The sequence below is a fragment of the Leptosomus discolor genome, chromosome 1 (genome assembly GCF_034619465.1).
Source record: "Leptosomus discolor isolate bLepDis1 chromosome 1, bLepDis1.hap2, whole genome shotgun sequence".
NCBI classification, from domain to species: Eukaryota; Metazoa; Chordata; class Aves; order Leptosomiformes; family Leptosomidae; genus Leptosomus; species Leptosomus discolor.
Window position 1 is genome coordinate 104,033,348 of NC_141391.1, and position 249,348 is coordinate 104,282,695.

At 40.6% G+C, this 249,348-nt stretch overlaps 1 protein-coding gene across 2 annotated transcripts; it reads left to right on the forward strand.

The window, feature by feature from the left end:
- Positions 1-30,103: 30,103 nt before the first annotated feature.
- On the forward strand, positions 30,104-201,301 carry GRIK1 (glutamate ionotropic receptor kainate type subunit 1). 2 transcript variants are annotated; one of them, XM_086462335.1, is made up of 17 exons: positions 30,104-30,239; positions 123,439-123,606; positions 126,014-126,271; positions 133,141-133,322; positions 143,090-143,143; positions 144,833-145,006; positions 149,262-149,405; positions 164,488-164,595; positions 165,690-165,734; positions 168,753-168,866; positions 170,074-170,277; positions 170,897-171,120; positions 176,500-176,618; positions 180,724-180,941; positions 185,880-186,105; positions 190,452-190,702; positions 201,146-201,301. In XM_086462335.1, exons 1-17 carry the CDS (start codon positions 30,104-30,106, stop codon positions 201,299-201,301), a joined length of 2,781 nt encoding a protein of 926 aa, XP_086318461.1. The 2 variants fall into 2 exon arrangements, with proteins under 2 accessions (XP_086318461.1, XP_086318469.1); XM_086462343.1 differs by lacking the exon at positions 165,690-165,734.
- The last annotated feature ends 48,047 nt before the right edge of the window (positions 201,302-249,348 follow it).

Here is a 249,348-nt window from a genome sequence, read left to right on the forward strand (position 1 = left end):
ATCACTCTAGCATTTGATGACTGTTTTAACAGGTTGTCCTACCCTTCTTATGCTGGTTCTCAGCATCCCAGGTGAGGTTTCTGCCTCTCCAGCTGTGCAGAGGCATTGTCTTCTCTGCTCATGTAGCTCCTTCATTTTTAACAGTTGCTCATTTTGTTTTCCAGTTTGACTTCAGTAGTACTTTCCCAGGCAAAATTAACAGCTCCAGTTGGGACCTGGTATAATGTAAAAACAGCTCAATGAATCTTTTACAGCCCAATTTTCTCATTTCCATACTGTGATACAGGTAACAGCTGAAAAAACAAAGCTGTATGTATTTTTAAACACATTGTAAGATTAAAGGTCCTTTCCTTTTCCATGTACAAAATGTTTAGATGCAATATTTTATAAACTATAAAGGACCTAGCAGAAGAGATGAATGACACCCAGAAGGCTGGCATTAGTACCAGTGAGCTTACTGTAGCTGTGAATCTAAACAACTGGCAAGACCTTCTCGCCTCACCAGTGGCTAAAAATGTTTTGCTAATCGGATTTACTAGAAGAACCAAGGAGACTACAGCCTTGTTTAGCACCTTAGGGTCTTGCATTAGGGGTATTGTGTGGCTGGATAAACTCACCTAAGTGGAATAGTGAGGCAGTTTTGAGTATCCATGAAAAATTAATGTCAACAATGTGGTAAAAGTCCTGGTTGTGTGGAATTCAAAGGGAATATTGACGTGTATCAGGGGAAGGTACTGCTGGGTGTGTTCTTGCTAGCTTTAGTACAGCTGTGATTTTTCAAAGAATCTGACTTCAGAAAAGAGCAAAATAAAGAAATTTTTAATATTTTCCCCTTTTCAAAAACACCGTGTTCACATCTCTTCATCTTCACACATTTCTCTAAAGATGACTGTAAAACTAGTCTTCCTTTTAAAACTACCTTGTTTTTTTTTTGATGAAGAATTTCCTTTGGGAGTGTCATGTTTGTTCTATTTCACTAACTTTTCAACTAGGTTCAGATACATAGAAAAAATATATTCTGAAAAGATGGAAGGATATCTCTTCATCCCTGAAATAATCAGGTGTGCTTGTTTTCTAAATGCTCATGAATGACAGAACTCCAGAATTACCAACAGGCTTTGAGTCATGTGCAACAGGTCGTAAGGTGTGCTGTTCGTACAGAGAAGTACATATCACCAAGTATTGGCTGATAACATTTGTGTTGCTGGGGACACCTAGCAGCCTGCTCCAGCTCCCAATAGCTCCTCCACACTGGTAATGACTGGAAATTGTCACTCTAACATTGTGCCCGAGTATAGGTGGTGGGAGACCTACAGCTGGAGAAAACTGGTATACTTCTTTGAGGATGATGGAGTTGTGTTAGTTTTCCAGCAATGTATAGACATTTTTTCTGATAGTAGCATTCATTCCTTCAATGAATGTCCAAAGACTTTACCATCATATATGATCACATAACATGCAAACCTAGCAGCCGTAGCTGATACATGCAACTGTTAGAATAAATAACCCACAATAAAAGCCTCCGAAATAATGAGAAGAGTTGCCGCCATTGTGATTTTGGACTCCCTAAGCAGAGCAGAAAGGGAGATGGAAAGTGAAATTATGTCACCAGGTGAATGGACACAGAGGCCAAAGTATTCTCTTTCTCCCAGGTGTAATTGTGAGGACAGTCACTAAAAGAAGACGTAGTGACACCTCTTAAAGGGTCTTTCATATGTCTGCTGCTTCCTGCTCTATGACTTTTCCCAACTGTATTTTTGTTATTTACATTAAATTTTTGCTTTCATTTCTTAGCTAACAGCAACTTCATTTTGTAAACTTTTGTTCTGGGAGCCTCAAGGGGTCTTCTTATGTCTCTGCTTTTCTGTTTATGGCCCATGGTTTTGTTCTTAATCCTAGACTTCATGAATCCACATGAAGTTTCCATGCTGCCCCTCTAACCTAGGAACACAAGTCATTCTAGTGCACTTTAACCTTATTCTACTTCAGCCTTGAGGATGCCATGAATCACAGAATCACAGTCTGGTTGAAGGTTGCAATGGACCTCTGGAGGTCATCTTGTCCAAACACCCTGCTCAAGCAGGGTCAATCAGAGCCAGTTGCCCTGGACTGTGTCCAGATGGCTTTTGAATATCTCCAGGGATGAAGAATCCATATCTTTGGGCAACCTGTGCTAGTGCTCAGTCACCCTCACAGTAAAAAAAGTTTCCTGATGTTCAGATGAAACCTTCCGTGTTCCAGTTGGTGCCCATTGCCCCTGGTCCTGTCACTGGGCACCACTGAAAAGAGCCTGTCTGTGTCCTGTTTGCACTCTCCCTGCAGGTATTTATATACATTGACAAGATCCCCCTGAGCCTTCTCTTCTCCAGGATAAACAGTCCCAGGTCTCTCAGCCTTTCCTCATATGTGGGGTGCTCCAGTTCCTTCATCATCTTCATGGCCCTTTGTTGGACCCTGTTTTGTCCTAGGGAGCCCAGAACTGTACCCAGCACTCCAGATGTGGCCTCATCAGTGCTGAATAAAGGTGAAGGATCACATCCCTCCATCTGCTGACAATATTTGTCTAATGCAGCCCAGGATACCATTAGCCTTCTTTGCTGCAAGGGCACATTGCTGGCTCATGTTCGACATTACGGCAACTAAGAACCTCAGGTCCTTTTCTGCAAAGCTGAAATGCTCCTGAACTGTTGAACTTCAATACCTGCTTCCTGTTATTGTCAAATTACAATGCATCATAATTCCTGTTAAAACTAGGAAATCCTTCTTGCTCTACTCCTGAAATATATAGTATTTTGTAATATATTTTCAGTGTGCAGGATAACTGGTGCTTAGCATGTAGCTTCTCAGAATTCCCTCCACATTTGCATGTACAATAGATATTTATCTATCGTTCGTGTGGCTGCAATAGGAAATTAATCATGAGTATATAAAACTCAGTTTCAGGTCAATGCTGAACCATTCCAGGAGCACACTTTTGCTTTAGTTATTGCAAACAAGTCCACAAGATACTGTAGTGTCTTTCGTGTCTCACATTATGCCTTTTTTGTTACTTATGATGAGAAACGGGTAGGACACATCATATTGCTCTTTTTCTCAACCACATGTCTGACAAATACATTTGGTAGTTGATTGCAAGTATGGTAAAATCTTAAATCACTTGGTTCAAACATGTATAATTATGTCTATACCAGTGGCACCTACAAGGAAAATATTTACACACAGGATATTTCTTCTGCCTAGAACATTGAAACTCATTTCCAGATGGAAAATATTTTTGTCATAAAAGCTGTAATCCGTACAAACAGTTAGAAGCTTGTTTACTACTTGTGTTTTCATAGAATGATACTGTAGCATACAGGAAGTAGCAAAAGGAAAACAAGAAAACCCTAGTAAGGGCATTTGGCCAGCAGTGTAATAGAGACATGCCAAGAGCTGAATCCTCATTTTCAATGATGTTCGTTATTCTGAATAGCTACAGTTTTAAAGGACCTTATAAGACTAACTGTATTGCATCAGACCAAATATCTTCCTGCCCCTTCTTCTGTTTCTCATGTGACCGGAACTACACACTCAAATAAAGAATATTATAGCAAGTGTAGAATTACATATCCTGCAGTTTGCTCTCTCCATTTTCAGCAATCTGCATTTGAGGGATTTCTTTAGCCAGGTTGTAATTGGAGCCTCGCATTTGCTCCTCAGAGAGGAGCTGCTGCTTCCTTTCTGCATTTGCCAAGTCACAACCTGTGAATGAGCTCTACAGCTTTGTGAAAAAGTGGGTGCTTTGAGAAAAAGTGCTTCTTTTTGCTTGTCTTAACATGTTACCTGATGATTTCCTTTGGCAAGTGCTAGGTTTTGTGTTTACGGAAGTAGGGAATAATTATCCCTTATTTACCTTCTCCCTGCCATTCGTGATTTCTGATCCCTTCAGTGTTGCCTCTTTCCAAACTAAAATGTCCCACTCCATTCGGTCTTTCTTTCTTCAGAAGTCCTCCCCTGCTCCGCCTCATTTCCCTTCATCTGAACTTGTTTAGTTATGTTACATATTCCTGAGGTGACAGTTCAGACTGCGAAAATAAGCATCTCACCTTATGCTTTGAATATCGTGAATATAGCCACTTATTTTAGCAGTGACACAATGATGTCTTCTATTTTCTTCTCTCTGCCTTTTTAAACAGTTCCTAAAGACCACAGCTGAGCAGCAAATTGACTTTTTCAGTACGTTTCATGCGATGATTCCAAGATGATTTCCTAGCACATTTGGAACTGATAACTGTGTATTTGTGCGTGCTGCCATGTAGGCACAGGAAAACACATGGAAAGAAAGAGCACGTCTGTTAAAGTTGCTTTTACTTTGCACTTTCCTTGTTGTTACAGTCATATACCTTTTCAGCATTTGGTCAATAACATGAAGGGTTGCAATTATCTGACATATAAATATCTAGTCTTGTGATTGCTATGATGGCATTTAGATGAAGAGAAGACCTGCTCTGGCCTGTCAAGTGTAAAAGTGGCAGACCTCATGAAGCACATAAATGATCTCTTCAAAAATGATAAGGATAAATGTCAACAATGTTGTATTGTATGTTGTGGAGTTGAAATCTATGCGTAGGCAGGAAGAGAGGCTTACCAGACCTACACACAGCAGCAGATGGAGAGGCAGAGCCTCAGTGCTTCACTGCAAGCACAGTGCAGGAAAGGACAGTTGAGATTTATTACTATCTGGGGAGGACAGGGTCTCTATAATCCAAAATTGAACCTGGTAACTGAGAATTAAAATTAAAAAGTTAGGGGGGAATTTTTAAGATAAGACTGGGAGAAAGTCAAGACACACGAAAGAGCACATACTACAAGACAGTGCATTTCACAGGGATAAAGGACAAAAATGCTGTATCCTCAAATAAAGGATAGGGTGGAAACAAAACACAGCAAAGCAACAGCAAAGTGCAGCTTAACAAATAAATCCCTATTTCAGCACATACAGAAAAATTGGCAAGCAGACTAAGACCAAATATATGTGCCTGTTAGCACTAGTGCTAGAACTCTGAGCCACATTAAGGACAGAGAAATTAGAATGTCTGGTTTAAAATTGACATAACGTATAAACGAATATCTCAGAAACCTGGTCGAAGGAACATAATCAGACCAACTCTGATTTCAGGGAGTAAAATAACAGTTTAAAGAGCGGCTGCAATCAAATAAGGTAAATATGCTAACTGTGTGTACTGATCTCGGCTGGGATGGAGATAATTTTCTTCATGGTAGCTAGTACAGGGCTCTGTTTCGGATTTGTGCTGAAAACAGTGTTGATGGGTAACACAGGGATGTTTCAGCTATTGCTGAGCAGTGCTTACACAGCGCCAAGGCCTTTTCTGCTTCTCACCCCACCCCACTGGTGAGTGGGCTGGGGGGCACAAGAAGCTGAGAGGGGACACAGCTGGGACAGCTGACCTCAACTGACCAAAGGGTTATTCCATACCCATGCCATGCTCAGCATATAAAGCTGCGGGAAGAAGGAAGAGGGAGGAGTTTGGAGTGATGGTGCTTCGTCTTCCCAAGTAACCATTACATGTGATGAAGCCCTACTTTCCTGGAGATGGATGAACTCTTACTTGCCACAGGTAACACAGGTAATCACAATAGTAATAGAAGATTTCACCTCTTCCAGGTAGATTTGATATCCATCATGACAGGGCATGTTGCAGACAATATTACTTTAAGAACTGTAAAGGATTTCTTTACAACTAATTGGTCAGAAAATCCACAAAGGAAAAGCTATTTTTGATTTAGTTTCAAGCAGAGCACGTGACCTGTATCAAGATGCAGCCACTGACGTTCTTCTCCATAAAAGCGACCATAAAGTATACAAATTTGACCCTCATGTAGGCTGAAAAGTCAAAACACAAATTCACAATAATAACTTAAACTTAAGAAGTGGAACTATAAATCAAGTAAAGAATTTTATTGAGTGGACATTAAAAGGAACCACTAGAAAGGTAAAATATTTGCAGGTACCTAAAGGCCACTTGAGGACATCACCATATTCCAGTCTGAGAATAAAACTTTAAAATGTTTTTCAGAGGGCAAAGAATACCAAACCCAAACATCCGAAGCCAGAATGACTACCAGTTCAGTGAAAGAGTGAAAAAAATGTTTTCAAAAGTGGGAGTTGTATCAACATTTGGGAAGTAGACCAATTAATTCTTGGCATCCAGGATTACATATTCTAGAGAAGCTTTCAGAGTTTTGCAGCCTTCCCATGAGGGCCACTGTGTGAGCAATCTGAGGCACAAAAGGGATTCAGCTATGAGAAAAAGATGCTAAAGGGATTCAGATATGCAGCTGCTACCCTGCTAGCTGTGGCTGGTAACCTGTTCCCTTAAGTAGCCTTGAGGCCAGTGGAAGAAACAGTGATACATGTAATGACATTTAAAAAAAAAAAAAAAAAATCCTGGAAAGGAGAAATTCAGGAATTACAGAAAAATAACTCAATTTCTGCATTGGTAGTAAGAACAAAACTGAAACCCAAGCTGGTTCATGCGTAAATAGATACTGGGCAGGTATCTACATGCCTTCTGTGGTGGGAAGAAATGCCTTGTGTATCTGTTAGATTCTTTTCAAATTAGCAATCAGACTAATACCTGATAACAGAAGACAGATGACTTTTTGCCTTTTTTTTTTTTTTTTTGAATTGGCTTTCTGAGAAGCGGAATATATGTGTATCTTTGATTTAATTTGGAACTGTTTCTAAAACAGCTCAGCATTTTAGAACTGCCCCAGAGTACGTCAAGTTGGCAATAAAAACATGACACATCACAAGCGAACATATGTCTTCTCTGAAAAACTGTGTTTGAGTGTCTAGTTACAGCCTACATCTTCTAAAATGCAGCACTGAAGTGGTGTTAATGTCTATCGGGAAGCACAAAGAATAAAAAATACACTTCAGTACTCTCAATTTATGAAGATTTTTTAGTGATAAACTTAGATTTCATTACCAATTTCAACCTCTCTTTTTCACCAGCTACACCACCTAATTGTTCACTTTTACTGTGTTGTACTGTAGACTTTATTTTCTTTGTATGTCTGAAGCTATCTACTGGCCTTTGTTTAGACCAGGACTTTGAAAAATTCCCATTGCTACTGAACTTTCCTGAGGTTTTATTTCATTTACCCAAGAAGACTACAGACAGTTACTCATTGTTTTAATCTGCAGTTCCTGTAATTCCAAATCAAACCTAACTAGACTATTTCATCAAGGAAAAACAAGAACATTACTCAAGAAGTAAAAAGAATAATGGCAAAAGCAAGAAATCGTTTCGTAAGGGGCTTTGAATGTTTACTCCAATGTGTGCTGATTGTGCCTAAGAGCAGCAAAATGTAAATTAAATTAGTACTCAAGCTTATCATTAGGAAACAAGTCTTTTTTAAACAAAAAGAGAAAACCCCCTAAATTAAGCCCAATGTGGGTTAGGCCCACCTGTTACATAAGCCACTAATCCACATCAAAACCCTTTTAGTAACATATGGGCCATAATAATTTCCGGTTCTCTTTACTTCTTAAGCATAACAAGCTGTTAACCGAGAGGGGCTTATGTTTGCAATGGTAGTTACTAAAGAGATCAAAACTGGAATTTTCCCATAAGGATCATTAAAGCCCATTAAAAAGTCTGAGATTCATGGTTAATGATATTAGTTAGCAAAGAGTACTGTTAAGGCATCAGGAATAAGCAATCCAAATCACAGCCCCTGATGGAAGTGCCATGGCAGAGGTACAGTTTGTGCACAGGATGTTTTGGGGGCCCTTGAAAAACACCTGCAGGCTGTCTGCATTAGCATCTTTCTGAGAAGTGCAGTGGTGTACTTTCTTCCTCTCGTTTTTAAAATGAAAACACATTACGTGAGAGTATTTTTGTAGCATCTAATAATAAGTTTAGATTTATTTTCTTTAGAATACAACCTTCGTATTACAAACAATGCTTGATGATAAGGTATCCAATTAATTGCTAGCTTTATAAGCATACAGCATATAATGAATTTACATGAGTGTAGAAAAACAAAGCAATATTCATCTTTCGTGTAATCCCACTAATTATGGATGTATGTTTCAGTTTTCATCTGTTCCATTATTCAGAGCATCCATTCTCCTTCCATTCTTTTTTTTTTATCTCTCAAACCTTACTCGGTGGCTATGCTGCCCCTTAAAAAGAGCCTCTCATTAAGACATAACTAATCTTGTAGGCCAGATGAATGAAGTTGCCACTATTCCTTATGAATGTCTGGGCTTTACTTTAGATTGTGAGATACTTGCAAGTATAGTTTGAACAAGTCACTTTTTTCTCAAGCTGTCCAGAGAAAGAGAGGGACGTCACAGAACGTATGATATATCTCTGCAGGAAGGAGAGTCCACAGTCGCCTCTTTGCTCTGCACTGTATAATACTGGTCTGAAAATATAGAACTGGAGCTTTAAACTTAAATGTTAAGCACTGCAGAGAAGAAGATGGTCTTTTTTTTTACCTACAAAAGGACATGCCCACCTACAGGGCTGCAGAAACCAGAATAATAGTCATGCTTTAAAAAAAGTAGATATAGGCCAAAAACTGGTGTTAACTAAACTCTAATAGCTGCTGCATTGACTGCAATCCAGACAAAAGATATGAAAACTAGTCACCCTAGCGAACAAGGGGAGTACAAAGCTGATTTTTACCTTTTATTGGTATTTAGCTCATTTGAAGGTAAGCTGAAGATTGAAGATTTAAAAGCCGTTTTTTAAAATTGAAAATTATTCCCCCCCCCCCCCCATCAATATGTTCTAATCTTGTTCACTTTACTTGAGAATACGGTGAAAAATCAGGAAGAACTGTGTGCAATGACTTTCCTGAATGGAAAGGAAATGTCAAACATGATTGCTCTGCACACACGCATGCCACCGAGGGGTGGTGGATCAGCCTCTCTGCCCTCCTCCAGCAGAAGGAACAAGAAACTCCTAAGTCACAGCTTTGGCCACATCCTTCCAGGATCTGCTGGGTTCCTTAGCACCACCTCGAGCAGGGAGCTTTTCTTCCTCCTTTCCAAAGTATACGCAAATCTCAGCCTCAGTTGATTTATAATTCTGGCTAGAGTGTCTTTATTTTTCAGATAGGAGACATATACACAAAAAGGGCCTTTTTTGCTCTATATTTCACCTCTAATTTGGAGTATCCAGTATCCCTCTTACCCTCCTTTGTTACCTTAGGCCTCCCTATGGGAACCACAGCACTGTCTAAATAAGTATCAGCACAGTACAGTGTGGAAATTCAGAAAGCAAAAAGGTTATGTGCAGTCAGAAAGCACACTCACTTTAAAACTCCGCTTAGTTCAGCCAGGTGTTGTCAGTAACATTTATTTCCTATGAATTCCCCCACAGCTCCTGTCCTCTCTTCCAAGGCGGCACTTGTTCCTGAGGAAAGCAAATCAAACATTAAAGACTCTTCTTGGAGTCATTTCTCAGAGCAGGCAGCAGGCTTCTCCAGTCAGAAAGTGTGAAGATTGATGCCCGGACTGAACTAGTTCCTGCGGAGCTGATGGATAGGATCTCCATGGTCCTCTCACTGATTCTGTCACCGGCATGAGCCAATGCATATTTTATGCAAAGGATGAAGAGTCTGAGGGAGGGAGAAAAACTGCTTGGCCTGCAGAAACTGAAATCAATAGTGGTGAAACTCACCGTTTTAACGTACAGGACTTATAGCCCAGTAATTAAATTTTACAGTTTTGCAGAATGAGCTCTGTCCATTAGGAGCACAGCCTTCCTTTCTAGGAGTAAGATTACTTCAGTGCAACAATCCACAAAAACTGAGCAGAATGAACACTTTGCTGACAGAAAATAAGCCAGTGTCTGCTCATGAAAGGCCAGGTACTTGGTACGAGGTAACTGAAGCTGTTATTTGGAAATTTAGGAAGGGCATTCTCTCTCTAGATTTTGCAGAAAACTGAGAGAAGTTCACCTTACAGAGACAGATCTAACAGAGATGATGCCAGCCTTATTGTGAATTTCTATGCCACAGGTGCCACTGAGCAGTTGCATACTCTGTAAAAACCCTATTCTCCTTTTCCTTCCAACTCTGCTGGTCTCTAAAAGAAACTCTGAGAGAACTAAACAGAAGGGAGCAAAGTTTTGCCACCACATGACCAAGTGATGATCAGATACTAGAGAAATAAGACATCTGAATACAAATAGGATAAATAACCATATACAGTCTTAAGCACGAAAAGTCTTTTAGGGGGATAAAAGAAGCTTTATCTTTGCTCTGAAGTGGTTTATGAGAGCAACCTTTAGACCTGTAGGCTACAAAACTAGGAAATACTTAATTCTGAAGAAAATCAAGCTCTCCGACAAACATATTCTCCCAGGAGAAGGCAACCCCAAACAGCCAGTTACTCTCCATTTTGGAAGCTATTTATTGAGCACATGCTAAGTCTTCCTCTTATATATCCCCTTTCAGCATAGGAAGAAAAGAAGCTAGATAGAGAAAAACAAGTATCATCTGTTCGCTGATTACTGCCAGGGAAGCAAGATACCTAGGCTTGTGTGCCTTACTGTCCAGCTCAGGATCACAGTCATGTGTAAAGCTTTTGAGCCTGGAAGATGCATAGGAAGATATGAACAGGTCAATAACTGTGTTATCTCAGTTGCATAATAATTTGCAATCAGGGCTTCATCCAAGCAGATGCATTATCACTCTTTGGGGAATACTGCTGCTCTCTGCGATGTGTCTTAACAAATTAACACTTGCCAAGTGCTTTGAAGAGAACTCTACTACAAGGACTGCCTTGTTTCTTGCTGCTGACACAGACCTTATGTCCAGTCTCAGGAAAAAATGGGGAGGAGCATTGTCACATTCTCCTTGTGACTAGTTCTTTAGCTCCTTGTGACTTTAGTTCCACAGCCCCATTTTTGCCATCCAGGAATGCTGCAGGACAGAAGGCTGGATGGCACAGGTCCAGCTTGTGCAGGAGCTGTTTTCTGATGGCAGTGGCACTGTGCTGGTCAGATGGTTAACCCTCTCTCTTTGCAATGTACATTTCCAAACCGCTTGCCTGCAGCTATTATCTTAGCCTATATACTCTCTTTTCAAATTGCTTTGGAACGAGTGAATGAAACAGCAGGCTGTAAGTGCCCATGGTACACTGGGAGCCACACATATGGATAAGGGCTTTTTCCCTCTCATGTACTTAAGCCACTGCGTACATTGGCTTGTGATCCTGCCCCAAAAAATAAGTAGCTATTGAACCAGACTGACTTCATTTGCTATAGACTTCTGCGTAATTCAAAGTCTGACTGGCCTATTAAGCAGAAGGTTTTTACTTCTTCCAGCTAGCTATTTAAAGGTTGTACATTAAAACTATCTAGGTATATTGATGATATCTTCTTCATTTGGAAGAGTGACTGCATCAGCAAACAGTTAACGTGACTTAATCACACATCCCAAAATTATTGATTTAGAGGGTATGCAGTCATGTATCCCAGCAGGCATATCTAACTGAGCACCATACAGACCTGCAAGAAGTCAACAAAACCAGTTTCCTTCCATGCTTGTTTGGATTTCAGTTAAAGTCACAAGCCTAATACTGCAGAGGGCACAACTGCCATTTTAATACATCAAAAGGACATAATTGAAATGAAAGCAAGTAATTATGATATGCAGATAAAATGTATTTTAATGCATGCAAATCTACTGAAGTTCAATTTTAAAGTATGTCATTGACTGAAACAAATTCTGGTAATATCTATCTGTAACTCTATTCCCTTCTGCCCTTTCCTCCTGTTTACCACTCTTCTCTTCCCTCGTACACTTCGAATTGAGAGAGCTATAATGAGTAAAATACACCAAATCATTATGATAACACGGTTCAGCAGGAATAGGATGTTTCATTGATTTTCCTGCTTGAACTGTAAGAACGACTGTGTTCAAGAATTCAGAGGAGCAGAAAACTGAAGGATATATAATGAGAATTTTGTGTACTTCAGTCACTTAGTGCATTGCATCCTCATAATAAAATTTAATGACCATTCTTACCCCTCTCACCCCATTTTTATTTCTCAGTACAGCATTTAACATTTTTCAGACATTGTAAAAATGTCCGGTTTCTTTCTTAACAATAAAGATGTTGAAGTTATAACAGTGATGCTACTAGCAATCTACGCTTTTTTCCAGATAAATGCTGTTCATCACCTTATACCTGAAAAGCTTTAAATGTTTTTGAAATTTGTTTTAAGGGCGGACTTTGAAAAGGTGATTGGTGTAAATCATATATTTTGAGAATAGACTTATGATATGACAATGAAGAGTACTGAGGCCAGAGATATTTGCCTCCCCAAACTAAAAAAGTCTATGCAGTGCTTAAGAATGGTCACTGACATGATGCCAGATAGTCAAGCACAAGAGAAAGGGTTAAATCACCAGTGTGAATTCAGGAGGTTTTTGGTTTGGATTTTGGCTTTGCTGTTGCATTTCTTCCAATCTCATGCTGGGCATATATACTTAATCCCTGTATGCTTTATATTTGCTATATAAAACTAAATGAATAGTACTTTCTGCCTTCATGTATCTTTCTTGTCCTGCTCTGTTAGCTCTTTTAGACAGGTACTGTCTCTTACTATGTATCTGTGTGGTGCCTAAACATGGGGCTCCGAATGTGACTGATGCATCTTAGTAATAATAACATAACGCTTTCTATCAATGGTTCTCTGTAGAGTGTGCCCCTGGCAATAAGATCTGAAGACTTAGTCAATTCATCTTAATATATGTCATTCTCTGAGGTATTAGCGTAACATCTTGCAGTGGATGACTTTAAATAAACATCTTCAGAGGTATTACAATGCATATATCTTATCTTGAACACTGAGTACCACAAGGACAGATGAACACCATGTCTGCACACTGAAGAGGAACAGGTTGAGTTTAATTTGCAACTCTGGCTCTTTCATGTATAATAGAGTTTAAAGATGACAAAAGATCAGCTGGGCCAGGAGTGCGTGGCTGTGCCTTGCGCAGCCGTTGTTTCTTCTGAATGTCGTTTTGGGCTGAAGTAAAATTAATAGCTTAACTTAATTCAGTGGGCATCCTCTGTGGCTGCTTTTTGACTAACTTTAGGTGCCTAGTGACTAAGCTCATCTCCTAGGCTCCTGTTGTGGTGAGAAAGGGGCATCTCAAAGCACCTGAAACAGACTCCTGCTTTGAACCATCCCCTGGAAAACATGTTTCTATTGACTAACTACAGAGTGAACCTACTTCCTAGTTTAGGCATTTTAAGGTCAATGTCACAAATTATTCAGTGTGAAAGACACATCTTGCCTTAAATCCATGGTTGCGGTTGTTTTGTTTTGTTTTCTTTGTTTTGTATCAGTCCAAAAACTCATTCTCAACCAAAAATCTTCACAATGGCAAATTAAATTCTCATTAATCTGAGTATGAAATATGGCAATATTGATTAAAAGACTCAAATTCCAAGAGGCTTAATTCGGATGATTTTTATTTTTGCTACTAAAATGTGGCATCAAGCTATCTGTTGTGCTACAGCCATTTTGTGCCAAGCATGTGTTAAATGGCAGGTATTCCCTGCACAGCCAGCTGGTGGTGGCAGGAAAGCGGCACAGAGCACAGCTGACATCCCAAGGAGCATGTTGGTGACCTGAAGCCATCCCTGTCCTCTCTTCTGCCATGGCCCTTCCGCCAAAGTCAAGGTTGACAGATACCGTTGATGAGACTTGAGTTCTTAAGTTACCATAAATGCATAGCTGCTACTGTGGCTGCTGCTCTCTCATTACTCTTGCTTTCTCAGTGGGACCATTCTGATACCATTATTCCTGTGGAGTACTACCTTCAGCCAGGGTGGTTTTCTGGCTTTCAGCAAGGCCATTTTTGTGAGAAACATGCTCCGTGGCCAGGCATGACTGTTGACATCTGCGCCTCTTCATCTGATAGTCTTCCTGTACTTTGTATTTTTCAAGATTATTATTTATTTCACTAAATGTCAATACAGATTCAGTTCCATTTTGGAAGCATTGTTAGAAGGGCCTAACGCTATTTGAACATAATTCCTTATTATAACTGATTGCATTATAAATATCCAAGGTCTTCCAATAAAGAAAGTGCAGAATAAACTGCAGAATACAACATTTTACTGAGGTTACATGGTAACTGGCAAAGTTTCTTCATTGTCTTCATTTCTTGCAATGCCAGGTGCCACTGACATCTAATTACTCTAAAAAAGATAGTCTAACATAGTATTTTGAATCTTTTTCCCCCGCAATAAGCATTTCATTTGGCTGACAGAGCATAAATTAAATCTTATCTCTAGTATTTCTATGGCATGTAGCTAGTGACCACTTTTGAGAAAGAAAATATTTCTTTTGACATTTTAGATGAAAGTAATGCATTGTGTTTTGTTCTACAGGTATTTCGCATAAGGGTAAAGTACTGTTATATTCACAAAGACAGAGTTCAATGGAGTTTACAAGTACCGTTTATATCTCTGAAGACAACTACTCTATTGCAATAGCACCCAGATTCAAAGAGAACAGTCTTTCTGCCATAAGCAAGACTTAGTTTATTTTTGTGTCAGCAGAAATCTTTGCTTTCTTACATAGCATAGGATTAAAATAGGCTTATTTATTTAAAAAGTCACAAGTTGTTTTCGCTGGTGCGTTATTCAGATAAAAACATGAAGTATCCTGTAGTGTTTTCATCGGAAAAGGGAAAGGGCTAGCTTTTGAGAAAAGATAATGGACTCACCACTCTAAACTTCCCTTAAGATGGACAAAGAGAATGAGGAATGGGCTTACAAATTAACTCCAGTGCCCATAAAAGTAGCTCTCAGGGTGCCATATGTGAACATAATGGTCTTGACACAAGCTAAAGTAAAACTCCAGGCATGCTTAGCTTCTTTGCATTAAAAAGTCAGGCTGCAAATAATGTTTGACTAGTCACAAGGCCACGTCAAAAAGAGTATCTGCCTTGGGGGCAAATATGAAAACATTGTGCGGATGATGCTTCAAAAAACTGATAGCAAAAAATATGAATTCTGGAGACACATATTCTGCTGCTCAGTTCTACAAAATTGTCACCAAACTGTGAAACTGGGAGTAGATTAGGATATCAGAACAGTCAGCATTTAAGAAAGGATATTAAACAGTGATACTTTCTGTTAAGAAAATGGCAAACCCTTAGTAGCCAGATGTAAATACTCCTAGCAACCAGCTCTAGAAAAGGCAGAATAATCACATATGCTGCAACAGCACAGCTAAGACTAGAAATTGAGGTGGTCCCACAACATGATGGACAGGGAATGGCATAGTCTCTTAATACATTTACTTGAACCTTGCATTCAGCCAGGCTGCCATATGAGTAGGCATTGATGCATAGCTATGTAACTTTACAACAGCGAATGCCTGACAGGGTAATATTGAATGGCTGCTGCCTGTGAGCAATAAATAGTAGAATAGGGGAAACAGTTAAACTCAGAAAACTGGGTTATTAGTTAAGTAAACAGCAGATACTTAACACGCTGGTTTCCCACATACTTCTGTGTCAGACACCATGTGCAGAATATATGAGGCAGAAGAAGAGAGAACTTCATACTTTCCTCAAGGACCGTGGTTGTACAGGACTGATTGACCTGGGAAAGTGGGTATGGGATTTAAAATAGAGTAGCAGCAAATTTAATTCACCTTTTAGATGCGGTGTGCTTTGTCCTGTATGCGATTTAGAAAGGAGCCTACTGAACACCCCTGACAGGAGCCCTGATCCTTAGATAGCTACAGGAGTGAGAGAAACCAGTAACATCTTCAGCCAGTGGAAGGGGATCTGATATGTGATAACTAAAATATACCAGACTACAGCAACGATATCTGGTTTAAAATTTTCTGGTTTCTCCTATCAGAGGAAAAAGCATACACATTCAAATCGGTGGCCCATATATATATACAAACATAACATTTTTTCATGTGAAAAATATTCCAGCTGCCCAGCAGTTTTGGAGGTCCATTTCTTTTCTGCTGCTCATCTTAGAGTGCTCAATATTTCTTAAATTTATTTTATTATTCAAACACTTTTTTTTTCCACCTAAAACTTAAGTGATTCTTCAAGTTCTCTGCAACTTGTTGGTGAAACAGTGACCATTCATATTCTTAAGGCTTGGCCAAAGGTATTTCATCGTAAGATCATGGACATTACAGGTCTGCATGCAAAATTAGTCCCTTCCCTCTTTCTCCAGAAACGCAGTATGGGTAGAGAGATGAGACTAAGTTTTATTCTCAGTGCTGCAAAATTTGTGTTCTGAAACATGAATGACCCCTTCAAAGAAATATTTGTGAGGTTTGTTTGTTGTTTTATAACCTTGGGAAAATATACACTTTTTTTTTTGCCTGGAATTGGCCAGGCTGCTTCTTGCTAACTTTTCAAGAAATATGAAGGAAAAAAAGCAAATTCAGTCAAGTCCCAAGAAATTACATTTAGAGTTTTGTCAGTATCGCTACTAGCCATCATTAGTGCCAAAATAAATCTTCAGTGTTTTCTGAATTCCTGTTAAATGCATGGAAATCCGTTTGAAAAATAAAGGCTAAAATATGCATAGCTACCATATAATAAATTATATATTTGAAAAGGGATATGCAAAGACAGGAATCTATCAATAATTTTTATCTTTTCCTTAATTTAAGACAGAGAATCACCACACTAAAATGAGTTTCATACATCACACCTCTGCCTGGCAAACTTTTAAACTGTAATTATCGTTAGAAAAGATTAGAAGATACAGATGTTTTTCACTTATTTTGTGCATTCTGCAGTATCATACAGTGAATCAGGTTTTTTACCTGATTCCTTGTCAACCAGTCTGTTTTTCCTTTTCACGTGTTTATAAGGAGGGGACGCAAATCTTGTGCACCATGAGAAGTACTGCCTGCTCTCAGATTGTTCCACTGAGATGAGTTGTCTCCACCACCTACAACAAATGAAGAGATTCTGAGACTTGCTATAAATATACTGCATTTATTTGGTATATCATCAACATTTTGCTGGAACTAGACTATTAAAATGATGTTTTAAAGCTATGTGCAACATTCCAACAGTCTAGTCCCCCAAGGCAGAAAGATGTTTTTCACACCTAGGTTTTTTTCTAGAAAATGTCATAACCCTTCAAACCCTCCTTAACCTGTTCCTGTAGCTGCACTGTGGAATAACATACCTATGTGTATCACATATATACAGATGTATACATTGGATTCACATTGGGTTAAATCCCAACTCCGCTGAACCTGGCACTGATGGTCTGAGAAGTCCTTGGGCCACGGATAAGAAGAGCTGGGATGGGGAGTGGGGGAAAGCACCAGGCAACATCTTCCTCTCTTACACCTCTTCTCAAACTCCTTCTCTACAGACCTGCTGCTGGTCTTGCTGGAGACAGGGTACAGGGTTCATGAAGCTTTCATCTGTCCTCTGGCAGCTGTTACTGTGATTGTTTCACTAGTGTGCCTTCAAAAGCATGTCGAACTCTCTTATGCCCACATTCAAAGTCTCTGAATTTGTCTCAGAACACCTTTGGGACACGGAATTACTGATCCTGGTACTTCTCTGTAGTTAACAGCTACAGGAACAGAAATTCCTAAAAGTCAAATTTAACACAGGACACTTGTTCTGTAAAGACAGGAATAGCCATCATTCCAGCTTTGGTCTTTTAATAGAAACGCTTTCCACAATGTTGTGTGGGTTTTTCTCCCTGTCAAACCAAGAGTAATAACCACTCAATATCAATTAATGTTGATACTTAAGAAAATCACAGAGAATGAACCATTTATGAGATGGAAGCAAAGGTTTTGAACTCAACAAACAAGCAAATGCATATGTAGGTCACCTCTTGCGTGGCTCACGCTTTTCCTGCTGAATGAAATAAGAAACATTTTTTTACTTTATTTTGCTGTTGCACAGAGGAAAATTTTGAAATATCTGGAAGATTTTGTAGCACAAACCCTTTGTCCCATTATTAATCTGGCTAACGATGGCTTCTCACTTGGCATCTGACTTACGAACACAAGAAAAGACTTTTTTACTGTAAGGGTCATCAAATCCTGGCACAGGTTGCCCAAAGGAGTCTCTATTCTGGAAGACACTCAAAACAAGCAACCTAGTTTGCGTGACCATGCTTGGGCAGGGGGGGTTGAACCGGGTGTTTTCAAGAGATGCCTTCCAGCCTCAGCCATTCTGTGATTCAGAGATGCTGCTGGAACTCACATTCTAGAATTTATTGCAAACTTTTATTAATCATGCAACTAAAAATAAATGTTTTTTAAAGTCAGATGGAAACACAAACATAGAAACACAGAAGTAAGATGATATGTTCTTTAAATATTTTATTTTCTTTTGATTATGTTCACTAACATTTCCCTGAAGGAAAGTTTTCAATTAAAAGCTCTGAAAATTCCAAACATGGAAAAGCAAACACTGATCTGCTTTTGTGTGGCGAAAGGGTGCCTAGGACACAAGCAGTCTTAATGATGAAGATTTGATGTTTTTACAGATTTGCTTTTATCCTGAGAACATTGGAGAACTTGCAAGTGCTTTATTGGGGAGAAAATGCCTCGGGGACTGAAGGGTCTCAGCAGTTTCAGGAACCAAGAATGTCCTGTGCTTTGATTCCTAGGATGGTCACAAGCAGAAGGGTTAACCTTGATCTATCATCCTGACCCAGCCTTCCCAAAGCAGCTTCTTCTCCTCCAAGAAATTCCAGGTGATCTTCAGAAGTGGACACTTGGAGGACATGCTAGCTAGAATATCTTAATAATGCCATTTCTTTCATTCGTTTTTGTTGGTGTTCTCAATCAGTAATTTTCCATAAAATATTTACACGTGCAGATGGTCCATCAAGGTTATCAGAAAATTAGTAAAGCTAATAAAAAGCCTTGTGCTGGAGCTAATGCAACCATAAGCAGTATCAGGGTATATATGCACATTAATCAGCAACTCTCAGAATAAAACCAGCTTCACTACGTTGCAATTTACTTTAGTGAATGCCAGCTGAGGATCCTGATCATGAAAATATCAGAAGAACAGGTGAATATTTTTGGCCTTTGAGTGTTTTCTGTACTATATTTAATCTGAGAAGAAAATGAGATTTTTGGATTCCAGTTTCAGCGATTTGATCCCAAATACATGAAGGCAAATACCTCATTAATATTGGTGTAAGATGTATTTATTCAGGCTATTTTACTGCTGCACAGATACTTCAGCTAAACTTTAGTACTACATTAAGGAGCCTGAGAATACCCTTCACTGCAACAAGGGTAACACCAGCTCAGTACTTTTAATGTCACTGCTCCAGTGAGAGAGGTTGGATTTTGGGGTCCCTGGACTATATTGCAATTCAGGATAAGAGTCTGATTGATTTCACATCATGTCTGGATTTCAAGTTGTTTTGGCTAGTAACAGTGAGGTCTTAAATCAAATGGGAAAACTCCATCAATTTGGAAGATTTAATATTCCCTTGCTGTCATTAACAGAGCTCTAGGTACACCGCCCTGTAGAGTCGTAGCCCAAAAAGGGCTGAGCCCTTAGTAGCATAAACTGGCACAGGCCCATCAAAGATAAATGGAGCTATAGCAAATTATCTTGCCCTAAGTTCTATGTGCAATTTTAATACTGTCAATGTGGAAAATCAGGGAGACTTGCAAGTATATCCACTTATGGGCACAGAATAATAAAGTTTACTCTGGTGATTTTTTTTCAATATTTTGTTTATAGTGTTGAAATACCTTTCCATTCTTCTTTCCTCCTTGGTCAAATACATTAAGGCAGAAGTAACTGGAAAAAATTTCTATTTATCATGGTGAGAAATCAGCATTGTATAGATTACGTAAGTGGGAAAGAATCAGTAATTAGTGTTGTGAAGGAAGACTTAAGTAATCCAAAGCAGTAAAAATAACTGTGCTGATTAACTTCTCAGTTTGCAAAAGCATTTTATTCATTCCTAAAAGACACTGCAGTAAGTATCATAGTCACAGTTGTAGAAGTTGCCCTACATCAGTGGGATTGTTTCAGTCAACCTGCACTTCAAGCTAATTAAGAACCACAGCAAGTCAGAAGAGATCTAGGAAGGCTGGCAGTGGATTTCTCAATTACAACATCTTTGTTTCAGATATGATCATGTTCTTCTGACTGTGTCTTCAATTTACATAGCAAGCTATCAGTGTCATGGCTAGAGAGGAAAAAGATAGGCTTAGAGACAGTTTGAGTCTTGTTATATATAGTACTTCCTCCAAAGAGGCATTCTAGCAACTGGTGATGCCAGCCGTAATTTTTTGACACAACACAGAAAAACGAGGGATTTTGGCTGAGATGTATTATCCTCTTCTGTTTTCTACAGAAAAGGCAGAAAAGTGCTTCTAGTGGGTCAAATAATGGGATCGTCATCAGCTAGCTGCAGAGAGCATTCATGCAGCAACACAATAGAGTGGACAGAATGTGAATTAGCCAGCAGTCAGGACAAAACAGAAACCCAGGCTGGAATGGAGAATATGGAAAATGTGACTGTTTTCAACTCACAGCGTAATGCTGATACTGAGGTCTTCAGCATCATTAGCTGTATACGAGGCAAAAAGCAAAACATGCAAGAAATTGGTTTACAGATGCGATAGAGCAGCTTAAGTTTAATTTGAATGCTGCAGAGGAGAGTGACTTAAAAAATATATACAAGTTGCTTACAGAAAAGCAGTTTCTGTAGGCTTTGGATTATCAAAACAACCACAAAAGAATATCATATTTAAGGCATAGGCTTTAGGATAACACTATTTGTTTGTACATAGGAACTTCAGGGTAACTCTGAAAGAACATTTCTCCTTAACTTGATTGCATTTAATAATGGAATTGTTTTAATGTATAATCCCTTTTGTAATTATAGGAAGTATATTAGATGAGAAGCTAACTTGAAACATCAGAATATTAAAGAACTTCATCCAAACCCCAAAGTCAATGGAATGGGCAGCCCTCGAAGGAGCCAAACACAGCTGGAAATGAAATGTTCGATCCCAACTCCAGCAAGGCCGGCATGATGTTAGCTGCAAGGGGAGGACCATCCAAGAGCAAGCTCCAGACACTGCCTGTTCAACTTGTTATTACAGTTAGGGTAAATGTCTGCACTGAACGACCTACTAACATTTAGACAGATGGCATAAGCAGGAGCACATGCACCTCATTATCAGACACATGAATAGAAGGTGCTGGACATACTGAGCTGCCCCAGCTTTTACGCACTACTAAGAAATACAGTAAATTAGCCTGAGCAGAGCACGGTGTTAGTAATGCTAGACAGTAGAGTTACACAGAGGTGTCTTTAAATGGCATGGCCTTGGTAACAGAGGAGCCAAAGTGGTATGTTATCCTGCAAAAGCCATCTTGCCTGGAGATGTGTCTCCCCGTTGGACTCTGCACCTCCATCACCCTCTGGGGCAGGTCTGTGTAATGCCACAGGTCGAGAAGTGGGACCGGGGTGCAGGCCTGGCTCGTATGGACCAAAGGCAGTCCAAGGTGGCTGGATGAAGTTGATCTTGCACTTCTTTGCGTACACAAAAGTGCACATACAGAAGTACATATTGATGACCCTTGTCTGAACATGGAGGAGTCCAAAAAAAATAGAAAGTTTCTCCAAGTCAACCCAAGACTCAGTGATGTTGCAGCACTGCTGTCTGTCTATAGGCACTTGTCTTAATGTTGAGATCTGACCCTGCTGAAAACCCAGCAGTGGGCATGGGTTATTTATCAATACTAATAAGGCCATTGAGAGCTGTAGCACAGGGATGGGTCCAGGTGGGTCCTCGTGTTTCACCACAGGTAGCACAAAAGTGGGAAGTACAAAATGGATTGCTAATGAAACCTTCCTCATTCCCCAAGGAATAAGATCCTCCCCCTTCCTCTCTTCCACATGCCAGCCTCTTTGCATCTAATTCAGGGACTATTTGATCCTTGGGTTGCAGCCACAAGATCATACCGTTTCCGAGATATATGACCTCCAAACAATTTTTGTCTGCCTCCCCTGCAGCCCCACTTGCCTGTCTTCTTTCTTCATCTCTCCTTCTAGGACTCCCATTTCTTCCCTCCATCCTTCATTCTTAATAGGCTTCCCTCTATTTCTTTCCTTTCCTTGACACTTGTATCCTCATTTATTTGTCTAGTATTTGTGCTAACTCTTAATAAAAATTAAACATGATCCAATCAAGACAAAAAATGTGTGGCACAAGCTGCTTTTCCACGTTCTCCTCGACTGTATGGGTGAAGTATAGTGCTTACTTTGCTGCTCATTTCTCTACTTTTGCTAATATAAGTTTTTCATAGAGAGGAAAGGAACTCCCAGTGGCTAGTGATTGAAGAGGGGAGGAAGCACAAGCAATCCTGCCTTCAACCAATTCCTCTCACACAACAAGAGAAGAGATGAAAGTCTGATAATAGATGATCGTGGAGTTCTGAGTGGGACTGGTATGGCACAGAGATGCATACTGCTTCATTTCCAGCAGTGCCTGAACGTATGTCTGCCACAATGGAGCCCCTGTCTGGCCTGGAAGTGCTGTGCATTGCCACAAAAGAAACAATAAATATATATAAATAAGACCCAGAAACTCAGAAAATTAAAACCACACATACATATAATATATATGCAAGTATATAATATACAGATATTAAAATCTTCTTGGTAGCTTTTTAAATTATGTGCTGATAGGTATATATATTTAAACCTTTATCTGTACACATAGCCAAAATCTCATATAATATTTTTACCACAGATAGCACATCGTATTTTATTATTTGTGGATATGTAAAATAGATCATGCAAATGCCAAGTGTAAAACAAAACATTCACAGAGCAAACACAGTTTCTGTGATCCTTAGATTGCAGAGCTTTAAGAAAAACTACAGCTCTCTGTGAATTTACTTTTGTCAGGTGCTACACAAATGATGATGCCAGCTGTCAAAATATAAATTATACGTGTTTAAAATTAAACATTCATTGTTATGAGCAACCTTATAGTCTTTCTTAAGCAATGGAAATTTTTTTCCCAAATCCTGATTCATGTCTGTGGATGAGAGGAAAAAGGCCTACAAATGCCACAACTGCTCTTGGCACTCCTTGCTACTAGTCCAGCTGCCCTGGGAGCAGAGGCGTTTCAGTCTGGGATGGACTGAGCTGCACAACACAAAGGATGAGTTGTGGAAAGGAGCAGGGCACTTCTGAGGGACCTCCAAAGTTTGCAGCAACTCCTAGCATCTGCTGAGGCAGGGAGGTACCTGCCACCCTGGAGCTACTCCAGCTGGTAGTGAGATGTGAACTGTCTGCTGGAGTCCTTGAGAGGGCAAGCAGAAGCTCTCCCGTCTCTTCCTGTGTTGCTGACTGCATCAGAGCAGCAAAAAATGTGTTTCTGGGGAATCAAGAGAACTAATTCCCTTGCTCTTGTCGATCCAAGAAGAAAAGGGCAGAAAATAGCAAGTTCATAATACCCTTTCTCCCTCAGGTCCTACTCAATTTCATCAATGCTGGGGTACTACAATAATAAAGTGAAAGAATGTCTTTTTGACATTTAAGCCAGTCTTTCGAAATAAGTGTGGAGGGAGAAAAATGAGTTAGGACACATTTAAATAATACTGGGTAGAGATTTGGAACAGTCATTAATTTACCCCACCAGCTTACTCATAATTAATAGTAACTCAGTGGCAGAAAAGAGAAATATACACTGGGGAAAGTGTGCAGTTTAATGAAAAATGATATTAATTCTTTTCCTCTCTGCATTATCTGCTAAAAGGTTTTTTTGGGGTTTTTTTGTTTGGGTTTTTTTTTGGGGGGAGGTGTTCAGTAAGAAGGAAGTGTGGCAAGAGCTTCTCATGGCAGAAGCATTGTTCTTGGTCAAATGTTGGAAGCTCACATTATACTCATTTTAGTGGAACTTTCTAGATTTCTGTTAATGTGACTAAGCAGAAATTGATAAAAGTCCCTTCTTCAATGCAGGATGGGCCAGGATGTTCTATGTATATACAGTAGAAGTTTTCTTTTTCAAAAGGTCTCTAGTGCATCATATATTGGAGAAAAAAATGAGCTGAGAAAGGTTTTCAGGGGGTTACATTTGAGTTGCAGGTTATTTATGTCTTTTAGCTAAATAGTGTGGTGGATATAAGTATCTAATGCTCAGGGAGAAGCAGTTTTGCAGATTAATGTTAGACTGGTTCAATGGAGTGGATCAATGTTAGTTTGTTAAGAGATTCGCTGTAGCATTTTTAGTGAAAAGAGTTTGGAAAGGGGAAACTGCATTTATGGCTCTGGGAACATAAATAAAGAGAGCACTTGAACCAAAAAGAGCTTTTCAAAATGTGGTGTTTAAACTTGCTGTAATCATGGTGCTATTTTCATTGGGGAAATAATTTATATTTACTTTCCTATCTATTACGATGCTTCAGTAAAAATACTTGTGTCTTAATATTTTTAAGTTTAAAATTTAATTTAACCTCCTCAGTTATGTGAAATTCACTGATGTTTTGGTAAAATGCTGTTAAAGAGAAAGGGAAAAAAGTATTAAAATAATCTTTGATTTCAACTGGAGCAAAATCGAAGACATGTCAGGGGAATCTGGAATAATTCTGTTCAAACAGCTCTCTCCTCTCCCCTGACAATGCCAGCATGGTGCTCCATCACTCACATCCACCAGGTCCACTCTGCAGACCAGATTTCTTGTCTTGTCATGTCGCCTTCCACAGATCTCTGTAGCAGCTCTCCCAGGATAACTGTTCTTCATGGGCAACAGCACCCTCAGAGGCATAAAGGTTATTTGTGGCCTTGCTGGCTGCTGAGATGCTTGGGCTTTGCTCCTTGTGTGCTCCCAGTCAGTGAAGTGGAGGACAAATCTCCTCTCCTCTCCTCTCCTCTCCTCTCCTCTCCTCTCCTCTCCTCTCCTCTCCTCTCCTCTCCTCTCCTCTCCTCTCCTCTCCTCTCCTCTCCTCTCCTCTCCTCTCCTCTCCTCTCCTCTCCTCTCCTCTCCTCTCCTCTCCTCTCCTCTCCTCTCCTCTCCTCTCCTCTCCTCTCCTCTCCTCTCCTCTCCTCTCCTCTCCTCTCCTCTCCTCTCCTCTCCTCTCCCTTCCCATCCCTTCCTCGGGGTTTCCTTCTCAAGCACAGTGATGTGGTGTCAGAACCAAAGGCAAGACATGTGGAGACTCAGAAATTAATTTTTCAGGGGGCTAAATGGGGAGAGTTAACAGCAAGAGATGAGGGAGTTACAGCAGAAAGCACTGAAGAGGTCAATGGACAGGTGACAGGAGTGGAGGGCAGGAGACACCTGGGCATTTGGTTGGTTTGAGACGAAGAGAGTGGATGAGAGGGGGGATCTGAGGTACAGCACCTCCTTGAAATGTTCATCAGAACAGAGACCGTCTCTGGCAGTAGCAGAATTTTTCGGGCATGTGGGACGAGTTCACTGTGATGACGGTGCTGGGTGAGACAAGGTCTCTGTGGAGGGGCAGCACTACAGTCAGGCACAGGAGAAGGTGTGAGAAGGAAGGATGGGCAGGGGAAGACTGAATGCTGATGGAGCAGCCAAACCTGAGCCTGCAACCAAAGTAGCTGCAATGGGTGCGGGTGCTCAGGAGATGAGGAACTCAACAAATCGTTTGGGCTCTTGGTTCCTATCTCCTTTAGGGTGATACTTGTTTTGCAAACAATCTTGAAAGAAAATGTTTGAGCAAGTGGAAAAGGAAAACAAAGGGATGGATTTGTCTCTTCTTTTACTTTTCAGTTTCTGTCAGCTTTTTTCTAAGGTACGTTTGGAGTGAAAGATTTTTTTGAAGATCCTGGCTATTTGTTGGAAGAGCAGAATGCTGACATGGGGTGGTTATTTTTAGATGATGCTGTAAATTTCTGTGTTATCAGGTGTTGCACACATGTTCTGAAAGACCTGGGGAAGTCTGATTTATTATGTTTCCATTTGGAGCTTTTACTACTGCGATATTGTACAATCTATTGCTGAATCTTGTACCGCATGATGGTAGAAGGCTATTGCGAGACAAATGCGGAAAACACAGCCTTCCCAAATGAATGCTGACTGCAGCCTGTGGTCTCAACTCAGTAAGAAAGTAGCTTAGACTGGATAAGGTCTGGTTAAAGACTTGAGGACAACACAACAGAGCTGCGATTTCTCAGAATTTGACCAAGAAATGGAGAAAATTTCCAGATTTTCTGAAATCTTCCATGTTTTCCTACATGTTTGCATACACTTGTCCTTCTGATACTTTGACGACCTCCAAACTCAAAACCAGAATTCTGAAATGGATGCAAAATGTGAGGGAGGTGATTTACATCCCCAGACTCAGTCATGAGGCCCTGATATCTGACAAGGTTTTAGCTATTAGCCTAATAGTATTTCTTAAAACTGCAAATTGCACAATAATTACACATTATCTCTAACTGGAATTTGATGTTGTGAAACAAGAGTAAAGACCTTAAAACTCCTGTCTAAAGGACACTGTGTTTGTTATTATTTGTAATATTAATGTGCTATGTGATAAGAACAGACTTTGATTACACATACTACCTTTCATTCTCAAGGTATTTCAACATACCTTATTAATAAATTCATCTAAATATTGGCAATGCAATGAATGAGTAAGCAAACGTGGCAGCCAGTATGAGCTGAACAACAGCTCCCGTGTTAAGGCTCTGGGCATTCAAACCTGCTTAACTGGGAGAAAAAAGATTGGCAAGAGACCTGTTTTTTCCCCTATTCTTTCTGAATGAAGTCCAAAAGGAGATTAAAGATTTAAGGATATTGATAACTGGAGACCAGCAAGATGAATTGTAGGGAGACTTCTAATTTTAAAATATCAGCCAAAAATAAAACAACACTCCTTGTAAAGGATGCCATGATTTTGTGGGGTAGAGTTTACTGGGTGATTTGTGATGTTGCAAGCAACAAGAGCCGAATGGATCAGAGCTTACTGTAAAATTAGAAACCTGGGAGATACCTCAAGGAAATTTCAGTCAGTTTAAAACTTTCTGTCCCTATGTGTTTCAAAATGTCCCATTTCTAATTCTAAAATATTTTTTCAGAAGTATTTTGAGAAAACAAAATGTTTTAAATCTCAAAGTGGGCAGTTTAAAACCCCTCTCCTGCTCCCCCAGTTTCCCTGTGAAGATTTGTGAAAACACAACTTTCCACTTTGTGTCTGCTCCAACCAGCACAGGACACAGGGGTCATATACACACATAAATCCAGAAAAACTGGGAAAAAAAAAAAGGTCTTCCACAACAGCAAATGGACTGTTTCTCATTTTAAAGTTTGGCTGGTCTTTGCAGAATCAGAGCCCATTTGAATTTTTCCACCCCCATTTGCAGTTTTTTAAAGGCCATTGCTCTTTACGTACGAGGCTGTGGAATACAACCTAGGCAACCCTTGGCTACACCCCGAAGGAGAAGCTAGAACCTCTTTTGAGTTTCCTATGAGCCACTCCTGCCACAAGGGGTTAGCAGAGTTTGAGTTGTTCAGGTTTCTACTACTTGTAGCAAATGTCCACAGACCTCTGCCACCCTTTTGCAGTCATTACTAAGCTCTCATTTTTCCCATTATGTTCAGTCCATGTTCTTAAGGGCTTCAAAGAAGCAGAAGAATAAAACCAGTGTATTTTCAAAAGCATATTGTTCTGGTCATCCTCTTATCTCACTGAAATGAACATCAAGGTGTCTTTGACTTTTGCAGGCACCCGTTTACGTTGAGGTCAAGTGGTTCTGAAAATATCACTAGGTGTATTTTCCTGATGAAATATTTTACTTTTTTTCCTTCAAAATAGTACTATTTCTTAGTCAAGTGGGACTAACAGGACTTCCCTTTGGAAACCGGTACTTGCTGTTGTATCACTGTTATTTGCTAGGCCGGTATGTGGAAATGAAACTTGCCAGTCCAGTCAGAGCTACTTCTAGTGCACGGCTTTGTGCAGTGGGTAAAAGTGTACCTGAAGGGCAGCTGTTATCAGCCATTGCTCCGTGACTGAGATTTTCCTGGATTAGGAGATGTACGCCTTCTCTCATGTATAGTGATTTGAAAGGTAATGATAGATTATAAAATCGTGCCAAAGTTACTGAGCCATTCAGTCCAGTCCAAAGTGGCCTGACAGATTCCTTCTCTGCCTCCTACACGAGAGCATCTGCTGTAGTTACTAACCACGCGAGTGGTTTAATCTCATTGTCACCTTTAGCCGGTGTGACGTGTATGAGCCAGGCGAGGGTGCAGGCTGAGCCTGTCTCTCACCCTCTGTTAGGGCACATCCCGCAGGAGCAAGAGATGGGGGTGGCTGGTCACGCAGGGCTGTGAAAGCGGGCGCAGGGCTGGAGAAGTGGTGCCGGCATCTGCAGCCGACACACGGAGCTAGGGAGCGGTGGTGGCTCCAGAGGAGGCAAGGGCCAAGTTATGTGCCAGCACCATGGCAGGGAGCAGGAGATGAGGCATGAAAGCTGATGGGAAAGGTGGCTGTGTCACTCCTGGGGGCTGGCAGGGAGCTTGTGCCTGCTGGTGGATTTAGCTCTGTTCCTAACGAAAGGATGTGTCTTAGGTAAACAAACAAAAAATAAACATCATGGGCAAAAATTCTCCACGATGCATGTAAAACGTGCCATAAGAAATGTAAAGTGGGGCACTAACTAGTACCCTGGCTGGGAATCTCAGCGGTGAGAACTCCTGAATAGCCTAAATTGCTCTGTAAACAGTAGAGGCAGGCTTTTCAGGAAACATTTGAGACCGACTGGGAGATACAATGTAGATGCCTGCATTTCCATTGCTCTTCAGCATGTGCTGTGACTGCTCCGAGGAGTTAATTTCTGGAACAATAGTTAGACAGACTGGAGAGGAATACAAAATAAACAAATTTGAATTATTTCAATTTTGGATCTCAGCTATGCAATTTTAGTTCTGTTGCTAGGTGGGAGTTGTTCTCCTATTATATTTTTTTCTCTTTTTTTCAGATCAGTTCAGGACCCATATGTTTGCTTTATAGTGAAGCATTTGGAGTTTCACTGAACCTTTAAAATGGAGATTTTAAAAATAAGTTGAGAACGTTAAGTCACAGGGGAAAAGCAACCTGCTGGCCGAGTCAAGGACAGGGAGTGTTATGATCCCTGCGCCCAACAGTTCAGAACCGGCCTTGAATTTTCATCACCTGAACTTCACGGGCTCCTGATCCCAGGTGAGCAGCCCTGCAGTCCCCTCGCTGAGGCTCCTGCCACATCTGGGGACATGCACTGTGGGGACGCGTCTCCTGTCCCTCACTCGGTTGCAGCGATCCAGGGTAGCAAACACACCGCAGAAATTTCTTCCCTCCACCTTGACCCAACGGTGTCCCTCAGCCTCCAGATATTGGGCACCATCGCCTTACGCCCCACCTTCGCTTCTGGTCGTATTTCAAACCCCCATACACCCAGGAGGTGAAAAAGCAGGGGTTGTGGGGCTGGCGGGCACGGGGTGGGGGGAGACTTCCCCCAGGCCCAGGAGGGGACTCCAGCCTTGCGGGGAGAGACCCGCGGGGGCCGGAACAGGACGTAGCGGGGCGAGTGGGCTGGCGGGACCGGGGACAGGGAGCATCTCTGCTTCTCTCCCTCTCCTTGCCCTGCCCTTGTCCCCGTGTCTGCCCCCTGTCCCTGTCCTTGCCCTGCCCTGCTCCTGCCCAGCGCGGGCAGCGCGGGTCCGGCCGTGCCGGGGGAGGGAGGGGGAGTGTGTGTCCCCGTGTGCGTGGGGCCCCCCCCGCCTCCCGTCCCGGTCAGCCCCCGGAGCCGCCTCGCCCCGCCCGGGGCCGCCCCGCGGGAGGAGCCGTCGCCTCCCTCCCCTCCCGGCGGCGGCGGCGGCGGTGGCGGGGGGCGAGGGCAGCGGGGCGGCGGGAGCCGCGGGCGGCGGCGCAGCGCAGCGCATCGCGGCAGCGGCGGGAGCGCGGGCGGCGGGCGCGGAGCCCCCGCGCCATGGGCGGGCGGCGCGGAGCGGCGGCGCGCAGCCGGCCCCGCCGGGGGTAGCCGCCCGCGCCCCGCACCCGCGGAGCCCGGCATGAACTGAGGCGGGCGCGGAGGATGGCGAGAGCCCTCGGCCCGCGGTGGCCCCTGCGCCCGGCCCCGGGCGGCGGCGGCGGCGGCGGGGGGCTCCTCTTCGTGCTGCTCTGCGCCTCGGCCGGCCTGCCCCGGAGCGGCCAGCAAGTGCTGCGGATCGGTGAGTGCCGCCCGCGGGCTCTGCGCGCCCCGCTCCGCGGGCACCGCCGGCTCCCGCTGCCGGGGCCGAGGGCGGCGTAGGGGGCTTCTCGCTCCGGGACTCTTTCCCCTCGCTCCGAGGCTCTTCCCCTCCATCCTGCCCCGGGCGCTGCGCGGGTGCTTGCTTATGCGGGAGCAGCGGGACCCGCGTACCTCCCGCGGGGCTCGGCGCAGCCCGCGGGGAAGCGTCGCGCCGGGGCTGGGGCTGCTGGCGACGGCGGCTGGGCTGCCCCCAGCCCGTGGCTTTCCTCGGCGGGGCGTTTGCCCGGGGTGCGGGGAGCAGCCCGCCGCGTTTGTTCCGCTACCGGGCTTCTGTGGGGCTCCGCGGGTGCCGCTCCCGAAAGTTTGCGCCGGTGCGCGGCGGCGGGACGCGGGGAAGTTGGGTGCGTGGTTCACGGCGGAGCGGAGCGGGGCCGGGGTAGGGGTCGGGGCGAGTATCCCGGGAGCAGCTCGGGGCTGGCCGCGGGCGAGGAGGGTGTCCGCCCCCGGTGAAGCGCTCCGCGGCGGCGGGTGTGAGGTGCGCCCAGAGCCAGCCAAACGCCGCTCTCCCCGCCGCGCCGGGATGGGGGGTGGGGTGGGTGCAGGAATGGTTCGGTGACCTTAAAATGCGTGCGGAAAAGTGCTGCGGTGTCCTGGATCGGACGGCAGAGCAAGCAGCTACAGCATGAGAAGGGTAACCTTTTAGGATGGGGGGGACGTGTCTGCCCTCCTGTGCCCTCGGCCCCTAAACCTGGAGCGGGGGGAGCTCCGCGAGTGCTGGACATACGTGTAGCGCCAGAAAACAAGAATTTATTTTTTAGTAGAAAACTCCGCACCATGGAAACGGGGCTCAGCTCACAGGAAGCCTCTCTCCCCACAGTGGGTTTCTTGTGTCAGTCAAGCGAGACAGTGAATACAAAGTATCGGAAGAGTTAGGGGTTAGGAAAAACCGTGGAAAAGATGTGGGCAGATCTGTCACACTTCTGTCTCTCTGCCTATCCCTCTTTCGCTTGACAAACGCTGAACACGAAGCAAAAAAAAAAAAACAAAAAAAAAACCAAAACCGAAAAGAAGCTGTTTATATCACCCGAGGAGATACATTCCTACAGGCATGTTCCTGTGCAAAGTAAAAGATTGATGCCTTTTGACCTGGCAAGCGTTAACCTCACTCAGCTTTCCTCACCTGAGTGCTCCTTTAAACAGCAAGTGGAAAGCTCCTCATATGCTTAGAGAGCAAGGGACCTGGTGACTGAAACATTTCAATACATTAAGGGGTGCAGTCCCCCAAAGTGCTGAGCAAACACAAGGGGGGTGGGAAAAAAAGCTGAAGGCACTCGGCACCTTGCAGCCGAAAATCTATAGTAAGTTCATAATTGTCCATATTCAGCGTATGCTCACTTTTTTTCTCGTGGGATGCAGGTGAAGTTTGCTGTTTCTCTGCTCACCATGGCAGTGTAACTGTGCCGTGTTTGGAGCCGAGGGGAATGTCAGTGCACATGCACAGAGCACATGAAACACAAAGCTTTGTGCTCTCACAAATGGGTAAAATTAGGGCCAACGAAACTTGTGGAAGAAAGTAAACCATGTTCAAATAACTTAGCCACATGCTACAGCAGGATGCTTTGGAAATACACAAGCATCATCACTGCCACTAGGCAGCCTTAACTTGCTTACCTTTAAGGCAAATAGACTCTGAAGAAAAAGGAGCATACCAGATTTTAAAGGGAAGCTTATTTGCTTGACCGTAGTCTAAATGCTTAGCTCTGTGCAGGACGAAACCTCAGCTTCACAGCTGGCATCAGCATTGCAGGGACCCAGGCAGCGAGTTAGGGTGTGCACTTCTCCCTCTATCAACCTCCTCATTGCACAACTTGCTTTGCTGCTTCTGTTTGGTCTAGCGAGGCTCCCAGGCAATTGCCCACGTTGCTTTTCTCTGAAACTGCTCTGCATGGTTTGTAGATCTGCAAGATCTGTGTGTATCTCAAGTTCAGATTCACTCCATCAGTGAATGCAGCAATGGTACCCTAATACTGATTTGAGTCTGTTACTTGCACCATGATATAAACAATAATAAGTTTGACAAACTGCTCAGCTTTCAGTCACAGTGACCAAATACACATCCAAAGAGGCTGCCAGAGAACAAATGCTCCTTGTGTGTTATGTGTTTGTGAACGCCTAAAATATTAAATATATTCTTATTACTATAGTTATCTTGCCAATAAAGTAATGATGATATAAAATATTAATCCTTCACATCCGTTAACAGCAGCAAGTTTCTCTGTGGAATCTGTCACTCTTAGAGGTGACAAACAGAAGTAATGGCAATAACTCCTCAAACACTCTTTGTGATAACATAATAAAATCATCCCAAAGTGTTCCTGGCAGTGAAGAAAATGCTATTAAGCCATCAGATTTTCTTCTTCATGTTTTAGTTAATTAAGGAAAGGAAAGCACTGCTATAAAATGGTGCAGCAGTTTGCACCTGAATTAATACACTGGTAGTTTAATTGCATTTTCCACTGTTAGGGAGTTTCTGGATTTTTTTTTTTTTTTTTTTTTTTTAACTTTTCTTGCTTATAATACAAATGAATGGTTTCTCTTGTTGGTATTTAATTAGTCGAGAAAGGACATGCAAGCGACAGAAATTCTAGCTATTTCTCAGCATCTAGCTAATGACTACTTTTCTAGCCCTCTAAGCAAGAAAATGAGGGATGGCAATATGACCAGTAAAACTAACTCATTAGGATAAAAATAATGGATTTGGGATAAGATACAGTTTTCATTTCAGGTAATACAATACTTAAATTTTAGTGTCTTACTGAGTATTTCTTTCGCGGTCATCTTAAAAAGCTTTTCCCTTGATATATGCACTAATAGAGCTATCCAAGGAAATACCATCTTTATCTACACATAAACCACTAGACTATATTATATAGAGGTATATTTAAAGTTCATGACCCTAATATTTTTGATTTAATACCAAGGAATTTCTAGTTTTTACACTGAGTCAACCTAACCTTCTTATCTATTCTACTTGTACCACTTGTATAAAATAAATGAACTTAAATAACAGAAGGAAGAATATAAATTAAGACAATCAGGTGCTAAGTCGCAGAAACAGCTTCCAAAGGACTCAGCAGCAACAAAATTTATTTGTTAATACAGGACACAGAGCTTTCTGATTTCTTACTCTATGTCCTTAAGGCCATTACAACTTCTGACTAGGTTATAAGAATATACTTCAGCAATATTACATGAAAATTTTTTAATGGTGGTTATTCAAGCCACACTCTGGATTAGGACTAACCAATAGCTGAGAAACTACGCAACTTATTAACATATCACTGGAGTTAATTAAAAAGAGAATGTGGCAGTTCTCAGCAAATACCTGTAGGAAGTTATACTTGGATGAATCTTGGAATTGATCTCTAAAATTAACAGCTCCTGAAAATGAGCAAATGAGCAATTTTTAAGTTTCATAGAAATTGCTTTAGGTGATGAAATAGATACCCTTCAGTTCGTACCAGAAGTAATTTTCAGTAATTTGTGTGTTTCTGTACTTAAATGGAATATTTAAGTACGGGTTCATACTCTGCACTGATTTATTCCTTGCTCAAGCAAAATTCCCAATAGTTTAGTGAATTGTGTTTTCAAAGATGCAGGATTAGCCCCGTAATATTTCTCCCCAATTGAGAAATACAGATTTTAAACAGACACACATAAGTAAACCTTACCTGCAAAATATTATTTTCTATAAGTTGAAATTTTCAATATAGATTTCAAAATATATGTCTATATTTCCCCAAGCAGGGCTAGAGCTGTGAGGTTTTTTCATGTGTGATATTACCATTACCATACTGTGAGAATGATAAAGATAAAAATCTAATTAATTTCACTGCAAATTTGCTACTTTTTGTCAAGTCTTTTTGAGATTTTGTTTGTGAAAGGTATGATATTAATACACATTTGAGCTTCATCAGTGTGACGTGGCAAAAACTGTATTTGGAAAGTCTCTATCATATTTGAACATCATTCAAAGTGTTACTTTTCAAAAGTATTTCTTACTAGGTGCCTACAAGTTCTTCTCTTCCATAATATAGTGGGGCTGCATTTTCTGTCATTAGATGATGAGGCATTACCTACATTTCGTTCACCAGATCCTGAATGCTTGGTGGTTTATCATTTCACTGTAACACATTGCCTAAATTTTCTCATTCTAAACTTAACAGAAAACTTTTTTGCCTCAAATATTTCTAAAGGATTGCTACCAAAACCTCCAAACGTTAATTTTTATGCATCTCCCTCCTCATTGGATTTGACAGTACTGTACAAGTGTGAGACAGTGCAACGTTTGGCTTGCGTGCTTTACATGGTTTATCAAGTTAAAAATATCCTATAAAAGACAGATGAAAAATGTATTGCCAGCACCTCAGCAGGGCACTCCAGCAAGTCTACACTTGTGCAATGAAAGGTCAGTGGAGCCGAGTGGTGTCAATGCGTACAGGGAGCTCAGGGAAAACACCTGACTGCATAATGATTTGCACGGTTTCACCCTAAATTCTTAAAATCAAAATCTCATTGGTGATTTGTGTTCTGCTATTTAGGCTTGATGATGCAGAGAGGTGGATTGCTTTGGGTTCCATACCATTGTATTTCCAGGCTTTTATACTGTGGAAGGTGTTTGCCATACTGGGTTTCTCCACTGGGGAATATTAGAAAGTTGTAAAGCCAGTGCTCAGCTGATGCAAATGTGCGTCCTTTTATTGAACTCAAGGGAGCTATGCCAGTTTAAATTGCCTGAAGAGCTGCCCGGACATACTTAATATATTGAGAATGATGAAACTTTTGTAATTCCCCTGACCGACCTGCCTGCTTACCACCTTTCCTAATGATGGGTACAATCCAGCAAAATCAGGTCCTGTGCATCTTTAGCTCTTTTGTTTCACACATATGCACTCTACAGAGCATTTCTGGAGCTTATTCCTGAGGCTGAGCAATAGGGGTCTTGGGGTCCATGAAGCTTGCCAAGTGTTGTGGCAACTGACTACACTGTCAGCTCTTGATGCCTCAGTAAAGGTGTTTTCTGAGTGGCTGTGCCATGGCCAGAACGTCCTTATTGCTGGTGTGGTATAAAGTGCTGCTCAGGATTTGCAGAAACTTTCCAGAAAATTGGGGGTTTGCATGTCTGTTGTCAGAATATACCTACATCCTAAATATCTGCTTTAGCATGAAACAGTAAAAGTGCATGATAGTCTTCAAATAGTCTATAACACTGTGGCTTGATGATTATGCAGCAGGCAGCCAGCTGCTCAGGGCTTTATTAACAAAAACACTGAGCTTGAGCTGCTTCTGTCCTGGAATACTTGTCACTAAATGTTGGTGGAGAACAACAAAGAAAGGTCTTGAGACCAGAAAATTAAAACTAAGTAAGCAAGGCTGGATTTCCCTAGCTTGGACCAGAGCTAGGACAGTTTAGACAGTATGGAGGGAGATAAAAACATTTAAAAATACGTCATGAATATATGTTAGTCCTGCATTTCACATCTTCGGTGATATGTTGTTAACTACGGCAAATTTCACATAGCTATCTTAGGAAAAAGTCAAGTGGGTTATAGGAGAATACATTGGAAGGCGAGCCAGGACATTGATATCTGTTCTGTAGCATTTTATTATATTCTCTTAACTTATGCAAGGTGTATCCTAATGTGCCCCTGTGCAAAATAGGTCCATAGTGCTGCAGTGAGCTCCAGGTGGGCAGATAAATAGGACATCCTGCTGTGGTTCACCAAGGCTTCAAAAGCATTTATGTAACACATGTGCATCAGTTCAGAGAGTTAAGATTTTGGTAAAATACAGGATGAAATCTTCAAAACAATGAAACTGATGAAATTTTGCAAAAGGATAAGAATTTTTCATCAAGTAATTTTTTTATGCCAAATGGTTGATACTTGTCCTAGTACTTTTTCAGTTAACAATTCATGCACAGTACCGTGATTATTGCAGGAAGAACAAATCTTATAAATAAAACAAAATAAAATTTCTCTGAATTTAATCTCTTGCTTAATAGCCTACTTACAGTGTTCAGGTGTAAAAGTGTTTTTAAAATTCCTGTAGCTTTCTCATAATGCCTAATTTTACTTACTCAGAGGGCATTTGCCTCAGCATCAGTTCTTGCTGTAACTATAAGCTCCTCCATATGGCCCTGTCTTCGCTTAACATTTTCCATTCAGACTGCAAGTACAATCTCAATACTGTTTTTTCATTACAGTCTGTTGTGTATATCCCGGTCAGTAATAAAGCTTAAATCCTGCTGCCCCCCGCCCCCCCCATATTTTAAACAACTGCCTCTAATCTTCTTTTCTCAGAAAGGCTTGATTTGACCAACTAGACTATAGATTGTACTGCAGTAAAAAAAAAAAATCCTCTCCAAGAACTGATTAGTTTTACTCCACAGCTTTGGATCTGTAACCCGCAAGCCTGGTATGTCCTAGTTTTTCGTTGACTTTAGATTTTAGTTTGCAGTAATGAGTTTATGATTTTGGGAAAGCTTTGCCGTGGGAACATTATTACCCTTCCCTCTCTCTTTCTTTCTCTTTCTGCTGAAGGTGATACAGTATTATTTAGAAAATGATTAGCTTTGAAATAATGAATTTGCTTTCACCAAGCAAAATCAAAATTCAAAATTAAAACTGTTTCGTTATTCCAAATAGGCATCTTTTTCATCTCAGCTAGAGGAGTATCTGATAGGGCTGCTAAAGTATCTTAAAGTATCTTTTTTTTTTTTCCCCCCCGATTCCTCTGACAGTGCCGAAGGTTCCTTACGTTATCTTTACAGCTTCACCTGTATCGAGACAATAAATTAGGGTGGCACAAACACTGAGAAATATGAATCAGTTATATGGTCCAGCAGTATGGGTAAAGAGTTAGAAGTGGTCTCAAAGGCTCACTTCTGAGCTTCTTTTTTGGGGCTTTTACAGTTACACCTTCTAGTTGTTTTTCTCTTTGTGCTTTCAGACTGCACCACCACAAGTTTAAAACAGGAGCGTTATAAATTCTGTTAGCATTGAAATTGTTCCCATGTTCTGCCATCAGCTCTGCACATGCAAACTTGGTCTATTTCAAGGAAAATTATGTTTACAGCACATTGATTCTGGCTGGGGTTCAAGACCAGCCATCCTTCCATATTGCTAAATGGTATGGAGGCCCTGGTGCAATGCTGAGTAGGTGGAAGTGACAGTCAGAGTGCAGAAGTATCTCCAGAAATAAGGAGCAGGACTTGTTTTGAGTGAGCAAGAATGCAAAACTCATTGTTCTACCTACATATGAAGGAACAGCAAAACTTCCCACAGCCGTTACATCCAAACAACACTTCTGCTAGAAGCATTATCATAGATACTGAGGCTTTGCTTTGGCTCTCAGGTGGAGAAGGAATAGAGCCCTCCTGAATTCAGTGGTACACTACTGAGACCTTAAAATCACTGTGATTTTGCATGCTCTCCTACAGAGGAAAAAAGCCCCCAACAAACCAAAACCAACAAAAAGCTAACACGCTTTTTAAAAAGATCAATCATGCTAAAATATATAAAGAGCCATTCACTACACTGTTAAGTAGTACAGGCTCTTCAGTTCTAAAGCTTTGGACAAAATAAGCAGGAAAAGACACTATTGTATGTAGATCGAAAGGTTTGGGAAAAATGTGATTTTAAAGGAATAACATTAGGTAGCTATAAGAAAAGAAGAAAAAATATTTGAAGATAAGAGTTTATTCTCCTCTTCCCCTGGGATGAGCAATGCAGCGGAGTCCTGCCAGGATGCTTAAATGGCTCTTGCTGCCACTCACTTCTACTAAAGATCACCTCCCCTTCCCCTCCCAGGGAGAGATGTGTCATTAATGTCCTCAGCATGCAAGCAAGATCCCCAGGTGAGTAATTAGGCTTGCCTAATCTGCCACTGCTGTTTCTGCAGTTAATGGCAGTCTGTATGTCAGCCTGACATATCCTAAGTATTACTTTAGTAACTTACTTCTTTAATGCCTTCTCCTTACTTCTTTAAGTGCCTTCTCCTACCTGAGATTTGGCTTTCATGATCCATGACAGCACACACAGAAGCCAGTAGCTTTCTAACTCTCTGCTTTCCTGCAGCGAATAGCAAGAGCAGCCCACGCATCTAGGCTTACAGCTATGTCTCTAAACAGGTAAATCAAAGGATGCTGCTTCTCTTTACAAGTCTTGCCTTGTTATAGATTTGCCTAGCTGTAGTAACACTACTATTGTATGTTGTGATGCAGTAGAACAACTAAACAATGAACAACTACTATGAATTGTGCTATCTTTAGGGGAAGCTGGATTTTATAAACTGGGTTTAGCATAATACTGCAAGACAGTATTGAGAAGAAAAGCTGTGTATGCCTTGTATTCTTGGATCATATAATTAGAAGGCAAATCTGTGGAAATGGGTGCTTTTGGGGTCTACCATGCAATTAAAGGTTGTATTGAACTAGTTTCCTTACTGCTTTGTCTCATGTAGTATGAACAGTGTCATATTTCAACAAGAATTGTCATGAGTAATAACAACACTGAGATCTTCTGAAGCAGTAGAACTCAGAGTACTTCACAAAGCACATACAATTAGTTTTATTTCATGACTGGGGAAGCCAAGGCCAGATAACTGAAGTGTTTTGCTGGCAAACTTGTGGCAAGGCTGGGAGTGACTCCAGGTCTCTTGAGTGCCATCACCACAGACCTCTGCTCACTGCATCACAATTTTGACATTTTCTTATAGTTTGTATTTTAGGTGAAGATTTGCATAAATCCTTTGGGATCTAGTAGTATGAAGTGCTAAGTGTTGCTGCCTCAGAGGCCCAAGTGTGTTTAGTTTATAGGTAGGTGTTTTCTGGCCTGAAGGATTTGCACACACTTTGAGCTCAGCCCCATATGTGCAGTGCAAAGCAAACAGCGCTGAAGATTTTCCCTGACACTGGAGGGTTCTCTGAAGAAGCAGAACACATGGCTTCCTCTCCTGATTTGGGCAGTGGCCAAATATTAGGTGCTGTATCTGACCAGAAACCCCTCAAGGGCCACAAACGTCCGTGGCCCTTGGAAGTGCCTTTTCACTGCTCAGATTTCTTCTGAGCATCTTTTCAGCATGATTTGACATGTCATCTTCAGCCTCTGGCTTCGCATCTGCTCAGCAGAGTGGTGTTCTGCTGAAGATCAGGTGTGGTAAGTCTTACCAAGGGGTGGACACCTTTAGGATACCGACAAATTTCAATTTTTTTTCCCCATTTTGGCACTCCCACGGACTACTCCACTATGGCACACATGCTATCTCTAATCATATATAGTTTGAATACAGAAACGTTTTGTTATATATGTCCTTTCTAGAAGGATATTATGTACATTAGCAAGATGGTCAAGTGGTTTACTAGGCTGTAACTCCCAGGCAAATACAGAAACCTGTGTGAATTGGCTTGACTTGTTCTCTTGCATCCTCTTTGTTCCAGCGCCATATTTCCCCCTTCTCCCCCAAGAAAGGGTCTAAGCAGTTAGAAAGAGGCTTTCAGACCATTCGAGCCATATGCAGTGGTGTAGATTGTACCATTAAAACTGTTGAAGTTTTTATCAAATATTCACATGTCCTTAGAAAATTCTGCAGCCATGCTAGCTAGGAATTAACTCTGGCTTCAGAAACTACACATCTCAGTGCTTACAATCCTTTGCCTTCACTGTCTTGATCTCATCCCTGATGAAGAGATGGACAACTGAAAATTAGATGCACTGAGATGTAAACATCCAGAGGAAAAAAACCCTCAAAATACAATTTTTACTTCCACAAAATTAACATTTTCTCTGCTTACACTCAAGAAAAAATACAAGAGAAGCCCAAACGATTTTAATCCTCCTTCCCACTCTGCAAACGGCATTCTCCTAAATGTCTTGGGGGCCCTGTGCCAATCGAGTCATTTCTATAAAGGTTATGAATAGGAATCTCAGGCCTGATGGAATGTGAAAAGTAGTTTACGTGAAATAGTCACTTCATTTTCAAGGAACTGCAAATTAATCCTGATTTCTCTGGAATGGTCCCAAGAGATTAATCTCGAGATGTCTGAGTCCATATCAAGTTTAGAGGCTCTCTATCAGTAGTCAGAAGAGAGGAGGCCAGGTTGCTGCAGCAACAGTGTGACATATGTAAAACTCTGTTTGATTATGTCAGTATCACAGAGAAAGCTGTTTAAAAGTTAGGTCAGGTTTTTTAGCTGTACTATATACTATTTCCAGAGACTGTCAGTCACTATCAGATTGGCCAATGAATCAAAATGCATGATGAATAACTTCAGCAATCTCTTGTGAATAGCAAGTTAGCTGTCCACATAAAATAATATAGTAATAAGCTATTGAGAACTATTAAAGAAACTAGAATTAAGTCACTTAAGAATTTTTCTCTGCAATTTGGAGACAAATCAAATTACAATTTCTGATTAAAATATTTTCATGTTTTGTTTTTGAATGCTTTTATTCATCTTAGGATTCAGAAAGAACATAAGAAATTACTTAAAAATCAAACACATGATCTTTGATAGTCTGTTGGGGTGTGAGATGAATGAGTAAATATCTTCTGGTACGGGGTGCAAGAAGGACATGGAGTCACTGCTGTACTATTCTCCCTTATGGTTGTTCAAACTCATTTTGTATGATGAACTATACTCACACTAAAAAAAAGACTTTGTTAATAGAATGCTATATCCCCAATTTATTCATCCACACTTAAAAATATTAAATGCAAAAGACTGTAGAAAAAGAGTGCAGTAAATGAGGCAGAAATCCTGAAGAATAATGTATGTAGTTAGATAACAAAAGATGTGATTTTGAAGTTGCTCAGTCAACATTAGTTTGATATTTCCCATCTTCTTGGGTTTCGTTTTTTTATTTTATAGGTTTATTTTAAAAGCTTTTGGTACAATTCCCTATCACTGTTTAAAAAACAATCAGAAATGCCAGGGATGTTACCCTCATGCCCTGCAGGCATGGCAAGGGTCGCTAGTGCAAGGCAGGATGGAGGCCTGTGCCACCCGTCACCAGTAGATGTGGCTGTTCTCCCTATGGACTTGGCCCTAGAGAAGGATGAGACGTGCTTCTGCTGATGTTTTTCCAGAGGTATTTGGTGATGGGAAGCTGGCTGGCAGCTCAGCAAAGGGGCAGCGCAGGCTCCTGACTCATACTGCTGCAGGCACCAAACCAGGCAAGGGACAGGCTTGTTTCTGCAGTTCTGGGCAACGTGTTCGTCGTGCAAATGCATACAGTAGGTACTTAACTGGTCATTGGTAAAAAGCTGTCACTGACTGCATTCACAGCACCAGGCCATCAAATTTTAAACCCCTGCATGAAGATACTCTTGGTGAAAACATTGTTGGTGAAAAGATTATCAGAATGTTTGTAGTTTGGGCAAAAAAATGTATTTTTTATTCTCATGAACAGCTAAAACCTCCTGTATTCAGTCTGAGACAGCTGAAGGATAGGGGAAATGTCATTTTAGATGACTAACAATTGACAGAATTATAAGCAGCTAAAGACAACTTTGCGTAGTGGACAATGTCTGGAGTCCTTTCTTATTAACAGCTGCTGCAAGGTCTTACTGACAACACTTACAAAAGATGAGGTGGAGCTCCCTTGTGGGAAATCTCTTTCACCCTTGCTGGGTTGAAGCACTTTTTGCGCCTCAGTCATCAGCCAGCATGAGCCTTGCCTGCCTTGTAGGTCCAATCTTGATGGTCAGAGTTTCAGGTCTGTTTTCTGGTAAAGGACCATGTAAGCTCAAGGTACAGTGACAAGACGGTGGCCTGCGGCAGTTCTGACAGCTGTGGCAAGGCAGTCTGGCTTCTCTGACATCAGCCTGCTAAGACAAGCCAACGTGGGCTGTTCTTCTCCTGACATGTTGCACAGTGAAATACTGCAATCTTACAGTGACATGCTATTTCCTTCACTGGAGCTCTATCTGCTTAAATAAACCCATTAAAGATGGGCATTTGTTCTTTCTTGAACAAGTTTCCATTTGCTTGTCTGCTAATGGCCAAGTAGTGCAGAAAGAAGTACAAGGTTTCCTGCTTCTGCATTCGGAAATGGTTTGGGGAAGGTCCCTCTGAGGACACACATCACTCTTGTCTGTAACACGTGTTCCCTGAGCCTGGTGGTAGGGATCTGGGCAGAGGGGGATTTCTCTGCAGAGAATGGCTTAGTATCCAGTGTGTATAAGCTGGTATGGTGTGGGGACTTTGAAGAGAGACCGCACAGCTTGTGACTGTGCTGAAATTCACCGGGGGTGATCTGCTGCTAAGCCACCGCGGTGTTGGTGTTGGGATGACTTCAGCACTCACCTGCAGCTCGCTGCCACACAAAGCCCCACGGAGCTGAGCGGATGCCATCGAACACAAATTCTAAAGATTTTGTCCCCAAAGCTAAAGGAGTCTGTGGTTATAAGGAAGCCAGATGTTGATGCAGCTCAATGCATTGCATAGATTGCTTCTCTGCACAGGCCTTGATCCCTCTGTTTCTGCTTCCCTTCCCTCTGAGCGTGGAGATGCTCAGCTTGTCTGGCCACGTGCTCTGGTGTACAATTTGATCCTGCCACCAAGGCCACTTTCAGAATTTCAATGTAAAAATGATGTCTTTCTTCTTGCTATCTCCGATCCAACAACTTGTACACAAAAAGCTTTTTATTCTTCTGAAGCTGCTTCCTTTCAACTATGCCAAACCACCCCAAAAACTTATCAGTGGGGCACCTCAGCTGAAGTCTAATATGAGCTGATGCTTTTCTGACTGTAACTATCTTGAAAATTTTCGTTTCACGTGCGAATCGTTTACTTATCTGCTAGAAACATATGTTAAGAGAAGTTACGGCTCTGTTGCCTAAGGTGTATTTTAATACAGGGGAAGAACTGCTTCAGATATTTCACATTACATCTCCTAGCTTTATCTAGTGCTGTAAATTATAAAGCTGCTCCATTGAACTGAATGAAGATTAAATTTCTGAACACTGTTTCCTGAAGAATGCATATTTTTCTCTTTGAAATGAAGAATCTGTCCTGCATCAGTGTGGCTCACTGCATACTTTGCTGCCCAAGCCTTTCTTTTTTTTATTAGGGTGCCAGGCTGTTCCCTGGGGACCATGTCCTGTCGTTGATCCGTGTACTGACATTAAAAAGCATCTGCAGATGGAGTGAGTGTGAAATGTGCCCTGAACAGCAAGTGGTCTGGGAAACTGTAATCCTTATGCTGTCATCTTGAAATCAAAACCGTCATGAAGGAAAACTAGCAAGAAACATTTATCTTCTCATCTGTGTAGACCTTCTCCTGTAGATGCCTGATGCCTGTGTAATACATGGATGTGTTTTAAAAAGACAATTTCTTGCAGCATGCAAGCAAAACACTTATGCACTGCTGTTTTACTCAGACACATGCCTCTATCAGGCTGAATTCCTGGCATCCAGCCCTCTTCTCTTAGGTCTTCCAATGTGGGGAGATGTCCTCTGTGTTTGTTTCCTTCTGTGCCTGACACAGGCCCCTGGGAGGAAGCTGAGTGGGTGCCTCCTTTAAAGCAACATAGTACCAATAAGATTGAGTGTGCAAACAGTTCTGTTGCCTCTGTATAAAAGCATGAATTTGGTTCCATTTCCTCTTATGAATTGTATCCCACCCATGCACACATGCATGCAAAAGCCAGGCACTACAGCTGCCCCAAATGCTGCTTGCTCAAAACTGCAACACGACTGTCTGGTGCAGACACTTCACGGGGCTGGAGGATGTTAACCAACGTGGGAAGAGCACCAGCGCTGAGGTTCCTCATGGCCTCTTCTTTGTGCCATTCTCATCACCTTCATGGGGGGAGTGGAGGGGGAGACACAGTAGCATGGCACCTCATTTCCTCCCTCCTTCAGGAGCCCTCGTATTCTTTCAGGAGCAGCACATGGAGGAGCAACAGCATCTCCTTTCTGTTGAAGAGAAAGCAGTGGTGGCAAGCACGCCTGAGACTGCTGCAGGCAGCGTTTTTCTGGGTGAGTGGGTCGAGGCCACGTCCGCCTTGTCAAATTCTCCATCAGCAGAGACACTCGGGGCGTGCAGCATACGTCTCGACCTTTTCAGCTGCGCTGGGGTTAGCACAAAATCAGAGGAAGAGAAAGAAAATGTTTTCTACTAATTAGGTGGCTGCATGCTTTGTGCTCTCTGGTTCTTTGCTTTAAATGGGAATGTTTCTGTGTGTAAGCAGATTACTTCTGTGTTAATCAGGGTGTTTCATAGCCTGTTTTATATAGGCAAAAGTTAGTCCAGTTTTCCATGATACATTGAAATACTTTGCACAGCAAGATAATGAGAAGGGCTGATGAGGGAAAAGAGAATTGTTCTTTATAGATCCAGAATAATTATTATGACAGCTACTGTTTTAAGATGACTTGTGATACTAATCTATTTCTACAAGTCCATAAGCAAAAAGGTGATGGCATCCCACCTTTTCTTCCTCTTCACAAAGGTAATTTCAGGAAGCTGTTGTATCAATCCTTGTCCTGAGTATTTCTGTGAGTGCTAAATTGTTATCATGCATTGTCAGTAAACAGGTGAATTCTGTTTCTGGGCAGCTGTACTTATCCTTAGCACTTTCCCTCTATCCTGTGAGAAACTTCATCAGAGTCAGTCTTGATCTGTTTTCTGGGTTGCATATTGTTTTACAAGTGTCATGTACAAGAGAACAAAAACTTCAGAAAGCTTATGGCTTACTGAAACTGCCCCCAGAAACAAACACAAAATGCTGCCTATCAGTGAGGGGCAAGGGGAAAAGTATCAGATGCAGCCCTGGGAGCAGCCAGGTGAGTGGAGGAGGAGGGGCTCCAGGTGCCTGAGTAGGGATCCCCTGAAGCCCCTGGAGAGACCATGGTGGAGCAGATATCCACACTGCAGCTGTGGAGGACTCTAGGCTGGAGCAGCTGGATATGCCATGAAGGAAATGGACCACGGAGAGCCCATGCTGGAGCAGATTTGTCTTGGGAGTCTGAAGCCAATGGAGAGGACCCATGCTGGAGCAGGGCAAAAGTGTGAGGAAGAAGGAGCGGCCGAGAGGAGCTGCTACGGGCTGACCGCAGCTCCCTGTTCCCCATCACCGCTGTACTGCTCAGCAGGGAGGAGGTAGAGGAGTCGGGAATGAAGGAGTGAAGTTGAGCCTGGGGTAAGGGGGAAAGGTAGTGTTTTAATTTGTCTTTGTTTCTCACTATCCAAATCTATTTTCATTGGCAATAAATTAAATTAATTTTCCACAATTTGAGTCTGTTTTGCCCATGGCAGTAATTGTTAAGCGATCTACCTGTGTTTTCTTTGACCCACGAGCTTTTTAATCTTAGTTTTCTCCCTCTGTCCTGTTAAGGAGGGGGAGTGAGAGAGCATCTGGGTGGGTGTCTGGCAGCCAGCCAAGGTCGACTCACCACAACAAAGATGTGGAAAAATTGAGAAGTAGTATTTCCATGGAGTTTATATTAGTATTGTTAATTTTTAGCAACTTCTAACAATAATAGTGTGAAGCTACTTCTCTCCAATGGCTTTTAACTGCTGTTGTAAAGGCTGGAGTTTCTTAGGTGGGAGACTTTGCTGCTCAGTGATACCAGCTGACTATGCATTTGCACAGTAAGAAATTGGATTTTTAAATAATTTAAATAACTGATAGTTTAGAAGATGCAGAGCAAACTTTGCTGGGGAGGTTTAATTAATGCTAGAATTTCTGGCTTTTGTATTTGCAACTCAGCTGTTTGCGATACCAAAAGCATATTTTATTACAATTCTTAGAATGATGCAATGATTCATAGTATTTTATAATGGCATAATATGAATGTAAATTTACATTAGTAAACTCTCTTCATTGGTTATTTGACCCAGAATTCCAAAGGCATTGGAAAAATTCTGAATGAAGTGTAGTTACTGCTCATGCCAAATTGGCAGGTTTTTTATCTTGTTATCACTGCTGAATTAATCCATATTGGAGAATTAGCAAGAATCAAAGAAGCATTTTAAAAGGAATGTTCAACACATTTAGCTAGAATTCTAATACACACAATTCTGTTCCATCATTAGTCCTCTAAGATAAAACAGAGACAGGCAGGATACAAAGAGGTGATGTTCAGCCATACTTCCGATTTAACCCCTTGAAAGTAAGGCTTATAATTAAAATGTGGATTCCTACCAAGTAAAGTAGTGCTGACAGGCTTCTTCAGCACACATCATATTTAAAATCACTTCCTACTTTTGGCAGGGCTGAAGGAAGCAGGCACAGACTTGTTTCAAAACTCAGTCCTTCTTCCATAGTAATCAATTTATTATAAACTTCATTGGCAACAGGTAAAGCCTGGTGACTGCACGTACAGCTTCTCCAGGAAGTTTGATTGGCGTGAGCTTTAAACTGCCTATCTTTAGCAGATTTAACTGCAAAAATTCTTTGAAAACTGAGCCCCTGCTCTTACCTGTGAGAAAATCTGTGAGTAAATGGGGTACAAAATCATCTCTTCTGATTCTCTGTCCTTTGTTTTAAGTGACAGTCCAGTTTTTCTCAGAAAAAAAAAAAAAAAAAAGACCCAAAGGCTACTTTAGCTCTGTCTGTCCCAGAATCAATGGAGCTGTGGCAGTTTACAGTGATGAGGTTCTAGCAAGCGCATTATTCTGATGGAGAGAACAGTTGGGCAATTTACTGCAGCTCATCTAAACTGAAAATGAAGGTTCTGGGTTCCATTAGTTTGAGGAAATCAACAGCAAAAGGCCTCCTCCTACTTCCTTTTTCTCCAGCTGCTGATTTTGCCGAGTTCTCCCACTTTTGCAAAGGTTTCCTTCTCTGCCCTGCTTGTTCTCACCAAAGCAGAGGCATGGAAAGAATGCCAAAATTCACTAGTTTATGGTAAGAACAGGTTCTATCAGGTGTAAGTTACTGATGGTGCTGTAAACAGGTTTGAATAAGAGAGCTGGAAAGTCTTCTAGCCACAGTTTCTAGAAACAGCATAATTATTTACAATCACGTGGTTGGAGCTAGCACAGCAAACACTAAAAGTGCAAACGTGGATTTATATAGAAGAATGTCTTGTTAGAAAAAAATCTTCCCTTGCTTTGTGCAGCTTAGCACAGAGCTTCTGATTCAGTACACGAATATATCAAATAAGGTCAAGTATGATACAATTTTGGTGTCATGCTGAATTCATGGTAGAGCTAATATTGTTACACTCCTGTTGTGACTGACATAAACCTGTCACATTTTCAATAGGGTGATTCATGAAAGATACAGAAGAATCAATGGAGATAAAAATAGGTAATACGATAACAGCATCCGTCTCATCATAATTTTGCTTGTATTATACTGAGTAACCTGATTAAAAGAATCATATTTAAATGTAATCTGACAAAACAGCTTATAAAAATGAGAGTGAGAGAGAAGGAACCCAAACTGGCGAGCTTTGCAGGTAAGCCAGGGAGTAATATATCAGTCTCCACAGGGGACACAACCCCTGTCACCAGCAGCAAGTTCCCTGTACGAAGGGGGATGGCAGGCAGCCCCGATCATTTGTGAAACCTGCCCTCAACTGGAGAACTGCAGGCAGCCGGGCACATTTCTACTCAATGAGAGCCAATCTGAAATAAAAAGACCCTGAATGATATGCTACAAAGTAAAAAATCTCCTTTGTATTCACACCTAGGATGGTACAGGGGTCTCTGGGTCCCCATGGCCTGTGATTCTGTCTGAATATTTTGAGGCTGTTCAATCACTCCTATAGCTGGTAGGAAAGGTGCATTCTGTATTTTAGGACGGAATAGCTTCTGCCATTCTTCGTACATACTTGATGGACTCTTGAGTGTGTTACTCAAAGAAAGGAAAGACAGCTGTGAACATATAAAACACAGTGTTGCAACTTACTAATTTTAGTTTTCCTCCCACGCTATTGATCTCTAAATACACAGGAATACTTCGGGTGAGGTCTGTATTATCCGAAGAGCTCCCAGACCTCTAAAGAGCCAACTGAATTTACAGATCCTCATCCAAGGATCAGGATCTGTTCAGTTTGTTTGTACTGTATCCTGAAAAATAAAACGTTGCTGCTACATCCCTTTTACTGGATAATGAGGCTGCATTTATTCTGAGGCACAGTAATGCTTATATTGCAAGTTCAGAAAAAAGAAAGAAGGAAGGAAGGAAAGGTCCAAGAAACAAACTATTTATGGAAGAGCAGATCTAATGAAGACCAGACTTATCTTCTGCTTCTCCCCATCGCACAGTTACTGTAACCTCAGCTGCCGTTCTTGTTCCCTCTTGACCTCCTCCCTGCAGCAGCACCTGTGGTTGTCCTTTTTTTTTTCTAAGTCCTCCCACCTATGCCTAAATGACGAGTGGCAAGAGACAGTAGTGTTGTTTCCAAGAGGCACACAGCCAGCAGATCAAGCCCATGGGTAACTTGAGCTTTTCCTTCAGTGAGGCAATTTACTACATTCCTCAAACTGTTTTTCAGAAAATTTGTAAGAATTGCGTGACTTTGAGACCTCTACCATTTGTCAAACTTGGCTAAAGGTGGCCAGTGGTTAATTATTGGTGCTTGGCCAGTGGTTAAATTATTGGTGCTAACAGGACTGAGATGATCAGATAGCATCATTTTGCAAACTTTGTTTCCTTAGAAAATCTGGCTGAAAAAGGGACTTAAAGTTTTTGGCTTAAGAAATCAGATGAGTCTATTACCTACAAACTAGATTATATCTGAGATATCCAAAATACAGGTTTGCCCCATTCTACATTCTGTGAAGATGTATAATCAAAATCGAAGTGTTGCTGCTTTTGCCATGAAGCTTGCGCTTTTGCGAAAGATTAGATCTGGGGAGATTTGTGTTCCTCATGGGGCAAGAGCGGATTAAGCTGTGATGCTACTTTCATTAAAGCCACACAGCATTATGCCAACAATATCTTTCCTTCCCCTCCAGCTTGGGAGACAGTGCAATCAAGACGTAGACAGACATCAAAGAGAAAAGCTTTGATACCAATTTCTGGAGTATCGGGTCCATCAGTGTAGCTCAGCTTTCTTTTCATTACAGGGAAACATGTTTCAAGAAATCAAGGAGCATGGGAAGTTCAGAAGTACACTGATGTTTGTTATTCAAAAAGTGTGATCTACATCCTTCACGCATCTCAAAATTTACACTGCTTTGTTATGTTGTGGGTTATAAGTAAAGTACAAAATCAAAGGGAGAATTTTTCATCTTACTATAAAGCCCTTTATAATGCAGAATATTCATCATAAACATCTATGCTTGAATTAGAAGGAAAAAAAAAACCAACCATGCAGAGACAGCGGAGAGCAACTGAGGGAGATCATGTCCTCCACCACCTAGAGTGCTGGAAGAGGAGCTGGGACTTGCATGTCATTTTCTCAGTGACTCAGACTGCTGCAAAATAAGGAAAGGACATGGAGACATTAGGAAAGCAGATGATACATTTTTACAGTGATACCTGCATATGGTGATAAAGCTTATACATGTGGACTACATATGGTAACAGGAACGGCAGTCCTTCTGAAGCAGTACTGTACTGTTTGACTCTAATCTTTCGCTGACATATTAAGGTAGGTTATAGTTCTCCGAATTCCTGCCTGTCACTATTTTTCAATCTGTCCTCCTTTCCCCTGCCCTCACAGCCCTAAAAATTGGAGCTGGAGGCTGCTTCTGAAGCCTGCAGGCTTGCCATATAAAGGTGATCATTTTTATGAGATTAAGTGATTGGAGTTCTGCTACAATAGCGCTTTACTGCAGTCTTGCTATCTCCTGTCATCATGAGATGGAGCACCAGTACACAAGGAGGATAAAGAAAAGGAAATGGAATGAAAAAATCTTAGATAAGAGCAAATTGTCAGGTTGATGATAATCTTAAGTATGTGGAACTGTGTTTATGCACGTTTTCTAGTTAAAGTGAAGTGCTTTCCAGCATGCAACATGCTTAAGAGATTACAGAGTGCAGAATTTATTGCAAAAACTGTCATGAAATTCTCAAATACACTTCTCTCATCCTGGCATATTGCATTGTGCCCCAAACTTGAAAGAACACTGCAGTGTGAACTCAGACGTCTAGCAAGTCACATGAATGTGCTTATAAAACTACCAAGACAGTATAACAATGTATTTGCAGCTAATGGGGAATAAAGTATTTATCCATTTTCATTTCAGTAGGGATGCCTTTGTATTAATTAAGACCCAAAGATGTTCAGTATTTCTGCCAGGATCAGAAAAAAAATAATAATTACCAAATTGTAAGAAAGGCAGCAAGTTTCCTGGCTTTGTCTTAAAAATTCAAATAACTGGAAGTGACAAAACAATGACAACTCTGACTGCCGCTGACAGTCTGTTACTTTTACAGTCACCTTCCAGAGCTTTATTGCTTATCATTAGATAGAACAGTTGGCCCCAATGGAAAAGACAGGTTGCTACAGATGACAGGATCTTTACAACGGGCAATCATGATGGCATTAGTGTTTATCCACTGCAGTAAGTGTATAAATCACAGCAAATGGGCTTCCCCTTGGAGTCGGAATCTGTTGTGTTATTTTTGCCCAGCCACAAACATTTATCCACCAAATGGTGAAACTGCCAGGCACACTTCATGCCTAGTCCAGTGAGCAGTTAGAGATTGCTGTCCACAGACTACAAATCTGATATTAGTGTGCCGCTTGAAGACACAGATGTAAATTCAAGGCAGTTTAAGTATCTATTAGAGAGTTCTCCCTACTCTCTGTGAGTTAGAGGTGTTTTGTATTTGTTAGTTGAAATGAATACAAGGTTTAAATGGGTGTTATTCTTGTGAGGTCTTTGGTAGGAGAGTGAGGTAACTTATTATGGACATGAGGCTGCACACTGTCCCCAGGTCACTATGAAACTCACTGTTATCAGTGGCTTAGAAACAGGTTAATTTTACCTAAGTTAAAAACTGATATGCAGTTTTAGCTCAATACTCAGGTAGTTTATTTTTATAGAACAGGAACTTCCCAGAAATATTACATAAATCAGAGGAATTACAATATAAGCATCCTCTGGAGATTTTTCATTCCAGTGTTCAATGTTGGACAGTATCCAGTGTTAGAGGTTTGAAAGGAAGAAATCAAAACCCCTGTAATGGAGAATTATAGAAAGATATCCCTCAAGAAAGCTCTTTCCAACTTCTTACCCTCTGGTTTTTCACTTGTTACTAACATGCATGAATTCTGCATTTAATCTTATCTGATGTAATCGTAGCCATTCTCATTCTCTCTATAAGTGTCTCATCTTTTCTTGAATCCCACTGAACTCTCAGTTTTCAGTATTACTTGTAGCAACATGTTCCACAAGTTAATTATTCTTTGTATCAAACAACATTTTCTTTTATCCATTTCAAATTTGATGCTTTCCTGTTTCACTGAGTATCTGCATGTATCCATACAAATCAATAGAATGAACTGAAGAGGATAATCTTCCGTCTGTATCCCTCTTGCTATTTTCTGTAACCACACACATTTTCTCTGCTCTATTCCATCTTTTGGCCATCCCATCCCAGAAGGCAGAGCTTGAGCTGTGAGCTAGCCTTCATTCCCCTTTGTATAACAGTCAAATCCAAATTTTAGTTGTGGTTAAACAAGGTGCTGTTGGAGCAGAAAGGAAAGAAACAGCTAAGAGAATGGAGGGTGATTACTTTTCCCTCTGGAGGCATCCTAGTGGCAAATTTTGGTCCTGAAAGAAAAATTCCAAGGTTAAACAACAGTAGCAGAAATTTCACAGCTTGGAGCATGCATCTGTGCTTTCATTTCTGCGCTCTCTCTTCCCTTTGTCAGAAAAGGATGCACTGAGAAAAGCAGCACCTTCTGATCTCTCAAAAAAAGCCATCCGGTTTCCCTGACTGTCCTGCGGAGGTGAGCTCTCTCCTGTAAAATCCTGCTGTGCCATTGTATTTTTTGATTCGGCATTCTGAGGTCACCCAAATGTGCTTTTTATAGCAGTCTTCCCTCTGCCCCTGGAGGACACTTTCTTGTACAGAGCAAAGCTTCACTTCTCTCATATAGAAAGCCTATGATGTTAGCCTCTAGACATACAACTATAGATAGATATCAACCCCTGTGTAGCCATCAATATAAAGGAAAGAGTGATTTTCCTTATGTAAATTATAACATCAGGTATAACATCAGGCCTTCCACCCTACATAAAGTTAACTTTTCTGAAAGTGGGTTGTCCCACCCGCTAGATAAGGTTTCCTTTGAAAACAACCTCCCACCTTTTGTACAGCACCCTATTTTCTGGACCTATCTTAACTGCCTTGTTCTGTAGGGGTTTGGTCCCTTTATGAGAAAGAAAAGTTAGAATTTTGCTAGCTGTATTTGTCCACAGATAATGCTCTAATAGGTCTTTTATGCTACAGCAAGATAAGCACCCATATAAAAAAGACACAGGAGCGTGCTCTCTGATCTTGTCTGGAAAGGGTAGGATGCTTCCCTGGGGCCGAGTTCAGATCTGGAAGTAAAACAGTGCAGTATCTAAATGATCTTGTGTGGTTTTAATAAAGACGTGGCTTACAACACAAAGAATAAAAATGCCTGTTCTGTTGAAGTTCAGCAGTTGTGTGTGTGTTCAAGTTGGAGGCAGGCATGAGCAACCATAAATGGCTGAGTCCATTGTCTTATTCAAAAAGATGAAAGCTATCTATGAAATTGAGAGAGCAAAGGATGTACCCTTGAGGACTGAGCTGTTAGAGAGTAGTGTAGGGGAAAGGGACCTGGGGTCCCTGGTGGACAGCAGGACGACTATGAGCCAGCAATGTGCCCTTGTGGCTAAGAAGGCCAATGGCATCCTGGGGTGTATTAGAAGGGGTGTGGTCAGTAGGTCGAGATTGGTTCTTCTCCCCCTATGCTCTGATGAGACCGCATCTGGAATATTGTGTCCAGTTCTGGGCCCCTCGGTTGAAGAAGGACAGGGAACTGCTTGAAAGAGTCCAGCACAGAGCCGCAAAGGTGATTAAGGGGGTGGAACATCTCCCTTATGATGAAAGGCTGAGGGAGCTGGGTCTCTTTAGCTTGGAGAAGAGGAGGCTGAGGGGTGACTTCATTAATGTTTATAAATACGTAAAGGGTGAGTGTCAGGAGGATGGGGCCGGACTCTTCTCAGTGATGGCCAATGACAGGACAAGGGGCAATGGGTGCAAGCTGAAGCACGAGAGGTTCCATATTAACATAAGGAAAAACTGTTTCACTGTGAGGGTGACAGAGCACTGGAACAGGCTGCCCAAAAAGGCTGTGGAATCTTCTTCTCTGGAGACATTCAAACCCGCCTGGACGCGTTCCTGTGTGACCTACTCTAGGTGGTCCTGCTCTGGCGGGGGGGTTGCACTAGATGATCTTTTGAGGTCGCTTCCAACCCCTATCATTCTGTGATTCTGTGATTCTATGATCTTACACTTGTCATCCAATTTCAGTACTACAAAACCCAGGGGTTTAGTTATTTGTGTCCGCATTACCGTCACCCTCTTCTGCTTCCATTTGTGCCATGTGTCTCATCCCTATGAAATGGGCTTCTGCTTGCAGCAGCAACAGTTTTCAGCTTTTCTTTAAAACAGGTGTTATTCTTTGTTTTATTATAAACCAGGGAGCTACTCTGGGAGGCACACTGTAACCAAATACTTTTCTTTTCGGTGTGGGATTTACAAAAAAGCTGTAACTTGGTTTGTTTGCACCAAATGTTCTTGATGGTAAAATCTCAGGCTTCATTGGAGTAGGGTTAGGCCAATGTCAAGCACCTCTAGACATTGCTGTCTGCTAGTTTTCTGTCCTCAGCACATCGACAGATGCAATACAAGACTCTGCTGGTAGTCAGTTTTCCTGGGTCTGTGTTGCTGCAAAGGAATAAAGATATTTGTAATGATCCATATCCAACTATAATGATGCATATCCAACTAGGTGTTTGGAAATGCGCCAGAAGTTTTCTGTGGCTGTCCAGCCCTAACAGTGTATACAGCAATATTAATATTTACTAATCCCATTTCTTTTACTTCCCATGCAGGAATTCTGGCAACTGCAGAATTGCTGAGAATCCGTTTTTGATAAAAAAAGAAGAGCAATTCTTCAAATACATAAATCTACGGAAAGATTTGTCAGGAAGAGCTACTTGCATTTTTCTTTTTGGGGGTGGGGGAGGTAATAACAGGAAGGAAGAACTTACACTGAAGGACTCCTGAGATCACAACAACAGATTACGTACCTGCTCCCAAAGGAGAACCACTCCTGCAGCGATGGAGTGTTTTTTAAAATGCACTTTACAGCTGCAATGAGCCTGCCAGTACTCATTCTTTCTTTTCTTAAAAAGAAAAGGAAAAAGAAAAGAACTAGTCATAGTTAGGTGCCAGGAGCTGAGTAAGTGGCATTTCCTTTCTTCCCCAGGGTGGGAGTTACACGTTTCACCAAGGAGCAACCCTGAGGAATATAAACATCCTGGAGAAGTTCACTATTGTATGTCATAGAATCATAGAATCGTTTAGGCTGGAACAGACCTTTAAGATCGTTGAGCCCAACTGCAAACCTAACACTGCCAAGTCCACTACTAAATGTGTGATTGCTTGAATAAAATCACCTTCACTTTTCCTGTTTTTCACTTTCCTGAAAAATCTAGTTTTTCCAAACTCTGAGAAATATGAAGTACACAACACTTACCTGTATAAGTCCCCAGAGGTTTGTAACGACGGGCTTGCACGGATGTGTACAGGCAGACACAGCCATCTTGGTCCAAAAGAGGTATCGACAAATCATTGCAGAACACAGCCGGCCAGCATGCTGTGTCAAGGGAGCACTAACATGGCTTCACAGTTTTGACTCCTGTCCTTGGTTTTATTCACCCACCCTGGGATGCTGATAGAGATGCTTAATATCTGTGTAGGCATGCCCTAACAAGATGTTTACTGTGCAAGGTGCTATACAAGCACACATTTCCCAGAGAAGCAAATGTGAAGTGTAATTCAAAATAGGAGTGAAATCATGCAGCATCAAGTTTATATCCACTTGATAGTTTAAAAATTGCAAAACAATGGAAATAGAGGCTCATGTTAAGTGGCTTTGAACCACACTATCACAGAGTAATTTGTTATAGAGGGAATAAAGTGATGTTGCTTAATTTATACCTAAGTAAATAGAAATAACCCTTTGCTGCCTAGGTCAAACAGTTCATTTTGTATGGAAAAAACCTCACATCCTTATACTGTTTCTGTGGTGAGCATCTTGTCCTCAGGTGAAAATAATGCAGGCCTGAGAATATATACATTTTAGTGCAGAGAGGCTAACTCCTCTTCAGTTATGGTGTATTTAGACCTGTCTGGGCATGGGGCTCTCCCTGCATTAGCAGAAGGTGCCTTAGACACATGCACCAAAACAAGTGATGACCCCACTTGAGTGGCGGCAGGCATTTATGGTGGCTGAGCTCTGCTGTGCTCTCACGAGATGCCTGCTAGTGGTAGGCTTGTGGGAGGTTGTGCTTCTGGAGTGCATCTTCCCGTTGAGCTTCATCCAGATGCCAAGTAGCTAGTGTGCCCCCAGACTGCTCCAGGATGCAAGCAAAAATCTGATAACTGGGAGTGATCGGCAGATTAACTTCAAAAAGCGTACTCTGAGCTTTGGCTGGGCTAAAATGCTACTCGTACTGTCTCCATAAGGAGCTTTTCACTCAACACCTAACAGCAACAGCAGCGCCGTCTCTACTAGGCAAACTATGGATACACACTGCGTGCCCTATATCTTAAAAAGGACATGCTGTAGGTTTGTGCGCTCCAAATTTTTGCTTCGTACTGGACCTGTCACTCACAGGCTTGTGTGCCAAACATTTTATTTGGCAATTGTCCTTCTTTGGTAATCCAACAAACCCCAGTTCTGCTAATGACAGAACAAAACCACTGTCAATTGTGACATTTCAAACTGCAGCTTTTAATGAAAACATGGACAAATCTTTATAGGAGTGTAAACATCAGCAGCACCCTCCTAGCCCCCAGTCCTGCTGAGGAGGATGTGTGACTGTAAACTGGAGACATTGACAAAAGTGATGGTAAGAGCAGTCAAAGGAAGTGTGAAAAATTGCACACTGGCTGTGATAAAGTTGGATAAGGAAACTAGCAAATGAAAAAGCAAATATACTGTCAGGAGAGTCACGTTGTACAGAGTGAAAAACTATAGCTGCATAAAGCAGGGATGGGCTGGAGCTGCAGGAAAAGAATCTCAAGGGGACTGCAGGCTAATTTAGTAGGTAGGATTTAAATTTAGTTCAGCTTTGTCTGTTATAATGGGGACCAGTAACAATAAACTGTAATTTCTTAGAAGTTTCTGTCCAGTTTGGGAGGAGGTACATGAAGGCTGAAAAAGAAAGAAGACACATTTTGTATTTTTAGTTTACGTTCCTTAGGTCGATTGTGATACTACATAGCAGAAGAATAGTCAGCCAGGGACCAGACTCCAAATCCAATATAGCTCTTCTTTTTTAAAAATAAATATTAGAGATTTGTCATAAATGAGTCAAAAGAGCAGAAATGTGTAACTTGCCTTCAGAACCAATCTGGTCCTTACAATGGTTACTTAATCATCAGACTCTGACTATAATCTCTATTAGTAACAGTGATATGTTTGGCTGTGGTCAGGAAACATAAAGAAAAAAGAAAATCCTGGGCAGAGTACACATTGCTAAAGATGACACTGAGAACACTGGATTCATTCTCTGAGCTCGCTTGTCAAAGCGAGTGCGACATCAGACTGCCCAAGGATGGGCAGAGTTGTCACACTCAGCCCCTCTGAAATGGGAAATTTCCTGGGCATTTGCAGCCAAACAGGAGGAACCTGGAGCCCAGCAGGCCCGGTGGTTCAGCTGTTGTTTGGTAGTTAACCACATGTCAGCACAATCACGGCAGAGTGTGTGTTAGAGCATCCATGTTGCCATACAATTTCACATCAATTTCTCCTCCAACTTGTTCCTACAGGGACCACTTGGTGAAAGGGAGAATATGAACCAGTCTGTTTGCTTTCATTCATGCCACTGGCCTGAGGGGCTTTCTACAGGTTTTCAGTCACATATTGGAAATCTAGTGAAATGTTAATACCAGGGCAGTTTTTCCCCAGGTGATGTGATCCTAGTTGTCCCACGAAGCCTACTTTAAGTGCCATCTGCTGACGTGCCATTTGTTGCTCCATATCTGTTTGCTTTGCTTTAGCCTTACAGAAGGTGAAGAAATGATCTAGTTGGAAGTTTTATTCATGCCTAGAAGATTAAACTCCTATTTATATATTTCAATCCTGTGAGCTATAAAGCTCTTTTTGACCTTTTTTTTTTTTTTTTTTCCTTATCAGCTTTGTTTTTATTCTGTTTTGTGGTGGCAAGCACAAAGGTTTTTACGAGGTGTCAGTCATTCAGGTTTGGGAAAATGTGCAGGAGTTTAGTGTACAGACGAGACCATCGTGAGGAGACTGTAAGATGAGAAACTTCAGATAGAAGCACACTACTAGTGCTTTTGCAATTCCCCCCCCCCCCCCCCCCAACCTGTCTACATACAGAGCAACAAAATAATTATTAAATAAATTAATAAAAAACCAAACAGGAAAATAAAATATTTAGTGAGCCTATAGAGAACATCCTTCTCATTAACCCTGCAATAGATGGCTCAGCACCATCTGGCCTGACATATTTTTAGGTACTGAAATGTCACCTTTTTTTTTAAGTTTAATCATTTTTCAAAGAAAAGTTCTGCGGAGCAGAGCTTCTGTGGAGAATGAGCTCACATGAGCACTGTGTGAGAGTCAGGTAATTTGGTGACTATGGTCCCTGTTAATGGGACTGGGGTCAGGAAGAATTTGATCCCAAAACAAACCCTGCCCGTGACCCACTCTTAGCTGTCTATTATGAAAAAGTTCATCTGGGAGCAATGAACAACTATTTGTGCCTGATTTATAAGAGGGAATGGTGGGACATGGTGATTTTCCCGAAAAATGGCAACAAAGTGGGTCAATAACTGAGATGTTGCCAACTGCCTCAGTGTAAAGTCTGTGTGGTTACAATTCACCCTACTAGATGGACTTTTGTGTGTGTGCTTAGAGATGAACATAAGTCTACTGTCCTCACGTTAAACAATTTTTTTCCCATAAATAAAAATATTCTGCAATGGGGGTATTCATGTGCTAAAAGCAGCATTTGTCACATGTTTTATTTACACAGGAATAAATAGTGTATTTGATAGTTTGGTTTCCATTTGATCCAATTCCTTGTATTTTTGATTCCTGAATCAAAAGAAATTGAAGGATAAGTTACAGTTTTTTCTGTCGGGGATAACCATGATCTGATGAGGCATTTTCCTAGAGACTGTGTCAGCCTCAAGAGCTAAACTGATCACAAAGGAAGTTTATGGGAAAAAAAGCCAATTTGACAGGATTCTTTTGCCAAGATCCATGGGGTGCAACCCTGACGAAAAACCAGTAACTGCATATTGTCCCTGTGGAATTGTAGTAATTTTTTCTACTGCTCTCATAAGAAATATGGAGTGCCACTAGTACCTGTCCAGGCTGAGAGTTATTTTAAGTGGCAAATAAAACATAATTCTCTGAAGAGGTTTTTGTTACAAGTATATATTTGACTTAGTAGCTCAAACATTGGAAGATGACTTCAAATTACGTTTCATGCTTATATTCCAGTCTGGAGTTTTCTAAACGGATGTGGTATTCAAGCAAAACTTAAGCTGTTTACTTTTTACTGTGTTTGTTTATTTTTTGTTGTTACATGCATACACTTGGATACATACACTGTTACACAGAACCAACATCTTTAAAATGGATGCAACTTCTTTTCAGATACACAGCTCACACACACGGCAATGTAGGCCGAAGAAAGGATGTATTTATTTATTTATTAGTCAGGAATAATACATTTTGTAGCTATATTTGAAGCTGCCAAACATATGCTGCTATGGGAGATGAAATTTTCTGTCTAATTTGGGATTTAAATGGCCTTGGCATTATGATGGGATTTCTAAGTGATGCACGGTTTTGCTTGGGGTTACGGGGTTGCATCCTGCTTCTGCTTGCAGCTCTCCAGCTGACCCATAGATAGATTCTCCCAAATTGTTTGATTTCCTTTGTATAAGTCTCATATTTCAGATTATGAAACCTTCAGGCTTCCCTTTTTTAGGCAGCAAACCCAAGTAGAATATTCTGCAAAATATGTCTGTGTGTAAACAGGACACAAGAGAGGTTATCAACACTGCATACAACAGTAACAGAGCTGCTCTGCGGGACTATGAAAGGAGCCCAGGCTGTTCAGGAAATTTGGTAGGAGTGAGTTGGATAACTTCCTAGCTACATCAAAGCCACCTCTTTAGCATGTTCCCCCTTTTCCTTGCCTCAGCACTCCTAGACACTACGGTATTTTATATCTGCAATGCTGTTTAATATATTTTTATCCTCAATTTATATACCATTTTGATTTTGTCTCAGAGAACTATATAATAAGTTTGGCCATGTTTTCCTAACATTTTCTTTCCTCAGACACAAAATCTTTTTAAAACTGACAGCTTACTTAACTAGCAGTGGGGCTAATGGCATTGTTGACATATCCTTTGATGTGTGCCCAGTTCTTTCCAAAGGTGCAATCTGTTTTAAGGAATTAATTTTCCTTTGAGATAGTTGGTAGGTTTTTAGTGTTATTTAATTACATCAGCCTGCCTTTTAGACGGTGCTCTCTGTTGTCCATAGCACTGTCCTTTGTACGAGAATTAGATGTGCTGCTTAGAGAATGAATTTAATATCCTTTTCCCAACTTCACTTCTGTACTTTCGTCCTCCTTGCTTTTGTTTCTTCTATCTTGCCTATAATGACATTTTCATTATACTGACTCTTCTTTGCTATGTATCCGTTTGACTGTTTTCCCATTTTTGCTGAACTTTACTTCCCCCAGTACAATTGTACTGCTCTCCCCTTCTTCCTACTACAGATCCATTTCTCCCTGTTCAGTTGGTTGGCTTCCAAGTGCCATTTAATAAAGTTCTGACCACCACCCTAACTGCTTGAGACAATAAATTTCCTTTACCTGCTAAAACAGTCTGTGCAGAGCAGAGCGGTAGAGACGAAAAAGATGCACTAAAAGTCCTACAGCTGCAGAACTCCTGCCTTGCACTGTCACCTCTACAGAGCTCAGCTCTGGACTGCCTTTCGTGCAAATGACCCCTCAGGTATAACACGGAGGAGAAGGGAGCTGCGAGAGGGGGTGTGCCACCCCCATACTTTGCTGGTGCATAAAGGCAAGACTTAGCGGGCTGACAATCCTCTCATTATGGAGCAAAGCATTTTTCCAAAGGTATTTTCTATCATTTAGTAGTTATCAGTATGGAGCTGGTGAACAACTGGGAAAAAGCTTGAATGCAGAATATAATTATATAGATGAGTATCTAACATAAAAGAAGAGCCCTTCTGAGAAATCAGACTTTTCTTCAATACTGATGTGCATGCTTGCAAAAATGTGTATTAAAGTACCTGAAGACACATAAAGTATCTCTTAGTTTTCTTCCCAGAGATTTAATATTATCAATTCAGGAAAATTCGAATAATAGCATAGCTAAGAAGTAATTATGCAGTGCTAAGATCCCTGCTCGTTCTGTCTTTCTACATTGTACAAAATTTCGTTCAAAATAGGCTCGTCTACCTGTTCCTAAATTTCTCCTGAGTCCAAATTCAGGGAAGTGTGCTTAATCCTATAATCCGATCCTCCTTTAGGGTGACCCCACACACTTCTGCTGCCACGTTGCTTTGAGTGTTTTGCCCTGACAGGAGCAAAGGTGCAGGAAATAAATAGATCTCAGGGCTTCCTATCAGGTGGGCCAGTTATGTCATTACTGGCAAGGCAAGGTACATATCATTGCGTTGCCCACCCAATGCATTTAAAGGAACTGTCTAGCTGCGCATCTGCGGCAGACACCCTCCAAAATGTGGATGGATGGCGTGCTGCCTGCAGGATCAGGCTCAGCAAAGCAAAACCACATGCATGATCTCTCCAGGAAACGTGAGTGTCACGGTGTATGCATCTAACATGCCTTTTTTTGGATTAAACTCATCATCTTCCTGTGACAAGGTGGGATTTGATTACACTGCTGCATCCCCCTGGAAAAATATTCTGTAGAACGGTTTTGGCCAGCTCTACCTGCAAGACAGAACTGAAAATGTAATACTTTTGGTAGGTGTCATTCATTTATTCAACAGCACCTCTGTTTTAAACGATGTGTGCTGCAGAAGATGCTGATAAAATTAAGAAATGTTATAACTGTTCCTTACAGTATTATCCTGTAGTATTTTGCCATGATTGCTGCTTTAGAGAGCTGGAATACTGTCACTAGTTAACTGTGGACACCTAACTTTGGTGTCTAGATTAGGAATCCAATGGATACATGGCCATTGGAGACATTTCTCCATAAGGCACTTCCCTGTCAGCCACTTAGGTAACTACTTCTTTCCAATGACTTTATTAGACTGCTAATTTAAACACCTTATTTAGATGTCTAAAATTCAGTGGTGTGAATTCTCCATTTGCTTGATGTGATCCTATGTCTGCATCTGCCAATTCAGCTGACACTTTGCCTTCTGATCTGGTTTAGTGGGGTCTACTGGCAGAAATATAAAATCACAGGGAACCTGCTCTGTAAATTTTTGAAAGAAAATTAAAATAGTGACCGAAAGATTACTTTTCTCACACATTCTTTTTATCAGATTTTATTCCTTTCTCTAAGGAACATGAAAAAATGAATAAGCCATAAATTCAATCTCTTCCTTATGTTCTTGTCACAGACATCTTGATGTGGCATGCTTTTTCTTGCCTCGTGTTTACTATAAAACTGGAAAATTGAAAAGTACAAGTATCAGATATGTCTGTACTCAAATATTCTGTTGACCCAAAAAATACAAATTTAACCTAAAAAATGGATTATTTGCTGTCGTGTCAAGATAAGGACATTTTTTTGTGCTAATAAATCCATGATTTTGCATCATGCTTAATAATAAGACAAAATAAAAACCAGTTTCCAAATTAGCAGAATTAATTAAAATGTAATTGTGTGTGAACTACTCTGAACTGATGTTCCCGATAAACTGAGCTAATCCCACGCCACTTTTAACCTGACTGGAATTGAAATGTGAAAGTCAGAACTCTAGGAAGCTGAAGACTCGGGGAATTTTGAGTAGATGCAAACACTGAAATGATGAAACATTTCCTGGAGAATTATAGACCTCACCAAAAGGCCACACAAATCTTTAAGCCTCATAACTCCCATATAGTTTTCGAACACTTAAAAATGGAGCAATTTTTGTTCTGGAACTAACTGTGGCTTTGTTAGGTGGCATGCTTCAGAAGAACTTGGGTGTGGATCTGAGCTCTTGCAGTGGAAGCCTGACTGTGTTTCCATGGACAATTCTCCAACAGACAGGAGGAGATAATCACTCTTTGCATCCTTCATGGTGCCTGCAAAACTCTGTGTGGACAGAGTACATACAGAATATAAATTCTATTTCCAAAACCAGTTTGTTTTTTCCTCACAGGCCTGGAATGAATAGAGAGGTAAAGGTCAGAATCCAGGCCGAACTAATTAATTATAACCTTAAATGATGATGGATTGATATCCTAATACAGAGGCTACTTTTTTTCCCCTCTGTGTAAGAAGGCCCTTTTAAACCTTTGTGTTTCATTATCCAGATTGTCAGACAGCTCCACTTTTAGGTGTATTGATAGAAGAAAATTGATCGTTAGTCCTGGCTTAACATCTCATTCAGGTGTTTGTGCCAGCATGCCTGATATGTATTTTGGATCCTCGCTTGAGTGTGGAGGTGAAGACAGGATGAGAGATGTAACATCCTAAGGCAAAAAAAAAATGGGCAAATTATTTTTCAGTGCCTACTCTTTTCTGGAAAACAAAGCACTGTATTACAGGCACATAATGACACTGCTGATATGCAACATTTCTGTTCTGATTAATTTACTGCATGGATGAGATCATTCTGTATTGCAAGATTTTTTAAATGACGGTTCTGAACGTTTGGCAGGGCTGTTATAAAACATTGTTCTGGAAAGCAGTATATTCAAAATTCACTATGTTTTTTTTTTCACTCTTGCTAGACCATATGCAAGTAGACAGTTTTCATCAGGCCCCCGATGCCTACTTCTGAATTACTGCCTAAATAGGGAATATTTTTGTAAAAGCAAAAAGCTTTCCGATGGCGTTTCATGCCCCATTAGAAACTTGAGGACCAATCACTAATAAGGTTATACCAAATGTGTACTTATTCATGTTCCTTTTTCTCACTGTGCAAATGTTTCCAGCCTTCACCCATTACGAACGTTACAGTGTATGATGTGCGAATCAATCCTATCTGTGCAGGCACAGCAGAATGAAAGGTATAATGATGTGGGAGTGAAGTGTCAATGCATAATTCATATCTGACAGCGCACTCTGTGGAGTGCCATCCAGCAGCCTTCCATGGCAGAGAGGTCCTCACGCGCAAGGGAAATTCATCTGCATCAGCTCATTGTGTTTCTGCTTGGGTGGCAAGCTCATCATTTAGGATGAGTGAAGTGCCATTCAGAGGCACTGCTGTAGTGGAGAATAAGGGCAACGCAGTTCTGCACTACCCTGTTGAGACCTTTTAGCCCAAAAAACTTGTCTGGTGGAGTTACCCCTCTAGCTCAAAAAAATACACCTCCAGCAAAGATACGAACCCCTTCAACACAGTAATTTAGTGTTACCAAATTACAGAATAGGATAGAGTATTTCAGTTGGCAGGGACTTCCAACGATCATCTAGTCCAACTGCCTGACCACTTCAGGGCTGACCAGAAGTTAAGGCATGTTATTAGGGACATTATCCAAGCCCCTCTTAAACACTGGCAGGCTTGGGGCATCGACCACCTCTCTAGGAAGCCTATTCCAGCGTTTGACCACCCTCTTGGCAAAGAAATGCTTCCTAATGTCAAGTCCAAAAACTTATTATAAATTAGTAAACATCCTTGCAGCTCCATCCTGCCTGACCTACAGGAGTCAAAGGGGCCACCACAGTGAGGACGTACAGCTGGCTCTGTGGGTTGTTGCTGTCTGCTACCTGCAGCAAAGGAGAAAACTCATCAGCTGAAGTTCTTTCCTCAGTTCACCTGACCATGTTTTTATATTACAAAACTTAGGACCATCAGATTGTCAGCACACTTAAATCAACACCACGCGCCAAAAGCTAGTGGAGCTGTGCCAATTTACACCTCAGCAGTGATCTCCCAAGCAGTTGTTACATATTGGCATAAGATAAGGACACAGAGTTTGGTCTCACACAAGGAGACAGTGGGAGCAGATGCTGATTTTTGACCCGAAAGATTCAGCTGCAGCTGACTGCACTTTGTGGGTCTCTTTGAGTTTGAAATTTCATTTTATCTGAGGCTTTTTTTTAAAACTTCACTTTTCTGAATGAAAGCTTTGTGTACCGCGCTTAGTGACTCCTTGCTATTCCAGGATCATAGTAAGAAGGTTTATTGTGTTCTAACTCAGCATGTTGTGACAATATTGCAAAATTATTGTTTTGTTTCTCCTAAACTCAAGATTTTTTGTAACAGTAATAATAATAAAAGACATACAGGCTGATGAATTATCTACCATATCAGACTGCAGCACAATGGAATCTGAAATAGCTGAGAGAGTAAAACTGAAAAATATCTCAATTTACGAGTGAAACACTAACACACACTAAACTTTTGCTGCAGTATTCCTCATCTGATTTTTAGTTTTGTCTTTGCAAGCAGACAGGACTCACACTGCTCAGGTGATGAATTTTAAGCAGATTATAGGGATATTCAGCTCAGGCTTTCTCTGGAACGCATGAATTGTGTTCTTTGTGCAGGTTCAGGCTCAGAGAAAAGCAGTACTTCTCAGTCTGGTAAGAGATGTATTTCCAAATGAAAAAAATAATCACTATTGGTGCACAGCTAGATAATAGCTAACTTCTTGTATAATGTATCAGGTAGAATAATTTTAAATGAAATTGCTACTGCTGACTACATGCAGTCAACTTTTTTCAATATATAGTTCTTGTGAGGTTTACAACTTCAGCCACGGGAGTTGGGGTAGCTATAATTTATTTCGATCTACACCAGTGGGTAGCTGGATCATCTGAAGGCATAGCAAGAAATGTACACCAGTGTCTGTTCTTCACATAAGTTAAAGTTCGTCTCACCCTGAGATCATAGGAAGGAGGAACAGGAACAGCAGTATGGCAGAAAGAAGTACAGTGCTCCAAGCCTGGTCCTGCTCTATTTTTTGTAATTTGGATGCTGCCATAACTAATCTACTGTGGGCTCTGCTGAGGGAAATTCCTCACCTGGGATCCCCATACTTCTTGGGCAGGAACCTCAGGTGTCCTGGGATTTTTGTAAGCGGAAACTGTCAGCCGTGCAGTTTTGAGGGATGGTTAGCCTCAAACCCTTAATATCCTTCTTATTCGTGAGACGATTTAAATCTGAGTCTCCATCTCAGCCCCTGTGATGTAGTGTATCATCTGCCTTCCCCCTCTGAAATAAAACTCTCATGAACATGAGGAGCATAGGCAAGTAACAGCTATTTGAAGAAATTCCTAGGTAAAGGTAGTGATATTAATTTTCTGTCACTGTAGCAAATATTTATGTCTTACAAAAGATTTTATCTATTCTGGGAGATAGGGCAAGCTATTTAACATGTGTTAAGCTCACTGAACTACTTTGTATTAAACTCCACGCACCCTTTAAATTTCACCGTTTCTAGAGCATGTTAAAGGCACGATGCTTTATCTGCCCTGGATTTGGAGGCAGTTGGCACATTTGGGCATTCTGCGCTATTTGGAAACACATTCACAACAAAACATGAAGCCTCAAAATAGGACCCTGATGGGATTTTAGATGTGCATATGCCCTTCGCTGGCCCTCTATTTGTGAGCTGCAAGCAAAGCCCAGGCTGGGTGGCTACCTACCTCTCAGTTCCTCACAAGCCAGTGTGCCAACAGAGTAGGCTTCTAATACTAGGCTCCAATTTCCATTTCAGCAAGCAAATATACAGAGAATAGCACTAAGTACATTATAAGTGAAAAAGAAAATGAAGCATTGTTCTGTATTTTTCAGAGAAAGTGTTGCACTGCTTAAGATTTGAGATGTTCTGAAAAGGCTGGTTGCTTAGTTTTGTTATTTACCTTTGTCTAGGCAGGCTACAAGTTCTCGGGGCAGAAACCATTTCTCTGCATGCACTTATACAACATAAAGGAAATACTGATTTTTCTTGTACCTCTGACTGACCTTCAGAACTGCCCAAACTACTTGATTGGTTTAAATGAAAAAAACCTTTTCATGAGAAAGTAGTAAAAAAGACTGAATGAGGGTAAGTGTGCTTCAGATGTCAGACTATGGTGCAGGGCCTCTGAGCTAGAGAAGTAGGTTTTGAGGAGGCAGTGTTAAATCACAATTAAAGCTCTTTGTGGCATCTCAAACAGTCTCTGAAAGAATGATGCAGATCACTAGATTGTGCCACCTATATACACTGGAAACTGAAAAAAGGGAGGGCCAGGGGGAGCCAGTGTATCAACCAGTACAAGCAGGTTCTGTGGGAGAAGCCCTTGTAAGAGTGACCTCTAGACACCTCGATAGGAGCCAGTGTCTAGATGGCAAGCGGTATTAATAAGGTGCTCATAAAATGATAAATATTGTTTTTGAGGGAGTTAAAATGTACACTGTTGTATATAGTCCTCATGTAGTATGCTTTCTGAGAAGTATATACTTGGAGATAGTGAGCAACTCAGCTCCACTAGCCTTTCTGGGACCATCACTGTCTGGGGAGGTGGCTGCCACTAGTTTTCATCAGGCAAAGTAAAGGAAAAAAGAGGAGCGTGAAATAGGAAAGGAAAATGACAGCAGAGTTGGTCAAGGGACATTTAAAGATCCAGCCTCACACCCCTGCCCATAAATAAATAACTTATGCAAATCTGTTTGCCATATGCTCTGTATCCTCATTGGATTCTTTTCATGCTTTCCTGTGTGCAGAATTAACATGAATCCTCACTTTGTACTGCAAAATTGTGAAGACAATTTAGCTTTGATTAATTCTAGTTGCAAGTGAATGTGAAACACACATGAGGCACAGTTACCCTTTAATCTCTGTTGAATTCTGAAGTTCCTAGTATAAAAATATTAATCATTATTTTCCCAATTGCATATGATAAAATGCAGCACTTGCTGATTATGAGTGAAATCATTTTATCAGCTGCAATCGGCAAAGTAATGCTTAATGTTATTATGCTGAGGATGTCTAGAATGAAAAGGTACTTTTCTGTGCAAACACCCCTGAGGAATGTAAGAGAAAAAGACCAGTAAAACCTACAGGATTTTTCTTCCATTCATCCCCTTCTTTTTCCAGCTCATTTGGTGTCACAGAAGGCTGTGGAGAGGTGGTGTTTTTGATTACCTGATACTCCTGGAAAAAAATGATCAAGCTCTTAGATGCATAGTCCCCTACATATGATTTCATAGTGTGAACATCTCTGCTGTGCCTCCATGCACATCCTTCTTCTAAATTTAAGCAATAAGGTACCCTGCCAATGGGTTTCTTTCCTTAATAAAGATTATTGCAGTTGATTTGATTATGAATTAAAATGTTATTAATTCTCTGATAATGTAAGTAAATTCAAAATCAAGCTTTGCCCAAAGAAGATGTGGTGAAAACTTGTTGCAGGGATCCATACTTATTGTGTCCTGCTGAATCTGTACAAGATTTACCCAGAATAAAATAGCATTTTCCTGTCCTAACCTCCAGGTTCTCTGTGGATTCTGAAACTCAAGGGTGTTTCTTTCCTCTCACTCATCATCATTATAAGTAGCAAATTATGCCCTCGGGTCACTTTGTGCAGCCCTATTACCTTCAAAGTGAATCCAGTGATGTACAGCCTCATTAGATTTGAGGGAGTTTGCATAGGTTTCTCCAAAGGCACAGTCTGAAAGCAATGGAGTTACAGAATGTTACATTAGCTGCAGAGTATCTTTCTGATGACGCTGGGAAGGACCCAGCTACACTGGCAAAGCCTTGGTTGAACTTTCAAGAGAGAAGAAAATATTTAGAAGAAAAATATAATATGAAGTAAGTGGGACACAGTAATTACATAGATTTGGTCCTTTTTTACAGCCCATTTGAATCTGGTTCACATTTTCTTACCAACATTTCTATTAAGCTAGGGTTTCAGTAAAATAAGGACTTGAGTTACTAGAGCTTCTGGTGATTTACATTTGCATGGTGCATCTTTTATATGTCTCTACTAAAGAAGGCATTTTGAAGCACAGCATCCCAAATGATTCAGGCATCAAATTAAAGACCTATTCAGGAGTACTAAGCAAAAGTAAACATCAGAAATCACGTGTCACAGTCAGAGGAAAATGAAGGCTATATTAAAGGCAGCTTACTTTTTAATAAGAGTTCTAATTACTTTTTCTTACGTTATGTCAACATTACCATAAGAAATCGAATGCCTCATCACCTTATGTGTCCTTTTAAAAAGTGAACTTTTTGCTTTGTCTTTTCAAACATTTTCTGGAAAGTAAATGCTCAGTAAGTTCTTCAAAGTGGCAGTGCTGCCATGCCAGTTGTTCTTTACGCTGGCAATGCTGCCATCACATTATGTGATGTCATTTTGAGCATCTGTTTTGAGGAGCTCCAGTTATGACTTCACAACCATGAGGTCCAGTGGAACCGGGCACTAGTCAGTGTCTCAGGAGAATAACATCCATGCCAAGCTGGCTGAAACACCATTTGATTTTGGTAATGTCTTTGATCTTCAGGTTTTCATTCTGCGCCATGCCTTCTACTTTTTCTCTGATTGTATGATAAATTCTTTGGTTCCTCTCACATGGACTGTGCAGGTCCTGGTACAGGAAGCCTCAAGGCTCGGCTGGAGCAGTAAGGTAATAGTCATCTTCACTTCAGAGACAAGCACTGGCAAGGTTTGGACTCAACCATAGTTTTGCAAATCTAAAAGTTTAGTAAACACTTAAACAGCTTTATATCTTAGCAAACTTTCATGTTTATTCAACTTTATCTAATCTCTAAGCAGAATTTAAATATGCATATCATTTTTTTTTTGTCCATATTTTAATTGAGAGATGCAAAATATGGTATGAAGAAAAGACAGTAATAGCCTGATAGCTATGTCTCAGATTCAGGCCATGTACAATTTAAAAAGGCCTGCAGAGAATCATTCTTCTCGTCTGTGAGAATGGAGTAAATACTGATCGAGTTCAGTAAAACTTGTCTCTAATCAGACTGAAATAATTTCTCCAAATGGCTCTATAAATTAAAATATTTGCTCTGTGTTGAGCACCAGGGGAAGATAGCACATTCACCATAAAAGGTCAGCAGACCCAAATGAAAATGCAGAAACATCAATTGTTTCCATTCACTAATGCTACATAATTGGTCTGGCTCACCTGAACTAGAACACATTTGTTATTATAATGCATAATTAAAGTTCTTTTCATTTTGCTGCTTTCCAGTTGCAATTATCTTTCTTTTAACAAATGTATGAAAAGGAAACTTCTTGTAAAAATGAAGATACATTTGACAAATTAGTATAATTAGGAAAATGTCCCTGAAAGAGGAAAAAATTTGGAAGTATGAACATTTTCAGTTCCAAATTACTCATTGACTGTCCTCTGTGAATTCCATGAGACAGAAGAAATTCTGATTTTGTCTTCTATGGATGTGTTCAATTTTCTCTTTAATTTTAACATGCAGTCAGGCATATTGGGGAATCAACATCCTGAATGAAATCATTAAAGGACAGGGCTAATTCTGATTTTGACTGAGAAGTTTATCATTAAAATGATGTGTGAAAACAGCAATAAACAGAATAAAGACATGATTCCTTTGAGTAACTTGAGGAGATATAAAGCAGCTGACCACTAAATGTTTTTGTGTTCAACAGCATTAAGGAAGTCTATTACATAATATGCTGTGAATAGGACATTTTGTGTTGTCCATTGCTATGTGATGTCTTTTTGAAGTCACCCATCTTGTCTCAGGAGGAAGATTACAGAGTTCCTTTGCTGGGCCTTGCCCAGTCTTCTTTTTTTTTTTTTTTTTTTCAGCAGATAATTGCCAAAATTAAAACTTTTCTGTGGTTCTACTAGCACAGCAGAGTGACAAAATCGCATTTGAGGGATGAAATTGTAAAAATCAGAATGGCTGAAACATTGTACATCTTTGGTTTGCTTTTCACTTTTAAATCTTCTCATGCTTCGGTTTTGCTTTTAGAAAAATGGATTTCTCCTCTTCTTCTCCCCATTCCTCTTGAACCAAAATGCCCCACAAACACGAAGCATCCCCTACCTCTCCTGAATTTTCCCAGTCCCACATCTTCCTTTCCAGTTCCCTGACCAAGCTGTGTGCACAGTGTCAAGGAGTCTCTTCTCACACATTGTACTTAGACAAAATGTATTAGAGTAAAAGACGAGGTAACGTGCTTTGGGAAACCAGAAGAAAAAAAATCCTTACAAATTGAACCACTAAAGTGAGATAATGTTTTAAAGCAAAGCTGAATGTATTGCTTTCAGGAGAGACATAGTGCCAGTGAGAGATACTGAATTTCAGTCTTGGAAGCACAACTCTCCAGAGCAGTCCCAGCCCACCATAACATTGCATGCTCCTCAGCACGCTTCTGGGCTGCCTTGTGCTTTACAATTAAGAAGATTAGGGCAGTCAGTGCTACAGCTTTGAATCTGGCTTTCAAAGGCAGGTGAGCCTGGTCAGCCTCACCTGCTAGTAACAGCTTTGAAGCGTGCTCAATGTTGGCTGGGCTTTAACCACTGAACTAAATGCTCTTGATCCAAATCTGATACCCCAGCTTTTCCGCAGAAGTAGCCTTCTGGCGACTTGCACATGTGTTGGATACAACAGATTTAAAAATCTATTAAATACATAAATCTCACCTCATGGGCACAGATAAGCCAAAACAAGCCACTGGTTCTCTGTCACTGCAGTGCTCCTCTAGTGAGATATAGTAAGATCTGGAATGAAACTCTGAAAGTGAGATCTTTTTCCAAAAGGCACTTGTTTATCAAAGGTGAAAGTAAGCTTGGATGTGTCCCTGTGAAAGCAAGTGATTGAGGGGAATGGGAATATGGACACCTTTCTTCAAAACCTGACCATGACCTGAAGATCAAAGGTGAAGATCTCTGACTTACTCAGGCCTTTCTAGTCTTAGTTTGTGAGAAACAACTAATAACTGGTACTCCCACACACACTGTCCTGTACTCCTACTGCTATTTCAGCCCTCCTTTCTAGGCATGAACGAAGAAATCCCACCCTCAAAATGATGGCCACACACTGATCACAAGCTCTGCCATTGCTTGAATAAAGTTTCTGCCTGAAGTCATATTCCACCTACTTTGTTTCTTACCACTGCAAGCTTCTTTCAAGGCAGTGTTTTCTGTGAATGTGAAAGGATGACATGGTACTAACCACTACCTGAGTCTGCCAAGCCCATCTCCAGAGAATAAGCTAAATTTGAACAAAGCAGCCCCTTTTAAGCTAAATCAAAGAAAGAAACCACTGCAGCTGGTCCCAGTTAACCACAAATGCAACATAGGCACTCTATTAGCACAAAAGTTTAAGTGAAATCTCACATTCTGAGATCTGTATTTTGTCTTTTTCTGGTGTATAGATACTTACTGTAATTTAAAGCTAAATGTAAAATTTTAAAGTGATTATAATTTTAAATGATGATGTTAAAGTCAGTGATGGGTTGGAGAATTATTAGCATCTTCAGGGATCTAAGATTAAAGATTATAATATTAAGAAAATGTATGCAGTCATTAATGTAATTTTGAAGTGTAAAGCTTGTCTAATCTAATTTACTATATTACAGCATGATATATAATTTTGACTAATTAAATGTCTCTAATCTTTTTGCAAGTTTAAGCTTCAATTAATGAATATTTACTTTATCAGAATAAGACTCAATACCTCAGTTTCCAATAAAAATCTTTAAAAAGTCTAGTATCCCAATTTCAATTGAAGCAATGCAGTGCAGGGACACCAAAAGCCCTTTCAGAGAATCAAAATGCATTCAATGATTGAGTAGAGCATTTACATAAGGAGGACTATTAAAACAGTAAAATGAATTTAATAGAATGTTAGAAGCGCAATACTTTGGCAGCACTATTATACAGAATTTAGGATGTAGAAAAAGTAAATTACTTTATTCTTGTCTGTTTGTGCAGCACACAGTGTAAGGCGGGTCTAAGCTCATTAGTAAGATGCTTTAAGGTTCACCTTCTGTAGGTTTTCACCGCAAAACAGAATGGATAATAACTATTTCTGTGTGCAAAAGAAGAGACACTGCAGAGAGAAAATGCAGCGTGACTGGAGGGCAATTTATTAAAATCCTCAACCCTGTTAACTGCAGAATGAAAGCTGCATTTACAAACCATGGAATACATCAGGCAAGACAAGATGTAATAATGATAAACAAACTAGAAAGTAGAAAACTTCCTAGCAGAAACAAGCGGAGGCATCACAGCAAAACACTGTTTAAGAGTGTGTCTGCTATCAGATATTTCATGCAGCACAGCAGCAATTCATATTTAAGGCTTGTCAAATATACCTATTCTCTGTATAATAAAATACCTGCAAACCAACACAAACAGTTTTTAAACAGTCACCAAAAGGAGAGGCAAGAGCCTGGAAATCATTGCTTGTCATTTCCAGCTGAATGATAAGACCATATAAACGCAGCTTCTCTTCCCCTGAAGAGTGGCCAGGAATCCTGAGCAGTCACTCCTTTCTGCTCCCTCACCCCTGTCTTAACCAGCACCATTTTTTTAAGGGGTGAGGGAAGAGAGGGAGTTTTTTCCCCACTCCCCTCTAAGAACTTATCTTTTAATTTGTGGGTAAGAGAGAGCCTGACAGGATGGGAGGCTGCTCCAGAACTTCATTGCCATTACTGTCTTTGATTTATTCATGACTACTTCATGTCTCCATGTGCTGGTTCTGTCCTTCGGCCTTTCCCTCCCTATATATCAGACCGTTCCACGTCACCAAAAATTGGTTTTAGAAAGAGAAACCTTGCTCTCTTGCAGCCTTTGTTTTGCTCTGTGATCAAGCCGTTCTCATCTATTCCTCACTCAGAAGATGAGGTTTGCACCTCCTGAGTATCTTGGCAGGGCATCTCTGTACACCTTTTTGGAATATATAGGTGATGAGGATAGTATGCTGTCCTCCTAGTGAGCTCTTACCAATACCTAGTGCAATCGCAACAGTATTTTACTCTCTAGGGGACAGACCTTAACGGAGGCATCCAAAGATTTCATTTTCCTTGCTTATGGGAGCACGGTCAAATAAAAATTTAATTTTTTACGTAAACACCAGTTTACTGCAATTTTGCCACTTTATTGTGAGCCCCAGAAACTGCTCTTGATTCAAAAGGGAACGTTCCCTTTCAGTAGCAGCTGTGGAAGTTCAGTATCACTCTGAGGTAAATCAGGATGCTTCTTGTCCAGTCACCATCTGGCTACTGATTGCATAGAACAGAATCGGAGGTTCATTTTGTCAAAGCTACAGACAAAAGACAAGCTTTTCAGGAGGAATGGAAGGGAGGATGACTCACTTATTCATTGAAAACCAAGATTTCAGAAAAGCCAAAATTGTTAGTATGTTCAGGTCTATGGTTTTGAAGTGTTCATTTGAGTATTTTCAAAACTGGGGTAGATTCATAAATTTTATATATATATATATATATATATATATGAATCTCACTGACAGAAGAGGAAAGCAAGTGCTCTCCCCAGGCTCTCTGCAACTTACATGTAGAGCACGGTGCTGGGCCAGGTCCCAGCTCTGCCGTAAGGACAGGATCTCGTCTTGCCTCTCCCCTGTCTGCCCCAGCATCTTGATTCTTGTACCCATCTTGTTAAAAGGCAAATATACAAACGCTTCTGGTAGGTTTCTAAAGATACTTTGTTTTTATTTAAAAAGTGCTTGAAAATGCTCCAGACTATTGGTTTTTTATTTGTTTAAAAGGTGTTTGGTTTCAAATCTGCCCTTCCAGTATTTGTTTTGTTTTGGTGTTCTTTGCAGGCAGCCCTAGCCCCAAAAGACATGTAGTGAGAAGCATTTAAATGCAACCTATATAAATAAACTCCCTTTTGAAACCTATTACAGAATAACTATTTTTTTTAAGTTTACTAGTATTACGTACTCCTTACAATTTTGACTTAGAAACCAAAGCCAGGCTATGAAGCACGCAACAAGTACAAACAAAACCTAAGCAATATTTTTTAACTTGAAAATAGTGTGGTTTAAAAGCGTTTTCTTAACACTTTTAACGTACCGTTTCACATGTGTTTACAATAATTGGTTTTATTTGGATGCCTGATTTAGTAAGGTGTAACGAATGGTAACATGAAGTAGTAGACTGCCTGTTTTGATCACTGCAGTAGAACATAAATGATCAAATTAAATGGATATGATTGCACTAAATATTACTGTGATGGAAATAGAAGTTAGAGCAATTATCGTAAAATGAAACCAGAAATAGAATAATTTATTTCGCACAATTGCAAAAAAGATTTCCATAAAGTAACCCAGATCTTAAACAGTACTTTCGCATCACTTTCAATGGTTGTTCCTTACTTTAAAAATGTTGTTTTCACTCCAAAGCACTTTGTAAGAAGAAACGTCTTTGTTTATTGCTGAGTTAAAGCAATACCTTTCACGATATAAATGAATTTTTAACAATGACTTGGGCCAGGGAGAGAGAGAAGATACTGTATCTGATAGAAATGACACAGGAAGATGTAGGTGGAGACAAAACCTCTCCCATGAATTGGAGCTGGTCATGGCTTTGGGTGTAGAACTCTTTCACTGTAAAGAAATGACAAATGGCCTTTATTTTCCTTGAACAGTCAGAAGTACTGTTATTTTCTGTTTTATCCGAAAACTAGCACGACAGAAAATTGATTCAGTGCTGAGCAAGAACAATGTCAGTTCCTGAGTCATCACCACCTTCTGGGTTTACCCTGGAAATCTGCCACTCAAGACATGGCCAGAACTAACCCCTTTCAACCTGTAGGGACGTAAGAAAGGCATCGGTCCTTTAAAGGAATTTTTGGACATTGCATAGACCCAAAGTTTCCAGTGGGCAGAAATCTTACAGAAAACATGCTACTGCTGATGAAGCATACACTTGGGGGAATGATCACTTCCTAATAACAATGCATGAAGAAATAGATTTGTGTATTATAATGCTAGGGATATTTATAAATATTTTTAAAAAGCAGGAGGGGAAATAGCAGGCAATTTTGCTTCCAGAACATAAGTCAAGTGTGTATTATTAAGCCTAAATAGACTGGATTAATCAAATGTCATACTGGCACTTCTAATAATGATTTTACATTGCAAATTCCATTACCTAGCTTTACCAGCCAGGAGAAAAGTTACAGAAGATCAATTAAACAAACAGGAAATTACCTTTTTTCTTTATAGTCCATGACTTCTAGCACTTACAATGGTGCCAAGATCTCTGAAAATTAAACAGGCATTTGCATAAGATTAATAACTCATTTGCTTTCTACCTAAGTAACTGTAGCTTATTTAGGACTCCAGAGTTATCTAATGTCTGCTAGAGAGGCTGGAGATGATGAGAGAGAATTAAAAATGGCTTAATATGTCAGAAAGGATCACAACACTTTAACATGGGACTCTTACGTTAATAAATGCACCTGCAGCATCCCAGAGATTAATGGGTAAGATCTCGGCAGAATTAATTTAAGTAGGATGCTTCCTACACATGTTCTCTGGTACACTTTCCTGCCTTGAAGCAGGCAGTGAGGTCCTATGAATGTGTGGGAATGATCTCCTTAGAGGCAGACACGCTGCCTGTAAGGAAGGAGCCTTAAATTTGGCCCCAGGGCCCACATCTAATTTTAGAAGGAACCTGAGATTGCGGATTTTAGAGACAACATACCCTGCCCTGTCAGCAGGGAGCTCCTGTTTGAAGCCCAAGCAGCCAAGCTGAGTTAGCTGGTATGTCTTAAAGTAGGACTCATTCTCCTTGTTGTATTATAATTGCATTTTAAAGGATGCTGTTTGGAAGAATTTCTTCTCTCCCACAGAAGAAAGCAAGGGCTGCATTTTCCTGCCCCCAGTTTTGCCTGCCTTTCCCTTCATAGCACTGAGGGCAGGCTGGGGTTTCTTGCCGCCAGACACATGTCACAGGAGGTGGCACTGGGGGTCAGTACATCTGAGCTCTCACAGCTCAGAGTTTGGACGAGGCTGGGTGGGGAGCAGTTTTTAGGATCCCAGAGGGTCTCCATGCTTCATGACCACATCTGTCTGATGACCGGCTCTATTCATCTGCATGGCTTACAAATCGTTGCACTTGCGGAGAGGCGGTGTCAAGCGGCATGAAACTGATGCTGTCGCAGGCACAGGGTCCCTTTTGTGACAGCTGGGCTCATGAGTACTAACTAAGAATAATTGCTATAGGAAAAAGAAAAAAGAAAAAAGGCTGTCTTGACAATTGGAGGGGAGGGGAATAAACATTTCTTGTTGCTTATTTGATAGCCCTGACTGCATGTCCATGCCCCAGATGGGGCTGGGGGATCTTGCTGGACCCAGGTTCGTACAGACCGAATAAATGATGTGGTTGTTACTACTTGAGCTGCTTAGCAACCGTTTGGGGGAAGAGAGTACTTCCTCCTCCTTTCAGCGGCTGGCTCCTAACAGGATGTTTAGCCAGATGGTGTACATAAGATTACTGGAAAATGATTTTCAGATAAACCATGAGCCTGAACAAACTAATGTAGTTCCAGGTGCATTATCTGGTAATCCATAGCAGAAGATCATTTCAGAGGAAAGCGCTACTGAATCTGTCCCTGAAAAACCTGCAAGTTTCTTTGCGTACATCTATCTATCTATCTATCTATCTATCTATCTATCTATCTATCTATCTGTATACAGAGCCCCAGCAGCAATCTTGCATCTTTAAAAAGTGAGTATGGAGGGTGCTGGAAGGAGGCAAAAGTTTCTGTTAGTGGCAGTTCTTTGAAAAGAGGCACAGAATGTATGAAGATAGGATACACAGGGATGAGGGGATGAGGGCAGCAATCCTCTTTATCCAATCTGAATGAGAATTAAGTTTCAGTTAGGGTGAAGAATTGTGGGTAGCTTCATCAAAAAAAGAAAAAACCTTATCATTCCTCATTTCACTACATGAAATGAATATACTTTACAATAAAAAAAAAAACAAAAAAACACAAAAAAAATCAAAACAGGATTTGGCAGTTAATTCCTCCATGATTAAAGGATGCAGAAACATATGAGGCAAAAAACAGCTTTTGAAGGTGATTAAATGCTGAAATGAATCCAAAAACATTTGATAACTGCAGAAGCAATTTACTGAGAATGTTCCTTCTATTTTTGCCATAGTCTTCACTGAAGGAAAATAGGTTCAAGGAAACACAAAACACAGACTATGTATACATAAGTATATATAGTACTTATAAAAGTAGATGTTGGGGGTTGTTTTCAGTTTGGTTGTCTTCTGCACGTTTGCCACACTGAGATCAGACTCAGTTGAGTATTTATTTGACTGGAGCTCACCAAATGGGTAACCCTTGAGAGCAGAATTAAAAAGCCAAATAACATTCAGAGAGCAATGTTGGAAATGCGCAAGCAACTGTATTGGCAAGCCACATTTACAAAGGTCATTTGATCCCAGCATGTGCAGAATGTATGCACATACTAATTGAGAGGCATATCTGAAAATCTGACAGCCTGTTATTTGTGAGACCATTGCTCGTATTTTCAGGAACAGGGGAGGTTCGGACGAGGGCAATAAAAATAGCTTGAAGCATGACAGGAAAATGCATAGAGCCGGCATGCAAAGATGGCAACGCTGAGACAGAGGGCTGTGAAATCACCAAGGCAGTGGAGAAGGTGAATCAGGAATGAGCTTTCCTTGCCTTTCTAAATACAAGGACTAAGGGGCATGAAATGAAACTAGCAAAGGCCAACTTTGCCACAGCAATGTAAAGTGGTTCCTCACACAACTTGCGGTTAAACTGTGAAACTCCTTGCACAGAGCACCGAGGAAGCTAACAGCCTTTGACAGGTTCAAAAAGGAGTTGGAAAAATCCTGGTGAAATAATGCAGTGAAGCCTAATAAATGCCTAGACATCACCTCTGTCTCTGGAGCTGAGTGAGCTACAGACATCCAGATACCAAATACCCTAGGAAAAAAAACTACTATATGCTTCTCCAATACTCATGTTGTTTCCTAAACATCCATGGTTTGCCGCTGTTGGAGACAGGAGAGCAGGACAGCCTGCCCTTTGGTCTGAGCCAGCACAGCTGCCCTGTGTTTCTCTTCTCTAGATAGCTCTTGTTAGCAATTGACTAACCACGAGGAGAGTATCGGTAGGGTATATCAGCATAACTGACTGCAACAAAACCAGAGCTCACCCCTGAGCTGGACAGGTCCCTTTCACGTGCCCCAGTCACAGGAGAGGAGAGCAAGAGAACCCTTGAGAGGGCTGCTGTTGGCCTCCATGGAGGCACCCATAGCCAACCAGTGTGGGCCCAGAGAAAGGCTATGAAGGTGAAAGGCCTAATCAGAAGCATCTCTCCCTGGAGGGTAGCAATGGTGTCGTCATTGGAAATAAAACTGTCCTCCTTTTGCTGAAGCGGGGAATAAGCTCAGTGGTTGTAGGGATGCCTATACCCTCCGGGAGAGAGTATTCCCCATCGGATGATGCACTGAACATCAGGTGAATCAGGCCTAGAGATACTTGAAGCAACTTAGTAGCAAAGAGAGATCAGGCAGGGAAAGATGTCTAAAGTAATTAGTAGGAGGAAGGCCAGTCCACAGTCCCCGTTCATCCTGTTGCATAAAATTCCTTTGAATTTATCATGCCATTGAGCAAAGCCCAGCATTAAGTCACAAAACAGTGATGATAGAGAGTCTGCCACTCTGGTATATGTGCAATCAACACAGTGAGGGAGGAGCGTCAGAAACATGCCAGTAGCTTTCTCAATGCTAGATTCTCTTCTTGCATTAGTTGTTCTTTGATTTTCAGCTATGCTGGAGGATACGTAGGATAACATAACATTGTACCTTTGTACAGAAGCTGTGTTTTTCATAGTCAATTGCATTTTAGAACTCCCCTGCCTTCCTCTGAACCATTTGACATTGGTTCGTTTTTGCAACAGGTTTCAGTGCAGGCTAACTGCTCATCTTTTTTGAAACACATTATTACTGATAAAATCAGGCCTTCTATCTCCAAAACAGTTTATAGTTACATTTGGGTATCTATTCTACATAAAATGTGCACACTCAAACAGAAACCACTTAAGTTACCACTGATTTTCTAATAAGAAAACTTTAAATACATGGATTTTCCTTTGTGAAGACTGACTGCAGCAGAAGAACAGTTCAGTTCAGCATCGCAGCTCTTGGAGCCCTTGACGCTTCTGCTCATGTTGACAAAGGAAGGTGTCAACTGCAGGTAGTTCTGTAGTACACAGCCTATCTATGACCCACCAGCACAATTTATGTAAACCTGTGAAAACCTGCTGATGGCAAAGCCTCTAATAATGTGATCTGAATTTCAATAGCTTCTTGATCCAAACGTGGAATAACTTTACTGTACCTTTCCCAATGTATTTCTTTTCTTTCTGTAGTCCTGGATGAATAAGAGGTATTTCACCATACGCATTGTGAATGTGCTTACAATTTTAGGGTTGTTATGTTGCTTGAAAAAACGTAATGTTATTTTTGAGCTATACAAGAATCAACAAGCAAAAAAAAGCAGACATTTATGAAAACATACACTTATGATGTAGAGTTTAACAAAAAAGCCTTATCGAATACAGTCGCCCTGAAAAATATCTGATTATGAGACTCCCCAGTGGTGGTAGACCAGAACAGATTCTTCATATGTATATATTAGGCACAGTGTACAAATACTCTGCATGCTCTCAAAGCAATCCAGGAGCATATTGACTACTACACTGGCAAATTAACTAATAAAATAGCAATATGCACATAGGTACTCAAGGGCTTAAGGGAAAATCTTAGTTTGATTGTTCATAGAAGAAGAGCACATTCTCTAACAAATTTTTAGAAAATGAGCTGAATACATTCTAGGATATTTTGTTGAAGGCTAAATCCACTATGGAAATGAAAGAAACCAGGTTCCAATTACTCATGTGTACCTCATAGCTATAAATAACTGTTTGTAGACTCTGTGAAGCGGTAGCTTATATTCACAGGAAAGCTGGGGAAGGACTGTTTATATGGGCACATAGCAATAGGACGAGGGACAATGTTTTTAAACTAGAAATGGGTAGATTTAGATTGGATATTAGGACGAAGTTCTTTACTGTAAAGGTGATAAAGCACTGGAACAGGTTGCCCAGAGAGGTGGTGGAGGCCCCGTCCCTAAAGACCTTCAAGATCAGGCTTGATGGGGCTCTGGGCAACCTGATCTAGCTAAAGATGTCCCTGCTTACTGCAGGGGGGTTGGACTGATGACCTTTGGGGGTCCCTTCCAGCCCAATGCATTCTATGATTCTATGATTTAGATAGGAAGCAGATAGGAACTATAACTCATAGTAATTTCCTGCATTGATAGTAGAGAATGAAAACAAAGAAAAAAACCCCACAAACCCGACCCCCCCAAAAAAACCCCAAATGTCTAAACCTGAACTCAACAAGGCTGAAAAACTTCCTTTGAGCTTAATTTTGATAACTTAAACACTTGATTTCTACATAAGCTTGTCTCCTTGATCTCATTCTGCATCAGTTACTGGAAGCGTATGTATACATTGCACACACTCGCCAAAGACAGCTACACAGAGCTGAGATCTAATGCAGATCTCATATGTCAGTACCAGTAACATACAAAACCAAGTATTATGTAACATGAGAACAACTCATATATATGTACCCCTAATATTTATGTCAGTAACATGTAAGAACAACTTTACAGGGGTTCAGACTTCCATTAGTACTAAGTATTTGAAACCTCCTGTATTTGGAACTGAACACATTCCAAATGAATTTTAAAATGTTCATATTTGGAAATATTCAATTAAGTCATTCTAATTAACACCTAGTCTGTTTTTAATTTAAGATATGTATGCACAACTTTTATGCCATCTTAATATACTTTTGTCCTAGCATCTCCTTGGGTTTATTAAAATTTTAATAACTTTTTAAGCAAGGGAATTATGTCTGATATAGACTAAGTTATGGCTAAATTAGAAGCTAGCAGTCTACATCAACAGCTGAAATTATGCCCCCTTGAAATTTGACAGTTTGTTTAATTCACAGTTCCAGACTAGATTGTCATAGACTGTCTTTGCCCTCCTTAAACGTTGTAAATCTATTTTTAGACTAGAATATATATCTGTAGTTGATTTTTAAAATAATAGCCAATAAGAAGGCCATCTGATTCCATTTGTGGTTATATTTTTGAGATCTAACACAAGCCCCTAGGAACAGTATCTAAAACTATCGACATATCTGCAAGTGTAGCATGGGAATAGTGGTGCTGCAGTAATTTTAAAGTTGTTATTAGTAAATGTTTCTAAAAAAACCCAACAATGTATTGGTGATAGCAAAGGAACCTGTACTATCTCTGAAATCTCTCAGTGCTATCAGTTTTGACGGAGTATTCCTTTTATATAATCTTTCCATCTTCAAGTGAAAGCCTGAGGCAATTAAGCATGAAAAACAGTGGCCGAGGGTGACAATGATAGCGATGCAGTCACTTAGCTTCTGATGACCAGCTCCTACCAAACTATGTGAGCCCAATGTCCGAAGGAATGCTGTGATGGGAGCAGACATTTATCTGCAATGCTCTCTGTGCTGCAATTCCCATTGCGGGTGCTTTCTAGTTGGCCTAAGAGATTTCTTTATTGAGCAGCAGTCATTCAGTCTTAATCTGAGACCAAATCAATGCCTTTGCTTCCTTGTCATCAGCAAAACCAAACAAGCTTCTCAGTGAGAGACAATAACTGATGGATGCAGGGAACAAAACAACAGATTACTGCAGTTTTATTTTCCATGTTGGGCTGTGGTTTCACACGTGCTGGTAGGTATTGCTGAAGCCAGTCTGAACCACAGAGTGCCCTCTTCATCGACAGACACTACCCCTGCCCCCAGGCTAGCCCTTCATTTCTCCAGCACAGATGTTTGTGTGGCTCCATGCCAAACCAGGTGGGGAACTGATTTGTCCAAAAGGATCTCAGTTTGAAGAAATAGTTTTTTCAGCTGAATCTTTTCCCTTATCTGACTCACCATGTGGCTGCACACCCAGCTGTGCTGGGCACAAGGCAGTCTGCAAGTGGAAACAAGCAGCAAGGGGCAGGGCTTGCTTAGGCATTGAACATTGTGTGGTGAGGGGGCTGTCTCGAACAAATAGCACAGTGTCTTGAACAAATAACTACTCTGTGAATCAGCATTTCCCAGAGAATTCAGAATTTCCAGAAATACTTGTTTATCTTAATTTGAAACAGTCAATTTTCAGCTGTCTGTGCAAAGGCCATATAGAGGGAAGGTCATAAAAGATAGAGGAGGAAAGGTCTGAAAGATGAGATAAATGCTAGTAAAGATCAAGTCTCTTATCTCTATACTATCATCCAGTCTTGAGCAGCTACTACTTTTGGATATTGTGGTAAGGATCTCTTCACCCATGTCAAAACCTAAGTGTACCAGGAAAGAAAGAGCAAGCACAGGAGAACAAATTAATGAGTTCTCATAAAAAAGGAGGGGCTGAGACATGGGACTGCACTAGGGAGTAAGGTAGTTAGAAAATATGAGAATTATTGCATGGCTGAGTAATAGAAACTTAAGGAAAAAAGTAGTTCATGGGGAAAAGTGAAGAGGAGGAGGTGAAAGTGAAATAAAGAGTGAGAGGGAAAGGGTGATAGCTGAAGGATGACATACATTAGAAACCAAGGGAAGGAGCAAAGTAGTTGAATAGGATTTGAGAGGAAAGATTGTGACAGTTATTACTACCTTCGGGGAAAATGGGCTTTTTAGTAGAGAAAACCCAGTTTTATGCAAGAACAAAAAAAAATGTAGGACTCAAAAGTGCTGGTGAATATTGGTTGGGATGGGCTGGAATAAAGCTATTTAGGAAGGTGCAGCGTAAAAGAACAGAAGTAAGAATACTTTTTATGGAGAATGAATAAAAGTAGGGATGAGAAACAAGCTGTTGCACAGAAGGAAACAAAATGACTTGTCTTGAAAACAGGGACCATGACATGGGCAGAAAGGAATGAGAACCCCAAGGGAAAGGAAACAAAACTAGTGATGACAGATTAAGATATTGTTTTGGTAGATATGAAAAAAGAAGTGGCAGGATGGAAGGAATACCAAAGGAGAGGGAAGCAGATCAGAGGAGGACAGGAACCATCCTAGTGATATTAAAGGCAGGAGAGAAGTGCCTGTGATGTTGCTTAAAGACAGCTGTTAAGTTCCTGCAAGCACTTGGCTTCCTCTTTTCTCCTGCCTCCTTCCTGAGGAGGAGTTAGTTCTGAAGATGCTTAACTGGGGAGGGCTATGCAAGAGACCCAGAGAGGGAAAACAGCTACATCAGGGAACACGCGGTGCGGGAGAGAAACATTGTCACTGCTTAAACATACCCAAGAGACAGCCTGAGACCCATAAAAGCTCACTATCTAATGAAAAGTAATATCTCATGATATATCATGCAGAAGCTGCAGCTAGGACTCAACTGATTTTACAGCTGCCAAACTCTCAGTGGCTGGAAACCATTTTTTGCTCTTGTGAGGCGAGGCAGTGTCACACTCATGATTTCTCAGGAAATGTTCAATAGCTCATTACCTATGTGAGTGCTTATATTATACCTTTGGGAATAAGGTTTCTTTTCTGGAAATATAAGACTGTTAAATCAGCTTCTGACCTCCTTGAGGCTTACACAGACAAGATTATCTGCTGCCTGGAAGCAGACACACAGGGAAAATCCTAATCTGCCACATTTTGTAGAAGAGAAAACTCCCATTAGATACAACTAGCACAGTAACCTTAAACAGCACATTTTGGTCCATGCACAAGTTCACATTAGTGTTTTTCAAGATGTGTCATCCACAAACACTTCCAAGATTCCAGCACTGAACTTTTGTCTTTTCTTTCTCTTCCTAACACAGTAAGCCATATTTGAAACTTTAATGTATGAATCTCTCAGACTCATGAAGAAACTTTCTTCCATGTACGTTACATGGGTAAACTGAAGGCAGTGTGCTTTGATCCATTACAAGCACTACCCAGTAAAGGTAGAAGGAGCATGTTTATTCCAACATTTGTCCTTAGGCTACAGAATAGCATCTTTCTTACTTTCTTCTGTCTATGAAAGCAGGACATGGACCCGTACCTGCAGAATATTCAGTCGAATATACTAGCACTAATTTGATCCCTCTCTCTATACAAACATGGGCCTCTATCATTTATGTTCAGGATGAGGAGATGTTAGTATGACCAGTCATACTGTGTGGCATAGCCCCTGGAGTGACACAGAGTTTCATTCAGTTCAGGTGGCTTACATAACTTGGCATTGGCCTTACATACTGTAAGAGCAGATGAGACTTTACCCTCTTGTATTTCAGCTGTCCTTCCAGCTCTGCTTGAAATGATCTTTCCACAATTTTAAGACCTGTCCATATTCAGGTGTGTAGATCCCTCCACACAAAGCTCCTCCCTGGTGCATGTTGCACTTTTCACTGCCGATATCTTTCAGTAAATGTTGATCAAGGGTTAAACTAATTTAGGGGTGAGGTTTTATTTATAATTTTGTCACTTATGCTGGTACTCTACTGACAGTCTAGTAGTGTAAGTGGTGTTTACTTGATTGCTGTCTCCTTGGGACAGGGATGTCTGTGTGTTTGAAGAATGTCTGGAAAATGGAAGAGATTATCAGACTAAAAAAAAATAACGAGGACACTACTAGTTTGCTTGATTTTAGCATAGGAACCTCTCTCTAATAAAGGGGTCTAAGAGCAATGTTTAAGAGAAAATAACCAGCATAACCAGTAAGAATGGAAACAGTCTGCACTATGGCTAGAGAGGAAAAAAAAAAAAAAAAAGGAAAAAAAGAAAAAGCTTCTGTTTCCTTGAATTTTTGTTACTAACATTTTACTAGTTTTTTAATATTCCACAGTTTTCTTCATGTACTTTTCCCCTAACTACAACAGCTGCCCTGTCAGGGAGTGAAAAGCAGGCAATGATCAAATGACAGCTTTAGGGTATTTACAAAAGCAAAATATTTTATAGATGTTTTTATGACCTTCGCAGGGAAAGGTTGAAGTCACAAGAATAAAACCGGCTGTTAAAAAACTTACCCCTTCACTACTTCAAAGCAGAAAGCTAGCACCTCTACTCAGCATGCTAAGGCTATGCAGAAAATAGAGCAGCAGTCTCATCACAGAAAGACATATGCCTGCCACAAGGATATCATGGCCATAGACACAACCTGACAGAATGAAAATGTGGAAGCCTTCACCCAGAAACCTGAAGGATCTCATTCCCCATATACTTCCAGCCAGGTGTTTTGCCTTGTATTGACTCCATCAGGGACAGTGCTGCCAGCAGAAACAAAGGAGTTTATTTTTGGCTGTTCCAAACCACCTTCTTGTCCCTCATGTACCTGGTAATGGCTTCCAGACAGATTTGCTCCATAACCTTCCCAGGGACTAAGCTTGCAGTTACCCAGATCCTCTTTCTTGCACTTCTCAGAGATGGGCGTGACGCTTTTCTTCTCATCCACCAGAAACTGTCCCAGTCACCACAGCCTTTTAAGGATGACAGAAAGAGGCCTTGCACTAGTATCGTCCAGCTTGCCTAGCACCCTCAAACGCAGCCCATCTGGGCTCATGGGCTTATGCATGCCCCATTGACCTAAGTGATACTCCTTCTTCCATTGCAAAGGGTAATGCTGTACTCCCACATACTCTGCGTAGGCTCAGGAATCTGGGAGATGAGACGGCAGATCTTACCACTGAAAACTGATGCAAAGCAAAGCATAAGGTACCTCAGCTTTTTTATCGTTCTTTGTCACAAGGTATATCCACCAGGATGCCAGCTAATAAGTGCACCTGCAATTTCCCTATATGCAGCTGAGGACACCAACAAGGCATCCTGGTGTGCCCAAATGTTGGCAGAGCTAATCTGAACATCAAGAAAGCAAAAGTTCCTTCTCCTGGCTGCATCTTCCCTCTTCCCCCTGCTCCCAGTCTTGTAGTGCTCTTTGTCAAGGTCTGCTGTAAGAGCCAGGCTGCCGAGGTCATCCCAATGGGCAGTTAGGCTGGACATCAGCTCAAAAGAGGGAAACTGCAATCAGAAAGATGTGTCAGAGAGACCACACAAGAAAAGAGTGGCTAAAAATTTTGCAAGGGATATGTGGCAGATTACTGCCTTGGCCTCTTCTTGTCTTCTGAAGTTATAATCACACCTGATTCTAAGGGAATTAGGGAATATGTCCTATTCACTTTTCTCCCACCACCTCCAAAGGCAATCTCATGCAGATTTGCTCTCGTCACCTTTAGAAAAAGGATAGAGCATCCTGCCAATGGGATGTGGCTAAGTGCAACAGTTCATGAGTTGCCTCTGTGAGATTGCTGTGTGCTGCTTGCTGCGTTATCTCAGTATTGCTCTTTTTAAGTGCTTTAGAGATTTTTCTTGTCAGTATCTGTGAGGTTTCAAGACACGCTGCTTGTTATAGTGCTTCATCTCATTATAGTACCTTGCAGATCCTTTCTTTCTTTGGACACTCAGATTTCAGCCTGCCTTTGGGGGAGGTCTGGGCGAAAGTGTACAAAATGAGATCCAATATGAATTTGTGAAAAATTGAATTTCAAAGCCAGGGTTCACAAACACCTCACAGAACTCTTTTCTTTTTCTTATCTTCTGTCCAGCCTAAATTCAGAATAGCTGAAAGAAGGTAATTAATTTCTATTTAACGAGTTGACTTTGTGACACTCTGGCATGAGAGCTGCTTTCCCTCACAAGAGAACCTTGTATGACCATATCACCTTTGTGGGCCTGTCAGTTTTTACCTTTATTAGTGATAGACAGAGTTCATAGCCATCAAAAAGCCTAAAGGCATTATCTGTCAGTCATCTCCTACTGAAGTCAGATTTTCTTCATCTTTTCAAGAGATGGCAATGGTGCTTCTGGACCACAGTGGCACATTATTATCTTGCTCACAAGAGTAGACAGCATTGCAGAAGGAACTGTAACCTTCACTATATTTGCATATTTCCATACATCCTTTCCATTTATGTTCTCAGTCAGTGCAAGCTTTCTGGAACCTTAACTTTGAAGAAAGTTTAGCCCGTGGTTTAGAATGATTTTTTTAAAAGTTTGAATAAAACATTAATTCCCTCTTCTTTCTGGATGGAATTCCTACTTATTTCACACATTTTTTATTGATTTCAGAACTGTTTCCCAGGAATTTCTCCTGTCTGGCATTCTCTAGAACTACCAAATGGAAGACATGGTGAAAAATGTAGCAAAGTCCCACTCCAAACATTTCATTTGAGACTGCAGTTAGAATCCATCCACTAAATCCTGCCCTATGATAACTTGTCCTAGAAAATGCATGTTATATTTATGGTATGTGCCATTATGCAATCTTGTGTATATGTATATTACAATCTCTTTATTGGTACCATTTGCATTAAATTTCATGGTAGCTGCAACCCTCTCTGGAAAAATAAAAAGTCCCCCAATTTGAAAAGCAGAGACAGGGCCAAGTTTCAGAATGGAAGCTCAGTAGGAAAAAAAATTCTTATTTTCGTAACTTAATTAGTTCATAAAACTGGGCCCTTGTCATCACAAGTAGTTTGTAGATGTCAGTAAAGGGGATCTTCTAGAATATACAAGGTGATTTTGACCACAGAATCTTTTTCTACATCTGAATGATTGCTGCATCACTTAGTGTAGGGAATAGCTTCACTCTTCAGTATTTGTTAGGAAGCATCCCCTTGCTACCTTAGTAACTAACTGTCTGCATACTTACCTGAATGATTAAGAATGGAATAATTTGCACTTTTAAAAATCACCTTTTATTTTTCTCCAAGAGAATTGGTAGCCCTGACAAGTTTTTCCAACTATGCTCTGGCTCTACAGTGCAGGGGAAAAAAAGCATTATCTCCATATTTCGGCTTCCTGACTCCTTTGCATATTAAACACTGCTGCTTTGAGGAAGGTGCAGACTGTCTCTCCTACTATGCAGAAAGAAGACGTGGGCATTTCCAGTTCACAGCTGCAGGCACTAAACCTTGCTGGTCCATAAGATAAGGTGGGACGTCTTGTTGCCGTAACCACTGACCTGTGACCATCTAAGGTTACAAATACAGCCTGCTGTGAAATACCTTTGCCTACTGCCAAAACCAACCAAAGACAAGACGTATCAATGAGTAGAAGAACTGGGAATAGCCCTGATCCAATGAGTCATAACCAAGAAATCTGAACCTTGTCATTTCTTGAATCGCCAGCTGGTCGTAATTTTGGGGGCGGTGATAAACATTCTGTGTCAGATGTTCCTGAAAAACATTTCCTTGTGAAACTGGTATCAGTTGGATCGTTTACTAGGGGAGGGGAGAGGACCCAGGCAGGAGGTCCTGCTCTACCTGCCTAAGGTGCTGGAGCCTCGCTCTCTGGGTAAATAAGTGGCCCTGGGCTACTGGACAGTTAAGGGGTTTTCTACCTCTAACTTTCCCCAGTGCTGTCAACCATCAAAATCTCTGTCAAACTGATGTTTTTTGGCACAGAGGAACACTTTTCACTAAGACTGTCTTTAGGAGGAAAGTCCAAGGAATATGACAGGTTCACAGGCTTTGTGCTGCCTAGGTGTGTGCGTGGCTGCCGGGGTAGATTTAGGCACTCTTTCTTGCAGCAGATGTTTAACTTCCAGTCCTAGATGGAAAAATTTCTTGGCCAAAATCATTAGAAATCTGACCAGAACTCACAATTGCAGCCATGAGCTTCTGGAACAAAGATCACAAAACCACACACCAATAATAATACCAAAGTCTGACTGCAACATCTCAGTTCAGCTGCTTGCACCCTCATGCCCACTGCTTCCAGAGGGCACACTGTTTTAGCAATGGCTCAGTGTAAGCAGAAATTTGGAATTAATCTGAATAACCTCTTCACCCTAATACTCACGATATTTAGATGTAAGCTGTCTCAAACCCATGGAGAAGAGTGGAAATTAAGCCTTGTAAAACCCCTGATGCTTTGCCTCCTTTTTTTTTTTTTTTTTTTTTTTTTTTTTTTTTACTTAATGGTAGCCCTACTTTTTGTAAGTCTACTACTTTAAAAAAATGATATAATACTTATACACTACACTTCATAAATCCAAATATCCAAATGCTGGAACATAAAAATAGTTTTTGTAACAACATGAAGGAAGATCTATCTTTCTTATGTGTACCAAAGGCATCACACTGACATTTTTAGATGATGGACCATAAGTTTGCCAGTGCAGCAGACCCCAGGGAAATGATGGTAACAATAAAGCACATATTTAAAGACAGATTTTTTAAAAGATTTTTAAAGCTGTGTTCCACAAAGATACACAGTAATCGTATAATTACTTTTCAACTTCGGGTTTTTTGGGAGCACTCAGGCTCCAATTTCATGGAAGCAATTTGCCAGAGACAGATTACTCTGGGAACATTTTATAGCACATAGCCATCTTTTTGTGGGATAATCAGGTAGGCAGAGGTCTACATATCAAGAAATGCCCTTGTATCTATTTGCTATAAATTGTACCTGTAATTATTTATAGGCACAGAATTCGAGGCTGATTCTGAAAATTGAGGACTTAATATCTGGAACCCAAGCAAATGGGTTTAGCAAGTTGTAAAGCATCATAAAATCTAAGGCATTTCCTATATCCATCTGGCATATTGGTTAATATGGGCCAACTTAGGGTGTAAAAGCAATTTCAATGCTAAAGAGGCAAAGGGGCCTTTTCCTGTTTGTATCAAAGCCACATCAAGTCCCTTAAGCCTGCTTTTCTCTGACAGTGGATATCCATGGCATTTAACTATTGTAATAATGGATGACATGCATAAACATTAACGAAGGTTAGTTCCTGCTTTTTGCCTAAAACAATTCCCTTGAGAGCACATACAGCTTCAGTTTCACCATTACTCTTGTCAGTTGGTCAGTCATATATGGTGGGATTTCAGATGTCAGATTTTCAGTGGTTTATTAATAACAGAGAAAATTGTGTACATATGCACACAGTACCAGGACAGACAGCTACCCAGCAGTTTTAAGGAGTTTAATTATAATGAGTTTCAGTCATCAATATTTTCGTGCAACTGTAGGCCCTCCAGTGGAACACAAACTGGTGTGTATTGGCAATGCTTTAAATACATAATGGAGAATTAGCCATGAATAGACATGAACTAGCTATGAGTAGTTTTATGAGGATAGAATGAATCTGAACCTGGGCAGGCTGTCTGCAGTATACAGAAGCACCATTGGAGCGGATCCAGGGCAGTTTGTTGCTATAAAAGCTTAGTTTAGCAACAGCATGATTTTTATCTCACCATTGCATGGCACAGCAAGGTAAGCCTGCCTTACGCATGCAGTTGTATGCACAGTCAATCTGTACCTTAGAAGCTGCAACCCTCGACCTTATAGAAAGAAAACCCAGCAACTCTAATTCCACATACAGAGCTGCTTGCTTTCTCTCCTCCAAGTCAGAATAGTGCCTGCAACTCGCCCCAAATAACCTTTTCACTTGCTATCTGCTCTAGCAGGTTACTTTCCCCACTCCCAGGAAGCTAATGCCTCCCTGCCCTCCATCCCATGCTCAGGGAGGAGGACTGGGAGGCATCAGTGTGCTGATGCTCAAACCAGCATCAAAGTAGAGATCATTTCAGCACAACCAGGGCAAGAGCTCAGATGGCTCCTGATCACCCATTACAAGCTGAAAAGAAGCATTTGGTCAAATGAGAATATCCACACCTAGACCATGAGTTACTTGCAGTTAAGTACTTTACAGTGCAGCATTAAAGGACCTGGCACCACAAGGCAGCACTATCCATCTTGATTTGCTGATTTTTTGGGTTTAGCTGTCCTGAAACAGAAGCAACTCTTAAGTCTTTTATGTTACGCTATTTCACACAATTTTCTGTAACCTGTATGACTGTGCAGAACAACAACAAAAAAACACGGTCTCCTGAGAAAAGATAATATGCTGGAAGCAAATATCAACTACTCTTCCAGAAGGTGTTATAGCAAATGACCTGCCAGGTATTTCTACTCTCTGTAGTTACCTGTCATAGGCAGGAGCTAGGAAATCCAAAGATTTTCTCTTCCTTATGCCGTGAAGGTGGCAACACCCTCTTAGATAGAAAGTTCACAACTTTTCTCCAAAAGTGCAATGCAAATGGCTAGAACAGACAAGTACGGAGGTCAATATTTGAATCTGTATATGGAAATGAGTCACTGCAGTTCTGCCCACTTCCCTACATCCTTCCTGATATTAGAAATGGGAATATCAGCCTTTGTGAAAATCAAATGCTAGCCACAATGCAAAAGAAAAAATATAGAATAAATAAAATACGTAAAATATATATTCCCTTTTCAGAACTGATCTGTGCATTGAGATAGATTCTCAAAGAATGCATTTGCAAGTAACTAATCTGCAGAAAATGTTCTGCTTTCTCGCTTTACTCCTTGCTACCAGTCATGGGGAGGAGGTGCTAGATACTGCAGGGAATTGCAGAGCCACATTCACAGCACAGACCAGCTGAAGTTTTGTATAAAAGTTCTCATATTAAGAGATCAATCAAATCAGCATTGCATTTTCTCTGAACCACCAAAGCAGTACAGAAGGATGTGTATGTATGCAAAAATGGGAGAACAGCCTATGCAGTACACTGGAAGGGAACATCATCTGCATTATTTCAGCTAAAGGCAACTTTCCCAAACTGTGCTGGCTAGCTTCTGTCCCTGAAAATCTATCCAGCTGTTCATAAGACAATAGGATAATTCAGGCTGGAAGTGACCTCGAAAGCTCTCCAGTCCAACCTCCTGCCAAAACAGGGCCAGCTCTGGGATCAGACTAGGCCACTCAGGCCTTTCTCCAGGCAGGTCCTGAAAACCTCCGAGGACAGAGCCTGGATACCTCTCTAGCAGGTGCATAGTACTAGCCCACAGACAAGAGTGGCAGCTGTGGCCATTGCATCCCCACAGCCTCCACAGGATAGCTAGGCACTGGGCCACTTAGGACCACCAGATACGAGCTGGGTCTTCATCCACCTTCCCCAAACCTTATGGAACCTCATCGCTCTGACGCATGGCCTGAGGACCTGGTTCAGGGTCCCAGCAGGACTGTAGGAGGACTCACCATTTTTTTGCACAAGGATTATTCAGATTGGATCCCACCATCCAGGTAGAAAGAATGCAAAGCCTTGACCGACTGATTTCCTCTTTGTTTCAAATACTTCTCTCAAACATGCTGTTTGATGTTGAATAAGGAACTAGCAAATCCTGGAACACTTAAGAATACATGGTTTTATATTTATAGCAGAGTCCGAAACGTAGGTCTGCTCCTCATAAGAAAGACTTTTTTCTCTCCTTTTCTGCCCAGTTTCCCAAAGGAGAATGTAGAAACAGTCTTTTTAGGAGAATTTCTCAATGCTACTTTATAGCAATTTTTAACTTCAGTATAATCTTCATAACCATACATAAAGGTTTTCATGAAAATGGTTCTGTTTTCATCAAACTTCTATTCACTGCTGTAAACATCTTCCCATAGAGCAGAGCTTGCATGTCCCCATACTTACTGGAGCTCAAGAGTGATTTTTAGTGTTTGAAAATAAGAAAATAGAGGTATTGAACTTTGTGTCTACCTTAATATAGCCTGTTGAAGACTTGCCAGATTCCCACATGCTGTTAACTTCTCCCACTGTGCTTAACGCAGTATCGTCTAAGGCCTTTTTCTGTGACTTTTTAAAAAAATTCCTTCTTGCACATCTCATCTCCAAACCTTGAAAGATTTTAGCCCTTTTGTGGAATAAATACTCTAATATAGTTATCACAGGACAGCAGTGGCAATAAGCCACTACTACCTATTAAAACTACTAAACATGAAAGGCCTCCTGCTGCCCTCATCCCACCTACAGATCCTTGCTAGAAGGGGCAAGGGGACCTTGGCATGTGGTGCAATGTGTCCCTAAGCCATTTCAGTACAAGGAAAATTTTGCACAAGATGCACCAATTTTGCAATTAATTATCACCGGGTCCGAACAACGCAAAGGAATTGCTTTCATAACAAAAATCCCCACATGAAGAAAAACTCTCTTTCTTTAAAAAAAAAAAAACTTTAATCAAGAAAACCCAGTTGCTTCTAGCAGATGATTTAGATACAAGAAACCATCTCCAACACATGCATGATTCAAATACTCTTTTCAAATAAAGTCTTTTGATGAAATAAGGGAATTAAACATCAAAACCAACATCTACCAATTGCGAAAGACAGTCCTTGGTGTGACAGCTGGTCAGCTGAGGAGCAGAGACTTGACAGCTCTATTACTCAGTTCATTATCCAAAGGCTTCAGGACGTGAGATAATTTTATTAAAACAGTGATGGCAAAGAGTTATTAAGAAAATCAGCAGAGAATGGTCCTTAAAAGAGAAAAAGAAAACACCAAAAATGTGTTTATCAGTTTAGATGGAGCCACACAGCTGCTAGCTGAGCTTTGCCACCTGCCCACAGGAGTAAAAGACATCCTCCAGGCACAGTGGTGAACCGCTAAGTATTTTTCCTGGATGTCCTCCCAGGCATTGTCCTGTGAGCAGAAACCTGGCTATCTGCAGGTTCCTGCAGGTTTCTGAAACCTGGGTATCTAATGAAACTTGGTTATCTGCAGACACGCAGCAGCAGATTTCTCTCAAAGCTCTCCTTTCCCCCCACTCCCCACAATGTCCTTTGCTCTGGCAGGGCTCCCCAGTGGGCTGGGCTGTGGCGGGCTGGAAGATGGGCAGTGGTCCTCAGCCAGGGTAGGCAGCCCCTGGCCTGCCAGCTCTGCCTGCCCATGCTCCTGGCACTCAGGTCTGCCTGCCCTGCCTGCCCTGCCTGGCCCTGCCTGCCACGGGGCTGCTGCTCTTCTCTCCCCGCTGTCTGCTCCTGATAAAATTCACTGGAGGGGAATTCTCTTTGAGAAAGCGGCTCTTTATTTGTGAGGACAGATGGAAATGACTGACAGATGGACAGAGGGCTTGTTTGAGTCTTCTTGTCCTGAGAGAGAAGCTAAAAAAGTGTTGGTTTCATGGGGCGTGTGTGAAGCATATAACAACAAATGCTATACTGGTGGAACTAACACATCTGGGTGGTTTATACCAACAGGGCATATTGCTCACACCTATGTACTGTACCTTGTTACAGCATGTATTGCACCAGGCGCTGGACAGACAGGGGGATAAAGTGGCACCAGCAGAGGTCTCCCTGGGTAACGGCTGAGGAAGACTGCGCCTCTTCATCCCTCACCCAGCTCTAATGCTTGCAGTATTCTGTGTCCTATGCATTTCTGAAAGCTTTTACATGACACTGGTGGCAGCAAAACCAGATGAAGGGGCAGGAAAAATGGATGGAGAGTGATCTATCAGCAAGATAGTTTGGCAGTCAGCCCCCACAGACTGGTTTCTCCCTTTTTTACATCTGTGAGCAGTCAGTAGTTGCCCCGTCACCAAAAGATTGCGTTTACTTATTTGTTTGTTTGTTTGTTTTAATTTGTGTTAAATTGAATAGAGTTGCATCTCAATTTGTAAAGGTTTTTGTGTATCCTTTTAAACCCCAACTGTACTATGCACTCCCCTGCCCCTCAAGACACAGCTCATTTTCACCATGCTAGCTGAGGAGCTTTTCTGCTGCCAGCAGATGGGAAGCTTTACAAGTCTCTCTGGAAAGGAGAGAGTCTGTTGGTGCAGTAGGAGCAGGCAAAGCCCTGCCGCTTGCTTCCCCATCCTGCAAAGGGGACTCCGGCCACCCTGGAAGGAGGTTGAAGAGTCCCTGGGGCGCACGGTGGCCACTGCCCCTGTGATGAGCTGGCAGAGCCTTCCTGCGTTTTGCTTGCTCCTGCCATGGAGTAGTGGCAGGGTAAGTTCCCAGGGGCATTTCCAACTGCAATAACCTCTCTAGCTCTTAAGACTGTTTGAGGACTGTGAAATCAGGCACAAAGGAAGGCTTCTGCCAGAAATGCCATTAAGTTACTTTGCCAGGCTGTTGGGTGACTTTCCTCTGCTATTTGGGTAGGAAGCCTGAACATGAGCATGCTCTGCTTAAGAAGAGCAGGCCATGCTGGATGCTAGCCACCCTCTGAGCTGAACAGATGTGCATGCACTGGGAGAGGGAAGCACGAGGGAAAAGAAAAGGAGGGTGGGAAAGGCGTTTTAATTAAAAACTTGAAACAAGGGGTCAGGGAAATCCACCTGCATGACTTTGGATCATCATGTAAAGACATATTTGTGCCCCACGGTGCAGTACAGTTCAGCATGCAGAGCCTGCGCTAATGTCACAAAGCTGGACTCTGGGAGTGGGTGCTGCAGAGCCATGTCAGTGGGGTGCTGCCGAGCTGGCATGCAAGCTGGTGTGCATGTGCTGCAGCCAGGAGCCAGAGAGCCAGAGCTGGTATACTGCCCAGCTCCTGGCCACCTCTGCAGAGAAGCAAACAGAGCAAAAATCTAACAGAACTAAGGAAATAGGCCTCTACTGTGTTTCTCAATTTCATACTTCCATAAAATGGAATTCGTCCAGACCTATCTGCACTTTTTCTCTTTGTTTTGTAGTGGTTTAGTTTTTTTTTTCTAGTGCTGATAATATAATATAATGTGCTAAGGGGAGAAAACAGTCTCACTAATAGGACATCAAAGCAAACCCAGACCATGTTGTGTTTTAAATAAAAACCCAAACCAGTAGTTTCAACATGTCATTTTCCTCTTTGCTGTGAATCTGCATCAGCAATATTCAAAAGGTGTGAAACCTGGAACCCCCCTTTTTTTGGGCAAATAACCACAATGCTGCTGTAATGTTAAATTATGCATATGGAAAATACAAGACCCTCAAGGAGACTGAGCCCCTGCCTGTATTCCCAGCAGTGTTGCCCTGCAGTCACAGCAAGAAATACAAGAAATCCACAGAAAGGTGCCATACCTCTTAAAAGCCCGCTATGGTTTATCTTGGCATAAACCTACTTCCTTAGTGCTCTATTTGGGTTTGCTTTTTAAAGATCTTAATAGCGATTGTAAATTTCTGTCAAAGCAGATACCTTCTTCAGTGAAATGAGTTCCTATTTTGTAGAAGGGCCCTTTGATCATTGAGGCATTTAGAGAACTTGTACTGTTAAAGATAATAAAACAAAACAAAACAAAACAAATTTGCTTGTAATACTAAAAGCTTTGCTATAATTCAAACATGGAAAAAACCCACCAAGCAAATGTCCAGCCTCTGTGCATTTTCTTCCGGACAACAGTGACCTAAAACTGAGACTGTGTGGAAAGTTTAGAGAATAAACTGAATTTCACATGCAAGTCAAAGAGGACTGTCTCCAGTCAAACCTATTATCACGTTTTCAGATGTATTTGCAACTCTTCTTGCTCAGTTATCATCTTTGTTTGAGATGTCTATAGTACAGTAACTCTAAACCTCATCTTGTCTCTTTCTGGTTCTCTTTTGCTGTTTAGAATGAAGTAACAATTTTCTTTATCAATCTCTTTCATAATCTCAAGTCTACAGTCAGTGCTCTGCAAAGTATCATCTCCTGCAGTGAAACTGTAGTTAGGCCTAACTTTCTGAGCACTCAGTTTTTAAGGTAGATCGTTATTTCCATTGAACTGTGAGCCTTGTCAGGCTCTTGTAATAGCCCTTCATAAGGATTTTCTCATGCACAGACCTGAAAAAAGTTGGGAAACTGTCTTTCTTCTATCTAGGAGAAAAGTGGCTGATTTTACACACACATACAACTTTTGAGGCTTGGAGACCCACGCTGTGCACCCATCTGCATAAAATCTCTTCTACCAAGATGAGAAATTTTTAGCTCGGTAACACATACCATGCAAGGAAGTGTGCAGTGGCTTAGTTTTAACTTTAGTCCCATTGAGCTCAGTAGGAGCAGTCATGTGCATAAGTTTAGATATACAAGTCTTATCATAATGAGAGACAAAGAAAACACTTCTTCAGAAACCAATTATGAAATTTTTGCTCATTTGGATGTCAGTAGCAAAACCTCCATGAGCCAGGACTTCAACTATGACTGCTATATGAAGTGTGATTCAGGATTATTCTGCAAGTAATTTATAAATATGTATCTGTCATGTCTTACTAAGAATTAAATCCGATAACAAGAAAAAAGTATACCACTGTTTTTCAGATGGTTCTCACATTTCTCGATTTCCAGTGAAAAAATGAGAAAAAAAAAAAAAAGAATTAACTTGGGTTTGCATTCCTTTTGTGCAAAAAGCTAATTTTTAATTTTGATAATGAATGTCATAGAAAAATTTAGGTAAAATTCGTATCACCATTTCCTAAATTCATTTAGCTTTATGTAGGGCATATGGCAAAATTCCTTCCAAGACAAAAACATAACAAAATTAATTTTCACGTTTCTGTAAAAAATGCACAACCTTCACACTAAAACATTTACAAACATTACATGGGGCTTTCAAAGAAAGACATTAATTTATATTTTTTTTTTAATTGCCAGAAAATGCCTTAAACAAGGAAGCTGTTCATTCATAGGGTATACATGGAAGAGTTAAAAGAGATCACTGCTGAAATAAAGCATTTGCCACATTAGGCAAGGAGAAATGGGTTTTCTCACATCCTGATGAGATGGACATGATTAAACGTGTGGACTCCACACATGGCTTTCAAGAGGAGGCATTTGCAGTAATAAGAGGAACTCTTAGGCAGCACAAGTGTGATCCATTTGCACCCAGAAATGGGGAAGAGGGATTGTGCAGCTTCTCCTCAGGACAGAAGAAGACTCCTGAGGAGTCTTATCCCCTGACATGCTGCCTCTTCCTTACTCATTTCTCTAGAGGGAAACCTATCCAAGTGTCCCAGCTGGGAGCCCGGCTGGCCTATAGCTGTTGCAGTGGATTGTAGTTTTGCTCCTTTCCCCTTTGCTTTTTTACCTTTTCTTTTTTACTTTTTCTTTCTTTTTTTTTTCCTTTCTTCCTTTTTTCTGTTTCCTTTTGCTTTTCCTTTTCCTGAATCATAGAATAGTTTGGGTTGGAAGGGACCTTTATAGGTCATCTTGTGCAACCCCTCTGCAGTGAGTGGGGACATCTTTAGCCGGATCTGTTGCTCAGAGCACCGTCCAACCTGACCTTGAATGTTTCCAGGGACGAGGCTTCTACCACCTCTCTGGGCCACCTGTTCCAGTGTTTCACCACTCTCATTGTAAGCAGTTTCACCACCCTTTTCTGCTTTTTGTTTTCTTTCCCCCTCTTCGCCTTCCCCTTCCTTTTTTGTTCCTTTTTTGTTCCTTTTTTTCCCTTCCCACTGCCTTTCGTGGAAGGCATGGTGGTAGGAGATGTGGCTACAGGACCTCTGCAGCTGGCAGACAACCTACTCCCAGCTGTCATCAGCTGGCAGAAGTTACCGCAGCACCTGAGGCTGGCACACAATACAGAGCTGGAGCCAGTGTCACACCAGGCACAGCCACTTGCACTTCCCTGGTTCCCCCCACTTGCATCTTCATCCAGCAGCAGGGATATGGGGTAGAAGAAAAGCAAGCTCCAACATAGTAAGACCCCGATTTTCAAAACCAAGACCAATTTCCAGGTCTGTCTGACAAGCGTGTGGAGGGACTTTCTGCCAAATAAGGAGAAACTTTCTTTTGGGAGTGTTGGACATAAGCTGACAATGTGTGCTCGCAGACCAGAAAGCCAGTTGAATCCTGGACTGCATCAAAAGAAGTGTGGCCAGCAGGTTGAGGGAGGTGACTCTGCCCTCTACTCTGCTAAGGTGAGACCCCACCTGCAGTGCTGCATCCATCTCTGGGGCCGCCAGCGTAAGAAAGACACGGACCTGCTCAAGCGGGTGCAGAGGAGGGCCATGATGACCAGGGTGCTGGAGCATCTCCCCTATGAGGACAGTCTGAGACAGTTGTGGTTGTTCAGCCTGGAGAAGAGAAGGCTCCAGGGAGACCTTATAGCAGCCTTCCAGTGCTTAAAGGGGGACTGCAGGGAAGGTGAGGAGGGACTCTTGATCAAGAGGGTAGTGATAGGAGGAGGGGTAACGGTTTCAAACTGAAAGAGGGGAGATTTAGACTAGATATTAGAAAGAAATTCTTTCCTGTGAAGGTGGTGAGACACTGGAAGAAGTTGCCCAGAAAAGTTGTGGCTGCTCCATTCCTGGCAGTGTTCAAGGCCAGGCTGGATGGGGCTTTGAGCAGCCTGATCTGGTGGGAGGTGTCCCTGCCCATGGCAGGGGGCTTGGAAATAGATGATCTTTAAGGTCTTTTCCAACCCAAACCATTCTGTGATTCTACAATTCTATGATTTCTTGCTGCTAAAAGCAGGGCTTGCAGCATAGCGACCAAGCACAAGGTACACCTCTGGTCATGGCAAGACACAAACACCAGCAAGCACTGTGGCACCAGGCACTTTGTGTGTCTTCTGCATATGGATAACAGGAAAGCTGTTAGGTTGGAGCTGCTGTCCTGAAATATTAGGCTGCAAAACTCCCTGCTAAGAGAATTGAGTGTCCCTGCTAAGGATCAGAAGTAATGCTGTTCTTGTTTTAGGTCTGCCCCAGATGGCTGGAGCGGGCATCCTGTGGAAGGGCAGTGCATGGTGCCAAGCAGGCTGCAGGGCTGGCCTCTACTGCTCCAAGTCAAAACAGGGCTGCTCTCTGGTAACAACGCGCAAAGTTGGGCTTTAAATACCATGGCAGCCAGAGTGATCTGTTGTTGGTTTTGTTGGTCTAAAAAGATAGGGACTATGGCATAGATTTGTGCCCTGCTGTGAGAGTGTGGTTTGCTCTGGTCTGTATTGCTTTTTGACTTTTACTGCATGCTGCACCAATATTTTCAAGATAGTATTCACAGTAGCTTTAAGGTGTCCTTTCTGAATGGCAGGAGTTAATGCGATTAGTTTCATTTTTAAATTAATCATTAAATATGTATAACTCAGGTTATTTTCATCAGCCGTTTTCTAAATTCCATATTGTAATTTATCCTTTCAATTGGTGTTCCAGGTAGCAAATTTGTTTGTAGTTCTCAACATCAGTCCCAAGCACCTTATTCTAAAAACTAGTACAACAATGTTTTCCACCTCTGAGTCTTGTGGTAATGATTTCTGCACTAATGAGAAACCGCATATTTTGTTAGCAGCTCAGCTACTTTGCTTTTTTGCTGTTTTTTCCCCCCAGACTTGAACACATGCCATCTGGGCTCATTTGCTATTTAAAAAGTGGCTAGTTACCACAGAAGAAGATTTTAAAGATACACACACCTTTGAAAAGATCCAAATTATGCTCTATAAGCTAACCAGATAACACTTGAAAAAAATAGACAAAATATTAAGGAAACAGGAATTTGTCAGTCAGAAAAATTTTTATGATGTTTTTCTTTTTAATTTTATTTTCTCCTGCTTTTCATTTTGCAAATTCTCACACATTTAATGAAATATAGCAAGAACCAACAGCAATTTCTTATATTAATAAGCTTATTCAGCTTACTGCTGAAGCTTTATTGAGTAAAAATGAATTCTAAATGCCTAATAATACATTTTTACTGCCTTTTCTAGAATTCAAACTTTCAGTCTACCTCTGTTCACAAAATAATGTATACGACAAAAATTTAGCCACAGTAGAGAAAAACCATCTGTCAGGGTTCATGAAGGACAAATTTCATAGAATCACAGAATCATTCAGGTTGGAAAAGACTTTTAAGATCATCGAGTCTAACTGTTAACCTAGGACTGCCAAGTCCACCACTAAACCATGTCCCTAAGCACCGTAACTACACATCTTTTAAATACCTCCGTGGGCAGCCTGTTCCAATGCTTGACAACCTTAATATCCAATCTGAACCTCCTCTGGCACAACTTGAGGCCATTTCCTCTAGTTCTATCGCTCATTACTTGGGAGAAGAGACTGACCCCCACCTCACTACACCCTCGTTGCAGGTAGCTGTAGAGAGTGATAAGGTCTCCCCTCAGCCTCCTCTTCTCCAGGCTGAACAGCCCCAGTTCCCTCAGTCGCTCCTTATAAGACCTGTTCTCCAGACTCTTCACCAGCTTTGTTGCCCTTCTCTGGACACGTTCCAGCACCTCAGTGTCCTTCTTGCTGTGAGGAGCCCAAAACTGCACACAGTATTTGAGGTGCGGCCTCACCAGTGCTGAGAACAGGGGCACAATCACGTCTCTACCCCTGCTGGCCACACTGTTTCTGGTACAAGCCAGGATGCTGTTGGCCTTCTTGGCCACCTGGGCACACTGCTGGCTCATGTTCAGCCGGCTGTCGACCAGCACCCCCGGGTCCTTTTCTTCTGGGCACTTTTCCAGCCACTCATCCCCAAGCCTTTAGCACTGCTGGGTGTTGTTGTGACCCAAGTGCAGGACCCAGCACTTGACGTTGTTGACCCTCATCCAATTGGCCTTGGCCCATCGATCCAGCCTGTCCAGGTCCCTCTGCAGAGCCTTCCTACCCTCGAGCAGATCAACACTTGCCCAACTTGGTGTCATCTGCAAACTTACTGAGGGGGCACTTGATCCCCTTGACCAGACCATAGATAAAGACACTAAACAGAACTGGCCCCAGTACTGAGCCCTGTGGAACACCACTTGTGACTGGCTGCCAACTGGGCTGAACTCCATTCACCACCACTCTTTGGGCCCGGCCATCCAGCCAGTTTTTTACCCAGTGAAGAGTACGCCTGTCCAAGCCATGAGCAGCCAGTTTCTCCAGGAGAATGCTGTGGGAGACTGTGTTAAAGGCTTTACTAAAGTCCAGGTAGACAACATCCACAGCCTCTCCCTCATCCACTAAGCAGGTCACCTTGTCATAGAAGGGGGTCAGGTGAGTCAAGCAGGACTCGCCTTTCATAAACCCGTGCTGACTGGGCCTGATCACCTGGTTGTCCTGTGTGTGCCATGTGATGTCACTCAAGATGATCTGCTCCATAACCTTCCCCAGCCCTGAGGTCAGACTGACAGGCCTGTAGTTCCCCAGATCCTCCTTCCAGCCCTTCTTGCAGGTGGGCATCACATCTGCTAACCTCCAGTCAACTGGGACCTCCCCGGTTGGCCAGGACTGCTGGTAAGCGATGGGAAGTGGTTTGGTGAGCAGTTCCACCAGCTCCCTCAGTACCCTTGGGTGGATCCCATCCAGCCCCATAGACTCATGTGTGTCTGAGTGGTGTAGCAGGTGTCACTAACCATTTCCCCTTAGATTATGGGGGCTTCATTCTGCTCCCTGCCCCTGTCTTCCAGCTCAAGGGCCTAGGTACTTAGAGAACAACTGATCTTATTATTAAAAACTGAGGCAAAGAAGGCATTAAGTACCTCAGCTTTTTCCTCATCCTTTGTCACTGTGTTTCCCCCCGCATCCCATAAAGGATGGAGATTCTCCTGAGCCCTCCTTTTGTTGCTAATGTATTTATAGAAACAGTTTTTATTGTCTTTTACAGCAGTAGCCAGATTAAGTTCTAGTTGGGCTTTGGCCCTTCTAATTTTCTCCCTGCATCACCTCATGACATCTTTGTAGTCCTCCTGAGTTGCCTGCCCCTTCTTCCAAAGGTCATAAACTCTCACTTTTTTCCTGAATGCAAAAAATTATTCAAATTATTTAAGAAATCACTTTGTGGCACACTAAAACCACATGTTGAAATCTTGTCAAGGTCAACTGGTGTTATTTTTGGCAGCATTAACCATATGAAGGCAGAGATTAAAAAGTAGAATATCCCACATTTATGGTCAGTGCATGTGCTATCTGAAAGAACAAGCAATGTGACTGAATTCCTGATGTGGCAATTTTATGTGTTACATACTTCATATAGCAAACAATCTGAAGAGGAGAAATGATTAAAAAAATACTTTTTTTTTTTTCCAAAAGAACAGTTGTAACCATGGTTTTGTATCTTTTCATTCCACATCTATGCTCAGATCTTGTAGCTGAACTCTACTTCTAGGCAAGTCAAATGTCAGAACTCTAGTATAAAAGGGAACAGTAAGATTCAGATTTTCATACCCACATCCCGCCCCAAGCCTCTTGTCTATAGTTGGGGTATGGTTGATTTTAGGGACCTGGATTTTGGATCCAGCATTTATGATTTGCATACATTTTTAATAACATTCTGGATGTTAGAATGATTATGTCTTATGTGTTCAACAAAATGACTTGAGAAAAATATCTTTTTATTTTAATAGAATAATTTATTATACACTCTATATTTATATGCAATTGACACTTCAGTTATACCAGTTCTCAGTATTATTTCCCGAGATTCTTTGTTTCTTGATGCACACTGAACGTCAGTGGGTATCCGCAGAATTGCAAGTTACTTTTTCAGGACCAGGACTGAGCAGAACATCACCTTAAAGAGCTGCCTCCAAACTCCCCAGCAGGAATACTTCCACCAGCGACTGTCCAGGAGGTGCCATAATATAATAACTTAAATTTATTTTAATTGATAGTTAATACGAGAAAACTATAGACTGTTGTTTAACTGTCTGAAAAAATTTAATTTTTCAAATATTTTATTTGTTACAGTGAGTGTCAAAGGTGTGTCCCAGAAAATACTCTATATTTTGTGAAAGAAAAATGTAATAATCATTAGGGAGCAAAGAAAAATCAAAATTAAGTTTTATAAGATATCCACAAACTGAAAAGCTTGAAATTTCACATGCAATGTGTGCAAATTATTCTAAATCTTCTTCTTAAAAATGCTTAGTGTTTGCTTTCCTCTCAAACTCATTTAGCTAATTTCTATTTAATACTCTTTTAAATCACAGGTGGCTTTCTGTTAGTTTTGCTGAGCATTCAACATATATTTTCCATCTGCTTTATCTGGACATACCTTTTTCAATAAGGCTCAAGTCAGCAGAGGGGACATCCGAGTTCTGAGTCAAGAGTATTTATTGGTACATGGACTCAGACTGCAGTGATGGCTCTAGCGATGGAAATTGCAGATCTCTGCAATGGGCTGGTGCCAGTCCTGCATGCTAGCTGTAGAGGCTTTCTATGATGCACAGGGCTTCAGTTAGCTCACATCACACTGGAGAAAAAGAGTGTTTTCAGAAAGTTTCTAGGCTCGTAAGGAGTGCAAGTCATCTCTGTACAGTCTGGGTTTTATAAGAAAAAGTGTCATTGGCACAAAGAGTGTGATTTAGATGTAAAGTTCTCCAAGCTTCATGGTCGTTATTTGGTGAAGACTACACAATGCAGCAGTCTGAGTTTCTGTGTTGCACTCTCCCACAATGCCATCACCAACTGCTACTAGGCTTTTTGAATACAAGCAGCCAACAGATGGATTTTTTCCCCCCCACATGCATTAAGGGGCTAATGAACATGCACAAGCACCCACACTCCCCTTTGGACATTTGGAGAGCCTACACTAATAGAGTCCTGGAAGAGTAACCCACCCTTTCACAGAGCTCCTGGAAACCAGAACAGAATAGCCAACTACCTGGCAAATTTGAAAAGCACCATCAGCCATCCAGTATTCAAACAATAACGAAATAATCATTGCTTCAGTTGCCCTCAGTCTTTTCCAAGCCAGCTGGCATTGTGTTACAGGGAAATTACACATTCATTTTGATTATTTACTCTCATCTGAACTCTGTATTCCCCATCCTCCCCTTGGATTTAACAGTCATTATTGTTAATAAGGGCCAGACCAGTGACTGCTGAGGGGCCAATCCAAATGCCAAAAAAGTTAATGGAAGACCTTTACATATTGGATCAAAATCACGCTTTCACACTCAAACAACTTCAGTGAAGTCTATGCACTCACCTCCCATGACATTCCTGCAAGAGATGTCCATTTGTGCATCTGCAGATGTTTTATGGAGAGTGTATGGATGGAAAACACTACTTAGTGGAGTTTATCACTGTGGGGAGATAATATCACAGGGAAGGTTACTGGTAGCTGCATACCTCAGAGTAAGTTTAAGTTCCTATCAAATTTGATGGTGACACTTCTGAATCCACAGGTTCCTACAATCAGCAGTTCATTGATGAGCACTGATACAGATAGACAGAAAAGTGGAGAGATTAAAAGCTTCTTAAGGGGTTGGATGACTAGCTCTTGCTAATTTTAATGGGAGCTAGATATCCAAAACCTATTGTACAGAGAAATAGATGAGGAAGCCTTAAAAATTGCAGACCTAACACTTAAATAAATAAAAAATCAAATACAAGAATACAGCAATTTTTTTGCACATCCGATTTTACAACAATGGCTGATTGTGCTGGAAACTGGTTAAACAATATATATGGAGAAAGAAAACTGTGGCAAAAGCCCACAGTTTAGATGCAAGAGATAAATGAAATGTACTCAGCGGATGATCCTTAGCTGAACACAAGCTGCAGGGTAAAACATAAGCTTCAATCAACTATTGCAAATAATTTGAGCCCAATGCCATAAGTGCCTTAAATTAAATCCCTCTCAACAGGAGCCAATCTAAATCATTAAACATATGTCACGTAGAGAGCTATAATCACTAGAAGTGTCGTCTACACAGCATTTAATTTACATAGAAAATATATTACGGTTGTTAATTTGACCATTTTTCAATGTTCAGTATCTCACAGAAAACAGAGAGTTAGAAGCAAAGCTTGTTTTGTCACCAAGCAAAAACCACATGTGCACATAATTCTGTTACCCAGTTTGTTGTGACATATATAACTGTGAAAAAAAGCTTCCCTGCCGCATAGGAGCATCCCCCTTCTTGTTCAAGATCTCCGGTATAATTTATTATTGCGTTTAGAATTTCATAAAGTTTCAGGCCAGGCAGGATCATTAGAGGCTCCACACCTATCTTCCATCATAAACAAGCAGTAGAATTTTGTCCCTTTACCTCAAAACTGAAACCAATAACTTCTATGTGACTGCTGCATGTCTTTCAGGAAAGCACTGAGGGTTAATTTGAATAAATAACAACCTGTCAAGGAGTTGCGTTCTGGTTTATGGTCTTTAAAACTGTCTCTGTTTTTGAAAATCATACAGCACTCTGTCAAATGTCATATCCTTGGGAAAAAACCCTCTCTCTGTCTGTGTGACTCATGTCATGTGAAACTTTCGCCAGTTTATGGGTACCCAGGTCTTTGGAGGCTTGTCTGTCCCCAGGTGGCATGCGCATTGGCAAGGTTCCAGGTTTGTGTTAGGGAAAATAATAACTGGAGACATCTATATTTTGATATGCTTCCTGTACCGAGTGCATCTTTTAATACAATGATCGACCAGCCTGGCTCACTTGTTATCTTTAGTGTATGTTGGAAGCAAGTCATCTGGGACGGTGAATAGAGGTAGTTTGAGAAACTTCAGTGATATTGAGATCAGTCATGCCCAGCAAGCACCAGCATTTTGTAGGCACAAAATAACTGAGCAAAACATAAAAGGAAGAAAGGATGTATTAATGCAGTAAACCCAAGCAGCAGCTTTGCCACATCTGCACCTCTCAGCAAGTGTTAAACAACAGGGTTTCTCTGTAATAGCTTATTTCTTGACTTACTGAAACCAAATCAATAATAGTAAACAATGTGCATACGGGGTTAAACAGTAATTTTGTCGAATAAAGGGGAAGTCACATTCACATCAGAGGGACAAGAATCATACTCTGAGAGAAATAGTCTGTTTCTTCCTACAAGTGCCTGCCTGAATATGAAGAGTTTATACAATAATCTGAAAGACAAGGATGCCCTAATTCAAAAGACCTTCTAGTCACCCACTCTTTTATACACTGCTTTCCTCGAGCATTGCCACTTTCCCCTCAGAAGGTCTTCTTAAGCAGCCTTGGGCACGTGAAAACCTTAGTCCAATATCTCTCTTAGAGCTACAATTTGTGCTTGACACGAACTGGTGAAGTCACTCAGTTTCCCCTGTTTTCACAGCTGCAAAACAGAACAGCTCCAGCAACCTGAAACAATCTCCATCCTCTTGTTATGGTAATCCACCCTGAGGTTTTCAAATGTGTAGACACGAGGAGCTGAACTCAAGCTCTCTGACTTTCAGGGGAAGACTAGCATGACTGCAATCTCAGTATCACTTTGAAACAGACTTGATATATAGCTTCCAAAAAATGTAAGCCTGTTCAAATGTAAAAAATGTCAAGAAAATTCAGAGTAACACAATGTATAGGAAGTTTTACACACAGAAAGGACAAGTGAGTCACTGAGGAAGGAAAAAGAAATCTGGTGTTTTCTGAGCTGAATTTTTGATTTTATTTTGAAATTTAAGTTTTTCTCTCCACAGTGAAATTGTGGCCATTGTGGCCATAATTTATTCCATAAAATATGGAACTATTTAATTGAATTAAAGCCATAGTTTACATACTGTTCTAATTATAAGTAATTACAGTTTCCTCTTCATGGCAAGCTTATTTTATGGACTTTTAATTGAAATTTCTGACAATGAAGCTATGAGGCTAAACCCCCCCACATAATAGCTATACGTAGTAGCATCAGCTTTTATATTTTAAAAACATGAGGAATGATTTGGTAATTCAGATATTCACCTCCTGGAGCCCAGAGATGTTGTATCCAGTTTTTTAGAGAATTGTCTTTTTCTTTCTGTAATTTTTTCCTTATTCATTTAATACTATGCTACAGTTTTAACTCACTTGTAAAATTTTCTGCAATCAATTTTTCCTGCCTTTTTTTTAAAAAAAAAGGTACATATCTAACTTTCCTATTAATAACTATGATAATTACAACTACATATAACTATAATATACTAAATAAGTGTAATATTTATAATAACTACCATCTCTAACTAGCGCTAATAATTCCTGATGAAGCTGTTCCCACTGAAGCTGTTTGAGTGTTTAGCCATGATGGAGATAGAGGATCTGATGCCATGCCACAGCTATTATGAATTTTTCTTGCAAAATCTGGGCTTAATCCATGACTCAGAGAAGTCAATGGAAAGACTTGGGCTTCAATCACACTGGTTGCCTGTAACAGGTAAGGCTAGATCAGGAAATAAAAATTTAAAAAGGAAGAAAATGGTCCTACATGCTTTGGCCAAATCACTCCTACTGAAACCTTTCCTAATGCAAGAACATGCTACTTAGGCTTTGTGGTAAAAATCCAAGGATCATTGTGAACAGTCATGGCGCCATAATTTCGTTTGCAACCAAATACAAACTAGGATACATTTTGAATTTTCATTTAACACTTGCTGATACACAGGGATGTATGCACATTTGAGGGGGTTTGTTTGTTTTCAAGAATTTTGCAAGTCTTTCACAGACCCCATTCAGACAAATCTCATCTGTTGCATGTAGCTCTTGAAACACAGGAAAAAGTGCTGTCTGCAAAAATGCTCTGGAGAAGAAACAAAGAAGAAAAATAGATATAGCTACTATAGGCTTTTCTACTCAGTTTTATACTGAATTCATACCTGAGAATTGGATAGCATGTCCCAGCACAGGAATACTTCAATCTGAGTATGACTGCTGGTGAAAGACATTTCTATGTATGTACCAAGTATGCATGTCAAACATTTCATGTTTGGGTTTTATCTGGTTATAATATTGCTGGCTCAAGTATCCTGAAATTTTTCCACACAGCACAAAGGTGGCTTATCCAAAAGATACCACTTTACAGGTTTCGTGGGTGATTTGAGTAGGAGCCTCTCAAATCTGCAGATTCACCTAAAAATGAAAAGTTTGGTTCCAAAGAACTTCTAGGGACATTCAGCACTAAGAAAAGTGATGATACAAAGCAAGAATTTCTGGAGTTAAGGCTCTTACATCCCCTTTAATTTAGATCCCAATATGCATAGGAATTTCAACACCATACACTTCTCCATCAGATGGTTTAGCACTGCTGGGGAGTCTTGGTTTCCTCTGTGCATTCTAAATATTTTCAAATCAATCTTGCTAGAATATGGGTTTTTGAAGAACATACTTTCTTTGGGGCGGGAGTGGTGGGGTGGTGGGAAGCATTACAAGGAAACAGTGTTCCTATGGTTGTTTGGGTTCCCATTCCAGCTTTCTATTGTACTTGTATAATTTAGCACTTCATGTAAAGTTGTGATTAGGTACAGATGCATTCTGTTTACGCTTGTTACTTTAACATTTGCAAATGTAGACATGAATAAGATATTTTTCAGACACAAATGGCCCTCAGTAGAACTGAGGAATAGAAATGTTCCAGATTGATAATATTCAAGAAACCTTTAAATTGCAGGCACCTCAACTAAGTGTCTTTTCAAGAGCCAACCACCATTATTATAAAGAAATATGGCAACTCAAAGTGCAGGTGCTGATTAAACATTACTTGTAAGAGCGGATCGGTGCAGAATCTGCAACCCCCACCCTTAAAAGCATAATCCTAGATGAGCCTACTTAGACATTACACTTTCCAAGACTGAAAATGTATCCTGGTAATTTTCTTTAAAGCACCTGCTATGCTGAGGCTGCAATATAAATAATACCTTGTTTAGAAAAATGTCAGCTCATTTTCTATGTGTTTTTGATACTTGAGCATTTGAGGATAAAACTACGTTAATGCTAGCAAGAGAGGGAAAGAATAATCCAGCAGGACGGAAGAAAATATATTTCTATAATATTAAATTATTATAGAAAATATATTTCTATAATATAAAGGTTAAAGAATAATAGGTAAATCCTGAGAAAACCTGCCAATTTCCTTGCATCTCACAAACTGTGGGGTGCTGTCAGTGAAGTACCCCATCCTAATGGCATGCTTAGAGTTTCAGGAGAACCAAAAGAATTGATCCAGTGGGAAACCTGGTAACACTGGGTTTATATCCTTCCTCTATACCAAAAAAAGATGGAGGGGGGGGGGTGTGGCTTTATTTATTTTAGTGAAAATCAATTAAATCACTTACGTCTTTTTTAAGTTTCTGGTTTTAAACTTCAGGCTTATACTTCCTTAGTTACATACCTGACATGATCTGAGTGGCTTGTGGCACTCTATTCTGTATTTTGTCACTCTTTCTAGAAGTCTGCGAGTCTTTCTGTCACGTTGCAACAGGCTCAGCTGTGCACAAGAGCAGTAAAAGAAGCTTGGGAAAATCTTTCGCTAGGTTAACTGCAGCATGAACATACTCTGTTCACAGGGGGGCTATGTGGGGTGCTGGTCCTTAGCTTTTTTTTTCGTCTGAGGAGATCAAAAGCTTTTCCCACAGAATAATCTTTTCCTAATAGACACATTACATAGTTCCCCTGTAAGCCAAGACAAGCTCAGCAAGCAATATGTCAAGCTGGCTATGTTTTATTAATGTGCGTCTTCTGGGTTCTGAGTATCCACCTTTACCTAATAGCTATAAAGCATAGCGATGCATCCCTTTGCTGAGATACTACAAGAAATGCCATCATTTCAGTCTGATGAGGACTGAAGCACACTTGGCTCAATGGTCTATTTTGGTAACAGCCGTATTTAAATGGCTGTTGGGCCAAACCCAGTTTGCATCTAAATGAAGCTGAGCAGACCTGAGAAGAAAGGCAGCAAGGCTGGAGCTGCACGTGAGGAGGTGCAAGTGAAAGACTATGTTGAGGGAGGAGGAGTGGGGACTAGCAGCTTCACTACTCTGTGCTCTGCTGGGGGTCTGCATCTCCCAAGGTCAGAGGTGTGGCCAGCAACGGAAGGTGCCCAGAGGTTCCCAAGTGTTGTCTCTGGTGTACATTTAAAGATAAACCAGGAAAACTTCTGATTCAATTTCTTGGTGTTAAGAGTACAGGACATGTTGCCTCATGCAGGAGGGAGGCACTGGAAGACCACAAACGTCCTGGGCTCAAATTTGTCACAAAAATTTTTATTTTGCTTTTCACAGAAACAGGTCCATACTGTCACGTTTTTTTGGACAGTTTTTTGCAGTATAGGCTGGCATTTCCCAGTGAGGCTGAAGAGAGGGGGCACATATCTCAGGCCACTGTCCTAGCCCCAGGTTTATCGACTGACCTGTGCTACACAAGCCTCTCATATTGCCATAACAAACAAACAGACAAAAGGTATGAGAGGCCTCATTTTCCCCTCCAATGACAAGGATAAGGACACCAGAACTGAAGCATATTTCTTGTTTTCTGACTAGTCCTACCCCACTGACTGCATTTGTTACCTGTACCAGTGGGGCAGAGGCTCCAGCCAAGAGCTGAGACTTCGGCAGGGTTAGTGAAGAGCTCTTGGGGAGCTCCAGCCGCCATGATAGAAGGCAGCATGGTGACAGGTAAAATCCGCTTGATTTTAGCTGATTTATTTTAAGCCTTTGCTCTGGAGTGAGAGGACCAACTTTGGACTCAGAGGAGTATAAACAATTGTTCCGTATTAGACGGAAAGCAAAGTCAAAATTCACTATTTATGCACAGTGTGACAGCAAAAGCTAATGTTGTCTTTGTTGTCTCCTTAATGGTTAAACTCTTGATTAGATAACTATTCTTTGTATGGTTAAAAAATGCAAAGTGTCCATAGTAGTTTAGATCTTAATAAATTAAGATCTCTGCTGTAGCTTGCTAGCTGTAGGCTTCTTGGCATCCTCCATGTCATTCTGGATTGATAGGTAGCACTGCCTGTAGGGGAATTGTAACAGCTGGATTTCAGAAAGAAAAAAGGCAATTGACTGAAGTTAATAGTTTAAAATGTCCCCTCTACCAACTTTAACCTCCCTCTATCACCACCTCCTTTCTAGAAAGGATGTACTTTTGCATAGTCTGTGATCTGAGTTTATCCATGCTTTTTCAGGATAAGCTCAGATTTCTTCAGCTTTAATAAAGACCTTATGTTCCTAAGCATCTTATGGATAATAGTGCTTAATGGGCACTCATAAAAAGAGAGAGTATGTAATTTTTAAAGATACAAGCCTGATGTTTATGCATAAAAATGGTGTTTACTGAATAATGCGCATTTCCAAGTATAGTCTAGGATTTTGAAATGTCTTTCTATTTTTGTCTAACAGCTTGAGAAAAATGGCTAATCCTGAAGTAGTTTCATTGCATATGCAAACTCAGAATTGCTTTATAGTGAGGCTATATTCTTACACCTCAGGATTGCTCTCCAGAGTAACATGTTCGGGACTTCAGTCAAATGAATCTATACATCTTTCTAGGGGTCATCTGCTGTCATAGTGCAGGAAAAAAACGTAAAATGGCTGCACATACTGTATTGATTGCTACTTTCTGGAAAGTGTAATCTCTTGTAACCATTGCAAAGGAAGGTGGTAAAGCACTTCTTGCACAGATTTACTTCCTATTTTAACCAGGTGCCTACATAAAAGCAGGTGGCGAAACCCCTCTGAATTGAATTTTCCTTGCTATTCTTTCAGAGAGGGTCTCTATTGCTCTGTTTGATTGAAGATTTCCTCAAATATGAGGTAAAATTACTTTGTATCTGCAATGAATCTTACTGTATTTTTGAAGCAATCTAATAGTTTTGAGATGGAACCAGGTAAAATCAGTAAATAAAACTTCCAGCAAGTTCCACAGCTCAATACCGTTAGCCTTTTACTCTTCGTTCAACCAGCTTTCTTTCTATTCTTGTCTTCTTTTTATTTCTGTGGAGTGCTTTTTCCCTTCCTTTATTCCTTAATATAAACATTGGGTTTTTTTCTGTGATTGTTCCTTCTTCTCTACTTCTGTGTTGCCTTTCCATCCCTTTCCATTTTCAGAAACACCTTGTAGTCCAGCTCTTGATCAGCAATTAATATGTCAAGATGTCTGGATTTCTCAGAGGGAAATCCTTTGAATCAGACAGATATGTAGGAAAAACATACCTGTGAAGTAATGCTCTGAAAGATCTAAAAAGACACGAGAAAGTAAGTTTCTCCTCCAGTGGGACTATTTAAGTTATTACAGCATGGTGGGAGAAATTCTCAACAGTGAGAGAATCTGATGAAAACGTATTGAAAGCAGTAGAAACGTTACTCTGCCTCAGTAAAGTCTTATTTCTTCTCAACAAAATGATGGGGAGGGAAGTTTAAAAGCCTGCTACTTTGTTGCTGGAAGCCTTTAAAAAAGGGAGTAAAATCACTGTTTCTGCAGAGTCCTGGAGTGTTTTTGCTGAACAAGTTACAAAACAGGAGGATTACCGCAAAAAGCACGGGGTTATGCATGGATCCAGCCACATAGCTGCAGTCAATGCATGGCTGACAAACACATTGACCAAGATTGCCTCATTAACTAAAAGAATTGCTTTATTACTTTATACTCCTTACTATCCTTATGAGCATTTTGGCAGTGCTTGCACTGAACCACAATGTTCACCTGAAGCATTTAGCACAGGAGCTACGTTGGACAAGGGCTCCCTTGCTGTGCTGCAGGGTGAGTGTCTTACGACAACACTGCCCTGTTTCACTGGATTACTGGGGAGCTCTGAAGAAAGCAGCTCTGTTTGTTCCACACATCTTGATTAAAACATGGTTCTGTTGAAGGAGAAGGCTTGATCAGCCATGTACTTACGCAAAGAATAATATACAAGCCATGCTCTGAAAAGTGGGCCAGATCTTATGCATGAGCAGAGGGAAAATAGGGTGTTGAAACTCTGTGTATGCTGCTTTAACCAGTGCCCTGCTCCTGAGGAAAACATCTCACACAAAATCTAACCCTAGTCTCTGCAAGGCTCATCTGCCTAATTCTAGCTCCAAGAAGAGAAAGGAAATAATTCTTGTTCCCTGCTCCTTGCTGCATGGCCAGAAATAGCATCTGATGGGACCCTCAGTTACATGTGTAACGGGGTAGTTATAAACAACTTTCTCCCTCTCTTGTTTTTGTCTGGTTTGAAATAATAATAATGCTGCAATGCATGGATAGCTAGTTTGCCAAAGTAGGTATGGTTATGTGGGGGGAAGAAGAGCAAACTTTATAAATAACGTGTGTATTAGGCTGCATTTTCAGTACCTCCTGACTAGTCTGTGCATCAAGTGAAAACAGTAAAATAAAGGCAGTAAGGAAATAGGTTTTTATATTTCTATTAAATAGAGAGTTTGCACCTCTGAAGTGATCCTTTAGTTTCTGGCTAGTACTGCCACTGTATTGCAAGAGATACCTAAATCAGGTCAACCAATTTTTTTCCCCATAAAAAGAAGAAAAAGTTCATTACTTAGAAATTCTATAACATGAATCATGCCAATTGAGCCTTTGGGAAATATCTCCAAACTCACAAGCTGAACTCAGATAAATCCCATTGGAAAAGAGAGATCTTTGTATCTTAATAAGCTCAACTTTTTATGTATGTACATACACATACACATATTTTTATCCCTCTGCTTTCCACAGGATGAAAGCATCGGTGAATGCAGTACCTTGCTAGTGCGCAGATAATTATAAAACCACAGCCCTGGCTTTCATAGGGAAGGTTTTGGATAGAAAAGTGCTTTAACATTTTCTGTTTAAGATCCTTTCCCTCTTTGTGCTCTTTATCTCAATCTTTAACTAGGTCTTGTTTGCTGTGAGTTATGTATTCAGACCTGGTATAAGGGGTTGCAGCTCTACAGCAGTTGCAGATCTCGCACCTGTCTGCACGAGGGCTGAAACCAAAATGTGATTTCTGCCAGTTTCATCACCGTGTAATTAAACACTAACCATGTTGCATGAAAATAACAGAAAGGCTGAGTCCCTGTGAGAGTTCAGTCTAAATCAAGCAAATTCTGAATCAGACTGCAAAGCCTGACAAACCATACCTCAGCTCTTGTTAAAGCTGAGAGCAAATCTTCACAGAACTGACTGGGATACAATTGCGTCCTAAAGACACGCCCAGAGGTGGATTTCAGATGTGCAGGAGATACTCAATTTGTCAAATATTCAGTGACCTTTCTAAAAACAAATCTAATCTTGAAAAAACTATCCTCGCATTTGCTGAAATTGGCTCTTGAATTGCATCCCCTTCTGTCTGTCTTCCTCAGGTTTCAGGTCATGAACCTGTCCCAGGTTTCAGCTTCCCAGTCCTACTACACAGTCATGGAAAGGAAAATGTAACCATCACTCCAAGCCCCCAAAGCCAGCCCCACTCTAGATTATTTTGTTTCATGGCAGATTTCTTGCAGTCTGGACAAGCTTGCAATCCGCAGAGACAGCAGAGCAAGCAAATGCAAAGATGGGGATAAGGGAGGCAGGCAATCCAGGTGAGCACCAGAGTGAGATATTTGCCTTTCTGTGTTCACCACCTCATCTTTTACTTTAGATTTGGACGTCTGGAAACAGTGAAAGTAGAGTGTAGAAAGAGTAAGGGTATGGACTTTGAGTTTTGTTTGAAGTGCATCCTAAAAGAAGGAGCCCACAGACAGATAATGAGTTACAGAGGAACAATGATCCAGACCCAGGATCTGGCATGGGGAATGAAAAGGCAGTGACACTTGGCAGGGTATAGCAATGAGGAATAAAACCAAAGGCGGGCTGGACAGGAACCAGGCTAGGTGAATGCAAAGATGGTGAATGCCGAGGTAAAGACAGGGGCTTGAAAAAGGGCGGGAATAGACTGAAATAGAGCACAATGTATGGAAGGTTTCCAAAACAGCTTATGAACAGATTGAAGAGGGAGTGACGGTAAGAAAGTCACTCAAGCTCTCAATTTCACTGTCTGTAAAATGAGGATGATAATAGCTGCCTAAATCAGAGGTCCCTGTTGCAAGGCTAAATTCGCCCGTGCAAAGAATGCTAATGTGTTCAGTTTGCATTCTGTGAGCCAAATGCAAACTCCATGTATCTAATTCCACAAAAACCTAGGGGAGCAAACCCACTTTGGTCTCGATTTGTAAATGTAAAATGCAATTACTGTTTGTTATAGGATTTTATTCATCAATGATTCTTCCTGACAATTTTTTTTTTTTTTTTTTTGATACACACAAACACATACCAGTAGTTTTTAGGTCATTTATAAATTAGAGGTAATAGCCAATTTCTGGACTAATCTTACACAGTCAGTGAGCTAACTTTAAAAAGAAAGATACCGTGAAACTGTCTGCTAAAGGTAAGCCTCTAAGCAACAACTCATTTGTTTATATATTTTCTGGTAAAATGAATGTCCAGACTTAACTCTGTAATGAATGCACTTGTCCTGGCTTTCAGTTGGACTCCTTGTGGCACAGGAGAATATGTCCTCTGGTCAGTGGTGAGGATGGAAAAAAATGCTTGGCGGGGATTACCAGTAGTGAGTACTTTCAGTCCAAGTGGCACACTGTTTAACTCTGTAAGTGGACATTATCTGCAGAAAAAATCTTCATAAACACTGTTTTATTCTCCCCTGTTCCTCTTTGGGCTAGCAGGGCTACCCCTACCACTTTGCCAGCCCCACTGAGCTGCAGAGGTGTGTGTGAGTCCATAGCCATCCCGGCAGCAGAGTGGCATCCATCTCTGTATCAACAGAGAGCAAGGGCAAACTGCATGACTGCATGTTAATCTGGCTTTATGAATCTTGTACATTAACTTGGCATCAGCAACAGCTTCTCTTTTGGGAAACAAGTGGCACATAGCTGCACAGTCATTAAGATTTTAACTCTCAATTCTCTTCAGTGACTGACAGGTGGGTTTTAATGAGGTCTCATGGACCTCCTGTTGTTCAGACAGTGCTGTGGAAAGGAGGGGAAGCTTCTCAAAGCAAAAATCCCTCCAGGAGATAGATGTTTGGATGTTTCTGGAAGTCCTGCTAGCGAATCACCTGCACATCATGACACTGGATTGCCTTTGAAAGCTGTCAGAGGCTCAAAGTTTTGAGGATGGAGCAATGACATCCAGTGGGCCTCGTGCTTCCACATCGTTTATTCAGTGTTTATTCAGAGACACTATGAAACTAGGATAACCTTTGAGCAAGAAAAGGAAATCTGGACATCAACCTTGGAGAAGTAAAGTGTTATCCTTAACTGGAAAGAGCTGTAAAGCACAGAAAGTCCTCTATTTGTCTGATGAAGGGAAAAATACCTGTGTCCTTAAGAGCAAAATCTTAATTGTTAATCTCAACTATATTTTGCCTCTGTCATCCTTCTTAGTCTGTATGTTTTAATATTTCAAGCATTTTTTACTGCATGGTCAATGTATTTGTTTCCAAATAGCATTCTTTTGATGTGTAGAGCCTGAATAAGAACATAAACAACATACAGCTTTCAGGTTTTTTAACACCTCCTGTTTCTTACTTTAATTTCCATTGAAATATCAAAATACTTGATGTTGGCATTAATATGGCTACTCCTGGAGTCATATGCATATATGAATAGCTGAGCTATTGTCTTTAAGTTGCTGGAACCACTGGCTGTATGAAAGAGATGGCATTCTGGGGGATGAAAATCTGGCAGTAAATAAAAATCCCAGCAATATATATTTTAAATATAATTGTATCTGGTGGCTTGACTTATGGTCCTTGAATAATGTATCTAGTATTCAGCAACTCTTTTCTCTATTTTAACAGTGCAAGCAAATTACTTCCCTACACTGCCAGCATTTTCCACTGGTCAAAAAGTAGAGAGAATTGTGTAAGTGATAACAAAATTATTAAAAAATGTCTGAAGGACAGTTGAATAGCTGATACACAGTGGGCTACTGGTGTGAAAGGGAGGTTGGCTGCCGGTCCAGTGTGTGAGTGTTGGCATGGACCTGCTGTAGAGCTGCCTCACACAGGCACCAGTGAGCTGGAGAGACTTTTAACAAATTTCATTGGGAAATATGAAATTTATCCACCAAAATAATGAACATGAGAAAGTCTCAGAGCAAGATCTACATCTGAAAAATATCTGGGTTTTTTTTGGCATGTCTATGGTGACTACTGGGTCTCAGGCTGTCTTAAGAGCAGAAAGTGTTTTTTTTCTCTTTCGGTCACCTTCAGTTGTTAGAAGAAAACATAGACCAACCTCAAAAAGCGTGGCATTTTCACATTTCTGTTTTGCAGGCTACCTGTACTGTCTTTCTCTGTAAGCTTACCTCCACTTCATCTGGCTTTCTGTAGTATTTTGACAGGAAGTAGCAAATAATAAAAAAACCCCAATGCTATAAGATGCTGTTCTTATGTTTGCTATGGAGCAATTACGGAAAATCTCTCTGCAAGCATGATAGAGTTTTTAAAATATTTTGAAAAGTTAGCATTTTACTTTGAAAAAATCAAAGTGATACCGCTGACTAAAATCACGGAAATCCTTCAAGGCTACTCAGGCAATTTGACATATGTGGCTAAAAAAATACACTACAACCACTGTGTTAGAACTGAAATATGTTGGTGAGATATTTTGCACTGAGGAAACCTGACCAAAGAAGCCCAGGGAGACAGGTTGATAACTGCTATCAGAAAGGTCAACAATTTTTAGCTGTTGCTGTTTATCACTGGTTTTAAAACAGGGACAAAGAATTTTTGCAATAACAAGCTTTTGAACTCTGCCTTGTCTGGAAGTAAAATGTTGAGACCCATTGAGAGCTATGGAAATTGATTCAGCCATGACCTTTTCTAAAACTCTCAGTCTGTGATGACCCCTTTAAATGAAAACATTTGCTTGCTTAGAAGGACTAGAGCTGCCTTTTCAGGTGTGCCTACTGAGGTGTTCTTTTATATTTTTGACATTTTACTTGCTGTAGAACTTTTTATCTTCAGAAGAAGAATGAGGCTGATGCTTTGTCATAGTTGTCGGTTTGGCTTGCATCCCTCCCTCCTCTCTGCAGAGCAGTCACTCATGTGGCTTAGTCCTCATTTCTGTCAGAGCAACATTAGCTCTCATAGTGTTTTTCATCTTACTTTCCACAGTGAAATTCAAAGTAGAGGCAGATGCAGCTTTTTCCTTAAGCCTCACAGACATCACTTTATAAAGTAAATACTGAAAATGAAAGCTTTCCTCACACACGTGCATTGAAGCAGGATTATTGGTTAAGTGAACACGAACCCTGGGTTCTCCCACCGAAGCGCCCACGTGTGGCTGGCAGAGTTACTCCCTGCGTGTAATAGCATCAGGTAACCTACGTTTGGCAAGTATCCAGTGAGACAGCCTCTGCGAGGCCTTGACATCCACATGAAGCAGAGCAACCCCTATAGCTCTGATATCTGGTTTTGGGCAGGCAGCTTTCTGCAGAATCAGGTGGCTGATCCCGCTTACCATGGCAGTGCCTGTGCAGAAGAAAGGTCAGGTCTGCCACTGATCAGGACTAAGCAGACTTTGTTTGGCCAAAGCTGCTGCAGCAGATTCACTATCTGGCTGAGTAATTGGGGAGGAGGGGAGGGAGATGAAAAGGAGGACTCAAAAGTTTAAGCTTTGTCCCATGTATGTGCTACCAGCAGCCTACCTTGAAAGCCAGTGCTTGTTTTGGTGCTTAGCAATAATAGCCTCATTTCTGAAACATCATTTATATCTTGAGTTAACATTGATTTTTTTCCTTCCCTTGTAGAATCCTGTGGTTAATTTGTTTTTAAAATGTTGCACAGTAATTACTTTATTTAAATGAATCATCTGACAAACTGATTCTTCATCAAACTTGTCATTTACTCTGCTATTTCTCTTTTAACCTGGACCTTACAATAAATTCTAAGCTTGACTCTAAGTCATCAGTAGAACACAGAAGAAGAGAAACTATTTATTAAATTGCTAGATTTCATGAAGGATACATGGATGAAAATACAACAGCACAGAACAACCAGATTTTATCTGCTGGCTTGTCTGTCATGCAAATTTATAGACTGATTCAACTCTTTTCCACACACTTAGTTCCCGACAAAAAAATCAAGGTCAAATAGGTACCAGTTCAAGATTTTCGTGATGCAACTATCCCAGACTTCACTCACAGTAAGCAATAATTCCCTCCATGAACTCTCTCGTGGCCTTTGTTCATGGGCAGCAGGGCGCTGCTCTTTGTGCTTACTTTAGGGTTTGATCAGGAGAACATTCAGTCAAGTAAACGTTTACTGACTTGGAAGAATGACTTTTGTGGTCTCAAAACTTCCCCATCCTAACAGGGAGGGGGAGCACTAGTTTTCAGAGACTCTAAATGGCACCCTATTCAGCATCTCCAGTTCAGCTGAACTAAATTTCCTCTGTAAAATTATGAATGTCTTGACTGTCCCGTTCTTATATCAGACCTATCCAGAGTATGTCACCAGCAAATTAAAGAATGTAATCAAAGTTGTTTGTAAGTGCTTACTGCTATGTTAACAGGTACAAAAGAAACCTGGAAAATATGATGAAGTGGTACCAAAATACTGATTATACAGCTGACTTTCAGAAGGAGCTATCTGAATATATTAGACGTGTGTGTGACAGTGCATATGCAGTTTTGATTAGTTTGCTTAGGAACACATCCATGCAACACTTTCCTTCTTTCCATCACTCCTCCTTTCCCTCTACTTCTCCCCTCTGCCCAGTGAGCTTCTACTCTTTTTTAAAAGGGACCAAGCAAAAATTCTGCAAAATTCTGATAGCAAAGTATAAATAGTATAAATTAAAATTAATCTCCATTTAACAGGCAACTGATTAGAGATCTGGAAAAAGTTCTAGTCCTAAAATGAGAAAGTGCTTGTGTATGTGCAGGTGTGAAGGTTGCCTCAAGGGTAGTTGAAAGAAGTTGTTTTAATTTATTAAAAAAAAAAAAAAAGAAAAATAAATTAATACAAGGACAGCACAGTAATAGTTTCCAAGATGGAGAAGATTTTTTACCAAGATCAAAGAGTAAGAGACCAATCCTATTGGAAGTAGGGAGAGACGGTGGTCACTCTGTCTTATTAGAAAGTTATCTCAGGCTATCCATTGCACTCAGTGACCTCCAGTTTGCCTTACAAAACAATGTTCTGCTAATTCTAGTACCGGCCTAAGCAAAACACAGCAGTTGTATCTTACTGGCCCAAGCCCAAGCTGGCATTATAGCTAATTGAAAATACTTGTCTTTCTCATATGAAAGGAGGGAAAGCAAATTTTATTTAACCAGAAAAGTAGTAAACTTGTCGGTATCATCATTGGGATGAGGAATAGTAAAATCTGAAAGAATAGGCATTAGATTGTTTTCCTTCTGTTAATCCTATGGTTTGCAAATCTGGAAAATCCTACTGACTCTCAGAATTCTGTGTGAGGTTTTACATTTGGTTCCAAAACCAGCACTTAAACATTTTTTCCCGGCTATTTCTGTGTGTCACAGTCTCCTCTAATCACTTGTATGTTTTATGATGGAGGGGGGAAAAGTATAAAGCGATATCTAGGGCTCAAATTTCACGTGTGGAAATGCGAAAAAAAAGGTCTTTAATGTTCTAATACATGCGTATAGTAAATGGAAAATACATACAGTGAACAAGAAAATTGCTTAAGTTGGCAAAATAGCTTAAGTTATGTCAAGATATTGTTACCTATTGCTTTGAGAGATAATATAATGCTGTATTCGAGTAGCTAGAGATTGCATTGCCAACTTGGGATTGATAGTGTGTTCATTGCTGACCTAAAATTTGAAACAGGGTTTAATTCCACTGTGTTCCCATCTGCTGACCATCAGCTAATGACTGCACTGTTGATACACCAATGACATCAAAATTGCAAGAGATTGCAGTGCATTAGCTGAATATATTCTGATCCTCAGAAAATATAAAGCCATATCTAGGGCTCAAATTTCACATGTGGAAATGCGAAAATATGTAACTGAGAAATCCAAAGTATTCTCTAGTGACTTGCACTAAATGAGTAAATTATACTTGCAAAATCAAGTACTGAAGCTGAAGATTGCTGTTTAAAGGCGCTATTTTTTTTCAAATTAGCTGTGTTTGTTATGCATTCATCAAATCCCGGTGCTCTTAGACAGCCTGAATGTGTTGTTGGCATAATAAAGTCTCTAGAGGCTAGAGGGAATAGACATTCCAGTATAAGTGGGACAGCCTGTTGACTTGAAAAATAGCCACCTTTCACATCTCAGAGTATATGCCAAAGCATTCAGTATGCTTCCAAAATTCAGGTTGGTTATTTACAGGTCATCTTCTGGAAAACTTGCTTCCAGGTTGAAGAAAAGCTTAGATTCACCTCATTTGCTTTAAAAAGGAGCAAGAAGTACATACAATTTTGGTTTGAAAGGTAGAAAAGAAGTTCTGACAAATTGGGCAGCACTCCACAGTGGCCCAGCAGGGATAACACAAAGTGGGTTGGGACACGTCTTTGTTCAAATACTTCAAAATAAATGTTGGAAGAAGATTCTAGAGGAAGTTGAGAGCAATTGTGCTAGATCCAGCACTGTCCTTAGAAGCAGACTTTCTAAACCAGTGCCATCATGGTACTGGTAGACACTACACTACTAGAGAAATCGCTTGACACCTTGGCACAGAGGTGAAATATTCTGTGGCTCAGTCATGTTCTGTATCGAGTTCAGTTCATTCAGCAATGAGCTTTGAAACTATAAAAATACTCACCTCTCCTTGAGCAAACTGAGAAATAGCCAACAACATTGCCCAAGTTTTATGAAAACCGAAGCCCTACTAAGACACCGGCCTCAAGTGGAAACTTTCAGTCCATTTCTACTCAAATTCCTAAGTCACTTCTGAATGTGGATATTGTGCTGCCAAGATTTGCTGAAACCCTTTAGAAATATCTCTTCCACATCCAAATTTAATCTCTAAACATAGATTAGATTGGAGAAGGGGGGAAAGACCTATGAATATCACCGTTTTCATTAGTTGAGAACTTGATAGAAGTTTTCACAAACATTTAAAAATTTTAATTTGAAAAGCCTGAATAATAAAGATGCGTCACCTTTCACAGATGTTTGTCTAAGCAACATTCATATTGAGTTAACCTACAGTGACATTGTAGATAAAAACTAATGATCCAATATGTTTTTGCTGTAGTGCTTTTAACAGTGATTTTAGCTGTTTTCCTTTATGAACACTCAGATTATTATTGCTCATAGTTTATTTTTCTCTTTTTATGTACAGTGATGAAGAGGTGAATAATACTTCTCATTTATCTCTGTTTCAACAGGAGGGATATTCGAAACTGTGGAAAATGAACCCGTTAATATTGAAGAATTGGCTTTCAAGTTTGCAGTCACCAACATTAATAGAAACAGAACACTGATGCCTAATACAACATTAACCTATGACATCCAGAGAATTAACCTTTTTGATAGTTTTGAAGCCTCAAGAAGAGGTAATAATCTCAATTACTGTGTCAGTAACATACGTGTTCTATACTACCTTCCTCAGCCTGGTCTTCTTTTTTACTCCAATTGTAATGTGTATATGAACGGTAATATAAAATTCATCTTTCAAAGTTATTTGAACCAAGAATGAAGCTGGACTTGGACTTGTCATCTAGTTTCTGACAAAACACCTACATACTGTCTGCATGCTAAGAGCCCCAGATGGAAGGTGGCAAGTCCGACCCATTTTTCTTTCCAAAAAATAGATTTGCCACCTGGAATTCTGCAGAATATGATCACGGGCTAACAGGGAGCACAGTGGTATGTCACAACCCATAATTAGCACACACACAGAGATATCCTTTATTTGTAACAAATTATTTATACTGTACTTTGAAGAACAGAGGCCAGTAGTCTCCCTGCCCTGAAATATTAGTGCTTCAGAGGGTTAGAGATAGAAGTAAGTTTCTCTTGTTAGAGACAACTGTAAGAATTGGACAAGTTTGTCCACAGGATTGGACAAGTTTGGAATTTTTTTGCCTATTCTTTTCTTTTTCTCAGAGGGAAAAGCATGGTGCAATTTACTTGCATCTAATTTACTTGCAGACCAAAACAGAAAGGGGAAAAAAGTCATGACCTTAAGCACAGTGTATTTCTTCACCTCTAGGAGGCAACCTCGAAGTTTGATAAAATTATATATACAACAATGTAGTTCTTGGGATTACCTGGTGTGCACACAGTGTCACACAACAAAAGAAAGACCTGTAAGTGGCTAAGATTTCGTAGATGTGCTTTGCAGTTCACTACAGCATCTATCACTGTAAATGGTAGAAGATAGGCTTGCTATAAGGCAAAAGATGTGTCTGGTATAAGGCAAGTGAAAGCTGGAAAATAAACATGCTTCGCATCATGAATCGTGCTATAATGCTGATGAGCTGTCGCCTTCCAAACGTCTAAGTTACTAAACCCTCCTTGTGGTACTCTAGTTTCTTCTGAAAGATTGGAAAAAAGGAGAATGCTTTCAAAGAACAGCAAAAAAATCTTTAAATTCTCTTTATTGCATTCTTTTTCAAGTATCAGATATATACTGGAACTATATGCTATCAAAAATCAATTATGATGGATTTATAATCCAGATAATCCAGAGAGACAGGATTTTAGATTCCCTGTAGAGTGAGAACTTATTCTGTGACGATTGTGAAAGTACCTTCTCCATTTAATCTGTAGGAAGTAGTTAATTATAAATGTTTTTGTAAATCTACGTGCAAGGAATCCATTCAGACAGTGGTAATTTCTTATCATGAATTATTGATATTATTTATGCAATTTGCACATTAAAACTTGTGATCCTTTAAGAAGCCTTCTGAATTAAACCTTGAAAGCCTGTGCATTTTATGCTGTCTGTAAAACACTCATTTGTAGACTGAAACAGAAAATAATTTATTTTCTGTCCTATTCTACTACTATCAGAGAGCTAAATATTAATTAAAAAAATCTCAGCTCATTGTGGATGTTTGCATACTTAGTATTTCATCCAATCACTGTAAATTGTAAATTTCCTACGAAGGACTACCTTACAAAGAGTACAGCACTGCAACTCAGTGCAGGGCTTTGTCCCAGTTGATAAAGATCTTATTAGAAACGTTGGCAGTAAATTTTACTAATGTACAAAAGTAATTAATATTACTTCAACTTCTGTCTGTTAGCCTGAAAAAGCATGGGAGGGAAAGACAATGAAAAGACACCTACAGGAGAGATTCTTTTGGCTGAGATATAGGCATATAGATTTGTTGATACTGGCATTTGACTATTTGGAAAGGTATTAAAATGTCAGTGTGTGTTGGTTCTTTATTTCCCTGTGTCATTATTGAGGGTTTTAGGTTTTACTGCGGGTTTTGTAAACACAGATGACGGAGCGCCACGAATCATAGTGCCCTTTACTGTTTATGTTCCTTCAGTAGCCTGAAATTAAACCAACTCACATTGGTAGAAACTTGCCAGTCACTAAGGGAATCCATGTAGTGTCTGTTCTGACTCCATGAACATATTTCCTGACATGATGCCATAAAACTTAATTCGTATGGCGTCCCTTTGGCAAGCCAGTAGCCAGAAAGCTCCTGGTTTCTCCAGGATAATGTCATTCTGAGAAAGGCAATTTAGGAATCAATGTGATCTGAAGGTAATGAGCAGAGAAATTGCTTTGGTTTTTATTTGTAGCAAGCAGGTTCTGATCAGTAAAGCCATTTTCAGGAACCATTTCCAAATCTCTCAGTGGGTTTGGGAGCAACACGGTTATCCACTCACAGTCTGAAATGGTGGGGATGGATGGAGAACAAATGACCTCAGTAAATATCACACAAGTTAATTGCTTTTGCCAACTAACAGCTTCTTCCTTTCCCTTCCTCTCCCCATCAGCATGTGACCAGCTCGCTCTTGGAGTGGCTGCTCTGTTCGGACCTTCCCACAGCTCCTCCGTCAGCGCAGTGCAGTCCATTTGCAATGCACTTGAAGTCCCACATATTCAGACCCGATGGAAGCACCCTACAGTGGATAACAAAGATGCATTTTATATCAACCTCTATCCAGACTATGCAGCCATCAGCAGAGCAGTTTTGGATCTTGTATTATACTACAACTGGAAAATAGTAACTGTAGTATATGAAGACAGCACAGGTAAGTAGTACTGGTGCACTGCAGATTCATCTACTTCTATTAATGTACATACATGAATAAATTCTGTGAGAAAGAGTGCCTGTGATAGTTCAGTTTGGCATACTTAACAGCAATTTCCCCAGAATATAGAAGAAAAGGGTCTCTTAAGGCTCAGCTATCCTGCTGCTATGGTTTTTGGAACACTGTTCGTTTCATCACACCTTAAGAAGTCACCAGTTGGTAGCTCCTGGATTCTGAATACTCAGTCATGTCTTGCTTTCTATTTGTGGAACAAACAACACAGCTTCAAACTGGTAAATATTCTGTGTGGGACTGATTAAGGATTTCCCCTCTCAATGAGGGGTTGATGTTAAAAGGGATGCATATACAAACCAGAAGTTCAAGCTGCAGCATTTTTAAGGTGGAGACTAACTTGTTCCTTTAAACTGTTTCAGAAACAGCTAACCCACTTGCTAGCTGGGTACTGAAGGCTGAATCTGAAAATTGCAATTCTTGTAAATGTTTCCAGCCTAGGACTCCTAACTCAGAGATCATTCATTCTTTGTGATAAGAACCTCCTCTAGGGCACAAAGTAGTCATAGCTGTCCAGTGGCATACCACAGACAGTGAATATCCATAACTTGTCTCTGTTTAGTCACATGGGAAAAAAAAGAGAATAACAAACTCATTCCTGGGAACAAGTGATTTAAAAGCTTATCAGAGACTAGGACTTTTTTTTTTTTTTTTAATAATACACAGAGATTCTGGAAGACTGTTGATGTTATAAGGAAGTCTAAGCCACTATTGCATGTCTTTACATAAATAGGGTTTATTATCCCTGTAGCTGATACCATATACTGTATTATATTAGTTTCTGAGAAATGTATTGACTGCTCTGGTCATTGAGAGAACTGCATACCTAAACTGCTCTCAGAAGGAGTCCTGTCCAGCAGGATTACACACCAAAATTTATTCTAAACATGACTGCACAGAACATAATCTCTCCTACAGTGTAGACTCAGTCATGGATTAAGGGCCTGTAATCTGTCTTCACAAGAAAAGATTTGCATGTAAACAAACCATTAAAAGCTCAGAGAGGTCTATAGCTCTCCTGTCAAAACATAGGACATGCTCAGCAAGGCCTGCCAACCGATAGTTTTTTGCAGGGCAAAAAGTTACAGATAAGGGCAGAAAAGATTTTTTTTTGGCGACATCATATCTGTAAGGATGAAGACAATAGAGCCAGCTAAATAAAACTTACACTGACAGTTATTCCTCTATAAACTCTCACCACCATCTTTCAGCACTATCTTTTTATGGTAAAGGTGTAGCTGAACCATGCGTATTTCTGAAAAATCCTGTAGTGCATTAGCAGTCATTGGTGTAAATAAGCACTTCACTATCAACACTGCTCTGAGACTTGCAGTCCCCCTTCTCTTCCCATTACCCACAGAAATATAGCACCTTCTAGAGCTCTATAGACATGCAGATAACACTTAAACTGATTCTTTGATAATGGCATAAAACAAACCTGGATGAGCCATGAGCTCAGGCACGTGCCTAAGCCTTTAGAGGGCGTATGCGGGAAAAAAAACAACCCCTTTTAAAATCATATTGTAAAAACAAGTCTGAAAGACAGAATTCTGCTAAAAAAACCCCTCCAAAACTCAATTTAAGGCTAAAAATATTGTATTTATTTCTGCACTGTTGACAGCACGAAAGCAGCATGTTCCCTCCTGGATCCAAGAGTCAGATCTCAATGTCAATGTTCTGCTCACCTTGGACTATGAGAGTACACCAGAGGATTGGAGGTAGAAGAGAAAGAAGAAGTCAGGCTGGGTTTACTGCAGTGGTTTTCTTGCATTTCCAGTATGATGGTCTAGCTCAGCAGGAGTTCTGCTGGACTCCTGGCACTGTATGCCAAATTATACTCATGGATAAACAAGTAGAGGTCTTTTTCTGCCTCCCCTGTTATCAAATTAGCATTCCAAAACTCTAAGTGCTGTGTACGTGTTTAGTTACAAAAATGACTGATATTAAAGAGACTTAATTTGCAGAGATATTTACAAAGTAAATTAGTCATCAATCATCTTATTAACTTGGAGTTCAGGAAAGTAAACAGGTCAACTCTGATCAATATATATAGTCTTTGGATTTTGGGTTAGAGTGACATCGTTTAACTCAAGCTCTTTTTACTTCTCATTTCTCATGCTTGACATTGTTACACCACAAGAAGAAAAAGTGTAGTAAGTTATTTTTTTCTTAGACGCTAATTGTATGTGAAGAGCAGCTTTATTCCTAAACAAACAATGAACTCATAGCTGTAACAGTGAACTTCCAATGATCCATACCCAGATTATTCAGGTTGATATTAGCCCTGCCCCAGGTTAAGAGTCCATTTTGAAGTTTAATTGTGGAAAATCCTGCTTTCACCCTTAACACGACAGTACTGCTCCAAGCCCATGTGCCATCATGGCCAGCTCCATCACAGAGGCCACATACTGTACCAGTTTGTCAAGCTGTAGTTACCCACCTCCTATAGTTATGGTTTTCACTGCTGTGTGGACACATCCATGAATGTAAATGCAGTTATGAGTCTGGACTGAACAATGTTAAATAAAACAGTTCATCTGAGTGAGCTCATGTTTCCAGATGATCCAAATCACTTATGCTTACCCTCCTTATCTCAAACACTATTTACCAGGCTGCTAGTTTTTGTTATCCAAATGTTTTTCAGCCATAACTTTTTTCCAGTCAATGATTTTGGAGTGCATACAGAGACAAGAGCACTACAAATGTTTGAATAGCTTAGCACCAGCCTTCACGGACCTCCGCTGTTTAATAAGGCTTTCTCATTGCCATCTGCTTTTTGAGATCTGGCAAATGATTATTTTACAGTATCACGTTTTTCAGGAGCAGGTTGCATGATTTATGAAGATGGACACCTCCTGGAGGCAAGTGCTTTACATCTGGGAAGCTACCTGTGTCAATAGAACTTGCCAACACCAAACAAAGGCACTTGGTGATACAGATCTATCGTCTCTTGACAGCTTAACACCTCTCTTAATTATAGTCCCAAGGTTTCATTCTTTAACATTTTACCACCATATCAGCTTTACAATTAGCTTGTCCAGTGCTTACATTAGGGTAAGCTGTTCTATGTTACCTCACATACCCTTCCTGATACTGATGAAACATTAGAACTCTTTTCCAATCTTCTAGAATCTATTCAAGGTTACAATATTTATCACATTATCTGTTGAGTGCTAGTAATCTACTAAGTGGACTCCATAGGACTGTCAATGATAAGCAAATTTTACATAAGCAGGTCTAGAAAACCTGCAACCAACACTGCTAAAAGTTACATTTGAAATAAATAGTACTTACTCATCCTGCTTCTTATCAAATATCAGGTTAAATGGTACCTAATACACTGTGTTAAACAACTTCACTGTCTCCTCCAAAGGGACCTACAGCAGTTAGGAAGCTTGTATTTTGTTCCGAAAATACATTTGCAAAATTTCTTCATGTTTTCTGAGTTGAGCTGGTCAGATTTTTACCCTCTTTTGTCTTAGACTTCAATATAAATAAGAATAATAAAGCACACTACGGCTGATTTTTATTTCTAATTGCTGTCCTTACTGTGCCAGTGAAAGATGGACTTCCAGCCAAAGTCATCTTTCTTCATAGAATCAGAATCATTAGGTTGGAAAAGACCTCTAAGACCATCAAGTCCAACTGTCAACCCAACACCACCGTGCCCGCTAAACCACGTCCCAAAGCGCTACATCAACACGTTTTTTCAACACCCCCAGGGACGGTGACTCCACCACCTCCCTGGGCAGCCTATTGCAATGTTTGACCACTCTTTCAGTGAAGAAATTTTTCCTAATGTCCAATCTAAACCTCCCTGGTGCAACATTTCCTCTTGTTCTATCCCTTGTTACTTGGGAGAAGAGACTCACCCACCTCACTACACCCTCCTTTCAGATAGTTGTAGAGAGCGATAAGGTCTCCCCTCAGCCTCCTCCACTCCAGACTAAACAATCCCAGTTCCCTCAGTCACTCCTCATAAGGCCTGTTCTCCTGTTCTTGATAGTAAGTTAATGGCTTATGTCTATAAAGTAAACATCTATTTAAACATCTCACAATTTTCCTGAAATTCTCATCCTGCTCATTAATGCCTATAGCTTTTCAATGCTAGGGAAAAACAAGACTCCTAAGCAAATGTATTTATTTTTCAGTTTGAGACTGTGATCCTTTTTTCTATATTAATATAGATCCTTTTTCTATATTAAGCATAACCCACACTGTGTTCAGAGTCCCTAGGCCATAATCAGCCTTCACTCTGACTATTAATTCCTCTTTATTTTTCATCAAGGTGTTAAAAAATAGTTTATATCAAGTGCAATGCCTTTGTATGAAGCAAAAAATTTGTCTCCTGAAGTTTAATGATCCAACGAAGCCTTGCAATAGACTACATGATACATTGAGCATGCATTTCCCAAACTTAGATACCATAAATTATCATTTATTTTTCCACACGCTAGAACTGGCTAGACATACTGTTCTCTGGTTTAATTTAGTGGTGTGTAAGACATCCCTTCCAACATCCCACTTTTACACTTTGTTATTTGTCACATTGATCTGTAACAGGCACATGACTCTGTCTCAGTTATCAACAACTCAATCAAAAGGAATAACCCTGCCTTCAGTGCAGGTTTGACTCTACTTTTGATCTATCTTCCCTGAATTCATAATTTTAAAATACCAGGTGCTAAAAAGGGCAATCACATCAAATTCCTTGTCTTCTGTAAGAATCCCTGACTTTCCCCACTTGTTAGCCTGCTCTCTCAGCATTTGTTTAAGGCTCAGGGGAACCAAATCTTTTTGTCATATCAGTTCAATTGGTTTGCACAGGGCAGAATTCAAGTTCTTACTGAATTTGCTTTCTTTGAACTTGTGGTTACAAGAGACACCTAACTTTGCTAAACCTAACACAGTTTTCTAATAAAAAGAAGTACTTCCTCACAAACCAGTAAAAGCAGTTCTTCAATTTTAAGTCTGCCTGAATTACATATACATTTTTTATTTTTTTTTTAAAAAAAGGGAAATGGGGAGGTGAACATTTTCTACCTTCACACACTACCACACTTACTGCCAATGTGTACCATTAGTTGCCTGTTGGAACATTGTGTTTATGTTAGGCATGTCAGGACTCCTAAATATGTCACATAGAACTTGAAGTAGTTCCAGACAACATGAAATGATGTGAAATATTCAAAGAATTTCACATATTTTAGCATTTTACTAAAGTGTCAGAGCAAACCATTTCTCTTGATCTTCACTAGTTGAAGTTGGAAACTTGAACTCCATTAGTTGAAACTTGAACTTCACTAGTTGAAGCTGGAAATCCAACCCCAAAGCTTACTGCATCCATCAAGGTTAGACGCCATGAGATACTTCCTCAACAATACAGAAAATTCCCAGCCCTGTTTCCAAAGGGTTTAGATGTCTGGGTAAAAGGCAGCAGAATACAGACAGTAGGCCAAGAAAGTTAGTAAAACAAATCTCATTTCCATCCTTGTGGATTTTGTTTTGAAGCCCTAAATTGAACCTTTCCTCTCAATAGTACTGGCTAACCAAGCTACAGCTTTACAGGCAGGTTACATAAACCCCACTACTTGCTAGTCAATGTTGGAAGAATGTGCCCCATTCTCATAATAATGAGCTCAAATTGTTTGGTATTTACACAGGCTGGCTTCCAGACAGGCTCCGATCTCACAGCCTGTACAGTAATTTACATTTGAATACTGATGATGCTTAATAGTCTATATTGATTGTTGATACTTGAATAACCTGTAAAGAACAGACCCAGCATTGCAGGCAGAGGGAAAGATTATTTTTTTCAAAGCACATTGCTAGTACTTGAGTGAAAGCCAACAGTCCTCAATGTAGCAATCACTTGCTAACCTCAGAAGAAATAGTGATGCTTCATCTTGCCTTATATATACCATCGGACCATTCAATCAAGGACATTCATGCACAAGACAAATACATACCCACTCCCAGCAGGAGAGAGATCAGGTTTTTTATATAAATAATTAGTTTGATTTTTGTTCAAGAAGTGCTTCTTGCCCGTATTCTCTCTCTCTTTATGCATGTTTTTAAGGCAGCCTTTTACTTTCACTCAGCAGGACATCACGAGTTTTTTGTGGGTAAATTACATTCATGGATAATGAGAAAGAGATTGTAATCACACACCTCAAAGAATTCTTAACTATCTTACTTAGGTTTTGGAGGCAGTACAAATTACGTAGGAGTGTTGAATAAGCTAGTAGAATCATACTGTGTTTAAACAGTTGGACAAATCTTCAACTGGTTGAGCTCCACTGGCTTCAAATAAGCCATGTAGATTTGTACCAGCCGAAGTCATAGTCTTAGAAATCACGTTCTTTTGTTTACAGGTGTAGAGCTGGATCTCATATTATTTCAGTTCTTTGTAAGACCTCAGACTTGCTCAGTGACCTTATGCAAGTCATTATGCCTTCAGGCTTTTTGTCTCTAAACTGATAAGAAAAATTTAAGGCTCCTCCTCTGGGGTATCACAATGTATGCTGGAATGAGGACAATAAGAGCCATATGGATGACTATTAAGAATAATTATTGATAAGTGCCACTCAGGCTAACCACTGGCTTCTAAGTGAGCCACAATGGAAGTGCTGGCCATTGAACATTTTTCTCCATCACTCCTCATCTGCTCATGCTTGACATTAGGTAAGAAAGTTAGTATGTGAAACATGTTGGGACTGATAAGAGACCCTGTTTAAGTGACAATTAATACTCATTGCACAGAATGGTTAGTTATATAATTGCATATTATTTTTCAGGTCTAATTCGCCTGCAAGAACTCATCAAAGCCCCTTCTAGATACAACATTAAAATCAAAATCCGCCAACTGCCCTCTGGGAATAAAGACGCCAGGCCTCTACTCAAGGAGATGAAGAAGGGCAAGGAGTTCTATGTGATATTTGATTGCTCACATGAAACAGCAGCAGAAATCCTTAAGCAGGTAAGGGGAAGGGCGTGAAGAAGTCCGACACTCATTTTGTATCCTCAAAGTTATCAGCCTCTCTGGTTTTCATTTTCTGGGGAACATTAAATCTAAATGTATTTACCAGTTAGGACATAGACTTGTTAATACCAGGGACAGAAGTTGTCACAGTACGTACAGCAGCATTTGAGCACTCCACAAGGCTTCAGGGCTTCACAGACCCATAAGAACCAGCAGCAGTACTGATGTCTGAAGAGAAGCCCATAGGTAACCCACAGAAGGAAATAAGTATTTCTTTTTAGTACTTCAGGTTCTGCTTTACTAGGAAGATTGTTGCATTTATTTTAGGTTGTCCTGGTTTAATCAATAGTTTTTATGTCTTCCCCCCCCCAAAAAAAAAAAAGGAAGAGCCCATTTTGGAGTGCTCAGGGAGTGGCTCACATTGAGCTATTGCCTCCACATAGGTTGTACATCAGGTTCAATGCTGACTACAGTAACAAGGCATGAACCCACTACAAACAAGAGCATAACTCCATTCACTTCCCAGTAAGTAAGATTTGGTCTGGTGGCACTACCTCATTACATTTTAAACTCTGGTACAGCAAGAAGATGGAACAGAGAAAGTATCAGATGAAAAATGTATTCTTTAAAACAGGAAGAGAGGCTATTGTGCAAGGCTTAACATAGCCCAGACCTAAGCTTGAGAGCTGGACAGCCACACAAGGCAAAGACGAATGCCACAAAGCCTGATGTTAATGGGCTCGGATGGTACTAGGGGCACACAGAGTGGTGTAAATTAGAATTTACTCTTGTCACTGAGTATATATTTCCAGACAATCAAAGTCTAAAGCACCAGCTCCTGCAATTCATTGATCTGTAGACAATAATACCAAGCATTTCCTTTTTTGCTGCAATTGTAGGTATGAGGGGTTTTTGGGTTTACTGTCAGTCAGCCTAATGGGAAACGCTGATCCAAGAAAACCATCAGAGAGGTTCTAATATATACAGATACAGGCTGTCCCATAAAGGTTAAAATCTGTGCTTCCAACTCAGAAGGTTTTGCTGAAATATTTAAGTTATGCAGAGCAGCATTCTGTGTCAAAGTAAGTAAAAAAACTTACTGGTTGCATTAGTCTGAGGAGCCTGGAACCATCCTCTCCAGACAGAAGAATCTTGGTCCTGTGAGTACAGACATGCAGGATGGTGTCCTAAATCAGACAGAATACAGGTGAGAATAGCACACAAGTTCCCATCAGCTGGTAGAGTTACATTTATTGCTGCCAGGAAAGTTGTTCTGTACTAAATTTTAGGGTTTTCTCCCTATAGGTGTGATGTTGGGAATGTGAGAGAAGAGCAAGGGGAGGGTGCGCAATCATGCAGCTACTCTCTCATGTGATGGGGAGCACACTGTAGCAAGCGGCATGAATTGGGAAAGGGGTTGGACAGGAGAGCTGCTGTCCCCTCAGTTTCCTGTAGAGCTGTCCAAAAGCATTCAAACATGACAGCAGGAACAAGCTGCTCCAAAATGAGATTTGTGGGGGAAGAGTTAAACTGACAACATGAATTTTCAAAGATCTGAAAGAAGAAAGTGCAGATGTCTGACACACTGCAGGAGGTACAAAGCTTCAAAGTACCAGGCTAGGTATGGAAAAAAAAAAAAAAAAAAGAAGAAAAATAACCTTAGTGTCAAAAGAAGAAGAGGGAGGAAGTGCTAAAAGATACACTAAGACAGGGCAAAGTGGCAGAATGGTTTGTGTGGGAAATGCATCAGGGAGACAACTGACGGGCTGTAGATACAGATAATGCTTTCCAATGTCTTAAGAACTCAGAGAAGGATGGTGAATGGCAGTGTGGAAGAAAACAGGAAAATTAAGAGAGGTACACCTGTGGGTCAGAGCTGAGGGAAAGGAAGCAACATAAATATAGGCTAGAAATAAAGGGAAAATGGCTTTTATATGAGATAGTTCTATGGCTGAACCTCGATGCTGGCAGGAGTAACTCAGGTGTTGAAGTTCCTGTCAAAGGCAGCTGTGAAATAGTAAGGTGTGGAGGGCTTTGAATTCACATATGACTCATCTGATTGTAGGTTAGCTACATGAAGTACCATGGTTCACATTCTCATCACTGCATACAGAAACCCTTATATAATTTTACACTCAATGAAAACAAGATATTAAAGAGAATACTATAGAAATTATGTTAAGAAAACTGCAATGTTAGTAAAGAATATTTTTTACTTTGTAAATGATCCAATAGATATTACTGGAAAAATACATAGCTGTTAAATTATATAAGATTTGTAATAAAAGTGGGAATCAGAGCCAACAGTCACCTAAACCTGTCCCCAAAGCAACGATTTCTTGTCTGCCTACTGTATTTACAATAATGTAGCGAATGTTTAGTAGCCCATGCAGGAGAAGATAAATAAAAGAAGTTTGTAGTGGATTGGGTGGTGGAGGGTGTTTTACAGCTTAAAGCTGCAGCAGGGTCACACAGGCACATACCCACTATTCCTAATGCTTGCTTCCTGTGTCCTACTCACCCTCTGAGCCTGCACAGGTTCCCCTTCAAAAGCTTTATTTTGCATTCCCCCCCTTCCAAGCCCAAGGGTGTCCCCTCTGCACCAGATTCTGCTCCATCTCCTTTGGACAATCCCCAGCCAAGGTGGACAGCAACCCTCACCTCCTCCAAACATCTGGGAAAGAGGCAAGAGGCCACGTCTCACCTGTTCTGGCCATGTTTCCCTGCTGTGGGGCAGCGAGGCATACAGCCAGCAGCATTTCTGCTGCCAGCCACCAGTCTGCCTCTGAGCTGAAGGTGCAGGCAGGACAGAAAAGCTGCTGACCCTTCATCTAGCAGTGCCCGTTCTGCCAGGGTTGGCGGCAACAGCAATGGATCTACAAGCAGGGTCTGCTTGCACCAGCGCTCAGGGGGCACTGGCTGTGGCATGGCTTGTTTCCCAGGAAGGGAGGGCAAGGGATGCCTAAAAGGTCTTTCTGGGATCAAAAGGATTAGCATATCTGAAATTACATCCTGAAAGAGTCAGTATATGGAACTGGTTTGGGGACCGTGGAGCTACCTGACCCAGCCGTATTACCAGGCTGTGGGACTAGGGGAGGTGACATCTTCACTTGCCTCCCTCAACCTATTGTTTACAAAACAGCACAGAAGACAGATTTCTGCTCTTAAATGAGACTACCTTTCGCTTATTTATATCTTCAACTAAAATACTATTGAGCCACGCTTCTTCCTTGTGCACAACAAGAACAGGCAAATCAATAACCTAATTTAAACAAAATACAAAGCTTGCACACGGCTGAATAACTTATTCCCTAAACTCACACGTTTCCCCTTCATCTGAAATGCTGTGGAGGGTTTCACACTCCCCAACCAGCTTAATGAGGCCTGGCCCTCTCATCACCCACATCTGGAAGGAGCAAGAGAAAACTGTGATTATTAATTACTGCCTTTTCCAATAGTCACTTTGAATTTTCCCTCCGTATTCCCTCATGAGAGTTGGTAACCTCATGCAACTGGCTAAGGGAGTTTTCCAGCTCTGTTGCCTGTACCAGGTAACCACCCAAACTAGCAGCTCTGCTGCCCAAAGTGACCCAGTCCATAGGGATCAGGATATTCTGAAATTACTTGAACCGGGAGGTTATGCCAGCAGGGTTTTTAACAGGACGTACTGCACCAGCAGAGATAACGGAAAAAGTTGAAGCTTGTCCGACACTCCCATACCCTACTTGAAAATCTTGGCTGACGGAACTTTAAAACATGTGGAGACTGGACAAATCACCTGACAAGGAGAGAGATCTAGTAGAGAATTAGACGCCAAAAGCAGCAGCTAAGTGCAGTTGTGGCTTAGGGTAAAATTGTGATCTCCAAAGTCCTGCTCAGGATCCGCTTAAGCTGTGTAGAAGCCTCCTTATTTGACTTCATCAGTGCCTGTCCTGCTCTGCTCCAAGGATGCCTGGCATCTCTTTCATTCCCAAACCCGAAAACAGACATCCCTGAAAGAGTGTGAGAAAATAAGGCACACTGCAAGCTTGCCAAGACCAGCAGGACTGAGTCTCTTACACAAGGAAGCTGGAAACACTTTCTTAGTGAAAAAACTCATGGTTATAACATTCACCTGAAATATTTTGTGGACAGAGATTTGATGCTCTTTCTAGACTACGTAAGCAATTCCACAAGTCAGTTAGATCTAGCTATTGCAAATAGCGATCTCTTTTATGTGTAAATCTTCGCATATATGCTGCAAATACCGTATTTAGTCTGATATTGCCTTTTTGTATGAGGAACTTAGTTCAAGAGGTTTAGTTGTTATGGTTAATCTTTGATTTATTCCCCTAGCACACCAATAGCTGACAGATTTCACTGCTAGGCAAACTCATTTCTCACAGATTATGTTGCCACTAGCCTTAAATTATCTACTTCCTTCGCACATTTAAAATAAATTTTATGAAGTACTATATATTCAATCAGTTTAAGACACTTACAAAGCAGTTTATAAAGACTTCTATGTCCACTCTCACTATGTGACAGACAAAGAGCAGAATAATTAATTCAGTTCCTACAAAAGTACAGGAACTAAGTGTCACCGTAGTATACATTCCAGGTACAACAATAAATGTGAGAATAAAAAAGTTCATTTCTTGAGTATGCTCCTTCTAGTGACTTGATGGGCTGAAGCCCACTCTCTGCTAAGAAAAGGCAGGATTAGCTCTGTTCTCATTGCCACTGGAGAAATACCAGTGGCAGATCCTCTCAGATCTGTGAAGCCCCACGGTGAGAAGCAGATAGACACTCAGCTCATTGGTTTTCCTCTCTCTTACTCATTTTATATATAAAGGTTATTTTTTTTTCTGGAGAGATGTCTTCTTCTGGCCACCTGGTTCCTGCTGAAAGGCATGAGATGGCAAGAGCCGTAGGTTAAGACATCCGTGAAGACCGTAGGCAAAGAAATTGATGTGGCAGGGGTAATTCACCCTGAAATTCGACAGTGTACTTCAGTTCCCAAATCTAACTGTAGGTCTCCATAGAAGTAAATGTGGCCATTGCCTCAGAAACTTTATTCTGAGCTTGGAAGATACAGCAGCACAGGCTGTTAGTCAGAGTACAGTCTTTTGGGGTCCTGGCTGTGGAACATCATAGCTGCACTATACTGAGACCTCTGCTTCTCATTCTTGTTAGCTGTTCTGTCTAGATGAAAGCTAAACTAGTTACATAAACTTGCTCATGTAGTTGTTCTTTCCTTCCTTGGAAGATTCACTGGGTGGTGCAAACGCAAGCAGACTTTCAAACTAAAGGAGTGTTTTCAGTCGTGGTACTGTTGAGATGATGTACATGCTGGAGTTTGAAAGGTAGCACTGCTGCCCTAGCTCCCTGGGGTCTCTTCAGGAAGCAGAAGGAGCCACCCCCAGATGACTGGGGGCCTGGGCCCCCGGGCCCCCACATTCGTCCTGCCACATTGCTATGACCCGTGTTTCCATTTGGACTCCAATACTAGCAAAGTATTTACAGAATATGTCTTGTTTCTTGATATGGCTCATACCACTGAAGCTGGACCACTGCTGTGACTGAGTGGGATGCAGACTTCCAGTGAGTTAAGTCATATCCAAGTAAAGCTGTCTATGTAGAGCCCAGTGTAAACACAATATAAACCTTTATAACAAACACTTTGGAGGCAGGGAGGCAGAAGGGCTGTTGTTCATTATGGTGTATCTTGCTGATCTTAAAAAACAGTGGTGGTGCTAATCAATTGTATAATGAAATGCACTCATTTAATGGTCGTGAAACTAATGATGAATGAGGAAAATGCAAAGTGAAAACCAGAAAAGTATTTGATGCAGTTCCTGCTAAAGTGCTTCACCATCATTTTGGTTTCAGCCCACCCTAACGGAAGACTGACACTAGCTCTAAATGAGATGGTGTTTTTTTTACAAGATGAACAAATGTAGGTTGGAGCTGGGATACAATGCAAGCAAAGAACAGGGTGCCCAAAGAGATTGATAGATGTAAGAGAGAATATTTTTATCCAGTCTCTATCCACTTGCCATATATATTTCAACAAAGAGTAATTGTTCAGATTCACATTGCAGTTCACGATCCAAAGTTAAAGGTACAGGTCTGCGAAAGACGAGGCCCAAACATCTGATCTGATGTGGACAATTAGAGATGGAAGGCTCTTTATTTTACTTGCCAGGATAATCCATAATCAACCCATATCTGAGTTTGGCTGAAGAACAGATTTTATACAGGCCAGGAAGGGCAGGAGTTCTGCAAGGAGAATGCTGAATATTTTAGCCTGGTTTCACTAGTTTACATTAATCTAAGTTCCATAGTAAGTAAAAGCTGTTATTATTTCAATAGGACATTTATATCAGATGCGTAATTATTTAAATAATTACATGCAAAGTTATTTAAATAGGAGTGTGTAATGAAATCTTATTCTAGTTTCTTACGTGCAGCTATATACGCACAAACCAATCTTGTTGCCTCCACTTCTTTCTTCTGGGTTGCTCTGCTTGTTTTCTCTGGTGGGGAGGACACTTGCAGCTGCTTTGCAAAGTACTTCAGAGGTGTCCCAGCCTGAAAGGGGTCTTTGTTCCTACCAGGCTTTTATTATTGTCTTTCTCCTGGTGGTGCTAGAGGCTACAGTCCCTGCATCTGCTGTGTTGCAAAAACATGAGTCCTTGCTGCTGAGACCACACAAGTGCAACTCTCCAAATAGGAGCATCCAAGTCATTAAGGCTCAGAAGTCAATGCTTTGGGGTCTTCAGCATTCCTCTTGCTTTTGCTTTATTTAACTTATCTTCACCTCTTGTTTTACTACCATCTTCTAGAGCGGACATGTGGTCTTGTCATCACATCTTCCTTCACTGGGAATTTTACTTAGTGACCAAGTTACCCTAAAACATAAACGAGTTATTATTACAAAGTCTTTGTGATCCATTAATAAAAAAGCATCCTATTTAGGTCAATTTACAGTTCTAACATGTCACAGCAATGTCTACGTGCTATATAACTAATTGTTTTAACAATCATAAGAGGGGAGGACAACCACTTAAGTTTGGTCTTGTGACCAATGCTAAGTGAGAGGGCAGAGCTCAGCGGCAGATCAGGGCCCAGCCTGGGACAGATTCAGCATCAATCAACTCTTGTTCCTCAATCAGACAAGGACATTAGTAATATGGGTGTGTGACACTTACGAACTCTCTTCCAGCTGTCTGTAGCTTCATATCTTAACTGGGTCATTGTTAATAGAGAAAAAACAAAAGTGACATGTTGATTAAGTTTCCTGGGCCGCTGCAACACTTTCTTTGGAAGAATTTCAGCAAGTGTCTCTCATGGAGCCCTCAGGTGCAGGGTCCTTGGTAAATCCATGGCACCCTTCCAGCAATTGACATTCTGAACCTGTGTCTTGGTTATGGCAGATAGCATTGCTGGCTGAACCTCACTTTTTACATACAACTGCCTTCGGTTTTTCAGGGGTTTTGGTTCTGTGTTGTTTTCAAAGACAACCCTGTAGTACTACTTTTGAAATCATTATTATTCATGGGTATGTGTTTGTCCTGCAAGCTCTGTTTATAACACATTACCTGGGAATCAATATTCTCATAAAAAGTTTTAATCAAGAATATGTTCAGGAGGCAAACACTCCTCTCAGGCTACTGTCCTTGAATTTGTGAGGAAAGTAATAATGGGGCTACCTTGGATTAACTAGCAGATACCCAGTAGTAGTGTAGCTGCAGCAGCACAGCTAGGTAATGCTTCCCAAACACCCAGGCTACACACCTTATAATCATTTTACTTCATGTATCTGTCTAGTTAATGTAAAGTTGTATTTTAAGGCATTATATAGCTCAGCATTGTCTTGGTTCTCCATTGTCTTATTATTTCTACACAGGCAGATTGCAGTTTATACCTTCTGATAACAGAAGTGCGATGATTTGTTGTCAGCTCTTCTATCTCAAGCTAGAATTAAAACTGTAATGAATCAATAATTTAAATCTAGGTATTTGTATCCTCCTATTTATGTTTATTGGTATGACATTGTGTTCATACTAATGTAACACCATGGACCAACCACGAACTTCCTGTAGAGGACCAAATAAATTTAGGTATACAGAGGTTTACCTGGGCTCAAACCGCATTTGTATAACTTAGTGGTTGGTCTGTGGCCCATATGAAATAATTGAGTTATTTCAATACAGTTTCAGCTCAAAAGAAACCTGCATCATAAAAATCCTGACTGGCACCTACTTCCTATAGCAGGGAACGTAGACGTAGAAATCCAGCGGCTCCAGTGAGCAAAGCTAAGTCCAGCCAGGTCAACTGGGAAACACAGCATGCAAAAGTTTTCATTGATGCTACCATATATCATTTTCAGTGCATAAATAAGGAAGGAACATCTGTCTCCAGGACTGATAGGTTACTAATTTCTACAGGTAATAAAATAACTCTAAGAAATGGAATAAAAGAGGATTAATGAAATAAGAAACGAAAGAGGTAATTTTGACATGTAAATTCAGTGGAGCATTTCAATAAAATACTTGCCTTCTGGCTTGATTTTTAGTGGCTGGAAATTGATTGGTTGTTTGTGATTAACATTGAGCTGTTTTTATTATCTACTGCAGCTTAGAAAGTTCAGGTCCTTTCCTTTTTTTGTGTGTGTAAGGAATTGCCATACACAGTCACACAACTGATTTTCAGATGCTTTTGCCATGAAAGAGAATTTTGGCAAGCCAAACGACACTATTTTCTCCTGTCTTTCAAACAGCTATTCAGGCACTTCTAAAAGTGTCCTGAAATACTATTAATACCAGATGCTTATGTTGCTGTGATCGAGACTAAATAACATTTAACCTTTGTCTGTGTTACTGTCATGATAATGAATTCTTCAGTAGTTTCCTGGCTCATAATTCCTCCTCCTTTTCACAAGATCCCAGAGAGGGCAAAATGCTTTCATCATGGTAATGGTGTGCATGGACACAGCAACAAGAGTAGGTGATGCTAGGCTGAAACTGTAGAGCATCTTGTTATACATCATCAGGAGTGTTTTATGTAAGCATTCCCAATGATTTTTGGAGAGGGACTGAGGGAAAAAAAAAAAACGTTTCCTGCAATGTGAGAGCTGTGAAGAAAAACTTCACCTTCTTCCACCCCAGGTGGCCATTCAGTATGCATTTAAGTGCCATCCTTACCTTCCAGACCTTCAAAAGTTCTGACACTGGAAAATTAATCCAGACCAGAAATCCTTTCTTACTGGCTGTTTTGACAACCTCCTGCAGACCTGCATTCCCCAGGTGGAACAAAAGACATTTATAGAAGCTTTCTTCTTCTTGTTTTTCTTGTTTACTTCAGTGAGCACCCACTGGCTGTCTTGTTCTCACATGGTAATGCAGAATAAAAAAACATGCACCTAAGCACTTTTCACTACAAATTCTGTTGTCTGCTAGTAAATTCCTTTTTAACACTCCTAAACCGCAGACTAAAGAATTTCACTTTTAAAGAATCAGCTTCTTGTTGTCACTAGTGATTTTTCTTGTCTTAGAAGTTTTGCAATCTTTAATCTCTTTCCGGAGCAAAGGTGATAAAAACATAATTTAAACACAATAGGATATTTTTTGCTCCTGAAGAAAAACAAGTGTTTTACTGGAATCATATTTTCATGACCTGTAACATGTTGTTCCAGATTAACCCATGCTTTTCAAAAGACAGAGCAATACACTGAAAGCATCCAGACTAAAGTACATTCACCTTTCAATTTCTTTCAACAGATTCTCTCCATGGGAATGATGACCGAATACTACCACTACTTTTTTACAACACTGGTAAGGAACACTAAAGATTTGGATGTGAATTTTCTCTGTTGTGAAAAGTCAAATAAAATTTCCACTTTTTCTAGGAGATCTTTTTTTGCGTTATTCAAGGGAATACCTGGAGAGTGAGTACTAACACTCTTTAGGACTCACAATTCTGTAAGGAAGATGTTTTGCGGTATCTGTGAGGCTGGCTAACAGTTTAATACAGTGAAAATTAATTGCAGTATTGTGTTTAAGGAGAAGCCATTGGTACAGGTGTATCTGAGTGAAAGAAAATAACGAATGAAAGGCTTTGCAATGAAGCTGAGGTCAAGCACTGTGGGTGCTGCAGTTCATTGCTAAAATGTTTAATTTACTTATAAAAATGGAAAATCACATCTCTATAAAATCGCTTGGGAAATTTTATAGTAAAAAAAAACCCTAGGGTTTTTTTTTATGGTACAAATCTATAAATACTTATTTCAGCACATTTTTCCTATATTTTAACTTACATGCTGTACATAAATATAGCTCAATCCATGCTTAAGGTCCATTTACATTGTCGACTAGAAAGACAGCAAAGAACCAACATTTCTAGAACAGTCCTGGAGGGCTGGATTGTATCGTGTGCATCAACTTATTCTTTATTTGCTTTCAGTATAAAATTTTATGTGGAAGTGAAAAATTGTTTTGAATCCAATAGTCAATTCATTAGCCAGAAAAGACTCTAGCTGTTTGGAACTTGAAGTAGTGGCTTGAAATAGTTCTCTTTGAGGCCATTTTAACATCAAGAAAAATATAAAAATTTAAGATTTGCTGTGAATTTACAGTTTGATACAATAAAGAATACAATAAAAAATCTATCATAAAATGGTAACCAGCAACAACAATATGCATGACATAGTACAGAGCACATGTTAGAATGAGCAGTGCTGGTGGTATCTTGGCATTGTGGTATTGCAAATGTTGACATTTTGATGGTTACTGTGGTATGAAACCGTAACCAACATGTTTGTCATTTTACTGGCCTGCCAGGATCAGCAAAAACAGCCTTCAGGCTTTGAGAAGCAGTTATCATATTTCCACTGCCTCATAAATACAGCTGTGGAGTGCGCCACTCAATTATATCACTTTTACAATATCCATTATTTTCCTGCCCTGTAACTGCTGAGCACTGAAGCGCGTGGACTTACTGTGCACTGCCTGACACGTCCATTAGACTTACTGGCAGCAAGTCACCTGAAGGAGGCAAGGCAGGAGAAGAATGGGATTCATAAGTAGCAAAAGTCTATTGCTTTCAACATCTCTTGGAATTTTCCTTCCCTTAGTTGAGAAATAAGCTTGTCGTTGGCCAGCTAATTCCTCATGTCAGTTTGTCAGAGCTGTAACACTGTTAGAGGACTGCTATAGATTAAAATCAGATACTGCTGTGCAGGTTCACTGCAAAATAGTGTTGTTGTGGGGAACTGATTTTTATGTTCCAAAAAGCAGATATGTGGTTTGTAATAAATTTCACACAGCTTTGTTTTGTTCAGATTTCTAACTGAAGCGGACTAAGACTAGGCTTTGAGGACAAGCAGAGCGTTCACAGGGAAAAAAAAACAGCACCTGAACTTTGGATTGAAAATCAAACACAATTTTGGCCTAATTATACCTTCTGAACATTTTGCTTTAAAAACTCTACATCTGGTTTTGTTTGTTTTCTTAACGGTGATTTAGGATCTATTTGCATTAGACCTGGAACCCTACAGATACAGCGGAGTAAATATGACAGGATTTCGCCTGCTAAACATTGAGAACCCACAAGTTTCATCCATCATTGAGAAATGGTCAATGGAGCGTCTGCAGGCTCCACCGAAACCAGAGACTGGCCTCCTCGATGGCATGATGACAGTAAGTGAACAACCACAATGATGCAGGGGCACGTACAACACGCTTCACAGTGCTGTTCTAGCAGATGTGGACCGATCCCATTACTGCTTTATTTCACAATGCAAATGCTGAAGCAGCATCCCCAAAACAGACTTCCTTTTACCCACTTCTACACAGAAGTGCATTTGCCCTGTGAACCAATGTTGTACTCATCTGTGTGACAAACCACTCCTGGGCAGCTCTAGAGATGAGTGTCAATTCTCCATCATGGTGCCGTCCAGCTAACATCATTCATCTTGTTGTTGTCAAATGTACATATTGCTGCCTCATTTCACTAATAATGTTCTGCATGGAGTGAAGAATATAACAGGAAATAAAAACTTTCAGAGCAGCTATGTGATTTACAACCTGCAGGGAAAGATATTGTACACGTGGACAGGTAATAGCATTTTTAAATTGGAAGGGTGCCCTTTCTCTTCATTGCCATCATCTACAGCAACTTTGGCTTTCAAGATATAATTTAAAAATAAATGAAAAGTATCATCAAGCCAGGAAATTAGGATTTCCTACGTAGAACTCCCCCAAGATGTAAAGGAAAGGATAGGAGCAATTACATGTATAGTGTGACTCCATTCAGTTTTGCAGGGTGAAGGGTTGCCATTTTTTGTAATATAAGATAATGTATCTTATGCACTGAGTGGAGTTCAAAGTGATATGAAATAGGCTTTATTGCAGATGATTGCAGGGAAAATTTTGAAACATCCTGATGTCCTGAACAGAAATGCATTCTGTGTTCTATCTCTAGGATTTTAAAAAAATGTTCCTTATTTGGGCAGATACATTGAATTCACTCATACTCAAAGCAGGGGAAAAATTTGTCCCTGGGGACTTCTGATGAGAATACACAAGACCTGCAAGGGTAGCTATTCACACATACCTATTCACCTGCATTCACCCAACTGTAAAATTAGGAAAAACAAATTTCTTACTAGACTCTTATGCTCTCCTTTGTATCTCTATAATCTCTTAGTGTCCTTGATGCTCTGAAACTGCAGGAGCACCAAAGAAAACATCTTCCTAGTTGGCTGTGATCATTTAAATATTCACAGCAAGTTCTGCTTATTCAGCTTGAAGGAGAGCTGCAATAGTGCTATATTTCATTAGACAATAAGGTTAGGACAAGCTGCACGGTATAAGATCAGGATTACATGTCCTATTGTTAACTTAGGATTTCTCCGTTTTGGTTCATGCTATACTGTTTGCCTTGATGTCAGCTTGTGGGAAGTCAGCAGGGCATGACCAAGACAGTTTTGAGTTCACAGAATCACAGATCACAGAATCACAGAATGCTAGGTGTTGGAAGGGACCTCGAAAGATCATCTAGTCCAACCCCCCTGCCAGAGCAGGACCACCGAGAGTAGATCACACAGGAACGTGTCCAGGCGGGTTTTGAATGTCTCCAGAGGAGACTCCACAGCCTCTCTGGGCAGCCTGTTCCAGTGCTCTGCCACCCTCACAGTGAAAAAGTTTTTCCTTATGTTAATGTAGAACTTCCCATGCTCCAACTTGCACCCATTGCCCCTTGTCCTGTCATTGGCCATCACTGAGAAGAGCCCGGCTCCATCCTCCTGATACTCCCCCTTTACGTATTTATAAACATTGATGAGGTCACCCCTCAGTCTCCTCTTCTCCAAACTAAAGAGACCCAGCTCCCTCAGCCTTTCCATCATAAGGGAGATGTTCCACCCCCTTAATCATCTTTGTGGCTCTGCACTGGACTCTTTCAAGCAGTTCCCTGTCCTTCTTGAACTGAGGGGCCCAGAACTGGACACAATATTCCAGATCACATTCCACTTTATGCCCAAATTGCACACAGAGGCATAGTTGTTCTAATGAGATCTTTGAGTTTCTTTGCAATAATTTAAACAGGATACAAAAATCAGAAACACAAGTTCCAGCACTAACTCTTAGTCCCTTTCTTCTTATGCACAAGTACAGACATCAATATAAGGTGGTTTGCTTCAGAAAATGAGGTGACCTTTTGTTCCAAGCATGCAACGCCTAAACCAGAACAACAGTGAGGGAAGAAATAGACGGCTAAGGGAGGTAATATAACCTTCCAGCTGATGCATGGCGGGATGGATGAGTAATAAGTTACACAAGCGCGAGATTCAAATAGCCAAGTCTGGCAATGCTGCCAATGTGAAAACACAGTGGTATGCACCGTGTTACCAAGTAAAAGCATCAGTGGTCCCAGGTAGGAGTGCAAAGTGTGGTGCATTGAAGCATTTTCACTAAGTATCTTAAGTCTCTAGGCCTGGGTCACAGGCAGACTGGCACTCCAGTGCGCAAGTAAAATTAAATCCTGAACGCACGTGTCCCCCGTCTAGTGTAAAAATTGATCTGAAGTCCATTGACACTGACGGGAACTTTTCCATTGATTTTGAGGGATTTTGGAGCAAGCCTTTAGTCTCCGTGTCTGATTGGAACAAGTGTCTCTTTTAGGTCACTTGATGCTGAGAACAGGTATTACCGTCTCCTTTTGCTTGCCTCACCATTTATAATGTTTTCAGTTTGCTCTCATTGTGGGAGCATTGTTTTGGGTAGATCCTGACTCGGGTGTCAAGAGCAATTCCTCATCTGCAGTATATTAAGATCAGTTGATAAATTCAGATTGCCAGCGAAAACCTCCAATGCTGATAAGACTGATGCTGTTGTAATTTACTTAGGTAAATGAAACAGAGTCAAATCTATTAATTTCCCAAAGGAATTGCATGGGAAAGGAATAAAAAATGGATTAACTTTGCAGTTCATTTAGATGAGTCCAGTTTCTCATCTGCAGAGTTAGTACTTTGTTTTTTAAGGCCCTAACTTAATTATTCATTAGGTTTACAAGAAAAGTAAGCACTTCATTTTTACAGCATCCCTGTGCATTAAGTGAAACATGGCCGTTCCCACCTCACACATGAGAGCACTAAAGCACAGTGAAGGTGAAGGCAAGATTTTTCTAAAACTTCCTCATGATAAAGGGTGACAGGGGTGTCATCTCAGTTTGGGGCTTGCTGGGCATGTTTTTAAACCAATAAACCCATTCTCAAAAGAAACACAGATGCACAACCAGTATCACAGAATGACAGAAAGTTGGGGTTGGAAGGGACCTTGAAAGATCATTGAGTCCAGTCCCTTTGCCAGAGCAGGACCACCTAGAGTAGGTCACACATGAACGCGTCCAGGTGGGCTTTGAATGTCTCCAGAGAAGGAGACTCCACAGCCTCTCTGGGCAGCCTGTTCCAGTGCCCTGTCACCCTCACAGTGAAAAAGTTTTTCTTTGCGTTAATGTGGAATCTCCCATGCATCCAGTAATTTTAGTAATATTTAGGTGTTTAAGGGCTGTATTCATCTGCTTGTCTTAGACAACTAGAAGTCAAACGTATAAGTCCAACTTAATCATTAAAAAGGGCACCTCAAAAGAACAATTCTCCTCTAAGATGGCATGGGAGGTATGGCAAGGAAACAGCCCCGGCCAAATCTTGGCGGGGCCATTTCACACTTTGGTGCCAAAAGCCAAGATCATTGAGGGCAGTAGATGATTAGAGACAGTAGATACCTGTCTGGTGGGATACCTACCAAGTGCTTGGTGGGATTGATTTCCCTGGCAATCAGGGCCTGCCTGCCCCTTGGGGAAGAAAGCAATCCCACAAGTGCCATGAGAAGAGTGGCAATGTGGAGCTAGCACGGGCCCCATGTGGGCAGCCCTCCCATATGCCCGCATGTCATGCAACCATCCTACATCGACCTGCAGGCTGGGCAGAGACTGGCTTGAGCACCTGCATGGTGCTTTCAAATGCCACGCCTAGAGGTGCTGAGAGTCTTTGGCAAATCCCATGAGGAAACAATAGAAGACTGGGTACTACAAAGTGCCTGGCCCTAAGACATGACTGGGGGATGAGACCTGGGCAGCTGTATCACCTGAGGCTTCTCAAAACTCCTCTCCATGTCACAGAGTTACTTGTGTGCTCCTTCCTGCACTGGACCCACCGACCCCTCTTTTCCTGTACCTACCCAATGTAGTTCCTTTGCCAATGCTTATCTGAAAATAGCCTGAAATTAATATAAGCTGCAAAACAATGGATCATTTTGCACCTCAGATTTCCATGGAGAGCCCAGTAGTGGCCTTTTCCACAACAGTAGTCCAAGGGAACATTTTTCAGTAAAGAAAAGCGGTACTGGACACAAAGATGTACATATATTAAAGCCTTTCTGTTTTTTCATGCAGACGGAAGCAGCTCTGATGTACGATGCTGTTTACATGGTAGCAGTGGCCTCCCAGCGTGCCTCCCAAATGACTGTCAGCTCCCTGCAGTGCCACAGACACAAGCCGTGGCGTTTTGGACCCAGATTTATGAATCTGATAAAAGAGGCAAGTGTAGACCATCTGCTTTCAGTCAGCATAATCCTTTCTTTCTTATTTACCACACTGGCTTGTGTTGTTGCTCCCTGCTCTTTGTCATATGCTATGTTCCGGTTTCTGGCACTTGGATGCCCAATTCTTCCTCACCTTCCCAGTGGAGGAATGTTGATTTACAGACACAAGGTTGTGGCCTGCATTCTGGTGGAGACTTTATATGGTCTTTGAAAAAAATAAACTGCTAAACAGTAGGTGTGATAAAATCTCAGACTAGCACACCATAAGACTGCCTGTATTTTTTGCTCAGCTAATGTTATGGTTATGTTATTATGGTCGCATATAATTTCTAAAAATATGAGGTAACTAACAACAGCCATTCCAGAAATTGAAAGAAAAGCAAGTCTCTAGCTCTGTCCTTGTTTCACCACTTAATTGCAGATTGTTTGATCAGTAATCAATATCCAGAAAATATTTCAGCCAGTATTTCTAAAAAAGTAAATTGCTTCGTGAAGTCATGCACTATATGTCTCATAAGAATGCACCACTGAGCTAGTTTGATCCACAGATGTTCTAAAAAATACACATTTTAGCTGAAATGCCTTCACTTTTCCAAAAGTACAGTTTTTATTATGAATTTCAAATGGAAACTTTTCCTTTAGGGAAGTGTGTAGAAATGAAAATTGGAGATTATGTGGAGTTTCCTATGCATATTTCATATTTTCCCCCAGTTCTTGTCCATGACAGTGTGATTCCTATCAAAGCCACATTCATTAGCACTTGTGTAGGTGGAACAGGACTTGTAGGCCGAGGTACAAGGTAAGTGGTGGCAGCACATTGGGGCATACACCTGAATCCAGAAATATAGTAGGAGCAAACTGAAAGACAAGACATGTGGTGGTTACAGAACGTGTAGAAGAGCTGTCATCACCTTCTCCAAACTGCTTTAAGTAAATTTTTTAGAATTGCCACAGGCAATATACGAAATGGTGATTCACCTACCCAGAAAGCATTGAAAGTTACTGAAACTGTACTCTTCACACGGTGTTTTATGAATTTTAAAGTTTCCTTGTAAGCTTCTTTCTTTGAAAATATAAAGAAAAGTCAAGAGTTATCCCAGTACTCACAGACCTGACTTAAGAATTAAGGAAGCTTTGAGATACTTTCCTCATTGCAACACAATCATGGGAACAGACAAAGGAGTCAGGGAAGCAGCACTGGTGAAGATTATTTCTCTCACTGACATGAGCCATGCTGCATCCAGCTCCCGCACTGGGGAGGAGGTGGGAAGACTGTAGTGGGAAAAGTAAAAGATGGGAGAAAATTGTCTCGGAAGTGTGTCTAATAAAGATGAACTTCTCTCTCCCTTCTGATTTGATCTAAGTGGGAACCTTTGCTCTTCTACTTCTCAACCTCAAACTAAATGAGGTAGCATTGCTACTCATATAATTTCAGGTGCGTTTTAAGAATAATTATAATTAAATTGAAAGTTAGCAAAAGACTTTGTATCAGTGGATGCACCTGAATAATTCTACAGAGGTGACCTACTTATTTTGGCTTATGCTAAGCATATAGCCTAAGGGTCCTGAATCCTAAGCCAGAAGTACTTTGACCAAGCGTACCAGACATACCTCAGCAGATCCAATTCAAAGCTTAAACAGTTACACAGTTCACACATATCATGTACAGCCAGCTCCTCTTGCATGGAGTGAGATATGCAAGTTAATTATTGATAGCGTCTTTCATGGTCAGTAAAACAGTGATTTAAATACTCTGAGAGGCTTACCTTCCTGTTTCTATTGTAGCCAAAAAAGATGGTTGATAAAAGTAGAGTACAAGGTTTAATAAGACAGTATTACATTTCCCATAAAGTATAAAGCAGGTGTTGGGATCTAAATAATAAATACATTTGGGCCTCCCTACTTCACGTTAGGATCCAGTTTGCTCAACGAGGATAGAGGAACTTTATGTATTAGGAATCAAGTGAATAGGTATAGAGAAAAAAACTCAAGCAGGCAGGATGATAGTTTGGGCACGCATAAATACAATTTAATTTTACTATTTTGCAATGTGATACTGACAGACGATGAAGGAGGCATTTTACAGACGGGTCTGAAGACAAATATTCTCTACTGCAGTCAAAATAAAAGACTTTCAGATAAAGAGGTTTCCTGCTATGACTCCCACAGGTGCTAGAGCTTAGCAAGTACTTCAATGGCTCCGTGGTGCATTTTATTTTAGTGGTGATAAGAGCTGTAGTCATCTCATTTGCTTTGTGGGCTAATGCCATAAAATGCCAGGCTGAAGGTAATAGAAAGAACCTCAGCACCTGCCTGGACTTGAGCAGAGGTCAAGGTGGAAAGCCTCTGAATGCATAGCAGCTCATAGGCTGCTAATGTCTTCACCTAGCAGATGGCAAATTAATTTTTTTCAGCCTGTCACTGTCCTGTTGGGAAGTCAAGGTTCAGGTCATATCTGGTCCTCAGCTACACATGAGTTAACTTCTTCCTGAAAGCAACTGGAAAGTGGACATCCTAGGGCAAAATCTTGCCTTTTCATTCACACTGATCCAAATGCATGTGCGTTGGAGTCAGTTTCTGAATTTTCAGAGCACATGAAAACAAAAGATGGCTAGTTTAATGTGAGAATACTCCTCTCGACCTTAGGACTTCAGGTAAGTGCACCAGGTAGCAGTAGCAGATCCACTGCCTGTTTTTCTTAATGACCAAGACTTGAAGTGCTACCAGTAAGACTATAGGAGAAAAGCAGTAGCAAAAATGCCTGAGGCTGCAGAATAATCAATTACAGCAACAAAACCAGTAATCCTCTATGCCCTAAAGATCTCATGAGCTAATGCTGATTGTAGGCAGCATTTGCAGAGAAAATCAAGCCTGACCAAAGCCCCCCAGCCCTGAGGACAGCTTTGAGGTCAGAGAGATCATCAGCTAGTTCCCATGAAGGAGGATATTACATAAAATATACTGTCTGGGATCAAGACTCTTCTACAACAGCTCATTAAGATCTTTCTAATGAAAAGTAAATCCTTGTCAGAAGCTTTTGTCTCTCAGTGACCTAGTGTCATTCATATCTAAATGATATTTTAATCTTTTACCCTTATGGAAACATTTGCAGACAGTACATCTTACCCATGCCCAGCAAGAAAAAGAAGGTCGTTGTCTCTCTTCAGAGAGGGAACAGGGAGAGAAAGGATGATTCCACCTTTCCTAAAAGGAAAACGTGTGTAAACATGAAACAGATGTTTACAACTAAATGATCAAATTCCTTGGTCATGTCCCCTTAAAGCATGATGAGCCCCAAAATATTTCTTGTCTGTTATTCAGTTATCACCTAAACCAATGTGACCTCCTTTCACCCAAATCCAGTAACAGTTAAAGGAACGACTGCATGGAGAAGTATTTCAGAAGGCAGAGATGCAGTCTTTATCTTGAGTGACTTTATTAAAACCCCTCAAACAAAAACACATACACGCAAATCTCAAAGATTAAAAGAAATCTAAGCACTTACATCTACATTTCAGTTTACGTTGTGTTTTTGACAAGATACATTTCAAGCACATCTAGTTAGTAGAGATCAGGAGTGAGAGCAATCCGTTGAGATTCTGCATCATGTAATTGAATACAGCCTTGCTTTTATGGTGTGACATTAAAAGCACTCAAGAATCCTCTAAGCTGAACCAATTCTTTGTGTGGGCTAGTGTAATGACCACAGAAAGCAACAAGATAAGCGGACTCCGTCATCCAGGCACTACCATGTCTGTAAAACTTACAAGCCTCAGTCTCAGCTTACTTGCAATAATTCTTCTGAGTGAAGATGTCCCAGGTAGACTGGAAAGCCAACCTCGTTCAAATGCCTTCAAGTTCAAGAAAGTCTTTCCTTAGAATTTATAAAGGGTTTTCCAGCCCTCTGCTAGCTGATTCTTTTTTCTGCAAGTAATAAGTGGTATGCCTCATAGAATGTCTCCAGCCTGCAACAAAGACAAGGATTAGTAAAATTAAGTCCCTGAAGAAGCCTGTTTAAATTCTCACATCATTTTTCCTTGTTAAAGATTTGAAATGAGACATTTATTTAGATTATTTGTACACAGGAAGAGTACTGTAAATATTGAACACATTCTACAGTTTTTGAAGCATCTGGCGACGTGTGACTCTGGCCTGTGGATGACACTCTGCTTCAAGAGTAAAATTAACTAAAAAAAAAGTAAAGATGTATCCAGTCCTTCCCTGAACAAGAGGACAGCAATTGAATCAGCATCAAGAAATGAAATTATGCAACAAGGACATCTTTATTATCTGAGGTTGTTATTTTGCCTCCTTTTTGAAACCATGATGATAATTCAGAGTGATACTCTGTGTTCTGGTTACACTGGCTATGAATGCTTTTATTTTCTGTTTCTTCTTTACATAAAGAAAAGGGGAAAAACCCTTATCCTATATACATAAGAATGTAATTCCTGGAGTCTTTTCTTCCAAACTGGAGGCATTTAAGCAAATTATAGCCTTGCTCTGCAGAGAAAGAGGCCCCTCCATCAGCATAATTAGGAACACTGGGAAACAGGGAGGCATTATAGTTTCCAGTCACCACAAAAGGAGCTGGGAAGACCTGCACCACAGGAAAAAAGTCTTGACAATCCTCTGAGCTGGATCACTTTTTTGTGTAGACCAATGGCCATAGAAAGTAACAAGATGAGTGGACTTGCTCATACAAGGACTACTAGGACTGTATATCTTTCAAGCCTCTGGTTCAACTTGTACTTATTCTTCGGAGTGAAGATGGTTCAGTATGTTTGTCACTTGCTAGCCGATACTTGCCTCCAAAACAAGCTGTTACCTCACCTGTGCTGAGAGCGCACAAATGATTTAGAAACTCCTGGCTGTCTTGAGGTATCTGCCATATACACTTTTATTCCAGACATGGTTGATCTACAATGAGAAAGTAGTACATTTCTCTGTTTCCTCACATTTTTAGTGCTCTTTTGCAGCTCTCAGATATCATTTTTTTTCAGCACATATATGTTTAAAAGTTTATATCCTTTAAATCTCTGAACTGTTTGACATATACCCAGCACTTTAGATGGATGTCAAGTTCCTACTCTGTTATTCTGATTCATGAGTGCAGGTGAGATCCTGCTGGTTTGTTTTCTCTTGGTGTGGAGGGAGCTAGCAATCATCCTCAGGATTGCTGAATTTCCTGGGAAGCTCCACTGCAGCAAACAGAAGAAAGAACTAATGAGTTGAAGATGGCACAACCGCATCCAGATTGATTTTGTCCAAATTCGATGAGCTGACTCACATTTTGAGAAAGAGACAGGAATGCACAAAGTCTTGATTAACGGGTATCAAATCACAGGATGTAATTTTCAGGGGATTCTTGATAATAACTAACTAAATCTAAAACAAACATAGAACATCATTCGAAGAAGATGGAAATGATCATTACAGAAAACGTACAAATTTAGAATAAGACAGAGGGGGAAACAATCCAGCTGGGGACATATTTGTCAGTTTTTTGCATCTCCAGACAATGGAGCACAAAACATCTTGTAAGATGACAGAACATTTCTTTTGTTTCATGGTCTTTTATTACTACCAAAGTCAACGCGTAAGATTATTTTCATGGGACTGAAAATCTACAGAGTGGAACAAAAAAGGAAGTGAGCAGTACGGGACTCTGGATGTCAGAAGACCCAAGAACTCACCATCTCCCCTGCTGCCTGAGGAAGGATCTGTATGTCAGTCACCCAGTTGTTCTGCTGCACAGAAATCTCTATGCACGTGACTGGGGAAAGATGACAATATTTCAGTTCCAAAACATATATCTCTGGCATTGTGTTTTAGTGATGAGTCAATTACACCATCTATAGATACTGGTTGCAGTTATTATCTGGGCTCTGATGCTGCAATATTTAGTTAATTCAAAAAAAAAGCAGTTATTGACTTTGGTAGGACTTCTCTCACCAGTTAATTTGATACTAGGATTTGATCCACTCTCATTAAAACAAACACTTTTCATTGTTTTCCTTTTTAAAAACTTACTTCTTGTCCATGAAGTAATGGGTGTATTTCTGATATAAGTACATTACTGTCTGTTATTTTCTGAACTGAAAACTCATAATTAAAGGAGCAAACAAAACAACTGCTAGACTTGCATCCCATGATGATTTATTAGGAGACAAAGGTCAGCTTTCCAAGGAGACAATGTATGGCTGCGGTTAATGCCAATAGGGATTCCTCTTCTGAAATCAAATTTCAAGTGGAAAATCATTTAATTTATGGAATTATCTGTGCATAGATTGCAAAATAATGGTCCTAGAATTTGCATACTAAGAATAAATACATATTGAATTAATAAAAAAATCTATCTGCAAGGTTCTAATATTGTGATATCTAAAATCAAAATGAGAAATCTGACAAAAAATTATATATGATTTTTTCTTTCATTCTGTTTTTATTGGATTCTGTAATTATTCTTAAATATTACTTGGAAAGTATATTTGTTTTTTAAAAATGAGCAAGAATTACTATAGAGTGATTTTATCTGAATATATAGAGGATATTTTGAAATTCGCTACGCAAAACCTTTTTTCAGAACATATTTTATATGTCCTGGCCTACCAAAAAGTGCTCGTCATTTGCTCCACACTGCTATTTTGATTTAAGTGTAAGTGCATGGCCTAAACTGGATGATGCTTATTTCTGTTGGAAAAGCTCCCAGGAGCCATTCGCTGTGCTCCAAAGAGCTTACAAGCTAACTGTTAAATGCAGTTGATTTAGGTTTTGGAGCAGTGTACTCTCGTTGAAACATTCTGTTCCTCAACCACACAACCTCCTACTCACTCATTCACAGATTTGCCAGCAGTTGGGTCCCATTATCGCAGGTGGCAATGACACAGTGCTTTGCACCACATGAAGCCCCCACAGGCTCCTTGTCATCCCTGTTGTTCAATGGGTTGATGTCACTGCAATAGGACAACAGCTCAGTTGGGAAGGACATTTCCCACTCAAGATGATGGGTGGGAATGCCAGAGCTTTGGCTTTTGCTCCTGGCTCTGCCACGGACTCTGTGCAACCATGACCAAATCACTTCAGGACAGCTCCAAAACCTGTGCTGTGTTTACCTGATAAGGCAAAACTGGTCACTGTTGGTAGGCACTTCCAGTGTGCTGACATGATCAGGCTGTTCACCATCCATGCTTGTAGCTACCGCATCACTCTAAAACAAAAGCAGCAGGACCTAAATTCTGGTTGAAGAAGTCCTGTAGCTGGAAATGCTGTGAGTCCCTTCTGTAAAAGATGGATGATGGCTTTTGTCTGTTTAGTGTATTCAGTCTGTTAGCTGTGTGGAACAGGGTATCTCTACATATTCTCTCACATATACAGGCGGTATCTGTTACAATGGGATCCCACAGTAGTGTAAAGTTATGGTTTCCAAGTTCATAGGCAACAGTCATACCACCCAGACACTTCAGTGACAGTCATGTTTGTGTATGGTAAGATAGACTCTGCTCTTAATAGGAAGAGTAACTGGCAAAGTTTGTCCTTTCCTTCCAGTTCTTCACACCCACTCCCTCATCTCTGGTATTGGTATAAAGCAATCCAGTAGGTGTAAGCTTTAAAGAAACTCAAAGGCTTTTCAAACATATGCTCTGAAATGAATCCACCTAAGCTGTCATCCTCAAGTATTCAGGGTTCATTTGTCAAATTTGTCTCACCAAAAACCTTTCCTATGACTACCCCTGAATGTCATTAAGCTCAACCACTGCTCTGGAAATGAGTGCTCTTGAGCATCTCACAGAATAGCCTGTGACTTTTCTCAGAAATCCCCCTTCTCTATTTACTCACCATTTCTTTCTCTCTTTCTGTTGTTTCAAGGCAGGGGTGTGCTCAGTTTTACAACAGCTGCCTAAGCCCCTTCCTAAGAACACGCCTCCCCTACACCTCCTCATTGCCATTACAGTGCTGCTTAGTAAAAGCCCAGGACTGTTCCAGTCCTGGACCTCTTCCGAGTAGAGATACTATAAAGCATCATGATTTTCAGTGGGGTACATAAAACTCCGCTGTAATAGTGAATACTGAAATTCTTTTTGTTACGTCTGTTATGCTAGATTTGAACCAGGATAATGGAAAAGTCATACACTAACTCACTATATTCCATAATCCTTGAGGATTTCTTTTAATAAGAGGATTAATTGTAAGAGCTGATAAGTTGATGTGTGGCTCAGAGCACATTATGATTTCCACTGTAACTAGAAGCAATATCACTATCACTTAAATCTATCAACTGCCTCTGCAATTCTAATAAAGCAGGAGTTTTCTCTTCCAAAAGGAAAGAAAACCAAAGGAAAATTAAAGTGAACTTTTCCTTGGTCATTACCATTTTGGTTAGTATATAGTGGTATTGTTATTTACAATATTGGAGGATTTTTTTTTGTAGAAAAGTGATCTGTGGTACTCTGAGCATGTGGCCACAGTAAGTTTAGGTACGTCTATGTTTTATAATTTTTTCAGATCTCTGATTTTGTGGTCAAGAAGCAAATTTTGGAGTGGGAAAAAAAAAAAAAAAACAAAACACGAGAAAAGGAACTCACTGTCTTGTCCCTTACCAACAAGCAACACAATCGATGTCCTCTGTATATGTGCACTAATCATTGTTAATAATTCTATAACCGTCAGAGTTCTGCTCTGTTAATAAGTCTAAGATGCAATGAATGTCTGCATTTGATTTAGATGTCAGTTAGCACCACAGCCCTCATCAGAAATTTTGGATTATCACTTTAAAACTAAAGTAGATGTCCACCTTCTTTATAAACAGGTAATGCTGACTAAGCAGAACAGGTCTGTCACTCTGGTACACCTGATATGCCATTTGAGATCCCCATATGTACATATCTGCCAGCTTTTCTTAAAGGCTGAAGGATGCCATATCTGAAGCAGCACAGAGACACTAGCACTTGCGGAGGTTGCTTTGCTATTGTTTACTCTAGGTTGCTAATGTTTAGTTGAAGTAAAATGTTCTAGTGAGATGATGGCTAAAGGAAATTATGATGTAAAGTCTCTGAGATAAAAATGGTTTCCTTTCAAGTTGCTCTGGTAGACCAGCACAGAAGCAGAATTAATTTCCTAATCTCAGTCCAAACACATAATGCATTCATTTTAGGGGATATAAGGGTCCAAACAGACTATGATGTTAGCATATGTCTGTGACTGTGCAGTAGCAAATCAGCAAACATAATTAAAGGAGTTGAATACTTCTGAATGCTTCCTGAATTCCAGGTCAGATGATTGCCAAAAATTTTTTTCTATTGCTTTTTCGTCATTAAAAAAATAAAGAAAAATGACAGCACGATGGTGGTGTAAGTTACTACCTTTTACTTCACAACTGTGTTTAATTAGAAATGTACATTAAATCAATAATTGATATTCAGTTTTGCCTAGTAACTTCTGACAATAAATAAACGGATTATAACACCAAGAATTAAAAATACAAATATACTTGATGTATGTATCCATCATAAAAAAAAATAATTAAAAAAAAAAAATCATTCCAATTGCTTGCCTTTGTAGGTTACCTTTAACATGCTCTGGAAAGCAATCTACCAAAGGTCAAGATAATGCCATTGACAAAACTGAGTAGACAGGAAAATAGCCTTATCTTTGTTTAGACTTCACTCTAGCTTCTGAATATACTTCTCCCATACTGAAGAGTCTGGCTAACAGATTTCTGTTTCAAGCTCACATTAAATCTGTAGGAAAACTCTGCTGATTGCATGCCTTTAGGATAAGGTTTCAAAATATTCAAATTACACATAAACAGCAAGAGAAAGGGGGAAAAAAAAAAAAAAAGAGAGAAATAAAAAAATACGGAGACTATTTTACAGAAAAAATAACTAAATATGGCCTCTTGTCCACTTTGGGGATTTCTCTAGTCAATTGCAGTAGAGGTTCTTTTGTGTGCCCAGGTACATTTGTAAAGGTTTTGAATAAAGACTGCCATTTAGCATTGCAGTTATATCCAAGAATAGTCTTCACATAAGATGTTGTTTATCATCTATTTACAATACTTTCATATTAAACAATAATTCAGGCTTGAGTGGCAGAGGCAAAATGTCTGAATATTTTGCACAAAGTCAGCCTTGAACCTGGTATTGTGCAGGATTTTGGAGCTGAACAACAGAATAGTTCGTTTTCTGCCACATTACTGTGCTAAAATAGCTTTTCTTCTTGGCTTTTCACTCAGTGAAAGTTTTGTCAACTCCTTTTGTCTATATATCTTAAAAATTCATTAAGAGTTAAGACAGTTTCTCCTTATACCTTTTAAAGTAGATTCAATATGTACACGTATTCTGTAAGTGATATAGTCACAGCTTTATTTGCATTTGGGGGTGCATATTTGTGTCTCAGATAGATGTTTTCTTCTAATGTTAGCTCTGGATCTATGTTCAAAATGGGGGGGTCTTATTTTTTGAACAGTGGGAAAGATAAAATGTTAAAACTTGAGTTTGAAACTTGATTAATTACTAGTGGAGGTCTGAGGAACAGATTCAGAAAAACTGGGGTTTTTCACAGGTTATGGGAATAAGTGGAACATCAACAGAAAAGCGGAAATGTCTGCACGTTACAAAACATCATTAAACATAATAGTTTAAAAAGTCAAAATAAGATTATGCCTTTGCATTTTTTGTATTGCCAGGGCACTTTGAACAGTATATAAAAAGGATCTTGAAAAACTTAGTTTTCTAATCTGAAACACAACTATCTAGTATCTGTCACTGCAACTGTGGACTCAGAAAGAGAAAAAATGCCGTAGGCAGATAAAAGGTTAACCAAAAGATTTGGATAAATGTATATTGAGTAAGAAAAACCAAATACATAATAAAAACACAATCAATTTGTCTGAGAAAGATTGACACTTTTGTGTGAAGTAGTGCAATACAGTATCTACAAATTGGCTATATCCCATTGAGGATGTATCATAAAGTTGAATATTTACTCAGTCAATGCACTGTATACGCTGTGCATTATGATTTCTTTATCTAGTTATATCTTGCTAATACAAATCTGGAAATATAAGTGAGGTCTGATAGAGGGAAAAGAAACAGAATACAAAATGTACCTGTTGTTTCACCTTGGTAAGTCTGGTAGCAGCTGAACTAATTGATTCTTTGATTGAACTGTTGATTTGCTTTGGCTGAAACTAAGGCTGCTATAGTAATTGATTCAAGATGATGAAGTGGAAATTGATATCAGGGCTGTATGACAGTGGTGTGACTTGATAGCAAGCTTCTTGAGGATTTGCTCTTAGAAGCTGAGTCAGCTTCGTTTTCCAGTTGTTACGATTTTCCATCAATGTTATTTATATGGAAACCAATATTCTGATTTGAATATTTAACCCCAGTTTTCAGTTTGTAGCTTACCTGAAGTATTAATTTTTTTAAGCAGTAAATATAGAAAGTCTCACAGTTTTAATGAGGTTGCTTTGGATGTTTTTGCCATGTCAGTCACCTTCAGAGATGACTGAAGACTTATCTGCTGGTCCTGTATGGTTTGTTTCTCAACTACCAGTTGAAACCAACATATTGGGTTAATTCCCTATTTTGTTTAGTACACAGGAGAAAGTCATCAAACGTTTACAATTTAGAAATAAGAATAATAATTATCTGATAAATTATGGTATTGAAAAATGTGAGACCTTATTTTGAACCTCAGGTGAACACTGCGTTGCCCTACTGCTGCCAACCAAAATCATGAAAGAACAGCATTTCCTCACAGTTCTGTTGTCAGAGGCAGCCTGCAACCTTGAATAAATGAGATCTAAGAAAAGGAAGTTACAAACAGAAGCCCCTGAAAATCACATTTTTTAATTAAGCTGCAAGCTCTGCTCAAAATTATACAAACAAAATAAAAAATACATCCTCTCCCTAAGAGTTTCAAACTATGCCCTTAGTTTCTCTCATATTAAAGCAAGGACAGAGTGCAAAAAAGCAATTTCTTTTGATGAATTACATGATTAGGTTCCGATTCAACTTTTATTATATCCTGTAACATTTAACATGAGTGTCACTAAAAACATTAAAATTGCTATAAATCTTGCATATAAAAGCATGAAATCTCATTGCTGTGTTAAACAGTCATGCGGTTTCTGACTATTCAGAAAGTTCTGCTTCATTTCCGTTCGTTAATTGCATTTGAGAACTGTGTAACTGCTACCTATTCTGTTTGCCTGAACATAGCACCTAATTGACACTCTCATCCTTGATTTACCTGACAGGCGTCTAGAAGTGGTGGTATATAGCTATGATTTTGGAGCAATGACAAATTTCACTGTCTTTTCATGCAGCGGGCAGTTGTGCTTTAGGAGTCAAATCATATTAAAAGCTTGGAAGTTTTATCACAGACATCAGAAAGCCTGAGATGGACTGTAGGCTCCTAGCTCATCCCTCTCTTTTATTCTTAAGGAAAATTTTAATTTCTGATCAGGAAAGAAACATCACCTGTCCATCTAGATGTGCTGCACAGACAGCAGCACAACTCTCTTGAAGTCTGAAATAAAATTATGCTCACTGGACTCAAACCCAAATGTTTTATTTTTATTTAGTATAAATAAAATAAAAATCAGAAATTAAATTTAGAAATCAAATAGTATTTGAAGCATTTGCCTCACAATTAGGGCCTGAAAAACCTCTTCAACATTAAAGTTTAACTCTTCTGAGAAACACTCCCTCAATCCTGTTTATAATTTAAGTCCCATTTAGGGTCATTATTTGATAGTCTAAGTGGGATTTAAATTAGACAAAGGCTACCTTGAAATTTAAGCATACACCTATGCGGCTTGTAACATTCTTTCCTTCCATTTTTTTTTTTTAGTGTGGGGGTGGAAGCACCAACGCCTATTTTCAAAAGTATAACTAGCATTTAACTCTGTAAATCCTTTTTACAAGAATGGACATGTAGGCTCCTGTACCATTTCCAAAAATAAAATGTTGGTTCCTTCATTCAAGATCATATCACGTTAGCAGAGAAGCTGAGCATCTGATATGTAATCAATAAAAGTGAGCATTTCACAGGAGCAAATTGCCCTCTGAGGAGGAATTGATCTCTAAAGATTGTATGTATTTAAAAAAATATTTCATCTTTATGAATAAGAGATGGGGGTCATGTCAGAGTAATAAAAATACTGGAAAAGAGATATTATATAACGGAATGCATTCATATGTGTCCCCTCCTGCTACCTTAACTATATCAGCATACAAACCCACAAGCATTTCACTGTTTACAGCTGAGATTTTCATATATTCCAGCATCATTTAGATGGAAAGTCTCATAGCAAGTTTGTTGCGTTTGTGCTTTTCCATTTTTATTTTACCTAAGCGTGCTTCAAGATCCTGCTATATTTCCACAAAATTCTAGATGCACCAGATTTGTCTGGGACACGTGGTGATAACACCCAAACATCTGAGATTAAATCCTGCAGATTCAGAGCTAGAATTTAGATTTAACAGGAAGAGGAGACACCATGCTGTACATCTGCTGATTTTTAACACAGGTTTCCTTGTGTCGTCTGTCTACAACAAATTAAATGAAGCCAATAATGATGCACAGTAAAAAAGCTTGTAATTTAAGAATTATATGGCTGACATACATGAAGAAACTATGCAATCATTTATCATCAGTCTTTCTTGTACCTTTGAAGAATTTCCCAAAAATATGTTCTAAAAATCATCTGCAGTTTTAAATCCATAAAGTACTTTTATAGATAAGCTTCAGCCTTGGGACAAAATGGGGGCTAGATAAGAGACAGATAGATCTCATTTAAAAGAAAGCAAGCTTGCTGGGAAGCTTACAATATACAGAAAACTTAAATTGCAGAGAAAGTTTGTTCTGCATTGAGGAAGCATTCCCCAACACAAAGAATCATCATGGTTATACAGACTGATGCACAAAGGCCACAACTTTAACTTACTCCTGATGCTAATGTTTAAAACAAGGAAAATGTTATCTCACAATTATAATAGAGCAGTAAAATGCTGCCTGGACCAAAACTGATCATGTGCAACTCGTATGCTGTACTTCAAGCACATATGTAAAACTTGCGTGTACATTACACTACAAAGTTTTTATTAGGACTCTGTGACTGGGTGAATTTTTCCTGAAAGCCTGCTTTTAGAGCCACCATCTTCATGCCATCAACATCTGTGAGCACAGGCAATGGCAGTGCACTTACTAGGAATGATACACCTCATTTGCTTACTTGGGAACTTGTATCTTCTTCCTTGGAGGTTTAAACTGAGTAGGGAAACAATTCGGCAAAGTCCAGGATGTTAGAAGTCCAACACTGGTGGGGGATATTTAACCACAACCTGTCCAAGAAACCAAGCAAGAATGACAAAAGCCCTTTTTTTGTTTATCTCTTCCTGGAAAAATCAGGTTTTCTGGGCCCTGAGGAGCAGAGGCAGTATCTATCACACGAGACTAGGAAATGCACAACTGAAGTGTTGAGAAAGCTTTGGTCGTTTGGGATGGTTAGCTACCTTCCTTCATTAAGGACCTTCTGGGGACTCCCATTCAGCACTGATTGCCATCTGCTACCCTTTCGTTGTGGAGAACTTAAAAGGTCCTGGAACGGGTTAAAGAGGATCAGTCCAGCAGGGCTGGTGGATTTAGGCTGTTGTACTCCAAGGTTCAGACCCAAAGCTTGGACAAAGCAGACTCCTTTTTAAATTTCTTAGTGAATTCTTATGCAGTCCAAAACTTCCCTGTCTTTGGGCATGTGTAATATGTATTTTATTCTCTCTCTCTCTTCAATATATCTTTTTTTATACAATACTAGACATATGCAAATCAATATATATAAACTGTCATAAACTTATGCCTAATTGTAAAATACAAAACATATTAAAAAGAAACTAAACAACAAAAAAGTTGAAGAAAGTGTTTTTTATCAAAGTGACAAAACCAGATATGTTTAAAAAATATTTCAAAGTGATTCAACACTACTGTTAATTTAAAATGCAATATTTGTTATGGCTTTGGAGTAGTTCCTACTAATCATTATAGGGAAGAGTGTTCTTGTGTTCACACAGGCACGGTGGGATGGCCTGACAGGGCGCATAACCTTCAACAAAACGGATGGCTTACGGAAGGATTTTGATTTGGACATTATTAGCCTCAAGGAGGAAGGAACAGAAAAGGTAACCAGATCCTTTGTAAAATAGTGACAAAAAGCTAATTTGACAGGGGTGTAGGAAAGTCCATTCTCCTCAGCTTTAATCTTCTGTGCTTGGGTAAAAAACTATATTAAGATTTTTTAAGTCAACATTAAAACAGAGCTACTAAGATTGTTCTTAGTAGCCTAAGATTTCCTTCCAGTACTTCAAGGGGACCTACAGGAAAGGTGGGGAGGGACTCTTTATTAGGGAGAGTAGTGATAGGACAAGGGGTAACAGTTTCAAACTAAGGAGGGGAGATTTAGATTAGATATTAGGAAGAAGTTCTTTCCTGTGAGGGTGGTGAGACACTGGAAGAAGTTGCCCAGAGAAGCGGTGACTGCCCCCTCCCTGGCAGTGTTCAAGGCTAGGTGGGTTGGGGCTTTGAGCAACCTGGTCTGGTGGGAGGTGTCCCTGCCCACGGCAGGGGGTTGGAACGAGATGATCTTTGAGGTCCCTTCCAACCCAAACCATTCTGCAGTTCTATGATTTTACAATGCATACCTTGCATTTTGAGGTGTGGGATAGGAATTTGGTACTGACAATAATTATCTGAATGGAAATAATTATTTTAAGTGCACATTATCTTTGGTTCTTGCCACTTTATCTTGATGTGGTAAATTCATACATATAGATAAAACCTAGATTTACTTTACATGTACTGATTTTAATAAATGTCACATGAGGGAAAGAAGAAAGAAGGTACTTGAGTAATAACCTTAAAAAGAGCTGAGATGTTCAACATTCTCCATGTTTTTGAGATTAGATTACTCCTTTTTCCCATGCCCTGGCCCTCAGCCAGAAAACATGGGCTCCTGACATGCACCACAGGTTTCTCCCCTGCCACCTAGGAGGTGGCTGCTGTAGATGTCCAAAATTGCCTAACACAGGTAACACCACCAGCTCATGTCAGCTGGAGACAGTGTTGCCCCTTGCTCTGTGTACACTGGCTCGACCCTGAATGATAATTGCTGATGGGTTAACTAAGATTTTAAATGTAGTTGCTCCCACACAGCTATCCAGACTGGTTCTCTTTTCATCTTTAATTAAGAACTTTGTTTATTTTTCTCTGTACCAAGGCTGCTGGCGAGGTTTCTAATCATTTATATAAAGTGTGGAAGAAGGTTTGTACACAGACAGGTGATGCAAAAAACCTTTGGGCTGGGTCTTCAGGCTCATCCTTTGGGTTTTGGTAGTGACACTCATATTGCAGTTTAGAGACAACAGTCTGTCCGAGAGTATGAATTTTTCCGGTAGAATAAATTACATCCCAACTTGAGACACTTTAATTCCAAATAGCAAAAAGATCTTGGCAGGATTCAGCTGTTCCACCAAAATCTTTTTTTTCTAATTAAAAAATTTACTTTTTTCATTAAAAGCTGCTCTTTTCCCCTCTTTGAGTAGAAGCTTCTGGCTGCAGCAAAACCAATCCTTTTCTCAGCTGTTATCCTTCCTGATTCACCTAAGATTCACTGTGAGTGGTAAATTTATGCAATTTCTAATGTATATTAGCATCAGCAGCAAAGACTCTTTTAATGTGCAGGGTTGGAGGGTTTTTTGCCTCCCACAAAATGCATACTGTGCAGGCAATATTTGAGCATTGTTGTCTCAAAATTTTGATGAGTATGTTATTAGTTCCTTACAGAAAATAATATAGATGATTAAGTGGGTGCTGTCATTCACTAATATATAGAAATTGGAACTAAGATTGTTTATAAAAAAATCTAAATTACTGCAGGAATCTCATCCCTCTTTTACCGTGAGGTGCCTCTACCTAGTGGGAAACGCACTGAAGTGGTAATCATAGACCAGCTCCATGTGCTGCTCCCCACTGGAGGTACAACCCACGATTGCCATTCTGTAAAGAGAAGATAACAACTGCATTCACCACATTTAAAGTGTTCTGTAATCACAAGATAAACATATTTTATAGCACTTAAAATTATATTTTATACATATTTCACACAGAGCTTATTATTTCCCACCCCTCCCACATACAGAGTTGAAAAAGTTTTTGGTTTTGTGTTGTTTTGGGAGGGATTTTAATGCTACAGAGAAGACCAATGTAAAGCATCCTATAGCACTCTTTCCATGTTCTTATAAAGCACATACTTAATAACCTTGTTTTAATCTTCAGTGAATCAGGCTAAGGCACAAAGGCCCCCATTTCCCTCATTACTGGTGAATAGATCATCCTACCTGACATGCAGAACTCTATTGAACCAATCTTACTTTTGACTCCAGGCATTTCACGTTATGTTGAATTGCTATAAACCAAATTACAATTGCTTCAGAGCACAGGCTTTCTGAGGGCATATGACACCTCTCAAACTTGTCACTAAACTGCAATAAATCCCCCAGATTCACCATAGTGATGTACTACCTTGACCTCATTCTTCCAGTGCCCCTCTGACCTCCTCCATTGCTCTAATCAAGGTTGACCTGTGGTGTCATTCTTTTTTTCAGACATAGAGTGGTCTTCTGGTGTATTTTGTATGCACTGTGACTGTGTTGCTCCATGTTCTTCATGGTTGTTCTCCTCTTCCCTTCTGCCAGTCAATAAAAGCATATTGTTAGTAACAATGAGCAGAACAGCTTTTGATTAACTTGGCCACCCAGGCTCAAATTCAGGGACACTGATTATTTACTATATTCCTGGCACAGACTATCATAATATCCAGCATTTTATTTCCTGTGTACATTTCCAGATCAGTTTCCCAACCTGATCTAGTTTTGGAAACAAAAAGAATGACTGATAAATGTTTGAAAAAATATTTTTTAAAAACGGCGTGACTTTCCCCATTAAGCATACTTTGGAAAAAAATTTTGTGAAAGGTGAAAGCAATGGCACCCAGAGACACAAACCCAAACTTTGTATGAAATGGTACAGTTATTACCCCAAATCCACACTCAGTAGGCACAAACTAATCTGCTGGGTTTGGTACAAAGGCGACGCCATCTCTGCCTCAGATAACAACCAAAGAAAAAGAGTCCAGCCTGGGTCTGAAATGACTGAGCATCTGAAGGCAGATAGAGACCTTCAGTACACAGGACAAGTCAGTGGGTTTTGTCTTAAGACTTACTTGGCAGCTTTGCTGGCAATCCCAGCAGCGAGGATCTGAAAGTGCATCCCTCCTGGGTAGAGCTGAAACACGTTGGCAGAGCAACACGGCCATGTGTAGGGCTCTGTGGATGGCTGGTGTCAGTCCCCTAAGCCATCCGTCTGGTGCTCTCCACAAATATCTAATACAAGCCAAACTGCCTGAGCCAGCTCCTTGTCTGGAGTTTTCTCACATCAGCCCTCAGCCATGCTGTGTATGTAAATCCAAAAGTGAAAAAACCTGAAGATATTTTCAGACTGCTTTTATGTTAAATAAATATTTATCTGAATAAATCAACATGGCTACAATTTCTGGCCTTACAAGGTGAAGATCCAAATCCACAGAAATCATGAAGATCTTTTCTTAAGGCTTTGGTTTGGGCATCAAATATTGGAATTTTTCACTGTCTCTGGGGCTAGAAAGGAATTTGCCTTTGGCCACTTATATTTACTGAACAAATACTGATCAGTATGTGAAATGGTATCACCTTGCTAGCTCTGTCATATATAGTAGTCAAGAAATGACAGAATAGTCTTTGCTAAACCTGATGAAGGCACACTGGAAGCAAAAGGCCAGTGCATCCATCAATCTGCTTCAACAATTTTATTCAAGCTTTTAATCTGTTGTATTGAAAGAGAGAGCTCTTGCCACATGTTTCAACTCTACCATTTACAAAATTTTTAAAAAAATCATGAAAGCAGACATTTGACATTTTTTAGCAGGAAACAAAGTCAACTTTGTTCCACTTCGTTGCAAATTCGTTAATACACCACCGTATTGACATACGTTATACTCTTACAGCTTATTCATTTCCACCTGCTTTTGAAAGGGCAATATGATCCCTGTGTTTTCTAAATCAGCCATTTGATGTTGCTGCCTTACTCAGACCTACAACCGTTCCCCTCCTCTAGCATTTTGTACTGCTGGTGTCTCTTTCTGTGGCGACTAAAGCCTGTGCACTCCCCCTAGGCAGTGAGAGTTTAGGGAAATGTTTCGCCTGGCTGTGGCTGGGCAGACGCTCACCCGCTCTCTTCCATGCAGATTGGGGTTTGGAACTCATACAGTGGCCTTAACATGACAGACAGCAACAAGGACCGATCGACCAACATAACGGATTCTTTGGCTAACCGGACACTTATTGTCACCACCATTTTGGTAAGTCTCACTGGGTGGAGGTGGCATCGTCAGCCGCGCTGTAGGCTGTAGGCATTGCTGATGATGTGTTGCAGGGCTCTCTGTGGATGACCTCACCACCTCCGCCCTGCACTCCGTGGCTGTTTTCCTCCACACCAAACGATGTTTTATTAAACTATCCTGTTTTCAAGCAATTTTTTTATTTAGACTCAGAACTGGCATACATGTTCATCTATCCACAAGATCAATTCAAAAATGCCCCACTGCCAATGAAAGACTCTCAGGAACCTCTGCCTTCAAAACTGTTTATCTTACTTCAATATTTCAGAGACGAATCCTGCATACTTTTCTTTCCAGAAGAATTAACACAAATAGTCAGCTTCATAGTCAGTGCTTAAACATCCTTCCTTTTTACTGAAAATGGGATGAAGAGGACTGAAAGAAAATAGCAAACAGTGGACAGACATATTGAGTTATGTCCTTACTATGATAAATGGCAAATATGCAATTCTGTATTCATGAGCTGTTCTGCCCTGTGCTTTCTGCCTGGCCAGTAATGCCATTTTTTTTCAATTATTCTGCCTAATTCCTCAGGAGGAGGGAAAGAGCTAAAAGGCTCCCTCTACACTCCTTTTCTATTGCCAGAGGTCTTTTCCCACATTAAACTGCAGAAACCTGTTTCCCCAGATCATCTTCCATCCAAAAGCCATTAAAAAGAAAAGCAACAAGGTACTTCACAATCTACCTATGTTGTTTTCCATTCTGTCATGTGAATACCTGCTCAACTCACAGCTATTTTGTACATTTGAAGATTTTTTTCAACAAATATTTATTTGTCACAGAATATAAAATTTTAAGTTCCCCTTAAGTTCTTTTTCTCTTATTTAGGTATCTCTCTCCTTCAATATTCCTTCCTGTCCCTTAGGGTGGGACAATGTAGAGTACAGATCTTGGGTCTGACTTTGGAACTGCTAAGAACTACTTTAATTAAAGCTCCTGGGAGCTATGAATGGTTTGTTCCACTGAAAATTAGGGCCCTTATGCTTATCACTAATTGATTCAGTAAATTTGTTAGCACACCTAAAACAGCTTTTAATGGACATGGTAAATTACTAGCTTCCACCTAATTGCAATCCGTTTATAAAATATTATCATAATTTAGAGAAACTGATATAATCTGAAACAAACCTCATTTTTATTGCTACATGTCTACTGTCTCTTTCTATAGGAAGATCCCTATGTTATGTACAAGAAGTCTGACAAGCCTTTGTATGGAAATGACAGATTCGAGGGTTATTGCCTGGACTTATTAAAGGAGCTGTCAAATATTTTAGGCTTCATCTATGAGGTCAAACTAGTTTCTGATGGTAAATATGGAGCCCAGAATGACAAAGGAGAGTGGAATGGGATGGTCAAAGAACTCATAGATCATGTAAGAAAGATCATTGAATCCTTCTCTCTTTATTCTCCTTTCACCTGCAGTATTTTACATGAAACCAGCTCAAGCGAAATGTTTGCTTTAGTTTTCATTTCTTTAGAGCCACTGGTCTGTCTTTATCACCACTCGTCAGACTAGGAAGTCACATCAGTACGTCTGAACCAACAATTTGCAGGTGTGAGGGGGAACCTCCAGCTGCAGTGGGGCAGCGAGCACTGAGCTAGCACAGGTCCTGCCCACCCCTTGGCTATAAACTCCCTTGGCTTCCAGCTCACCTCTGCCCTGTGGCAGCCTCTGATCTGTGAATGTAGTCCCTACCCAGATAATGTCTGCCCAGATGTCTGCCCCGTTGCACAGGACTGAGCTCCTGGTCCCTGGTCATACCTCTCCTACTCACACGAAAGTCACAAATGTCCCTCTGCCTGCAAAAAAGGAAAACAGAGCATCATGTACCAAATAATACCCTAGCAATGTTAAATTTTGTCTCACACCTCAGATTTATAGTCAAATTTGGTTTAGTTTTTAATACTTGGGGAGGGGGGGAAATGGAAAGAATAGCAGTGCATTTGCTGAACATGAAAAAGAATGAGTATTTTCCCATTTGTGTTTACAGAAAGCTGATCTGGCCGTTGCTCCTCTCACTATTACCTATGTAAGAGAGAAAGTAATAGATTTTTCCAAGCCCTTCATGACACTGGGAATCAGTATCTTGTACCGGAAGCCAAATGGGACAAACCCTGGTGTTTTCTCCTTTTTAAACCCTCTTTCTCCTGATATTTGGATGTATGTTCTCCTAGCCTGTCTTGGAGTCAGTTGTGTCCTCTTTGTCATTGCAAGGTAAGTCAAAGATGTAGTTTTAGATGCATCCACATTAACTACCTCTCCTCCCATAGGTGTTGCATGGGCTTTGCAAAGTAGATATAGTATAATACTGTCCTAAGGGTTTTATCCAGTCCTAAAACATAATGTTCTAGAAAATCTCTTGGTATTTTCACATCAACACTGCTATCACTTTTATATATTGCAATGTGATGAGATTTTACTTTCCTTAAGGGCTGAGCGGAGAGAAATATCCGACGAAATGTGTCAGCCTTTCTTTGTCAGTACACAACACCTCAGCAGACTACATGTTGAAAAGCAGTTTATAACACTTGCATGTAAGCATTTCTCTTTGCCACTAACAGTGCACAGAGTTAAAAGGTAAGAAAGAGGATGTGAACATATTTTTGCTGAAGGATGTTAATTAGCTCAGCTAATTTTCCCTTGAAAACACAAGGTAACGTGACCGGGAACCCAAGAGGACAATTTACAAGGTGAAGTTTACCCAAGGCTCTCTCCCAGTGCTGTCCTGAGGTGTCCCTATTCAAAACCAGCAGGAAGTAAGCGAGCCCACACTGCTTTTCCAAATGAAGCCAAAGTTCATAAAGTTCCCAAAGGCAGGTGTGCTACAAAGTTTCTGGACTAGTGGACCACAATCACTTCTCCAGAGGGCCAGCAGAGCACTCTATACTCTTATCATTAAACTTTACCTTAAAAATTCTAGACAGCTGATATAGTTTCACAAACTGGATACAAGCCTCTTATCATGGCCTCAGAGACCGTGGACCACAATCTGGGAGTCAGTTGCTTTAGGGCACTGAAGTAGAGCAAACCAAGCATGGAAGAAAATGAACTCAGAAACTTGTCAGAAGAAACTGGTCATTTGAGACAAGCTTTTTTCTATACTCCTGAATAAACCTGGACTCTGAACTGGCATAGTTATTGCCCTTTTCTTCAGATAGTGGCCTTGGAATTTCATTTCCATCTCTATTTATTTGATCTCATCCTATCTTTCATTTTTTCCTTTCTATAATTCAAACCATAAATATTTTTATTAGTGCTTCACAGAGATCCGTGTTTTGGTTCTTTTTACTGAGGATCCCTAATTAAGCCTTTCCCCACTTCTGTTATGTATTGTATATGTATTTTTCTGGTTAAGGAGAGTGCAGAGGGTGAAGCCAGTGAACATGGAACATATATTAATGCTTTTTGCTGGAATCAAGGCCCTCGAAAAGGTGAAAACTGAAATAATCATGGGCGTGATCAAAATTTTGCATATACAACAATATATTCCACATGAATAAAGTATATGAAAAATAGCCTGAGAAAACATTTATAGTATGAAATATAAGAACTGAAGTGCTGTATCGCTGGAAGTCTACGCATTCACATCACAGCAAAAATAACAGAAATGCTGCAGTTTTTATTGCAAATGATGCCATTCAACTTTAAGAAGTGAGCAATAACATATATATTCCAATGTATACCCATATATACCTCATTTAAAGGTCATAAAATCATTGTAATCTGAATCATTAATTCTGATAATATAGCACATTGTGCCTGACTCTCACTTTGGTGTAAGCAAGGTCAAATTAAGCTCTTGCTGCTTTTCCTCCAATACATTGTTTTCTGTTAGTCAAAAGACCCAGCCCTGCAAAACCTTTACTCGCATGAGCAGTTCTGCTGAGAGTGACTGGCCTTGGACATACATTTCTCCGCGGTCAACTGAACAATCCTTGTTCCAGGTGGACAACCTATGTGAATACTTTGCTTGTTTGCATGTTTCTATACGGCTACCAAAGTACAGAAATTTGTGGGAATTGCTTTTTCCTTTAAATTGCTGAGAATGTGAAGAAGGAGGAGGGAATTAGAGGAGGAGAGGTCGTGGGTTAACTTATTAGTGTTGGCCCTAGGTAAAAGAGAGAGTGTATCCATCCCTGGAAGCTATGGGACTGTATACAATTAGTCATGACTTCCCACAAGCTCTTGCAGTGGCTCACTGTACCATAAATAATAACTCTTACTGTACACAAATCATGATCTCATTCATGACTAATATTAAATCTGCTCGACTGTGACAGATTGACTTTTCTGCAGTTGTGTGCCAAGACTAAAAACATCCCACAATCCTCTCCACCTCAGAACAGGCTGAAGGGAAAACAAAGCTCGAGTTATCCTCGGTGCTTCTATTTTTTAAAATAACAGCACCAAGTTTGCAAGAATAAATAAGTATCAGGGTCCTCTGTCTGCTCACAGAGCTGCCTACACACAGATGCACAGCCAGAGCAAACCAAAGGGAAGCACATAGTGCTCAAAAACCATCAGCTGTGAAACCTGTTTGCTTTTCTTTCTTGGCTGTTAAATATCGTTCCAAATCACAGTGTAGCTTTTGGGTAAATCCATAGGTTCACCCTGTGTAACTGTGTTGTGTTTTGTTTCCAAAATCTTTCTAGCAAGCATAGTTCCAAGAGCAGCGTAACTAATGAAGCCTGATTTCCCTACAGATTTATATCTCATGGTGGATTGTGATCACCAATTGAAGTTTGTTTGTCTGTTTGTTTGCTTTCCCTGCAGCTGAAGGATTTATAGGCGATCTTTCCCATGCGGATTAACTGATATGTAACGAGTTGTGAGCTCATCCTGCAGCTTCTCTCCTAGTGGGGCTACTACTGCAATGTTTCACAACACTTGCAGGAGCATAATAACCTCTAAGGTTTCTACCTGTTTGTCAAATGTGGGTGAAATTATCTACAAGGCTTACATGTCATGAGAGGTATAGACCCACACACATTCATAACACACAGCACAAACACTGACTTGTAAGAACTTAAATATATCAAGTTTGCATATCACTCTCATAACCCACTTATTTTAGAAAAAGAGGAAAAGTACACCCTAGTCCAGCAAAAGAGTTAATATACTTTTCTGAATGTTTAATCTTTATCTGACTCAAGTGCTTTTTTTGAACTGATGCCTAAAAGCAGTGCCTAATTAGATCGCAACTACATCGGCTGAAGAAGTACACACAATTGTGTTCACAAGTTTTCTTAATTTACTCCAGATTTTATGAATTTTAATTTACTCCAAGAATCTAAGCCATTCTTACAGTCCATGTCTAGACCTGTTCATGTCTCTGAATACATCAAGATTTCTGTAAGATTTGCCAAGTGTTTCAGCAAATATTGTTTAGATTGGTTTTAAGAACCTCAGGAAGCATCCACTTTTTAACACTGCCACAGTAAATTAAATGATTAACAGTATTTTAGCATCAGTTCACGGAAGACAAATACTTGGGAATAATTTTCATAGACTGGGATAATCTTTCTGTTATTTCTTCAGACTTCTTGGCAGCTGAATAATTTCTCATTTGTCTTTGAGCCTTATGTAGCCCTGTCATTGTTATATTAATATTTAAACTCAAACACTGAAGTTTTTACCACTGTGAAGGGTTACAGACTGACAAAGCTCTTTTCCTAAGTACACTGGCAGTGAATGAACAAGCTGTTTTTTTCACGAAGTTTCCCTTTACTGCTGATGCCATATCAGCTGTGCTGTTGATGCCAATGATGGTAGAGCTAGGTAGCTGAGGTAACCATCAGTGGTGAATAATGTCACATGGAGTCTATATAAAAAGGTGCTTAGGTGACCTTGAGCATCTCATCTTTATCAGAAACCTCATCATAGCTACTGCTGAAGGCCGGAAAAGGGACAAAACCAGGGAGAAATGGCCAGGAAGACAGAAGGCCTGAGCAGTGAAATAGAGCTGAATTGTAAGCCAGCCTCTTCTTAGAGCTCAACACAGCAATAGAAACACAAGAAGAAAATCAGCTTTTGTTTCAAGGTGAAGAAGGAATGTATACCCTAGTACCATATTTAAATATATATCCAGAGCTATAAAAACCTCTCTAGTCTGGCAGAAAGAGTTTTGCTGCTAGAATTTCACTGTCATTTTCTAGCAATGGCTGTTTTACTCTTTCGGTGATGGAGACATTTGTTTCCAACCTACGGAATATGGTTATTGTCTGAAATGATGCAAGATCCCAGCCTTGGGCTTCCCAGTCAGGTCAGACCGAGTTATTTGTACATCTTCTTACTGTCCTGTGTTAACACTCTGGGACCCTGTGGGTGAATGCTCAGCATGGGACCTATTCACTTCTGTGGCGGTTGGCCACTCAGGCAACATGTATGTCCTAATTCTGGGTCTCTTGTTAAGGATGCATTTCTCCACCTGTGCATGAAAAGAGTTGGGATGAATTTCGTTGCTACACAACAGTTGTTTCCATTATTCCAGCACAAATGTGAAACATAGAACTTGGTGATTGCTTTTCTTTTAACTGGTATATGCAGAACTGTTCTATCTTGAACCTGAAAACTGCGTCTTTTGTTACAAATTTTAATGCTATCTACTAGTAACGGTAATATTGTGCAGCTAATGGCATCCTAAGCTACATACTGTTTCAATTAGTGGGTTCATTATTATCAGAGTTCATTACTTCAGCTAAGCAAGGCACTCTGCTTGCAACTGTGCATAAATTCAAAGCTTAATTATATTGTTGAAACAGTAATTAAAATGTATTGGCATGATATTGTCAATTAAAGCTATATTCATAAACTTCATAAGAAAGTACGCAGCAAGCCACACAGCAGTGGGAAGCAACAGCAGGCAAGGTACCCTGGGGAGAAATGGTCCTTAATGTAGCTCTGCCAAGTGTAGTGCAGAGAGGAAGAGGCACGGTTCACATTGCAGGACGGTGCGTGGGGAATAGAGCAGAATTCTTCTGTTAAAGGCAATCCTTTGTGTAACTCTCTCCCAGCAATGCTGACAACATAGCCCTATGGCTTTCGGGAACTGCAGTTACTCCTGAATGCCTTCAAATGACTGGCAGACTTTTTTTCTGCTGCCGTGACAGCCTTTCGCAGGGAGAGCATGTTCAGCATCCAGCATCTCAACTATAGAAGCCAATAATTGTTGTTGCCTTTAGGGGGCTGCTACTGCTTCATGATTTTCTGAATGCTTTACCAAGGAGCAGCTATGCGGCTTCCAGTTGTCCCCCTGTCCCTGCAAATGTCTGTCTGCCTGTCAGCAGTGCGGGCAGGGAAGCCACGGGGTGTTGCAGTAGCCTCACCCTTGAGGACTATAACCTGGGAGTGGGAAGAGTGAGGGAGTAGCCCCGTGCTTGATCTGGGACTGAAAAATGGCTTCTGGCATTGCAGCACTGCTCCAGAGCTTACACGAGGCAGCCACGAGATGTCCCATGCACAGCCTTTCAGCTGAGGTCTTCTTCTTCGTGCTTCCTTCATTAACCTCCTCACTTTGTGCGTTGTTCAGCAGGTTTGCTGCCGCTGTGTGTACTCTATTTGATGTTTACAGATTGTTTCTGTTAACTGCCACAGGTTTACACCATATGAATGGTATAACCCCCACCCGTGCAACCCAGACTCAGATGTGGTGGAAAACAATTTTACTTTACTAAATAGTTTCTGGTTTGGAGTTGGAGCTCTCATGCAGCAAGGTACACCGGTTACACTTTGTTATCGCACACGTCCCACAGTCTGCTCAAGGGCTTCTGTGCTGGTAAACTCCACCCTCTGTAAATACAACGTATACTGTAAAACCTGATCTCAGAAACTAAGCAGTAGAAGAAAGGAAGAAAACAACACGTCACTGCAACCAGGAGCAGGCAGAGGAGAGGAACCTGTGAAACCCAGAATAGGGCTGCAGCAGGAGGAAGGAGAGGAAACACCTGAAAGGGAAGCAGAGATGAAATGTAAAACGATCGCAAGAGGGATATGAAGCGCTTCATGCTGAAGTTGAGTTTATTGGTATGAGAGGTTTGGCAACAGGAAAATGTTGGGCTCCATCCCAAGAGAAATGGTAACAGCCTTAGCTACCCTAGAAAAACTGTTATAACTGCCAAACAAAAAAAAAAAAAAAAAAAAAGATGCTCTTTCTTCAGAAGTGTTGTTAAATTTGTTGGCACTTGTCAAACGCTGTTTAAAACCAAAACCAAACCTTTTTTTTATGGCTTTTCTGCAGGTATGAGTCCCATCCTTCTGTAAATGCATCCAACCCTAGAAGCGTTAACTTAACCCAGTCACAAGTCCCTGTTGCTGATGATTTTGGAAACAGCAGGCATTTTACTCAGTTGACAAGGAAGGGCAGTGAAGCTTACTCCATATGGGAAGTCAAACAGATATGTGTACTAAACATATTTGTTTATGGTGTGTATGTTCTAAGGTTTCCAATTCAATCACTACTCACCAAAACTGGGGTCTACTGAAAAGAATGAAAATATTTTCTGACAAATATTTCAAGTTGAATCAAAGCTGAACAAAACCCCCCACCCCACGACAACAACCAAAAAGGCAATCCAGAGGAGGGCCCAGCAATACCTTGGTGTTAAATTCCTAAATATTTAAGTAAGGAATATAAAACCATCTCTGCATTCATCCAGGTACAGTTTATTCTTCCCTCTTTAACAGGCATAAGTAGCAGTAAAAAAATACACGAAGCAGATTTTTTCCTAGATATGGTAGAGAATAAAATTTGTATTGTACCTAAGATGCACTTGCTTTTATTGGTGCACTAATGTATTGACAGGATATAGAGCTTCCTCATAGAAATTACTTTGAAGGAGGTTGGATGAAGGAAGAGCCATTCTGCTTCGCCTTTTTGTTTTGTTTACCTTCCAGTTTACCCGTAAAACACAGGCTGAGGTTTTACAGTATCAGGCAGGTGTGTGTACATAACTGTGATTGCCCTGTGTGTGAAAGTGCCCCAGGATTTTGTGTTTCAATGTACTGCCTTTTTTGGAGTTTACCATCATCCACAGCAAACTGTGGGATGCAGTGTCTGCTCGTTACCACTACCTTGGGTACATGACAGTCAGCCCCAACCAGACTCTGCTGGTCTTTCAAGAAGAATAAAAACAAAACAAAAGAAAGAAAGAAAGAAAAAACATTTGTAAGGCAACACAAATGTTTCCATGTACAAACTTGTTGTGCGTGTGATTGTAAGTGCATCATCATTAATGTGAAGAGTTTGAACATGATGTGAATGGTTGTGAAACTGCATCTGGCGTTACGCTCTTTCTTGTTGGCAGCAGCTGCTTGTTATGCTTGATTGGAAGCCACTTGTTCTTAAATTTTAAAATGTGATGATCAGACTTTCTCTTTTCTACAGAGCGTGAGCAAAGTCTGGATCAGGATTGGCTGTCATGTCTGCCATAAAAAGGCACTAGAGAGACTTCAGCAAGTATTGTCTCTGACCCTGAGTCTTGCTAGCAACTTTTTTATTTAGACGTTACTTCCTTTGTTTTTCCCCTGAAAGTCTCAGATATGTTACACATACTCTGAAAGCATCCAAACAGGGCACATTTCATCCAGCTCATTCAGAGAAACCATCACTTTCAGAAAGGAAAGCTATCTGTCAGAGCCCTGGTTCAGCCAGGTAGTGGGTCAGACCAGGGGTATCTGGTTAAGGAGAGCGCAGAGGGTGAAGCCAGTGAACATGGAACATATATCAATGCCTTTTGCTGGAATTAAGGCCCTCGAAAAGGTGAAAACTGAAATAATCATGGGAGTGATCAAAAGACATGCTGGGCCTGCTTGGTTCAGCTGGAAGCAGAGTGTGCTCAACACCTCACAAAAGGAAAACAGTAGCTCACTGCATAATTAATAGGCTGTGGTGTTTTGGGCTTAACTGAACTGAATGTATTCTGCTGCTTTTTCACAAACAACTTTTTGCTAGAGGAAACGATAGGAGGTTTGGCGTCTCACCCTGCAAATTCAGCACACAGGGCTTCTCCGCCTACTCTCTCGTGCCAACGTAAGGCTGCGCTGGCAGATTTCGTGGTTGCTTGTTGAGATATCTGCAAGGTATCCCTCTATTATGCATTACTGGGATGTATATGTCAGAGCTAGGTATTGCATCAGGGTCCAAGTGTAGAAATTCTGTGTAGCTGTCTAACCTTAAAAGAAATAATACCTTCAGGATGATCTGAATCAGCAGTCCTAGAAGCCAGCTTTTGCAGGTCAACCCCAGATTAGAAATAAACACATATTATACCTGAGAGCAACAATACAAAAAAACAGGAAAAGATTTCATTGTATTCAAAAAAAAAAATAAATCTAAGCTGAAAATCAAGAAAGTACAACAGACCACAAACATAAACCCAGACTGAGCTGCAGCTCTTGAAATGAGTATGTTTGGACTTGAAAATTTCAGGTGAGAGTTTTTGCTTTTAGACTGTTGGTTTAATTTGAAATCCATGCAGCACCAGGGCTGCACAGGGCTGCACAGGCAGAGCATCTGCTTTCTCAGTTTGGCAATTCTGTCAACCTACTCAAACCCTTGGGCTATGCTTAGCTTTGACCTTTAAGAGACGTGTCTATATGTTTACAAAGCTAAGTCAAATCTGTTTGCTGGTTGTTTGGAAAGTTTTTACTCTTTCAGTCTTTGCCCCAAAAGTCACATTCAGATTTTTTGCAAAGGCTGAAAGTATTCTCTGCAACGTGTTTAAATTTCTTACAGAAATCATTAAATAGCTGGAGAGAGATAATATGTCAACATGTTTTTCCAGTAATAGAGCTATGTTTGTCACATCAAAAGCTTTACGTGCTAAGATCTCCATTCACAGGCACTTAAGTACTTTCTTAAGTTCATCCTTCATCAACAAAATAATTATGCAAAGGCTTAACTTTGAAGTCAAAAGTATTCAAGTGACTGTCTAAGTGCTTTACTGAACCAGATCCTTGAATCCCAAGTAACAAGCTAAGGTGAGTGGGGACACCTCTAGAAAAAACAGCACAAAGCTTGCATCAGAACACTTAGAAATATGAGTACCTGTGTGGCTTAAATACAGTTTATCTGAGCTGTTTAGAAGCTGTTTCAGTGCACTTAACACCCACACATGCTGTTCTGTGGGGTTTTATGACAATAGCAGATTACTTTGATATTTGTCGGTGTGACGTGCAGGCAGATCTGCTAAAACCTTTTCAGCAATGAGTGTTAAATACACTGTCCAAAACTTTGCATTGCCTAGTAAATCCAAAGGACATTTCCAAATGTAAATGACACATTTGTAATAAGATGTGTTCTGGGTTTTGAACACAGGTTCATATAGGCTGATGAGTTCACTGGAATCGTATTGATCACCCTGTTTCTGCTTAAGTATGTTGATAGGATGCACAGGGCAAGTTTCTCTTTGTAAAGTATTTCTGCCAGGTAGATTGTAAGCAGAATAGCATTCTGCTAAAGATCTCTGGTTAAAAAATTGATTACAGTATACTGGGAAAAAGGGATTCGGGAAACGAACAAAAACGCTAGCATAGCTTGCTGGGGATGTAAGAGGTTAATATCACAACGAGCATTAGCTCAGAGATGTAATGGGGCTTAGACCCAAGCATAATTCCATTTGTCATGTATCATGGCATACATCCCCTTCACAGTGTGTTACCATTATAAATGTTAGCTGTGCATCTGTGAGACTATTGTTTAAATCATTTTATCATACTACAGCTCATAAAAGCATTCGGTGCCTAAAAACAGTCTGTGGTATCAGGAAAGGCATCTTTCAGCATCATTTTAATATGATCGTTTTGATGATATTGTGACAGGATCAGAGCTGATGCCCAAAGCTCTTTCTACCAGAATAGTTGGAGGAATATGGTGGTTTTTCACCTTAATCATAATCTCATCCTATACTGCCAACCTGGCTGCCTTCCTGACCGTGGAGAGGATGGAATCCCCCATTGATTCGGCAGATGATTTGGCAAAGCAAACCAAGATAGAGTACGGGGCTGTTAGAGACGGATCCACAATGACCTTCTTCAAGGTAAGATGGCATCAGCCAGCTCTATGCGATTGGACTGACTCATGGCCCTGACTCATGGCCCTCCAGCAATAAATGGTGAGGCGGATCACAACATTTGAAAGGATTAGCATAATAGGTGAATACATCATTTGCTCAAATCCACAGAGGATCCTTCAGCAATACTAATGTAAAAGATAGGAGATTTTCCGCTGAGACATATGGAGAATCTGATGTTGTATTGCTGTGAGGGGCTAACCCGTGCCTTTGATGTGAGAGTCTGAAGGGAATCAGGGTATGGACCTGGGGACATTCTCCTCCAGGTTGCTTCTCGGGGTGGGATCTCAGCTTCTTTCAGCCACTTGGCTAAGATAACTTCTGAAGGTCACGTTTGCACCACAATAATAGTGCAGGCAGTCAAAACTCAAGTTTATTTGTCCCTTTTTTAAAATGGTCCATAGACAATATTACACAGACTATTAATATACAGGCCACATACACACAGGAGCGCATCTGTAAGTAAAAGATCATTTTCTGATTTTCTGGGGCTAATTTCTTTGTAAATAACGACTTTTTTTTTTTTTTTCACTATTAGTGTTAATTACATACAAAATGGGTTAACATCATAAAATGTCAACGTAAAAGCCAACAAGCTATAAATATAGGATATGCACAAAAATCCTGTGACAATTAGAATTAATTAGCAACTTCATCGGTAGTCTCAGCAGGGAAGTTAAGCACTGAATGAATTGGTATCATCCTTTTCACTGTAGCATCTAAGAATGGTGTTTACAGATAGTCAAATATGCAGTGCCTTTGAAGAGGATGAGACACAGTGGGGAAGCAGCATATGGGGCAAAATAACACTCGTGCCATGCACGTGCTGCCCCAGCCCGAGACCCTTGCCCTGCTTTAACTGCAAGCCCTTATGCTTCCACACAAGGCAAAATTCTTACACACAAAACCAATCTTGGCTACATTATTTGGGTCAGCTTTCAAATGAATGATGCTCATTAAGGACGTTTCAATCACGTAATAGATCTGATGGTAGGCTATCCCTGCTGGAGCTGTCAAGGGTGAACTGCCCTTGTAATAGCTCTCCTGTGGCTGAATACTGTGCACAGAGAAATGCACAAACTACAGTATTTTTCAGAGCCTCGTTATAGTCAGTTCTTGAAATGGTGAGCTGATATTTCCGTTAAGAGATTCTGGGAAACCCATCTGGAGATATTCCTGGAAACTACATAAGGCAAGTACCAGACTCTCATCAGGAATATAAGGCAGGAGGAAGCAGCTGTGCCACCTTCTGAAGGACTCTGGGAAACTCCCTTTGTCTAAGAGTTCTTCATTGCCCGAAAATGGTCATTGCCATTGCTATTCTGAAGTCAAATTCAGAATCAGAGCGAAAACTTCAAAACCTGTTGCTTCCATGTTTTTTTTAAAGGAAATGTCTTCTGAATTTCAACATGAAAAGTTCTGAACAGATTTCTAGAACTGTTTCCAGCTTTACACTGTTGGTTTTTTTTCACCATTAATCCCTGAGGTTAAAATTTGTAGGCTTAAAAGAATGAAAACCTTCAAAAAAAGAAATTCAGACAAGGTGATTGAATATTTATATGCTATATGTGCTAGCTTACTTGTGACTGAAATACACGTGTACACAAACACAAGTGAAAGGACACTATTTTTTTGTACAGAATAGAGATGGATTCTCTGGCAGACTGAAGGTGACATAGTGAAAGATGCATGAAAAATACAATTTATCACACTTGCAAACCAGTGAGACACACATAGTGTTATATAAAAGGTGTTATTATTTTTATTACAGAAGCCCTTCAAGATCCTCACAAGATTAGGATTTCTTTACACTCCCCAGGACTTAAAAAAAAAATAATCATGGAGCAGGACTCTGTACAATACATACGATAGATACGTATGCAAAAGCAAGACTGTGCTCTGCAAGGGCACGGCTTTGCCTCCCTTGGGCTGTAAAATACTGCACATACTTCTTGAGCTAGGTAAGCACGCACACATACACACACACACCAGTGAGAGACCTGGGAATGAAGAGAAGGCAGGAGTAAGGGTTCTTGGGCAGCAGTTACTCCCCTTTGCACTCTCCATGTGCATTGCGGTGTAGTTTAAGAAAAAGCACTTTTGCCATAACAGTTCTAGAGAAGACACCTGAAATAACCCTGCCTCTTTTGGGGGAGCTGTGAAGTCCTGGCCTGGCTTGGACAGTTTCCCCCAGGCTGCTCCATGCTGTGATGGACTCTGGGAGCACCCCAACACCCAGAGGTACCCAGCAACAGCCATGCCCCTGTGATCCACAAGCTGAAGGAGCTGAGCTGTAGTGAAAGGTGCTTTTCACAATGTGCCTGTGCTGCAGAGACAGTCCTGCCACCTGGGAGTGCTGATGTGATGGGGACAGAAAAAGGTAAAGGACAAATCAGCACAACCAGGTGCAACAGCAGTAAAAAAAAGGAGACATACATGGCAAAAAGTTTTCTGAGGACATCAAGTGCAGCAAAAGATCCTGACACAAAGCAAACTCTGAAGAGCTCTGGTGTAGGACTTTGTGTGTAAAGTAGCAGCAAGAAGCCCCTGAAAGATGAAGTTACACAATGTACCTGCTGGATGGGATGCAGGCTGGGAACCATATGAGAAAAGCAAGGTACTTCCACTGCTTTCCTGAAAACTCCACGTTTATTCAAACTTGTATCACTTTTTATTTAGTCTTGTTTAAAAAGCTTATACTAACAGTTGCATTTTTTCCACTAATTTAGAATGCCTTACACTAGTATCCCCGTTGCAATAGCATCCCCAGAAACCTATTGCTAAAGAGGCAATTTTTTCAAGGAAGTTTCTGCAATGACTCTGCCTTCTAGCCAGGTGGTGGTGGGAATGAAAACAAAAGCAATTGAAATTGTTTGTGGGAAAAAAAATGGAGTTTTAACTTTGAACGAACCTCAGAGTTAGCCTACTCCCTGTACACAGATAGCAGATCTGGCCATACCAGATGAAAATACCCAGAAAAGAGGGCCTGGACAATTAAGGAGTGCTCCAGCTAGGGGATGGGGTTCTAGGCAGGCGAGCCAGCAGGATCTCAGGAAGCATTCACCATCTGTGTGCATGTCCAAATTTGGGAAAAGTCCAGCTGAAGGCAAGATGTCACAAATGGTGACACATACATATTTCTCCAGGCTGCTGTCCTGTTCTGTTTCCAACACATCCATAAATCTTCCACTGCTTTCTTGCCCCTCTGTGATAACAAATCTTAATCTCATGTTGCAACTCTTGCCAGCTCCTACCTTCTGATGTGCAGACATGTTTCCACTGAAATCAATGAGAATTCAAAGGCCAGAATTTGGCATATGATCTATCCTGAAAAAAATGGGAGCTGGAAAGTTGAGAAGGTTTCTTTCAAATTCATATGAATAAGGAATACATCCTTCCAGTAAATTCAATACCAGACTCAATCTACTGCATAATCTCGTCATCAGTTTCAAAGACTATTCCAACTGAGCAGTAAAAATGGTTACTACTAGTAAAGATCCACTTAACCATCTTCAAAGTTCAGCAGTTTCCTGTGGCTTACCAAATTCAGGTGGAATTTAGGTGGCGTTCACAGCTATTGACTTAACAGGTGAAGCATATTAACACTTAAAACTCGAAGAACCAGAAAATCAACTTCTCACAAGAATCCCCCAAACACTGATGTTTAATAAGTACATACAGTCTCCACACAGTGAGTCTAAAATCAACTATGATGGCTATAAACAAAAGTTAGGGCCCATGAAGGAAGTGAGGATATACTACCTCAGAACCGGGGAAACCTGTGGAGGACCTTCAACTCATATTTACATTAAAATGTTTGTGTGTGTCAGGCTCGTGCTAGGCTGTAGCACAGAGTAGTTCAGTAGTGGCTGGCTTTACCAACTTGAGTCAAAGTCATCTCTATTGACAGTTTCTAATAGTCCAGCTGTCTGTAAGTCTATCTTGATATTTGATCCAAAAGTGGCGTTGTGTGCTCAATGTTGTTTGAGAGCATACAAGGAAGAGAGAGGGTTAATCATGTTAGTACTGTGCGAGTGCTTGAAGGCTTTTTGGTTTGTAGATAACACATCTTGAGGGCAGCAGGCACAGGACTCCAGCACATCCCTGAGCAGGTTCAGTTTTTCATTTCATATCCTCCAACAAAGGCAGAAGTGGGAACAAGGGAGCACTGGCACTGCCTTTCCTTGCAGAGTGTGTGGATCCCTTGCGGGCTCCCACAGCACAGGGAAAGGAGCAGGGAGGAAGGGATGTTCAATGCTGTAGGGGGGTGGTTGGGGCTTCTGGCATACCTCTTCCCTGTGCAGCTGGGCATTGACAGAGGACACGTACACACTGCTCCTGGCAAACTCACCCTTAGCTTCAGTGGGAGAAGGATAGAGTCCTCAAGAATGATTGCAATGGAAAGCAGAAAGCAGAAGATTGCTTAGAAGCTGCTTTGTGTTTGTTTCTCAAGTTTTATCCTTGAAGCACATGACTTCTAGGCAAGTGACATCAATACAAAAGAGCTAGTACTTTATTCATCACCAGGCTTTTGGAGTAGTGTGTTTGCCCCAACAGGCAGAAGCACTGCTTCTGAGTGTAACAGTATCCAGCTGCACTAATTTAGCTGGGCTATGTGCTGTAATCCGTGTAACAGCATTAGCCCAAAAAACTTCAAAGCACTCCACAGTCGTGCCAGCAATGAAGTTCCTGGCACTGCAAAGGAAGTGGGGAAAAAAAAAAAAAAAAGATTCCTCAGCATAAAGCACAGTAAGAGGGAAAGGCTGTGGGAAGGAAAACCCTGCTACCGGTTGTCTTTCATTCAAGATGTTCTACTGGTATCAGTTATAACAAAAGGCTGAGGAATATTTTGCAAGGATAATTTGGGTGCTGGTGTGATTCTGTGCCCTCGTTTTCCCTCCTCAGAAATCCAAAATATCAACATATGAGAAGATGTGGGCATTCATGAGCAGCAGGCAGCAGACAGCGCTGGTGAAGAACAATGATGAGGGAATCCAGCGTGTGCTCACAACAGACTACGCACTACTAATGGAGTCGACCAGCATAGAGTATGTGACTCAGAGAAACTGCAATCTCACCCAGATTGGGGGGCTCATTGATTCGAAAGGCTACGGCGTGGGAACGCCTATCGGTAAGATGCTTTCCAGCACAGGTGTTATGAAGCATGGCCAGCAAGGTTCCCATCAGAAGTTTAGATGGCTATTTGAATCATGTCCTAATCTTTTATAGATCTTTCTCATTGAAACAGACTCTAGGAGCCTTCTTTTAGGCAAAAACATCTACTCTTGCCTTGCTCATCTACAAGCAAGAGGGAATATAGCAGTGCAGGCTACATCTGCAGAATGTGTGACCTGCTCGCCTTCTGCAGCATCCCCTCTGTGCTGCTCAAGGTGCAAGTCACTCTACTGAAATTCAGTTTAGTTTGAGAAATCAGATAGTGTCTCTGGGAAAATGGAAGTGGGCAGGATAAATATTATGTCCAATGTATGCATCCCAAAGAAAGCTGCATGAAAGCAGATGAATTTCTGATTTATTTCAACACATAAGAATAGCAAGAAGCAATCGCAAGGCTCTGCATCTGCATTAGGGATTTCAGTGTTCTGAGCTAAGCAGAGTTAAGACTCCCAATCTCTGTGAACTCTTTCCAGTAGGCCTTTTTTCAGCATATCTGGTATCTTTTTCAAGATTGTATAGTTACAGAGAATTAGAAAGTGTGTCAGCTTTTTGTGCTGTGTTCTTGTGAATAATTGTTACTGGGCAGCCAGATTTTTTTCCTGTATGATATACTTCTCCATACTACTCACATATGTATTTACCATGCCACACTCAGTTAATAGCTATGCAATTTTATTGTCTTCAGGGGAATTATTCAAGGCAATATCAGTTTACACAGATATAACAGGTGAAGTACTTGGTCCATCAGTTGCTTGGTAGACCAGATATAAAGAACAGAGAAACACCACTGCACTTTGAACTGTGATTCTATATGCTACTGAGTACTTCAGACAGATTGTCGTCTAGATAATATTTTAAGTATAATTTTCCACTGGCTATGTGAGAACAGCCTTGTCACCCTGAGGAAAATGATAAAAAAGCTAAAATCCCGAATAAAGACAAATGTATGGCAAGAATTTCATTGCATTTATAAAGCTGCTACATTTTAAACCAAGAACAATGAAGGAATAATTGGAACAGATGGCAATCCTCAGAGGGAGTGCATCCATTGGAAATACAGCTGTGAAATATATTTATAAGATGTGCCTTAATTTTCTTCTTAAGGGAAACTAGCAAAATTCAGAGGGATAGATATCTCCAATCACTGTGGAATAATTCAGTGCTATCAGGCATCTTAAATTCTTAAACGATTTATTTCAGAAATAAAATAAGCCATGGAGATCCTTCCACTATTCAGATGGACCCTAAAGGCTCTGTTATTCTTCTCATAGCATTCAAGACTACTGATTGCAGAAGCTGTATGGAAAAAAAAAGATGACTTGTCTGTGACCCTTAGCACCAAAGTTTCAGCAAGTCTTAACTGGTCTGCATTTGTTTCTTCAGGAAAATGTACAACCATATGGCTAGGGTCTGCAGCAGCGCAAGTATGCCTTGCACTCCAAAATTTCCACCGAATGAGATGAATATCATCACTATTCTGCTCCCAAAGAAACAGGAAAGAGAATTTCAGAAGTTTTATGAATACAGGAAAGCTACTATTTTATCAGCGCATCTTCTGCAAGTAAAAAACTGCAGATATAGGCTGTCTTCCTACTTTTTTTGTGCTGAGTTAGGATAAAGGGGATTTAGGCGTATCAACAAGAATCTCCATTTACATTTATTATGGAGCCAATGGGTCACAGAGAGGAGGCCATCAGCTTCCTGGCATCTGAAAACATCAGATTCTTGGCAAAGACCATAACAAATGAAGAATCTGCAGTGATGATTGGTGGTGAACTTAGTGCACTCTGGAAGTACTGCTGTAGCAAAGGCACCTCTAAGCAAAACCTATGCAAAATGTCACCATGGGAGGAATCCTGTTGAGGAAAGCAATATTATTATAGATTTCAGGACAGGTATTAATTCTAGTATCACTGCCAGGGCTGATGCTAGTAATTCTAACACTAAAGCTATTACCAGTTACTTGGGAGACTGTTAAGAAAGTAGATAGCTGTATTTCCTGGCCTGAGAGGTAGGCTGCTCATAGCTCAGAGGCCATAAACGATACACTGAATATTCAAAGAGACGTTGAGATGGATTTGTGTGCAGTTGTAGTGCTTACCAATAAAACATTACTAATCCAACATTCCAGGCACACTTGACAAACTTTAAAAGCACATGTAGAAATATAGGTGTACCTGTTACCCTCAACATGAATTATGATAATCCTGCTGGCAACTTTAACATCATAACGAAGAATGAACATCCCCACAAATCCTGCATTGTGACTCAAGTTCCTTCACTTTACCTAACAGCTTTGTCCTTCCAGACAAGGGAAAATAGATGACCCCTACAATCTAGCAGACTCCAGCTATCGGGGTGACAAACCTCTCCTAAGGTAGAAACAATTCTGCTCTTTCTTCTGAAAGGCACTGCTATTTTCAGTGGTAACAATTCACTTCTCTGAGTAAAGCCAGTTTTGAAGGTGTTTCCGTTTTGTTTTCTGTTGTGCTTACATTTGGCTTTTTAATAGCATTCATAGAAATCATCTATTCTTATGGCAGGCCTATTTTCCTTTCAAAAAGTTGGCTACCTCAAGCAGTGGCTGCTCATTGCTGGCTTCCCAGATGGACTTTGTATAATCAGACACATGTTTATTGGCATCTGTGGTCACAGCATGTCTTAGCGCTGGCAGTAAGATACACTGAAAAATAGCTGAGGTAGTGTAATAAATGAAGAACTGCAATGTTTTTCACACTGATTCTCCTCAGACAATGCTGCAGGCTAAAGGAAAAGGAAAGCAGAGAGGGGGACTTGTATTCATGGTACAATCATTTTTAATAATGTCCTGCGTGGCAATATAAGAAAGAAAACTGAAGCTGTGAGGCCAAATTTCCAAGGCTATTTAGATGCATAAAGACACAGAAGTGGTGCCTAGTGAGATTTTTTTTGAGTGTCCATGTCTACGTGTACCACTGAAATTCTGGCACATATTCTGCCTTAAAAGTTTGTTTACCTTGATTGGTTTCAGAATTGCAACTGCTTTAATTAGCAGCAAAATGTGACTTTCGGTGAAAATAAATCTTAAGAAAATAGTGTTATTAATGTTCTAAAGGAGAGGAAAGGATGGATGGTAGTTAGCTACACGGACAAAGGACTGGTGACACTGTATTTCAGCCCAGACACTAAACGCTTCCAACTGTAGGAAGTCCAGCATGGCAGGATTAGGGGGCACATATGTGCCTTTAGAGCCAAACAGCCTTTCTTGTAACCCTCTCCTGCTTGCTATCATAAAATCCTTGCCCCATAAAGAAAAGTGTCTTTCACAATGTCAAAACCAACTTCCACTTGTCTATTATAGTTAATAACAGGATTGCTGCTATTACTTCTGACAACTTCAGCTTCTGGCAACATGGGAAAAGATGATCGGTAGCAATTTCCTTTAACTAGGCGCTGCTCCGGAAGCAGCGTGAGGGGCAAGCCACTCCCTTGTACCCCTTTAGGGCTACAGACTTGTGCTTCTGCAATAGCCCAAGTTGGCTGCAGGGACTTACAGGTGGCAGAGATTTTGGAAGATGGAGAGCCAGAGCAGAATGTGAGAGGCAAGCCTAAACAGATTGAACCGCCCAACATGACCCCACTATTTGCCAGATACTGTACAGGCCCATTAATGCCTCTGAGCCTGAAGACACATCATTTAGCAAGCTGCTGGCCTGCAAATAAAAAGCATGAAATGGTTGCTATTTTCAGTTTGCAGTGCCAATATCGTTGCAAGTCATGGGTAAAAAAAAAAACTCAGCTGCCTTGTGTTCTTACGAGCTGTAAGGTAGTTGAAGTGGAGTTGTGGGCTTACGCAGGTATAAATGAGAAGAGAACATATCTGGTTGACTGTGGGCTTTTCTTAGCTGCTCATATCACATGCAGTAGGAAAAATAAACAGCTGTTGAAGTAAATAGAAGAGATGCAAAGTGGAAAGTCTCAAAGGATGCTCAAAGCAATATTCAAACATGATATGGAGGAATTACTTAGCAAGAAAACCCACTGCCAAGACTTAAATAAGCCTCAGTATGAGACCCTAGAAATTATCATGAATTCCCAAACAAATAACTGCACCAAAGAAGCCTTCTACTTTCTAGTCCTCAGGGAAGACACCAACAAATAGTCCTCTTCCCCCTTTCAGCCCGAGAGAAACGAAGTCCTTCTAGCTCCAATAATCAATTTTGTGATAATGAAGCACTCTTTCTACAGATAGCAGAAGCTTACTCCCTCTCTGCCTTCACTTTGCTGCAACCATCACTGATGGGTCTTGCTCTTACCTCACAGGGTCTCCTTATAGAGACAAGATCACCATCGCCATCCTCCAGCTCCAGGAGGAGGGAAAGCTGCACATGATGAAGGAAAAGTGGTGGCGAGGCAACGGCTGCCCCGAGGAGGACAGCAAAGAAGCCAGTGCTCTCGGGGTGGAGAATATTGGGGGCATCTTCATAGTGCTCGCTGCAGGGCTTGTCCTTTCAGTGTTTGTAGCCATTGGTGAATTTATATATAAATCCAGGAAAAACAGTGATATTGAGCAGGTGAGTCATCCATTTCCAGCTTGCTTGTGTTTCTGGGAGGCTGAGGTTTGTGGATGTGGAGGTGACTGCATTATACGTCTCTTTACTGGAGTGCAGATTTTGTATTGCTGAACTCTCACCATGCGTTTCTGGCACTAAAGACAAATAATTTATTAATAAGAACAGGGAAGTACCTCACCCACAGTCCAATTAGTACTGCTTAGTATGGCAGTGCAGAACATGAGCAATTAATTTCTCAAACAGTTTCTGCTTTATCTTTAAGACTTCAAGTATAAATTACATTGGAAAGGAATAAAACACAAATGGATTTTTTTTTTTTTTTTTTAATATGGCGTTAGCATCAGCCCTTTGAGTAACAACAGGAATGTACTTCCAAATCCCCGAGTGCATTTTTTCTCTTGCTCTAGAAAGCATTTTTTTCACAGCCAGGGGTTTACACACTGTGCCGAAGCATGCACTTCAAAGCAGAGACACCTACTGAAAGGTGATGGATGCCACAGTAACGTAAGATTATGGAGCCAAAGAAATTCTGGTTATAGCACCACTGAAGCTTAATGAGCAATTTAAAAGGGCAGAGGGAAACCAAATGAAATGCTGTGTATAAATCATGCCTTGCATATTACAGCAGTTTGTGAGATAAAATCAATCATTAAAATAGAGTGTAAACACCCATTTACTGAACCACCAGCTGCTGTAAAAGAAACAAGGCATGAGCAGCAACTGTGAGTCTGTTCTTGAAGTTGTCTGCCAACCCTCTTGCTCTGGCTCCCTTCCCTGGTGCCGGTTTGGTTCTGGCCATGTCCTAGACACCTATGTGGCACTGTTTGGCTTAACTGCTATAGCTGCCCTGATCCCCTTCGTTTCAACAGGACTTATAGCAGGGACAAGGGTCACATTGCACTGCAAGATTTGTGGCCCCTGACACAATCACCAAGAAGTGGGTTCATATCACCTTACTTCAAGTTTCTAGACATGAGGCTACTACTTCAGAGTTGTTTAAGCTCACTTTGCACTTTTAGATGGGAAAGGCAGGAGCTTTTCCATGGGCAATTCATCCTCTTCATCTAAGGTGTAATACTGCAAGGCTGATGACATAAATGCCAGAAATGACTGTTGAGAAAAATAACTCTAACGAAGGCAACAGGGAGGAGTGGGAGGAGAACATTTTGAACTCGGTCTCAAAGGTGCAGTTTACACTGCATACAGCAGTGGTGCTGGGACATGAGAGGGATTGACACCTGAGTAAAAACAAGCAGCCAGGGCTGAGGTCCTCAAGACAACAACATCTGATTTTGGATAGGATAAATCACTTGTATCTCCTTGCTGCTGGTAAGGGATCACCTTAAGCTAAGGCTACGCGCCTGCTGTTCTGACAGCTGGAAGGAAGTGAGCTGAATCCTAACATGCATCTTCATTTTCCAAATGGCACTTGGTGTTATTTTGGGTCCATGAGACCTAATGTCAACGTCAGTGGACTTGGTCCTCACAGTATCCTGCAGGAGAGAGCAGCTCTTGACCGTGAAGACATCTCTACGCGTGCCTAAGCAAGCCCTCATAAAGGCAATGGCACTGTCTATGAGCAGCAGACACAGCTCATGTGGAGCTATTTTGCAGACCATGTTAATCAAAGGGTCCCTGTTTTGGAATAAGTCAGAGATAAAGGATGAATGTATTTTGCACATATTGAAGATTTCTGATTAGTACTTTAACCCTATATAACAGTTTTAGCACAAAATGCATAAAGGATGGATGAACATCTTTGTTTCATTCACGTCTTAGGAGATCTTTCGTTCAAATACGTTTTGCAGAACAGTTGCAGCTAATTAAAATGTTTCGTATAAATACTAATATGGTGCAGAATATCCTGTAAACTCTTCAGGAGTCTGGGAAAGGCAACGCATTCCTGAAGTCATAGTTAAATTGGACCTAAAGATTTACATCACAAGGGAGTGTTAATTTACTTAGCAATATGTTGAGTGAACAAAGTAGTATTCACGGATACATATATACAGATACATATACCATTTCTGAAATTGTACTACTGTTTCACAGCAATGTGTTGCTTAGGCAGTCTCTTAATAATTAAAATATGTAGGTAAGTTAATGTGGCAACATCATACTTGTTTTCCAGAAGTAATTTTACAGAAAGCAGAATACCAGCTATGCCAGGGTTCCTTTCTAATTCCTCTCAGTTGGTTTTATTTTTATTCTGATGAAATAAGCAGCTTAGATGGGAAATGCTATACAGTTATATTATCACTAAGCTAATCCAAAGCATGAGTCAAACACAATCTCGGACTTTTCTGTTTCTATAAATAGAATCTCTTTTGATTTAAATAGCTTTTGAATCTCATTCTCATGTTTGTTTTTAATTTTACTTCTTTCATTTATTTACTTTCTCCATTTTTCTTTTCTTGCATGCAAGGCCTTTTGTTTCTTTTACGGACTACAGTGTAAACAAACCCATCCATCCAACTCCACCTCTGGCACCACCTTATCTACGGAGTTAGACTGTGGCAAGTTAATCCGAGAGGAGCGAGGGATTCGAACACAGCCCTCAATTCACACTGTATAGTCAGGAAAGAAAAAAGGTGTGTCCAATGGAAAGCATTAAACTTAAACAGTGCACATAATGGCAAAGGTTGTACTCACCAACACATAACTGATGACTTCAAAGTGCCTCTTGCTTCAGCAGGAGATAAGCTTATCTAAAGCAAATTGTCAAAGTCCTGGAAATTTGGGCAGTTTAAATGCATATCACAGAAAATAATTACACCTACAGCGAAGAGTGTGTGCAATACACTGTAGTAGATTTTAAGAATTATCACAGTCTCTATGTGCAATTGTCATCTTGTCATTTCATGGGTAATTCACCTTTTTCAGGTAAGAAAAATTATTTACCTCCTTTTCATCTCCTACTAAACCTGAGTAAACCAATGGCAGTCTCATTACTGGAAGCATGGAGAAATATCTTTCTTGGTCCCTGCCGAAGCATTCAGCAAGTGGGCCAGGCAGTTCTTTAGAAACCTCAGAAAATAACCTGCAGGGCTCCATCAACTTTCTGAACCCCTATTATAAGCAGCCAGAGATTTTTAGCTGACATATCTTATTCCCAGTGTCAATATTTAATGAATTTTAATTCATCCATTTAAAATTCATTAGCCAAAGCCTCCAAGTAACTATCATAGCACAAAATCATATATATCAGTTAAATTTTATGCCATGTAACCATTAACATTTAAGAACATGTTCAGCAAAAGAGCCCTCAGGCACCCCCAGTACATGCCTTTCACAGAACAACTCCATTGACTTGGCTTGAGTTCATGATGTTTACTATTTTAAGGCTTTGTAACATAGAAAAATCCTTTATGGCAAAATCAGGATATCAATTTATATCAAATAGTAAAGCCTTGGCATTGCTTTGCATATTGAAACACACAAGGAAACTTTTGTGTAAGAGATTGGTACTGGATGCTTTTTAAACCCTGGAAGGATAACAGTTTGATTTCCTCTAGTCCTCAGCTAGTCTGGGGACTGACAGAGCAGAAGACAATGGACTGGATCTGTTGTTGCCACTGAAAACATATGACAACAATCTGAGATACAGAAAATGTATAGAAAAGCCATCTCATAGGTTGTCATGAACCATGGCAAACCACATTTTCAAAACTTCTTACCTTTAATCTGTATTTCATTATATCCCAGCTTACCACCAGTTTCACCAATTTATTTCCCACCCCTCACACCTACTTTACATTTTCCTACCCACTGCAGTTCCTCCTCATCAAATAGGTTAATGATCTGTTTTATTGAGGGGCAATTTCTGGACTTTACTGCAATTAGAAAACTTGTTTGAGTGGATGCCTTCACATTCAATGGACGAAGTTCTGCGGGGAAGCTCTGCTCTCCTCTTGGATTGTTTTTGTCATACCTGGCTCCTGAGAAAATCCAGAGAATACAGTGACCTGTGTTTTCCTTCTATGCATGTTACTATTTTTCTCAGCATCATTTATGCTGGCAACATACTTAAATATTTTTTGTGACTAAGATGTACTGGTCATAGCTAGGCTATACCAATTCTTCTCTGCCAGTGCTCATCCATGAGTGTTTATGCTCCACTCCAGACACTGCAAGAAATTGTCTTGCTCAAAATGGCATTTTACCTCATTTGAATAGGGCCTTGACATCTTTGATTCTTCATAAAATCAACCTTCTTACCACAAAGACCTGAATTGGATCTTCTGTATCCCCGATTTAAGAAGGCACTTTTGTTTGCAGTTTCCTAGGGGAAGAGATGTAAAACTAATTAAATTCAGCTTCTCTCCACTGAAAGAAAATTCCTACTGTGTTTATCTCCATCATTGCTCTACACAAGAAATCCTCCAGGTTGCAGCTCTGACCAGTTTTCTAATCACTTTTTAGATGACTGCAGAATCCAGAAATCTTCAGTCACCTTTTTGGCAATAATTTTCACATCTCTCAAGGAAACAGTCACATTGTTAATAACAGTCATCGTTCCACTGTGTCTAGCTATGCCCACAGACAACCTCACAGACTTCTGCTTGCCTGTGGGAATTACAAAGCAGCTCCTCCCTTCCTTAACGGAGTTTCATACCTAGCTACAGAAAGAGCTATTAAAAAGCCTTACTTGCTTCTTAACAGCTACGCCAGCAGCTGAGGCAGTGAAAAGCTGGCATACCACCCCAGTGCTAACAAATCTATACTTTTAAAGGCAGTTTTTGCAAGGTTTGCCATGGCTCCAGGAAAATGCAGGTGCCTTCAGACTAACAGTGAGGCTCAAAGAAGGCACAGCCTGTAGTATCTGCCATGAAACCTGTAGCACCTAGGACGACTCCTGCACGGACATAACAAGCTTCAAGAAGAAGTGTTGAAGCATTCAAAGATTTTCTGCTTATCAGCACTCTAAGCTTCTATGACCGCTATACTTTCGAATTTGGCCACAAAAAAATACCCTGTTCACAAATACAGGTGGTCACCATTGCATCTTCTTAACTTGCAGCTGCATCCAGGACCCAATAACCAAACTGAGTATCCTTTCTCAGATGTGTGTCAGCGCAGGGACCTTGTTGTGCAATCAGCACAGAGCCAACAACTCTGCCTGTGATGGATGGGCCACAACAGACTCCATCAGTTCTAGTGCTGTGGTATGAGTAAAGCATAGCCAGAGCCATCTGGGGGGAAAAAAAGCTATAAGCATACTCTTAGGTCATTTTATATTAATTTTTGGTTTGCTGTTGCTGCATCTTACTCAGAACTCCCAAAATATTCAAATTAATTAGCGTTTGCATAAAATGGCATATGATTTGACAGACAGAAGCCACCTACCATTGGAAGCAAAGGGGCTGTGAATAAGCTAGTCCCATGCCATTGCCAGGTTTATTTGGCTGGGGTCAGTGTGCCTACCTTTATTTAGTGGCAGCTCCTGCACTCATCAAACAGTCTGCAAACCAATTAGGCAAAGATGCAGGGGGAAAGAGGGAAAAAGGACGAGACAAGAGAAGAATGAGAGGAACAAAGGCAATATGATCCCCCATTTCAGAGAGCCAGGAGGAGAGTGGGTTTACAGCATGCCTGCATTGCGGAACTAGACCAAGCACGACACTAACACTTTCTGCAACTAGATTGGTATTTCCTCAAAGTGCTGCCACAGTATCCTGTGCTTGTGCCATCTCTCTTGGATCAAAGCCTTGAAGCTTCACATCTTTAGCTCTTTGGAAACACATGAGGGGGAGAAGGGGGAGATGGAAGAAATCCCCTATCTCGGTGAGGTTCTTGCAAAATAGAACTTTTTCTGAAGTTGTTAAGTCTGCAAATTCCCCCCTTGTTTCAACAAACATCATCTTAAGCCCATCCATTTTCAGGCCATAATCCCACCTACGAACATGACTGTGGCCATCTATGCCTTCACGGAGCAGTCTCTTTTATGTTTAGATGGTTTGGGAGACCAGCAAGTAGCTTTACTGATTTTTTTTCTTGTAAACAAGAAACTGAGGAACAGTTTATGTAACTGAGGAAGAGTTAAAATAATCCATGGATTATTGTCATACTGTTTTGACAACCACTCTTCAGTAGACTCTGACAGTTTAAAAGACTTAATTTAGTGATCTCCTCATGCAATTAGCCATCAGTGACAGAATACTCAAACAGATTCTTAATGTGCTGCAACAGCAGTTTACTCACTAGGAGAAACTATTTTGGATATTTTTCCTTTGGTACACTAGGCACAAATCACTTTCCTTTCAGCAGAAGACATATGTCAGTGTCTCAGCTACAGGTCCTTCACTGTGATGAGGACATTGCAGAAGAAAAATCTTGACTTCTGCACTTTCTCCTCTGTGTCTGAGCTGGTCAGGTCTTCCAGAATAAAACCTGTCCCACGTCCTTTGGTTTTCATAGTTCTTGGTTCTCCAACACAGCCCACTGGGTTTGGAGGGTGGGGTGGTGAGGTGGTGTTATTTGTTTGTTTCTGCAAGGCATTAATAAAATGCAAATGAAAAGTCTTGTCCCCAGTGGTAGCCCAGCAGCATAAGCAGGTAGATAAATCCTGGCTACAGATTATTTTTTTTCAGTCTTGTTTCTATTTTATTTTTAAATTCTGAATCTATAATTATCCTAAAGCTTAACACAGTCTTCTGTATGGGAGTGTAATGAAGGATTTGGGAGCTTCATGACCAAGCTTTTATAGCCTACTGGAATGACCAAAGGGCGAAGAGAAAGACTCTCACATCACAAGGAGAGCAAAATCTATTCTGTTTTTAAAGGATGACATTTCCTTTAAGCCTCACATGCCATGTCCTGCAGCATTTTGACACTGCTAGAATAAGAAAGTTAAGGTGACTAAAAGCAAAATGTTAAACTTATTACTCTGTTGTTAAATGTATTGCTCTGTGCCTAGTCTGCTCTCTGGGTGAGACCTCAAAAGCGGACTTTACAGCATGTAAAAAAATAGCTTTTTAAAGAAATCCTTTCAGTCTGGCTATCCGAATATGAGACCAAAAGAACAGTATATTACCCTCTTAAATGGGATTTTAATGTCACCGTCCCCTTTTTAAAGGCTACTGCAATTGTGCTGCAGACATAGTGCTGTTCAGAGGGCTGTCCTGGGAGTCCCCACTGAATGCGTTCCTTGTCCATGATTTTCCTGTAAATCCTACAGTGTTCTGTCTGAGTTTGTACTCTCTCTATACCACAGTTTTCTACTGTTTGAAAAGTTCAAGGCAATTTCGGTTTTCAGACATCTGTTCAGTTTCCTAATTGCACTCACAAGCTTGGAGATAAATAGGATTTTGAGCTATGCTTCCTGCGGCTCAAAAGACAGTTCATGTCCTTCTGAATGATTAACCAAATGCCTCAAAGTTCAAAGTATCATCTCAGATTGCTCTTTCAGACCATCTGAAGCTCTGTGTGAAGGCAGAGGGCAGAGACAGTCCTGTGTCTCCCAGGTTTTTGATGCTCTTTGCCACCTCCAACTAGTTTTTTCAAAGGTGATAGGATCTCAGACACAGGAATATGCGTAAAATTGATCAGAGTCGTAGTTATGTCCATAACCATTGAAATACCTTTGAAGTATCAGTCCACGGTCTTAAATATACGTTTAATTCATTGTTTCAGGTTGACAAAACTCATGCCAATGGTGTTTTAAGTCCTTTGAAATTAAGCGTAACGTAACTGTGAAAGTAAAACTGCTTTTGTGCTTTTACAAAGCCAGGAGCAGGAGCTGCAAGGTGTAAGACCCAGGAAACATCACTGTAAACCCTCTTCCTGTCCCTCTCCCAACCCACTGTCTCTGTAGCATGGCTGAGCCCATTCCGATGTGTGTTGAGTGTGTGTGTTTCGACCTCTCGTGTGGGTAGTCAACCCATTGGGATCTTGCACTGCCAGGTTGGGATAGGAGAGTCTCAACAAAGCAGAGCCCTTTCAGGTTTCGAATGGCCTACTTCCGTACTTCATTGGGTGGATAAACGTGATCAGTTTACAGAAAAGATCATCAACAAGAACAGTGATGTTTTTATACTCAGTTTCAGATGTAACTGCTATTGATGAACAATAATGGCAAAAGTTTAATTCTTAGACAAGAACTAAACATCAAAGCCACTCCTAAGAATAGCTTGGAGTCTTTCTGATATTATTTACTTTAAAATCCAAAACAGAGTTGGAAGCGAAAACAGTGAGCGCTTCACAAATCATGTAGTCCGATATTAAAAACCTCACACACTCAATGTCAGCAATATGTTTTAAATATCTATCTGCAGATGTAAAATTATCTTCATGGGACTATTTTGTTGATATGAAATTGAAAAGTATTATGATAATTGCATAGCCCAAATAATACAGATCCATTTGGAAAATTAAAATACAAGCCTATTAACAAGGCAATAAAATGTACTATTTCATCTGCAGAAATCATCCTTGTATGCACATCGCAGAGCCTGATGGCTTTTATTAAATACACACATAACACATAGGTTAGTAAGAACAACAGGGAAAGACAATAAAAATAAACCTGATCAATCCTACAAATGGTTATTATGATCCTTTCCTCATTTGCCGTGGAGTTCTGGAATCACTTTGTAATCTAGATTTTGAAAGCTCAGTTAAAACTAAGATAGTAGAGACAAATTATCTGTGCTAAGTCAGCCACTTAGAGCATACAGTTTTATTAGTTTGGAAACAAGTGGTGCTGCTCTCTAAAAAAGCCTGAAGCAATATAAAAATAGCATCTATGTTAGGATGCTGCCTGCTTCACCCACTGCTTCCAGACAGCATGGGGATGCAGCAGACACCTTTGACTCTAACTCCAGTAGTGATGGAATTCCTATATTGCATTGTCAAGGTAAATATTTAAATTATAATTGCACCAGCAATGCATGGTTATTACCAGACAGTAATTTGAAAAAAAAATCAGTACACTGCCCTGGCCTACGTCTATTACATTTTGGGCCTGGTATGAATTAATAGTAGTTTAATTTATGTATACTTAAGAATTTTAGATGAACAAAAGTTAAGCATCTCAAGGAAAGAGCGTATTAAACTATAGACTTAACAGACTACGAGATCTTAGTCTGTGTGCAGCCCATCCCACAAATGGACATATGACATATGCAAGATCATACACATTTAAAATACACACACATGCTGGTGCACTGATGTCTTAAGGTCGTTTGCAGAATCAGGGTTACACACATTATAAGAAGGGTTTATACCAGAAAGAAAGAAGCACGATATGTGGGACTCACTTCTCCAGGATTCCTTTCTAACAGGAAAGCTTAGGTTTTCTCCTTTTCAAATAATATATCTGTTTTTAATTTTTTTTAGCCCTGTATAACTTGAAGTCACTATTGGATTATTACTGGTTAAGAACGGAACATTGCTCACTTTGCATTGGCATCACTCTAGAGGGGTATTTGTATTCGATACAGAGAACCATGTCTGTGTGTTGTTGCTGTCATTTGCAATAACTGAGGTTTTAACCAGTTGTTTTAAAGCTGGTCAGTTCTGCAGCTCTAGAAAGGGTTTGTTAGGAAGGATTTATTCAGCTTGATGAAGGTAAGGTGGTTAAAGCTTTGTTTCACACTGATACCATCACTTCATTTTATATATAATTAATCTATTTTTATATATATATATTTGCACAGAACAATTTTTTTGCATTGTTAGATACTCCCACTTAAAGCCTCTTTGTGATTTTTTTTTTGTGTTACATGTAATTATTCCAGCTGTAGATTTTAAAGGATGTTTCCACTTACCCAAAATGTCTTTGTTAATGTTGTGATAGTGGGAAGGAAAAAGACTTCTGTTTTCTTTCTAAACTATTCATCTATCTTATTCTTGTGGTAATTTTCTCCTTTCTTCAATACACAACATTTGAAAAAGATTCTTTCCAAAGAAAGAAGGAGGTTGAGGACTGTGCTATATTTTAGAAATTTCTGTTAATTTCGTAAGGCAAAAATAACTAAACCACAAAGAAAAATCCAAAAATTATGTTCTTTGTTTTCCCCAGCTTACCCTATTTTTTTTTGTGGCTAAGGTACACGTGGTTTAAAAAAAATAAGATCTTTTTTCTTTTAAGGTCAGGAGGAAATTTACCTACTGAAAAAGGGTAAGTTTTATGATACGAAGCCACCAAAACATCACAAATGCATCTGTGTAGAATTTCAGAAACAAGCATAATCAGCTTTAGTTAAGCCAAAGTTAAATTAAATTCAGTGGAAGTCAAGTTAGGCAAAACCCATGCTTTATACAGACTCACCTATTATAACTTAGGGGCTTATTCAAAGCTGGCAGAACTCAGCAGAGAAGCTTTCCGAGCCCGCCAGTAAGAGCTCAAGTCCTTGCTTCTAAAAGCCACCGTTTGTGCAAAGGGTATGGTCGAACTCTGCCTTCAATGAGAATTGTTTAATATGCTTTCCCGTCTTCCACCAGTGTCTTTCTTTCAATGCGATAATGGAGGAGCTTGGAATTTCACTCAAGCATCAGAAGAAGTTAAAGAAAAGGTCGAGAACTAAGGGGAAATCTTCATTCACAAGTATCCTTACTTGTCACCAGAGGCGGACACTGAGGAAAGAAACCATAGCATAAGCAAGAGAGACCCCTTTGAGAAAATATCAGGAACAAAAAACAAAACGAAAACATTGCTGCCTACAAGTTGATTGTGGTGGGATTTCTGAAATATAGACATTTACCTTGTTCTTCAGAAATTCTCTGTGGTTTCTTTTTTTAATCTAGAGGTACAACAGTTTAAATTCTCACATAGACTGATGTACTACTAATCATATGGGAAGTGTCTCACTATTTCTTTTGGGATGGATTTGTATGTTCATCTGTTTTGCATCTCTCTTCCCCTCCCCACACATTGCTGTATGTGCTTTCTAAATAAACAAATAAACAAGAGACAGGGTTCTTTTTTTCCAATATCCGAGAGTGGAACTTTTTTTTCCTTTTGAAGAAAAGACTGCAGTTCTACTGAGCACAGTTTTTAGAAACCAAGACCCAGACAACCAAAAATTCATACAATTAACTCATAAATAATGACAACAAAAATGTATTAAATACAAAGGTATCCAACAATGCGTTATTTTTGTTGTCACTGATATTGTAAGCAACAGTCTTCAGGTGCATTTCTGCGAGAAACTTGGTTTTCCTTATCCTTTCTCTTTTTCATTTCTTTTAAAATACGATTATTAGGTTTTATCATGGCTCCAGGTGCTAGATGTTCAAAAAGAAAAACCAAAATCATAAAAGTCACGATCTGTGAGCAGGAGAAGGCGATACTGACATCATCACACTACCATATCCTCCAGCTCCTGATACCAATAAAACAATTCTTGACTTCAAAATAAAAATCCCTTAGAAATTAGGGCCAAGAATATTCAATTTATAACAAATCTTGACCACAAAGATAACAACATCTGACAGGAATACAGCCAATGCTAGGGAATTGAAACCTTTTCTTGCAGCTACTGGGAGCATCAACAGAATGCTTTAACAGTGAAGGAGAAATTAAGTCTTTTTTGTGAAGAAACCTCTGTCCGAAGAACAGTGACGCCTTATAGCAGCAGATCCCCCCCTTAAACTACCTTTATATTGCAGTGAGGTGAAGCACATTTATATTTATTGCTGTGTCTCTGATTAATTCTGTTGTTCTGTTACTGATACCAGCTGGTTAGCTCTGAGGATGCCTGCAAAAGGAAACAGGCGAAATGCAGGCACATGGACATTTCAAGGGATGAGGGTGCGTGTAGGAGATGGGTGCTTCTTGCACCCAGCACCTGGAAGCTGTACACCTGCATGCCAGGTTATATATATAGATCTGGTCTGTCCAGGCTATGACCACCTCTAATCCTAAGGTAAGGCTGGAAAAAGTGAGCCAGAGGGACTGAAGCCACCAGTTGATTTTCTGCACCACACATGGAACCCAGAGAACCTGAGTTGTATCAATGGTACTTGCTTCAGCTTGCGGCAATATTCATTACCCAGGTGCTTCAACAAAGTGTTAAGTTTTATTGACCTTCTTATATTCCCCCAGGGAACTTAGTGCTTATGATTGATTACCTTTCCCTTGTTTCCACGGCCATGTCCTCTGCAGAAGGAGAAAGTAATGTGAGAGCCTCTGAGTGGAGAAATCTCTCCTTCACCTTCACCTCACACCATAGTTCCCTGCAGTCCCCTGTGAGTTTTTATGCTATGCTGCATCGCAAGGTCAACCTACAATGAATGGTATTGCTTGCAAAAGCCCTGCTTCAGAAGTGATACATTTTGATATTATTATGGACTAGAAGACACCTCTGTTTATTTAGCTTTTCCATGGGGGTCAAGTTTTCTAAACCTTTCTCCGTTACCACCACTTTCCCCAAGGCTCTCTGTAATTGCTCCATATCTTTCTCAAAACACGATGCCCAAAACTAGATCTGCTTTTCCACCCATGTTGAGTTGGGCAGAAAAACATCTTCTTGTGTCTCAAAGGCCGTACTGCTGCTTACACACCTTGTGAGGAGATCTCCTTGCCTGAATCAGGTAAGGTTGGTGACCCCTCTGTGATACAGGCAATGATAATTTCAGCCTGTGTTTAGGGCCAGCATCATGTGGAATTGCATATTTTTGTGGTGTCTTTTTTTTTTTTTACTGAACTATTTCTCCAGTTTGTCAAGATTAGTTTGTCCCCAGCCATGCTGGTTGCCTGAACCAGCTTGGTGGTACCTGCAAACTTAGCAAACGTACTCACTAAAAACCACCCATAAAGGAGAACTAGATGGTGAGCAGAACCCTGTAGATCCCCCCAGTTTTGACAGTAAAGCTCTGAGAGATAATAAGACAGTTAACAGCACTTTCAGCTACAGTATAGTGTATGTCATCTGGCCTATTGCCCTAGTAATGTCAAAAAAATGTCATGAGAACAGGATCAAAGGCTTATTCAGGACCCCTTCCCTCACCCACAGGACCTGTTAAGCTGTTAAAGAAGGAAATTCATCAGATTAACAAGACCTAATTTTGACAGATTCATATTAACTCATGCTCATTTCCTACCAATTACTTACAAAATAGTTATTTCATGTAACTGCCAGGCAACTGAAGTTAAACTGGCCAGCCCAAAATTCCCTGAATTCTTCTTTTCCTTCTTTTGGAGATAGGAATTATTATTGTTGTTTTCCAGCATTTCTTCTGGACTGTGTCTATCCCCCAGGAGTTTCTCTCAGGAGGTTTGTCAGCCTCTTGGAAAAGAAGGAAAAGGGTCTCCTTTAAAGTGACTGCAGTAGGAAGTTTTAACATCACAGCTTGTTTTTGGGAAGTTTAGTCTGTTCTATAGTGCAGTGATACATTGGGCTGATAAGCAATAATTAACAAAACCAGCCCCTGGCTGTGAGAGCTCATAAAGGATCTAATAACAAGGTGCTTTCAAACTTCCAAAGGTAGTTTCATTTATTTATGTCATCATCAGGTTACAAACAAGGCATTCAGACCACCAGCACCATTCTAACACCATGATTGAACAGCAGGTTATTATTTTTCAGTCTGTGTAACTCTATTGCTCTGCCATCCACAGCCTTCAGCTAAGATATTTTTAAATGAGTACATTCAGAGTGATAAAAGATTTATGATCAAGCCTTTTTTTTTTTTTTTTTTTTTTTTTTTTTAAGGAACACTCTTCTGTGGCTTACACCTTGAGGTTAAAGAATTCCAAGTTCAATTTTTTAAAAATCTACTAATGTTTTCCTGAAACTAGGAAACAGTACTTTTGTTACTTCTTACATCTCAAGTCTCCCATGAGTGTTAGTTGCATACCACTTATAAAAAGGTGCTGGGAAAAAAAAATGAAGCTCTCTTTGCTGTCTGGGAAGAAATATGTCACAGTGGGAAAACAATAAATAAAGCATATTTGATTCTTCTTTGATATCCTTTTTTCCTTTTTAGCAGCTTGAAAGAGTCACAGCATATCAGGAAGCTTCTGTGTTAAACTCGGATGGCAGCTTCACAAACTATACTTGCTTCAAAGGAGTTACCTAGCCCACTACGATTTCATGAAGCAGCACATCATGGTATGTGGCTTTGCCCTTCCCTCCTAGCTCCAAGAATGCAGCTCGGTAACAGGTTATAAAATCCCCCAAATATAAATTTTCCCCCAAAATTGGATGGATTTGAGGTGTGAACTACCCATGAAAGATGGGTTCCCTAAAACCTCCAAGCAGCCACAGACTGCTAGTGTAACCCATTACTCTGCTTTCTTCCTTGACATTTTTAATGATCCAGAGATAGGTTATGCTATCAGTCTGACCTGTCTTCCAGGCAGGATTTTCTTTGTCAGCCACTATATGTAAAATACATGTATATGTACACACACACACATATACATATATGTATGAAATCAGCAGCACAGCACCACTTTGGTGGCCTGTGACTCTCATGCTAATTGGCCTTTTTGAAGGAGTCCAAAAGGACACTTGCTGCCAGCACTGCTCTCACCTAAGGCCAGTGGTTACCCGCTGCCCTGTGGAAGCCATTTCCCAGGCTCCCAGGCTGTCCCCATACTGGCTTGGCATTGGCTGTGAGCACAACTCAGATCACCTGCAGACCTGCAGGGAGCTTAAGACCACTGTGTCTCCCACCTTGATTAAAAACAGTATTTTCCATTTCAGCTAGTTAAATTGTAGCTAAGGCAAATGGTCAGGGGTGCATTTAAATCCCACTAGCATTTAAGGATTCAGCCAAGTGCTGTTCTGTTTCAGAGCCGTGACCTTTTCTACCCATCTCCAAACGTGTTCAGGTCACCACCCAGGCTGCTCGTACACTGCTTGGACTGGTCCCAGCTCCACACATCTGTGCACATACAGTCCACTGTGTCTAGTATACTCACAGCCATGCTGCTTTTCATATTTTCTGTATGTAGATGTGTTTAAAGCAAAACCCAATCCTTCTCTAAAGCACCTTCCCTCCTGCAAACCAAGCTGTGTCACTAGAAACATTTTCCTTGGCTTCAGATGCTACTTGTAAGTTCACTCCATGACTGAGAAAATTACTTTGTCTTGAAGGAGGAGGGACAAGCACAGGTCAATCTTACGTATTGACATGGTAGCAGCTATGATTACTGTGACCTTCTCACTATATCCCAACAAATATTATTATCCTGCCTTTTTTCCTGTGTGGCAGCATGCGGTAGCAGAGAAGCCTGATTAGAGATTACCTATTAGGAAAGCCAATGTCCTCATTAGATCTCTGTCTTGGCAGCAGCAGACATGCATCTTCATTGTTTATAAAAGAGAAATACAGTATTGGCGGATGCTGTCAAATGGCTTTAATGTGTTTCATTCCAGAAATGGCCTTGTTTTAGTGTCAGGTGATCTTCCCCATACAGCTACCCACCACCAGTCTGCAGGCTTAGTAAGGATTATTTAACATACCTTAACTTTCTTGAGAAAGTGGAAAAACAGCCTCAGTGGAAAGAAGGAATATTGGAAATATATAAGCGACTGTTGAAGCTGTGTGCTCAGGGCCCAGCCCAACAGCATGATTAATAAGCTACTGCAGAACAAATGAGGATCAGCCTACTACCTTTTGAGGCCTTTGTCAGAGGACTGCATCTCATGGGTCTGCTGTGAGTCTGTAATACCATGGGGCATTTATTGACTGCTGAGCTTGTCCCTTAATTACTCTCTGTCTAGCTTGCAGGAGTCAGGATTTCTCAGTGATCAGAACTGCCACTATTTAGAGATACATCACTTACAGCTGTCAAATGACTGAAATTTTATTTTAGCCCCATCGATTGACAAAGATGCATATGTTTTTGCCTGCTGATGAATTCTGACTCAAGCCGCACTCCTGTTTGCCTCTTGTCACTTCCCCAAAACCAAACCCCATACCATTAGCACTAACTTTATAGAGCTCTCAGTGTTAAGACATGAAGCTCTCCCTTGCATTTGTAGATTTTGATAGCAGTTGCACAGCTCAGCAGATGAGATCCACACTCGGGCAACCCATGTATGGTGTGTACGTATGGCCCAGACCCACATGTGGGCTCAGAGCTGGTGGCATGGAGCAGCCTCCCACAAACCGAGGTCTGGGGGGAGGCTGGAGTATTCATATGACTTTGAATAATATGAAAACCACAGATATCCTCAGTAGGGACTAAATATCCTTAGTCTTCCCCCTGTGTCTTGGTGAAGGAGATCGTGTTCCCAGGTCCTTTAAAGACTGCTTGCAAGAGCACATCGCGAAGTGACTACAAAAGGAGGAAAAAATCTGGAACCAGACAGTGCAGCCATATGTTTCCTATCACAGCTGAGAGCACTGACACCAGCCCAGCAGGAGCACACAGGTGTTAGTCACCCAAAACTGTGGTTATCCTAAAGAATCACAATTACAGAAACACCTGAACCAGATAACACTGCGCTCATCTGCTCTGAAATACATAAAAGTGTGCAGCAGCCCATAACACTTCTCAACTCCCCAGTGGTTTCAAATAAGGTGCTGTTTGGAAGCTGCTTGGTGTTTTGCTTCAGACAGACCTTCCTTGCATGAAGCAGTACACAACTTTAGCCAAGGCTTTCCAAAGCAAAGGTGAACTCAGATACATTTTCCAGGACCTGGACTCCCATGAAGCCTGGAGCTCTTCTTCCCTCAGTGCAGCTCTGGCCAGAGGCCTTCAAAGGGGCTGGCACCCAGAAACCTTACCAAATCTGGCTTTATACAGACTGCAGCTGGCAAGTAAGTGTCTGCTGGTGTCCTTTCTGGTTACCCCATCCTGAGCTCTCCGAGGGGCAGATGTTCACCACCAGGCAAGCATGACCAGGCGACAAGGTCCACCCTCCTACCCTGGATTGCTGTGCTGTTGCGTTTTGGGGAAAGCTGTACATCTGCAATCCACTTTTCCTTCTTCAGGTAATCCCCCAACTCCTTCCTTCCTAGGAGTGAGAACAGAGTTAGCCTTGCCCACAGGGACTCACAGAGCCACAGAACGGTGGGGGTCAGGAGGGACCTCTGGAGATCATCTAGGCCAACCCCCTGACACAGCAGGTTCACCCAGAGCAGGTTGCACAGGATCACATCCAGGTGGGTTTTTAATATCTCCAGGGAAGGAGACTCCAGAGCCTCTCTGGGCAGCCTGTTCCAGTGCTCTGTCACCCTCAGAGTAAATAAGTTTTTCCTCAGGTGGAACTTCCTGTGCTCCAGTTTGTGCCCATTACCCCTTGTCCTGTCACTGGGCACCACTGAAAAGAGCCTGGCCCCATCCTCTTAGCACCCACCCTTTAGGTATTTATTAAGCATTGATAAGATCCCCTCTCAGCCTCCTATTCCCCAGGCTAAAGAGCCCCAGGTCTCTCAGCTTTTCTTGTAAGAGAGATGCCCCAGTCCCCTCATCATCTTCATAGCCCTCTGCTGCACTCTCTCCAGTAGCTTCCTGTCTCTCTTGAACAGGAGGGCCCAGAACTGATCACAGAACTCCAGATGTGGCCTCACCAGGGCAGAGTAGAGGGGGAGGACAACCTGCCTCGACCTGCTGGCCACACTCCTCTTAATTCACCCCAGGCTACCAGTGGCCTTCTTGGCCACAAGGCCACATTGCTGGCTCATGGCCGACTTGTTGTCTACCACAACTCCCAGGTCCTTCTCCACAGAGCTGCTTTCCAGTAGGCTGACTCCCAGCCTGTACTGGTACATGGGATTATTCTTCCACAGGTGCAGGATCCTACACTTGCCTTTGTTGAACTTCATTAGGTTCCTCTTCACCCAGCAATCCAGCCTGACTACCCCAGTCTACATCCTGCTTCAGTGCACAGCATGTCTTCTCCCCCACAACCAAAAGGCAGATCTTAGAGGTCTTTGAGTTGCTAGAGGCATATGTTCTACCCCCTTGGGTGTTCTACTCAGCAGATCATCAAGAAGTTGCATCACCTTTGGGAAAGATCCAAGTGCCAGCTGTCCCAGAGGTGTTCCCAGGGACTCCAGGGAAGGGCTGAGCCCACGGGCATGGGGGAAGCACTGCTGAGAATTGCTGGGGTGGTCTCACTCCTTGCTTTGCTTCCCTGCCAGACCAGGGCAGCTCTGCATCTCTCCATACAGGCTTTTGTATCCTTGGGGCACAACCTGGACTGATGGACAGGGGGCCCAAATTCAACAGAGAGAGACAAGGGTAGGTCTGATTGTGGCAGTTTCCTGTATTTTAGAGCAATGTGGTGCCAGAATCTGCAGCGCACAGTACCTGGGCAGCCAAACATATGGGGGGAGGCTGCTGTGACAGCCCTGCATCTGTAGCACCTCTACTGACAAGTGCACTTGAGCAGGAATACAGGAATGGAGATTTGGTTATTAATAGCCCCAGAACACTTAGAGCAGGGAGGATTCTTCACCTTGAAAACGGCAAGGAGAATTACAGGGTGCTAAAAGCTGGGATGCTACCAAGCTTTGCAGAGGGATAGGGTAAGGAACACCTACAAGGTTACTGGATCTGCACTGTCCCCAACTTCCAAATGAGCTCCAGCCTGGTGAGTCATCATTCAGAGTAGTAATTGGTTTAAATAACCCAATTACTCATCAGTTGACCCATTTTATCTCCTTTGGGTTCTGCCCACAACTGACATCAAACTCTGCTAGTTATAAAATACAGAATAAAGGAGACCTTGTAAGAGGCCTACTTTTTTTTCTCTCCCAGCATTGGGTTTTCTACAAAGCAACAGCATGCAAAGCTGCCATGTCTGGGTTCTTTTGTGGTTTTGGTGCTTAGTTTTCTGCTGAAAAGCACATTCCTGCAGCAAAAATATTCCATTGTTTCTGAAAATTGTGAGAAAAAACAACCCTGCTGCAAAAGAGTTAAGATATTTTCAAGTGATTTCTAAGGATATCCTAAGAACAAATACAGGTTTCCATCCTAGATCTGCTTGCTATCTCTACCTGGAAACGGCAACACTAAGCAAATATTCTGATCTCAAAAACAGTGAGGCAGGGCCAGATGAGAGCGCTGTGGGTGATGGCTTAATCATGTGAAGGGGTGTAGCAAACCAGCACAACTAGAGGAAGAAAAGCCATGTATGGGGAGGGTTGTTCCTATTTGTTGCAGGATGGCAATGGAGATGATAAAAACTTGTAAAGCTTTGCTCTGGCAAGCTGGTCATGAGCTTCTTAACTCCCAAGCAGTGACAGTGGAAAATTTTTAATGAATTATCCACAGATGGAGTTGAAACTTCTCCCCACAGGCTTTTACTCATGCACACAGATCCATGCTGTCGAAAATACTGACTAGAGAAACTGCTGTGAGTGCTGTCCAGAGTGCTTTAGTCACACCACATGAACCCTTAAACCCTCCTGTCTGTGTAGGGGAAAAGATGTCTTGGTTTCAGTGGGAGTGAGCCACTATGTAACTATCTAGTAAAAGTCTCTGTTAAATCAAGTATAAGCTATGTTACTTAAAGAATTTAGGAGCCCAAAAAAACAGTTTGGTCCTAGCAGAATATTCAAAAGCAGTTGCCTAAAGCAAGATTGGGGGGGGGTTACCCCAAAATGACACCTCTGAGTGTGATTTAACTTCATTCTAATTACTTACCTATCATATCTCTGGAAAGGAAGAAATGTGAAAAATCACATTTAACACTGCCTGTTAAATGTATCCTTAATGCATCCAGGCTTTTCCCTATTCTGCATTCCCTGTTTTCATTTTTTAGTCAACTTTATTCTGGAGAAAAAGGGAACTTCGTATAAACACAGAAGCTTCCCCAAAAGCTTTCAGTTCAGTTTTCTACAAAATATTAATATTTCCCTTTCATTTAGTAGTTACCACATTTTCAGGATTTATGCACATGTGCATAGAGCAGTAGAGGGCTGAACTCTCACCTGCCACTTGGAAAGACATGCAGAAATATTTGCAAAAATATTTATAATACATTTCCTAAATGCTCCTGCTTGCCATCTCAGAGCAAAAAACAGGTGTCATTTCTATACTGAATTAAAATAGCCAACTAATTTAAAGTGCCTATTAAAGCCTGTATCATATTTCAACAACTTTTTTTTTAATTATAGCTTTTGCAAGTGCCTCTAGAGGAGACTACTGTAACCTTTAACATCCAGTGGTAGATTTCCAGCAAGCAGCTCAGAATATTGTGAGGAGCCCTTTGATCTTTACAGCCACATCCTTCCTTAAAAGCTCTTGTCCCATGCCTAGTGAAATGATAAAGCCAAAGAGAGGGACTTTTGCTCCTTATTGTAGGCACCACCAAATCCCCTTTTCTTCAAAGAAAACAGCATCTTTTGAGAAGGCAAAGCTTTAAAAGTCTAGAAAAAGAAAATGAAATATGAGTTGCCTAGCAAGCAAACAGCAAGAAATACTGCTACCACAGTTATCTTAAACTTCAATCACCCTTCTGCAGGTCAGCACGTTTACAGTTTCCTAATTGCTAGTGCAGTAGTTTTTCACAGACTACGAGCTCTAAATGAAAACAAAGGCTTTACATCTGAAAGAATGATGTCTTTAGCAGTTAATCTCTCTAATCACAAGGTTTCCTAACTGCTAATCTAGCATTTTGTTATCCGACAGGGATTTACCCTGTTTCATTCAATCAGATTTCATGTCAGATTAAGGGCCAGCTCAGAAGGCAGAGGCTGGATATCAGTCCCCCACGGGCCAGGGCAGGGGGGTGGGGAGAACATCTGCACCCTGCAAATCCCTCCAGAGGATTTCACACTCAGAGGTGTTGAGTAGGCTGCCATTTATTTTTAACAAACATTGTGCACACCCATGAATCTTCATCTCCAGCTGAACAACAAAATTAAGTGGTTCTACTTTTGAGGGAAAATAGAAAGCACGAGGATCATGTTTCACTTGCATTTGACAAATGCTTCTCTTGTCAAAAAGGTGTCACCAAATTAAGTCCCCAGAAATGACAGCTTTCTTTATAGACACACTTGTTTTGTGCTTCCCTAGCTTCCCTTTCAAACTAAACAGAAAATTATTTATCTTTAAAAAAAAACACCCCACGTTCATGATAGATTAAATAATCTTTCTGTGATGATTAAATCAGTCTGGGTATCTCTAGGGGATGCTCTGAGGCTCGAGGAAAGCTTTTGCAGCATGCTGTCACTGTCCCTATGTTTCCCAAATTATTAGCTACCTTTCTTCATACAAAAATGTTACCCCAGACAGAGACTGAACCCTGCAAGGTGCTCTTTGCTATCCACTAGACGTCGAAGTTATCTACTCATTTCAGTGCATATCTAGAGCTCAAAAACTACAATCCATTTAGAAGGCCCTCAGATAGTCCAGTGATACAAAGTCAGATATAAAGCTTTATCTGACTATTTAAATAAAGACAGCAAACTTGTTCAACTATTGATGGCTAAATTATCTTTTCCAGTTCCTGTCTTAACATGCAAAGTACCCACAATCTCCATGACCCTACACAGAGCTTGTCTGTACGCTCCAGAGCTAGCACACTGGTATTTTAAGGGGTGACACTTGCTTGCCTACAAAGAAAAGTGAACTGGAAGACAATCCCAGACAGCAGCACTCAGTGACAGCAGGCATTATCAAAATAAAATTGTTTTAAATCAATTCCTAACTAACATGACCTATTTGATAATTATCTAAAGGCAAATTCAGTAAATATATGTCCTTTTGTTCCATATTGATTTTAATGAGAGCTAATGCTAAGTAAGAGTCATTCAAAAGGAGGAATATATTAATTATTTATATTACTTCCAGCTTTACGTCTGCACATAGTTACCAGCATGTCATTAATATATCTACCTCACATGCACGATTTTAAAAAAAATTAAAAGCTGGAAAAACATGACCACAATGAACTACTTCTGTAGCAAATCACAGAATCATAGAAGTAAATATTCATGACAGCAGTTTAAGGTAGTTCCCTACCACAGAGTACAAGGTAGGAAGTCTGGAGGGGCTTTTGCTCTTATGCTTTCCTGCAGTGGTATGGACACACTGAGGCAAGCTTACAGCTTTCAGCGGTGACAATGGACAAGGATGCCCATGCCACTGGAGAACTTACTAACACCATAAGTGGAGGCAATTCCTGATCTAATATGTCTAAGCTGTGCTGCATTATGCAGAGGCACCAGTTGGACTTGTTGGTTTTTACATTTGAGTCTATTTTGCAGGATAGACACACTCCCAGTACCAATTTCTATCAAGGCTTACTATAACTACCTGAAATTCATCCATAGGATTTGAATGTAGTACATTTCAGGCAGGTGGGCAGTTAAGTCTGATAAATGAATTATAAGTTGTTTCTATGTTGTGCATACTGTCTGTGTGGGACATATTCAGCTGTTCTATGAAAAAGTTTGAAGATGAAATAGCTGATAACAGATCCAAAATTTTGTAGAATGACAAGCAGTAACTGTAAGAAAGGTGGTAAGCTTACATCAAGAAATTAATTTTTAGTTATTCAGGGCTATCCTAGTGAGATGATAGAATCACAGAATGGGTTGGATTGGAAGGGACTTTAAAAACCATCTAGTTCCAACCCCCCTGCCTTGGGCAGGGACACTTCCCACCAGACCAGGTTGCTCCAAGCCCCATCCAGCCTGGCCTTGAACACTGCCAGGGAGGGGGCAGCCACAGCTTTCCTGGGCAACCTGTGCCAGTGCCTCACCGCCCTCACAGTAAAGAATTACATCCTAAGATCTAATCTAAATCTCCCCTCTTTCAGTTTGAAACCATTAACCTTCATCCTGCCATTGAAGGGGGCTGTAAACTAAAGTTGCCAGGGGAGGGGAACCTCAATCTAACCCGCTCCTGCCAGTCTGATGCCAGTGCCAGCAATTCATGCCCAGAGCCTGGAGAGGGATCGCAGGTCAGCAGGAGAGCACCCGAAGAGCAGCACAAAGGAATTCCAGTCACTCCAGCCAGTAAGTCAGCTTCACTGGCGGGCTCGACATGCACATGCCTGCAGGGCTATGGTCTTATTGGCGTCTCAGAGATGTGGTAGGATGGCTCCTGTGACTGGAGTGCTGGAATGGCAGGGTACAGGCTCTTTAGGAAGGACAGTCAGGGGAGATGAGGAGGGGCTGTCACCCTCTATGTTGATGACCAGCTGGAGTGCATGGAGCTCTTCCTGGGGATGGATGAGGAGCCAACTGAGAGTTTATGGGTCAGGATTAAAGGGAGGGCAGAAACAGGGAACTTTATAGTGGGGGTCTGCTGTGAGCCATCTGACAAGGAAGACTGAGTGGATAAGACCCTCTATAATAGACAGGAGCAACCTCTTGTTCACAAGCCCTGGTCCTCATGGGGGACTTCAACCACCCTGATATCTGTTGGAGAGACAACACAGCAGGGCATAAGCAATCCAGGAGGTTCCTGGAATGCATTAACGGTAACTCCCTTTTCCAAGTGACAGAGGAGCCAAGGAGGAGAGGAGCTATGCTGGACCTTGTTCTCACCAACAGGGAGAAGCTGGTGAGGAATGTGAAGCTCAAGGGCAGCCTTGGCTGCAGTGACCATGAGACGGTGGAGTTCAAGATCCTTAGGGCAGTGAGGAGGGCACACAGCAAGCTCGCTACCCTGGACCTCAGGAGAGCAGACTTTGGCCTCTTCAGGGAACTGCTTGTCAGAGTACCATGGGATACAGTCCTGGAGGGAAGACGGGCCCAAGATATCTGGTTAATAGTCAAGGATCACCTCCTTCAAGCTCGGGATCGATGTATCCCAACAAAGAGGAAGTCAAGCAAAAACTCCAGGAGGCCCGCATGGATGAACAAGGAGATCCTGGACAAACTCAAACACAAAAAGGAAGCCTACAGAGGGTGGAAGCAAGAACAGGTAGCCTGGGAGGAATACAGATGAATTGTCTGAGCGAGCAAGGATCAGGTTAGGAAAGCCAAAGCCCTGGTAGAATTAAATCTGACCAGGGACATCAAGAACAACAAGAAAAGCTTCTATATGTATGTCAGTGGTAAAAAGAAGACTAGGGAAAATGTGGGTCCTCTCCAGAAGGAAACAGGAGACCTGGTTACCTGGACTATGGAGAAGGCTGAGGTACTCGATGACTTTCTGCCTCAGTCTTCACCAGCAAGAGCTCCAGCCACACCGCTTGAATCACAGAAGGCAAAGACAGGGGCTGGCAGAATGAACTGCCCACTGTAGGTGAAGATCAGTTTGAGACCATTTAAGGAACGTGAAGGTGCACAAGTTCATGGAACCTGATGAGATGCATCTGCGGCTCCTGAGGGAACTGGCAGATGAAGTTTCTAAGCCACTATCCATCATATTTGAGAAGTTGTGGCAGTCTGGTGAAGATCCTGCTGACTGGAAAAGGGGAAGCATAACCTCCATTTCAAAAAAGGGAAGAGAAGAAGACCTGGGGAACTACAGGCCAGTCAGACTCACCTCTGTGCCTAGCAAGATCATGGAGTGGATCCTCCTGGAAACTATGCTAGGGCACATGGAAAATAAGGAGGTGATTGGTGACAACCAGCATGGTTTCACTAAGGACAAATCGTGCCTGATAAATTTGGTGGCCTTCTACAACGGGGTTACAATGTTGGTGGATAAGGGAAGAGCAACTGATGTCATCTATCTGGACTTGTGCAAAGCGTTTGACACTGTTCTGCACAACATCCTTGTCTCTGAATTGGAAACACATGGATTTGATGGATGGACCACTCAGTGTGTAAGGAATTGTCTGGATGGTTGCACTCAAAGATTCACAGTCAACGGCTCAATGTCCCAGTGGAGACCAGTAACGAATGGCGTTCCTCAGGGGTTGATATTGGGACTGGTGCTTTTTAACATCTTTGTCAGTGACTTGGACAGTAGGATTGAGTGCACCCTCAGAAAGTTTGCTGATGATGTCAAGATGTGTGGTGCGGTCAACATGCCGGAGGGAAGGGAGGCCATCCAGAGGGACCTTGACAGGCTGGAGGGGTGGGCCTGTACAAAATTTCATGAAGTCAAACAAGGACAAGTGCAAGGTCCTGCACCTGGGTCGGGGCAAACCCAAGCACAAATACAGACTAGGCGATGAAGGGAATGAGAGCAGCCTTGCAGAGAAGGACCTGGGGGTATTGGTGGATGAAAAACTGAATATGAGCCAGCAATGTGTGCTCACAGCCCAGAAAGCAAATCAGATCCTGGGCTGCATCAAGAGAAGTGTGGCCAGCAGGTCAAGGGAGGTGATTCTCCCCCTCTACTCTGCTCTGTGAGACCCCTCTTGGAGTATTATGTTCAGCTCTGGGGCACCCAGCATAAGAAAGACATGGACCTGCTCAGATGGGTCCAGAAGAGGACCACGAAGATGAGGACAGGCTGAGAGAGTTGGAATTGTTCAGCCTGGAGAAAAGAAGGCTCCAGGGATATCTTCTAGGGACCTTCTAGTACTTAAAGGGGGCTTACAGGAAGGATGAGGAGGGACTCTTTATCAGGGAGAGTAATGATAGGACAAGGGTTGATGGTTTGAAACTGAAAGAGGGGAGATTTAGATTAAATATTAGGAAGACATTCTTTACTGTGAGGGTGGTGAGGCACTAGAACAGGTTGTCCAGAGAAACTGTGGCTGCCCCCTCCCTGGCAGTGTTCAAGACCAGGCTGGATGAGGCTTTGAGCAACCTGGTCTATTGGAAGGTGTCCCTGCCCATGGCAGGAGGGTTGGAACGAGATGATCTTTGAGGTCCCTTCTAATCCAAACCATTCTGCGATTCTATGAGTTTGTGATTCTGTGGTCAGTATCTCAAGTGCTAGAAAGCATGGATAACATACATCGGCCAATACTTTGATCCCAGCTACTTATATCACAGAGTAATGGGCTGAAATAAAAGTGGTTCCTGCTGATGACTAACTAATTACCATAAATTACAGGTAAGAAGTGGAAAGTCTAAAGCACAGCAGAGGTTCAGAGTGCAGCGTGAGGCACAAGGGTGGCAGGAAAAATGAACTGAGATGTTCTGACTCTAATACACACAGGAGAGCAAGAGAGTTTTCCTCAACATAGTGAGAAATAAGCTTGCCATTGAGAAGTGGAGACACAAAGTGCTGAGCAGAGCTGCAAAGGGAAGGAAGACGTGAAAAGAGTCAGCACGTCTGAGCAGAAAAATCTCAGACAAGAGGGAACGAGCATGTCAAGGGGATGCCATGCTGACTGCCATCACACCAGAAAGTAATGCATGTTCCCAATTATAAGTGAGCCACAAGCATACTCTGAAGTCTGTTTTCTCCCTCAGAAAAATTCAGAAAATAAACAGGATGAGGTCCTTGGATAAAGATGGCTTAATGCTGTACTTCTCACCCAACATTTAAGGCAGACCTAGGCTGCCTAAAAAAACACAGAGAAAGAGGGAAATTACCAACAAAGAAGCTTCAGTCCTGAATGACAATCTGCAGGAAAAGGCAGACATTTAAAAGGAAGGTGAGTGAGACATAACTTCAACAAGAGAAACAATAGGGGAGGAGAAAAAGGAGGGAAGGGGCTGAGTGGGAAGAGAAAATCCTACACCTGCATGTGAGGGAAATGGGCTACGAAAAAAATTGGCTGTGAGTGAAAAGGAAGCAGCCTAGACAAAGCCGATGTGGTTGGAAAATGAAGAGGAAGGGAGATGACATGACAGAATGAAAAATGGAAGAAGGAAAGTGTGGCAGTTCACAAAACACCTAATATCAGTGCAAATGAGAGGAGAGCTGGTCTTGCTGAGAGCTCCAGGGCTATATTTTGACAGAACGAGAGAACCCACACAACTCCTTACATGTCAGTCTCCATCCTACAAAAAATAGGGAAAAATCCAGGATTATGGTAATTACACAAATATTTTATTTTTCAAGGTTTGACACAATGTATTCTCTAAACCAGTGACATGGGTCTGCAAAGAGGCTGATTTTACACAGCAAGGAACTATTGGCTAGAGCTATGAAGAGTACAGTTATGCTAGTAAGATCAAATATGACTTTTCACTATAATCCACATTTCTGAAATTATTTATATCAGAGCTTTGCCCAGTCTAAATCAGCCAAGGCAAGTGTATGAAGTGACTTTCCATGAAAAATATTATCTACATTCAGCTGAGGTTAACAATTTCCCCAAAGTTTACATGAGAACATGCATGCCATTTGCAACTGATTAACTATTATTTGGCAGACTGTTTGTGCAATGAATTGCTGATGTTTTGAAAGGAGCTATTTGATGATTTAACATAGACTTAAAATGTGACCTTTGATTTATACAAAATGCATATAAAGTGGGTAAAACGAGGTGTTGAACTTACTGCATAAGTCTTGTCTGATAGCTATGCACCCTTTCTGTTTCTGCTTTCCTCATCTCTGAAGTTCTTTGCAGGAAGATTTTGGTGGACTTTTTCATGTACAGATTTGAGCATCATTCATTCTACAGCGCTATTTCAAATTGTTAATAAATTATGATGCTGACCTAGAGCCAAGCAGCAGCAAGATGTGTCATTCTTAATAGATGATCAATGTTTATTCAACTTAGCCAGAATCTTGGTAGGTGGTTTGTTGGGGGGTTTTTTAATAAATGACTGGACTTCTACATTTATTTAAGAAATCCATTTCTGTGTAGGTAGCAACTTACCATCATAGTTGATGTTAAATATTATTTTTCATTTGAAACTAGAAAAAGTGAGGGGTTTCTGAGGTTAGCTTTAGCCCCTGACCTATTCTGAAGCGCCTGCCAGACTGACTCTCAGCTATACCATCTGAAGAAATATTATAATATATAGCACTGGTGGAAATGAGAGAAATTTTGCTTTGTATGTGTACAAGAATCTATATGCATTTGTTCTTCTCCATGTTTGGGTTTACGCTTGTTGACCCAAGCCTGTTATCCCTACTTCAATTGTTCCATGTACTTCCAGGTGATCCCAAGCAGAAATACACTTTTCTTATCTATGAAGTGTTTCTGCACAGTAAGGATCTATTTCTCTCTGTTGTGCAAGAGCTCAAATTTCTGCTTGCGGTGAAACATCTGTCTGAGTTTCCTCATGCAACTGCCATACACCTGCTTTTATTCTGCTGCTTTTGGCTTTGTTGTGATCTTTAAAAAAATATAGAAGATTAATGTATCAACAGCAACATGGTAGTTAAAGGTTGCACGGGGATTTTCCCTTCAAATCTGACCTTTCCAGTGTTACTGAAAAAGAGCACAATAATGGGAGATAGATATATATACGTGTGTGCAGGATCTTTTCTGCTCTTTCTAGACATATTGCCATGCTGCGCAGGGAGGCCAGAAAATTGAACTAGAAGGAGTCTTCAGAGGTTACTTAGTCCCCCTGCACCAAAGCAGAGCTGTGGATTTCTGAATATTCCTGGCCAATGTTGATCTTTAATTCCTCCAGTCAAGGAGAATCCTAAATGTTTAAGAGTCATCCCTTTCTGGAGGGGAAGTAGGAACATTAGTATTTTCCTAAGGGTTTTTCTTAGAATATGAAAACAAGAAAGAAGTTGTGACTCTTTTGTTGCTGTTGATTAGATCAATAACAGATGAAGGAGAAGAAATAGGGTGCCTGAGTCAAAAATCTAATCCCATAAACTAAGGAAGTTCCATAGGAACAGTGGAAGATAATATCAACCTCGATCTGCTTATGAAAAGCAATATATAGAGGCAACTATCTCCACTTTCCCAAAGAAGCCATTTCAGCCTTAATTTTGATTGTAAAACAAGGTCAGACAGTTTTTGAACTGTTACAAGCCAAGAATTTTTCACCTTTACTCAAATCCTGCCCTTCCAATCTCTAAATCCATGTACCAAATCGATCTTTGAGACCTTCACTGTAGAGCAACTGAGGAAATCAAGGAAGTCTGCAATGCTATTGTGCATAAACAAAATTGGAGCTTTCCAAGAAGTTTTTTCTACTAATACAAACAAGTGAGACAAAATTTGATTTTGCCACTCAACAAATGGCCCAAGAAAGACCCTAAAATAGCCAACAGGGCACTGTGGTTTTCTACAGTTACATTAAAGTCCCAGAGGTAATAATTACTGATAAGTATGTGTTTTCCCATAAATTCTCAGAGGCTGAAAAACTGGTCTACATATTTCATAGAAGAGAGATTCCTCCTGAGATATTCTGTCTTATTTTGGCCAGATCAGAAAGACTGTGATTGACTACAGCCTCTTAGAAATTTGGCACCTTGAACTTGCAGACTCCTCCAGCTTAGGTAGAAGTGTGAATTTACAACTTTTTATTAAGATAAGTATGCATTAAAAAAATCCTTTTGTTAAGAGAGAAGCCTCTGCCTGAGCATTCATACACCATTAAGGAGTCTCATGCACACCACCTGAGACCAAAGTTTCTTTGCAGTGAGTGTCTCCAACGAGGCAACAGATGCCCCTTCCAACTCCTCACACGCACACATACTCGCTCTTCTTCCCTAAGGTTCAACTCTAGGTTTCCTGAGGGAGAGTCTCTGACATGACATATGCCAGATGAATTTATTGAGCGGTACAGCCATATAGAACAGCTCAAGATGGGTGCCTCCAGAGAGGGACCCCAAACAAAGAAGTCACTGGGTCATTATACCCTTACTATCTAGGTTCCCTTCCCTTCATGTGAGGGTTCAGTCCAATAGTAATATTTGGGTCTGAGATCGTCTTGTTCCTCATCAGATGGAGCTAGGCTCTTCTCAGTGATGGCCATGACAGGACAAGGGGCAACGGGTGCAAGCTGAAGCACAGGAGGTTCCACATTAACATAAGGAAAAACTTTTTCACTGTGAGGGTGGCAGAGCACTGGAACAGGCTGCCCAGAGAGGCTATGGAGTCTCCTTCTCTGGAGACATTCAAAACCCACCTGGACGTGTTCCTGTGTGACCTATTCTAGGTGGTCCTGCTCTGACAGGGGAGTTGGACTAGACGATCTTTCAAGGTCCCTTCCAATCCCTATCATTCTGTGATTCTGTGATTCTTCTCCAGGCCGGTCATTCCTTTTTTATTGTCTCAAGGTTGCAGCTTCTGCTGACAGAGATGGCTACCTTATTTTTCACAGGATGCACCAGTCTTGGGGCATTCCTTCATGTAACTAAGTGCAAGTTCAGCGTAAGTTCACCGCTTGTGGATTAAGGCTTCAGTAAATCTAGTTACTCATGCTAAGTAAGTTATGCTAAAGAAACAGTGTATCAAACTGCACAAAGTGATTAATTTTATTTAAAGCTTACTTATTTCAGCTAAATGACTAGTATTCCTTAACACTTTCTCAAAGAGAATTAAAATGCAGTTGTCACTCATATCAGGTTTTCAAGCACTCATTGTTTATTATATCATTTAAACTGAACTGCCCAGTCCCCAGTCTTAATAGTAGTATAAGACTACCAAAGGCTTCAGCTGAAGTCAGCTCACATTATGCTGAGCACTGCTCATGAGTAAAACATAGAGCCAAACTAAGCAGATGACACTTCCCATCCATTTAAAATAGAAACTGCAAGTGAAAGCAGAGGAAATCTATTATCACTAATTTACACAGAGTAACCCATTTCAGAGGTGTTAAGCAATTTGATCAAGGTCACGTAAGACATCTGTGGCAGAGCCAAGAAACAAAGTTAAGAATAGAAAGTCTCATAGGAATTTCTGAACTCATTTGTCTTCTCCTCATTTAAATCCTCAAATAATAAGAACAAAAGCACAACTAACATACCCAAAGTTAATAGATACATGCTAAAGTCTGTATTTTATAGGCTTTGTAACATACAGACAGGCATGGTTATGCTGCATCCATCGATAAAGTCTTCTAGTTAAGATTGATGCTTCTTTAAACAATTAGATGAGCAACAGAAGTCTGGAAAAAGAAGGTATATTGTCACTCTTATTGACACTAAGCAGTACTCTCTTCTTCAAGAGTGATGGAGTACATGAATCCCTCCTAAAGAGCATAATACCAGTTAGCAGACCTCCTTACTTAAAATTATAAAGTACCCATTCGACAAGACAGACTATATACACAAGACCAGAGCGAGGATGCTCACAGAGTGATGTGCCTGATCCATGAATCTGCTTCCCTTGCCAAGAAGGAAGATGAGCGACAGCAACATGCGTGCACGCATGCGTGCATGCGTGCACGCAGCGTGAAGATGTGACCCCCAGTGCTGCAGTCGCACAAGCACAGGGCTTTGCTCCACAGCAGGCTCCTGCCTGCCAGGACCAGCTCCGCAGCAGTGAGGGACTAGGTGGGGGCTACTGACATTTGAACAGACTAGCTAGTTTGAGGGAGACATTTCGTGTGTGTTTTATGTAATATAATTGTTATTTCACCTACTAATAAAAGAACAGCCCCCCAGAACAAAGCTAAGTTAAAATACTGCCCCCAAATGTGCATGATCTATGCTGGTACATGGCAATGAGTAAACTCTAAGAGGCACAGTCATTACGCACATACGTGGCTCTAAACACACATGTGCTTCTCTTTCACCCACTTCTCCTACTACTGTAGCAGCATTAACTTAGCCCTTAAACCCAGAGTTTTCGATTCAACATTTTTCCAGCTGTTAAAAAAAAATAATCACAAAATCAAAGAATTTTAATTTTAAAGTCTTCCTTCCTCCCTCCCTCCCCCCCTCCCTCCCTCCCTCCCTTCCTTCCTCCTTCCCTCCTTCCTCTCTCTCTCTTTTTCTCTCTCTCTTGCTTCCTTCTTGTGCCAACACCTTTTCTGAGTGGTAGGAAAGAAATCGAAGGGGAAAAGAGCTTTTCTAAAAACTGGGGAAAATGTATAGGCATTGTTCATCTCACTGTAGTTGAAAGTACAACAGAGGTGAAGGGAAAGATGAGGGAAGGCAGAAAATAGAAGAAAAAGAAATCCAAGCCTGTTTCTAAAAAAGAAGCTAAATAACTATGAAACTCAGTAGTTTCTTGTAAGACAAAAGAATTCAGTTCCTTTAGAGGAAGCTCTGTGGTTTCAGAGAATATTACAGATCAGCACAATCAATCCTTAGCCCCTCCGTGCTCTACAAGTCATAACTCCTCCCTCCTCCTCCTTATCTTTTCTTAGCCACCTTTGCTGGTACAAAAATCCTCTCTTCTTACTTCTTACCTTCTCTCTCAAACAGCCTAACCATCAACACGGTGAATTAAACTCCGAGCAATTGTTCCCAGTTTTTATTTCACTTTGAAACTGGCTGTTTTCCTTTCAGCAAAGGACAGTGTGTGTGTCAGAAAACATTTTTATTTTTCCTAGCTGTAACGTTTTGTCTAATAAAAGGCTTTATCTCTGTTCCCAAGCCCCACCTGGCTAATGTTCTTAGCTCATGGTGGCCAGAACAACACTATCTCTCCTCCCTTCCTTCCAAAATATTAACAGGGAGTCCTTTATGTTAAAATAGAGCAACGCTTGAGAGAATACTTCACCATATGGGGGATGTCTCATGTTTCTGGATACAAAGATGCTGGCAAAAACGAGATTTGATCACGTTACTCAGTGACTGAAGCTCTGCTTCAATTAGAAAGTAGTGTCTCTAAGACCCATCTGTGAACATTGTTCGTATGACACTGCTCACCCTACCATATGAATCCTTTTAATGGATCAGTCCCCGCTTTCCTGTGTAGAGCCTGGTCATCAAAAATGCACTTTGGGTTCAAATAAATTTTTCTCTAACTTTGGTAAAGATAAGGAAGGGAATTTCAAAAATTAAAAAAAATATATTACACCTTCCACCTTTTTTGCTTGTTTTTAAGACGATTGACTTCTGCAAAGAGGTACAAAATATTTTGCTTCATACATATGAAAAGGCAAAGGCAATGTAAAATTTTACATGGCAAAGGCAATGTAAAATGTCTTCGCCCAACTTCAAAGCCCCATGCAAAAAAAAATTGATTTTGTCATCCAGAGGAGAGGACAACATTTTTACCACCAGAAAAATTCAATGTTCCTAGATCTGGCTTGAGCACAAACTCTGCCTACCTAAGGCTACAGAACAGCCTAGAGGTCTTGGAGAAAGGCTGCCGCCTGCTGCTTTAGCTTACTTTGCACAGCATAGTTTTGCCCAGAGGAGCTTCCCTTCGGTGCTGCTCACCCTCCAACTCCGACGTGCAGAGCAGTGGCTTTTGTGCTGCTCCCTGTGCGTGACAGAGCCCGGGTTCACAATATATGGGTCCATGTCTGGGCAAGCTCTAACCAACCATATTTTTAAAAACAGGAAGATCTCAGCTGACAACCTTAACATTTGGCTTGATATTTTTGTGGGGAACTCAGGACTACAGAAAGTTGATTACTTTCCCTGCACTGTTTCACCTCCATGTTTTCAGCTTTCTTCCTCTTTCCCATCCTCCTTGTTGCTTTATGTCTGTGAGCAATAGCTTGGACAGGAGTAGCATTTCATCTCATAAAATGTGCAGAGTTCTTTTTTGTGAGAAAATTGCACATATGGTATATCACACAGTCTAAAGATTCATCAGCCCCTGCTCTGCCAGTAGCTAGCAAAAGAAAGCTCTTCCTAAAAGTAACAAAACCAGTGGGGAGCTCAGGATCTGGCCTCGGGAGAAGCCATTCTAAAATCCTGTGGAACAAGGAGTTTTAACATGCTCGCTAAGTTTTGGTATCTGACAACACGTCTTAAAAAACTATGTCTTAGCAAGAGGAAAATACCTCCAAAACTGCCGTGGAGAAGAGAGAGCAGGAGAGCTTGTGAAAGTCACATAGAGAGCTGCCAAATTAAATGACATGCCAATATGCCTTACTTGGGGAATTTACTATGCATTGTCCCACTGTTCTGTCATTAAGAAAAGCACCCAGAGGTGATGCTGATGACAAAGCTTCCAGCAACATCTGCAGCTCCTGCGTCCTGGGGCAGCAGCGGCAGCAGGAGGGCTCTGCTGGCACCGTTACCAGGCAGCTGCTTACACACCCCTCACCTCCCACCCCCCCTCCAGGGTGGTCACAGGGATACCCCCAGGACACCCCCAGAGATGCACATCAGGATTTCCCACTCCTGAAACATGAGCGGACCTCCAGGTTGATGGGCACATCGCCAAGTCAGCACGCCCAGGAAGGGTCAGCATTGCCACGCTGCTGCTCAGCCGGATTGTGCCCCATGTTGTTCGGTGGGGTTTGCACACGTGCTGATGAAAAAACAGTCTCTCTGGCGAGGGAGCTCTTGAATGAAGAGGCATCATGCACACACATACGCTGGCCATGAACATGTTTATACGTATGCATACTCATAGCACAAAAGTCTTAATGACTAGAGCTGATACTTTATTTCTCTCAAAAGAGCTTTTTCATGTAATAACAAAAATGATGATGCAGGAAAGCAACGGTTCCTGTCCTGCAATATCTTGCTTCAACAGAAAAAAGTAGTAGGAAAAGTAGTTTATCTCCCCATAACAATGGGAAATTATTATCTCCCATTATACAGTGGGAATCCTTGTGTATTGTATGCCAATGTATGTGTATGTCTTGCCCTTCTATGTTTCACACAGTTTTAGGTCCATGATCTTTCTCAGCAGCTATTGTAAGTGTAATGTGAGACATGCTAAACTTTTTACAACCAATACAAATAAATGTGTTTACAGGTAATATCTTGTACAAACTCTATACTGTTACAAGACACTTTTCCTCTCCATGTTCAAAACACACAGATTGCCACCAAGTGAAAAAGTGAACCAAAAAAAAAAAAAAAAAAAAAAAAGGAGGGGACAAAGAATATTGTGAAAAGCACATGATAGGTTTGGCTTCAACAGCAAGCTGTACCACATGCTTTCTGAGTGACACTAAGTAAGCCATAACTTCCTCCTGTGACATCTGATGGCAATGATCATCTGGCTTTGCTGACAGACGGAGTCAGGGGGTGTTCCAACAAGACTCCCAGCAGCACTTTGGGCAGCCTGAAAAAGAAAGTCTAGTGAAAGTCTAGCGGGAAAATATGTAGTGCAATGTCCCAGAACATTATAATCCCATTCTGTCTTTGCTGAGGTTTTCAACCTTTCTCTCTGTCTCTTGCTTTTTTTTTTATTTTATTTTTTCTTTTCCTTTTCTTCTTCTTCTTTTTTTTTCTTCTTTTTTTTTCCCCCTGTAAGCAGGAATATCTTTATTTTAGGTACTGGACTAAGCTGTAACCCCAGGATTTGTGTCCCAGGTCTGTACAATCTAGGGAGGGGAGAAACTGCAAGCTAGGTCCATTGTACTCCTCCTGACCAAGAAAAGACAGATATTAGGATATCTTGTAGCCCAAACATCTATTAACTGTCCACTTCATTCCACACATGCAAAGTGAAATCAGGTATTTCTCATACGAAATCATATTAAAATTGAGCTGATTTTGGAGAAATGATTACAAAACATTTAGGGACCAGCTTTAAAAGTGCTCCAACGGCACTTTGGCAAAGTAGATTCTTTGCCATTCAAAATACTACACGTACCTTGGAGGAACTGAACACAGGCATCAGAAAACAAAGTGATCACTCTATGTCTCTGATCCTTGTATTTTGCTAGTCATGAACTTATTTTGCTTATGTTTCCTCAGAAGCTTAAGAAAGGAAAAGACAGAAAATAAAAAGCTGAGAAATGCAGATGTGATCTGAATTTCTAGGAAACTAAACCTCTTGATAAAATACTGTAAGAAACTCTCGTAATCTCCTTTTCCTTACATACTATTTCAGTTTGGGATTAATGTTTCACTTCCAATTTGAATTGCACATTTCTTTTAAAATAGTAATTAAAATATTATAAAAAGTCATCAGAAAAATAGATTTTAAGGCAGCTTTTCTTATTTACAAATGTAGTAGTAGTTAAAAGAACTATTCCCAGTTAAAGGATTTTATACCACAGCATAATACTGACATTTATCTAGCTATAAACAAACACCCACTGAAGAGCAGCACGTTATGGTTAATTAAACAACAACAGTCGGGTGGGGGAGGGAGGTGGAAATAATAGTCATTTAGTTTAACTGGAAAAACGTGAAGAGACTTGTAATGCAGCTACAAATTCAGTGAGTCAAACATATGAGCCTTTAAAGTTAGTGCCCTAAGTACTACAAATAGCAAACAACATCAGCTTCCCAGGGCACAGTCTCTGCTAATTGATCAGTCATCTTTCATTAGTGTTCCAGACAGTGATTTGTACCATCTGTAATTTTAAGAAAAGAGAAAATGAATACATCTAAGCGATACTGGTCTTTCAACTGAAGCTTTCCTATTTCTTTTTCTTCCAAAAGCTGCAGAGTGGGTTTCCTTGTCCATCATGCCATTTCTGCCCAAAGAGGGAGAGGCAGCCCTACTGCAAAGCCACCAGTAGCTTGTGAGGGGAGTGCTCAGCATTGCCCAGGGTGGTGTGATTTAATTTCACATTCAAACTCATTCCCAGGTACTGGTAGGGAGACAGCTGCTGCCCAGGACTCCCACTCAGCTTCCAGCTCTCCTGCCACAGAGTCAGGTAGATATCATTTCTGTGGGGGTTCAGCACTTGTCTGTGGATGGGTTGTGGTCTGGAGCCCCTGTAGTGGTGGGATATACAGTTGGCATAAACCCATGGTCCACATACAATCAGATGAGTGTCTTGAGTGTTGGGCTTCCTGCTGGGCCCCCTTCCCAGCAGGATTTGATGTGGTACCACCAGAGATGGCAAGCCCCAGGCTTGGGGGATGCTGGAGAGCTGGTAGCATTCATGTTCTCAACTTCAGCCAGTTCTGATAATAGAAGGGCAAAAGCAGCCAGAAACACAAATATTTGTGGGATGGAAAAAAACACTCCTACCGTGCATTTATTCTGAGCTCATTTCTGCCCTTCTTTTTAAATAACACATTAAAGATACATTATATAGCAATTTAATAATAATTCTTCATTCCTAAAGCAAGCAAGTATAATTTATCATCCTTTTAAAAAACGATAAATAGGGACAGAGGGTAAATGTAGGGCAATGCTGAAAAATCAGCCCGGGTTGCCCTGCCCTGGGCTATGCCTATCCATTGTAGGACAGCTGTACCTGAGAGAAGGTGCCTTAGCAGTCACCTCATCTCTTTTTTTTGACCTTGCCTCCAAATCAGGCAGCCAGAGAGAACAGTAGCAGCACAGACAGGAAGGCAGAGGCTGACACCTTGTGCCCATGGCACCCAAGCCAGCTCTGCACCCACCACTGGCAGGCAGAGGGGTGGCCTCTACTGCCACCTCTGGAGCTCAGCAAAATTCTGAGCATCGTGGATGACTTGGGTGGCAGGAAAACCCGGGAGGACTCTGGTCCTACTTCCCACCCAAAGCAAGGCCAGCTCTGGGATCATATCAGGCTGCCCAGGGCTCTGCTCGGTTGGGTCTTGGAAAGCCCACAAGGATCAAGGCTTGAGCTAGGTTGGTATGCTGCTGGGCACTGGGCTTAAAAAGGTTTTCAGCAGAGATGCCCAGTGAACCAGTCCAAGCTTTAAAGATGAAAAACATTAACTGGGAACCAGGGATGGTAGCTCTGGGTGACAAGGGTCCTAGATCATAACCCTACCTTTGCCAAAAGCTCCCTGAATGGGAGCAAGCATTATGGGGTTTGGGTGCCTCAGATGCGCCATCTAGAAAAGATGAATAGTCACTATGGAGTGACCATTTAAACTTTGCTACTTCAGTCATTAATGTTGGTAAGAAATTCTTAGATTTCACAATGAAAGGTGCCATAGAAGAGATGCAAGATTTTTTTCCTGTGATAATCAAGGAAAAATATTGCATCTAGGCAATGTTCACAGTCCCCTGTTAAGCTGAGGCCAACATGCATTTAATTTGTGGTTTTATGGAAAATGTACATTTCAGCACTTTTTCCAAAACTCATTAGCTCAATCAATTTTAATCCATTTTATATCTTCCCCCAGTGAACAGAGGAGGAAAACACAGATAAAGGGGAGAAATCTAAGCAATATCTGCAGATGAAGTCTTCCAGCAGCAGCACTTCTAGCATCTGATAACCTCCCACTGACAGTCTTTCTTGTGGTAAAGGCTGTAACAAACTGTTGCTGGGCAGAAGGAAAATGTCAAGCGCATCATAAAAGTCATAGCAAATGTATACCTCAAAATGCTGGAGGATTTATTGCAAGTGTGTATTTCTCCTTTGTATTGCTACATTTTGAACTCCATAGCTCTTTCATAAACAACAACAAAAAAAAGGAAATATATTTATAAGACAAAATATATGCTTTAATGTGTAACTTCCTCAATTATTCTTTTGCTGTCAATGCACCAGAAAGAATAGTTACATACTCAGTTACCCAAAAGAGTCTATCCAGGCTCAAATACCAGTTAAGGAAGAAAACTTCAGACTCCTCTTTCCAAAGGCATAATAAATAACAAAATACTGCATTGTCCTGTATCTTTTTTTCTTAAGAAAAATAAAATATTTTTATCCTTTGTTCCTGCTAGTGAAGTTGTGCCACTGCTTGTATAGGAAAGACCAATATTCAATAACTATGACTTTTAATTTGTGCTAATATTTTTCGGTCTATGGTACATGATGTACCTCTAATAATAAAGTAGCAAGCAAGTGCAACGTGGTGGGTGCTGTGCTTAGAATACAAATTAACTGGTAGTGTTTTGAAAAAAAGTAAATAAGAGACCTCTAGTGCCCAACAAGATTGAGGGCTCTAATGAGCTTGAAAGAACTAGCACAATGCAACAGCTGAATTGTACATATCACGCTATTATTAAAATAATTCAATATAAGTAGAAGCTTAATTCTAATATGGTTTTCTAGCATTCAAAATACACTAATAAGAACTACACTCATAAGCTGCTTTTTGAAAAAGGAACTCGAGGCCTTTTCTTTCATCAGTCAACTGGTCCACTGTCACTGACCCCACAGTGGAGAAGAGCTCAGAAGAGAAGTGAAAAAAAAACCAAATCCAAAATCAAAAACCAAAAACCAAAAAAACAAACCCCCAAACCCAACAGTGAGCTCAGGAAATAATGTATCATAAAGAAGGCTAAACATACCTCAAGACCGGGAAGACTGGAGGGCAACCTCAGTTTTAGGTAAGACAACTGCACCAATGAGCCATTGGGTTACCAGAGACAATTGACAAAGAACAATGACTTCCTCAGCCAGCCAGTCCAGCATGGGGCAGTGAGCACGTACGTGATCTAGTTCAACATAAAGTATAAAACCCAGAAAACTGATAAAGCAAATTTTGAAGAGAACAATGATTTGATCTGGCTTCAACCCATGTATTCCTTCCCGATATCTGGGGACACCCAATGTGGTGACAGTGAGCATATAGAAACTGGTAATGGGAATCATGTTGGTACTGTGATTCAACTGTATATAGCAATTGCTATATTATGCTTCCATTGTGATTTGCATACATTGCTGTATCACTGTTAAACTAACATCCCATATAACACCAAATAAACAAATAAGTAATTTGAGATTAAGTAAATTCAGTAATAAATAAAATTTTATAATAACAGATTTGAAATAAAACACTCTTCATGCGGAACATCTGAAAGAATCTGAGCAGAGAGTATTTGACTCTGATATCCACTGACCAAGTTTATTCTGCAGAAATGTAACCTGTAATATTTGTGTGTTCATAGTCCATATTGTAGATGAAATTTTGTGACAACCCAATGTAGCACATACTGCTCACGCATACGGATTTCAAAACAACTTGTCAATTACTATCAGAAGCATCAAGATGTATGAACGGAGCTATATAAATTGTAGCAATTTCTGAATAAATGGGATAAATATGATCCTAATTTTTTAATTAAAACAAATTAATTAACTTTATTCTTAAGTTCAAACATACAGGAGTCCATAGAGCACACCGCAGCACTTTTTATGCCTTAGGAATACTCAGGATTAAACTAGGCCTCCATCTACTCCTCAGTGCTGAGCATCAACTGACACAGCCCTATGGCACCACTCACAGCTATGCCTTAGCCTTAGCAACATCTCCTCTCTTTTGAAATAATCAGACAAAGCAGCATTGTTAATTGTGAGAAAGTAAAGTCATGATAGAGTTCCTACACACAATGTGGCGTGTCTACGCCAGAAATGGTAAGAATATAAAAGCAGCTACACAGAGTCAGACCAAGAACCCATATAATATACTGGCTCCAACAGAGTGCACAAACATACATGACGCTTCTCCTAATACTCTCTTAATAAACTCCCTCCTGTTATTTGAGGTTAGGAAGCTTCCTAATCTAGCTGTGATTGTACAGTAGACTGCCATAGAGAGTAACTTCTCAAAGCATTTGTCCATGCTCTTTTTCAGCCTGCAGAACATTTTAACACCTATATATATCATTTGAGCAAGAAGACCAAGCCATCCAATAAGTGAAGACCCACCTCTTATTTTTTTTGAGCTTGGTCCCTGGTAGTTCATTTGATGGCCCACAGAAAAGTGTCGAACAGTCTCTGACCTCCCCATGCTAGTAATGATCCTGTAGGACCTCTGTAACATCATCATGGGGCCTCCTTACCTTGTGTAGGAGCCATTTCCACTTTTGATCCTCACAAGCAAAGCTCAGGGATAACTAGTCAATTTGGTTATCAATTTTAATTGTAGCTTTTCTCTGGGGACCCTTAATGATTCACCTTAATTGTCAGATAATAAATTGAATGTCCTTGCCACAGTGGTGCTGAAAGGACATTGTGGTGTGGGCCAGAGGTGGGCCCTAGCCTGGCCTAGCCTGAGCCAGAAAGTAAGGTTAAGGTTAGCGTTAGAATTAGGGTTAGGATTAGGGCTGAACCAAAGAGATCCTAGAGATGTGGTTGGAGTGGGGCTGGAACAGGGCAGGCTAAATCACAATGGTGACACTGATGGTTTAAAGACAATCGATACAGCTAAGCAGACACATCCAGTGCCTGCACTCTTCAAAGGAGCTGCAGGATTCCTCAGTCTCTACCCATCAATAAAGATTTTATATCAGAAATACAGAGATCATCTCAGAAGGTCTTGCTTGTTCTGAATTATGATTCCTCAGTGGAGTAAAGATGGAAAGCAAGGTATAGTCAGATCACTTTCCATGGGTTACTCCACGTCCTGTTTTCATTACTAATCCCTGAATTTTCCATGCATGCAAAAAAGAAAAGGTGCAAAGAATCAGCCAATGTCCTGCACCCTTTTTGGAAACTTAGCAAACTCTGACATCGGTAGGGCCTCTCAGAAAGACTGTGGGAACGCTGGTTTCACTGTAGCCAGGGTTTCACCCCAACTGCATCCACGCTGAAGCTGCAGGAGACCTAAAGGGCATCCTGTGCAGATGTTGCCTCCTTTTACAGATGAGAGAAAAGCCACCTCTTCCCTGGGGGAGCAGAGTGCCTATCCAAAATTCAGACAGACTGGAGTCACCAAGTCATTTGCAAAGTCTTGACCAATGTTTTCCTTCCACATCTAAGCTACACAGTCTTGAGCTTTTAGCTTGGGTCCCCTTTCCCATGACAGCACAGGACACTTCATCTCTTCCCTGGAATCAGTTTGTGTGCAACGTATTCCCATGCAAAACTTACACCACACCTGTAGCCATCAGCTATGGTTGACACACTGCTGTTTGATACCCCACTCCCAAGCAGAACAGGATGATTTTTTCCACCCCCTGCTCTGAGCAACACAATTTCTTTGCCCTGAATGCGGACAGACAAGCTCCTCTGTATAAACACCCTCCAAAGGGGCCCAGCATTTCCCTGCCTGGTTTTGGTCCAGAAAACCACAGGGCACCATCAGACTCCTTGGTGTCTGCTAGTGTTTCCCCCTTCCTCTCCTGCCCTCAGCATGGTGGGCTGGCAGCAAAGCAGGGCAGGGCATCCCAAGTCCATCACCACCGCCATGTCACTCTGTGCCAGCTACACCCAGGGAAGTAGATACATAAATCCTGCAACCTCCACGGTGTCTTCCAGGGTCCACCTGAAGAATAAGCAGAAAATTGGGAGGGGGACATCTGTGAACCCCCTTTTTAGATGACAACTTCCCCTTCAGCAGGCCAAAGCCCCAGGTGTCCAGCTGCTGCTCTGTGAGTGAGGCACATAGGTGTTTCTCCAGCATCCACCACGACAGCTGTATGGGAGTGTATTGAACACGTGTTGCTGGTGACCTAATCTGAACAACAGTCTGATCCAGATCTTGCCAAAGTCGAGCTTAACCTCATCCAGATTGATTTTCTGGCATTTGCTTATCTGCGTGTTTCAACTGTTAAGTAAAATTTCTATCTGCAGGTTCATGCTGCAACCATAAAGGCCTGATAAAGAAAAGACTGCATTTGAAATGACATGTCAAACAGATAAAAAACTAAAGGTAACACTTAAAGGGCCCAAAGGCTTTCAGGTGGTTTGAAAGTATATGAAGACAGTACATGAGAGGCTTCAAACATAAGCATACCATGTATCAAAAATGACTCTGAAACAATTGCTGAAAATGCTGGTGTGGTCAAGAAGCAAAGTAAAGAAAGCCATTAATAGTAAAAATTCATCTTTCCAGAAGCGGAAGCCATGTCCAAACAATGAAAATATAGAGAAGCATTAACTTTAGCTAGTTAAATACAAAGCTAAAGCCATAATAAGGAAAACACTGCAGACAATTTTTAAATTTTTTTTTCAGACTTTTAATACGTGGAAAATCAACCAGCCTGTAGAACCTGGCAATGAAAAAGATGCAAGAAAATTACACAAGGAAGTTAAAGCCAGAGCAGAAATAGTAGCTCAATTCTTTACATCTGTTTTCACCATGTGGAAGAGCCTGTTTCAGCCTCTAGCTATAGTCAGCTTGAGAAGTTGTTAAGTAGAAGTATCAGTAGAAGAGTTGTAGAATAAACAGATAAAACAAATAGTAACAATGCATGAAGACAAGGCCCTTTTTTTCAGGTCTTAGAGATGTCAAGTATTACTTCTTGAGGTAGTTAAGTGTCATGTGTCTCCTACTACATGGTCATCAGAGACAATGAAAGCGAAAGCAGCCTCTGAAAAGAGCTGCAGAAAGATGTAGGGAGCTGAGTTTAGTAATTCTGCTGTCTGTAGAGATCAGATTGGTTGAGATTGTAACCGGGGAAGAACTAAAAGAAACTTTAATGATGTGATGAGAAGGGGCAGTGTGACCAGAGAAGGGAAGTTACAAACCTGACTGAATTCCTCAAAAGGGGTCACCAAGCATGTGGCTGTGAGTGAACTATATTCGGGTTTCCAAACTGTGTTTGTGTGACACTACCTGAACAAAGCTCTTTGTAAGAAGTAGGTCCTCTTATGGATTAATGTCAGACTAGAGATGGGAAAAAAAAGGCAGGAATAAATTATTAGTGTTCACTGTAAAGGAAGTTGCCACATGAGTTCTTTTACAGATGAGAGAGGAGCCACCTCTGTGTTCAACATGCTCAAAAATGATCAGGAAAAGAAAGTGAACTATAGGATAAAGATTGCTGCTGATAATAATTCAGCATCACAAAAAAATAAAATGGACTAGGAAGAGTTGCAGAAGGAGATTGAGCAGCTGGATGGTAAAATAGGCAGATTAAATTCAATGTTGTTAAAGCACGGTGATGCATATAGGGAAAAATAACCTTAATTAAGCATACACACTAATGAGCTCTAAACTAGCTGTGTATCACTAAGGAAAAAAAATCCAGACCCATAGTGAATAGGTTTTTGGAAAGAGCTCTGCGCTCAGTGGTGATCAAAACAATGAACAGAAGGTTAGAAAAGATTAGGAACAGAATAAACCAGAAAGCATTCATTACCAATATATAAATACACATCTTAAACAAGACATGGAGTTCTGATCACCATATCTGAAAATGGATATGCAGCAGAACTTAGGAGGTAAAGTGAAGAGAGACAACACAGAAAACGTGAATAAGAAATCTGTTATTCTTCCTTTTTCATAATACAAACACTTAAGGGTATCGTAAGAATTGGTCAGGCAGAAGATGTAAAAGCGAAATAAGAGGAATGATGTTTTTTAGGGGTTACTTAGACAGTAAACACTCACTAGCACGTCAAGTGTACTCTTTGTCTAAAAATCAAAAGGAACATTAAACCATTCATGAGAAAAATTCAAATACAATCTTAGGCTTAGGAAGGCCATAGCCTGCAGATCACTGGGAGGAAATAACAGGGGAAGGATGATGCTGTATTTGTCCAAAGTGGTTTAGCTACTGTCAGGAAGTGCACACACAGCCAGATGGGCCCATGTATAGTCACTATCACTGTCCCTACACTCTACATTTTGAAAAAGCCCACCAAACAGCAGAAACAAATTCGCACAAAGCAGAAGGAGTCGGCTGCATCCCAACCTTACCAATGCATGAATAAATTTACCCAAACCTTGCCCAGTCTTTATCTGCTTACCCCTGAATTAGCCAATATTGTTTTCAGCAGGTGAAATTTCTTGTGAATTCTTTACCTGCCACCATTGTTGTGGGTTGTAAATCACATTTGCCCATTTCCATTTCTGTCTGAATACCAGTAAGGGAAACCATGAACAAGGGAAACTCAGGTATAAAACAACTGCAAGTCTGCCAAGAACAGGATGCCAAGAAATTAGCAGGCAATGACTGTTTTCCACCCTTCATGATTCTCCTTGTTCTTCTGCATTCATTTTTCCCCATCTTTACTCAAAAGGCACATATTTCTTTCAGAAAATCTAGCTAATTTGAATTTTATTTGCTGAATTAAAGCATTTTCAGGTTGGATACAGTATGTCCAAAACAAATGAGATCAGTAGGCAGTTTCCAAAAAAAAAAAAATGGTGGAAAACTATTACAAGGAACAAAAATGAACTTTTTTCAAAGCCTGGGAATTTATCCCTTGTATTCCACCATCTTGGAGAATATTTCTGAAAGATACTAGGTACTGACAACAGTATAGTATGTTCACATAACTTGTATAGCAGTATTTTTCAATGTCCTTTAATAAAGGCAACAGCCTCAGAAATGATCACAAGATACAGAGCAGACAGTGAAGAGTCCTAATTAAAATACAAATGAAGACATTATATTTCAATACAAACCACAAATTTTAATTTACCTTATTTAAAAAAAAAAAAACCAGATGTAACTTAGCATGTAAGTTTGTTTTGGATAAGACATTCTGCACAGGTATATAGGAAAGTTAAAATATAGGTTCAAAAAGCTGCATTGTTTTTAACTCTTACAAAAAATTGTAAGTCTTAAGATGAAAATTTCAAAATAGATCACTTGGCACACTATCTTACAAGGTGGAATAACTTCAAATTAAAGCTTTAATTAGTAGAGTATTTAGTAGCGTTATTAAGTTATCTTTTGTGGTTACAATCCTGGAAAGCATAATCTTACTGTAGCTGAGACATCCCAAATTCTATAAATAAAAAATGGAAGGGACCCAATTTATTATACTGAAAACCAGGGGAACATTAATGCATTACAGCATGAGCTTTAAATAACATTTATGACAGTTTCTAAAATTTATTACCGAAGTAGTTATTTGCATTAGCAGATTCCTGGATATAATCACTCTCTAGACATCTGCCCTCCCCATCCCAGGTTTTGACTAAATTCATCTGAAATGATTCATGGTTCCAAAAAGATGTGAACATCAATTACGGACTTCTAAAACTCATTTTCCGATACCCAGTGGTGACAACCATATTAGCCTCATCTCATTCTAGTTACTCATTACATTTTCCTTCTTCCTGGATCTTTGGAATCAATTGGCTGAAACATACAAAGGAAGTGGGACGTATTTACTACTTGGGACTCATAGGAATAGTCTATAATTATCCGTGTGACTAAGACCTTTTTTCTAAACCAGCTACATTTACTAAGCTTTAATGCATTTCGTGACAGTGCATAATACACAGCAGCACATTGCTGCTGGAATATAAACTGCAGGTCACAAAAAAAAAAAAATAGAGGCTTTCTAGATTAACTGGGACACAGGTATAAAAAAAGAAAAAGTCAAAGAAGGATCTAGGTGAGATGAGCTTTAAATACAAGACAATAGCTGGTTTTATGCCGAGAGCACAAAACTGCAGGGAGAATAACGTTGTTGACTGAAGGACATCAAATCAGGGTTCAGGGAAGCTTTGCACTAATCCTGTGTTGTAATGACAGCTTAAAAATTTGGTACTTTGATGAGTTCTGAGATTGACTTAAACCTCTTTAATTTGGCCTGCTGGTATTTAATCTTTTAACTTCGCATTCTTAATCAAAACTCAAAGCAGATCTTTAATCTTGTATATATAAAATGGAAGATTAGAGGACCCTGACCTGCCTCTGGTAGACAGCTGTTTGCTTCCCCTTCTCCTTCTCACAGTAATAGCAAGTGAGAGTCATTTCAAACCTGTAGGAAGGTTTTCCTGAAGGAAAGTACATAAATACTCTCTGACAGGGAAGAATCAGAACCCTTCTCTCTCTTCACTGAACAATTAAAATCCATCAGAGCCTCTGTATGTATTTCTTTTAAAACATTTTTAACTGTGATGGGAAAATAATTCTGTTTTGGCCAGATTTCTCACTGAAGAGGGACAGCTATATTCAGATTCCCTTTACCCCTAGAACTGCTGAGACATCTACAGGCTTCGGTGCCTACTCAGGTTTAGTAATACAAAATATACAGCACAAGGGTGAGTCAACAAAATGCTTTGTACAAAGCTAGGATTTGTCATTACTGCTAAAAAACAAATCCGTGAGGATACTTCTACCAAACATACCTAGTTTTATTGTAAATTCTTTGTGGTAGGGACAGGGTTTTTTTTAAATGAGAAATGCATACAGCAACTACCTTTAAGACAGTTAGGTGCTCTTATATAACAAGAAGCCCCTTTAAATCTATTTAGTATTTGAAGGAGATCATGGTGGCACTAAGTCAGGGAATTTTAGATGGCCCCAGCTGCAGGGACCTCATGGTGGGGACTTATGGGAGCTAACAGAGGACTTTAAACCAGCATGTTAGCAGACATGCAAGGCATCACAAGGTGCCATAACCTCCTTTCCTCTGCCTGTGTGTTTCTAGTCATCTGGACCACCCATGCAATCTCCAGCGTCAGAGCGTTTGAAGAGGCAGACTCTGGACCCAGGTCCTTGGGACACTGGGCTGGAGGCTTCCCAGGACACCAGGCTGCTCCTGCCTATAACCAATCTAGTAGTTCATCTCACTTTGCCACAGCAAGACAACCCCACTCCAGAGTTTTGTCTCAGACTTGGCATGAGGAGAAGGATCATTACGGTACGGATGATTTAATTAGTCCAAAAGCAAGGGCATACCAGATACCGCTAATTGCGAGAGAGATCTGGGATAAAAGGGAAAGTCACCTCTTTTGTGAACTTTATTTATTCCCCTTATGTTGAGTTCCCTGTCTTGTATAGAAATCTCCACGCATCTGAGCTGCCTGACAAAACAGTTGTTGATTTTCACTGCACGTAGCTGAGCTGAAGTAACTTAATGTCATGAAAATTTTAATCAGCCACATTAGGAGAAGAATAATCTTGATGTTACAATTCATTTTAAATTCCTTGCACTTTCCATCATAGTCCTGGAAACACTTTATTTTACATTATTGTTAGTGATGGTTATCCTGGTTTATCTGTTCCTGAATTATTCATATTACTTAAATAGAGGCAAAGTCCCTTGAAAAGTCATTTCCTGAAGTTCAATAAGAGTTTTGAACTATTTTCAACTTACTTTGATGCCAGTGAGCTAGAATCAAACTTTTCTTAATCCGGATTGTTTACTTAAAGGGCACACACAGCTGGATAGAATAGCAAAAATTATCTGGGGTTTTATTTAGAGGAGAGGGGAAAGGTCAAAAGGAAAAAGACATTTTCTATACAGACCAGCAAATAAACACAGGAAAAAATTCCTCAGTAAATAAAAAGAAAGTTTTCAGTATGATTTCTTACATCATGATTTTTGTGCAGTGCATTTGTAAGCATAAATGTTATTCACGTAATCCAAGGATTAAGATGAGATTTTTCCTCCCTCCCTTGAGAAAGATATCTGTCGCGGTCCACTCAGTGGACTCGTGATGGTTCGTTTGCTGTGATCTCAAAGTGCAAAATGAAGGGGACCACGCTAAAGGGTTTTGCTTCAATTGAACAGTGAAATTTTATTGTTTGTCCATAAAGTGGCATGTGATAAGTAAAGAGGGTGAAAGGAAAGGGAAAAGTGAAATGAAGAGAGGAGATTGATAGTTACTACCATGGGTCCAAGGCGTCCCTATGGTCCCAGGTCCAGGCAGCGTCCTGTTGGTCCTAATGATTGTCATGATCCTTGGTGGGGAAAGCTTCCAAAGTTCAGGTGCTGAGGAGCCCCTTTTTATGCCAAGTAGCACACCTTGCTCCTCCTCTGTATCTCCACCTCTTCTTGGCTGTATCGATACTGATCAATTCTTCTTGATAACAGTTCTCAGGCTCGTCCCTGGTAAGGAAGAACGGCATGGCACTCTTTCACCAAAACAGAGCTGTCTTGCCTCCGCAAGGCTCCCTCTTTCAGCTGTTATCTCCCCTCACAAGGTTTCTAGAAGGGAGAAGCAGATACCAGCACTCTTATCCTTTTGCTGTTTTCTGCCAGATGAACAAGTGGCTCAGCTCTCATCCTTGCTCTGTCCAGGGCATAATGACCTTACAAGCCTAGCGTTCCATTCTCGGGATCAGCAACTGCATCTCAGGCAGGCTGCTGCAGACTCATGTCAAGATGTTAGCCTAACTTTGGGGTAGCTCACTGTCCATATCCCAGGTGACAAGGCTGAGACAATGCTGTTTCTGGAACAACTATTACAATAGCTCAGGGTTAACAAACTTTTTAGAAACAAGCTTGACCAACACAGGTTAAGATCTTTCTCCATCACCTTCCCTAATGAAAGCATATACAGCTCCACTTAATAATCTCCATATTTAGCAAAAGGTCTACTGGTGTCACCAAAATTGTAAGATTTTTTTCTTGCAGTGGCTCCTGTTACAACTCTTGGTCTTAGAAGGGAAGAAGAAAAACTAGTGTGAATAACAAGGAACATCTTTAATCCTCAAGTTTAATATTGGAATGGAGAAAGAATTCAGCAAAACAGAAGTTGGTCATTCAGCTTTTTGGAAGTTACATTTGACTATCTGAGAAATTAAGAAGTTGAAGTGTCTGTAAATACCCAGAAGTGTTCCAATATCCTTCTTACAACATCTGGATGAAATCAGAAGTGAAGTTAAGTCAGTAAATCATCACGTGATCAGGCAGTCCCAAATAGGACCAAACAGCTGGTATTGAAAGTTTGTTATTTATTACCTGTTTGGACACTTATTTTTCTACTGTTTTTTTTTCTTAATTCACAGGAAAATTATACTCTGTCATGCAAAATTTTTGGTAACTTTTCTCAGCATAGTTATCCTCATACAAAATATTATAAAAAAAAATCAGTGGCTGCACATACACAAATCGATGCAAACACACGCAATTTCTGCAGTGTGCTTGAGCAAAACAGACCAGTTGTCTGCAACTTGATGGAGAAAGAAAAGAGGGTGCAAATCCACCAAGAAACCAGCCTAACACCAGTTACCCTGTTCCTCTCTCCTCAATCAGAATTGGCAGGCGTCTTTCACCTTCAGCTTCTTAAATAAGACATTTTCTGGAATTCAAGTTCTGCTATTACAAACATATTCAATACCCAGTGATTCCTCCTGGCTCTGGCTGTCATCAACACTTCCATATCACAACTGGCTCTCTTTCTTGGGAATCTTATTTTACTAAGTAGGTTTCTTTGCAGAAGAGGGAGGAAAGAGTGAGAAAACATATCTTTGATCCATTCCCTTTTAACTTCAAACCAAATAACTATTTGAATTAGGCTTTCAGTGATGTTTAGTTAGACTGAAGTGTTGGACTCACCCATTTCAAATGACTACATGAACTTTACTTCTCTCTGCCTGTTTCTTATCTGAAAGCCTACATTAAAATAGATAAAATTATAATCATCCTTTTTGTTTGTTTGTTTCTTCTAGACATGATGCTACACATAGCCAACAAAGAGAAGGAGGAAGTCAAGAACTGAACTATGGGATTGCTCCCCACAGTCTCAGCATGCTCAAATTCAGCCAAGTACCTTGTAGACAGGGATGGTTAGGGTCAGACTTAGAGCTTCAGCACAGCTTCTAGGCCCAGGTGACAACCTTTAAGGTATATTAGCTATACGAGCACTGTCAGGATGCTAGGGCAGCCTCAAGTACTGAATCAGCCTGTGTATAGGCTTAGTTTACTAACACATACAATGGGGCTAATATTTAGAGGTTCTGCAACGCTGTTGATTGATAGAATCCATTGGCTAACATTTGAAACATATAGAACTAGTAATATTAGCCTGCTATCAAAAATCCCCAACTGGAACAAGACCCTAATTTTTAAGTGTTCGATTCAATGCAGATTTATCTGAGGACTATCTGAGAAACATACAACCAGGAGACTTAATCTGCTCTTCACATTAGGTTTTATCCCATTGTCTAACCCTCAAAATATTTGATGCCCACAATAACTATAATGAATAGAGCTTTAACTAAACAAAATATTTCCCTGTGATTTTTCAGATTTCCTTTTGGTCTTCCTAACTATGCCAAGAAGGCTCTTGACAAACAGTCACAGGGTGACTAGAAGCTCAGCAGACTTCTGAACCACTTACCTCATCCAACTAACATCGGTGTCTATGGGCTGTCTGGATACGTCCATCAATTCCACTTGGCCTGACGCTGAACCATGGGTGTACTAAATTATCAGACCTGTGGATGTACACTTGGACGAAAGCACTGCAGAAGGCACCATCCAGTAGCTACTAAGGGCTGCTTCCAAGCTCACTATCTGGATAGGCAAGAAGTCTGGTTTCAAAGCTAGCCTTACAATAGCCTTTAAAATGCAATAGCAAAATCATCCATGTCAAATTATACAATACAAGAACTACCTCCTTTTAGCAATTTGTAGGTTCCCTAATCGCAACCTTATTTCCCAATTCATTTTTCCCGAATTAAGAATTATTGTTTCCCCTCACAAACTTGTTTTGATTCTCCTGATTTTTTTTTACTGACTACAACACGGTTTCCTGCCTATTTGCTCTACCAATATGATAATTCCAGTTTTGCTTTGTTAGCTATTTCCTTTCTTTTAATACATAAAGGATGCTTTGTTGTCCAGTGCTTCAAAATGTCTTCTTTTAATCTTAAGCTTCCATTGTCCAAGTTAATCTCATTCTTGGAATGAGAAGTCCGAGAAAAATCACCACCAAGCCCTTAAACTATACTACCTACATCCACTTCCAACCTTCCCTGAGGGAAGCTGGAGATCTGCCAAAGATTCAGTACCATCACTTTAAGTTATCTTTCCCAATTTTGCTAGGTTGACTTTCCTTTGCAATGTCTAAAGGGTGCTTTGATGTCCAGTGCTGTAACAACCCTTCTTTTAATCATCAGGTATGTAAGACATCATGAAAGCCTAACAGATAGGACATATGGGAGATCCACATACCTGAAATGGTACTTAACATCCATCTTTAGGCAATCAAATCCTGCTGCCAGAATCACTAACGGCAGCAGCAAAATTAATCCCAACCACAGGTACTTTAACTTGGAGTTTACTAGGCATCTAGTCAAATAAGGATATTTCTGTGTAGCAGTCAAACTACTTATGCCAATTCCCCACAGTGAGCCCCATTCCTCTGAGTTTCTCCACCCCTGGAAGAAGACAGAATTTGAAAGGATATCCACTGAGCTTTTCAAGCCAGCCTTAGTTCATTCGGTATATCTCAACAGGAATCCTTGCCAGTTAGCAAGATGCTTCAATTTGTCTTAATCCTTGTTCTGCAGTTTTGTTACAAAGCCTTGTTATAACCTGAATATTTGTGCCCTCTTGCCTCCCCGACCCCAACATTGCAGCCACATTACACTACCTAGTCCTGAGACAGTTCAAGCCTCAGAGCACAGTACCTGACTTTGAGTTCCATGCTAGCATCCTTTTAAAGAGAGAGCTGAAATCCCCACATTGTGTGCACCAGGGCACCAGAGGAGAGGTAGCAACTCCATGCCATTACAGAGAAGATCTGGCCCTGACAAGCAGAGGGATTTCAAAGTAGCCCATGAATTTTGGCCACAGCGATGACTGCTGGCTTCCCTGCTTCAGATTATCTGTGAAGGAGGTAAAGGCTGGGGACATTGAAGCTGTACCTCTTGAGCTACACATGCAATTTGCGCTCCCACAGTAGTTTATCCATTTAGATCCCTGACTGCTCAGTGCTGATGTTGAAGACTGTGGGAATAACAGAACAAATACAAAAGCACTTATTTTGATGACCGCCATTTAGTAAAATATAAGGATGTACCATACCTAGTCTAATTTACAGTTTAGGGTTTCAGTTGTAAAAACCTGAAATGATTAAGCCATCATTTTACAAACCATGTGGGAGGAGTCATGACTAATATTACATCACTTTTTCATGTGTTTTACTTCCCATCTGAATTGCACAAAAAATGTTTTAAAGGACATAAAAATAGCAGAAGAAAAATCAGGAAAAGCACAAGACTTCTCTCAAGTCTTGCACAATATTTTTCTGATTTATTAAAAAAAATCATAAATCACATTCTAGTGAACAGGGAGGAGAGTATATTCCTATATCCTAGTAATTCATAGACTTGACTAGTGATGCTGCAGGATGATGGTCCTGCAGCACACACAGGATTAGGAGTCTTCTTTCCTATGACTAGTTGCAAATTGGGAGGAAGAGAAAGGCAAAAAGGACATTACAAAACTAGGAAGCTTGTGCAAAGGGATTTTTTCCCCTACGTTAGGTAGCTAACAATACTGAAGCAAGGTCTGTGATCTAGCTGACTTCTGTCGGTATCCCATCAGTGATTCTGAACATAAGGATGTTGTAGTGCAGAGAGACATCAAACTTATTCATCAGCATTGCTCAGTCTGACTTGAGATTTAACGGGAAAATTAAAACCGCTACTCCTTATGAATAATTTGACTTTTAAAGTATTTTTGCAAGCATTCATAAATGCATCAGCTGGAGTGACTATGCCTCCAGCTGCTGCAACTTGTTTTCTAATGGGATAACAAAACAAAGAACTGTTTTTTTAAGATACGAACTTAGCACAGACAGCTAAGTTGCATTCGGCACTAACACAACTATTGCCAAGCTATAGACCACCTGTAAAAGATGGCTATGAATGAACAATTTCAACAATGTGATGCCTCGTGCAACGGTATGCGAGATCATGTTTCTCCCTGAGGTATTTTCCCCGGAAGAATTTACACATCAAAACGCTGCAATGCCAAAATGCCAACCCCAAACAGCAGCTGTTGGATCTCTAAGCCTCAGCCTGAAATCACAGCTCCTTTGGGAAACAAACCCAAACTCTCAACAATGCACAGCAGCTGGGTTCTTGGCACAACATTTTTCTGATTGATAGATTTCCTAAATTTGTGAGCCTGCAAGCAAAACCTCAGCCATAATAACAACACCGAAAGTATTGGAACGACTGCATGGCAAGCGCCTCAGTTGCATCATTGATCCCTTCCTCCTCCCAGTTTATTTTTTTCCCCACTAAGAGCTCCACAGGGTAATCCAGTCAACAAAATGTTTCTGGGATCAGATAACAGATCTTCAGATCAACCTAAGAGGAAAAGAGTAAAGATGGATTAATGCACCATCTTGTTTTATTGCTTGGTTTCATCAATGTTTCAGGCCGTATTTTCAGAGTTTTATAGTCCAGTGTGAAATACACGCTCTGGCTTGAAGCACAGCAATTTAAGATGGGGCAAAAATAATTCCTGACAGCTTAAATAAAGGATATTTTTAAGCTATTTTTGAGGTCATTTTCCATTACTAAATAAAAGCATGTGAAATACGTGGAATTTTCTCATATCTGTAAAGTAATAGGGGAATATATCAGCTTTGAAACAAGGATTTTCTTTTTATGACATCTGTACATTCTTGCTTTTAACATTTGCATTTTAATACATTGAGAACAAAGACTTCTCTACATACTGTTCAAACAAAAAGCTGCTTTCCAGTCTAGCTTGTCATTTTTCAAGTAAATGAATATCCCTAAAAGCACTTTTATTACTGTGTTTATAGGAAGATAACTATTTTTGTAATATTATGGCAAAAAAAATTGCTATATACACATGAACTAACAAGTTTGGATTTTTTTTAAGATGATGAGGTAAAAAGGATATGGGAGAATTACTGTTAGCATCTGTGTGTTACTGTTTTTTCAAGTATTTTATCTATAGAAGCAATTAAGAACTACACAAAGCTTCAGCCTGTGACTGAAATACTGTTTGCAACTTCTTCATTCTTCTTCAATATACATTCTTAGGCTTAATCTAGCATACTGACATCAACATGAATGATACTACTATAGCTTCTCTGCAAAGTAATTAAACATAGGCAACTCTATCTCAACTCATTCTTTCTCCTTCTGCCTTCCTTTGTGGGCAGCATTATATGGCAGAAACTGAGAGCTGCAGTTGATGCTGTGTGCAAAACGGGTAAAAGTAAATATTTCCTTCAAAAGTTTGGTTTGTTCTGTTTGTTTATACCAAACACTTGGTAGCATTTGGCTTGTTTGAAAACACGGTTTTTCTTCATAGCAGCACCCAGGAAGAGAGAGTCCACCATGAAGGGGGAAACAGGGAACAGAATCATGAACTTCATTTGTGGAAATTACCTCCCAATACCTTGCTGTGCAGTATGCGCAAACTGGCACCAACATAATTTCTTGACCATAAACTGGGGATTCTACTAGACCAAGTCTCTTAAAGCAAAGTCATATGATTTAGAACATAGTAGCTTAATTTTTAAGCCATAATCTATTTATATTTATATTCCCTATTTATATTTAAAAGATCCAATGACAGCACAGAATTTAAAAACCCTCTTCTCTTTTAGAAAATAAGTAACAAACTCACCGAACTAATAGCATACGTAATATTAAAAACGTGCCAAAACATTGTTCATCCAGGCCCTCAAGGCAAACTTCAATGTACTCTCCAACTTTGGTATATTCACAATGCAAAAAGCCTCAGGTAATGCTTTGTTAATTGTTTTTACTGTTCTCATTTCTGTCTTGAATTCAAGTCCATAAGATACAAAATACCTCAAGAATGAAGAGTCAGAATGTATGCTTTAAGAATTCAGCCCTGAATTCAACATAACAGCGTCAGTAATCAGTATCTGCATTTGCATCACTAATCTGTTGAAATTAATAAGGTGCTAAAAAGCTAGATATTTAAATTTATCTTCTAAGTTGTTTTTTCAAAAAATTAATTTAAATTCACTTTCCCACTAGTTTTGGGGTTTTTTTTAAACCAAGTGTCAATTTAGTTGTTCTCACTTTGAGAAGCAGAAATGCAGGTAGTACATGGTATCATGCTGCCATCTATAGTTTAAAGAAGAAAATAGACTGCACAGTTCAAATTACAAAAGAAGCCACTGGACAGGGAGCATTTGTAGGGCAAAAAGGATCCAAGAAAACAGGAGTGATCGAGAGAGACGCACAGACGCATTTGTGTGGTTACATTCTAGCTCCATGAGCAAGACTCGGGGCCTTATTTAAAACATCAGAGAGGCCTCCGTAAGGAATCTGAGGTTGGACTGTCCTAGTTGGCTGCCCTTTTCCCCACGACCACCATCCCAAATCAACGGATCTTTTTGATGAAAAATATCTGTTTACATAATGGGCACAAAGAAAAAGCTACAGTACATCAGCACTCCTGAAAGGCAAGTTTTTATTTAACTGCATGAAACGCATGCAAGACTCAGTAGCCCTTAATTTCAAGGCAGGTACCGGCAGCTTGAAAGAAAAAAAGTTATAGAAACAAAATCTTCACAGCCCAAATTATTCAGTCATCAAGGTTCTTCTGTTCTCAACATGAAGTTATATACTTTTGCAGAAACACTAATTTTAGAAAAAGTGAAAACTGTAATAAATTTTCACAACAACAAAACTAGAATCCTGTTTCCCTGTTAAGAAAACAATGGAAACAGTCTTTTTCTATGGGGAAATCCTGTAAATAACAGATTTCTGACTTTCAGAATCTGACGCTTCCTAGTTTTATTTCCTTTGGTGGTGGCTTTTTTTTTTTAAATTAAAAAACTGAGAGAACAAAGTAGTTGCTTGTTTGATTTGGTTCCATCTAAAATCCCAAAAGCAGATGACATTTGTCTAATGTCCTCTACAGGCATCACAAACATGTTCACTTTGACCTTCTGATGTTGGAATATTATGAAATCACCAATAAGTCAGTTTTCCATTAGCAAAACCCATGCAAATTACAAGAAGTCTTAGATTACTACTAGAATCTATAAAAACTATCGATGTTTTTATCCGCATCCTCTTTATATATATATATATATATATATATATATACACACACACACACACACACACATCTACAGAAATATAGAAAGCTGGAGGCTCTTTACTGGCTGTAGCACTCAAAAAGCTTCTGACCAGCTGACAGGAGAAATAAACCCCTACACACACACAATACTTTTATCTGGGAACTGCAGTTCAGGACTACCCACAAGCAAATATTCAGTTTTTAGTGAACTTTATAAACATGACCTCAAGACTTCCTAGCAAATATTGACCGTGCAACACGGTTTTCTCTGCTTGACATTGGCAGAATGAAGTATTGTATCAGCTGTCCTGCTCCTCAGTTTCCTCTCAGAAACAGACCCAAATGCAGTCAGGAGAACGATGACACATGTGTTACCTCCTGTATGGATGGCACAGATTAAAGAACATGCCAGGCACCCCGTGATGTGTGTCAATCCAGCTGCCTAGCAGATACTAGCTTTTCTATCAAGTAAGGCTAATTACTATATCTTTTCTTATATATATTTACTGCTTAGTACACTAGCTGGTAATAACATCCTTAAGTGTGAGGCAATATATTATAGAGCAAGTAAATCTAGTATTTAGACAGTATAATCCACCACCAAACAGATTTATGTTCAGCTGTAGTCTAAAGCTGGTTTTACCCTCCCGCAGTGATGCTATCCCTCCTCATAGCCCAGAATGCCTATCTAATGAAGGGTTTTCCAGGTAGCAAGTCGAAACACTGTTCTAAAACCAAAATGAGATTATAGTTTATCTTGTACTTTGCAAATCCTGTTATTGGGATATCTCACATCCCTTAATCAAAATCTCTTTGGTACAGGGACTATTTGTGTGTGTGGCTACAATACCTAGCATATATGAAAGCTAATTTTTTAAATCGTATCCTTAAAAAGCTACATTGTATTCTGAATTCATTATAAATATTTCTTCCACTTTTCTTCAAAACAGTGGAGAAGGGATAGAAAAGTAAAAAAAGAAAAATACCTTCACTACTCTAAATTAGAAAAAATTGGCTTCTAGCATGTGCTCCTGATGAGTTCTACCCTGAATCTTCCTTGGCTCAACAGGAAAATGAGCACTTTTCATTCTTTTTTAAACCTACAACATGCAGAACATTTCCCAGCAGCAAATACCATTACCTGGACCTTCATATACCACCTTGTTCTCAACAGAAATGTTTGTTTAAACATCCTGTTCATTTCTAAAGCTTCAATTTCTGAGGTGAATGCTGCTTTCCCTGCCCCATCCCAGTTATCTGAAAGTGGAAAAAAATGATTGCCAGCATCCACACTCTGTCAGATTAATATTTGCAATTAAAAAAGATTTAAAATAATAATATAAAAAAAATCTTAAGTGCAGTGTATACAAATTTAAAAGGCCTGGTGAGCATAACATGCCTAAATAGGCTTTTACAATATTCATATTCATGAAATCTGTCTCATTCAATCCTCTGCTAAAATGGCTCATTTCCCCTTCTATTTTTCCTTTATTTCTGTCCACAAAAATTCAACTGGTAGTAAGTCTTAATGTACCAATATTAAAATTCCCCTTTATATATGCAGCTGTGTACTTTTGAGGCTCATTCTTTGGAGGAACAAAACCAAAGAAGTAATCAATATGCAAACAACAGACTATCAAACAGGCATAAGGGTCCAGCTTGTCCTGCTTTATTTCAGTGCTAAAAAGGGACAACATTCACTTTGCTCTGTAAAGATCAAATATCTGGTTTATGCCCAAACCTTTGTCAGAAAAATACTGGAATTTGTTCAAAAACTGCTTGAGTTAAAGCAGGTGCTTTTACCTTCTTTTCAGCTTCTGAAGAAATTGTGCTATTTCACTTTAAACAAATTTCACTTAGCTCTGTCCTGCTCAGATAAAAACTCAGAGCTCCCACAAAGGGTGCCAATTATCATCAGTTCCTCATTTCTCACTTCCTAAAAACAACCCAGAAGCAGAACTAATCATACAGTGCTGATCTCTGGCATCTGTACCTTTAGCTTTCATTGCCATTGCTTCTTGCAGAATATTAAGAGGAGTTTTGAACATATCACAGTCTCCTGCATCAAGATTTTAAGTTTCCACAAAGAGGAACCACACTAATGTTTTTGTGCAAGCTAATGTCTTGGTTCTTAAAGTCAAGAAATGCACAACACGCTGACTAAATCCAAACGACTACAAATTCCAAGGAAAAAACTGCCCTGGACAAAAAGAGACAGCTTTTACTGCCTTATCAAGTAGAAGGAGCAAGTCAAACTTTACAATCAATCATCTTGGTTCTCAGCATTTTCCTCCAAAAAAGGGCTGTTTTAACTTTTAATGAAGGGTCTGCTGGTGGGATCGAGACATTTCGGACTTGAAAGCGTCAAATACATAGGTTACAAAAACTTTAAATGAAGGAAGACTTCTGACAAAAAGCTTTCTGAGCAGGGTAAACCACAACACTGAAAG

Excerpts from the sequence above, each read along its gene's own strand:
- GRIK1 (XM_086462335.1), top strand. The coding sequence starts at position 30,104 with ATGGCGAGAGCCCTCGGCCCGCGGTGGCCCCTGCGCCCGGCCCCGGGC. Across the intron at positions 143,144-144,832 it reads ACTACTTTTTTACAACACTG|GATCTATTTGCATTAGACCT; the intron begins GTAAGGAACACT and ends ACGGTGATTTAG. Across the intron at positions 186,106-190,451 it reads CGGCGTGGGAACGCCTATCG|GGTCTCCTTATAGAGACAAG; the intron begins GTAAGATGCTTT and ends CTTACCTCACAG.